At 40.7% G+C, this 288358-nt stretch overlaps 2 protein-coding genes across 3 annotated transcripts; one reads left to right on the top strand and one right to left on the bottom strand.

Moving 5' to 3' along the window:
* The first annotated feature begins 92181 nt into the window (after nt 1-92181).
* LOC126248055 (SET and MYND domain-containing protein 4-like) lies at nt 92182-223584 on the top strand. The gene is made up of 9 exons (XM_049948693.1): nt 92182-92716; nt 92793-92937; nt 93011-93186; nt 116269-116488; nt 133705-133921; nt 134000-134159; nt 142442-142664; nt 205664-206003; nt 223320-223584. Exons 1-9 carry the CDS (start codon nt 92416-92418, stop codon nt 223509-223511), a joined length of 1974 nt encoding a protein of 657 aa, XP_049804650.1. The 5' UTR covers nt 92182-92415; the 3' UTR covers nt 223512-223584.
* Nucleotides 223585-230135: 6551 nt separating this feature from the next.
* Nucleotides 230136-245021, bottom strand: LOC126248054 (surfeit locus protein 4 homolog). Of its 2 annotated transcripts, XM_049948692.1 has the most exons (7): nt 244882-245021; nt 244449-244712; nt 240416-240548; nt 235505-235602; nt 231586-231765; nt 230828-230934; nt 230136-230364 (listed from the first exon to the last, which is right to left on the bottom strand). In XM_049948692.1, exons 1-6 carry the CDS (start codon nt 244930-244932, stop codon nt 230848-230850), a joined length of 813 nt encoding a protein of 270 aa, XP_049804649.1. In that variant the 5' UTR covers nt 244933-245021; the 3' UTR covers nt 230136-230364; nt 230828-230847. The 2 variants fall into 2 exon arrangements, with proteins under 2 accessions (XP_049804649.1, XP_049804648.1); XM_049948691.1 differs by lacking the exon at nt 230136-230364 and having other exon boundaries at nt 230545-230934.
* Between the last annotated feature and the right edge of the window lie 43337 nt (nt 245022-288358).

Raw genomic sequence — 288358 nt, 5'->3', positions numbered from 1 at the left:
CCCTTCAGCGTCCCAGAAGACTGTAACCACGACTTTACCGGCTGAGAGTATGGCTTTAAACTTTTTCTTGGTAGGGGAGTGGGTGTAGCGCCACTTCATTGATTGCGGTTTTGTTTCAGGTTCGAAGTGATGAACCCATGTTTCATCGCCTGTAACAATCTTTGACAAGAAATTGTCACCCTCAGCCACATGACGAGCAAGCAATTACGCACAGATGGTTCTCCTTTGCTCTTTATGGTGTTCGGTTAGACAACGAGGGACCCAGCGGGAACAAAACTTTGAATATCCCAACTGGTGAACAATTGTGACAGCACTACCAACAGAGATGTAAAGTTGAGCACTGAGTTGTTTGATGGTGATCCGTCGATCATCTCGAACGAGTGTGTTCGCACGGTCCGCCATTGCAGGAGTCACAGCTGTGCACGGCCGGCCCGCACGCGGGAGATCAGACAGTCTTGCTTGACCTTGTGGCGATGATGACACACGCTTTGCCCAACGACTCACCGTGCTTTTGTCCACTGCCAGATCACCGTAGACATTCTGCAAGCGCCTATGAATATCTGAGATGCCCTGGTTTTCCGCCAAAAGAAACTCGATCACTGTCCGTTGTTTGCAACACACATCCGTTACAGACGCCATTTTAACAGCTCCGTACAGCGCTGCCACCTGTCGGAAGTCAATGAAACTATACGAGACGAAGCGGGAATGTTTGAAAATATTCCACAAGAAATTTCCGGTTTTTTCAACCAAAATTGGCCGAGAAAAAAAAGTGTTGCATTACTTATTGAACTGCCCACGTAAATAAAAAAAATTAAATTTATTGGTTTTTTTTAAAAGAGGAAAAATTATGGATATGGAACTGTAACTTTAGAATTTTTGAAAGGCTTTTTTATGGATTGTATTGACCGGCTTGAATGCGGACAAATACAGTGCTGCGTGAAATATGCCTGTAATATAATTTACCATTCCGATTAATTACATTTTGAATTCTACGTCATTGTTGATTTAATCAGAGTTCTCGCCTTAGACGTAGAATTAGTCCTTCTGCCACAATATTAATTCATCAGTCGCCATCGATGTTCTTCTCTTTGTTGACCGTGTGTACAATCATGAGTCGGCATCGGTTCACTTCACGAAGACGGTTTTCACGTAACTCGTGAATTGTAAATTGTTGCTCTTTTGTTTATTTATTTTTATTATTATTATTATTAGCGTACCAACGCATATATGAAAAGAGTTACGTGAAATACTTTTTGCGTTGCTGTGCTTTGAATTTCTTTATCATCATTACCTTTTAGCAAAATAAAATATATATATATATATATATATATATATATATATATATATATATATATATATATATATATATTGAAGTCTTATTGTTCTGTATCTGGCCTATAATTAAAGGAACGTTTTTTTTTAACTGTAACTCATGCTAAGAATCAATATATCTTCCCTACTTCATAGTTATTGAAAATTGAAATTACTTTGTTATGAACACTGATGTTACAGTTCGTATGATCGTTCAAAAACACATTTTTGCTGTGGATTTTATTTCTCGGTAAAATACTATTTCATACCACGACAGCCGGCCGAAGTGGCCGTGCGGTTAAAGGCGCTGCAGTCTGGAACCGCAAGACCGCTACGGTCGCAGGTTCGAATCCTGCCTCGGGCATGGATGTTTGTGATGTCCTTAGGTTAGTTAGGTTTAACTAGTTCTAAGTTCTAGGGGACTAATGACCTCAGCAGTTGAGTCCCATAGTGCTCAGAGCCATTTGAACCATACCACGACTAGCCCAAGAACATGAGACTCTCATTTAAAAAAAAATACGTTGTCACTATAAAGTTTGCCAGACCAGAACGGAGCACAGCAAGATTCCTATCAGATTCTGAAGGTACATTAACTTATTTGTACTTGGTACTATATCCTATCAGCAGCCCGCGTCAACCTGCAACACATCATAAAATCTGCTGATCTGCACTGCCAGTCTGGGAGCTAAAAGAAATAATATTATTTTACTATTATTTTACCGCTTCCTTGCGGTATGCTCGACTATATTGTAAGTCGTTTAAATACGCCGCGGCAGCGGCTCTTCGTTCTCCACGCAGCTCAGCACCACAGATAATATTTATATAACTGAAAAATGTCTCAACAGGATGGGATAATAGGCAAGCAAGCTTTAACAATTAATAATACAAGTTTTCATTTAAACAACTCTATTAAAACATTTAAATATCTCAGTGATTACAGACCTTTGTGAATTCACACGTAATGGCGTACATTGCTTAGTCTCGACAAAAGAATGCTACATTAGCGTTCTCTACGACAACACAGGAGATCTTACTCGCACAACTTCCAAATTAAGAAGACAAAGACATTCATATTCATCACGTATTATATACTAGTTCCTTTTTTAATCTCTGTTTAACATTTATCTTCTGTGTCGGTTTTATTACTCGCCGACGCAGACGTTCTCAAAAATAAATAATAAAAAAAATACATAATTTTATACAATGACACAATATGATACACCTAATTTTCTAATTACTACATAATATGTTGTTTTTGTTTCTTACTAGACGTTACAATGCCCCCTGGCAGCAATTGACTAACGTTGAAAATGTTCGGCAATATGCTGCCACTAACGTCTGTTTGGTTATTGTCTGTTACCTTGGTTGGAACATTCACTTTACACTTCTTAGTTCTTTTACACTGTAGGTTTAATTACACTTTTTATACTGTTCTTACACTTTGCGAGGTGACCGTAAACCTAGTCCCAGGGTCATTACATTTATTTGGCTCCCCCATTCGGGCTACGTGCGATCAGAAAACCTGGGAAAACTGCGCCGGAGCCATGGTCATCTCGCCTGGTTTGTTTTAATACCCAGTTTGATCACAAAAAGTTCAGACTCTATCCAATGTTCACATATAACAAAGGCTATTTGTGAGAGCATGTTAAACCTTTAGTCTCTTAGTTACCAATATACTTTCTACCCCTTTTTCATATTTGTGTTCTGGATTGTAATGAAAGTCACTTATTACACATTTTTACAGTAGTATAATGAATCGTCTCTGCACTTACTCACGACAATTGTTTTAAAATGTTCTAGCATTCGTGCGGGTATACTTCATTAACATGACGAAAACATATTATATCTATACATCACTGAACCAATGAATACTTTGGTCTGTATTGAGTAACTCAAGAAAAAAGACAAATGTTTGTCACGTCATTTCGTGTCCAATAAACCCTATTCATTAGTACATTAAACACATAGTTGATAGTTCATTTGAATGACAACAATGCTGTACGGAGCTGGCGGCGCGAAGCAATTGTTGAGTAGCGTCGTCTGGAACGCCGCGTGCCGACGGCCGCTGGGTTCGACGACCGGCTCTCAGTAACAGCGACGTCGTGCTGACGTGGCGCCCAAGCAGTCGCGAACCGCGGCGAACCATTCGCCGATGTCGGCGAGTTGCAGTGGTTTACCGCGACCGGCTGGCTGGCGGCACGGCACTCGTCTCTGCTTCTCCGCATGGCTCCCCGTCGTAGCGCATGAAACAAACATTCCACAACGGTGTACTGTCTTTAAGGACACAGATTACTAGCTGTGGAAGAAAATGCAACTTGTTAAAAGCGTTTATTGTTCAGTAAGCCTTCGCTTCACTGGTATGCACAGGATGTTTTGGCGTGATAACAGGTTTCTTGTGGCATTGTGACACTGGTATTCAGGGTTCGTCACACGCACATTGTACTACACATTTTCACTCACTCCCACGGTTGATACACTGCCAGAGGGTCTTTCAACACGCGAAAATGTTTCGTTACACACATACTAAATGTCTCCGTCGAGCGATGTTTGTTTGAATCGACTCCGAATGGATCAATAACTACTGTTTTTATACACTGTCTATTGTTCGTTGAGCACTGCACTAGGACAGTCTATCACTCAACACTAGACTTATCGACGTATATATTGGTGCAGATACAACAGTCATTTTCTGTCCCTACTACACACAATATTCCGTCCTTTCCTCAATTGTTTATGCACACAGTTTATTTTTTAATACCTTTTAACTGTTCTTTGCATAATCACTCTCATCTACATGGCGTCTATTTGTTTTTACCTTATCACAACACAGTTTTCATATTGTTACTAGGCGTATATGGCCCTTTTGTAAATTTTTTTAAAGGTGTATGATTTTTTTTTACATAGTTTTCCTTTCCTCCTTTCTGTGTAGCTTGCCTGGTTATCACCCATCTAGCAAACAGATTTTACCATGTGCATGACAGCTTGACTTGGGCATATTGCTCAATAAATACTTCATTTAGCACTAGCATTATTTTTAATGATTTTTCCTACATGACTACAGTGTAGGTTCCGCATTGGTTGACTTAATTCGCGTATCGCGTAATGAATATTCAAGGGCGTGTACCAAGTACACAGGCTTCAATTGAAGCATTGCTACATACAAAGCGGAGTTTCCACGGAACGGGCTTGTTTTTAATTAGCTTCTGCTCCAGTGTCGTTCTCAAATCACTACTGGCAGCAAACATCACATCACATAATTGTTGATATTACAAAGTCAATGTTTGGCTAGTAGAGACTCTCTCTCTCAGGGTTCCTTATTCTAATACAATTACAACAGTTACCTTACTATATAAGATTGCATCATTAATTGCACTTACATACTACACATAGAAAATGGTTCAAGAAATTAATCCTTTGTAAAATGGTTCAAGAAATTAATCCTTTGTAAAATGGTTCAAGAAATTAATCCTCACTTTATCAACAAGAAGATTGTTCGTTGCTTAATGAGCATATAGTATTTTAATGGCTTTAATTGTTTTTAAACAAAATCTTTCCTGTGTAAGCTATTGTTCACTTTCTGATTCCACTTCCTCCAAGTTTAATTACACACAAATTTCTTCCTTAATACTAACATACTTATACTCTAAAACATAATTAAAATCTTCTTACAACTATTACTCTTTATATGTGATATGTCACTGAATAAATAACTTCACATCTTTATGTGGATACAATCCTTTGATCTTCCCCGTATGGGGATGTGCTAACAAATAGCTACATTCGTGGGGCACGCTTATTACCTCAAAGGGCCCTGAATATAGCAATTGCCACTTACTATTCTGTTTTAAGGTGGCTGAGGATTTAGGGTGGTTACGAATAAGTATTGGGTCTCCTACCTTATATTTCTGTTCGTTAGTTACACCTCGATCGTACCTCTTTTTTTCTTTGGCCACTACTTCTCTCCTCGACCAAGGGATGGAGTAAGTTGCGCGACAGTATGTTTTGTGGGGCATCACCTCTATGTGATAGTGGTACCCTTTTACTATTCCTGGTCGGTCGGTAAATACCATAGTATATTCCGATAGCAGCTGCGTCAACTGTTGCTTTTGTGTATCGCTTAAACCTTCAGATTCCTGCACTTTGGTTTGAAATGCCTCAACATTTGTTTCAAAATTTCGATCCTCTAAATTCGGGTAATAGAGGTCTGCTGCATGTGAAAAATCATCGAGGTGTAGTACCCAAGGGTTCCTACCTTTGATATTGATTCGATTACAACACGGTACAAGTACCTCCTTCGATTTCATCATAGATAACTCCATCCTCCTACCCCTATTAACTATGCTTAATTTCCCCAAGGAGAGGTCGATCAATGCGTCCCTCTCACGGAGAAAATCTACTCCCAGAATGCAGGCCACCTTTAATCCTTTAACAACGAGGAACGAGCTCACTATGACTTCGCCCTCCTTACAAATCTCCACCTGCACCTGGTACTTAACTAATTGGCTCTGTGCACTAATGCCTCCAGACACCTTACAATTATTAACCGGGAAAGTCGGAATGCTATGTCCTTTTCCCAGTGCTTTAAATAACTCCATACTCATTACACTTACTGAGGCACCTGTGTCGATGATTATATTCACTGCAACATCATTGATTTTCGCTTCGATAATAGCTTGCACATTTTCGTTATTATCCTTCTTACATTCGTGCGGTTCGTTTAGTAGATCTTTATCCATACTGCCACCGTCGTTGTATCGCAGCATACGTATCCCAGGTATATTATTATGACTCGTGTTGCTCTCACTCCATCCCTCGGCCATCGATGGAGAGCATATCGAGGCCGATTCTAGTTTGTTGGATTGTTTACTTGTGAGGTACTTGGACGGCTATTGTCCGCGACCTCCACTATATGTACACTCTGATTTGTAGGCCGCCACGGCTGCGCAATAGGCGCGTTTTGCGGTGGTGGTCTATTGTTGTCATACCGGTCATTCCCCTGTCGCTCTGGGCTTCTTCGCTGATTCTGCTGCCAATTTCGATTACTATCACTATAATTGCTCTGCCACTGACCTCGCGCATTTTTCCAGCGGTTGGTCCCTGACATTCCGGATTCGTACCGGTCGTCAAATCGACGCTTTTTGTTATAAGTTGGTTGTCCATACCCGTTCTGGCCTCTACCATTACTACCATTTTGCGAATGTTCTTGCCGCTTGTTACCACCCCCACCATTTCCATGGTTGTAGTTTTGTGCACTACTATTTCTGTCGTGTTTACATCCTGACCCATTATTCCGCGAGTGATCGCACGCTGATTTTGCGTCTTCCTGGATCAAGTCTATTGAATCTAGAACAGACAGGAAGTTTTCCATGTCGCTTTCTGGTACATGTATTAATTTCTCTTTGATATGAATGGGTAAATGTGATTTTAGTAGTCTTATTATGTCTCTTGGTGATATAGGCTCGTCCCAGTAGCGCGTTTTGTTTATATACTTTTCAAAATACCGCCTCAAATTCCCAAGACGGGGTGAGTACGGTTCGGGATTATATACTTCTTTTCTTAGCCGCTCTTGTATACAAGGCGACCAATATTTCGACAGAAATGCCCTTTCGAACTGTTCGTATGTCCTGCAGCTGTCTGCTACTTCTGTAGCCCACAACGCTGCGTCACCTTGAATGTATGACATTACGTATTGAATTTTCTGTGTTTCGTTCCACACACTGGGCAAGATATTTTTAAAGCTTTTTATGAATACTACTGGGTGTACTGATTTCCGTTCAGTAGTAAATGTTTGAAATTGCCTATTTTTGATTAAACTTTCTTCAACTAATATTTTTGAACTACATGGGTTTGCTCCTGGGACATATGCTGTGTGCTCCGAACCGAAGCTACAGCTCTTCGCATTATCGACTACAGATTCCCCATTGTTGTATCGCGTATAAATTTGTGCGTTGCCAAAACCATGGGCTGTTGGCGACATAGGTTCCTGGTCCAAATGCTTTCTGCTTTGTGCTAAACCCTTCTCCAAGTCGGATATCCGTTTGTTCATATTCACTTGCCACTGCGGAATATCCTCACTGAGTATTTGTTTGATGGTTTGCACGTCGTTCTGTACCTGACTATTTACTGCGGTACTGAAAGATTCGGAATCTCTATTTGCTATGGCTACTTGTACTTTAGAATTAATATTTCTGTCAATCTCACTCTCCTTCACTTCTAGCCATGAGTTGAATTCGGTTTCGATTTTAGTTGCTTGTTCGTTCCACTTCTGCTCTACAAGCTGTGTGGAATATATTTCTAGCTTTTCTACTCGGTTGGCTAATACACCTATTTCATCTACCATGTTAGTGTTTGCTACTTGCAGGTTGTTGACCTGTTCCGTCAACTCCTGCACGGCCTTAGGTATCGACTCATAACTCTGTTTCATACATGCAATGTCCTTTTTCATAATTTCTAAAGATTGCACAAGTTGCTGGTCCCACTCAGCTTGCTGGGCAAGTAAATTTTCTGTTAATTGGCGATCTCGCTCAGCTTGCTGTGCGAGAAAAATCTCAATTTTCTCGTCCTTTTCAGCTTGTTGTTGCGCAAATTTTGCCTGGTAATCTAACACACGCTCTAAGATAGCCTGAAGTGAATACCCACCAGGCAGACTACCACTCTCTGGTTCCTGCTTTTCTGGTGGTGGTACAATTTCTTTATCTACATCTCCTTGAGCACTAGTGGGCGGTGGCACCACTTCCTGTGCCCCTGCCCCCACATTCTCACATGTTATATCCTCAAAGAGAGTACTTGTACAGCTTAAGGTACCCGGTTCTACATTTCCTGCACTAACTAATTGTTGTTCCTCAGTATCCATATTGCTCGGACGCTGACTACGCAACTTAACCATATTCCTAAATGGCTTACTAAAACACAAAATCTGACAGTTTTGCCCCTTGCACACAAAATACGTTAATTTAGCTACCCTACACTGCACACTAAAAATTACTATCTACCATCAACTTTGTCCTGTCACAAACACTAACATCAAACTACGCACAATATGCACACCACTAGCGAAATGAGATCACTTCACTGGAGCTCAACTTCTACAAACAGGACAACTACACTGTAGTCTTACCTTTAGTTTATCTGATCTCGGGGTTCGGCTGCCCCCGGATTACGTAGTCGTTACAGTTTCTCAGTACTATCAGGATCGTCTTCTCAGACTCGCTTGCAGTAGTACGTTTTGTCATGAAAGAGTGTTTGCACATTCATTAATACATGGCATTGATCATGATATACATACATACATTTATCACTAAATACATATATATATACATACATAACAATAGGCACTGAAAGAAAAATACATAAAATTTTATGTTTGTGGCCACTGCAAATTCGGGCCCCACGTTGGGCGACAGTTTCACGTAACTCGTGAATTGTAAATTGTTGCTCTTTTGTTTATTTATTTTTATTATTATTATTATTAGCGTACCAACGCATATATGAAAAGAGTTACGTGAAATACTTTTTGCGTTGCTGTGCTTTGAATTTCTTTATCATCATTACCTTTTAGCAAAATAATATATATATATATATATATATATATATATATATATATATATATATATATATATATATATTAAAGTCTTATTGTTCTGTATCTGGCCTATAATTAAAGGAACGTTTTTTTTTAACTGTAACTCATGCTAAGAATCAATATATCTTCCCTACTTCATAGTTATTGAAAATTGAAATTACTTTGTTATGAACACTGATGTTACAGTTCGTATGATCGTTCAAAAACACATTTTTGCAGTGGATTTTATTTCTCGGTAAAATACTATTTCATACCACGACTAGCCCAAGAACATGAGACTCTCATTAAAAAAAAATACGTTGTCACTATAAAGTTTGCCAGACCAGAACGGAGCACAGCAAGATTCCTATCAGATTCTGAAGGTACATTAACTTATTTGTACTTGGTACTATATCCTATCAGCAGCCCGCGTCAACCTGCAACACATCATAAAATCTGCTGATCTGCACTGCCAGTCTGGGAGCTAAAAGAAATAATATTATTTTACTATTATTTTACCGCTTCCTTGCGGTATGCTCGACTATATTGTAAGTCGTTTAAATACGCCGCGGCAGCGGCTCTTCGTTCTCCACGCAGCTCAGCACCACAGATAATATTTATATAACTGAAAAATGTCTCAACAGGATGGGATAATAGGCAAGCAAGCTTTAACAATTAATAATACAAGTTTTCATTTAAACAACTCTATTAAAACATTTAAATATCTCAGTGATTACAGACCTTTGTGAATTCGCACGTAATGGCGTACATTGCTTAGTCTCGACAAAAGAATGCTACATTAGCGTTCTCTACGACAACACAGGAGATCTTACTCGCACAACTTCCAAATTAAGAAGACAAAGACATTCATATTCATCACGTATTATATACTAGTTCCTTTTTTAATCTCTGTTTAACATTTATCTTCTGTGTCGGTTTTATTACTCGCCGACGCAGACGTTCTCAAAAATAAATAATAAAAAAAATACATAATTTTATACAATGACACAATATGATACACCTAATTTTCTAATTACTACATAATATGTTGCTTTTGTTTCTTACTAGACGTTACACGGTGGAAACCAAGGACTACAGTGCTACGTCACTTTAAATAATTTTCGTAACACTTCGATGCTTTTCACTATTTTTTTTATTCACAACACAATAAGACTTGCTGTGCTCGTCGCACAAACCATAATTACTAACAATATGGCTGCCTTTCCGCAGACACCAAAAATTACGTCCATCCTCCACGAGGCAACAATCGAAAGTGTCTCTTAGCTCCTTCTTGGAGTATGAAACAAAAGAGAATCCAATGTGAACATTACAAAGATTATAATCTACATGCCTCTCAATTTAATCTTTGGCGCAGCTTTTAAGGTAGTGTATGTCTCTGCGTCGGAATGTGTCATTACAACTGCCCCCCTACTGTATACTGTCACTAGAAAATTTTATTTGGTTGACAGGATACAGTAGTCGACCTTGCAATTGATAGGTTTGGGGGTCTTTTATTTACAAACTTCATTTTTACTGTTTCATTATCATGGCACTGTGAATTCTTTGGTATTACTGAGTGTGGGTCAGTTTTTTGGTATACTTATGCCAATATTTACAAACCTTAATCCTAATATACAAAGTTTTGGTTAATACTAAGAAAACAACATCATGTGGTAAAGTTTGTACAGTAAAATATACAATGAATACAACGTTATTCACCAATGTTTCCTTCCTCACCAGAGGTGAAAATTAAGTCCTTGTATTGCTTTCTGTATTTCTTTTTGTACCGTTTGTGTTTGATGGTGTGTTTCTACGATTTCTGACAGTTCCTGTTCCTGTTTGTTTGTAAGATCTGACAATTTCTTTTCTAAATCATTTGCCAATACATTGTATACACTATTGACTGTTTTGATGACTTTGTCTTCGATCTTTTGATCGATTTCATTGGTGAGTTTATTTAAGCGTTGATCAAAATGTTTGTGCATATTTTCAAATTGCGTGTTTACACTTGAAAACTGCTGTTGGAACCAAATTTCCATGTTTGTGTTTGTTGTGTTGTGAGTGATCTTTAAATCAGATAATTGCTCGCTCACGTTTGACATCAGACTATATAATGCCTCAAGCGTAACTGACGGAGCTTGTGTGTTTGTATTTATGCCATTATTTGTAGCCATTGTTTCTCTACCACGATCTGATTGAATCGAAACCGGGCTAGGTTCACTGATTTCACGCGAAATATTTTCATCTGATCTGGTAATCGATGCTTCATCGACTGTGTACAAGGTTTCGTTTCCAAGTGGTTCGTTATTGTTAATCCCTGTCGAGTGCAATTGAACTGTATTTACTTCTACATTATGTTGTGCTGAAAAACTAATTGCGTCATCATTTACATCACTATTGTCAGAATCGGTGACGCGTCCATGAACATTTGTCAAATAAATTTCTCCGATTCCATTGTGGAGATATTATTTTTATCTGTACTTTACTGTTAATCTAAATCTTTAAATTCTCTCGCAGTTGAATTAATAAAAATATCTCGCGATTGTTATTTGTTGCGCGTCGGAAATTTACAAGATGGCGCACTACGTCTTCTAATTCTGCGATTGTTGAACATAAAAAAGTAATTATCAAAGTGTAATTGTGTGTTGGCACAAACACTACCAGGATTTTAATATGGAAAGGAAAAGGTTCTGCTTTAAGTGGAGCTAAGCCAAGGTGCAGCCGCTGCATGCGTTTGCGCTTTCCTACCTTAATTCCGGCTGAGCTGCGTCACTCACGATTACGTTAGTTTTGTAAATCCTTGTCCTTGTTCCTTCTGGTTATTGTGCCATTCGTTTATACAGTTAACATTGTTTCACCTTATTCGTCATTTTCCATGTGCGTCATGTAACAGAGAAACGGTAATTAGTACAAGTACATTTGTAGTACAACAATCAAGTACTTACTCTTTGTTCCACCAGCACTGTCCCTGTCAGCGGTCGCCAGTGTGGCGAAATAAATTTACAAAATTAAATTTATTGGTATTTTGAAAAGAGGAAAAATTATGGATATGGAACTGTAACTTTAGAATTTTTGAAAGGCTTTTTTACGGATTGTATTGACCGGCTTGAATGCGGACAAATACAGTGCTGCGTGAAATATGCCTGTAATATAATTTACCATTCCGATTAATTACATTTTGAATTCTACGTCATTGTTGATTTAATCAGAGTTCTCACCTTAGACGTAGAATTAGTCCTTCTGCCACAATATTAATTCATCAGTCGCCATCGATGTTCTTCTCTTTGTTGACCGTGTGTACCATCATGAGTCGGCATCGGTTCACTTCACGAAGACGGTGGAAACCAAGGACTACAATGCTATGTCACTTTACATAATTTTCGTAACACTTCGATACTTTTCACTATTTTTTATTCACAACACAATAAGACTTGCTGTGCTCGTCGCACAAACCATAATTACTAACAATATGGCTGCCTTTCCGCACACACCAAAAATTACGTCCATCCTCCACGAGGCAACAATCGAAAGTGTCTCTTAGCTCCTTCTTGGAGTATGAAACAAAAGAGAATCCAATGTGAACATTACAAAGATTATAATCTACATACCTCTCAATTTAATCTTTGGCGCAGCTTTTAAGGTAGTGTATGTCTCTGCGTCGGAATGTGTCATTACAAACGGTAATGTGGGTATATACACTCCTGGAAATTGAAATAAGAACACCGTGAATTCATTGTCCCAGGAAGGGGAAACTTTATTGACACATTCCTGGGGTCAGATACATCACATGATCACACTGACAGAACCACAGGCACATAGACACAGGCAACAGAGCATGCACAATGTCGGCACTAGTACAGTGTATATCCACCTTTCGCAGCAATGCAGGCTGCTATTCTCCCATGGAGACGATCGTAGAGATGCTGGATGTAGTCCTGTGGAACGGCTTGCCATGCCATTTCCACCTGGCGCCTCAGTTGGACCAGCGTTCGTGCTGGACGTGCAGACCGCGTGAGACGACGCTTCATCCAGTCCCAAACATGCTCAATGGGGGACAGATCCGGAGATCTTGCTGGCCAGGGTAGTTGACTTACACCTTCTAGAGCACGTTGGGTGGCACGGGATACATGCGGACGTGCATTGTCCTGTTGGAACAGCAAGTTCCCTTGCCGGTCTAGGAATGGTAGAACGATGGGTTCGATGACGGTTTGGATGTACCGTGCACTCTTCAGTGTCCCCTCGACGATCACCAGTGGTGTACGGCCAGTGTAGGAGATCGCTCCCCACACCATGATGCCGGGTGTTGGCCCTGTGTGCCTCGGTCGTATGCAGTCCTGATTGTGGCGCTCACCTGCACGGCGCCAAACACGCATACGACCATCATTGGCACCAAGGCAGAAGCGACTCTCATCGCTGAAGACGACACGTCTCCATTCGTCCCTCCATTCACGCCTGTCGCGACACCACAGGAGGCGGGCTGCACGATGTTGGGGCGTGAGCGGAAGACGGCCTAACGGTGTGCGGGACCGTAGCCCAGCTTCATGGAGACGGTTGCGAATGGTCCTCGCCGATACCCCAGGAGCAACAGTGTCCCTAATTTGCTGGGAAGTGGCGGTGCGGTCCCCTACGGCACTGCGTAGGATCCTACGGTCTTGGCGTGCATCCGTGCGTCGCTGCGGTCCGGTCCCAGGTCGACGGGCACGTGCACCTTCCGCCGACCACTGGCGACAACATCGATGTACTGTGGAGACCTCACGCCCCACGTGTTGAGCAATTCGGCGGTACTTCCACCCGGCCTCCTGCATGCCCACTATACGTCCTCGCTCAAAGTCCGTCAACTGCACATACGGTTCACGTCCACGCTGTCGCGGCATGCTACCAGTGTTAAAGACTGCGATGGAGCTCCGTATGCCACGGCAAACTGGCTGACACTGACGGCGGCGGTGCACAAATGCTGCGCAGCTAGCGCCATTCGACGGCCAACACCGCGGTTCCTGGTGTGTCCGCTGTGCCGTGCGTGTGATCATTGCTTGTACAGCCCTCTCGCAGTGTCCGGAGGAAGTATGGTGGGTCTGACACACCGGTGTCAATGTGTTCTTTTTTCCATTTCCAGGAGTGTGTATACCTTAGGAACGAAACAAATAGGAATTGTAGGACAGCCAAGGCGATATGGTTGCAAGAAAAGAGTGTGAAGAATTCTAAAAGGAAATGATCGTCAGACGGACTGACCCAGTTTATAGAAAAGTAAAAAAATCCTTCAGTGAAATTAAAAAGTAAGGGTAGTACCGTTAAGAGTACAATGGGAATCCCACTATTAAATACATAGGAAAGAGCGAATAGAAAGAAAGAGTTCAATGAAGGCCTCTATGAGGGAGAGGACTTGTCTGATGAAATGATAGAAAAAGAAACAGGAGACGATAAGGGGACACAGTATTAGCGACAAAACTTAAACGATCTAGGGAAGACTTAAGACATAAATAATGCTGAAGGAATACATAATATTCCATTGGGATTTCTAAAATCATTAGAGGAAAAAGGAGACCAAAGACTATTCATGTTGGTGTGTATAATCTATGGGACTGGCAGTGTACCACCAGAGTTTCGGAAAAATAGCATCACACAATTCCTAAGATATCAAAGGCAGACAAGCGGGAATACTATCAGGTTAACATCTCATGCAGCCAAACTGAAGACAAGATTAATATACAGAAGAGTGGGAAAAAAACTGAGGATCTGTGGCGACATGATTTCGATATGAAGGACAAATTGCGGTACTTTTACACATAAGCCTCTGTCAGGTACCTGACACAGATGTGCAGATAACTATATAACAGTAACTGGAAAATTCGATTTCACAGAAAGCTATCGATGGTATATTAAAAACTACAGCTTTGGGGATATACGTTTCAGAATCAGGATGATGTAAGTTAAGAAGTATATCTCATAACTCATATTAATATCCACAGTAGGAGGTTAGGCGCTCCCAGCACTCGGCAAATGTTTGACACTTGCACAAAGTGCACATATTATGAGTGATCTTTAGACTCCATTTACCTGCAGGTGAATTTTAGAAGTGTTAACGTAGTGTATTTCATGATATTTGCAATGAGTTTGGATCTTCATATGATATATAGGTGAAGTTTAGGCGAGATTCGTAGCTGTGTTGGTGTACTGTTTTCTGCAGTATTTCACAAATCTTTTTTGATCTGTAGGTGAGGTTTTGAGCTGCAATATGTATTGGATCTCCGTAGCTCTGCATGTAGATGATTATGATTTCTAACTGGTCTAGATTGATGGTCTGTAGCAGTGTAATTTGAGCATATAGTTGTTGTTTGATCCAACAGGGTAATTCTTGCACCTCCCCGAGATTTCCCACTAGAGAATTCTTTCAACAGGGTAATACCTGCACGTCCACACCAACAGATCATCCCAGACTAAGCTTTTCTCACCAACTCTCACACACTGGACTCACATTCAGAAGGACGACGGTTGAATCCCACGTCCGGCCATCCCGATTTAGGTTTTCTGTGATTTCCCTAAATCGCTCCAGGCAAATGCCGGGATGGTTCCTTTGAAAGGGCATGGCCAACTTCCTTCCCTAATCTGATGAGACCAATGACCTCGCTGTCTGGTCTTCTCCCCCAAAACAACCACCTCCCCAACCAACTCCCAGATGGGTAAGGAAGTGGTAGAGAGAGGTTAAGGGAGGAGACTGGGATCAGGTTGGAGAAGGGAGGAGGGGGGGTAAAACCTATGATGTGATTCAGTGACATCATCACTACGATGTTGCCACATCTAATGTTGCCATCTTGAATAAATTTGGGAACGATAAAGATTGTCCTAGTTTTGGATTTACTCCACTACTGATAATAGTCGAGAAGCCTGCTTTGTGGCTGCTGTGTTTGTGGATGTGGGTAGCCTGTTTGGTTAGTCTCTGCTTAATATGTGAAAGCTCTTGTGTTCGATGCTCACTAGCAATTGAAATTTTCACTTTTACTAAACAACCTCCTTCACGTCTGTCAATACCAAGTAACGAACAGTGAAACCGCGATTTTTTGGAACTCTTGTCAAACATGATGCCCTCCCACTACTGACTGGAGTGAAAATGGATTAGACTGGACCATGGAAGAGGCAGATGTTGCAGCCGTTTTAAATTATTCAGGTTGCTTACTCACAAAATGTAGTTTTGGGTCATTACTGAAAAATAATAAATAAAAACATCAACATGTGTTTGCATATGATGGTATCGAGAAATTCTGTTACAAATGTTCCTTTTCTTACTATAAAAAATGGTTCAAATGGCTCTGAGCACTATGGGACTTAACTTCTGAGGTCATCAGTCCCCTAGAACTTAGAACTACTTAAACCTAACTAACCTAAGGACATCACACACATCCATGCCCAAGGCAGGATTCGAACCTGCGACCGTAGCAGTCGCGCGGTTCCAGACTGTAGCGGCTAGAACTGCTCGGCCACCCCGGCCGGCTTCTTACTATAAACATTGTTTCCAGATTAAGGAACAAAATTATGAATGACAACAATAATTTTGCCGTACTGTTTGCGATACTCAGTCTTAGAAAAATTTTATATGGATTTGTTTCTGTGACAAGGAAAACATAATGAGAAGTATGCAGAAATGTAAGAACAGTATGAGAAAGACAGTACTTTAGCCTGCGCAGTGGCGTGTCAGCTGGACAGACTTACTAGATAAACCTATGTTTTTGCAAAGATCTGTTCTCTGAGTTTTTATTTCAAATAATCATATGTGTTAACATTACGCCCCAGGAAGGTATTGTGTGATTATGATTTATTTTAATAAGATACCGACTTTGGATCAGTTAGCTGGAGCTGTGAAGGTTCACAATTGCCTGTCAACAGTTTTAGTTTTGGATACTAAACAAGAAGTAGGCTTAAGTTTGCCAAGTTTAGTCGAGAAGTTACAAATTCGTTTCTTTATTACGTGCCCACTTAAGACTATCTATAACTAAATTTAATAACTTCTGCTCACTGCAACTCGGTGGTTTAGTTTTCTATAGGTACCTTTACATCTCTTGTTTCGAGATCGATCCACGACGCCCGATAGCTAGTTGTATAAGAGCCATTCAACACCTCTCGATGTGAGGGCGTTGCTGCAGCGTACATGCAATCCAGTACCACTCCAATGCGGTTATATAAGTACCGACATGTAAGGAAGGGTTTAGTGTGGCCTTTCGAATGGAAACTTTTTCACCGACTTTTGTATTAGTAACGTATCTATAGAGAGAACTGTCATTAGTGCTGCTACACAGCTACTGCATGAGGTTGTGTAGGTGGGTGAGGACTAAGCTCAAGTAAGGCTTTAACATCATTCACGACCAAAATGTTTTTTTAACATTTTGTGCTTAAAGGAGCAATAAACCCAATTAAGAGAAATTTACTTGTAAGCTTTCAACACCGAATAAAAAAACACGTTAAGAAGAACCACGACAAGTTTCAATAGAATTTCATAAATATGTACTTCCCCAAGATGTGCTGCATTCAAGTAAGATTTTAATACACTGTCACACCGGCCCACATTACACTGTTAAAAAAATAGGTAACCCAAAATGTTGTATGTGATTATGTAAATATCTCTGTTCAAAGACAAGAAATAAGCTTTGCACTTAACTGTGACAGTTATGGAAGGCAATACATTCAACAACGCACTTCACAGAGGCAAGGAAATTTGCAGTTAATTTCTAAATCATTAAGTTTCAATTCCAGTAAAGAGCTACCATGTAGTTATTAGGACATTAAAAAAATTTAGTGTAGGCTTTTGTTACAGAAGAATCATGCAAAAAATTTATACAGTACCAATGCTTCAACACGACAGCTACAGCAACAAGAATTTGTATGACAAACAATTCAACAATTTAGGATATCGTACTCTCTGACGGCCAGTTTACTAGGCTACAATTTGCTTGGTACCACAGAATCTTCCACAACAGCACTCACAAAAGAAATGAATACTTACTAAAACAATTCCCTTAAAATTTACATTCAGTTCCCCAAAAGGACACACACACGCTTCAAAATACATAATTAAAAAATAAATGCAAAACAGGGACAATGTTGCGCCGAGCAGTTTTTTTTATTTTTTTATTTTATTTTATTTTACAAACACATGCCGGTCTCTTGAACTCGCACTTAACTTAACCATGACCAGGGCTTAAGCAAACACGGAGATTGAGTCAGTATTTTTAGAATTCTAATAGCTGTGAAGGCTGGTAAGGGATATAAGCAGACGGCGACACACTGTAGAAGACAAAAGAAAGGAACTCTTTGCGAACCTCACACTGTCTCCGAATTCAATGAATTCACCATAGTTCTAAGACGCCACGCTTCCATCTTAACCAAGGCGTCACGACCACAGACTTTCACAGTAGGAATAAGTTCAGCCGCCACGTGTCCTCCCGAGCCACCATGATGAAAACTTATTCTCGGACACGTGGGCCCAGATGGAATACTGAAGTCCAGTCGCCTGACAGAGAAATTGCGCGACTCAAATGACAACACGCCATGACTGAAGACCCCTCCCTGCTCCGCTGCTTGCTGTCGCCAACCTCACTTCTCACACGTCCACTTGTTTACTTCAAAACGGCTCGCCCTCCTCTAGAAACAAAGATGGCATATGCAAGACGTACTGAGACCTATAGACACAGTACGGCTCAATTTATTTATTAACATTAACATTCACCTTTGTGTTTTCTACTACATACCAAACAATTTTCAGAATTTTAGTACCTTTCTTGTTTCTTATATAATTACAATGTGCATTAAAACAACTAAAACAAAAAAAACATAAATTACAATTCGGGAAAGAAAGAAAAACACAAATTATACCATATTTTACGAAGAAAATAATACACAAAACGAAAGATTTAGATGGCAAAAGAGGTCCCTTTACCTAGCTTTTTCAAGTGGGAGGGCTCCGGTAAACACATAGAGAGGGTCTCACCTGAATTAGTGTATTCTGCTCTACTATAGCTACTATTATATGTTTGTGTGCTGTGATACTAGCTCTACGTGATTTATGTATAAAGTATGACAGTACTACTTGTTACTGCAATTTCTGCCTCCACTTAACCGCACTGTAAGTGGAGGATAAGCCCCGGCAGTTAACCTTGATCCTCGTCTCCCTGAAGGGTGGTTCTTATCTATGTTGTGCGCTTCTTTTTGTGTATTTACATGTTATTATACTGCATATGTACGCTTGTACACAATTATGAAAAGTTCATATCTTTTACAGTGTGCATCCTATGCACTTCACGATTTACACAATTTCATGTTTGAAAATAATGATCCAAGAACTAAATAATTACTTGATTTAGTTGGGAAAATTCGTTGTTTTGTTTCTATTACTAACTTATTTCTAAATTCCATGTATGTATTACTTGTAGTATTTTTGCAGTCGTGTGATATGCTACTATGTGGTATGAGTATCTGGTGATATTGGAGTGTCCATGTCCTCATCTGTGTTTATGTGTTCATCTGTTTCCATATTAGTGTTTGAAGCTCCGTTGTCTGGAATAGGGTGTGATTTGGGTCGTGATCTTATGTTGTCGTTACTGCTTATAAGTCTTGTGTAGCGCTCTCGATATTTCATCAGTGATCGAGTTAAGCATGCTCCAGTTATCTGAAGTAGTTGTGCTAAATGTGTACCACCGATTTTTCGGGTTGCCTACCCATCAGGAGCAAGCATAAGGGGCAAACATGTTGCATAACCTAATGTTGGGCACTGTGCTCTGGATGTCTTATCCTAATATTCTGTCCTTTCTTGGCACTTAACCTATTGTTCTGTTAAGCGGTTTTCCATGTCACACCCATCCCCTTAAACTTTTGTATGGCCTTGATACCAAATTAAGTAATTAGTTATGTACTCCCACCATTTCCTGGTACACTTTTGGAATTTCACACGCTTTTGAACGCCATTTCTGGCGCACTCTTCTTTGACACTCACCCCCACCCCTTTAAACTATTGTACCGCTGTTAATATAAAGCATTATGCAAATTACTTATGCAAATTAACCCAGTGTTCTTCACTTAACCTGCTGTTCTGATCCAATGTGCACACACGCTAGTGTGGCCTGCACTGCAAAGTGATGACGCAGCCGTCAGCTGCCGGACCGTGCACAGGTGTCCATTCGGGTTCTGCAAGCATGAGGCGCCAGCATCCCTTTCATACTTGACACCTGAGAAATTCCTGTTGAAACACGTGTTTACCTGGTCATCGTGGCTGACGCACAGCTGCGGATTCAGTGCCAAACAAGAGATATATGCATAGCGGCTCACCTTCGCAGGTGCGGCTAAAAGGTTGTCAGTGTTATACTGACGTCACAGGTGTATGTAAATAACAGCCAAGTCTCCCTCTGGACGCACTATAGAAATCTGTTGCAATGCTTCCCAGAATAACACAGGATGCAATCTTCCTAGCGATCCTAACAGGACAGCCCGTTCCACATGTGAGACCCGTCAGCCCTCACACATGTTTACCTGCCCAGTGTGGCTGACACATAGACACAGGATGTTTGTGCAGCGTGGTTGGAATTTTCAGTCTCCTATGACTACTGGTCTGGAGTCGTCCTAATGCCACTATGGCGGATGAGGGAATGCATCATGCCAGAGATGGATGGTCTGCTTCAACTTGTCTGTGAACACTTGAACAAAAATACATCACCTTACTCTCAGAACTTACCATAGATACCCTGCCCCCATCTTGTTCGAACCAGTCTGTAGAGGCTCCTGTGTCCCAGCTCAAAGGATGTCTTGTGAATGAATGGAGCAGTCTGACTGGCTCTTACTGAATTTACCCCCCAAACTGGTGCTTCTGCCGGTGTGGGAGCACTGCCCGCCATTTTTTTTCTGCAGGTGAGACTTTCAACAGCGCAGCTCTTTTGTACAGATCGCCATATTACACTGACAGTTAAACCCAACAAAAGTGGTCTACAAATCGTCAAATATGGAAAGACACTTCCTCAACTACACTGCTCTGCCACTGACGATGGAAACTTGAATATTTCAGCGTGAAACTGATCTCCACGTACCATATCGATTTAGTAAACATACAATTCGTTCATTACTTATTTATTTACATGTCAAGTTCTGTAGGACCAAATTGAGGAGCAAATCTCCAAGGTCATGGAATGTGTCAGTACATGAAATAACAACATAAAAGTAACAACAGATACAAATAAAATGTTTATGAACCCAAAAAAAGTCAATCCATAAGTTTAAGTAAACACTATCAACAATACAACAAGAATCAGCTTAATTTTTCAAGGACAGTATAAAAGGAGTGACCCACGATTAAACTCTTCAGCTTCGATTCGAAAATTTATGGATTACTGATAAGATTTTCGAATTCTTATGGTAGCTTATTCAAAATGGATGCAGCAGTATACTGCACACCTTTCTGTACAAGAGTTAAGGAAGTCCAATCCAAATGCAGTTTTGATTTCTGCCGAGTATTAACTGAAAATCGTATCCTGCGCCATACAGAATCGCCACTTCTGCATCGTGCATATAGCTATCGACCATCAGACACTCGTAGATACAGACAGCATCTGCACCCGCACTGTATATACTCCTCGCAGCACTATATGTTTTCCGCGAGGTCGGGCTGTAATCCATTGCAGCCAAAGGTCACAAGTCATCTGCCCCCGCACATACATTGGCCCGACGAGTGACCACAGCGCCCTCAGTGGACCGAGCTCACTATCCAAACTGTTGTACAAAGGCCTGGCAGAGGGTTCATCGAACCATTTTCATACTACTTCTCTACCATTCCACTCTCGAATGGCGCGTGGGAAAAAGGAACACCTAAATCTTTCCGTTCGAGCTCTGATTTCTCTTATTTCATTATGATGATCATTTCTCCCTACGGAGGTGGGTGTCAACAAAATATTTTCGCATTTGGAAGAGAAAGTTCGTGATTCAAATTTCGTAAATACATTTCACCGCAAAGAAAACCGTCTTTGTTTGTGACTGCCACCCCAACTCGCGTATCATATCAGTGACACTCTCACCCCTATTGCGCGATAACACGAAACGGGCTGCCCTTCTTTGCACTTTTTCGATGTCCTCGGTCAGTCCTACCTGGTAAGGATCCTACACTGCGGAGCAATATCCCAGCAGAGGATGGACAAGTGTAATTTAGGCTGTCTCTTTAGTGGGTTTGTCGCATCTTCTAAGTGTTCTGCCAACAAAGCGCAGTCTTTGTTTCACCTTCCCCTCAATATTATCTATGTGGTCTTTCAAATTTAGGTTGCTCGTAATTGTAATTCCTAGGTATTTAGTGGAATTGACAGTGCTTAGATTCATGTGATTTATCGTATACCCAAAATTTATCGGATTTCTTTTAGTACCCATGTGGATGACCTCGCACTTTTCTTTGTTTAGTGCCAATTGCCACTTTTCGCACCATACAGAAATTCTCTCTAGATCATTTTGTAATTGGAATTGATCGTCTGATGATTTTACTAGACGGTAAATTACAGCATCATCTGCAAACAATCTAAGGGGGCTGCTCAGATTATCACCTAGATCATGTATGTAAATCAGGAACAGCAGAGGGCCTATGACACTACCTTGCGGAACGCCAGATATCACTTCAGTTGTACTCGATGATTTACCATGTATCACTACGAACTGTGACCTCTCTGAGAGGAAATCACGAATCTAGTCACACAACTGAGACGATACTCCCTATGCACTCAATTTGATTGATAGTCGCTTAGGCCGGTATTACACTATCAAATTTCTTTGTCCAATATCTTTGTCCAATATCTTTGTCAAAGATATTTGATAGTGTAATAGGGATCTTTGACAAATGTCGTCCAATATTTGATCAAATCTAGGCCAAGGCCGTATATTTGATCAAAGAAATCGCTTGTCTTCTGTTCACTGCAATGCGATATGTTACCACACCGAGCGCTAGCATCGCTGCAGCGTTCTGTCGTCTGTAGTGTTTTTATAACCATTGCCGGTAAATACAATTGGTGTGTGCCGACAACTACAGAATTAATAGAGATGTCTGAAGCTGATGAGGCGCTTTACAACGTGAGGCACCCTGAATACAAAAATAGATTAAGAAGATTGGAGACCTAACCTGACCTAACCTAATGTAACATAACATAACCCTCTCCTGTAGCAAGGAATCGGAGTGTTATAGTGAGCCTGTCTTCTGAAGATGAAGCAGTTCTTAAGTGAAAATTGTGCTTTGTGATATGAGGATACACTTCATTGAGCACATACAGAAATGTATACTCATCCATTCTTAAGTAATTGATGTACGACTTGACGTCTTCCACAGTAAGCTCACGTAACAAGTTTTGTTGAATGCTTTTATCGTGTCGTCGTAAAAACCATGGCTTCACCCAGATTAGATTAGTTTTTCGTTCCATAGATCCGTGCTGAGGAGATCCTCGTGGATGTGGAACATGTCGATTTTTTTAAGCTGAAATAAAAAAACTAATAGTATGAATAAATACAATACATCATTTGTTTCTATTAAAAATTTCGCCAATGGAGTAGAAGGAGTTGGCCAGTAGTAAGTCTTTCAGGCTCCTTTTAAACTGATAAACTGATCTTTATTTCTAACTAAATTTTTTATGTTTCCTAGCAAATTATTGAAGATGAGTGTTCCTGAGTAGTGGACCCCTTTTTGAACTAAAGTAAGTGCTTTTAAGTCCTTGTGCAGATCATTTTTGTTCCTGGTATTGTATGTATGAACTAAGTTGTTTGTTGGAAAAAGAGATATATTATTTACGACAAATTTTATTATGAAGTAAATATACTGAGAGGCACTAGTTAGTATACCCAGTTCTTTGAAGAGGTTTCTGCAGGAGGTCCGTGAATTTACTCCACAAATAATACGTATTACACGCTTTTGGACCTTGAAAAATTTTGTTTGACTTCAAGATTTACCCCAAAATATTGTCCCATATGACATTATGGAATGAAAGTATGCAAGCTTTTTCATTTTTATGTTGCCTATGTCTGCTAACACTCGAATTGCAAATACAGATTTGTTAAGGCGTTTCTGCAGTTCTGTGGTGTGCTCCTCCCAACTGAATTTATTATCAAGTTGTAATCCCAGGACTTTTAAGACTGTCAACCTCGTATGTATGGTTCCATTTTTTCCCCCCACTTCTTTTCCGCATGTGCACACAATGCAATTGTAGTACGTAGAACTGCTGCGGTTAATAACAAGTTGTTGTCAGCCATCTTGAACTTTGACGAAAAATTTGATGACAGTGTAATACCCCTTGTAGCGCTACGTCAAAGATCTTTGTCAAATACACTCCTGGAAATGGAAAAAAGAACACATTGACACCGGTGTGTCAGACCCACCATACTTGCTCCGGACACTGCGAGAGGGCTGTACAAGCAATGATCACACGCATGGCACAGCGGACACACCAGAAACCGCGGTGTTGGCCGTCGAATGGCGCTAGCTGCGCAGCATTTGTGCACCGCCGCCGTCAGTGTCAGCCAGTTTGCCGTGGCATACGGAGCTCCATCGCAGTCTTTAACACTGGTAGCATGCCGCGACAGCGTGGACGTGAACCGTATGTGCAGTTGACGGACTTTGAGCGAGGGCGTATAGTGGGCATGCGGGAGGCCGTGTGGACGTACCGCCGAATTGCTCAACACGTGGGGCGTGAGGTCTCCACAGTACATCGATGTTGTCGCCAGTGGTCGGCGGAAGGTGCACGTGCCCGTCGACCTGGGACCGGACCGCAGCGACGCACGGATGCACGCCAAGACCGTAGGATCCTACGCAGTGCCGTAGGGGACCGCACCGCCACTTCCCAGCAAATTAGGGACACTGTTGCTCCTGGGGTATCGGCGAGGACCATTCGCAACCGTCTCCATGAAGCTGGGCTACGGTCCCGCACACCGTTAGACCGTCTTCCGCTTACGCCCCAACATCGTGCAGCCCGCCTCCAGTGGTGTCGCGACAGGCATGAATGGAGGGACGAATGGAGACGTGTCGTCTTCAGCGATGAGAGTCGCTTCTGCCTTGGTGCCAATGATGGTCGTATGCGTGTTTGGCGCCGTGCAGGTGAGCGCCACAATCAGGACTGCATACGACCGAGGCACACAGGGCCAACACCCGGCATCATGGTGTGGGGAGCGATCTCCTACACTGGCCGTACACCACTGGTGATCGTCGAGGGGACACTGAATAGTGCACGGTACATCCAAACCGTCATCGAACCCATCGTTCTACCATTCCTAGACCGACAAGGGGACTTGCTGTTCCAACAGGACAATGCACGTCCGCATGTATCCCGTGCCACCCAACGTGCTCTAGAAGGTGTAAGTCAACTACCCTGGCCAGCAAGATCTCCGGATCTGTCCCCCATTGAGCATGTTTGGGACTGGATGAAGCGTCGTCTCACGCGGTCTGCACGTCCAGCACGAACGCTGGTCCAACTGAGGCGCCAGGTGGAAATGGCATGGCAAGCCGTTCCACAGGACTACATCCAGCATCTCTACGATCGTCTCCATGGGAGAATAGCAGCCTGCATTGCTGCGAAAGGTGGATATACACTGTACTAGTGCCGACATTGTGCATGCTCTGTTGCCTGTGTCTATGTGCCTGTGGTTCTGTCAGTGTGATCATGTGATGTATCTGACCCCAGGAATGTGTCAATAAAGTTTCCCCTTCCTGGGACAATGAATTCACGGTGTTCTTATTTCAATTTCCAGGAGTGTGTATTGGACGGAATATTGGATCACATCTTTGATCAAATCTTTGACAAAGAAATTTGATAGTGTAATACCGGCCTTATGAGGAACGGTATCAAAAGCCTTCTGTACATCTAGGAATATGGAATTCATCTGAGATCCCTTGTCGACAGCACTCATTACATCATGGAAGTAAAGAGCTGTGTTGCACAAGAACGATATTTTCTGAATCCGTGTTGGTCATTTTTTTTTCAAGGTGATTCATAATGTTCGAGTTGGTTGGTTGGTTGGTTTGGGGAAGGAGACCAGACAGCGTGGTCATCATTCTCATCGGATTAGGGAAGGACGGGGAAGGAAGTCGGCCGTGCCCTTTCAGAGGAACCATCCCGGCATTTGCCTGGAGTGATGTAGGGAAATCACGGAAAACCTAAATCAGGATGGCCGGACGCGGGATTGAACCGTCGTCCTCCCGAATGCGAGTCCAGTGTCTAACCACTGCGCCACCTCGCTCGGTAATGTTCGAGTACAGTATATGCTCCAAAATCCTACTGCAAATTGAGGTCAGTGATATGGGTCAGTAATTCAATGGGTTGCTGCTATTTCCTTTCTTGAATATTGGTGTGACCTGTGCTACTTTCCAGTCTTTAGGAACAGACCTTTCGTCATGTGAGCGGTTGTATATTATTGCTAAGAAAGGCGCTATTGTGTCTGCATACTCTGAAAGGAACCTGATTTGTATACCATCTGGACCGGAAGACGCCTTTCTTAAGTGATTTGAGTTGTTTCGCAACACCTAAGATATCTACTTTTATGTCTCTCATGCTAACAGCTTTTCCGGTTTCGAATCCTGGAATATTTACTTCGTCTTCTTTCGTGAAGGAATTACGGAAAACTGTATTTAGTACCTCCGCTTTAGTGGCACCATCATCGGTAACATTTCCATCGCTATCGCGCAATGACGGTATTGAGTGTTTTTTGCCACTGGTGTACTTTATATACGACCAGAATCTCTTTGGGTTTTCAACCATATTTTGAGACAATATTTCATTGTGGAAACTATTAAAAGCATCTCTCATTGAAGTCCGCACTAAATTTCGAGCTTCCGTGAAACTTAGCCAGTCTTGGGGATTTTGCGTTCACATAAATTTGGCATGCTTTTTTCGTTGCTTCTGCAACAGTGTTCTGACGTGTTTTGTGTACCATGGTGAATCAGTCCCGTCTGTTATTGACTTAAGCGGTGTGAATCTATCTATTGCTGTCGATACTGTATCTTTGAATCTGAGCCATATCTGGTCTTCACTTAGGCCTACATAATTAGCTAGGAAGGAATGGAGACTCTCTCTTAGGAAGGCATCAAGCGAATTTTTATCTGCTATTTTAAATAGATATACTTTGAGTTTATTTTTAGTGATTTTCGTTGATATGTATTTGAGCTTCGCTACAATGACCTTGTGTTCACTAATCCCTGTATCCTGCATGACGCTCTCTATTAGATCAGGATTATTTGTGCCTAAGAGGTCAAGTGTGTTTTCGCAACCATTTACAAATCGAGTGAGCTCGTGAACTAACTGTTCAAAGTAATTCTCAGGGAAAGCATTTAGTACAATTTCGGACGATGATTTCTGTCCACCACCGTCTTTGAACATGTATTTTCGCCAACAAATCGAGGGTAGATTGAAGTCTCCACCAATTATAACTGTGTGTATGGGGTACTTATTTGTAATGACATTCAAGTTATCTTTGAACCGTTCATCTATTATATCATCTGAGGTGGGGGGTCGGTAGAAGGAGCCAATTATTATTTTGGTACGGCTGTTGAGTATAACCTCTACCCATAGTAATTCGCAGGAACTACACTACTGGCCATTAAAATTGCTACACCACGAAGATGATGTGCTACAGACGCGAAATTTAACCGACAGGAAGATGCTGTGATATGCAAATGATTAGCTTTTCAGAGCATTCACACACGGTTGGCGCCTGTGGCGACACCTACAACGAGCTGACATGAGGAAAGTTTCCAACCGATTTCTCATACACAAACAGCAGTTGACCGGCGTTGCCTGGTGAAACGTTGTTGTGATGCCTCGTGTAAGGAGGAGAAATGCATACCATCACGTTTCCGACTTTGATAAAGGTCGGATTGTAGCCTATTGCAGTTTATCGTATCGCAACATTGCTGCTCGCGTTGGTCGAGATCCAATGACTGTTAGCAGAATATGGAATCGGTGGGTTCAGGAGGGTAATACGGAACGCCGTGCTGGATCCCAACGGCCTCGTATCACTAGCAGTCGAGATGACAGGCTGTAACGGATCGTGCAGCCACGTCTCGAGCCCTGAGTCAACAGATGGGGACGTTTGCAAGACAACAACCATCTGCACTAACAGTTCGACGACGTTTGCAGCAGTGTGGACTATTAGCTCGGAGACCATGGCTGCGGTTACCCTTGACGCTGCATCACAGACAGGAGCGCCTGCGATGGTGTACTCAACGACGAACCTGGCTGCACGAATGGTAAAACGTCATTTTTTCGGATGAATCCAGGTTCTGTTTACAGCATCGTGATGGCATCATCCGTGTTTGGCGACATCGCGTTGAACGCACATTCGAAGTGTGTATTCGTCATCGCCATACTGGCGTATCACCCGGCGTGATGGTATGGGGTGCCATTGGTTACACGTCTCGGTCACGTCTTGTTCGCGTTGACGGCACTTTGAACAGTGGACGTTACATTTCAGATGTGTTACGACCCGTGACTCTACCCTGCATTCGATCCCTGTGAAACCCTACATATCATCTGCATTTCTTCTTGGGTGGCAATTTTAATGGCCAGTAGTGTATCTATTTCAACTTCACTACAAGATAAACTACTACCAACAGACACAAACACACCACCACCTACATTATTTAATCTATCCTTACTGAACACGGTTTGCGCCTCTGTAAAAATTTCGGCAGAATTTAGCTCCGGCTTTAGCCAGCTCTCTGTTCCTATAACGATTTCAGCTTCAGTGCTTTCTATCAGCGCTTGAAGCTCTGGTGCTTTTCCAACAATTTACAACTACAATACCGACTGTTGCTTGGTCGATTCTTGTCGTTTCTTTGCCCTGTACCCTTTGAGACTGGAGCCCTTTTTGATCTTTCCCGAGACTGTCTAACCAAAAAACCGCCCAGTCCACGCCACACAGCCCCTGCTACCCGTGTAGCCTCCTCCTGTGTGTAGTGAACACCTGACCTATTTAGTGGAACACGAAACCCCACCATCCTATGGCGCAAGTCGAGGAATCTGCAGCCTACACGGTCGCAGAACCGTCTGAGCCTCTGATTCAGAACCTCCACTCGGCTCTGTACCAAAGGTCCGCAGTCGGTCCTGTCGACGATGCTGAAGATGGTGAGCTCTGCCTTCATCACGCTAGCAAGACTGGCAGTCTTCACCAACACAGATAGTCGCCGGAAACCAGAGACAATCTCTTCCGTTCCATAGCGACACACGTCATTAGTACCGGCCGCGGTGGTCTCGCGGTTCTAGGCGCGCAGTCCGGAACCGTGCGACTGCTACGGTCGCAGGTTCGAATCCTGCCCCGTTCATGGGTGTGTGTGATGTCCTTAGGTTAGTTAGGTTTAAGTAGTTCTAAGTTCTAGGGGACTGATGGCCACAGCAGTTGAGTCCCAAAGCGCTCAGAGCCATTTTGAACCACGTCATTAGTGCCGTCATCAGCAACCACCTGCAGTTGGCTGCACCCTGTACCCATCATGGCATCCGGAAGGACCCTTCCCACATCTTGGATGACTCCCCACGGTATGCACACGGAGTGCACATTGGCTTTCTTTCTGTCCTTAGCTGCCATGTCCCTAGGGGATCCATCACCCGCCTAACATTGGAGCTCCCAATGACAAGCAATCCCACCCTCTGCGCTTGTACGGATCTCTCAGGAAGACCGGCCACTGACGCAACAGGCGAGGCCGCCCTTGCTGCCTCAGAAGTACTTTCAGCAGTGGGCAGTACCTCAAACCTGTTACAGAGGTGTAAGGGTACAGCCTTGCAGCCAGCACCAACTTTCGCCTTTCGCCACGGTTCGCCAATCACCGTCATGCAAGTGTCGACCGGCAGGGACGTCCGAATCCGAGGACGCAGTGGCACCAGACATCCCAGGCGATTCTACAGGTTCCAGAGACACCAAAGCGCTCGCCTAGGGTGTCCCAATGTCACCGCAGCCCAGTGCAACAGCCTGGAGCCTGTCGACCACGGCCAACACAGCTTCCAGCTGTTTACGGACGGTGGCCAATTCCCCTTGAATCCGTACACAACAGACGCAGTCTCTATCCATCCCTGACAATTTATTCCTCTCTTTTATCTCACAAGCCGTTCAAAACAAACAGATGACTGACGACTACGCGAATTTACACTACACGGGTACTAAAACACGATGCTACAACTCTCAAATACTACACTCCTGGAAATTGAAATAAGAACACCGTGAATTCATTGTCCCAGGAAGGGGAAACTTTATTGACACATTCCTGGGGTCAGATACATCACATGATCACACTGACAGAACAACAGGCACATAGACACAGGCAACAGAGCATGCACAATGTCGGCACTAGTACAGTGTATATCCACCTTTCGCAGCAATGTAGGCTGCTATTCTCCCATGGAGACGATCGTAGAGATGCTGGATGTAGTCCTGTGGAACGGCTTGCCATGCCATTTCCACCTGGCGCCTCAGTTGGACCAGCGTTCGTGCTGGACGTGCAGACCGCGTGAGATGACGCTTCATCCAGTCCCAAACATGCTCAATGGGGGACAGATCCGGAGATCTTGCTGGCCAGGGTAGTTGACTTACACCTTCTAGAGCACGTTGGGTGGCACGGGATACATGCGGACGTGCATTGTCCTGTTGGAACAGCAAGTTCCCTTGCCGGTCTAGGAATGGTAGAACGATGGGTTCGATGACGGTTTGGATGTACCGTGCACTATTCAGTGTCCCCTCGACGATCACCAGTGGTGTACGGCCAGTGTAGGAGATCGCTCCACACACCATGATGCCGGGTGTTGGCCCTGTGTGCCTCGGTCGTATGCAGTCCTGATTGTGGCGCTCACCTGCACGGTGCCAAACACGCATACGACCATCATTGGCACCAAGGCAGAAGCGACTCTCATCGCTGAAGACGACACGTCTCCATTCGTCCCTCCATTCACGCCTGTCGCGACACCACTGGAGGCGGGCTGCACGATGTTGGGGCGTGAGCGGAAGACGGTCTAACGGTGTGCGGGACCGTAGCCCAGCTTCATGGAGACGGTTGCGAATGGTCCTCGCCGATACCCCAGGAGCAACAGTGTCCCTAATTTGCTGGGAAGTGGCGGTGCGGTCCCCTACGGCACTGCGTAGGATCCTACGGTCTTGGCGTGCATCCGTGCGTCGCTGCGGTCCGGTCCCAGGTCGACGGGCACGTCGACCACTTCCGCCGACCACTGGCGACAACATCGATGTACTGTGGAGACCTCACGCCCCACGTGTTGAGAAATTCGGCGGTACGTCCACCCGGCCTCCCGCTTGCCCACTATACGCCCTCGCTCAAAGTCCGTCAACTGCACATACGGTTCACGTCCACGCTGTCGCGGCATGCTACCAGTGTTAAAGACTGCGATGGAGCTCCGTATGCCACGGCAAACTGGCTGACACTGACGGCGGCGGTGCACAAATGCTGCGCAGCTAGCGCCATTCGACGGCCAACACCGCGGTTCCTGGTGTGTCCGCTGTGCCGTGCGTGTGATCATTGCTTGTACCGCCCTCTCGCAGTGTCCGGAGCAAGTATGGTGGGTCTGACACACCGGTGTCAATGTGTTCTTTTTTCCATTTCCAGGAGTGTATTTTACAAAGTCAACTAAGGTTTTTCTCATGTCTAGAGAACCAGCAAAAGTGTCTTCCACCCTTTTTTCACCTGCTAGATGCACACAACTCACACTACAATCGATGCTCTCTCAAGCAAATAAAGACGGGAAATTTGCAGAAGCAGTCAACCGGACGATTTACATGGGAGGGAATAGTGGTCCATATTGCATCTTCTCACATTTTCACGGAGAGCATACGTAATTACGAACGCTGTCCAGCACATACTGAGTTTTAGTTAGGTATTCAGCCGTCTAGATGACGACACGGTTAGATCAGGTACAAACAGGCCTATCCATTAGGACAGCTGGAAGCGTGAATTGCTCCCGCCACAGGCCACCGCCGCTGCACGCCACGTACCCCCACATAGAATCGTCCTAGGAAACCAGCAACATAAGTATTTGACCGCTATATTTACAATTAAATGTTACGATTGTGGTCTCGATTGGACGACATTCGAAAATGAGCAAAGTATCAGAAATACCCCTTGCTGATGGCTGTGGCTCTAGATATAGATATATCTGTACTAGTCTTATGACCTGACATACTTTTCCAAGTAAAAAAAAATATTTCATTCCCTTTGTGCCTATAGCACTATTCCACATCAAATCAATACCTTCCCTTACGATAAGACATAATCATCTGTCCGTTCGTTCATTGACGTATCTATTCACTGTAATAAGTTTAGTGTCTGTGTTTTGCGACCGCACCGCAAAACCGAGCGATTAGTAGACGAAAGGACGTGCCTCTCCAACGGGAACCGAAAACATTTGATCGCAAGGTCATAGGTCAACCGATTCTTCCACAGGAAAACACGTCTGATATATTCTATACGACTGGTGACGGCATGTGCGTAACATGACAGGAATATGTGGTCGACCCACCTAACTTGTACACTTGGCGAATGGGTAAAAAGATTCTTCTACCTTGCCCGATTTAGGTTTTCTTGTGGATGTGATAATCACTCCCAAAAAGTGATGAAAACATAAGAGTTTGTCACATAAACTGCAACAAATGAGTGCAACAGTTTCACAGTCGCACAGTTTTCACTGTGCTCTGTCAAAACATATGTTTTTAACGTTTTCAAATTTTTCCGTGTGTAGACCGTCAAATCCTGCATATGTCCAAGAAAATCTGAACATGTCCTGGAATTTTGGAGAGCGAAGTTGATTATGTGTGAGTGCCTGAACTCTGATGATTGACACACGATCACGTAAACAATAGTGCTCTGTGTACCTGTGCAGCTTCGCAAAATCACAGAATCTTTTCACAAAGTATTTCACTTGCCGAAAACCTCGCATCGGACGGACGGACGGACGGACAGATAATAATTGTCTGAAAATAAAAAATTAAACTTTCACTCGCCAAGGATCTCTCGTTTACCAGGTGCTCACGCTAACCACGGGACCACGGCCCTCCTGAGCTCGCGCTTTCCTTGATGTTGCCTATGTTGGGCATTCGACTACTCAGTATGTATATTTTGCTTATTTTTTTCATAGTTCCACACAACTACTTCCTGTTTTCTCGATTGATCTGTGTTCAGTTTCTCAAGGCCTATCCACTGTGCCAACTTATTACTAAATCTGAGGGGGGTGCGATGGGGAGGTTCCGTTGTAAGTATAATACTTCGCCAACAACTGATGGCTGGCAATACCAAACAATACTGAGCGAAAATCGGCGATGGGTGGACATGTCTCATAATTTTTTGTTGCGAGTGGTACCACAGTGTCTTAGAAAGAGAGACGTAATCGTCTTACAAGCTGCCAGATGTTAGAAACACGACCGCAATGAATATGTTAATGAAACAAGCGCTCTTGGTTCTACAGGTGGTCACAAGTATCTTTAACAATAACCATATTAAAAACTATACAAGCCATATAAATCGAGGTATGGCATTACCTCTGAATGAAGTGGTGCTGCAACAGTAGATCAGTCAATAAAAGTCCAGTCAGTCAGTCCTCTGAAACGCAAGAGGCAAGACGTTCACCCCAGAGTCTCCGCACCCTGCTGGAAGAGAGGTATTGCACCGGCTTGCGGCATGGCCAGGGGGACACGCTGGCTTATGGCACAGTCATGCAGTAGCTGCTAAGCACTTCCTGTCATGTCACATGGATACCCTTTGTCTTTGAACATCTCTGTAACTCTAAACAGGGCGCTCACCACTTTTGGAGTTTTAGCTGCTTGTTTGAAGACACTGCCAGGGAGAATGAAAACTTCCTGCTTCCTACAGCTACAGTGGTGTTCAACACTTTTCTGAAATGGTGTGTGGGCTTAGTTTTATATTTGCTGTTTCTGGACTCAGGGATGTTATTTTTCTCACTTCTCGAAGCACTGTCTAAGCACAGACGGGAAAATCGAAACATTTACTCTAACAGAATTCGAAGCACTGTCCTACAGACGGGAAAAATGGCTGGAATTTTCGGTTAATTTTCGATTTCCTACAGCTGCTGGCCTGGAGATGCTCTAAAGCCGCAATGGTTGGTGAGGGACAGCATTCCGCCAGAGGTGGATGGTCTGCTTGGATGTGTCTCTGAACACTCGAACAAAAAAGACATCACGTTATTCTCAGAACTTTCCATAGATATCCTGTCCCCGCCTTGTTCAAACCAGTCTGTAGAGGCTCTTACACCCCACACAAAGGATGTCTTACGAATGGAGCACTCTGAGCGGTTCTTACTGAATTTACCAGCCAGATTGCTGATAGTGCCAGTGTGGGAGCATTGTCCACCATTTTCTGTAGATGAGACTTTCTGTGGAAAAGCTACTTTGTACAGATCGAACAGAAAAGAAACATACAGTAGTTATAGCCCACTGACAGTTAATCCCTGCAGACGTTCTCTACAGATCGTGAAATATGGAAAGACACTTTCTGAATTATACTGCTCTGCTATTGTCGTGGAAAACTTGAATCTTTCAGCGTGAAACCGATTTCCAACTGGGCTATATCACCACATACCATATCGATGTGGTAAACACACAATTCGTATCCTGCATCATACAAAATTATCACTTCTGCAACCTGCATGTAGCTATCGACCACCAGACACACGTACATACACCGCGATGGCGGACAGATCCCAAAAAATACATCAGCACATGCACCGTAATGGTCCTCGCAGACCTAGATATTTCCCGAGAGGTCTATCGGTCATCCAGCTTGGCCAACGGTCTCGAGTCAATTGCCCCCACACACACGCTGGCCTGATGCGCGATCAGGGCGTCCTCAGCTGATTGCCGTCACTCTCCGAACTGTTGTACAAAGGCTCGGCTGCTTCCCCTCGACACGAAGCAGTTACTGTTTACGGTCCTAACCTGCGTGCTTGCTCACTTCCTGCCATGCTTTCTACACCCATGACCATACTATGGGATTACAAGAATACATGGTATTTTTACATGGTTTACCAGAATATCATACTATTTACGAAATAGTTCTCGTTATAAAGCACATAGTAATATCGCTTGCATAGCAATGTCGCTTGCACAGTGTCATTCCGAAGATAAAGAGTGGAAATTATTTCTCTAGAACCACAAAACTTTAACGAGGTGGAAGATGCTGTAAACCACTGTGTAACTAGAAACTTACCTGCGAAGATCTTTACATGAAAACTCGAAAAAGTAGATGAAACATGGTAGTTCCACTTGCGAATACCGATGTCAGTGATATAACAGATTCCAAATCATCCTTCTAATTTACAAAGTCAACTAAGGTGTTTCTCATGTCTAGAGAACCAGCAAATGTCTCTTCCACCTCTCTTTCACCATTTAGATGCACACACCATAATCGATGTTCTCTCAACCAAATGAAGACGTGAAATATGTAGAAGCAGTCAACTGGATAATTTACATGGGAGGAAATAACTGTCCATCAGAAACACACGCCCATATTGAATCTTCTCAAATTTCTACAGAGACCACACATGATCACAAATGCTGTCCAACACATACTAAGTATTAGTGCGCTGTTCACCCGACCAGAGTTCTATAGGGCTATATCAGCTACATTCCTGTACCCCTGCTGGGCTCTTGAGTCCAGACAGGTCCCACCGTAAACCGGGAACGTCAATCGTTCCGGCGAGTGGCCACTGCCGCAGACGGAATCTCCCCAGGAAACCAGCCACATATACACTCCTGGAAATGGAAAAAAGAACACATTGACATCGGTGTGTCAGACCCACCATACTTGCTCCGGACACTGCGAGAGGGCGGTACAAGCAATGATCACACGCACGGCACAGCGGACACACCAGGAACCGCGGTGTTGGCCGTCGAATGGCGCTAGCTGCGCAGCATTTGTGCACCGCCGCCGTCAGTGTCAGCCAGTTTGCCGTGGCATACGGAGCTCCATCGCAGTCTTTAACACTGGTAGCATGCCGCGACAGCGTGGACGTGAACCGTATGTGCAGTTGACGGACTTTGAGCGAGGGCGTATAGTGGGCATGCGGGAGGCCGGGTGGACGTACCGCCGAATTGCTCAACACGTGGGGCGTGAGGTCTCCACAGTACATCGATGTTGTCGCCAGTGGTCGGCGGAAGGTGCACGTGCCCGTCGACCTGGGACCGGACCGCAGCGACGCACGGATGCACGCCAAGACCGTAGGATCCTACGCAGTGCCGTAGGGGACCGCACCGCCACTTCCCAGCAAATTAGGGACACTGTTGCTCCTGGGGTATCGGCGAGGACCATTCGCAACCGTCTCCATGAAGCTGGGCTACGGTCCCGCACACCGTTAGGCCGTCTTCCGCTCACGCCCCAACATCGTGCAGCCCGCCTCCAGTGGTGTCGCGACAGGCGTGAATGGAGGGACGAATGGAGACGTGTCGTCTTCAGCGATGAGAGTCGCTTCTGCCTTGGTGCCAATGATGGTCGTATGCGTGTTTGGCGCCGTGCAGGTGAGCGCCACAATCGGGACTGCATACGACCGAGGCACACAGGGCCAACACCCGGCATCATGGTGTGGGGAGCGATCTCCTACACTGGCCGTAAACCACTGGTGATCGTCGAGGGGACACTGAATAGTGCACGGTACATCCAAACCGTCATCGAACCCATCGTTCTACCATTCCTAGACCGGCAAGGGAACTTGCTGTTCCAACAGGACAATGCACGTCCGCATGTATCCCGTGCCACCCAACGTGCTCTAGAAGGTGTAAGTCAACTACCCTGGCCAGCAAGATCTCCGGATCTGTCCCCCATTGAGCATGTTTGGGACTGGATGAAGCGTCGTCTCACGCGGTCTGCACGTCCAGCACGAACGCTGGTCCAGCTGAGGCGCCAGGTGGAAATGGCATGGCAAGCCGTTCCACAGGACTACATCCAGCATCTCTACGATCGTCTCCATGGGAGAATAGCAGCCTGCATTGCTGCGAAAGGTGGATATACACTATACTAGTGCCGACATTGTGCATCCTCTGTTGCCTGTGTCTATGTGCCTGTTGTTCTGTCAGTGTGATCATGTGATGTATCTGACCCCAGGAATGTGTCAATAAAGTTTCCCCTTCCTGGGACAATGAATTCACGGTGTTCTTATTTCAATTTCCAGGAGTGTATTTTATCACTGTACTTACAGCTAAATAGTACGATTCTAGCCTCAATCTGATGACATTTGACAATGAGCGAAGTATCGGGAATACCCTCTCGTAAGGGCTGTGTCTCTGTAAATATAAATATATCTACCTTTCTTATGACTGGATATAATTTTCCACGTAAACAAATCTTTCATTCCTCTTACAGCTTTCGTAGTTTTCCACGTCAAATCCATACCTTCCCTTATCACAGGCCAAAGCCATTTTCTTTGTACGTATTGGAACACACACATGCTTTATAACCCTGCTTATCACAGCGAATCCACCACGCATCCCCGACGACTAAGTACAATACTTCGCCAGTAACTGAATGGCGGCGATACCAAACAATACTGAGCGAAAATCAGCAATGACTGGATATGTCTCATAAGTTTTTCTTGCGAGTAGTATCACTGTGTCTTAGAAAGAGAGACGTAATAGCCTTACAAGCCGGCAGACGTTAAAAACACGATCGCAACAGCTACGTTACTGTTACAAGCGGTCTCGGTTCTACAGGTGCACACAAGTATCGCTAACGATGTCCGTGTTAAAACTGTCGAGGTATGGCATTACCTCCGAATGAAGTGAAATACCGTGACACTTAATATAGACGGTGATCGCCAGGTTGTGTATTAACAGACCGACAGTGCGGGTGCATGTCGCTTGCGGTGTAAGACCGGAATAAGAATCACTGAATTTAGAAAGTGATTCGGCTAAGGAACATTGTATGAAGCTGGTATTTGCAACTCCCTCACGCCGCTGCTAGATATATCTCCAGTATTTGTAACACATTCTATCTCGATGCTGTGTCTGAGGTTCTGTGATATATCCACAGGGCTATAGGTGATAGTTGATTGGGAATGATCATATACAGTAGATAATGTGCTATTCGATGAATCACTTTTTAAAAAGAAATGCAACGCTAGACTGAGTCGTGAGAAATGTACAAAATACACTGGCTTTTCAGATCTATAGTGTTATGCTTTCTGGTAGAAATGCTGTCTGAGATTTGGAATCAAGTCTTTCCATTCAACCACATACCTGCGTTGGATCCTATGGAGATTTCTTTTAATGATTACAGCCACTAGTGAGCCATATTCGTAGCACTCTCGTGTCCCAAAATGATTCACCCTTTTTGAACCTATCTGCTACAGTACATTTCCAGACTGTTCCTATATATCTTGTAACTGTTCCTCAGACTCTGCCCCACTATCCCCGCAGCTGTGTTCCAATTTAAATCGGAACTGATCAGAAGCCAGAGAGCGCTAAATCTACCACCCTCTGCAATCCATACAGAAACAGGGTGAGCTGTGTTAATGCGATAGTACCATGTTTTGACCACTCGGTGGAAATGGGAACATGTTGTCGTAGCTCTGTCAACTGTGTACGATGTGTAATATCAGCGCCAAATGAAGCCTGCTCCTGCAACACGAGGTAGTATAAAAGACAGTACAGGAACTGGGAGAAGGATGAGGAGTTTGCTGTTGCATTGTGGTGCGTCTCCAAACTACATACAGGTACTGCAACCTGAAGGGTACATCCATGTCTGTCAACCCAAGCATTCTCTCTATCATGTACCACACAACAGAGAATAAAAAACTTCGAACTATAAAAGCTACACTAACGTCGTCCGACAGAGAATTGCATATATATATCGAAATCAGATACCGTCTATGTGCTGGCATCGAGCATATACGCCGACCCCCATTAAATATACAGGTGTTGATCCACTCAGTCGCCTGCATAGACCAGTGTAAAATGTCATCACCTGTACAGTAGGAGGAGGACCGTAACCCACAGACTCTACTATCAGTTGCAAGACAAGGTCCCTGTGTTGTTTGAAACATTGTTTTCTTCTGCTCTAACAAGTCCAAGCTGTGTATGATACAGCTTTGTACACCGCCATACATTTTGTTTTTTTTACCACAACTTCGAGGTCTGTGTCAGGTTCTAAACTGACATTAACGCGTTTCAAGCTATTGGCTCTCACAAAAAACTAGACATCGCACACTGTAAATTACGTCGTTGTTGCTGCCTCCCCCCCCCCCCCCCCCCCACATCACACACACTGAATGGTTTTAAATAAAAGACAGTCATAACATATGGAAACTGGATGAGTTGTGCAGTGTTGTGGAGCATTTCCAATCAACTGTCTGAAGGTGATTGACGGCCTCCAAATTTAAACTCATCTTTCATAGTGACAAGATAGCTGATGGCTTGGTGTTTCATTTCGATTTATTCCTCGTATTGTTTTCGTGCTAGCCATCTCCGGAAGGTGTTGCCCCTCCACCAAGGCCCTTTCTCCATCTCAAACAAATGATGTCAGTCAGTCATTATGTGGTAATCAACAGGATACCAGTGGATGTATGGGATGAAATGACACCATCGATGTACTGTAAGAGAATGCGTCACAGTTGAGAATGTAATCCATTTTAGCAATTTTACTGTAATTTCAACACCGACCAAAGACGTGGCAGCATGCTTCCCAGTTTCTGTAACATTGCTAAACCGCCCCTCCACTACTTTGCGGGGACTATGTACTTGATTGCGAATGTAGATAGCTGAGTATGCAGTACGTCCATTCATTGTTAATTCTCGAACATATACAGCAAAGTATACCACGCAGCGATCTACATATTTCTAGCACTTCGATCATAGTGCGTAATTTACGATGTTTTTCTGTGTGGATGGAGGTCACAGAGCCTCCTCACATCCTTAGGATAAAGTTAGAGACTGAAAGATCTCCTTGCATTGTAACCCTCAGTGCAGCGCTATCACCGATTTAATGTGAAGCTGACGAGGAGTATACCACTACTTTCCGCATCTCGTGAAGGAACAGAGTGAGCTGAGTTTGTAACTGCTGTTCTGCACCAACCTTGCTCACCATACCCATCCAAGTGTACAGGAGGCGCGTATGTCGAGGAGGTTAGCACACCTTATCGGTGTATAGCAGTAGATATGAAAGCGTTGTGATGTAATAGCAGACGGTGAAGAAGAAGAAGAAACGGGTATTTTTTATGCATGATGGAGCTCAAGACAGCTGGAGTTTGAGACATTTTCTATAAATCAACTGAGTTATCAATTCTAAAGTATTGTTCTGGTGCCTGGGATCAGTACCAAGAAGGTATTGGAAATAGGGAACATAAACACATGCTCTTCTAAGGCTACACGGTTCTGCACTTAAAACATGCTATAATGTTAAAGTAGTGCAGTTTCTGACCTATTACTCATGTGGAATGCACTGCTGTTAATATTCCAGTGTAAGAAATATATTTCCAGCGCATGACATACATTCTCCTAGCAGTTTGTCTACGATAAGCTATGGTGACAAATTGTAAAAAATGAAAAAATTACTTCCTCAAAACATCGGTTCTTTGTGATACATGCACAATATAGCTTTGCAGACGTGTACAGTGCCACTGTTCACATCCGGTCACAGTTCAGGAATTATACCATGATTCCATCACTCCTATAGAATGATCGTTAATAACGGAGAATGTCTCTGAAAGGAAACAGACAAACGCATATCAGCGGTGTTCGACATGTGAAATTACACGTCATTCCATCACTAACTCTTTAAACAGGACATCTGTCAAGCATGTGCATGCATAGGGATTGTAGTATCTCACAAACACCTGTCGCTAACTTAGAATCACAGGAGTTATGAAACTGAAGACTCGATTTTATGCACTAGATGCGGCAGGGGAACGGATCACGTCTCATAAATCTTCTTTCGCCTAGAGAAAAGTGGCGAAACAGGATGGACATGTTTCATCATCATCACACATGAGATGGAAGTCCTCTGGTGACTGAGAGGTTTGCTGCTAACGATAGCGAGTAGCTAGTGCTCCAAGTCACACACAGAACATGCAGTTGTATACGAGTCGAACGCAGGTTATGCTACACAGCTGATGCACCCTGACACAACATCGAAAAAGAAAATGGTTACACGACCTGCAGCAACATCTCCCTCTCTCTCTAGAACGCATCATCAGTCTACCATTAAATCATACCTCTTTACATCTCCATCTCAACCGATTCCTCCATCCACTTTCTGTCATCCTTCCATGCAGATGCAAATAGGTTTAGAGGCAGATGGTTCTCTTTTGTCTAGGATAGCATTGAAGACAGCAATCAACGCGCGTGTAACACTATTACCTCAATAGAAATATAGTAGAATCTTGCCATACAGCAACTGTTAGCTGACACCACAAGGTTCTGATTGGCGGAGAGTACAGGGAGCCACATTGTAAATATTGTTTGTTAGGGTTTAAAACATTTAATCAGTCCTACGTAGAGTCAAACACGCGATCGATTCTGTATTTTTATATTGCAGTCACACCAGTTCGTAATACAACGCTCTTTAGCTAAGGAAACATAGCGTCCCGCCATCTGCCGGCCTGCGACACACGTCTTTTGCCGGGCCGCGCGACACCTGTCAGGGCAGACCGTAATCCTTGGCACACTTCCTGTCTCTCGGGAAATACCTCAGCCTTCATTTTTTGCGACCACGTGAAGCTGGCAGCAGACCTGAAGCCACCCACTCTACCTTCCTCTTAAACCATCTGTGATACACATACATACAGAAAACAGCAACTCCACTGCAATCTCGTTCCCCCTGCCACGCCTTCACTGTTGTATCCCCCCTACCCTCCATCTCTACACCCTTCATCTCCTTTCCCACGGTGGCTTCCATCAACTCACCCTCCCGAATGATGCCCTCTCTCCCTCCATCTATCCCTCCTATCAACTGTGATCCTCACCCCCCTCCTTTCCTCTGTCCTTTCCCTGAGCCTCTTCCCCCTTTCCATCCTGTTTTCTCTCCGCCAAACATCTCCCTACCTCCCTTCTTCCCCCCCCCCCCCCCAAGTCCTTTTTGTATTCCCCTCCTCTGCCTTCCCCACTCCCTGTCGCGTCTGCACAGCACCCCCCCCCTTATGGGTCCTCGTCCCCCGTCGACTCCTTTCCCCCCTCCCCCCCCTTCGCTCTTCCTCTCCTTCCTCCCCTTTTTTATTTTCACATCATCAGTACAGTTTCCCCCCACCTGCTCTCGGCTGTGGTATGTCACATTTGCCAGTCTTTTAGTGCAGTGTTTCAGTGAATGTTCAGTGTTGTTCGTCTTTCTAGTGTTGCGAACAGAAACTGTGCTGTCGCTGGGTGTGACTTTTATGTCGTTTGCGAACAGAAACCAGACCTTCGCCGTGTTTTTTAATTGTCTGTCTATTATTTTACCTGTCTGCTTCGTATGTATTTTATTCGCATCATCATCCCTTTGTTCTATGTTCTAAGTTCCACGATTTTTTCGCCATGTTACTATTAAGTCTCCGATTTTATCGCCTGTTTTTATTATATATTCTCTTCGCCTTTTTATAACAAAGTCTGTAGGCTGAAGAGCGGCATACTAAGCTGCTGCCAGCCCGCCCCCTTTGGGGGGAATCGAAATTCAATACAGAAAAAAAAACAAAAAAAGCAATCTCGTTCGAGTACAGTGCTACTGTCCAACAAGAAAAACAGTGCATTTGTTCTAGGTGTTGACAACTGTTTCACCACATTTACAAGCAATTTTAGCATACGTGGCGCGAAGTGATGTCATGATGGCGTTGGCATAAGTGTCATAAAATCAAGAAAAAAATGACGGAAAATACATATAAATTGAGGGAGAAATACGCCGAAATGCTGTAGTACATGCATGCCCTTTGCTTGTCACAGGATAATCCAGGCAGCAAGATGAAGAAATGCACGTACTCCTGGATTTCGGCGTATTTCTCCCTCAGTTTATACGTATTTTCCGTCAATATGTAGCTCTGTGAGGACTGTATACAGTGCATGTGCTGATGTATTTTTTGGGATCTGTCCGCCATCGCGGTGTATGTACGTGTGTTTGGTGGTCGATAGCTACATGCAGGTTGCAGAAGTGATAATTTTGTATGATGCAGGATACGAATTGTGTGTTTACCACATCGATATGGTATGTGGTGATATAGCCCAGTTGGAAATCGGTTTCACGCTGAAAGATTCAAGTTTTCCACGACAATAGCAGAGCAGTATAATTTAGGAAGTGTCTTTCCATATTTCACGATCTGTAGAGAACGTCTGCAGGGTTTAACTGTCAGTGCGCTATAACTACTGTATGTTTCTTTTCTGTTCGATCTGTACAAAGTAGCTTTTCCACAGAAAGTCTCATCCACAGAAAATGGCGGACAGTGCTCCCACACTGGCAGCAGCAGCAGTCTGGCGGATAAATTCAGTAAGAACCGCTCAGAATGCTCCATTCATAAGACATCCTTTGTGTGGGGTGTAAGAGCCTCTACAGACTGGTTTGAACAAGGCGGGGACAGGATATCTATGGAAAGTTCTGAGAATAACGTGATGTCTTTTTTGTTCGAGTGTTCAGAGACCCATCCAAGCAGACCATCCACCTCTGGCGGAATGCTGTCGCTCACCAACCATTGCGACTTTAGATCATCTCCAGGCCAGCAGCTGCAGGACATCGAAAATTCCGAAAATTCCAGCCATTTTTTTCGTCTGTAGGACAGTGCTTCGAATTATGTTAGAGTAAATGTTTCGATTTTCCCGTCTGTGCTTAGACAGTGCTTCGAGAAGTGAGAAAAATAACATCCCTGAGTCCAGAAACAGCAAATATAAAACTAAGCCCACACACCATTTCAGAAAAGTGTTGAACACCACTGCAGCTGTAGGACTTAGGAAGTTTTCTCTCTCCCTGGCAGTGCCTTCAAACAAGCAGCTAAAACTCCAAAAGTGGTGAGCGCCCTGTTTAGAGTTACAGAGATGTTCAAAGACAAAGGGTATCCATGTGACATGACAGGAAGTGCTTAGCAGCTACTGCATAACTGTGCCATAAGCCGGCGTGCTTCCTGGCCAATACCTCTCTTCCAGCAGGGTGCGGAGAATCTGGGGTGAACGTCTTGCCTCTTGCGTTTCAGAGGACTGACTGACTGGACTTTTATCGAATGATCTACTGTTACAGCACGCATTTATCAGCACGAGTTGCGAAGTGTAACTTAGCTGCATCTTCATTATTTCATTAAGCGTATTCATCTTCATGAAATACCATTGCTTTTGACACCGTCCTCGGATGCTAATATACTCCTCCTACTCCAGCACAGACATCTCGTTCAATGATCACTGTACACAATTACGTCCGCCTTATCAGTCCAGCAGTTAGATGCCCTTATCAGTCCAGCAGTTAGATGCAGACTGAGTTCTTTTTCTGCCATTACTTTCCAGACCACCATCTTGGATTATGTCACAGGAGGGGAGAGGGGGTGGGACAACAGCGCCCTCTGGTGGCAGTGCTGTGAATTAAGTCAGTTGGAATCTGGACCTCATGGTGAACACACTGGATGGAGCTACTGTCTATGACAACTTAAATTGTTTAAATAAACAATATATACTTACATCCATACTATCAGGTAGCCCCACACAGTCTGAGTTTTTTCCCCACCAATTTTCTGATGGGGAGGAGAGAGGAGCAGTGCATACAAAATAAAGGCATCTGTCCTATCCAACAGTCCAGCACAGATCATGTTTTTTCACACCAATTTCCAGATGATGGTGGTAAGGTGAGTGGGTAGGGGTGTGGGACGGGAGGGGAGGGGAGAGGGTGAGGAGAGGGGGATGGGAGGGATTAGGTTAGTGGACGTAACCCAATTGACCTATTTTCCCGCCGAAATTTGAACGTCCTGCCATGATGTCACTGTGACGTTGGCACATCTATGGCCACCGTCTTTGATTTGCCATATTGAATAAATTTTGCAACAATGCAGAGTGGGATGATGCCCGTGTTGCCCTACTACTCCCACCGCCACCTGCAGCCACACTAATAACTCAAAAACGTCCCCATCATCTGAAAGGTTTCCGATCTTACATTCATACCGAAGTTGTTCCTTTCTCAAACACCCCACTTCAGTCACAGCTTGCGGCTCCATTTGGAAGGCAATGAATCTGGAACACCAAAACACCAAAAAAAGCAACAACCTCACAAAGTTACAACAGTAAATTATGCAAAAAAAATTTATGAATGATATCCAATACTATACAAATCCTGTGCACCCAAAGACAACCATGCTCTTGCTAGGAGGGGAAGGACTAGGCCCAAGTAAGTGTTGAACATCATTTGTGACCAAAATATCATTTTGTGCTTAAATTATCAGTCAAACCAATTAAGAAAAACTTACTTGTAAGCTTTCAACAATTAATAATTAAAAAAACACATTAAGAACAACCACAACAATTTTTGAGAGAATTTCATAAATCTATACTTCTCCAAAATGTGTTGCATTCAAGTAATATTTTATTACACTGTCACACCGACCCACATTACACTGTTAAAAACATAGGTAACCCAAAATGTTGTATACGGTTACGAAAATATCTATGTTCAAACACAACAAATCAGCTTTGCACTTGTAAACTTATTTGTCCGTCGCTGACATAGAAGACCGCAAACCTTTCCTTCCCGTCTGGGCAAGCTGTGCTGTGACTAAAGTACATGTAAAGCTTACTGGGACAAGGTAAATGCTTCCTACAATGAAGTCAATAATTCGATTGTAATATTGGCATTTTAATTTGATATTCCCCACAACTGACAAAATTTACAAAAAAAATGTGAATTTCTTTGTCCACCCACACGCTCCTGAGAATGGCACATTAACAATTTTCATTTACGCGCCACTATTACTGGCAGCTACGTTGATAAATACTCGGCATCTCGCAAGGATAACTACCAGACCGAGAATATTAGGGAAGTTGGAAGTGGTTAAGCGTTGGTGAAAATTTCGCCTCTGAGCACACAAAGAGCTCTAACCGCAGAACTCTGCACGGAACACGCGTTGGTGCAGTGCTGCAATACAGACCGTATATTTCACTTCGAAGACGATGGCCAAGACGCCGACTCCAAGTCCGTACCGCTCGATGGCTGAAGGCGAAGTTCCCTCCACAATTCTCTCGTCTCCCACGCGTACGAAAATGCGGCGGAAGAATACTCAGTTTCGGCCAATGTCGAACGCTCTATCATCGCCGAAATCCCTCCACTAAGATCTACCCAATGATCGAGTAGGTCATAACACCCCTAGGCAAACGAAATTCCCGTCTTCGTCCCGTGTTGTCCAGCACAGGTGGCTCCGGATTCCGGGCTATCTCCAAAAGCGTCGTATCGTCCCGCGGTTCCGGTGACCGCTACCTGCCACCCACGGCGACCCGGCGAGCTACGGCCAGCTGCAGATTCATATACCACAATTCTCAACTTCCGATACTTTTCACCAACGGTTTAAGTTAGTGGCTCAATCGTGCAGACATGCGGGGAATACTGCTCGCGAGTGCCTCATATTTATCATAATTCAATAGATGCCCTTGCCAGTCCCTTTATTATTAATACTAATGTTGGTAAGCTAACGTGTAAGTGCCCATGTCCTGGCACCTTACACAGCCCCCACCTTCGTAATAAAATTTTTGTTAGTATCAGTATAAACAGTGGTTATGGTGATCGAACGGAAAATTTTTTTTATCAGGTGACCCGAGACTAGATATTACCCATGTGCCATCCTCCTTATTCACACACTCATACAATCTTTGTGAGACATGAATTACTTGGAAATCTCTGAAAAGCAGGACTGAATGCCATTAGTTTTAGCGACACTGCTTGAAGGGAGCTTGTTCCCTTGCCGTCTTACAAATTCACTAATGCTTAGCCTGTATGGAACAACAGTAATACAGTCTTAGCGTGGTAATACTTCGATCTGAACGCTAGCAACATGTCTCACCTACCCTTGGGATACGCTCATGTACCCCTGAGAGAATCCCTAATTACCACAATCAACAGATACATTCCGCAAAACATTACAAAATCATATTAACTCTAAAATTAGTGTTAGCAAGTTGCCATACTTTTTATTAACGATTTTACTTATAAAAATACGGCTCTAGGCCCATTATTGAATTGAAAATACAAAATAAAATAAAATAAATAATGTGAACTGTTATGAAATTAATATTTTTAGCAAATTGGCAGTACCACTCAAACTGGAAGTGAATTCCCTGTCTTGACAAACTATTTTGTTGTCTGATATTAATATCAAAAAGAAACTAAACAAATGTGACCTTATTTTTCATTAGTATAATTATTTAGTTATGAAAAACTTTATCAATGGTCACTGTCCCTACACAATTGGCTTAAACAAGACAACTTACGGTTATTGTGGTCACTGCATTTACTCTACTTCTTGTTAATTTGCAAGCAATAGTATGGCAACAATGTATAAGGGTGTGCCTTAACCTAGTTGTACAAAAATCACGAACATATATGATCAACACAAAACATTAAATATGAACACACGAATATATAATACAAAAAACAAAATCAGACATATTAATTTGCACCAGACCTGTATAATAGAAGAAGGATTCATGTAAAAACAATATAAAATTAACAGACATGACGTTACTTCAACCGCGAGGTTCTGGAGCGTCATCCGTGTCGTCTACGGCCGCTGTAATGCACGTGACGCGCACCCTTGACGTAGGCGTTGGGCGGCGTGTCGCGCTCGTAGGCGCAGCCTAGTGTATTTGTCGGTCGTCGCATTGTAACACTACGCTACTGCGCACGATACTTATTAAAGCCTGTACTATAGTAAGTTGACGGGCTTCACCTTATAAGAAAGGATTTTGGTATATATGTTGACCGCGTGTACCTGAATGGAGGCAAAATCAGACTTTCACCCACTCAGTAACAACAATGATACGTCAAGCAAGTCTGAAGTGCAATTACACGTTAGGACGGACAAGAAACAACACAGCAGATACTACCAATTTGTTAATAAAACGGTCGCCAGCCTAATTAGGCATTAATTGATTTTCTTCCCAGTACAAGTTGATGTACGTTCATACAAAACAACACGTAATAACACTGCATACTATGGTAAATTTTAGAACCAGAAAATTTACTGAACTAATGAGTTCACTTTCTGTACTAATATGCCGTCTATTGATCTGATTAAAATCGGGCATAGGTTACCCTAGAAATAGCACTTTCGAAACACACATACAATATCAATTTTGAAAAAGGTAAAACACTAATAAATTTTCGTTTTATATTGACTTTAACTTTGCTGGTCAAATCAGTTCAGTACACTTCAGAATTTAAATGAATAGAAAAGAAAAAGGTGGGGGGGGGGGCTGAAACTGTTATGATCACTGTACTGAAATTTTGGTTATTTAAATCATTAAGCACTCAAGGATTCCAATATATGATTTACTACTCTTTTTGTCTTATTTCTTGCTCATTTAACTACCATTATTTTTGTCTCAAATTAATTAAACTTCATTACTAAACCCATTTCAACATTATCTTCCAACTTTGTCAGACCTATAATATTTACTTATCTATTCTTTAACAACAAAGTTCTTTAAACATCATTCCAACATAGATAGGTCTGCAGGTAATTATTATTAACCTAAACTTTAAATCTTCATCTCGGGACACTCGGATTGCACAACATGTGGAAAGGACCCTGTCTAGGTTAGTGATGAGGATAAGTAAATGATAGGACAGTTCTGGTAAAAGTTAAGTTGTTATTGAACAGTCAGGAACAAAAGTAACACTGGTCCACACGAATACAGTACTAAAAGTTTCAACCTGTTCGTATCGATGCGGCGGTTGGCGGGCGGCGAGATGGCGAGGCGCAGAGCATACATACAATCACATCTATGGCTCTTGATGTATCGGCACTTTACTTCTTCATAGCGTCGCAATATTTTTCCATTTAGTGCCTATGGAATTCTGCCATGCTGTATAGGCGTCGGAAACAGCACATCCGAGGCTCAACGAAACTACGTCTTCCAGGAGAGCCTCCTCGGTCCAGAACGTGTTACTCAGACCGATGCCCAACTCCGACTACTACTGCTGAGCCCGTTATGCCGTGCCGCGCCCGTGTGCATTTTCCCGCGCTCGCCTGCCATCCACCTTTTACCGCTACCCTACAGACAGGGTATTCACCAAAGGTTTTGCATTCCACATATCCTAATACATTGCCTACGTATGGACCAGGCGCATAAATACAACTTTAACATCTTACAACAGTTTCAACATTTCTTACATTTCCATTTTGTTATAATATTGCTTGCAATTTGACATAAACATTAATATTCACATCGAAAATTGGTTACAGTTCCTTTAACATCATGGCATGAAAAGAAAAAGAAATGAAATCAGAACATCGATTACACTAATTTAACGAAAATCAGAAGAAAAAAATTATTATATGTACAGTTGTTGTTGTTACAGCATCTGTGGCGTTTATCGGCTGACTTGTGCGCTCGGGCTAGCTGGGACACACGGCAGTGGTCATAGGCGGAAAGGTACGGTTATCGTTTCTCTAGTGGCGCCCTCGTACATCTTGCATGCTCGTTTTACGGTAACGATTAATTACGCGTCGTCTTCTCGACTGACTCTATAGCGGCACCTCGCTTTCTTTATTCCCTATCTCTAACTCTTCTGGAGGCCTCCGCTCCTGCAGAGACCTCCTCTTCTTAAGTCCCGTCTTCACGGTACCGCTATAATTACGGAGTCAGCCTGATCCGATAACAGTTGGGAACGAGAGGTGGATCTATGCAACTGTTCCCACCAAGTGTAGCCGTGTAACTTTCCCTGCAGTTGGCCCCAACCTCGGGTGATCCGCGCATGTCCTGCTAACCAGATTACAAGTTGTTGACCGCTTGTTAGCCGATATCGGACGCCGCTGCCACAGCCGAACAATAGGAACCTGTCGGCCCCATCTCCACGGAGCGCCCAGCGCTCGGGTATACCTGTATGGGCCGTGTCGTTCGGGAGAACCACACAGCTGATGACTGCGGGCTGGCACTGCCGTTGCTCTGTTTGCCGCTCAGCTTTCCATTAGGTCAAAGGCCGTTGGTGCTAACAGCTGTCTCACCACTAGTGCTTCTCTGCATACCGTGCCCTTTTGGTAGTCACACCTCATCTGCAATCGGTACATACAACATAGATTTATTTTACCTCGTCTTAACCTAAATGGCACCCTTTTGACTTCACAATATGGGTGAACTACAGGAATGGCCTAAAGCTATACTTATGTGATTCTTCGAACGTAACAGACATCATAATTAATCAATTTACGGGTGTAATTGAATGACCAAGCATTTTTTTTTACAAAACTGTAAATAAAAAACCTTTTTTTTTTGTCAGGTGTCTCATGTCTGTAGTATGTTGTTTGTATGCTGTTCAGCACCTGAACTGTTAAAAATATATTTCATATGTACATATATTTACAAAAAACATGCAAAGTCATTATTATTATGCAGGAAGAGGAATGAGGGTATATAGGATCTTCGTGCACACGAAGATACGCCGCCAAGGTCCTCCTGTGAACAAAAAAATCAAACACAGACACCAGCTCTCGCTTGTGCCTGATCCCTCGATTAGTATTTCAGTTATTCTGATTTCTTGCCGGTCGTGATTGTTACCCTTTTTTCGTTGCTCTTACTTCAAAAACCTTTTTTTTGTGATTTAGTTCTCCTTCCAAATTTCCTCTTCAACTGGAGGCCAGTGTGGTTTCACATAAATTTGTTTGTGTAATTGTGTCTGGTTGGATCTGATGAACATTAAGAGCGATTAACCGTACAATATTTACTTTATTTAGACTACTTTTCTCTGGTGACATACATTGTTTATTTTCGAAAGCCCAAATGTTCGGAACTTTCTTCCTATGCAACACCACGTCATGTCATGGGTCCCTTGCGATTTTTCATAGGACTGTTCTACCTTGTTTAGCATCCTGTGCCCTTCTTTAGGGTCGATCTCCGCTCCCGCAACCGCGCAGAGCCTTATCCCATGAACCACAAATAAAACACCACTCTCGCAACTGCGCAGAGTCCTCTCGACACATACTTCCCCAGTTCACGTCACCCTGACAATGAACTTCTTCACATAATTTTGCAGGTCACCCTGACTCTGCTGGTAGCTACCAAATGCATAAAAAAACTCGCTATAGCTTCATGAAAACCTGTTCGGTAAGCCCTTGAACCAACGCTCGTTGCGTTTTTTCTCGTCTGTTTCAACGAGCTCGCTCGTCAAGATGTCCGCCACAGACTCAGCTACCTAGTCATTTTTCTGCTTTACTGTAACCGCTAATTTATCCATTGTTTGCCCAACATTCTGCACATTTGCTGACGACTATAACGTCGCTTCAACAACAAATTACTGACTTCTTATGGAGAGAACTGTAGGCCATGTTTCCCCAAATGTACCTCTTAGCTACTAAACAACAGCATATACACAAGAACATACCATAACAACTATATTTCTAACATCTAACTAACATTAACATTATTTACAAAAGCAGAACAACATGGCCTCATCGTATCCCACATAGGGCTTCACATGTGTGATATGGTGCACTCCCAAGGACTTTCCGATTTTTAGGCTCTCTAGTCCCACGGCACTGGGATGGGGAATTCGCCGCACCCGCACAGGGCCACGATACAGAGTGAACAACATTTTGCACACTTTCTTCTGTTTGTTAGACAAGCGGTGAGATTTCACCAACACTTTGTCATTGACCGAAAATGTCCTCACTACTGCCGACTTGTCCGATCTCACCTTACGCGAATGTGAAGCCACCTGAATGTTTTGCAACGCCTGACGTACAATCTCCCTGCGTCTTAATCTTGGGCGTGGGGGAAAATCTACAAGCTCCCGAAGTCTGTACGGCGGATAGGTGTTCTTAAGCACTGTCACCGGGGGAAGAAGGATGGTGCTATGGGGCATTTAACTGATGGTCCTCAAAGTCTTTAAGAAAGACGTCCCATGTTTCATGTAGCCTCAAACAGTACATGCGGCACATCGCCCCCAAATCCTTCATCGTTCGTTCGGCGGGGTTACTACTTGGTTTGTACCTAGAGATGTGAATAGGCTTGATATTGTATTCCCGAATGGTTGCCTGCCACTGTCCTGATCTGTGCTGAGGACCGTTGTCAGATATAATACGGTAGACGCGCCCAACTTCCTTTAAAAAATCTCACCGCAAAGCTTTACTGACACTGAGACCCGTAGCCCTTTTCAAAGGTGTCAGCGTTACATACTTCGACGTCAACTCAATTACTACCAGTATGTAGCGGTAGCCTCTCCTTGTCCTGTTTAGGGGGCCCATTAAGTCCGACGCCGCAGTCTCTCGTAGCTTTGTAGGGACAATTGGATACATTGGTGCCTGCATGGGGACCGTGCTAGTTTTCCCTTTCTGGCAAACCTTACAGTAACGCAGCACCGCCCGTATTCTCCTCTCCATGTTACGGAAGTGGCATACGCTCCGCAACTTCAAGAAACACTTCCGAGCGCCGAAGTGGGCATAGCTAAAATGCCTGTACCAGATGACCTTGTTGATCAGCTCTTCCAGCACACATATTACCCATAGGGAGCTGTCGACGTTCTTCCGATAGAAAAGCACACTCTTGCGCATCAAGTAGTGGTGGCTTATCTCTACTTGTGTCTTATCTCGGTATTTTTGTTTTGTTCTTTCTGAATATCTTTCATCGAAACAGCCACGTAGTTCTCAAACGCCACCTTCTTCATGTAGTAGAGAGAAAACGGTTCGTCATCTCTCTCCCGTAGCTGGGTGTCATTTCCACCATTTGGCGATCGTGACAACATGTCAGCGCTGACGTTTGATGACCCCGGTACATAACTGGTTGTAAAGTTAAATTCTTGTAACAACAAAATCCACCGGGCCAGTGGACCATGCGTGAGCTTTGCTGTTTGGAGGAATTCGAGCGCTCGATGGTCCGTATGCCGGCCGCGGTGGTCTCGCGGTTCTAGGCGCGCAGTCCGGAACCGTGCGACTGCTACGGTCGCAGGTTCGAATCCTGCCTCGGGCATGGCTGTGTGTGATGTCCTTAGGTTAGTTAGGTTTAAGTAGTTCTAAGTTCTAGGGGACTGATGACCACAGCAGTTGAGTCCCATAGTGCTCAGAGCCATTTTTTTCGATGGTCCGTATACACGCGGGTTCTACGGCCAAACAAGAAGTACCGAAATTTTTGGAATCCCCAAACTGTCGCCAAAGCTTCCAGTTCCGTTACGGAATCGTTCTGCTCGCTCTTGCTGAGCACACGACTTCCGAAAGCTATGGTTTGTGTATCCTCTGACCATCCTGTTCATAGTCTTGAAAGATCAAGACCCGTCTTCGCGGAATCAGTGGCTATGCAAAAGTCCTGTTCAAGATTGGGATAGGTGAGAATAGGAGCCTGAAGGAGTGCCTGCTTCAGACTCCTAAATTCCCCATCGGCTACCTCGTCCCCCACAAGAGGTGTGTTCTTCTCTGGCAGTGCACAGAACCGGGGTGTGGCTAACTTCTCTATGTGTATGAATCGTTTAAAGAAGCTAACTACTCCGAGGAACCTACGTAAACTCTTCCGAGAGTTAGGAGCAGCCAATTGGGCTATTGCTTCCAATTTCTCAGGATTGGGGGTGGTCCCTTGTGCCGAAATAACGTGCCTAGGAAGTCCACTTCCTTGGTTCCGACACACGATTTCTCGATGTTTGCCGTGACGCCATGCTCGCGCAGTTTGTCTAGCAACATCCCTAACGCCTCGTTGTGCCGTCCCCAGGAACTTTCCCCTACCAAAATATCATCTACATAGCACGTGACGCGCTCCTTCAACGTGTCATTCAGTATCGTTCCCAGACCGCGAATCAATGCAACTGAAGATACATTTAGCTCGAAAGGTAAACGTCGGAACTGGTAACATCGGCCGAATGCTAGAAAGGCTGTATATTTGCGGTACTCTGGCGCCAACTCTATTTGCCAAAAACTACTTCGCAAGTCGATCGAAGAAAAGATCGATACGCCGTCAAACTTCTGCAACGGCTCTTCTAGCGTCTCTGGTCTAACCGTTTCTGGAACGATTACGGTATTAATCTGACGGAGTCTAGGACCAGGCGGATTTTTCCATTCTTTTTCTCTACTACACGCAAGGGGCTGTTGTACGTGGACGTAGCCTCTTCTATTACTCCGTCTCTTAGCATTTCCTGAAGTTCGAGCGCCACCTGTTTCCGATATACCAGCGGATTGGGATAGGTATGTACACGGAAGGGAACATGCGTCCTTACTCGAAACCTATAATGAAACCCTTTTATGGCTTCCGGTTTCGGAAGAAATACCTCTGCATTTCTTCTGAGCACTGTCTCTAATTCTATTCTCTCTGCAGCAGCTATGTCTTCCAGTACCGCTACTTTTCCTAGTATTGCCTCATGGATTTCTGTCAGTGTTTCGTCTCTATCATGACGGCTCGTTTGTAATTGGTCCTGCGCAGAGTGCGGTCGCACACCCTGACTCTGGTCTCCAGTAATCCTTAGATTCAGACAATCCACTGGTAGTTCATCTTTCGTCATTTGTTCTGCGAACCTAATGCACATTTCGCCCTTTTCTCATAACGTCAGTGTGCATAGGCCCATATTGATTATCGCCTTGTGTTGGATCATAAAATCAGTCCCAATGATCACTTGAGCCGCGAGGTGTTTAACGATGAAAAAATAAATAGTACGTACCCCTGACAACTAAACTCCAGTCTTGTCTGATGCTTAATTTCAGTTGGTTTCCCTCTGACGGCACCTCGGATTTTAATCTTCTGGACCTTTAGCGTCGGAGGTTTCAACATGTTGCATCTATCAAATAGGGTTTCCGAGATCGCTGAAATTTCGCTCCCGCTATCTAGTATTGCCTCAGCTGTTATGTCACCTAGTTTAATCTTAACGATCGGGTGTAGATCTCGCGTAACACCTTCCTCCCCGTCTTCTAAGAGCGATTCCCTAATATCCTCATACACGAGCGTGTAGCTGTGGCGGTTTCCGATACGTGGTGCGGGTTTTTGTGCCACCGTCCCCGCAACGTTGGCTAGTCATGGCTGTTCGGGCACCTCTTCTATCTGTGAACGCCCAGGATTTGGCCCCCTAATATCTATTGTTTGCAGATTGTTTTCTCGTCTTTAGTGAGATGCAAAGTTCGGTTGTGGGTGTCCTTGCGACCACGGCTGGTTGTTGCCCCACTTTACTTTCCTCCATTTATTACCGATATTCTCTTTTGCTTCCTGTTGACCGTTATGCGTTTGCCAGCTGTTACTACTACGCCATTGGTTCACCCGTTTTTGATCTGCTTGTGCGTTGAAATTTTGTGACACGACTTTCATTTCTCTATCTCTCTTACGGTTACGCGCCAGCTCCTCGTTCAGCACGAATTAGACTTCTTTCAGTATAATTCTGAAGCCCTCCACATCGTCTCCGCATTTACCTATCAGATTTTGTTGGTAACGTGTCGGCAGCTTCATGTAGCAAATACGGATAATCTCGTTATTCGTATACGGGTTGTCTAGGAATCCGCTTTTCTTGACCATCTGATCAAGGATTTTCACTGCGCTTTTGAAGCCTGCAGTTCCCATGTCTTTAGCCATCATCATTTCGTGTTCTATTCTGGTCTGAGTACTTTGTGACCAGTATCGATTGAGAAATATTGACCGAAATTCTTCGAACGACTCGCAATACTTCCCACATTTAAGCATCGTTTCTGCCACCAACCCTTCTAAATGTGCACATACAAAGTCGATCTGTTTCCGCGCTGGCCAATGCGGTGGCAATGCTTCTGTGAATAGGGAAATAAAAGTCTGTGGGTGCACAACATTATTGTCCTCTCGATGCCGGCCGCGGTGGTCTCGCGGTTCTAGGCGCGCAGTCCGGAACGGTGCGACTGCTACGGTCGCAGGTTCGAATCCTGCCTCGGGCATGGATGTGTGAGATGTCCTTAGGTTAGTTAGCTTTAAGTAGTTCTAAGTTCTAGGGGACTGATGACCACAGCAGTTGAGTCCCATAGTGCTCAGAGCCATTTGAACCATTTTTTTGTCCTCTCGATAGTGTTGGAATCTTCGTAGGCTTAAGTATTTTTCATGGTCGAACTGCTCCTCGTATCTTGGAGTACGTTCATTTCCATGACCCTGCTGTATATTGTAGTGTGACGGCGGTGTACTGTCTCCTCCGTTCGTACTGATTTGTGTTTCCGTACTACCGGAATCTCCGCTCTGCGAGTTGCACCGTTGCAGAGGTAAACAGTTGTCATGGCTGCTTCGTACCGACCTCGGCTCTGCAACCACGAGAGCCACCGTACCTTTCCCCATCACGACCTGTCTAGCTGCTCGGGAGGTGGAGGACCTGACTGCTTCTGTCCCGTGCCACCGTTCAGAAACTCTGTGTCCCCAGTTAGCGGTGTTACATTTCCTGCGCTCTCTTTTGATTGCACCGCGTCCCCAGTTACGTGCGTGCGAAGATTTTCGCGTTCTTGCTGCACGATCTGCGCGACCCTTTCGTCGACGGACTTTTCCATCTCCGCCACTCTCTCTTCAACTACTTCCTCGAAATTAATCTGTAATGACTTTCCCGCAACTTTCGCCAGTTTGTCCAGGCGATGTTTCAGTTCTTTTTTTCCGACGGAGGTCGCCGTCTTAGTTTGCTCGCGAGCCTCTTGGGCAATCCGTTTCGCACCGCGTGCGTCTCGTCTCGCCAGAACTGCGTCCTTTTTAACTTCACCTAACTCTTTCTTAATTTTTTGCGCGAAGGAAAGCATTTGTGTTTCCAAACCTATACGCATCCTTTCTAATTTCTCATCGGTCTTTCTGCTGTGTGCGTCTAAATTTTCCTTGATACCATTTTCGATTTCATCCATCCTCGTTATCAAGTCGTCAAGTCGTGACAGAAAAACAAAATATATGGCGATGTACAAAGTGTGCTACAGCAGAAACAAATAATGATTAAAACAACGAGACAGGGCCACTGGAAGTATCTCTTGCGATTTACAGAATAGTCCACAAGATACGATCATCCACCTACAGTACATGTGATGAAATCTTAAACTGGCCTCTGCAGTCGATCGAAAGCTGTATATTTAATAGGATCGTCCCACACCGATAGTAGAGGCAGTTTGACAGGGAAATTTAGTGACAGACAGGGTGTCCCATTAGGAATGCTATTCCGGGAAGCACTGCGACATTTCTCTATCCTCGCTGGACCCTCGCCACAGCTATGCGCCAACGCACCAACATCGATGCTTAGGTGAGTTCTGTATCGGAAGAAGTTCTTCTTCTTCTTTCTTGGCTCTACAGCTCATGATGAACCTTGGCCTCTTCTACAATTTCCTTCCATTTCTCTTGGTCCTTTGCCAATACTCTCCAGTTTCTATAGCCCATCTTCCTAAGATCTTTGATTACTCCATCTTCCCATCTGGCTCTTGTTCGACCACGTCCTCTCTGCCCTCCTGGCTTTCCTTGTAATATTCTTTTTGGTACTTCTGTATCATTCATGCCAGCCACATGTCCATCCCAACTCAGTCTGGATGATTTCATTATCCTTCTGATTGGTTGATCTTTGTACATGACATACAACTCACGGTTGTATCTCCTGGGCCGATAATTCGTCTAAGTACCTTTCCTTCAAATGCATCCAGTGTTTCAATATCTTTAGTTGTTAATGTCCAGGCTTCAGAGGCATATGTAAGCACTGGTCGTATAAGTGATTTATAGATAGGTAATTTAGTGGTATGAGTCAGGAGCCTTGAGGATAGAAGTCTTGTTAGGGCAAAATAGGTTCGAGAGCTGTAAATGTCTCTTCCATTGCTTTTTGGGTTCTTGCAATTATATCTATATCATCTGCGTAAACCAGTTCCTGCACTGATTTATAGAAGATGGTTCCCCTATTCAGAAGGTTTGCGTTTCTCATCACCTTCTCCAGGGCGGCATTTAATAGAAGACATGCCAATGTATCCCCTTGACACACTCCGTTTTTAATACTCAATGTATTAGACATCGTTCCTCCTATTCTTACACTACCTTGTGTTTAGCTCATTATCATTCTTACCAGCCTTACCAACATTCTCGAGATTCCCAGTTCATCTAGAGCTTGATGTAACTGTTCTCTATTTATGCTATCATAAGCTGCTTTGAAATCTATAATGAGGCTTGTTTTTTTTACAGGATTTATCTTAAGGTGAATATTTGCTCTATAGTTGACTCCCCGGGAACTAATCCGCATTGATATGGTCCCATCTCCCGCTGTCAAATAGTATATTAGAGAATATTTTGTATCCCAAATTAAGTACTGTGATGCCTCTGTAATTGCGACACCCCATCTTATCTCCTTTGTTATATATGGGACATATGATACCCTCTTTCCATTGTTGGGGCCTTTTCTCCTCTTCTCATATTCTGGTGGCCATTTTCAGAAGTCTTCGTTCCAGCTCTCTGCCTCCTTGCTTAAACAGTTCTGCTGGAATACCATCTATCCCTGCCGTCTTGCTGTTTTTCAATTTCTTCATGGCAGTTTTCACTTTTTCTGTATTTGGTGGAGTAGTGTTGCTGTCGGAGGCCACTTCCCTAATCGTTTCTGTTGGATTCTCTGGTATAGTTATTCTAGGGTTGAGGAGACTGTCAAAATACCTGCACCTTCATTCACGTATTCCCTTCTCTTCACTTATTATATTCCCTGTCTCATCTTTTATTAAGCTTAATTTACTACAAAAAGGCTTCTGTGCCGCATTCACCTCTCTATAGAATTTTCTTATTTCATCTTTGCTACTCATGACCTGCATTTCTTTGACACTTGCTTTCATCCATTCTCTCTTTTGTCTTTGGTGAATCCTCTTTTCAATCCTTCGTTTGCAAAGCTGCAGAAACGGGGGCAGTTGCAAGATGCGTAGAGAGTGACTAAAACCACGTTGGATTTTTACTGTAGCAGATAGGTTCGAGAAAGGTGACTTGTTTCGAGAGATGAGAATGCCAGAAATATGATTGAGTAGTGGTTGTAATCATGAAAGGACTTGGCAATAGGATCCAGCGCAGGTATGTGCTTGAATGGAAAGACCTGATTCCAAATCACAGACATCATTTCTAGCGGATAGCGTAACACCAGACATCTGAAAAGCTAGTGTACATTTCTTACTACCTCAATCAGCACACCATCTACTACTGTTTGTGATCCTTCTCAATCAGTCATCGCTTATAGCTCAGTGGATATATCACAGAACTTCTGACATGGCATCGAGACAGAATACATTATATATACTATAGAAATATCTAGCGGTGTGAAGGAGTTGCAGATAGCGGTTTCATACCACGTTCCTTAGCCGAATCACTTTCAAAATTCAACGATTTTATCATGAGGTTGCATTGTGAGCTATGTGTAACCGGACGGCTGGTATGATAATATACACTCCTATAATCACCATCTCGGTATTTGTCCCGAAAAACCAATTCCTTTTAGGGGAAATGCCATACCTCGATTTATAAATCCATTTTACCTTTTAACATGGATACCTGTGTGCATCTGTAGAACCAAGACCGTTTGTGAAAGTAACGTAGAGTAGTTGTTGCGATCGGGTTTTTTAACATTTGAGACAATTACACCTATCTTTCTAAGACACAGTGGTATCACTCACAAGAAAAACTTATGAGACATGTCCCGCCATCGCTGATTTTCTCTCAGTACTATTTCGTATTATAGGCAATCAGTTATTGACGAAGTATTATACTTATTAATAGCAGGGGACATGTGATAGATTCACCTTGAGTATGAGGCTTACAAAGTATGTGTTTGTGTTCCAAAATATGCAAAGGGATGAGTATGTCAAGTGATAACGATGGCACAGATGTTTCTATTTCCAGAGCCATTGCCTTCAGTAGGATGTATTTCCGATACTTCGCTCAATGACGAATGTCGTTCAGTTGAGCCGGCGATTGTAACATTTAGTTGTTAAGTACAGACATAAAATATATATGAGAGTGGTTTCTTAGGACCATTCTGTCTATGCGTGGCCTGTGGTGGGAATGATTCACGTTTCCCATTGACGGTAGGAGCTGTCAAATGCAGATAACGTAACTGTGTTATCCTCTAGACGATCGAATGGCGAACTAATAGTACGTGTTGGATAGCTTTGGTAATTGTGCGGGAACTTGAGAAGAGTGAATATGGAGGTGTGTTTGCGCTGGACCTTTACTCCCTCCCATGTAAATTGTTTGGTTGACTGCTTCCGCACATTTCCCGTCTTTATTTAGTTGAGAGAATATCGATTGTGGGGTGTGCATCTAGCAGGTGTAAGATATGTTTGCTGGTTCTCTAGACATGAGAAACACATTAGCTGACTTTGTAAATTATAGGGATGATTTGGGATCTGTTAAATCAAGGACATCGGTATTCGTGAGTGGATATATCAGTTTGCTCTATTTGTTTCGAGTTCTCACGTAAAGGTCTTCCAGGCGTGATAAGCACTAAAGCTTCGGGTTTGCAGAGAAATAATTTCCAGTCTATATCTTTGGAATTATGTTGTGCGAGCGATCGGTAAGATACTGCTGTGTGCTTGATATCTAGAAGTAGTGCGAAAATGGTATAATATTATGGCAAACCATGCGAAAATACATGTGTTCTTGTAATCCCAGAGTCTGGATATGGGTGTAGAAAAGCGAGCAGGCAAGCAGGTCTGGACCAGATACAGTAACGCGTTTGTGTCGAAGGGAAGTGGGCCCGAATTTGCAGAACAGTTCTAAGAATGACTTCGGCTTGCTGTCGGCGCTCTGGTCACCTGTCGGGAGTGGATGGCCACCGACCTCACAGGACCATATCTAGTGTCACGAGTATATCTACTGTGCTGTCTGTCTTCGCTGTATATGTACGAATGATGTAAAAGGGATGATTTTGTATTGCGCAGGATGCGAATTGCATGTTTACTACATCGACAGAGTATGCAGTGATATATTGCTGGGTTGGAGATCGGTTTCACATTCTAATATTCGAGCTCCTGCCTCGGTGGGAGAGCAATGTAATTGAGTAAGAGTCTTTCCGTATTGACGATATGTAGGGGCACTTTGCAGGGTTTAATTGTTGGTGCAATGTGGCGATCTGTGTAAAATACCTTTTTCCCCACTGAAAGTCTCGTCTGCAGAAAGAAAGAAAAGGTGGATGGTGCTTCAGTACCAGTGGTTATCAGTAATACGGTGGGTAAATTCGATAAAAGTCAATCATAATGCTCGATTCATTCACAAGACATCCTTTGTGCTGGGATATAAGAGTCTCTACGTAGCGTTGGGAACGTTTGTGTGTGCTGAAATCAGGAACGGTAATACTTGATGGATGGGGTATCAAGTTAGGACTGCTAGGAAGACTGCATTTGATGTTATTCTGCGCTATTTTCGTAAACAGGTTCTGTTAGGGCAAAAATTTCCGTGCATACAAGCTGAGACATCACAAAAACTCCTACAAAAGTGCACATTAAGTATTTCTGGGACAGTACACAATTTCCTAGAGTTCGACTAGGCTATTATTTTAGATAGCCATACGGTTTCAGTATAACATTGAGAACATTGTTAGATGAGCTTGTGACGGTATGTAACTATGCGTGGTGATGCGTCAGCCACACCTCGTGCGTGGTCCATTAGAATCGCTAGGGAGAAGGCAGCTTGTCCTATTTTGAAACGGATTTCTGCAGCGTCGCTTGGCAATTAGCTCTTCGCCGGACTGCAGGTAGAGGGAGGGTTCACACCAGCAACAGCAAACACACATATGCGCGGCCCACCTTGGAGCATCTACACTCTGTAAATAGGTGTTCGCTCCCATCTAGTGGAGACGTCACCGGCTCCTAGGTGATCACGTATTTCGAGAGAAATTTCTCACCTTATATTTGAATCACCCAAATGGGCACATGTGCATGGCTTGGCAGTTGACGGCCCCGTCACTTCACGGGGGCTGCCGCTAGCCTCCTGTGTGGTCCAGTGGACAGGGGGCAGTGGGCAGTGCCTGCGTGTGTTGTTTGCGTGTCTGTTGCATTATTTTGTGTCCAGGGCTCTAGGCTGTGCTATGCGTTTTTTGGACAGTTTATGAGTTGATTTTGTGTCTACTCATCTGTGTACTGCGTTATTTAGGAGGAGTTTGCTCGTCTGTACTGAAATTTTTTCGGTAATTCTGGAGTTGTTTGCGTGTCTGCAGAGCGTTATTTAGGAGTAATTTACAGGTCTGTGGGCTGTGTGGCGTGACCCCAAGCATGTCAGAGTGTGTGTTTTGTATCAGTGTGATAAATATATTATCTCAAATTTGTCCCTAAATAAATTCTTCCAAAATAAGTAAAGTACACCCCTTCCTCTCTCCAACAGTTCAGCGCAGGCTGTGTCATTTCCCCCTCCAGATAGTCATCTTGGGTTATGTCTCGGAACGGACGACAGCGCCCTCTGGTGACAGTACTGTGTACTAGGTGCAGACCTCATGGCGACCACACTGTTTTCCGCCATTTTCCCACCATCTTGGGTTATGTCACGGGACAGATGATAGCGCTCTCTGGTGACAGTATTGTGTACTAGATCCAGACCTCGTTGTGGACAAACTGTTTCCCTCCATCTTTGATAACTGCACTTAAGTCATCAGCTGACGTCGCAGCCGCCATCTTGGATTACGTCACGGAATGGACGACAGTGCCCTCTGGTGGTGGTACTGTGTACTACGTAAGTTGGACCTTGGACCTCGTGGCGAACACACTGGATGGTAGTAGTGACTCAAATTGTTCAAATGAAGGCTAGTGCATGATTTCTACAGTTTTCAATTAGCATACATGTTTGCAGAGTCTTTTAGATGGATTATTATTTTGACGATTTACGAGTTGTTTGGCTCTCTGGACATAAATGTATTGCATTATTTACGAGTGGTTTGCAGGTCTGTAGGCTGTGTGGCATGTCAGAGCGTGTATTCTTTATCATGGTGATAAATATTCTATCTTTCAAAATCCATCACTAAATAAATTGTTCCAAAATAAATAGAGTACACTCCTTCCCATCTCCAGCAGTCCAGCGCAGGCTGAGTCATTTTCCCGCCAATCCCTAGGAAGAGGTGGCGGTCGGATGACTTAGATTAGTGGAGGTAGTCCAAATGCCCTTTCTTTCCTACCATTTTCTTAGGAGATATCCCAAGTGACCATTCTTTACCACCAAAATTGAAATTTCCCGCAAATCCCTTGGATGAGGTGGTGGTCGGGTGACTTAGGTTAGTAGAGGCGACCTTTCTTTCCCGCCATTTTCTTAGGTTATTAGAGATAGCCCAAGTACCCGATCTTTCTGCCCAAATTAAAACTTGGCTCCAGTTCCTATGATGAGGTGGCGGTCGGATGACTTAGGTTTGTCTAGGTAGTGCAAGTGACCTATGTTCCCGCGATTTTCTTAGGTCAGTAGAGGTTGCATTGTCCTGGTGAAATTTGAACTTCCCGCCAGGGGTTACGTGGCAAGGGGGTGTGGCACTTTTCCCCCATCTTGGATAACAGTACTTGCATCATCAGCTGACTTCACGGCCGCCATCTTTGATGATGTCATCAACTGACAACAGTTGATGACATCATCGCCGCCATCTTAGATAACGGTACTATGGCGTAGAAATGCTTTGCCCCAATACTATCCGTTGCTAAGTAGAATTTTGTGCCATACAAATAATGGTGGGATTTGTTGAAACCATACACAGTAACCAGTCCCTCTTTCTTTGTTTGTGAATAGTAACACTGAGCTTTGGACAAAACTTTTGATGCCAAAGCCCTTATCGCAAATTCTGTGTGAAAGCACTGCACCGAATCCGTAAGAGGAAGTGTCACCTTGCAACACAACTGATATGTCAGGATAAAAGTGAACCAAGCATCGATCACTAAGCAATGCATCTTCAAGTTTTTGAAAAATGTTTCAAAATGGCTCTGAGCACTATGGGACTTAACATTTGAGGTCATCAGTCCCCTAGAACTTAGAACTACTTAAATCTAAGGACATCACACACATCCATGCCCGAGGCAGGATTCGAACTTGCGACGGAAGCGGTCGCGTGGATCCAGATTGAAGCGCCTAGAACCGCTCAAGTTTTTGAAAAGCTTCTTGGCACTCATCTGTCCAAACAAAGGAGACGTTCTTGTGACGCAAGCGATGCAATGGAGCTGTGATTTGTGCAGCTTTAATATGAACCGATTATAATAGTTCATTTTTCCTAATACTGACTGCAATTCTGTCACATTGCGAGGAACTGGCATGTCTTGTATGGCTAACAAATGTGACTGAAGAGGATGTACACTTTGACTGTTTATGACATGACCAAGATACTGCAACTCAGGTTTAAAAAAGTCACACTTGTCCAGTCTACACTGTAGTCCTTCATCAGATAACACACGAAACAAAGCACGCAAATTTGCAATGTGTCCTTCAGGTGTACGACCTGCTACAATAATATCGTCCAAATAGCTTGATCGGTTTGGTACTTGAGCAGACCGCTGTTTCAAATACCATTGAAAAATGGCAGGTGCGGAAGCAAATATTTAAACGAGGCCAAATGAGTATTCACAATACACACGGTTTGAGAATATTCATCTACTGGTATTCGAAGATACGCATCGCACAAATCAGTTTTTGAAAGGTAGTGAACAGCGCCTAATCGGTCCGTGAGATCCTCTGGGCGTGACAATGGATAAGTATCAATAACAGTTTGTGGGTTGACTGTAGACTTAAAGTCAACACAGAGGCAAATGCAATCTGAAGTTCTGGGGAGCAAAACCAGTGGACTTGTCCATTGACTACCTTGTATGGTCGCAATAGCTCCACTATCTTGCAATTCTTTAAGTTCACCAGCTAATTTGTCCCGTAATGCAATGGGAACAGTTCTGGCCTGGAAAAATTTCGGCTGAGCATTGTTTTTCATAGTAATATGAGGAACAAAATTGTTAGCCTTGCCTACACATTCAGAAAAGAGTTCAGGGAATTCCTTCAGCACTGTCTTTGGCATTGAATTTTTTCACTGACAACACATTGTCCTGAATATGAGAGCCAAACAAATCATACGAATCAAGGCCAAATATGTTCTCACAATCGCGTGATTGTAGCACAGTGAAAGTCACAGTTTGCGCATGTGACCAATACATGTCATGCAAAGTACATTTTCCAAGAATGGGAATGTCTTGTCCCTTATAAGCTGTCAGGTGTGGGCTAGTTTTTAGACAGGTATGGGAAGCCTAACAGTTCATATGTGTTACGATTCAGTAGTGTGACAGAGGCACCCATGTCCAACTGAAATTTCACACGTTTTCCACTAAGAAGCAAACGAACAAAAATTTGTTGGACTGGTGTAGCACTGGAGAAACTGTTTTCTTCCTAGTTTTGGTAATGCTGCAGTAGGCTTTGAATACACTGCACTGATTACATGGGCCTTGTGACGGGAATTATGTGAGTGGACACAATTCGTATGTTTGTTCCGTTGCGAACTTATGGATTATACGTGACCTTCCTTGCCACAAGTATAACATTGTGCTTGTCTGGACGGGCAGTCTTGGCGTTTGTACCATGAATAGCACCAAAGGCATGACTTAATTCTGTTCACCGGTTTAGGGAACTGTTAAAGCGGCCAGGCGCACGCAGGCTGTTGCTGCCTACTTGGGCGGTCGTAAGCAAGGGATGATTCAACCCGAAAAATGGGTGGCTGCTCAAATTTATCGGCCACTACGGCACCTGAATCATACTGATCTAGAATTTGCACTACGTGATGGAATAATGGCTGTGACTGTTTAAAACTCTGTTCTCTGAGGTTGATATCAGTCACACTGCACACTATCACATCACGCAACATGAAGTCTGAATATAAAGCACCACAAGCACATTTGAATTTGCATTTCATCATCATATCCTGCAAATCTGTTAGCCACTCACGATAATTTTATTATGACCTTTTCTTGCAATAAAAGAATTGGTACCTAGTTGCCACCACATTCACTTGTTGAATAGTTAGTTAGCGAATCTACAACCTGTTCACAGGAAAGTTCACTAGGAGTGGCGTTAGGGAACAATTTCTGAATGAGACGAAAGACTGTACTTCCTACCATTGACAAAAAGTAATGTAGTTTCACAGTAACTGACACTTTGTGAGCAGGTATGTGAGCTTAATACTGTTGCAACCATTCCTCTTCTTTTTTGTTAAGCTGCGAAAAGGCGGTATGGCACTCAGAGCTACAGGTATTACTTGTTGTTCTGTTGGCTGCACAGTGTTTGCCAGTAACTGCTGTACCATGTTGAGAAGGGAGGCAATCTGCTGCATCTGCAACTGAAACATGTGTGTTAGCTGCAATGCATCTATCGCTTGCAGCTGTGGCGCCTGTGTAGGGGGTGGGAGAGGTGGGTTTCTCATTGTGGAATAGGGAAGTGCAATAAACAGACAATGCAGGCAATAAAAATAAGCACACAAGGAACGAAAATTTCTGCAACGCCCACCTGAAAAAATTGAATTGAAAAAACACTATAAGAGACACCGTTACAACACGTAAACACAGCCCTGCAAAGGAAAGGCAAGGTGGAATTAAGGCGCCTGCAAAACAGAAAAACCCACAACATATTAAAATTGTGGCAGCAAACCTCTGGGTTGTCGCATTGGTGTTCGTTCGCCTCCTCCTTACCAGATATGTAGTGTCTAGGAAGCCTGCATTCTCAGATCGTAAGACAAACAATCAAACCAGTCGTATTAATGAGTTTCATTACAAAAAAGTACAACACTTAACTTTTGCAAACACACAGATGTGTCACGAGCAAAGGATGACATACGAAATCATCAATCTTCTTCACTATAGCCAATCCCAGGTCTGTGCTACATAGAAAGTAGAAGCGAAGTGTGTAACGTTAACGCTGCTACCGAAGGCGCTAATCTTGAAGCTGCTACTGAACTGCGCCATCACTAGTCGGTCGCAGCGCTTATGTCCTTTCAACATAGAGGCCCCTGCTGCGTTTTCATCCTGGAGAGAGATCCGGTCAGCATGCGATTGGCTGACTTCTTCTCACAGCCTTCTCTTCCCAGTCGTTCCTGACTGGCGTGCCTGCATTTGACTTTACGCCATAACATACAGTACCTATGTATCAACATGACAGCTACAACAAGAAGAATTTGTGTGACAAACAATTTAACAATTCAGCTTATCATAGTCTCTGACAGCCAGTTTACTGGGCTACAATTTGCTTGGTACCACTAAATCTTCCACAACATCTCTCACCAAAGAAATGAAAACTTCCTAAAACAATGCCCTCAAAATTTAATACAGACACCTCCCGGGCAATTGAGACAATTCTGCACATAGCACTAGTAACTTTCAGTATCACCTGGAAGGAAAAAGGATCTTTAAGTTCAACAAATAATTAAATCACATATGATCTTTAACCCCTCAATCATGAAACTGAACACAGTATGGCAAAGAGCGTAATTACACACCCGCATACCAATAAAGGGCATAAACCAAGCCCTCCAGTATTAATAGCAAAAAACAGTTTGGTCTTATTACTGAACACACGACAAAATCTCAACAAAGAGTTAACAAGATTCGCCCGCCAACCGCAATTCAGTTTCAAAACAATGCCCGATGGCTTAAAGGTAGCAAGGGCCCACCACGCTGGACGAGAAATCAACAAAATTTGAATGGATGCACATGGTTGGCTAACGAACTTCGATTACATTAGCAGACAGTACCTTAAATATCAAACAATTTGCATTAATCCTTTTCTTCATAATTATCAAGTTAACTAACAAGCATCAAAGCAATTCACAGCAACAAATGAGGTAACTTAAAGTGAAGTCCACGAAGCTATCATACATAAGAAGGCAAAAACACAATATATCTTAATTACAGAAAATCACAAATTTATTGGTGGTGCAACAAGCACTTGGTACAAACACATGCAGACCTTTTGAACTCACACTTAACGTACCCATGACGAGGGCGTAACCAAACAGGAAGACTGAGCCAGTATTTTTAAAGTTCTAATAGCTGTGGAGGCTGGTGAAGCACATAAGCAGATGGCAGCGCACTGTGGAAGACAAGAGAGAGGAACAATTTGCGAACCTCATGGCCAACAGAAGTAAGGTACCTCATCATAGTTCTAAGACGCCATGCATCCATCTTAACCAAAGCATCACAACCATGGACTTCCACACTAGGAATAAGTTTGGCCTCCTCATGTCCTACGGACCCACCAGGTTGTAAACTTATACTCAGGCACGCGGCCCCAGGTGAAATACTGAAGTCCAGTCGTCCAATAGACAAATTGCGCGACTCAAATGACAACACGCCATGACTGAAGAGAGCCTCCTGCTCCCCTGCCTGCCATCGTCCGACTCACTTCTCACACTGCCACTTGTTCACTTCAAAATGGCCCGCCCTCCGTTAGAAGCACAGATGTCATACAGACATCGACATGGTACAGTGCAAGTTCATATTTTTTAAATTTACATTAATATTTTAGTCGCAATGTCAACTAATAATGTCAAAAAAGGCAGCGGAGACGACAGATATAATGAAATCTTCGCTCTTGAGAAAACTGTCAGCGCTCCACGTGCTAGATAGTTGTCACCATTCTAGCACCTGACACATCTGGTGAGCAGAAACCATCACAGGGCCTGTCTGATTAGCATGGTGCAATATGGCTCCTAGCGATTCACAATAGAGTATGTAGGACAGGAACCCTTTCGTCTGCCCTGTCAATAAATATATGTTGTTGTGTGGGTCCTGCAAGCATGCCAATAAAGCACCTACTAAACGTCTGTTGACTTGATCTGGTATGATCAAGGTAGTAACTACTGGCGACCCATCATCTTATTCATGGAACTGCATGTTATATATGCACATTTTCCATTCTAATGTGTCAGAAATGATTGAATAAAGTTCCCGAACTGCAATTTCAATTCCTATTGCTGCCTGCTTTCACGTAAACTATGATAAAAGGTACAGAGAAAGTAACGTGTAAATCGTAAATAGCTTAAGACTCTGTGGGAAAGAAAATGCAAAACAGTTTGAAAATCCATTTGCGACTACCACTTCATGTAGCAGAAAAAAGTATGCAAGTTGTTACTACTGACTGTGACACTCGTAGATAACTGTTTTCCTCTCAAGTTTTGTTTCATTTAAGATACACTATAGTCTATTTAAAGTCACTTGACAGTTGTCACCTGTCACTTGCCACTACAGTGCTGACACATTGGCTGCTGGCTACTACTCAATTATAGGTGACACACAAACATGGCGAGTCACTTCACAAACACTGTTAATGTGTAACGCAGACAATGTTGGAAGTGGCTGCTGCAAGGAATATCAGAAAGGCGAGATCCTTTGTTGTCAGCTGATTTTCGGTTACCAATTGCGGCAGACAACGTGTTTTGTAGCCCTGAATTTAAACTCATGTCCTACGCTAACAACAACTTCATAATGTGCAATGTGTCCGTGAAGATGGCTCTCAGCAACTGTGGTGATTAATTTCTACGAGCAAACTCAAGACAGAAAAATTCAATTTCAGTCCTAAAAGCAAACAGAATTTTCTCGCTATCGTTGATTACTTGAATCCCTCACACTGGCCGCTCGAGCTGCCACAATACCAACCAATGTACAGTCCTCTTTGGCACTTGGTTACAGATTACAGGCGACACTGGCATATTCCAAACGAAAAAAGAATTATAGGAAGAAAGAGCAAATAAATAAGTCAGTACGATGATAAAGATGATACAGCAGGGAAATAGAAATAAAAAATTGCATATAAACCAATTAACTGAATAGAAAAAGTAGTCATACACTTTCGATTACAATTTAGCAATTAAAAATTGTTGTCTATACTTGACGAACTTTTAACCTATGACCCTTTACACCTCAGGCACTTGCACTAATCATTGCGCTATGCCACATCACTGGTTCATAATAGTTATATTTATGACTGATGTGACCTAGTCGCAACGATAAATTGCAGCCTTCAAAAATTCTGCCTCACACGATGTAGTGCACAGCTTACATAATGTAAGCCGATCTCTATGATTTTGATAACTGTATGTATGATGCTGAGTCAATCCTTGTATGGAAGTATCCAGTGGTAGTTAGTGGTCTGCTGAAAGGTGTGAATTTCATTAGAATCGTTTTGTGTGTGTGTGTGTGTGTGTGTGTGTGTGTGTGTGTGTGTGTGTGTGTGTGCGCTTGGTGTGAGCAAATAAAAGTGCCAAACCTGTGATTCAAGACCCAACCACATCAAGAGAGAATGCCGTACAAGGAATGGTTAGAGTGTGATGTTAAGTGTTCTGTGTGGAGGAAAGTAGCTCCAATGTGTGAAATGTGAACTATCAAGTAATTTTAGTCGGAATATAGGTACACATGACATTGACATTGTGTTGGTAGCATTGTGTTTCCCAGTCTGTTATACTCCAGAGCAGACAGTAAAGCTTTGCAGTTGGGCATATTAATAGTCAAGGGGGTCTCGCTAAATCTGTCATCGACTGTACAGCAGCTGCAAAAATGAATGAAGAATGGATGTACAAACAGAGGCTACAAGTTTGAAAATTTTTCTTTTGTGATGACATGCATAGGTGTTTCCATTAACCTATCATTCAATGATGCAAATACAGAAAGCTATCCAGTGAGTAATACCTCAGCACTCTCAGACATTAAATACTGTTCAATGATACCTAAGATGTCAGAGATTGCAGGAGACTCTGAAAATGCCATGTAATATATAATAACTTTCTCACGAAGTACCAGTTCAAAATAACTGTTGGAGTACATAGAATTATAGTAGTCAAAAGAGCTATCACATCATCTGTCACACAGCTTTTTCACTGGCATGTTAGCTTACCTTGAAATGCATTAGAACTCCATTATCTAACATACTGTGCTATACATTATACGAGAGTTAAGTTTTATCTATCGAACACCACCACTTCGTAACCTGTATTCCCTCTGCTAGGCTAATATTTCCCTTTACATGAAAATGTTAGGGAGTTAAAAAATCCTACTTTCTTTTTCGAACACTTTTACAAAACACAAATCTCTTACTAGCCAAACAACATATATCTGACTCTATTTAACTGACTATAAGAGAAGAATGTTGATTTGCATGTACATATTGTTTTCAATCCTGGTAAAATGTTTCTCAGTAATATTTTCATTAGACGTGACAATAACAAATATTTCCTTTTCCTCGAAGGTCTTGATCCTTGTTCCGATGTCCACTAGTTTCAATGTCATAAGGAGCATAATTCTGACATTTTTAACGCTTCTCACTCATGTTTACAACTGAAATTTTCTCAGCTGATGTCAAAATCAAACATTACAACTATTGGTCACAAACTGCTCTACGAGTTCGATTTGTATTGCCAGTCGTACTGAATTCATTTTCCTTACTTATTTAGCAGCTTTGGATGTACATATATGGATCAAATACAAGTACATATTTACATTGCACTACTTAATTATCAAGGTATATCATTTTTAAGTACAATAGCATACTACATAATTACACATTTGTATCTACTGTACAGTCTGTGTATACCCATTTTATTTCTAGTTTCCCATACATAGGAACACATATTGAGTTTATTTTTATCTGTCCATGCACATTTTTATTCTGTTACATTTTATGCCCCTTTTAAATTTTTTTACATTTAGTTTGTCTTCATTGATTGAACAGAAAGGAAATTCTTTAAATAGTAGTTTTATTGTTTCCTTAAATTCCTCTTTCAGGCTAATGTTTGAAATATGAAATGGTAATCTGTTGTCCAGTTTTTTTGCCATATAAACAGTGCTTTTTTTTCAAGTTTAGCTGTGTTGTGTTGTGGAACTCTTAACTTTGTATTGTTTCTTGTATCATGATTATGTATATCTTCATTCTAATTGACCTTGTTTTATGTTCACATGCAAACAGTGGTATTTTATGTAGATAAATATTGTAGAAAGTTAGAATTTTAGGTCTTCTGAATAGTGTTGTACAGCTATCTGTTCTTCCTGTGTTATCCATTATTCTGATAGTAACTTTTTGCAGTTCGAATTTTTTTTGCACCATTCAGCTGGCCTTTATATTTCCACTACATAGTTCATGATAGCACTAAAATCTGAGAAATAAACAGTACATTCACAGAGTATCATGTGTTACCAGTGGTTGAATGTTTTGCAGAACAAATGTAGCTTACATCAGTTTGCTTGTTAGGGTAGCAATGTGGTCTTTCTACAGTAAACAGTTATCTATGGAGAGCCCTAAGAACTCTGTGTTCTGAACTACATTTGTATGCAGTTCTTGTGATTGTGACAATTCATCTATCCTTCTTCTGTTGTTGTTCCTAAATAGTATTGTTTTCTTTTCTCTTAATTGAGAATTAGCCTATTGGTTACTAGTCACTGAGTGAATTCTGCTTTTTGTTATGGTATCATTTAAATTTGTACCAATGGTTATGCTGGTGGTATCATATGTAAACAATTATTCTCTCAGTGTTAAGAGATAGGTCATTTATATATATCAGAAACAACAGAAATTCCTAATATACTGCCTCGTGGTGCCCCATGACTTGCTTGTTGAAATTCTGAGAGATGTTTATATTGTTTGAATTGTATTTCTACTGCTTCATTCCTGTTTTGCAGTTATTATTTAATGATATTAAGAGCTGTTCCTCTAATCCTATAGCGATTTATTTTCGTTATTAAAATATCATGGTGCAGTAGGTTGAAAGCTTTCAATAAGTCATAAAATACATCAAGAGGATTTTGGAATAGGGATGCTATTCCAGGAATGACTAGTAGCGAAACAAAATGGCGTTGTACACTACAAACTTCAAGTTATACTGTAGTTAGTCTATTCCTCAAACAGTTATTCCTGGCTTTACACTTTGATCATACAACCAGCTCTCAGTACAGGAGTAACAAACACCAGGATCATGACAGTAGACTCACTTGCAGGAGTAGTGGACTGAGAAAATAAAGTCACTTGTGTATGACGTGTTACCTAAGTTGACTGACTGACAGAGGGGTTTATGGAGTGTGAAAGAAGCAAGCCCATCCCTTACACAGACCATCACAGGATAAGAGGCTCTATGGGGGAAACAAACCACGCCTGCCTCACTCAGAACAGGCACTTAAACATGTGCTTCATGCTTCCACAAAAGCAGAAGTCATGCATGGCCGCCGTAATTCCTTGCCTGTTGCTCGTAATCAAAACTGAAATCTTCTTAAATATTGACATGTTTAACTAAGGTCATAAATGCAAAAATTAAGTACACTTATCGTAAGGAAAGGATACAACACGAAATATGATGAAGTACAAGATAGTAATGCTGGATTCACACTAGACATCAATGGAATTAAACAGAACAGACAGCCAGGAGACATTACTGTCAAATGGTGGAGTATTTACACAAGACAGAACGTCAGTATGACTTCAGTTAGCTTAGCCCACCACTGAATGGTGAAAGTGAGGTTATAAGATACCATCTGTGATACGAAAAGTCGGAATATACTACCGGGATTTAGGAGCTAACAATGATAAAATTCATTAATGGCCAAAGCAAAATTCATAACAGATGTTCTTGATCAGTTTTCTATGGTAAATTGCAGAGAAGTGAAACAACATTTCGAAACCTCGACATTTATTTGCTAGCAACGATATATACATACAAATATAACAATCAATATATGTAAAGATGTACATAGAGCCTGTTTACCTTATCAATTGTCTTTTTCTTACTACATAGCAACTAATATCATAAACAATTACTGTTTTCCCCATCAGTAGAGTTGAATTTTTTACTTTATAGAAAGTTATTTAATGAAAATTGGTTCGTCAATGTATGTTATTATTTATACACAGTGTAATTGACAGCTCAATTCTGTTATTGTAACACCTAAATCATTTTTCAGTTTCAAATATCTGGACTCTCTTATGGAAGTACTCTCAGTGGCAAAAACATTCAAGTCGGTATGGAACGTTTGCAGTTTGTCGTGACAACAAAGCAGAATCGTACAATAAGGACTAAGAAGAGACCAGAGCATGAAATCTACTACTATAACATGAGTGAGTGCGGCGAAATTAGGTTAACTTCCGATGTTAGCAGACGACAGCAGGGTTGACCCACCAACATCAGCGTCAAAGCATTCTTCCTGAGGAACCTTGGTGGTGATGTCCCATTCCATTTTGACCCGTTCTGTGCTGCTCATTTGAATTGCCGTCATTTGGAATGCTTTGTGATGTAGGAAGTCAGGATTAGCATGGAAGGTCAAGGGGCCCTATAATGTCAATCCTTAAACACAACAACTAGCAGATCAATCAATTAACAATTTATTCAAGATCACATTTACAAAACAGATACCATACAATCAACACGTGGCCATCTTAAAAACAATATCCAAAATGAAAAATAGCTTCCTTCTCAAGCAAGCAGCAAATTAGAATTAATTAATGAACAATGAATTACAATCTGAAGTAATTTAAAAAGGTGGCTCAGATAAATTTTTTTGAGCAATAACACAACCAGCACAATACATTACACTTAATATAATTCATTGGCAAACAAATTTAAATTTTTTAAAAATATACATGAGAAATGTTAAATGTTTATGAAATGGGCAGTGATGCCAGACTGCCCTGGGCAAAAGGTGACTTAACTTAAAATTCCAGAAGCAGCAGACCAGCCATCCAAAACAACACCTAAGCACGGGGGCCCAACTGGGAGTCCCTTCCCATTAGACGACACGGCACAGCTTCTGTGCCCCAAACGGAATGTGGCGGTGCTCCCACACACCCCAGCTTGCAGAAAACTGGAACACAAACAGACAGCAGAAAACATGGCAAACATCAAGCAAACATAAATTAAAATAAGTTGAGAGATCAATAAGCAATATAAGTTAAAAAACCAATATATGCTTTCAGTAGAAACGACTTAAATTTTGCAGCAATATCAATGCTGTAAAACATTTAAACTAAGACTTGTACACAAATGCAATGCTGTAAAACAGTATCAGACTTTTACAATCTCATAGTTTACCAAACAATATTTGCACATATGATTAAGACCGACAATGTGTACGAAGATGAAATGGAAATAATTTCAGGATAATATCACGTTATTCAAATGCACAACTTCACAAGTCTAGGTTTTGTGCACTTTAATTTCGTTGCATAGGTCTGCAGTGTAACTGCCAATTGTGTAAGCTTGGTATGCAGAAAATTACAACTAGACTATGACCTAGTATCTTCAATACCTTACAGTTACTACATCTTTTGGGGACACTGATTTCCTTAAAGGAAGTAGTGACTGCTGGTCTCCATGCAATCACACACCTTGCCAGCTGCTCTTACTTCAACAACACATACATTAGCGCAACCAACCAACAGGTGACAGTCGCTACAACGCAAATAGTTCCACAAAACGAAGGCACCAAAACCACTTACGCCTTCGATGGAGAGCGTTGTTCGAGATGGTTTCGAGAAATGGGTCTGTCCGAGAAAACAGGCACCAAAGCAATGCGACGAACAGCGCCTGGAGTTGACATCAGGCAGGTGCATCACAAAACTCGCGACCGTCCTGTAAGGTAGACCTTCCGCGGCGCTGCTGGCCGAGCCCACGTGTATTGCTCCTTCATCCCCTCAAGCACGTCCTAACGCCTCGTAGTGAGTCCGACGACCAACTCGCCAACCGTAAATACCTGCCGCCAGATCACAACAGGGGCAAAGATCATAGTACAGCCGGGTAATCGATAGTCGTGCCAGAGAGCTGGTGTGCCAGAAAAGGCGCACCATGACTCAGTTCCATTCTGTCAAATGTCGTTCGGCCTTAACACTCCACGCAACAATGGCTACCGCACACAGCGTGTTCTGGTAAGTAACTTTGGCTGCCACCGAAAACAATTACTACTGGCCGAAGCCATCCAATTTGTATCGATTCAGAAGTAGGGAACTGCTCAGACAACTTAGCTGACAGCTTGTTCTGTACCAAGGAGGTGAAACCGCTCTTTCCTTGTATGCAATCACACACGCTCAGGAATAAAAGCGCTTGCACAAAAATTACTAAAAAGAGCACATGTATGTGTACATGTTCTCATGTCTATACATTGTCTCATTGTCCAAGGTGTCTGCTACGGATAACTTTCTCTGCTCAGTAGTCTGTGCAGCTTTTACCATAATGAGAAGGTGATTGTGGGTAAGAAATTATCTAGACAACAGAGGTATGAGAGATACAAAGTGATGGCGGCGTTTTGTTTGTACATTTCAGGAGGTCATGACGATATTTTAGATTTTTTTCTTGGGAAATTGTAGTGAAAAGGCTGGCAATAACATGTCATTACTTGGTAACCAGTAACTTATGTACCAGTTTACACTATTAATTTTATATTTCAAAAAAAGGTATTTCAGTGATTTTCTTCTGAAAGTGAGATATACTTAACGAAGTTTCTTAATCATTCTGTGAATGTTAATTGGTCTCCAGTACGTAATTTGTATTTTATTCCATAAAAATAGTTTATACAAATTTAATCATAAAAGATTATAATGATGACTAGTTTAATGCTTCAGATTTGACAAATTCAGGAATTTCACAGACCATAGTATCCACTACAATGGAGTTTGCATTTTCAAATTTTCTTTTTTTCGCATCATCGATGTCCTTCATTTCAGTTTCTAGTAGTTTGTTTTGGAGCTACTCATACCCCAACTTTTCTTTTGTTCAGACCCACGAAGCAATCCACTATTATGCATGGCCTCCATATTCAGGGAAATTATGCTTGCACATATGTTGTTGTTGTTGTGGTCTTCAGTCCTGAGACTGGTTTGATGCAGCTCTCCATGCTACTCTATCGTATGCAAGCTTCTTCATCTCCCAGTACTTACTGCAATCTACATCCTTCTGAATCTGCTTAGTATATTCATCTCTTGGTCTCCCTATACGATTTTTACCCTCCACGCTGCCCTCCAATGCTAAATTTGTGATCCCTTGATGCCTCAAAACATGTCCTACCAACCGGTCCCTTCTTTTTGTCAAGTTGTGCCACAAACTCCTCTTCTCCCCAATTCTATTTAATATCTCCTCACTAGTTATGTGATCTACCCATCTAATCTTCAGCATTCTTCTGTAGCACCACATTTCGAAAGCTTCTATTCTCTTCTTGTCCAAACTATTTACCGTTCATGTTTCACTTCCATACATGGCTACACTCCATACAAATACTTTCAGAAACGACTTCCTGACACTTAAATCTATACTCAATGTTAACAAATTTCTCTTCTTCAGAAATGATTTCCTTGCCATTGCCAGTCTACATTTTATATCCTCTCTACTTCGACCATCATCAGTTATTTTACTCCCCAAATAGCAAAACTCCGTTATAACTTGAAGTGTCGCATTTCCTAATCTAATTCCCTCAGCATCACTCGATTTAATTTGATTACATTCCATTATCCTCGTTTTGCTTTTGTTGATGTTCATCTTATATGCTCCTTTCAAGACACTGTCCATTCCGTTCAACTGCTCTTCCAAGTCCTTTGCTGTCTCTGGCAGAATTACAATGTCATCGGCAAACCTCAAAGTTTTTATTGCTTCTTCATGAATTTTAATACCTACTCCGAATTTTTCTTTTGTTTCCTTTACTGCTTGCTCAATATCCAGATTGAATAACATTGGGGAGAGGCTACAACCCTATCTCACTCCCTTCCCAACCACTGCTTCCCTTTCATGCCCCTCGACTCTTATAACTGCCATCTGGTTTCTGTACAAATTGTAAATAGCCTTTCGCTCCCTGTATTTTACCCCTGCCACCTTCAGAGTTTGAAAGAGAGTATTCCAGTTAACATTGTCAAAAGCTTTCTGTAAGTCTACAAATGCTAGAAACGTAGGCTTGCCTTTTCTTAATCTTTCTTCTAAGAAGTCGTAAGGTTAGTATTGCCTCACGTGTTCCAACATTTCTACGGAATCCAAACTGATCTTCCCCGAGGTCCACTTCTACCAGTTTTTCCATTCGTCTGTAAAGAATTCGCGTTAGTATTTTGCAGCTGTGACTTATTAAACTGATAGTTCGGTAATTTTCACATCTGTCAACACCTGCTTTCTTTGGGATTGGAATTATTATATTCTTCTTGAAGTCTGAGGGTATTTCGCCTGTCTCATACATCCTGCTCACCAGATGGTAGAGTTTTGTCATGACTGGTTCTCCTAAGGCTGTCAGTAGTTCTAATGGAATGTTGTCTACTCCCGGATCCTTGTTTCGACTCAGGTCTTTCAGTGCTCTGTCAAACTCGTCACGCAGTACCTTATCTCCCATTTCATCTTCATCTACATCCTCTTCCATTTCCATAATATTGTCCTCAAGTACATCGCCCTCGTATAAACCCTCTATATACTCCTTCCACCTTTCTGCCTTCCCTTCTTTGCTTAGAACTGGGTTTCCATCTGAGCTTTTGATATTCATACAAGTGGTTCTCTTCTCTCCAATGGCCTCTTTAATTTTCCTGTAGGCAATATCTATCTAACCCCTTGTGAGATAAGCTCCTACATCCTTACATTTGTCCTCTAGTCATTCCTGCTTAGCCATTTTGCACTTCCTTTCGATCTCATTTTTGAGACGTTTGTATTCCTTTTTGCCTGCTTCATTTACTGCACTTTTATATTTTCTCCTTTCATCAATTAAATTCAATATTTCTTCTGTTACCCAAGGATTTCTACTAGCCCTCGTCTTTTTACCTACTTGATCCTCTGTTGGCTTCACTACTCCATCCCTCAGAGCTACCCATTCTTCTTCTACTGTATTTCTTTCCCCCATTCCTGTCAATTGTTCCCTTATGCTCTCCATGAAACTCTCTGTAACCTCTGGTTTAGTGAGTTTATCCAGGTCCCATCTCCTTAAATTAGCACCTTTTTGTAGTTTCTTCAGTTTTAATCTACAGTTCATAACCAATAGATTGTGGTCAGAGTCCAAAACTGCCCCTGGAAATGTCTTACAATTTAAGACCTGGTTCCTAAATCTCTGTCTTACCGTTATATTATCTATCTGATACCTTTTAGTATCTCCAGGATTCTTCCATGTATACAACCTTCTTTTATTATTCTTGAACCACGTGTTAGCTATGATTAAGTTATGCTCTGTGCAAAATTCTACCAGACGGCTTCCTCTTTAATTTCTTCCCCCCAATCCATATTCACCTACTATGTTTCCTTCTCTCCCTTTTCCTACTGACGAATTCCAGTCACCCATGACTATTAAATTTTCGTCTCCCTTCACTACCTGAATAATTTCTTTTATCTCATCATACATTTCATCTATTTCTTCATCATCTGCAGAGCTAGTTGGCATATAAACTTGTACTACTGTAGTAGGCGAGGGCTTTGTGTCTATCTTCCATACAATAATGCGTTCACTATGCTGTTTGTAGTAGCTTACCCGCAATCCTATTTTTTATTCATTATTAAACCTACCCCTGCATTACCCCTATTTGATTTTGTATTTATAACCCTGTATTCACCTGACCAAAAGTCTTGTTCCTCCTGCCACCGAACTTCACTAATTCCCACTATATCTAACTTTAACCTATCCATTTCCCTTTTTAAATTTTCTAACCTACCTGCCCGATTAAGGCATCTGACATTCCACGCTCTGATCCGTAGAACGCCAGTTTTCTTTCTCCTGATAACGACGTCCTCTTGAGTAGTCCCCGCCCGGAGATCCGAATGGGGGACTATTTTACCTCCGGAATATTTTACCCAAGAGGACGTCATCATCATTTAATCATACAGTAAAGCTGCATGCCCTCAGGAAAAATTACGGCTGTAGTTTCCCCATGCTTACAGTCATTCACAGTACCAGCACAGCAAGGCCGTTTTGGTTAATGTTACAAGGCCAGATCAGTCAATCATCCAGACTGTTGCCCCTGCAACTACTGAAAAGGCTGCTGCCCCTCTTCAGGAACCACACGTTTGTCTGGCCTCTCAACAGATACCCCTCCATTGTGGTTGCACCTATGGTACGGCCATCTGTATCGCTGAGTCACGCAAGCCTCCCTCTATTTGCCTATTGGCATATAGACACGTATAAATGCGCTATTGGAAATGTAAGCTTATGAGCGAAGTTCAACTGAAAAGGCATTGTGTGGACACACTAAAGAGACTTCTAGTAACATGACTGTGGTTCACTGCCAGGCCACTTAAGCACAGAAAATTTCTGAGTCCTACATCATAGCCTTTTCTTAATTGATGATTTAAAGTCTTCCATATTTATTTTCAATTGGTAGTAAACAGAATCTGGTTGCATCCCATTTTCTTCCGGATTATGACTCCTTGTGTGTGTAGCCCTCCTTGGATTGGATTGTAAACATGTTGCTTGTACTCTGCTTGATGTGTGCTAGCATCCATAATGGCGGATGGAGCAAATGATTCAGTATTTATTTTTGTTTTATCTTAAATGGAAACTGGTTTCGTCGCTTGTTATTCTAAGGACTCACATAGATTTTTTCCTGCTTACAAATCCGTCTGCAAACTGCTCGATTTAAATCCATAATATATACTGTTTGTATTTCACTTTATTTTTGTGCACATCCATTCTGAATACTTTTTTGCATTTAATTGAGGACTCCATGTTAAATAACAAAAGAATACATTGTCCATTGTAGGCTGTATTGTGCTTTATTAAAATAGTGGTATTAGCTAATTTTGGCCATAAGTCATTACCAAATACATTTGCTATATTATGTATTACATATCGTGCTCATCACATTCATTTATATCACATACATAAAACCAGAAGTCATACTCTACTGAAACATACGCTTAGTGCTACAGCCTGACAACAAAAACTTGTTTGGCTGCAGAACTTAAAGTATGCGACAATGGAATATGACTTCGGGTTTTATGTTTATGACATAAGAGAATGTGATGAACATGATATGTAATGCATGACATCGCAAATATGCTTGATAATGGCTTATGGCCGAAATTACCTAATAGCATGATTTTAACAAAGCACAATACAGCCTACAATGGACAATGTATTCTTTTATTAACCAATCAGAGGCTGTGGATCCCCAAGTAAGCAAAATCTTCATGGTTCCATGTTAGCTGTTTCTGACAAAATTTATAATCAGCTGTATTCCAACTTGTTATGGAATGAGTATGTAATGATGTTGTTTCTTGCCACTGACAAAGGAACAATCCCAGGTTAAATCAACGCTCTTGATGAAACGTGGCAGGCATGTGGAGAGGTCGAAATAATGCAATATATCTTTTTTCGCTTTGGACCAGTGTCACTTTTAAGGGATGAAACACACCCTGAAAGGTAAACTGGCATACAAGGTATAGATAGAATATCTTGAAAACCGTGATGCATAAAAAAAAGTTTTGTATAAAAGTCGAAATGTAATTTATAACTTTGAAAATTGTATAATCAACTTTTGCAGTAATTTGAAACTTTGGAAAATACTCCACCACATTAAATAATTTTGAAAAATGAGAACGTTTGTTGCATCATAAACTAAAGAAGCGTTCAAGCCACATCCATCCATGTGTAATAAAACTAGTTCCTAAAGTACCATTTATGGAAAATGAGGTGTACGCAATGTGCTGTCAGGGTATTTTCAGCATACCTAATTAAAATATCTCACCATTCATTATTATTCTAATTATTTGTTTTACTAATTTTTGTTTTATGTTTTAAATTATTATTTTACATTATAAATTCAGTTCTTTTAGTTTACTGTTTTACATATGTGTACTTTGTTAATTGAAAATGGCAACTAACTGATTACTATGATACAAATTCATTGTAATAATGATTATCTATAAGGAAATGCTTAAAACATAACATTTTCTTATACCATTCTCATGAAATGAACGAAATTTCTTGGTATAATACATACAGAGGATAACACATTATAAAACCATTTCCATGAAGATTCTCAAATTCTTGTGGGGGATCTTAATATCCTGAATTGCACTAGAAATATTTCAGTACATTGGAAACCCTGGCAGAGACAACTGATTATGTACTGGTGACTGCAGCTTGATTATATTCTTTCTCAAGTGGAGATTGACATAATCATTCAGCAGAACTAGATCTATAAATGTTCTCACAAAGTTCTTCCAACATCAAATGCCGGATATATCCAGCATCTGCACCTGTCCCATTGAGCCTTTTGGGATCAGCAGATGAACGAGTTCCTTGTCCTCAGGTATGATACTCAAAACGATTGTTTCACAATGACTGCCCCAAGAATCTAACAATAATTGAGATTTGTCTACTGCACTGGGAAAGGAAACTTACATTAAATATCTTTTAACATGGTCACATGATAGTTAGCCAGATTTTGATACAATCACAAGAACATTTTTCTTGAATTCTGGTGCAAACTCTCCATTACTTTATTTTAAAACTAAGAAAAGTGAGAAAAATCCGTTTTCAGCGTCTTACCTGAGGACAAGGAACTTGTTCATCTGGTGATCCTAAAAAACTTGACAAGACAGGTACAGCCATTAGACATATATGGCTGTTGATGTTGGCAGAACTTTATGACTAGATTTTCAGATCCAGTTCTTCTGAATGATTATGATATCAAATCTCCAAGACCGAAACAATATGATTAAGCTACAGTCACTAGTTCAGTTCTCTTTGCAAAGGTTATCCAATGTACTGAAATATGCCTCATACAATTCAGGATATTAAGACCGCCCACAACAATCTGAGCACTTGTTTGAATATGTTTTACATTGTGTTCCCTGCTGTACGTATTATGCAAAGACATTTCATTTATTTACATGTGCAGTTTAAGAAATGTAATGTTTTAAACATTTCTTCACGGATAACCTTCATTATAATGATTTATAGTCATAACAATGATTTACTTATTAATCTAAATTAACAAAACACACATATGTGAAACTGTAAACTAAAAAAAAATTAATTTAAAGTGTAAAATAACAATTTAAAACATAAAACAGAAATAAGTAAAAGAAATTGTTAGAATGATAATGAACATTTAGATATTTTATGTAGGTATGTTTAAAGTACTCTAAAAGCACATAGCGTATAGCTTATTTTCCAAAAATTACGTTTTATAATGCAGCTTCATTACACATAGATGTATGTGGTGTGTGAGTCGTATACGGCTCATGTTCATGCCATTTATTGTTTGTCACCTTCTATTACTGTACTGCCGCCTCGTTTTCTTATTCCATTTACTGGCGTCACTAACTTCCTGCCTTTTGCCTGTGAGTGGCAGCAGCAGCCCCTATCTATAACTGCACTGTTGTACCGTCTCTGGAGCGACCGATAGTATTTCCGGGTCGTCGTGTGTCTGACTAGTCAGTTCGGGACGGACCAGCAGTGCAGTTGTGACGCAGCAGCAGTGAAGTCGGGGACGGAGCGCCGGTGAGGTGCCGACGCCAGTGCTCGCCGACCACTGGCGACACGCATGCACTGTCCGTTGGAGCGAGATAGGAGCGAGACGACCGTCGGTTGGTCGTTCGGTTGATTGTCTCATCGGTCGGCGTATATTTAGTCCTTCACCGTTTCTGGGTCTGGGCAGTCGGTCGGTTGGCTTGGAGCAGGGAGGAATTCTCCAGGGGACGTAATTGGCTGGGGCCGCTGGCAGTCTCTACATGGTGTCGGAGTGTGTTTGGCTGTTCCCATTGCTACAAGGTCCGTGGCTCACCGACCCTGGACACGAAAGTTGAGTTCTGATTTAATCTACCAGCAAGTCAAGACTGCTTACATTGTGTCGTTTGGAGTTCGTTGTCAGCTGTTGGGATATTCCAGCTAGCAACAACGTGGTTTTCAGGTTGGAAAATTCTAGCCACCCTCCAGTGGAGTTTCATGTATTTGGTTATTTGAATTGAAGTGCAGCAGCGGAATCTTCTGCCTTGTGGCCATTAACATTCCGGTTACCTGTCCTGGTTGTTGACGTAAATTTCAGGCAGTGTTGTTTCCTCATCGTGTTGTTGCTGTCCAGCAAGGTGTATAGTTTGACAGCTCCATGTATTATTGGTTGTGGGCGCCAATATCTTCTACATTGTTCCGTTGAACTCCCTATTGTGTCCTGGTCGAGTGAAGTGGAAGTTTTCTTGTCGGTGGGTCCGTTGACTATTGGTCAGTTGAGCTGTCGTCGGATCGCGAGTGGTTGGCCCGCCTGCCTGTCTCACCTAAGCGAGCGTTAGAGTTTCGATTTCAGGCTAACCCTCGAGCATCTGAGTGCCCTTGGGTGTACTCCCTTTTTTTAAAATTTGTTCTTGTTGTTTGTACTTGTATGGCTTCTAGCCATTTTTTAAAAAAAATGAAGATTGTTTTGCCCTTAAGACATTCCCTTTGGCATTTTAAAGGTTTTAATGTTGTTGAATTTTAAATGTTGGGCCTTCAGTCGATTTTGAGTTTGAGTTGTTTCGCTCTTAAGGCCGTCAGCCTAGTTCAAAGAACTGTTTCACGTAAGGCCTTTGGCATTTTAAAAATTTTAATATTGTTTAATTTTAAGTGTTGGGTCTTCAGCCGATTTTGAGTTTGAGTTGTTTTGGTCTTAAGGCCTTCAACCTAGTTCAAAGAACTGTTTCGCAAAAGGCCTTTGGCATTTTAAAAATTTTAATATTGTTGAATTTTAAGTGTTGGGTCTTCAGCCGATTTTGAGTTGATTTGCTCTTAAGGGCTTCAGCCTACATTAAAGAACTGTTCCATGTAAGGCCTTTGGTATTAAAAAAATAATGCTATGAAGTTTTAAGTTTTAAGCCTTCAGCTGATTTGAATTTAACTTGTTTGCTCTTGAAGTGTCTGATTCTTTGGGCCTTCAGCCTAACTAAAAAACTGTTTTAAGATAAGACTTTGCCTTTTAAATTCCTGCTTTGGTTGGGTTTTGCCTAATTAAGAACTATTTTACGTAAGGCCTTTTTTAAATTTAATGTTGTTTAGCCTTAAGTGTTGGGCTTTCAGCCGATTTTGAATTCAAATTGTTTGCTCTGAAAATCTCAGATAAGGCTTGCCTTTTAAATTTCTGATTATGCTTGCGCTTTAAGTTATTGGTCTTCGGTCATTTTAAAATTAAAGTGGCTTTCAGCCAATAATTAGTTCCCAAGGTTTAAAGCTGTGTGTTAAAAAAAATTTTTTTGGGCTCTTGTAATGTTTGATCAAATAATAAAGTTGTATGTTCGAGTGTAGCTGACAGCCCCTTATTTTGGCCCCTTTCCACAGTTTAAACTACCTGTCCTGTCCTGCAGGTTTAGCAGGGTGTTTCAGCCTGAAAGCTTCTATAATTTATGTTGTAATAAGAGCTTCCATCATGATCATTTTGTGAATATTCTATCGCTGGCACTGCTTCTTGCTTCCCATTTTCTACTTTGATCCTGCTAGTCTGCTTCTTGTAGACCATAGGCAGCTATCATGTCTTTGACCTCTCGACGCCAGCTCCTCCTAGGTCATCCTTGCCTCCTTCTTTCTGCTGGCCATTAGCTACCTTCCATCCTTTCCAAATGTCCATGACAGTTTAGACTTTCGATCTCTATGGTGTCTATTACTGATTTGTTCACACCCATTGACCCTCTCACATTGGTATTTTGTACAAGATCCAGCTTGGAGACGCCACAACTTTGTCTCTGAAAGTCCATCTCTTGAGCAAGCAACTTATTTCTCTGAAACTTGTTTATATCCACGTTTCTGCTCCATACATACCGATGTTTTCAGCTACTGAACGATATATCACCTGTTTTGTCCTTTTTGTTATTTTGTTATTCTGAGGTACTGAGTGCTGTTGTCATGTGGCCCTCCTGCTCTGCCCTATTTTATTGTTTGTCCATTTCACTTTTTCCATTTAATGACATCATAACTCTCAGATACTTAAAATACTTGCATCCCCTAATCTTACTAGCTACAATCTCCAGATCCTCTATGGTTCTGACGCCAACTTTAAGATATTCGGTTTTCTTATGCTTATTGCGAGGCTCCATCTTTCATGCCTCTCTTCTAACTTCCGAATCATGTACTGAGCGTCATCCCGGTCTCCTGCTGTGATGAGCTGGTCATTAGGAAAGAGAAGTGTGTACAATATTTCATCCTCTACAGGGATTCCCATGTCTCCAAATCTATTCCTTCAGTATTCAAGTTAGTCTTCCACATAGATTTTAAATACCGTCGGTGCTATAGAACGCCCCTGGCATAGTCCTTTTGTAACAGGAAACTCCTATTTTGAGTTTTCATTTTTCAAAAATTCCATTTTCTTTTTGAAGTTTCCATTTTCAAAATTAGTTAGTGGTGGTGGGCTATTTTCCAAAATTTCCATTTATTATAGAAGATCATTATACAGTTTCTAAGAATGTTAATTACATTTCAAGTTTTATATGAAACACATTTCGTTATATATCGTGGTTTCGAAGATATTTCCTGTTATTCTAATATGTCGAATTACCTTTTGGAGTGTGTTTTACCTCATATGAGTGATATTGGGCAAAAAAGAAATATATGTATTGCCTTATTTTGACCCCTCTACGTACCCAACAGAGGAAACATCTCATACAATAGTGTATCTGTAAGTTTGACTGCTATGATATTCTCAGTGCAGATGCATAACAGGATCCATACCTCTTGCACGAATACAGGAAACACTGTGAACAAAACGAGGCAAATGGACAGGGATGCTACTTCGAAGTGTGTTATAGTTTGAGGATTTGGGTACAATAGAAAGTATTCTCGGGTATCTGATGTGGTTAAAGCAACCACTCGCATACACTAGGAAATACAGTTCAGCCTAAATTTTCTACTTTTCGACACTGAATTATTTCAATGCCGTATTGCGGCTGATGTCTGAATCTTCCTCCAAATATTGATATTTCTGGCCGCTGTGTCAAAAACAGTGATGTCTTTTCTGTTGTACATGCCCAACAGAACATGCACCACACATATATCATACAATGGGACACATTTTCTGGTCTGCTATCACTCAAGGCCGCTACATAGCACTAACGTTCCTGTTCTGTCCAACTTTGTGTAGTAATTCGTGTTGTCTTGGGTTTCATTCTGCATTCCTTTTCGAAAATGGAGATACAAGAAACAAAATGTATGAACATATCACATTCTACAAAGCAGAGAAGTGCTTCTGGAATGAACGAAGTGCCAGTTACAAAAATACTAAATTGAAGCACGACTCTCTAGAGACAATCTCTGTGTCCCTTGGCACCAGTAATTCTGACGTGGATAAAAAATTGATGTCTTTCATATCTCAGTATAGACGTGAAAAACGAAAAACTGAAGAAAGCGAGAAATCTAGAAGTGTTAAAGATTCCTTATATCGATCAAAGTAGTTTGATTTCAATTGTTTACAGGTTGCAGATGACATTAGAGTATAAGTTATATTTATTGAAAGTGCTGATGGTGACGATTTGGAATAATGTTATTATAGATGTAAAAATAAATCTATGATCAATTAAATACATTTTTCAGTGCTCTTAAAATAACTAAATTACCTTTACCTAATACTTCAACCAAAGTTTATAAACTATTTCCTATGAAAGGTGGAATAAATATGCATGGCTTTAATAGGAATCTCTCTTGTCAAAAAACGAAAAGTAAAGTCGGTTTCACACACGCAACGAAAGTATCGCCACAAGTCAAGTCATTCTGGAGTGGCGATGTGAGCTACTGTTCACACAGGACGCCACAAATCCTTCGTAATTGCGCAGTTTGCAAAATGGCGTCACCTGTCTCAGCTGAAATGATTCGGGCCTGCGTTAATGTTGTAGCGCAAATTGTGGCATTAGAACTGAGCGAAGAGTTAACAACAAAGAAACGGAAACGCAAATGGATCCATAAGTGGATATCGCGCAGAAATTATATGGGAGCAACAAATACGCTCATAAAAGAATTAACACTCGAAGACGAAAATTCATTCGTAAACCATTTTCGGATGTCGAAGACGAATTTCGAGTACTTGTTGAGCTGTGTATCAAGCTCTATTCAAAGATCGGATACACACATGAGAGATGCAATCCCTACTCGCGTGAAACTTCAAGTACCTCTCCGATATTTGGCAAGTGGTGATTCATCTACATCCATACTCCGCAAGCCACCTGACGGTGTGTGGCGGAGGGGATTCCATGTCATCTCTCCAGTACACCTACTGTGTCCCGAAAAATACTATTTCAGTATTCTTGTGCGAAATGATGGATGCTATTTACGATGCCTTTAAGTCTCATTTGAAGGTGAGTGATAAAACATAGCCCCTTTTGCTGTTCTCAACAGTGGAAGTAAATTGATTTTTCACCGAATTGAAATTTTCCGCACTCGTTAAGTAGCAGTATATTTTATTTCAGTATTTTGTCTTACATATCATGTGTAGCTGAAATATTTTTACAACCAGCCCACAGAAACATTGCTTTAGATATTTCACAGATTCACTAGCCAGAGCTTCAACTGCAGTGTTGGAAATATGCAGTAATTAACAGTGTCTAAATATACTCTCAGTATTTCAGATTTATTTATGAACTACTAATCCCTAGCTTTAATTATTTATGGAATGAGCTAATCATACATGAAAGTACAAACGAACTGTCCTTCAACCATAGTTCTAATAATTGTTTACCCATGATGTACACTCCTGGAAATGGAAAAAAGAACACATTGACACCGGTGTGTCAGACCCACCATACTTGCTCCGGACACTGCGAGAGGGCTGTACAAGCAATGATCACACGCACGGCACAGCGGACACACCAGGAACCGCGGTGTTGGCCGTCGAATGGCGCTAGCTGCGCAGCATTTGTGCACCACCGCCGTCAGTGTCAGCCAGTTTGCCGTGGCATACGGAGCTCCATCGCAGTCTTTAACACTGGTAGCATGCCGCGACAGCGTGGACGTGAACCGTATGTGCAGTTGACGGACTTTGAGCGAGGGCGTATAGTGGGCATGTGGGAGGCCGGGTGGACGTACAGCCGAATTGCTCAACACGTGGGGCGTGAGGTCTCCACAGTACATCGATGTTGTCGCCAGTGGTCGGCGGAAGGTGCACGTGCCCGTCGACCTGGGACCGGACCGCAGCGACGCACGGATGCACGCCAAGACCGTAGGATCCTACGCAGTGCCGTAGGGGACCACACCGCCACTTCCCAGCAAATTAGGGACACTGTTGCTCCTGGGGTATCGGCGAGGACCATTCGCAACCGTCTCCATGAAGCTGGGCTACGGTCCCGCACACCGTTAGGCCGTCTTCCGCTCACGCCCCAACATCGTGCAGCCCGCCTCCAGTGGTGTCGCGACAGGCGTGAATGGAGGAACGAATGGAGACGTGTCGTCTTCAGCGATGAGAGTCGCTTCTGCCTTGGTGCCAATGATGGTCATATGCGTGTTTGGCGCCGTGCAGGTGAGCGCCACAATCAGGACTGCATATGACCGAGGCACACAGGGCCAACACCCGGCATCATGGTATGGGGAGCGATCTCCTACACTGGCCGTACACCACTGGTGATCGTCGAGGGGACACTGAATAGTGCACGGTACATCCAAACCGTCATCGAACCCATCGTTCTACCATTCCTAGACCGGCAAGGGAACTTGCTGTTCCAACAGGACAATGCATGTCCGCATGTATCCCGTGCCACCCAACGTGCTCTAGAAGGTGTAAGTCAACTACCCTGGCCAGCAAGATCTCCGGATCTGTCCCCCATTGAGCATGTTTGGGACTGGATGAAGTGTCGTCTCACGCGGTCTGCACGTCCAGCACGAACGCTGGTCCAACTGAGGCGCCAGGTGGAAATGGCATGGCAAGCCGTTCCACAGGACTACATCCAGCATCTCTACGATCGTCTCCATGGGAGAATAGCAGCCTGCATTGCTGCGAAAGGTGGATATACACTGTACTAGTGCCGACATTGTGCATGCTCTGTTGCCTGTGTCTATGTGCCTGTGGTTCTGTCAGTGTGATCATGTGATGTATCTGACCCCAGGAATGTGTCAATAAAGTTTCCCCTTCCTGGGACAATGAATTCACGGTGTTCTTATTTCAATTTCCAGGTATTTTACTATTTCAATTAATGCAGCATCTGTCAAATTTCTGTCTTTGTATGATTCGCTTTTGTGGTTCCAAAGGCATTCTCGTTCTTGATACACCTCCAAGAATCTCATAATTGTCGCTGTTAACCAGTTTTCCGACATATTAATAGCAAACGCACAAACAAAAGCACTATCTGCGAAAGAATACGCACTAGAAAGGTTTGAATCCAGCCGCGAGGTAGCAATCGAATGACGTTATTCGATTGTGGAGAAGGCAAAATGGCGCAACAAAGTAGAACCAAGTTCAACTTTTTGTGGCGTGACAAAAGTTGCGCTTCTTAAATGGCGCCACCGAAAACTAGGAGTTCACACATGCAACTACAAAGCAACTGCAGTTCGCCATTAGCAGTGGCGATACTTTTGCTGCCTGTGTGAACCTGGCTTAACAGCAAGTCTTTGCTTCACAGGAATTGATTTTTTGAAAATTGTGTCTAGCCCTATAATATTCATTAGATATCCTAGTAACATTACAGTATGTTTTAGTCCACCGGCAACGAATACGCCAGTTTCTGCACCAGGTTATTCAATCGAATATTATTAATGCAGTGTCAAATATAATTAACCTTCCTCTTCACCCGTCATAGCGTAACTTCTGATGCGAATACACAACGTCAAATGCTTTCTGCCAGTTCAACTAAGCAGACGATGCGAATACGTATTTAGAAATTTTTGTCGCTAGTGTAGACGGGAATGCGAACAACGAAGATTATAGCCAACATGTTGCAGACTTTAGTAAACAAATGTTGCCAACAGAAACATGTTTTTCAACTCTGGGTAAAGGCGGTAGTGCACTGCTTCTATTTTAGTTTTATTCACTATTTTGAGTCAGCCCCTGCCCATTCTGTTCCGTGGACAGCCTGTGTTAATACCGCATTGTAAGCTGCATTATGGAATGTCTTCCGGCAAGTGTTAATCGACTGTCAAGGTGTATTTCTCACAGTCTGAAGCCCGGTCCACACGCAACGATCTGTCTGCGCAGACATCGGGGCAGATGTCTGTACATTCAAAAGATCGCTGCAAATGTGGTGTGCTCACACGACACAAACCCCAATCTACTACTCGCCCGCCATCTGTCGGTGTAGAAAAGAGATATCAGTGGCAAGCGACTACGCTCCCCGTAAAATTTAAAAATTTAATTCAGTTGTTTTGAAATATAGAAATGGAGGAAGTTCTGTTGTGGTCTGTGTTCCAAAAAACATTCAGACCAACTGCTTGAAACAGAGAAAGCGGTCAAAATGGTGTAGACAGTGGCTGCTAAAGCGAAAGCAGTTTTCTCACGTAAATTTACTGCGAGAGTTGCAGGGCGAACCTGTTTTGTTTTACATTACCTCGTGTTCCATTTCCTCGCACATTGACACTCCAATTTCATCTTCAATTGTACTCCTGCTTGGTCTTGGCGTTTCTTGATCACTAAGAAAGCCAAGAAGATCAAAATACCATAACGTTGGCTGGTATACTTGGTCTACACCTACACCAGATCTTCTAGATTTCTGAACTTTGGATAACTCTTTTCGGTAAACAGTTCGCTGACAGACTTAATTTACTTGACTTGCCTTCATGAACTCATCCTTCAGGACAGCGTAAATAGCTTCACATGTGTTGGGTATTATTTCACTCAACACTTGTTTCTATATTGCAGTTGAAAATTACAAATCCTTGTAGTTCCTTCCTGTTGCTAGGAATCTTAATGTTACCGCCAGCTGTTCATGAGGAGAAATTGCCCTTTTCATACAAGTATTTTTTCTCATAATATGAGGGGTTACAAGCTTTAAGAGATAATTATAAGTTTCGACATCCATACGCAAACAATTTCGCCAGTTCGCAACGAATTTTTTTTTATTACTGTTTCTCTGTTTGCCGAGGCGTCAATTGCCCGCAATTTTTCAATTAGAGTATTATATGCTGCTGTATTTTTGTCTCGGTCACTATATTCTTCACTTTTAATCTTCCACAAACATGGGTGGTTTCTATATATTACAATGAATAACTGACAAACTCTCGAGAACACTGACGAGTATCAGCCAGTTTAATGCCCTGTGCGCACAAATACAAACACTAGACTGAGCAAACAGCTGTTTCGCGCCAGATTTGCGGCGATCTTCTGTCCACACGCTCCAACTTGTCTGCGCAGATAAGGTTTGAACCCACAGATTTGAGAGGTTTCGCTCAAACTTCCATGTTTGCACACACCTCAGGTTTGTGCAAATTATGTTTGTCAGTGTGAATGTAAAGTGAGATATCTGTATCGTTTGATCACTTAGACTTTGTTTAGTTGTAAGCCAGTAGTTCTGTTCTGTGGAATTAAGCAATCGCAGTTCCAACAGTGGGTTGCGGTGTAGTTAACAATAGTTTTGGTGTGGGTGACAACAATAAAATTTCGATAGTAGGTAGCTTATATCAGTAGAGGCTTCATTTCACAACTGTGGATTCCAGGCGTGCGTGCTTTCTGAATTGAAGTGGTTAAAAATAGTATTTATAAAATAAAGGTTATAAGAAATGCTCAGGAACGTAGTTTTTGAAGGAGGATATTTCAAATATTTCCAATATGAATTTCTGGCGTCCATTAGTGACGAAGACAAACATCAGTTTCAGTCACTGGATAATGTGGGGAAAATAAAATTTGTTTTCAATTCTCAAATAGTGAGTGACTTTGTTATACCGACTTCTTTCAAAAAGAAAGATGAGAGTCTCGCAGAGAAACTGAAAGAGGCAGGTAACACTGATTTCATAAAGGGAAACTATGAAGGCGCTTTGCAGCTCTACAAAAGAAGTATCATGACGATTCCTTTAACAGAAGGTAAATTTGCCTTTATTTGTTTTAATTGTTCATGTAAAAGGGACCATGGAAACTTTTCATTTATTGTTACCATTAGGAAACCAGCAACTTTTAGCCGTTACTGCAGCGAATCAATCTGCAGCATTATACAGACTGGGACGTTACACTGAAACAGTGGATGTCATAGAAAATGTACTGAAGTTGCCTTACCCAAAGGAACTGGAGTACAAAGTGAAGGAAAGGTAATAGTCGCTGACTTTACAATAAGTGCAGGAGCCATCTGTTGCAAGGAGTGATTGTAATTGGTCTTTACAGGATGGCTCGAAGTTATGAAGCAACTGGTCAATTCAGGTCAGCAGAAGAATTGTTTAGAGAAACGATTAAGTCAATAAATTATGCAAGCTTGGCCCCGGAAAAGAAGAAGGAAATGAAAAATGAAATTCAGAAAACTCTTCGTCGTTTGGCTTCACAAAAAGACTCCCGGAGTAGTAGTAAGTTTCAAGTTAAATTTTACTAAAGTACATCTGTCATGCCTATATTACAGAACTTAGATTACTGTAAAGTATTGTGTAAAGAAGTTGAATATTGTGATTGCAGTACTTGCTAATTTCTCTTATCCATGCACAGTCCATACCACAGGACTCATAGACATGGCATAACCACTCTTGCATTTCTTCATATTATGCGAATTACAAATTTGCTATTAGTACATGCAGTCCATGTAGTGATGACCTTGGCTGTGAATGCAGAGATCTATGTTTAAATCTTGTTTACACACACTGTTTTCAGCTGTCATATAGGTTCATTTCCGTATGTTTTTCTAGCAAATAATAGCTTTGAAACTGATATTTTATTGAATATAATCTACCATGTGGTACACATACCAATTTTTAGAAGACTCCTCCCGCATCATGAAGAGGATTGTTATTGAAATTTTGGCTCCAATTATTTTTTTAAAAATCAGTTCTTTCCTATCTTCCAAACGTCTTAGTATTAGCATGGTTGGTAAGAGCATTGCTCATGGAAGGCAAGTTTCTGGGCTCAAATTCCGGTCTAGCAGTCAGTTTTAATCTTCCAAGTTCTTGTTGCATCAATAACTTCCCAGCATTGTTGTAGTTACTCATGTGGAGTCCATCGTTCATGGGGCAAAGAGATGGAAATAGAAGGTGTGAGGTGGGGGTGTAGGGCAGCTGAGGAAGAAGAGTCCATCAATATTCGTGGTCTTCTCTCGGGTGCAGAGACTAGTATGTGGCGTTGTGTTACGGGGAGGGAGAAATAAGTTGTCATTTTTGTGGTCACAAACATGCTGTGTAATTGTTTCTTCCATTAACTAATGGTCTGACAATAGATTGTGAAGTTAGTTGATTGACCATGAGGGAAGACATCTAACAGAATAAGGCCTGTAGCTATGATTTTACCAGCTGAGGGTACATCTCCGAAGGAGACGTGTGATGCCACTACATGGATAGCCCCTGTGTTCCAAGCAAAGAGTAAATATTGATCTTCTTTTGGCAAAATACCAGATCAACACATGTATTTACAGGTTTTTACAGAATGTCTACAGACACCAGGCAGTGATAAAAGCATCATAAGTCACCAGGCAAAGCACCTGTCGTCAACACAACAAAGAGAAGGAACTGTGTCTGATCTCCCACTAACAATCCAGATGCACACAGTTGTGATGCCTGCAACATTGCAACTGTCAGACACTATTAATGGAAGTGACCGATGAAAAACAAACAAACAACTCAAGTTCATGTTTCATCGCCTGTGGCAAACAAGCAATTTGGTACAGATGTTTGTACTTTCCTGTTTATGCCTTTCAATTAGGGTTCAAGGAACCCAACATGGCCGGCCGCTGTGGCTGAGCAGTTCTAGTCACTTCAGTCTGGAACCGCGCTGCTGATGACCTCGGATGTTAAGTCCCATAGTGCTTAGAGCCATTTGAATTTGAACCCAACATACACAAACTTTTGCATATGCTAGCTGGTGGATAGTTGTGGCACAACTACCAGCAGACATGTGAAGTTGAACACTGAGTTATTTGTTTGTTTTTCATCGGTCACCTCCATTAATAGTGTCTGACAGTTTGTTGCAGGCATCACAACTGTGTGCATCTGGATTGTTAGTGGGAGATCAGACACAGTTCCTTCTCTTTGTTGTGTTGACGACGGGTGCTTTGCCTGGTGACTTATGATGCTTTTATCACTGCCTGGTGTCTGTAGACATTCTGTAAAAACCTGTAAATACATGTGTTGACCTGGTATTTTGCCAAAAGAAGTTCAATATTTACTCTTTGCTTGGAACACACGTCAGTTACAGGTGCCTTTTTGAAGACTTAGTGCTGCTATCTACAGGGAGTTTCTAGAAATATGAGATTATGCTGGAATGTTAAAGAATCTTGCAAACAAAATTATTGCATTTTTTAACCAAAATAGGCGGAGAAAATAAGTGTGTTGTATTTCTTATTGAATCCCCCTCCCCCCCCATATTTTTGATTCTTTGATGCATCTTTAGCAGAAAGTGTCATGTATTGTTGAGTATTTTCTTTGACAGATCATTTATTTATTACCTTGAGTTCTACAGTAGGCTGTAATATTCTCTTACTTTCATTTGTTATAAAACTGCAGACCAGTTATTTTTGAGAACTTGTCTAAAAAAGGAAGTAAAGTAACTCTTGCTACAATGCTGTTATTTACTTCTGGGACCAGTATTTATGTTACTACTCAGTGTTGACAACTACAAAATCACCACCATGGTTTGTCACCACTGTAATGAGTATTGATTTGAACTAAGTTATTTGTAATTTTATTTCATTCAGTATGTGAGGGAGACTGGACACAAGTCATTTAACTTCAGTCTGGGTGGTAGTTACACCCAGGCGAATGTGCTGGCACTGAAGAGGGACTTACTTTGAGACTTTTGTCCCTTCTCCTCCTCATACTTGTTGGCATTAGGGGAGCATCTGATTCGACCCATCTGCTTTGACCCATGATGTCATAAATATGACAGAAACACGTATTTCCAGTGTAATGTATACAAAATGGTGAAGATGTTGTCACTACATACACATGCCAACAAATGTGAACAAAAATAAAAATGACACAAGAACATTTCACTCCAACAATAAAACAAAATTAATGGCACAACTGGGGGAAATAGGGGGTTTAGAGTGGGCACCACCTAAATATCACAGTACAAAACACTGCACCATCCCAAAACGAATATTATAATTAAACAAAAAACATCAACTAACAACACAACGTTACAGCCCCAAAACCAACAGGAATTGTACACTTCACTCAACCTATATAGCTCAAATGAAGCCCACGATACCAAGAAATCAACATCTACAGCTCCAAAAAGTGGAACCAGACATTTCCCTTGACCCATATAGCTGAAACGCAGCTCTCAATACCTACTCACTGAAAACAAAACAAAAACTTTCAACAGGACTTATTACCCAGGCTCAAATAAACTCACGTTGGCACATAACCATGTTTCAGATGAACCCAGTACCACACATTAAACGCGATCAAATACAACTACACGACATCTACAGACATGAACCAACTCAAAAATACCATGTTATAGTGATGCCACATACCACACCACCATTACATCATGGATCCATTCTCAACGTCTCCAATATGGTGCCTATGATGTCATTACATATACACAACAAAAACATGAAAATACATATAGAACCAACAAATACGTCTCTCTCAAAAAATATAATCAAACTAATGGCACCAGTGCAGGAAATTGGGGATTTGTGGGTGGGGACATACTAAATATAAAAACGTACAGACACTCACCACAATCCCAAACCACACAAAACGACAAAAAAACACCACAAAATTCCCAAATTCCGCTACATTTACAATATCGACAGGAATCAGTCACTTCCCTTGACCTACATAGCTCAAAAAACTGTCAATACCACAAGATAAAAACCAACTACTGCAAAAATTATAACCACACCACAAGTATTGATACCACAAAACCAACAAAACAATAAAAATTGGAATCGGACTCTTCCTTTGACCTATATAGATCAACAGCAGCTTATGATACCAAAACACACACAGCTACGATGACACATGGAATAGGTCACTTCCCATTACTTATACAGCTCAAATACCAAAAAAATTGAAGTCGAGTACTTCCCCTAAGATACATAAATCAACCACAAGTGCCGATACCAAAACGTCAACCACAAACACATGCAGTAAATAACACCTACCCAACAACACATAAAAACCCCCACCGAACATCATAACATGTGAACAATAGACCCAAAAAAATGACTACTTACCATAAAAAAATTCTGGCGCTAAACATCAACCCCCAACTTGCATATTCTGCTTACATACGCCACATTTCACTATCTCCATCACAAGCCCAAAAAGTTGCAGAAAATTAATGACGGACAACATGTCGTCCCCCATTTCAGCCCGCAGACACGCACTATTAAACTTATAAGCCATATCTATACCTAACAAAAGAAGCCACAGATTGAATTAAATGACTTACTGCGCGACAAACAGCAAACCAACAACATCACATGACACCGTAATAAGATAAACACAGCGGAAACTTAATTCTTAGCTCACTGAAACTAATTTCTGTTCTTCTATTAAGAGTCATGAGCGATAAATGCACACTTCAAGCACTGATACCCAAATGAACCCAGTACACCACATAACACGTGGACCATACGCACACCACCAACCGCAACAGGACATCATCTACAAACACAGCACATTCATAAACTAAACTCCATGCCGTCATGATGTCACACAACACAACACCCATATGTCACGGGTTAAAGCCGACGGGTGGGATCGGATGCCTCCGTTGACCCAGTTTATCTATGAGAGAGAAAGGTCAGCTTCCATTCTGTTGCCAGAGACTGATCAAAATTACAAAAAGTGCTGTTCGAACCTATGTGCACAGTGATGTAATGTAGTGTCTTGTAATGTGATTTCAGGGCTTGTGCCTCTTGACCATCATACGAGTTAGCAAGGGCTTCCTCTTAAAATATATCTCCAACTGATCGAAATCATTAATTCTTTGTTTCCTCAGAAACTAATTCGCTTGCAGGACTGATATGTATAAATAAAATTTTCTTATATTTTGTCTTCTAACAGTTCCACTTTCTAGAATGGTTTCTGCACCCTAATAATTGACTTTGATTTTTTGAAAACAGAACCGTAGTTATCTAAATCCTTGCACGAGATTTACTTTTGAGTTTTACTGTGCTGAACCTCGTCAAAACCATTGCATAGCAGGGTAGTGCAGCAGTAACCAGGAAAGAGGAGAGTGGCAGTTGTCAGTGTGTCAGTTGTCAGTGCAACAGTATACAGAACCAACTCCAGGCATGCTGTGGAGGAAATGTAGTCTACAAGACTCAGTGACTCCAGTGTTTATTAAAGCTGAAAATCTGTGGATACAATGAAAACATTATATAGCCCATGTGGTAATGGTCCAACAATGGAAAGGGTTAGGGCCTATGCACCCATTTGTATACATGCTTTCTCTCAACTCTCCCATTTGGTCAGTCAGATTGTGGGTGTGACGTGATGGGAAATTTTTGTGACATAATGGAATATCGTCTAGTCCAGTACAAGAAAAATCTATGAACCTGTTGCAAGATTAGGCGAATGTGGGGTGCAAAACTGTCTCCCAAGATGACATTCCTCTGGTTCACGGCCTGATGATTTTAAAAGCCCCTCAGAAGGCATTTAACTTGATGACGGCTGCCAGACAGCATTATTACATCTGGAGTGCTAGCCTCACATAACCTCTACAACACTAACTGCAAAATGACACCCATCTTGTCACCCAAGTAATGCTGCAGTGCCGCTTAAAGCAAGCGGAGCAGTGGCTCCCATTTTCAGTTGCGATTTCACCGCGCCCTTGTATCGTTCTCACAACACATCGTTGTTTTCGTTTAAGGATTCGCTAAGCCTTTCGTTCTCACTCATGGATTGTGTGTTTTGGACATGTTATTCTGCCATGCCATCTTCATTGCCTGTCCTCCTGTTCACACTGGGTGACTCGCTGTTGATGGCCCAAAGCCTGTCAACCAGTTCCTGTGGGCCTTTGAATTGTTCACGGTCACTATAACTGGCAACAGGGTAAAAGATTAGACGTATCCCTTGGGCACAAACCTTGTGGGGCTTGTAGAACAGGAGCATCAACAGCTGCTCCTGCAGCAGCAATTGCAATAGCAATCTCAACAACAAGAACAGCAGAAAATTGCATTTTTACATTGGGATTTTCAGCTTTGGAAGGATCAGCTGCAGGTTCAGGGACCCACACCACATAGGCTGTGGTCATTTCCAAGACTAACAGTTGTCCACCTGTGTTTCTGCCTTTTAACGGTGCCAACGAGGATTAGGACACACGTTTGTAATGACTGAAAAAGCAATTTATTGTCTTTCGTGTCTCTGACCACGCTTTCCAGTGGCTGCTGATCCTTTCTTGGGGTTCCCCAGAGATGTGTTTCTTGCTGAAGAAGTTTGCATCGTTCTCAAACCTAGCTGCACTAACTTTTGAAGAGATGGGCTTGTTGTTGCTTTCTAATTGTTAGGTCTACAACTTTGCTTCTGCAGTTTTGCAAATAGATGGCAGTAGTGGCAAGTGGTGGTGCAGACGGTAGTTCGTAAGTGTACTACAATAAGCTTAGGCAGTTTAAACATAGTGCTATCAAAATATTAGTCGATTTGTGATTGCTGCATCATAAAGTTTTTCTTGATTGAATATGTTCGCTTATGAGCCCAGTTCTCATCATGTGTAGCATGTAGAAATCTGCAGTTGAGGTTCATATAATGTTGGGTAAGACCTATGGTGGGGCAGCTGTTAGTGAAAGAATGTGCAAAGAATTGTTTCAGTGCTTCAAGAATGGTGATTTTGATGCCAAAGACTGGCACGGTACAGTTATATGTGAAAAGGGGATTTTGCACCATAACATTTCTCAACCTCATGTTGCAAAACCTGTCAAAACGTACTTGGAAATGTTGAAATGAAGTCCTGCCACACCCACCATATTCTCAAGACATTGCTCCTACTGACTACCATATTTTTCAGTCAGTGGCACATGGTCTGGCTGACTTTTAGTTATACGTACAAATGAAAAATTAGATTGATGTATGGCTCTCTTCAAAAGATGCCAAGTTCTTCCGATGCAGGATTTGTATGCTGCCTGAAAGATGGGAGAAAGTGGTGTCCAACAATGGTCAGTACTTTGAATCGTAACATTTTTCACAGTAAAGTCTTGAACTTAGTGAAGAAACAGCAGAAGCAAAGTTGTAGACCTTATATTATTTGCTGTGGTTCCATGTGGTTGCATTGTGATTCAAATTTCATCATCACCATAAGCAACCTGGTCAGTCATATAGCTCATGGGTGACTTGATTTGTAAGAATTGACTCACCATTGTGATTTCACTTACATGAACAAATGCCTCATGATTCAACTGCACCCATTGTGGGAAAGATGGGCATCTTTTGAGTGGTCTGCCATAAATCATCAGGACAGTTAGACCCCGTTTCCCAGATGTGTTGTTTGAACTTCAGGCAGTTCTTACCCAGGGCAGTTGTTGCACATTCGAGTTCTTTATTGACCTCACAATTATGAATCAAAATGTATGTTTCCAGGTGAACTTGGGAGCTGCGTTTTCCTTAGTGAATCTTCAGTTGTATGCTCATCTGGGTTCTCCTGAGTTGGACCCACCCTCCCATACATTGGTTGCGTACTGTGACAGTTTGATTCCCCTCTGGGGTCAATTCAAAATCACATCTACATACAAAAAGGTTGCTTGGCTGATGACGCTGTTTGTTGTCAATAGTCACTCGTCTGGAAACATTTTTGGTCTGCATGTTTTCTCTTACTTGGATTGTCCATCACTGATGAGGCTCAGGTTGTCTCTGACACGGTTCTCTTCCAGGAACATGATGACCTTTGTGCCACTTCCCTATATCTGAACCTGCCCTGGAGTGTGCCAAAGACTTCCAGGCTCATATCTCCTTGGAACCAGAGGCAGTGCCCTTTTTCTGCTGGGCATGACACATTGCCGTACCCCTACAGATGGCCGTTGAGCAGGAACTTGATCATCTTCACAAGAATGGGGGGATTGAACCTGTTTAAAACCAGCACTGGGGCCACAACCTTGTAGTGGTCAAGAAACTCGGAGGCTTCCTGTGGCTATTCAGAGACTTAAAATTGACAGTTAGTGCCCAGACACAAGTGGAAACCTACCCCATACTAAGTTCAGATGACCTGCTCACAAAGCTGGATGGGGATGATATTTATCTGAGAGAGACGTGGCTGATGCATGTTTTCTGGTCTTGCTGGGTGAGGAGTCACAAAGCATCAACACTAACTTCAGCTTGTACAAATACAAGTGCTTGCCATTTGAGATCTCTTCCACTCTGGCAATCTTCCTTAGACACCTGGAACAGTTGACCATGTCCATCCTCACTTGCACTAAGTACCTTGATGACTGATGACTTAATTGCCTTGGTCATTACATATCAGAACTACCTGCACAACCTTTGCACCCTATTTTCCACATTGCGTGACACAGGGCTCAAGTGCCTCTTGCACTAATGTCATGTTTTTCAGGAGCAAGTGGAATACCTTGTACACTTACTAAACAAGCAATGGATCCAACCCCTCTGTCTGCAACATCACCTTTATTGACACTCTACCCCGCCCCTGAGACTTACAGGAGCTGCAGGCCCTTTTGGGAAAGGTGCATTATTATTCTAAGTTCCTCCCACAAATGGCCCATATCATGCACCCACTAAAGCAGTTGCAGAAGAAAGACATTCAGTACAAGTGGACAGCTGCCTTTGAGCACTGTTTCACAGCTGAAGTGTTTACTGCAGTTTGTGCAGTTTGCACCTGGCCTTGTGCCCTTTTCCCCATCACATCTACTGGTTTTGGCTGCATATGTCTCTCCATATTGCAGTGCTGGTACGTAGGAACAATGATGGTACTGAGCAACAGATTACGTATGCATAAAAGACACTGATACCTATTATGAAGGACAACTCACAGATTAAAAAAAAAAGAAGCTTTGCCTATTATCTTTACAATTAATAAGTTCTGTGCTTATGTACTTGGTAGGAAGTTTACACTCATTATGGCCCACAAACCAGTGTAGTGCTCCCAGCTTCCAGAGTGGATGGCACGATAACTTCAGCGTTGGGTGCTTTTCCTCAGCTCGTGCAATTATACCATTAAATACAAGCCCACAGCACAACACACAGATGTGAATGCTCTGTCTCACCTACGTGTGAGACCAAACTCAGTCTTTGACCAACTGGAAATCTCATGTTTCCACATAGACATAAAATGATGACACACCTTAGAAAGGTTTCCCATTACTGTTTCATGAATTGCCACAAGCTTATCTCAGCCCTGGGTTAGGGCCCGCCTCTCCTACCATCTGTTGATCATAACCGATGGTCTCCTGCTTGATGCTGAGACAGATACCATGTTGTCATCCCAACTGCCCTTTGGTCTCAAGTTTTACAGCTATGCCATCATAGACATTGGGGTATCTCTCAGATGAAAGCCCGTGCGAGGCAATATACCTACTGGCTGGGGCTGAAGGATGATTTTGAGGCCATGGTTTACAGCTGTTCTGCTTGCATCTGGCACCATTCCACTCTGCCACCATCTTTTACCCCCTGGCCCACCATCCATCTCTCCTGGGACCCCATTTGTTTGGACTTTGCAGGTTCCTTTATGGTATCTGTATGGCTCATTGTTGTGTACACTTTCTCGTAACTACCCATATGTTTCAGCACAACTGATGCCACAATTGATGCATTTGTTCAGATCCTCGCCATTGGAGGGTTTCCTCGAACCATTATGTTGGACAATGGGCCCCAATTCATGGCAACAGCTTTCAAACAATTCTCCACAACAGCATTAAACACTTATTTAGTCTGCCATTTCACCCATTCTCCAGTGGTGAAGTTGAGCATATGGAGCAGATGTTTAAACAGCAAATGTTAAATGAGGTGAGAACCACCACCACCACAGCTGCGCTCATGATGTTTTTGAGCACATATGAAACCACTCTAGTCTAGGCCTGGCAGGCCCCTCTATGGGTAGCAGCTGTGTACTCTCCTCCATCTCCTAGCCCCAGGAACCTTGGATCCGGCATACCGGCTGCTGTCCACCAGGCACAGCAGCAGGGGTACTCTCATATGGGGCAAAAGATGTGTGAACACTGGCGTGCACCCATGGGCAGCGCCTTACAACAATTGACACTGTTAGGTTTTTGTAGTGCCATAATACCAACTAACTCCATTCATGCCTATTGACTACACTGTAGTTGGTGGTACAATTGAACCTGGATAGCCTGCCTTTGCTGGTCCCACAGCTGTACATGTATAAACTTGCACTCCAGAACACCAGGGGTGGTTCCTGTGGACGTGGGCATAGAGGTGGAAGTCTCACCGCAGCCTCTGCACCCTCTGCCAACGCCATCACCAATGCTGCAGCATTATAGGAAGGGGAACAAAGCATTATGAATTTAGGTGGAAAAGCCAAGTCAGTTGCTGTTCCTATCCTTTCTGTGGATCCTGTTGCAGCTCTTCCAGTAACTCCTTTCTTAGGTAAATTGTCTGAGTATGTGTCAGTGTTTATTAGCGACTTAGAGACTGTTGCTAAGTTGGTTAATTGATCAGATGAGAAGCACTTGTACATGGCTAAGTTACAATTGGTTGGCAATGCAAAAAACTTATTTCATGTTTCATCAGGGATTAAATAAGGCACGGATGTTTGAGCAGCTTAACAAGGGGCTTAACCAACATTACCACAAGCAATATAGCAGGAGGTTTTTCAGGTAACAACTTAATTGATCTTCTCAAAAAAGGAACGAGTCAGTAGTGGAGACATTCTTGTAAGGAATTAGAAAAATTAATACATGGAACCACCAGTTGACACAGAATATGGAAGCAGATTTATTCTTCAAGAGGCAAAGTGTAGGGTGCTGGATGTGTTGTTAAGGGGGCTTCCAGGTGACATGTCAAGGAAAGTAGGAATGGAAAATCCAAATAGGCACCACTATTGCGGTTGCTGCGCAGCTTGAGGAGGTTGACATTGTAAATTGTGGACAAGATAAACATAACGTTTTTCTCCCTTCATGAAGTGCTGCAGGTGTGGACATAATGGGCCACATTAGGAAACTGTGCTGTTAACTGCAGTTCTATGAATGCAGGGTAGTGAGACATCAAGCACATGACTGTTGCAGTAGGAAGCAAAATGGTTGGCATTATGATAATCGTTTGTTAAAAAAGTGGGAATTCCTCAACTGCCAGATGGTATTCCTGATAAAACTGTGTACTGCAAAAGCATATGCAGAGGCAGAGTTCCTCTTGGTGGGTATAGTGACAGGAACAGGACATAGATTTTTAGTGTCTATGGTGTCATGCGTTGGTAGGTAGTCTAGACGTCCTGCCTCTGGGTACAAAGAGAGTCACTCTCCACAATATAGTTTATGTTGAGCAGGGGAAAATGATGTGGTGTCATTGGGTCAGCATTGCTCAGTTTCAGTGTTGTGAGTGTTTGGAAATTTTGCCACATGTTGGTGCAGGTACTGACCATTCTTGGATCTAGATTTGCGTTATAAGCAACATGCAAGAACTGATCTTTAGCATTATACTATAGAACTCAGTGGAATATTGTTTCAGCTGGGAACAATGACTGCAAGTTTAACTTAATTGCAAGGTTCACCAGTCGTGAAGGTGGTACCAAATAAATTGCAGACACGTGCATCAAAGTTCAATTCATATCGTAATCTACTGAGAGGAACAAGAAAGTTATTGTGGCTAAATGTGGGTATTGACCTACTGAATGAGATATATTGAAGAACTGTTTTAATGCGGTGTTGAATTGCATATGCTGCATTCTTTTGTGTTTATAAGTGGGGTACTTGTAAAGGAAATAGGCAAGGATGACACTGTTCTTATTAGTTTTGATCATTTTGGCTCAGAGGAAGTTAGTCTGAAAAAGGGTTAATTGATTGCCATCTTGGACATCCTAGACAAGGATGATATGAGTAGGTCAAGTGGAAACCTTTCCCACAAGCAAACTGCCAAGACATCTGCATTACACATTATACACGAAGATAAAGTGTTTGAAGGGAAGAGATAAGTTGGCAATGAAAGCTTTGTTAGTACTGTTTGTTGATCTGTGAAATTCTAGTGGGCCACACTCAGCAACACCAGTAACACAACATAGGGTACCAACAGATAACAACATTCTAGTGTAAAATAAGTGATACAGAATCTCTCAGCACCTACAACCTGTAATGGAGGAATTCATTAATCTACAGGTGACTGGTGGATCCTTGAGTGGAATGAAGTAATGTAGGTTGTGTTGCAGTTACTCATACCCAAGCACAAGAACATACATATCCTATACCAAACATAACAGAGACTTCAGACAACGTAGATCAGTGTAAGTGCTTCTCCATGGTGGATTTAAAGAGTCGTCGTTACCAGTTGGAAATTATTCCATAAGACTGGCCAAGAACCGCATTTACTATTCCATAGAGCCACAGTCAATATTAATGAATGAAGTTTGGTCTTAAGAATGTGCCGACTTCCTTCCAGGTTTTGTTGGATATATTCTTAATCAGGATATAGATGGCAAGGAACACCCGATGCCATGTGTGTCTACAATTCAGTAAATCAGATCAGAATTATTCTGTCACAGAGAACGGCATTTTAGCTGACATTAATGGTATTGCATATTTTATTTGTTATCTGTAAAGGAGGAAATTTAAGGTTTTAACAGACCATGCTACCTTAGAGTGATTACGAGGACTAAACAATTCTTTAGGTAAAATAACATATTGTGCTTTGAAACTGAGTTTATTTGATGACAAAGTGATACACTAACACAGCAAGAAACATAGCAATGCTGATGACTTGAGTAGGAAGACTGGATTCATGCCAGCACTTGGCGAAAGCCTTACTGAGTGGCAAGACTTGCAGGCTGCTAACACTGACTGCCAAGTATCTAGAATACAGGTGTAGTTTACTATGCATGAGGACTGTTGTTTAGAATGAAGAAGTATGGACCATGTGTATTGGTAGCTGCAGGTTTGAAGGATGAAGTGTTTATGCAAGCACATGACCGCGTGTTAGCCAGTCATGGAGGATGAGGGACAACTCATTGCCGTGAAGCCAAGAAATTTTGCTGGAAGGTGAAGAGGCAGGATGTCAAGCAGTGTGTCAGGAATTGTATACTGTGCTCACAATGTGCCAATTTTGGTCGTCAAAGAGTAGCATTGCAGAGATTACAGGAAGCAACTAAACCATCTGTAATGGTAGGGATGGATATTCTAGGGCCATAAAGCCGAACACTGACAGGTAACCGTTACATGTGTTAAACTCGTAGACCATTTTTCACATTATGTTTCAATGGTTGCAATCTTGAGTCAACAAGCAAGTATGATAGCACAGGCCTTGGTAAATGGCTGGCTACTAAGGTTTGGCATTCCTAACATGATAATTCCAGATCAGGGCACTAATTTTATGTCTGATCTGATCAAACCATTGTTGTATTTACTACTAAGCAGCTCAGGACTAGCGCTTTCCACCCTCAGTCAAGTGGAAGAACTGAATGGTTGGTTAATTTATTATGTAAACAGCCATTATGATTATTGAGATGTTTACCTTCCATATGTTGTGGCAGTGTATAATTCTAAGGCAAATAGCAGTGTTGGACTCTCACCACATAAGGTAATATGTGGTGGAGAGATGCCCTCATCTTTTGGGGCAAATAAGCCCAAGCTCGTGAAGAATGGGTAGTCAGTGAAGAGGTTTGCAAAAATGTTATGGGATGTTTTGAGAAGGTAAAGAGGGCAAATGTGAAGGCACTTGAGTGGCAGGATCAAGTGGGGTTACATGTTGGTGAGTCATCTCAGTACAGAATTGCTCAGTGGATATTGCTGATGAATCTATATGCATCGAAGGGTAAGATGAACATATTCCTAACTTGATACCAAGGATCATGTCCGGTCGAAATGACATCACCTGTGAATTTAAAGTTGCAATTACCACCAAAGACTTCCATTGTGCATATGTGGTTAAGTCATTTGATGGAGCTGCAAGCGCCGGAGTCATTACCAGCAAAGAGCATTAAATCTAAGAAAGATAGGAAGAAAGTAGAGATTGATCAGCAGGGTATACACTGAATGCTTTACACATACCTCAATAAATAGCGGTGTAATGGGATTTATAAAGTATATGTGTGAGGTAGTGTGCTGATGCATTGGAATTATGTTATGAGTATGTTTTGTTATTGGTGAGTATTGTAAAGAGTGCACAATGTATGGTGATGCAGTGCGTGTATAATAATAGATCACGTAAACGCATTTTTTGAAAGTGTGTGTGTGTGTGGGGGGGGGGGGGGGATGGTATGGTGCAAATTCCTTTCTCTTATGTGGCATTACCACCAAGAATGCTTAGAATGGATTTGAGAATTCTGATGATTCTACATCTGTTTGGTGGAGAAGTAGTGGATGCACTATGGAACAAGCAGCTCTAAGTAGAAGTATTATTTTTCAGACAAGCAGACGACTTGTTAACTAGTCATGAGTGAACGTTAAGTTTGACGTTTAACACATGAGAGGTAAGGAACTAGACATGGAAAGAGCAAGAAACATGTGTGGAATTGTCAGGAAGCAGAGAAAGGGGGACTGTCCATGGATATACAGGGAGAGTATCAAGGGTTAGAATTTTGCTAAAAACACTGTTCGGTACAGCAGATAACGATGACCTTCAGGAGTTGAACAGCACACAACTTTAGTAGAAGTGAGGAGTGGATGCTAGTAGAGCAACTGTGGATTGGCATACTATACAGTTAGCAAATTTAGACAGGATGTGTTGAATAAAACCAGGTTAGTGTGAGAACTGACTGAAGAATTGATACAAGACATGAAGAATGCTTTGGGGGCAATTAATGAGGACTTGGATAAAGTGCAGATGTGACTGAATTTACTGGACGGAAGAATGGCCATAGCAAGGTACTGTGATCACTGGTGGGCAGCTTGAGTTACACAATGGTGCAAGTGACAGTATTGCAAGAGGCAGTGCCTCACACAGTGTATGGATAATTGAGTCCTATGGTGCTGCCACATATCAGTTCTTAGCTGGTCTACAGAAAGTACGGCAAAAATTGGCGACAGAGTTACAACACACAGTGGAACCAACGGAGCAGAGTTTATCACTGTTCTGTTCTACATCAACAGTTGAAATTAATACAGATGGAGTGAGATTTCATGTATTGGAGCTGTTCCTGGTGGCAAGTATGGATGCAAATTACCAGTGCTCCATGATTCGTCCCTACACAGTGGAATGGAAAGATACAGGTAAATTTGTGTGGGTGAAAACACAGGAAGTTTTGCTACTTTCAGAATGGAAGGAAACTTGTGTACTGATGTCGGCAGAACTACTATACTTGTGCCAGAAGTAGAGCGTTACAATCTGTCAAACTAAGTTGATTGAGTCTAGTGCATGGACATGTAAAGCACAATTATTTTGGGGTAAGTCAGTAGGAGCCGAATGTCAGAGAGAATTGCTGACACCACACACTTAATTCCAGAAACTGGACATGCATTGTGTTTCTTCTGTATTTTCTCCAGAGGTTATGAACAAGGAAGGGAATGACGAGATTAGGGTTACAGGATAGTGGAATACTGATCAACCATACAGTCTGTGACACAGCAGGTGCCATGTTTCGTCGCCCAGCTACTATCGCTGGAACGAATATCATAAAACTGACACGGCTGTTTTAGTGGCCGGAGAAGCTGCTATGTGTGTTGCCAACCTAGAACGTAACCTTTTTAAGTGACACCTTTAAACCAGACTTCCTTCACTCCTTAAATGAGCTTATGGCTTCACAAAAGAGACAGATTACCACAGAACAGATGTTTCAGAGGAACCAGTAGCAAAATCCGGGGTGGGTTTTCTAAAGGAGGGTGGCATGTTGCACCACAAAGTAAAGCACTTGGTATGACTGGGCTGTTGCAATGGACCACAGAAGCGGGTCAAGCCAACTGAGCAAGTTATGCAGTACTGCATGTTGATGCAAAGAGGACTGCTGTCCAGTCACCGAGGCAGTTATTTCACATTGTCGCCAGTCTGGGCTGCCAGAGGCACCAAAATACCAACACAGCAGCAAGATTTGACCACATTATGGATGCTCTGATTACCTCATGCCCAGGCTGTGGTTCTTTTATGAACTGGGTGGAAGGAACCAGTGCTCTAGCAAAACAAGCATGGGTAGGTCCTCTTATAAATATTCCTAATTTTTCAGGTAGAGGTATCTATGTCTTCCAGCAACCAGCTATGATGAGGGACCTGTGACGGTCCACAGTCTATGCATCTATTGATCTAAAAGTTCAATGGTTCTACACATTTTCTCCTGTGGACTTTCTCACCTTACATTTCAAGGCAGTACTGTTAATGTGGACTTACATGCTGATAGTCACAGTGCCGTGTTCATGCAGAGTCCAATGCTGTGGATTTGGTGATCTGCAACTGTTGGTTCCACTGGTGGCCTCTGGTTCATGACGGGAGGTTGTGTGGCTCCTCATATGCTCCCAATTGTGTGGGTGAACTTTCTGCTGTTCATGTGGGCAGACTCTGCTGGTAGTGGGTGCTTCTTTTGCACACAGACTACATAGAGATCGTGCACTCTCTGGCCACCTACTTCTGAGGCTTCCAGTGGCCACTGGGCACGGTGAGTGATGCAGTGTGCTGGGTCTGTGAGGTCAACAACCCCACAGTGTAATCAGTGCTGCACTGTTGCTTCCCTCTCTGCCACCTGCCTGCACCTATGAGCCACGTGCTGGACAGTGCCTACCTTAGCTGCTGTGTACTGCCAGTGCTGTGAGGGTGCTGGCTGCCTGGGACCATGTCATGACTACTGATGTCTGCTAAATAATAAATGTATAGTTTGTCAGTGCTGTTTCTCTGATGTCTCATTGGTCATCTAGTAGCCACCCATTCACCACACCTCAGCTTACCTCGCCCTGAGATGGTGGTTCACCGACATCCTGACCTTGACCTGCCATCACCACTTGCTCAACCTGTGCTTGAACAAATCATAAGTAGTACATTAAATCCTGATCTTCCTTTCTCCCATTTGGTATGTCTGACTTGAAGTTTTGAAAATCATTAATACAAAAATGAAACACCTTCCATGGTCATCTTTCTTAAACATTCCTGAACTGCTGTCATCAGTCATGAAAACTAACACATCTCTAAAATGCCTTGTAGTATACAAGGGGCTATTCAAAGAATTTTAATAGTCACCTTGAAAAAATGAAGTTATACAATTAATGTTTTGTTTCTTTGCAACTACACATCTGCAGACCTGGTTAACGTTGAAAACACCATGCCACAATAATGTAGCACACTGGTAGATGAACAAAACAAAATGGCACACCCGATGTATAAAGTATCGTGCAGTAATTCAAATTGACTCCGCAATGATCAGTGCTGAATTGGTGAAGTGTATGACAACATTGCACCATTATATGACACAGTGACTAGGTGGTGCTGGTGCTGTCATTCCCTTGTCATCAGTCAAGCCCTAATGACAAAGAACAGAGTGACAGACCATTTCTCTACGAAGAATGTGGCATTTAGAGAATTAGAGACCCTAGTGGTTGAAGACTGGCATATCACAATCAAGGCAATAGTGGAAAAAATGAACATCAGTTTTCAAAATCTTGCATGACATTTTGGACATGACGAAGGTTCTATGCGAAGGTTCTGTTGCGTTCTACGACTGCTCAAAGCCACTTAACAAGTACGCCGAACTGAGACAGCAGTGGAAGTGTTGTAGCCATGCCAGGGCAATCCAGGTGACCACTTCAACGCTGTGGATAAATGCTGTTTGTACCACTATGACCATGAGAAGAGGCAAAGAGAGACTTAAAAATATAGGTATTCACCACTGCTGAAGAAGGCAAAAACCCAACCATCATCAGACAAGGTTGTGCCGAGTGTTTTTTGGGATTGCTGTAGTGGGGTACTGACAGATCATGCCCATAAGGGGGCAAGCTGTCACAGGCGCATTCTATCAAAATGACACAGTTACAGGAGGCTGTCATGAGGAAGTGTCACAGGAAACTGTCTAGGGGATGTTTTTGCTCCAGGACAGCTCCCTAGCTCATTCTGCACAACTCACAGTCACACATGCTGCTACTTTGGCCTATCAGATTATGCCTTACTCCCTGTACTCCCCTGATGTGGCATTTGGTGACATCATCTTTTTTCTTGGATGAAGAAGTCATCGCACCACAGACATTTTCAGCATGACGATGGGGTGATTTTCTAGGTCGGTACAGTGAAAATACAGACTTATAAAACTCAGGTCTGCCAAATCATTCATTGTTTGGGGGGGGGGGGGGGGGAGGTCACATTGGAGGGTGAAAATGCAGAGAACTAACATCATCACAAAGTTTCATGGTACCAGCTTGACTTTCCTTCTGAGGTGATAAGTGAAATGTGACTACCAAACATATGTTATAGTTGATTATATACAATTGTGAATGGGATTTCTGACAGTTAGTAGATACATGAACAAAAGGTAAAGGAGCTCCAAGAATGATACATAAACTTATTATTTTTTTTAAATCAGGAGAATCCAAGTATCTTTGTTATTTTACTGAGTCAGCCATAGTTTGTTTCATTCATTGCAATCCCTCCTTTCTTTATTCTCCTCTTTTAATTTTTTTCTTGTGTTTCAGTCTTCATCCTACACTGTAAATCTCACTAGTAATGTCTCGAAGTTAAGATGTAGTAATGTCTCGTCTACAGTCGTAAATGTGAAATGAAGGAAACACAACCATTTACGTACAGGAGATTGGTGTGTGGTGCATAGAAACATGTAACAAAAAACAGTTAACTCCAGCTTTCAATCTCTTGCTCTCTTTTTAGAAGACACACACCCAAACATACATACTTATGGTAGCAGCGTGTGTGAATGTGTGTACGCCTTCTAGAAAAAGAGAAAGAACTCGGAAGCTGTTGTTAACTGTTTTCTGTTATGTATTTCTGTGCACCACACACCAATCCTTGCCTTTCCCTTATTTTGTGTGTTTTTCATCCAGGAATTTCCATTAGTGTTCTACAGTTTTATGTGATTCTTGAACATGTCATGTTGATGTGGATTTTGTGCTGATGTGGCATTTATTGCACCAAATAATGTAGCTTTTCCACTTTTCAGAGAAAATTTACCAATATATTTGAGGAATATAATGTATTTTGTTCTTGAAAATACATTTGCATGTTTAGTCAGTCTAACTTCGACAACCCAGACTCTCTCTTTTCTAGTGGTTAATGTCTCTTTCTGCTAGGGTGGATTCTCTACATTTAAAATATGTACCACTTCTGTCTTGCACAGACTTTACGTTTGAGTGATGCTACTGCTCCTACTTTTTTTTCATGCATCACCAACATTGTAAGGGATATGTCTCATTTGAAAAAAGATTGGTGGGGAGGGGGGAATCTTGTATTTAGTTTACACTCGTACATCCATTTCTTTTGAAGCTTAAGATTCACCAATCCTGTTGCTGTTTACAGCAACCAATAGTGAGCTTTAGGAAGAACTGTGTTCATAGTCTGTCCTGTTGTTACATTTCTTGTACAAATTTGGTTCTATTTATATGAAATGTACAGAAAATACCATGAAACACGTAATTTTGATGTTAAAGACTTGTATATGATCTGTTGTGCTGAACATTTCTTTGTTAATATGCTTTGCTTAAAAAATATCATGATGAGAGTGTATAGTGATGCTGCACTTTCTCATTTTGTTGTGTCCTTCAGTATCTTGCAGACTTAAGGAAATATCTTTCCTTTTATTTGTGAAATCATTCATTTTGTAAAAAAAAAAAAAAAAAAAAAAAAGGAAGGAATTTAGGTTTTAAGAGCCTGGGAATTTGATCAGCATGTGAAAAAGATCAAATGAGTACACTTTTCTTATTTTAATATTTAGTTGTAGTTTTATTTCACTTAAAACAATCTGAATACGCAACTTTTAGGGCTGTGTTGAATGTTTCTCAGTGATACTGACAAATGAAAGATGGTTATCAGAAAATTATACTGTGTTATCCTTTGTTGGAAGCAGTTATTTAAGTAACACTTCATGTTATAGTGTTAAGTTTTTAAAACTTCATTGGCATTTTCTTTTTCTTTATTTCTTTTTGTTCCTCCCTCTAACAAAGGTAATGCAACCAGGTTGATCCAGGAACTTGTCTTGTATATTTGTGAATTAATGGAGACTAGCTATCAACCCTCTGTCATTAATTTTTATTTACATATCTTTTTTTTATTACCACATCCATCCTTGCAGAGCAGCACTATTATTTAAGCCATAACGTAATCATATACAGAATGCTTTTGAATTGAAAGTGAAGACACTATGAGGTGATTCCCTGTAGAAATTGGGATAGAAAACATGATAAGAAGTCTGCTGAACAGAAACTCATGAGGGTGGTAGCCACAAGAGGTGGCAACAAATAACTTAACTGGAATAAATAAATGGTTACTGAGTATTTGCAGCTAGCAAAATAACTGGCTATCAGTATCGGATGTTAATTCAATAACTCCCAATACTGTGCGTCATCTGTTTGCCAACACGCATATGTCATACTTCACTACTTCCTCTTCGATCTCACTGTCAATATACACTGACTGTGTGATGTCCATACTACCATGGAAATAACTGGTGAGAACTGCTAATACTGCACACAATTTGTTGACTGATGAATGTACTACTAATTTGGTCCATATCTGGCTATGGATAAATCACAGTGACCTTACAATCGTCATTCTTCCATGGAAATAACTGATGGAATAACTGGTTATTTCCAAAGATAAAGAAATACTGGAGGTTATTGGTAACTGGAATACTGGATAAATGAAGTCCGTTCCTGTTTCATTTGTCAAAGACACTACAAGCATACTTTTCGTTCACTTTTGATACAGACAGTGTACTGAGACAAAGAAATCCAGGGCAAGCCAAATGTGGAAATACTTAACTACTTTACATAAGCAGTTCACGAAGCATGATTTGTGTAGTAAGAAATAATGGTAAAAAATCGTGCAAGGAAAAAAAGCCACCTTACAAAATTTGCACATAAAAGTGAAACTGTCTTTCTGAAGCTGCTTAGATAACAACATTTCACATTAGGTCATGATCTCCAACTTACATGAACACTGAAAACCCCTCAAATATAATGAACTGAAAGGTTCTGGCAACCTAATTAGCTCAAGATTACTACACACATGTATATGGTGGTCAGAAACAGTCTGAAAAGTCTCTAATGGTGTTGCAAGGTAGGTTGCGCTGAGGAATAATTGTTAAGAAAAAAACTGATACATTAAGCCTTTTCCATGTTAGTTAGCCAATCAGCGTGTTGCACATACCTATTCAAGCAGCCTGCCAGCTACAATTAGTGTCAGTTGTTCTTGTAGTGTAAGTGATAGCTCATGAGACTTCTCGGCCTTTGGCTTGGGTTTTATCCTTACTACCATACCTGTCCAATTTTTGTATCACTCTCTTGTTCAGTTTTAGGAAACCAAATGAAGAACACGTTTGACAACACCATCTCTGGCGGGCCATTTCAATTTGCACACCCGATTGGCCAACTTCAATGCTGATTAACTCGAAAATGGCACAGTGTTTCAAATTGGCCAACTTCAATGCTGATTAACTCGAAAAAGGCACAGTGTTTCAAATTTTTTTCTTAACACTTATTTCTCAACATAATCTATCCTGCAAGGCCCGTACAAGGTTTTCAGACTGTTTCTGACCACCCTGTGTAGTCAGCTTATCTTGACAGTATGGTGTAGTTCAGCAGATATTGCTGCTAGTTACTAATAACAGCAGTAATTGACGGGGGGCGTATCAACAGTTGAGGAGTACTATTCCCGTACATGGAGAGTGGCAGCTGTAGACTATGTCATGGACTGTCTGCAGAGAGAGAGAGAGAGAGAGAGGGGGGGGGAGGGGGGGCAGGGGGTGTAGAGGTATGATCATTGCATTGTTGATTCACAGCAAGTTGAGATGCATATAATGTATGGTGCTGTGAAAGGTACTCTGCATATATGAACAAACATTTCCAGACAGACACAATTCAGGTAACTGGGTATTGCATGAGACCCAAATGTTTACAGTAACCAGGTGTGGCACTGGTATGTAACACAGTGTCAACATAACGAGATATGAGAGGAATGTGTAGAAAGGTGCAATCAGTGTGCCATAAAGTAACACATGTGGAATTGCAAGACAATTCAAGAACAATATTTTGGTGAAACGATGCAAACCGTACAATTAGTTGAGTTCCCCTTGCTGGTTACTGCTCAGCAGCAGATTGAAATCAGGTTTTTTACACCATCTACTGTTGTGAGAAGAGGTTGCTTTCACATGTAATAGTGTTGCTACCATCAAAACAGCTTGTTTGTAGTTGTATAACACTTTGTACCTTGAACAGCACACCAAGTGACATTTGCTTTTAACTATGGGCCAGCATTGTCAGTTACAACCACATTGTACCATTCTTTTCACTGCCCCCTTTGCTTGTAACCTTTATGTCATGTTTTAGAGGAGATACTGCCTTATCTGGTGGAGTAATATATATGTAAGTGGATATGTTACATGCACACTTCTGTTTGGCAGCTTGCAAATTATTGAAGTCTGTGTACTGTCTTTTGCAACATTCATTTCACACATCTTTCACCTTATCATTCAGTGGTGCACCATTGTCACCTGGCATCAAAATGAAAGCTGTTGGCCATCACTTCAGATAGATGAAACATACACACAGACACACACACACACACACACACACACACACACACACACACAACAGCCAGCCAAGTCCGCACTTACTCTGCTCTGTTATGTAGAAGGGTTCACCTTAGATTATGTGATTACATTATGTGTTGCATTAAAATTTGTAACTTCTTTGAAAGCAACAAAACACCTGTGGAACATAATTCACAGAACTGGGTGTGTAGTTCATGCAGACAATCAGTTACAACCATCTGAGGTGTGGATTGCCTAATATGTCTACTACTTTTAGAAGTTACTCTACAATGTATTATGTTTTCTCTTGCATTTTGCACAGGTAATCACTTCAAAGGGTTTGTACTTATAGCTCAGAACCAGCTTTTATTAATTTTTTTGTGCATCAGTTGTGTTTTCCAATTTTGTACTTCAATGAATTTCTGATAAACAATAGCTTACAGTTAATAAAGTTGGTATTATTTGTACTTATTTGAAGCCCATATCCACATCAGCATTACATATTATGTAATAAGCTCATCAAATAATTCCAGATGTATTATTTTATTGTTAATCAATTTTGACGTGGCTGAGGGCTTCCGTTGTTAGTGTGGAATTTAAGTAAAAAAAATGTGGCTGAAAAAAATTCATTTTACATGGTCTATGAGCTAGATTCAACTTCTTCAGCACGTTACAGTGTTTCACCCCCTTTGGCTCTACGAAACTGTTCATAGGCTTTGATGAACCGTCCCCTGAGAGTGTTGTTGGAGGAAGAAGTGATCAATATCCCTCTCTCAGTTCCTTTGTCACTATTAAAAACAGTGCAGAGATGGGGCGCTATGCTGAAGCTGTTCAGAAGATTAAAACAGGAGATGTTGTCCTTACAGAGGATGCTCATTGTGCTGTGTTACTTGCTGAAAGATGTGAAACAAACTGCTTCCATTGCTTCAGAAGGTTTGCAGAAATGTTTAAATGAGCTTTAGATGTCATCAGTGTGACTGAGTATATGGAATGTGATTTACTGTGCTGAAACAATAAAGTAGTTGTGACTGAACTGCATGGGAATTAATAATTTATTTTGAATTGTTTGTGTTTGTATTTTCTATGTGTAACTGCCATCACTAAGTATATTAATATACACCTAACAATTAGAGTGTAATAATTACCTACATAACACAAGGGCAAGTATGTTCATATTTGTCAAAAACTGCATCATGAAAGGATCAGAAAAAAATTGCATTTTGTGACACACACACACACACACACACACACACAAAAGTATAATTTTAGGAGCAACTAGTGACTCAGTGCCGTCTCCTGGAATGTACCAGGTGTGTACTGAAGAACATGTGAAAGTGCGTGACTTTGGTCAGTGCAAACTTTCTGTATTAGCTGCTGAGCTTGTCATGATATTAATGGTACCTCAAATTTCTGTGGTTACTCTTGGTGTAATGCTCCAGCATGCATTGTGGAGTGTAGTGTGGACCGCCTACTATCTAATGCTTGTGTTGGCATCATTTTACCATGCCCTTGTCCAATACAAAACCAATGTCATTCTAAATACCATTGTCAACCATGCACAGCTGTAGCCTGATGTTCCATTACTTCGGCTAGTAAATCTTCTGAAAAGGAATAGTTACATGTAGCTGTCTGTGAACAGCAAAAGCTACTGAACTGTGGAAGTGTATAGTGGCTTACTTTCACCTGTACCAATTATTTATTTTAATTCAAGCAGCAATAGCAGATCAGATTTGACAATTCTGTTGCAGAATTATTAGACAGATACTACATGTTCAACTGAGAGAGCTGTCCACCCATTCACATCACCACCATTTATGACTTCCTCTTAGATTCTTTTAGTCCAGTCAGTGAAGGGAAAATTATGATTAAAAATTCTTGTCACAAATTGTTGTGCTGTGGTAGAAGGAAGTATCATGAGCACCATGCCAAAAATTCTGACTAGTGGAGTGCGAGTGTGGGAGGGGTGGGTGGAGGTGGAGAGGGGTTAAAGATAACTTTTTATGTTTTTCTTGAATAACTCAGAAATTGCAGAAATGTTTACCAGCACAAAATTAACATGCATTAAGTTTTTTTACAGAAAATATAATTTTTAATAATCATGTTTTAATGGCAGAAAAGTAATGTTTGTTGTTAAATGAAGTGGTTTAAGAACTAATATTAAATTTGTGTACCACATCTAATTGCAGTAGAACCATGTTAAGGCATAAATTATGTTCTGTAAGTGTAACAGGGAGGAAAGGGAAGAGGGATGGAGGAACCCAAGAAATGCATACGGACAGAATCTACGTAAACCTCTGCACAGTGTTCTGCACTGCTAAAGGGAAAATGATTCTAATCATCCTGTACAGCAGCCATAGTGTTCTTCTAGGAAAGGCAACTTCCACCACCATGAGTGCTGCTGGCTTTTCAGTTTACAGGAAGACTATACCTCCCCAGCATTTCCTATTCATTTTCCATATGCGAGTTAACAAAATAACTTCACTGCTCATGTTTATTTAGTGACGTTATTTTCAGTTTACTAAGTATGTATTTGTTTTCAGCTGTTAAGTGAGCTATTTTATGTGTGTGTGTGTGTGTGTGTGTGTGTGTGTGTGTGTGTGTGTGTGTGTGTGTGTGAGAGAGAGAGAGAGAGAGAGAGAGAGAGAGAGCTCCACAGCTGACACTGTCTACTGTCTACCACACTGAAGAATCTGTCCCAAATGTAACATCTTGGCAATATATATTCAACAGTATTGATTTCATTGTCTCCACTACCAATGGCTGGAATATGTTTCACAGCATGAGGGTATCAAATGCATAACCTAAACCTCAACTCTCCCAGGATCTGCTGAGTTCCTGAGGCTTAAAGTGGCATCCTCCGTAACAGAACTAGATCACCTAGATGTTAAGGAATTTCAATTATTTCAGTATATGTCAAGCGTCAAAGCAGATTACTACTCTTGATTGGAATAGGGTCAATCCTAATCCATTAGACAGATTGACACCCACCTTGCAAGATGTATTGTGGGTGTGTGATAAGTGGTTCCACTCAGTACAGCCCACTCTACAAGTGCCAGAGATTCCTGAATGGAAACAATTTATAAAGTATGCGAGTAATACAATGAAAGGTGCAAGAAGTGCGGTAACTTTCTGGTCATTCATTAATTCGCAACCTTGGATTTTGTGTATACTGTCAACAACAGACTGCAGCGAGATGAACATTTACCAGTCCGATGCCTTTCCCGTTGACACTACGTAGGTCACTGATATCACCACACAACACAAATTAAGCACTTCCTGCCCGTTATTTGTAGAAATGTAATTTATGTAAAGCATCACTTTACAACTACAAATAAGTACTCACTCAGTAAGCTGAAAATAACATCATTACATAAACATGAGCTCAGTGAAGTTACTGTGTCTGCTTACTTAAGAGAACGGGACTGAAAAGCGAGCAGCTCTCATACTGGGTGAAGTTGTGTTTCCCGGAAGAACACTGCAGCTGCCATACGGTGTGACTAAGAATCAATTTCCTCTGTAGCAGTGTGCAGAGATTTATGTAGTGCTTGCTCTACAGTTCACAGACTTACAAAGGAGGGAAGTGCGTGGCCACAACCTAGTGACCTGCCTTCCCTCTTGTTCTACTGCACTTAGATGTGGAACACACACTTAATGTTTGTTCTTAACCCATTTCATTTAACAATAAACATTAACTGTATACCGTCGAACAGGGTGATTTCAGACGGTTTTGTCATTATTTTGATTGTAACTTTTGTATATATTGTTAGATTAAATTGATTGTTATGGAAGTGGTAGGGTATATGTGTAATGAATAAAATATCCCAGAACCAGGAAGTGTATGTGTAGGTATATTTATCTGAGGCAGTTAAATAAAGTGTCCTAACTCACCCCATGGATTGGGGTGATTTCGGACATGTGTTTTTTAAATCTCTGTCTGAAGTTACAGTATATAGAGGGTAAATTTGGACAGTTACTGCCCTTTTGTTTGATTCTACATGCATTTTATTTGATTTTGGTGACATTTTACACATTTTAAGGTAGCCCTTTGTTACCAATAAGTGATATGGAATGATGGTTTCATCATAGTTGATCATGTTACTAGGTGGGAGATTTTCCAGCTTTGCCTTGATATTGGAGAAAAACATCTTAACAGTCTCTTTGTTCACTTCTGCACGAGCTCGTTTAATATTTTTGCTTAAGCGAATGGAAAGATCTTCTTACTGTCATTTGAGGAATAAATGCACCCATTCTTCTCCTGGCAAATTATTATGAAATTTCTTCGCTTTTCGGCCAGATTTATCAAGGTAGCCTTTAACTAAATATCTAATATCCAATTTAGTGAAGGGAAATCCCCAATGTGCAGCCCTCAAGATACCTTGCTTCAACATTTCTTCTTCTTCTTCTTCTTCTTTATTTAGTGCTGGCTGTCCTCCCTTTTTTTTGGGGGGTGGGAGGGGGGGGATGTGCTTCCTGCACTTTATTTTGTAGGGTTGATTTAGGTATACCGTACAAATCACACGCTTTTCTGTACAATAATTTACCACTCTGAATATCATGAACAGCTTTATCTAAAAGTTCTGGGTCATAATTACACCGTACTGTAGCACCTCTCTTGCTCTTATACGTTCTGGGCATTGCCCAAAATCACCCCACACAGTACACAGTTTTACAAAAACCGTTGTTATTTTATAACCTGCATGAGAAACTCGACAAACTTGTACAGAAATTGTCTCAATGCTGTTAGCTACTGAGCGTGTCGACAGTTACGGTTACCATAACTTCCCGCTCGACGCAACAATAGAAAGTTTCCACTTTACGATAATGCATGGATTTTTAACACTGAGACTGTTCGTCAATTATTCACCTAAGGAAACAATTGACACAAAACAAAAGTTGTGGAAAGTGATAAATGCAATCTTGCGCTTAAAATAACTGGCGCACGGACGTTAAAATAAGTAACTCTTTGTTTCTATGCAGTGGCAAAGAGAAAATAAGCCATACTGTCCGAATTCGTCCTGTGTCCGAAATCACCCCGTTTGACGGTACCATTAAAACACTATTTTTAATAATCTGCAATTTTTCCATCCCGTGCAGTATGGAAAGTATTAATCCTAGAGAAAAAATGAGTAGGATGTTGTTTGTAGGATATGTAATGTAATTTAATTTAATTTTGTACTGGGAAACATTTCTGCTGGAAGCCATGTTTTTCAAGATGTTCAAGAAAAAAAAAAAAGACCTGTAAAGCCCATGTCCATGCCCACGCCCACATCCTACCAGTCAGGATTTTTAGTATGTTGTTGTTTATGGTTCTCCCTACCACTGTACGTAAATTTGTGACTACATGAATTTTTTCTCCTATTTGATCATTTTTGGTCTTCATTGACTGGGCTATATGTCCTTCACCTTTCATTTTCAAAAATAATACAAAATTCTGGAAGACCAAGATTTATAGTGGTTCCTAGTTGTGCTCTTTGACACATATTATTTTTTTTTCTTTGTAATGAATATTTCTACAGAAAATCTAAATCATCAATTTTTTCTGTACCAAGCTGTGCGTGATGAACCCACCTGGATAGCCATGCGTGTTAAAAGTGCCCGCTTTCAGGATGACAAGGTGTGCCATCCCCAGTTCGAGTGCGCCCGGTGGATTAACAGCAAGGGCCGGTGTGCTGGCCAGCCTGTATGTGGTTCTTAGGCATTTTTCCGTGTCCCACTAGGTGATTACTGGGTTGGTGCCAACATACCGCCTCTGTTACATGCTATGTAAACATTTCGAAAGTTTTCTCACAGTTGCACGTAAAATTTACTCTAGACACTTGCAGATGGGGTACATTGATTCCATCCCGGGGGCCGAATAGGAGACTGTTGACATTAGATATTTAGTCTCCTTGAACCCGTAATCAGCCGCAGTAACAGCAGCAGTAGCAGCAGCATGTGATGAACAGATAACAATGAATGACAAACAGTTTCTTGCACTGGTAAACAAGTTAGGTTTGGCAGCACTGGAAAAAAGTCATTCCGTGATTGTGAAATAATTGTTATAAAACGTAACTTGAAGCAGTGGATGGAAGTGAGAAGGAAGAGCAGTTAGTTAGGGTATGAAGATTAATGGCGAAAGCATATGGAATTGGGAATTTGCAGAGTGAGTTGAACCAGTAGTGGTTTCCTTGGGAAAATGTGAAGTGCACTCACTGTATTGGTATTATTAAAATTAGGGTGATGATACTCATTAATGATAGTATGTATCTCTATAGTTCCACCGAAAGAAGACAAAAGGTTAAGATTGTAGGGTTGATTTACAGACCCTCTACATGAAATCCTCCGACTGCAGTTGAAATTCAGGATATTTGCTTAGTTGACCACAGAAGTATATCAGCCAGCGTGTAATGTTGAACAGTCACCCATAGTACAGGATGATGCACAAAAAACTGGCCCCAAGTACAGACTGTTTGCCAATTACGCATGAATCGTTGCCTGCCATGAGCAGATACAACAGCAAATGGATAAACATATAATAATAAGATACAAAAGAAATAACAAATAAACTGATGCAAAGGTCTATATTATCTATCAACATATACAACTGGCAGGTGAAAATGAGCAGTCTAGTTACTTGGAGACAGTTTTTCATATGGTGAGATGAAACTACAGTGATTGTGTACCTGTTCATATTTATGACTTTTTTATATATGCAAGTTGTGAATTTTATACTTGTGACCTATAAATATGGCTGCATGTTTAATTGCGTAATAGTATGGTGGCCACAGATATGAGGCAAATGGAAAGGTGGTGTCTCAGACTATTATTAGAATACAACCTTGTTGGCACTTTTAATTTCTTTATGCTACTTACTGTTTGTATCCCCATGTAAATCTTCTCCTTTTAATATGTTCATGGACAATAATTGACAGATTGTGAGATTGGCTGTGTGCAGTGGCTATTCTGTTGGTCAATCCTTGCTTAACTGGCTTCTTGCAATACAGGATTCTAAATTTTCTGTGCTGCGGTAATATGGTAAGGGTTTGCACCATCATGTTGCAGTAAACCATGTTTCTGTTTAACACTTTGCATTACTGAAATGGTCCACTCATTCAAGATTTCACAATGCTGTTTATCAACAGGCTCATAAGATTTGTATTGATGAAGCAATACTTACACTTTAAGTACTACTCAAAACCATACAACACTCAAATTTCTTTGGAACCTTAAAGGTGCAAATTAAAAGAATGAAAGTGAAAGAAATGTCACATCTAGTAAGTTACAATAATATATGGGGATTTTAAACTTAGAGCAGTAACAGAATATGTCAGGAAAAAGATTGAAACCTGTCAATCAGCCACAATGAACAAACAAACAAGCAAAATTTGTTAAAATTGTTTGTAACAGCAGCAGATGATATACACTTCAACCTCCTGAAGTTGCAAATGCTATGATTCGTGGACCACTTTGATCAGTTAGTGAAAGTTAATGTTCAAGAAGTTTAGCACATGGTTTCCCTTCTGCTTTACCTTTCATGGTTATATGTACAGAGTGAGTCACCAACAAGAAAAAAATATGTTGTGAACAGTATCAGGGACTGAGCTGGAAGCACAGCATCGTTTTAATTTTCTTTTTTTTTTTTCCATATTCCTGTATGAGAAATGCCAGTGTAACTATATTAAAAAGACAGAGAAATATTGGTGGAGCTTTCATAATATGCCTGTGGACTTGCAGAAGGCAGGATGAAAGAGCAACAAGAGGCACAACTGATGCACTCTTCAGTAGTGGTTGCTGTAAACAGAAAAACACACACACTCACTTCTTTCTCTTTTTTTCTTATATCAAATACTGTTGTGCATTTGGGTTAGTTGACATGATAAAAGAACATCAGCTGGAACTATATTAATTTTTAATTGATTTGCTTTTGTTGGAAGTACAGATAATCATGACACAAATTATACCAAACCAATTTATTACAAGTTAAAAAGAAAAAAACAGTAAGATTTTAAGCTGAATAGATATTTTATAAATATTATTTAAGATGATGGCTGTGGTCTGTACAGAAAACTTCATCACTTCAGAGGAAGGATTATTGAATACGATTCATAATTTTTGTGCTAAGGATTGTGCTATAGCCAGAACAAACATAACTTAGGGAACACAGTACTTTATAGAGTAACATGTAAGATACAGGTTGTGTGTAGCACTGAACACATTGACTGGGCAACAGTAATCTAGGGTAAGAATGGGCTGAGCATTGGTTTTTATTATTTAAATAGTATTGTTTCTTTGGGGGCCGACCCAGGTGGCACCTAAAAGTGTGCCTGTAAACTGTATCTATGTGCACTCTCTGAAATCGTGCATGTCACAAGTGAAGGTACATCAGACTGAAAATCCCGGAAGTCAAGACTGCAAATAAATTTATATTTTGATTACTACTTCTACACACCAGCCATCTTCAGATCTTATGTTATTGATGGAAGTCTCAGTCTCCTGACGGCAAGCTTATCATGTTATTTGACGTTGTCAACACTGGAGACAACCAATCTGTAGTAATTTTTGTATCTACATCATACTCCGCAAGCCACAATGGTGTTTGGTGTGGTGGAGGGTACTTCTGGTACCACTATCTGATACTACTCCACACCCCCCGCCCTCCAGTTTCATTCACAAATGGTGTGTGGAAGGAAGGAATGATTATTGGTGAGCCCCTGTATTGGCTCTAATTTCTCAAATTTTCTCTTTGGGGACATTACATGAGATGTATGTGAGAGGAAGTAATATGTTGCCCGACTCTTCCTGAAAACTGCTGTCTTGAAATTTCAAAACTAAACCTCCCCATGATGCTGAATATGTCTCTTGTAACGACTGCCAACAGAGTTTGTGGAGCATCTCGGTAACGATCCGTGATGAAACGTGCCGCTCTTCATTGGATTTTCTCCATCTCTTCTATCAGTTCTACCTGGTAAGGATCCCATATTGATGAACAATATTCAAGAATCGGTTGAATAAGCACCTTATAAACCACTTCCTTCATGGATGAGTTACAGTTCCTTAAGATTCTGTATGTGAATATCAGTCTGGTGTCAATTTTTTGTACTATTTGTTTTATGTGGTCATTACACGTGAGGTCACTCTAGATAGTTAATCCTAGATATTTTATGCTGGTTACTGTTTCCAGCAGTTTCTCATCAATGGCATTGCTACATTGTTACAGACAACCATGTCATGTGCAAACAGTCTTAAAGAGCATCTGACACTTTCTACTTGATAATTTATATACTTTGTAAACAGTAATGTCCTATCACACTCCAGAAATTACCTTTACATTTGTTGATTTTGTTCTATAAAGAGTGATGTCCTATCTGCAAGAAAGTCTTGAATCCAATCACAAATCTGGTTTGATACTTGATAAGCTCATATTTATTTTCACTTAACGGCAGTGCAAGATGGCATCAAATGCCATTCTGAAGTCAAGGAACATGGTATCAACCTGAGCACTGTTGTCTACAGCACTATGGGTCTTATGGAGGAAAAGAGCGAACTGATTTTTGCAGGATCTCTGTCTGTGGAATCCATTATGATTTTTATAGAGGACTGGAAATCCTTGAAGTCAAGTTTGCAAATAAATTTTTAGTTTGATTACTAATTTCAGTTACATATGAGCCATCTTGAGATCTTACGTGGTTGTTTGCAGTCTCCTGTTGCCTGACTTGTCAAGTTTATCACGTTTGCTGACACTGTCAACATTGGAGACAAGCGATCTGTCTAGCTGAAACTAGTAATCAAAATAAAAATTTATTTGTGATCTTGATTTCAAGGATTTTCAATCCTTCATATAAAAACTAAAACAGATTGCTTGTTTCCAGCACTGACAATGACAACAAACATGGTAAACTTGCCAAATCAGGCAACAGAAGCCTTCAGACAACTACATAATATTTGAAAGTGGCTTGTGTGCAACTGACACTATTAATAACAATAAAAATTTAGTTGTGATCTTGCCTTTGGGGTTTTACAATCCTTCACATAAAAATTATGACAAATCACTGAAGTCAATGAATGTGATTATCCAGAACATTTGTGTCCATTCATATAATTTCAAAGACATGTATTCTTTGTCACAGATTGATGATATCAGAAATCTCTCCTTCATAAATTAAGAATTTATGCTGTCCTTATAAAAATAATTCAAGTGGCGTAAGTTCAGCTGATTATACTATAGCAACTCCATGACCTATCAGTTTTGAAGGAAAGGAATTGTCCTTATGATGATGGGCTGTGGTGTAAAAGTGGCTTGTGTGCAACTGACACTATTAATAACAATAAAAATTTATTTGTGATCTTGCCTTTGGGGTTGTACAATCCTTCACATAAAAATTATGACAAATCATTGAAGTCAATGAATGTGATTATCCAGAACATTTGTGTCCATTCATATAATTTCAAAGACATGTATTCTTTGTCACAGATTGATGATATCAGAAATCTCTCCTTCATAAATTAAGAATTTATGCTGTCCTTATAAAAATAATTCAAGTGGCGTAAGTTCAGCTGATTATACTATAGCAACTCCATGACCTATTATCAGTTTTGAAGGAAAGGAATTGTCCTTATGATGATGGGCTGTGGTGTAAAAGTCAGTGGTAAGTCCACCATGCATGTACCATATGTTTGTATGGTGAGCCAGACTAACTTCTTCCAGTTACCAGAATGAGGTAAAGCTGTGAGGGTAGGTCGTAAGATGTATTTAGAGAGCTCATTCAGTGAACACTTGCCTGACAAATGTTTAGGTCCGAGGTTTGAGTACTGAGTGGGCATACAGTTTCAATCTGTCGGGCAGTTTCATCCATTAATGCTTTTAAAGAAACATTCTGAAAATAGTCGTGTCAGTCTTTGAGGTATTATAAGGTAATGGTGGGTAACGCAACACCAGCCATGGACACCATATTTTGGGTTGGTGGCCTCATAATGTGTGTGCTGTGAGGGATTACTTGTCACTAGTCACTACCTATGAATGTTGTGCACTTGTGGTATACAGAGTGACTCAGCTAAGGTGAGCACCTCAGATATTTTCTGAGTCATTTGATATATCATAATTCTGTGTTCACACAAATTAATTGTGAAAAAGCCCTCACTAAAATAACATACAGTCTCTTTTCATGACTATATCAATTACAGATATAGCGGTATCAACAAATTTAATGGTGTTTCACTCTTCAAAATCTGATTGGTTGTTTTGGAGACATTGCAGTATTTAGAACTGATCTGTTTTCAACATGAAGTCTATTGTTGGCATATGTGGAAGTTTGTGTTTTTGTCCCGAATTTCCACGCCAGGCTGATGGGGCACTCCAACTTGATGCAGCTGATATATCCTGCTTACAAAACTGGAATAGCAGCGAAAAATTTAATTTAAAATTGAGACTAATCACACTTGGCTACATGTGGCTGGACCCTCTTTGGTTATCAAAAATTAACAGACTTCCTCTCTGAGTTTACCCCAGAGATAAATAACACCTGGTTGCGTTGTGCTCATCAGCTGTAGGGAACAGTACAATGTTTGTTATTGACAGGCTATAGTCTTCATTCTCCCTTTATCCATTGTTCTCTCTTTCCAATAATAGTTCCAACTTCACATGTGACAAGAATGAGCATCCTGACACCCCCACAGGTGGCCCACCACTCTTTCGTGGGTTAATGCTTGGCTACCACAGGGCCCCAGCCTTACAGCATCTTTTTCCTTCCATGCTGCATGTCAGGCCTCTTGCTATACTTTTCCCCTCCATTGGGCAACATGTCTGGGGTTCCTTTCTTTGTTTACCTTTTCCTATCCTTCCTTCGCTTTGGTGTTTGAGGTTCCTCTTTTTCTTCTTCCTCCCTGTGTGCTCATGAAGGTCGACCCACGCCTCTGACGCATAACACGTGACTGGGTAATGCATAATTCTCGGCCCTGGGTCGACAGGTAGGGTTCGCACGTACCCCCTGGTACAGGCTGGGCCCAGGGAGGGGTGATTGCCCAAGCTGCTACCTTCCTTCTGTCAGGTATTTGGGAGGTGTGAACAATCACCTAAGGTGGGTACGCCTCCTCGTGACAGGGGCCCCCAGTTGGAAGGAGAGTGCCATCGGAGACGCTGGCAATTATGGGGTATTTTCTCGCGATGAGTCAATCACCTGCACAATCGACGTCTATGAAATGTAAACGGAATGAGGCTAACGATTCAAAGACGCTTCCAGCTGCACCACGGTTCCTCTTGGTTCCACATACTGAAGATGGTCAGTCCTTCGCGACAGTAAATCTGTTTATTATTCAGAATGGTGTTGATGCAGTTGCCGACCCTGTGAAATCCTGCTCTCGTTTACGCAATGGCACTTTGGTTTTGGAGACTACTTCCGATTCTCGAGCACAACACCTGCTTGCTGCTTCGCTTCTCCACAGCTATCCTGTTCGTGTCGAGGCCCGTAGAACTCTGAATTCTTCCCGCGATGGGTACGCCTCCTCGTGACAGGGGCCCCCAGTTGGAAGGAGAGTGCCATCGGAGACGCTGGCAATCATGGGGTATTTTCTCGTGATGAGTCAATCACCTGCACAATAGACGTCTATGAAATGTAAACGGAATGAGGCTAACGATTCAAAGACGCTTCCAGCTGCACCACGGTTCCTCTTGGTTCCACATACTGAAGATGGTCAGTCCTTCGCGACAGTAAATCTGTTTATTATTCAGAATGGTGTTGATGCAATTGCCGGCCCTGTGAAATCCTGCTCTCGTTTACGCAATGGCACTTTGGTTTTGGAGACTACTTCTGATTCTCGAGCACAACACCTGCTTGCTGCTTCGCTTCTCCACAGCTATCCTGTTCGTGTCGAGGCCCGTAGAACTCTGAATTCTTCCCGCAATTGTATTTACGCTAGGCTGCTCAACGGTGTGACAGAGCCCAAAATCGAATGTACCTCTCTGATCAGGGTGTCATTGTCATCCGTCAGGTGATGGAAAAGTTGGATTCCTCCTTAGTGGCCACTCACACTCTTTTTCTCACCTTCCGTCCAAGATCAACGCAGGCTATGAAATTATCACAATCCGACTGTACATTCTGACCCTGACATGCTGCTACCAGTCATCGTTTCAACCACACACAAATGTCTTGTTGACCCCCAGCCAAATGTGTAACGTGTGGTAGGGATGTGCATGAGGGTGATTATCCGCCTCCTCCTCCCCGCTGTATCGACTGCAATGGCGACCATACCGCCTCCTCTCGAGATTGTCTCTTTTATTTGATGAGTGGGCTGTCTGGGAGATCTGGGTGAAAGAAAAAGTTCCTTACCTGGTCACTCGCAAGTTACTGGCTAGTCGCAAATCCTGCCCTCTACCAGCTGGCACTTACAGTAGTGTTCTTGCTACATCGCGCTCCGTGAAGAACGTGGCCGTGCAGACGTGCGACCTCAAATTCAGTTCTGAAGCTTTGAAATTGTCCAATGTCGAGGTAGCATTGCCGTCCCCTCGTCCAGCCGTGCGATGAGCCATCAAACCCTCGCCTCGAGAGGCGAAGTCACCAGCTACACGACAGGCAGGCTGAAAAAGACAGAAGCGGTGCTCCCGTGGAGACCTCCTATGTCCCTTCAGCCAACCGACACCTGATTCTGCCTCTGCTAACCGGAAAAACTCCCCTACACTCTGTAAAGAAGTATGGGACTCATCATCATCATCATCATGACAAGGCACATACTGACAGTAAAATTGATTAAATTAAAAATAAATAAAAAATAAAAAATAAAAAAATAAACAAAATGTGGAAAGAAAAGATTTGCAGTGGTATAATTACATTACTATGAAAGGCTGTATATTATGCAAAGCACATTTTTCTATCGTGTATTTACTGAGTGAATTCTGTCTTATCTTTTGAATGAGTCCGTATTATTAATGACAAATATTGCAAGAGAGAATTCTGAAATTTTTGAACAAAAGCCTGTAAGAAGTTTGAAACTGATATTGCAATCATTCTGACTGGTTTTCTGTGCTAAGATTGTTTATGAATGGATGCAGTTGCCACAAAATGATACCACTGGAGATAGTAGAGTGAAAGTGAGCTAAGTAAACCAGCTTTTGCATTTTAGTGTCAGCAACACAGTGGAGGTTGCTTTTATGGATGTTGAATGTGATAGTCAAGAAAACTTCTCTTATATCGTTAGTTCAAAGAATTTAAGATGTTAGGCTTAACTACTTATTTGACTACTTTGTCACGATAAAATTTCACTCTTATGATAATTCCTGGCCAGAAAATGTATGCATTGTGTTTTGTTGGAATTAAGTTATATGTCTTCTGGAAGTTGCAAGCTGATATACCCACTACCATTAGCAAACCTGTTCCTTGAATATTGACACTAGAAGACAGTCTTGTTTCCTAGTCGTTAGATAGGAAATGAACAATCTTCCTTGATGTCATAGTACTTCAGTTTACACACATGTATATCACATTCCATACAATCAAACTGTTTTTGTTAAAACAAAGAACATGGCTTATCATTTAGCCTCCCAAGTGCCAGAATAAATTTCATTTTCCTTATGCAAAACTGCCAGTCTCACAAACTGTATATGCTGAGATGTGTTAATCATCACCTTTTCAAAAATCTCAGAAAAAGCTGTTAGTAAGGAAATGGGCCTGTAATTGTCAATGTTGTGTGTATTGGTCCCCTTTTATAAAGTGGTTTCATTAACAGACATTTTAATTTTTTTGTAAAGTGACTACATCCGAGAAAGACACATTGCATATATGAGTGAGTGCAGCGGTAATGTATAGTGTACTTATCTTAGACTTAATTCATTTTTCATCATACCCATTTGACTCTTTATTCTTCAGTGATGTAATAATTAATTCCATTTCCTCCTTGCTCTTTTTGCTGTAGGCGCATGTCATAATTATCATGGAACATCAGCTTTTAAAAGTTATTGAATGAGGTGGCTTAGTAGTAAGTCACTGGATTCTTATTTGGGAGGAAAGTGGTTAAAATCCCTTTATGATTGTCCAGATTTAGGTTTCCCATGGTTTTCCTAAATTGGCTAAGGCAAATTTTGAGATGGTTCCTTTGAGGAGGAAATGGCCTATTTCCTCCATCTCTGACGATCTCATGATAAATGGGATGTTAAACCCTAATCTTCCTTTTGTTCCTTGTAAAAGTTGCACATCCTTGCCAGTACCGATAAAACATTGTTTATTGACAAGCAGTGGTTGTTAAATATTTTGCAGGACCAGGGTGAGTCACTTAACAATTTCATTCTTCCACCAGAGAGATGTAAAATGTTGAGTAGGTACCTTCTGCCCTGATACTGCTTTCACAACATATAAGTTTTTAATTTATGTCTAAAAGCTGCCTATCCTTTATGTATAATGCATTGTTTTAACCTTTTTGATATAATTCCATAGCATTTTGCAGTGTTATCTGTCTTTAGATTCTGTGACTGAGCTGTGATAATTCTTAACTTTAAGAGACAGATCCTGCATCCTCATATACGACATTCTGATCCCATTATTTATCAAAACTGGTTGCATATTCTCCTGTTTTGCTTGCAATATTTTAATGAATGTCTGTTGAAAAAAGTGATAAATTGCTGTAAAAATGTTGTATGTTCATCCATGTTGTCTCTACTGTAGACTTTTTCTCAAGAGTGTTTTTTGAGATTGGTATTAGATGTCTGCATTGCATGTGAATCCATATATCTGAATGTTTTGTATACAGCCTTGGAGCATGGCTCTTCCTTGATTCCTTTCAGTGTAAATATCTGTGCTTCATTATCTGGCAGGCCATTACTAATTGGAGGGGTTGGTGGAAGGAAGTGCTAACCGATGAGAGAGTCATTCTGTGTCATTGAATGTTTTAGGTTTGATTAAATTCAAAGACAAGAACATAAATACATTTAGACAAAACAATATCTAGTAGACAGCTTTATCTAGTGGTACAAATGGAACTACTTGTTACCAACATGGTGTACTCAAAAGCACAATAGATAGTGTGATCAGACCAGTCTTTACTAAACTGAGGATTAGTACTTTCTACCACAGACCCCTACAGTTGTATTCACATGGTACTCTTCAACAAGAGAACAATACATAAAACTATTATTTATGACTGTGCTGCTGTTTCCCTGTACTCTAGTTGCAAACTACACTGTCTGTACCAGGTTGTAAGACTCGAGTATCCATTAACATTCAACTTGTGTGTTTTGCATTTTGCCATGTTGCAGCATGAATCATTGCAAGAACTGTGTGCGTTGTTCTAATTTGTATTACAATATTACTGAAACAAGAGGCTTGTTTATTTCATTACTAATCTACACTCCTGGAAATGGAAAAAAGAACACATTGACACCGGTGTGTCAGACCCACCATACTTGCTCCGGACACTGCGAGAGGGCTGTACAAGCAATGATCACACGCACGGCACAGCGGACACACCAGGAACCGCGGTGTTGGCCGTCGAATGGCGCTAGCTGCGCAGCATTTGTGCACCGCCGCCGTCAGTGTCAGCCAGTTTGCCGTGGCATACGGAGCTCCATCGCAGTCTTTAACACTGGTAGCATGCCGCGACAGCGTGGACGTGAACCGTATGTGCAGTTGACGGACTTTGAGCGAGGGCGTATAGTGGGCATGCGGGAGGCCGGGTGGACGTACCGCCGAATTGCTCAACACGTGGGGCGTGAGGTCTCCACAGTACATCGATGTTGTCGCCAGTGGTCGGCGGAAGGTGCACGTGCCCGTCGACCTGGGACCGGACCGCAGCGACGCACGGATGCACGCCAAGACCGTAGGATCCTACGCAGTGCCGTAGGGGACCGCACCGCCACTTCCCAGCAAATTAGGGACACTGTTGCTCCTGGGGTATCGGCGAGGACCATTCGCAACCGTCTCCATGAAGCTGGGCTACGGTCCCGCACACCGTTAGGCCGTCTTCCGCTCACGCCCCAACATCGTGCAGCCCGCCTCCAGTGGTGTCGCGACAGGCGTGAATGGAGGGACGAATGGAGACGTGTCGTCTTCAGCGATGAGAGTCGCTTCTGCCTTGGTGCCAATGATGGTCGTATGCGTGTTTGGCACCGTGCAGGTGAGCGCCACAATCAGGACTGCATACGACCGAGGCACACAGGGCCAACACCCGACATCATGGTGTGGGGAGCGATCTCCTACACTGGCCGTACACCACTGGTGATCGTCGAGGGGACACTGAATAGTGCACGGTACATCCAAACCGTCATCGAACCCATCGTTCTACCATTCCTAGACCGGCAAGGGAACTTGCTGTTCCAACAGGACAATGCACGTCCGCATGTATCCCGTGCCACCCAACGTGCTCTAGAAGGTGTAAGTCAACTACCCTGGCCAGCAAGATCTCCGGATCTGTCCCCCATTGAGCATGTTTGGGACTGGATGAAGCGTCGTCTCACGCGGTCTGCACGTCCAGCACGAACGCTGGTCCAACTGAGGCGCCAGGTGGAAATGGCATGGCAAGCCGTTCCACAGGACTACATCCAGCATCTCTACGATCGTCTCCATGGGAGAATAGCAGCCCGCATTGCTGCGAAAGGTGGATATACACTGTACTAGTGCCGACATTGTGCATGCTCTGTTGCCTGTGTCTATGTGCCTGTGGTTCTATCAGTGTGATCATGTGATGTATCTGACCCCAGGAATGTGTCAATAAAGTTTCCCCTTCCTGGGACAATGAATTCACGGTGTTCTTATTTCAATTTCCAGGAGTGTATATGTAGACCATCAAATGAGGAAGAAAACGTGCAAACTTCTGCATATGCTTTCACTGTTGTTCAGTGATACTTGTAATATTAGCATTGCTTGGTAATTGTATAAAATGATAGAACATAAAAATAATCTTTAAATGTTCATGTTTGGAAGATCTATACAAAATTTCTGTGCTGTAATACAGACAGTCTTTGTGTATTTGCAGTAAACTTTGTACTATTAACTGGGCTTCTTGTGCAAATTAAATGTATTACATCTGAGTGAATAAGATTAAAAGTTCTCCACAAATTTGTTAATGAAGCACCTATTAAATTTTTCTTTGATAAATGCTATAGTTGTAGACCCCATTGTGTAAGTCTGTCTGCAGTTGAAATTTACAGTTTAAAATAATTTTGATTCTTTGTGCTCTTGTTCTTTTTTCAGGTTTTCATATCCTGTGCCCTGCCCAAATTGTAGTGCCATTGCTTTTTGTAGTAATTTTTGCAGAGACAGGGCTCTAGAATCCCATCATAAAACGGAATGTGGAATATTGCAAATACTGTGGGATTCAGGTGCATCTATTACGTGCCTGATGGCTTTACGAATAATATCACAGAAAGGACTGCAATATTTCTTGGGTTTGAAAGACAGCTTAACAAAGGTATTTTTTGTTTTTAATGTTTATGTATGAAACAAAAATCTTGCATTACAATGTAAGTATGTATGTTTTGTGTTTCAGGGTCAGGAAGGTGAACAATATTGCAGCTCTGATTACAAGGCTGTCTACAATTTAGTTACACATTCACAGCAGAGAGGAGTAGCAGACCTGTTACTTCGTACCAGTATGGCTGTGCTGCTTCTGCGATGTTTAAAAATGACAGACTATTTTGATTGCTCTGGTTAGTTGAAAGTACATTTGGGGTTTGAAACATGAATACTGAAAATTTTGCTACCTTGTGGAGTAGGATTCACTAGCCTTCAAGGCTTGCTGTTCTGTTTTCATTTTTCATGTCACTTTCTTTGTTAGTTTGAAGACAGCTGTCATTTTGAGTAAGACATTTTTGTAGATTGTTAAGGATAAAAAAGTTGTAATTTAGCTGATGGCAAGAAATATATCAACTCTTACTCTATTTGTCTACATACCTTAAGAGAAAAAGGAGCTAACTAGTGTGTTTTGAAAATGACAACTTAATTACACTAACAAAACTTTCAGTTACCAGTAATAGTTTTTAAATGTGTGAAGTTTTTACCATCATCAATTTTGCATACCATGTCTTGACACATCTCTTGGCTGTTTGGAGAATTGATCAATGAATTGTAGTATATTTGTCTACTTTCATTCTATTTATTATAAAGTACAAAATCCATAGTTGAGAAAAAAGTAATTAGAACAGTGTGAAAGATATGTAGACCACAGTTAAACAGACCCAGAATTCTATGTTTACATTCCACTACATGTGCTGCCTGTTGGAACTTGGGAGAATGTTAGATTGTTTAACATCCATGAGATGAAGTCAGAAAGCCAATCTATACATCCATTACCCGCCTTCGCTAATGTACATTAATCTACAGCATCTGTTTCCAGCATGCTTCCAACAGAAATGAATAATGTGAGCAGTATTTTTCATATCTACAGCTTACTGGGAGATGATGACACCTAATGCTGAAGCATAGCCTACTTTTCTCAAATGGCACCAAAGAGGCTGCTACGCTAAATGCTCTCAGTCTGCCATACAAATCACACAGTCAACAGTGGCACATGCTCTAACTTTATAAGACATTTTAAAGAGGTTTGGAATTTAACTCGCAGGAAAGTGGTCTAATCTGACATTTTGTAGGATGTCATGAAACTGTTTACACAGGGAGAAGACACTAAAAGAAATGCAATGTTAACATTGTAACTGCTAGCATGGACTACAAGTATTAAAAAAAAAACTGTTGAAGTTTTAACATACCAAAAATATCATACATCATTATTTTTTTGTACACTTCCAGTTCATATAGACAGCTAAACTTTTGCACGTAGAATTATTACAAAGACACCTAAAAGAGAACAAAGTCACACTAGGTTTTGACTTCACATTATGGATGTCTTTTATCGCTTCAATTGGGAATTGAAATTGTTGAAATCAAACAGTACATACACTTAATCATTTTATAATAATTCGAAGAGGTCCCAGAAATTATATTGTTAGACAGTTTCATAATCACATTAGTTGGTCTTGGGGGGAATGCATATCGCTCTTTCTCATTTTTCCTGATTTGGATATGTTAATTAAAATATTTTTGCAAATAAAGAGCCCCTTTTTAATTTTTTGTCCTAATTTCCCTTGAGGTTCATGAAGAAAGTTATTAAGATGTGGCAGTAATAATCCACACATACTTGTCACTGACATTATTGTGTACTAATGTCACTACAGTCATAAATTGCACAGCCAATTCTTTCTCTCTACCACACATACACGCACACTCGTGCAGTTTGCACTCAGTTTTTTCATAATACCTAAGTGACCAGTGTTAAACACAGCAGTTGCATGGATAACAGGAAGCTCCATCTTCACATCAACTGTGAATTTATCTACAGTATTACCTATTAATACTAGCTGCTTTGCACATTTATTTGAAGTAAATTTTGTGATTGTATGGCTTCCCTCACTTTCTGAACCAGCTCAACTAAGTCTGTAAATCAGCAATGTTCATCTCACTTGCATCTCAGGGGGTCTGGCCTCATACATCTCTTTTGGTAATGATACATTGTCTCATATACAATTCATTTGCTGTGTATTCTTTCTTTGTCTAATTCTTCCTTATATTTGTACAACTCACATTCAGATTTTACGAAGCACAACTGACTTCATACACTGCTTAAACTTTTTCCCCTTCTTTGTGTGGCCATAAAGTCACAGTGTTTTCTTTGTCAGTGAAAGCTATTGGGGCACATGGTTTTGTAGGACAACTAAGGTATTCTTGTTCAGGACTCATACTGCCAATACTATCGTCGCTCGAACCACAGTTGCCTGAATTTTCAGAATTATTTCATACTTCTTACAATGTTGCCACAGTGGTATCAAAATTTAATCATTTTTCCAATGAATGCCCAAAAAATTAACCAGCTAATCACACATATGTAGGTCTTCAGGAGAATTACTGTATTTATCTGATTAAAAGATGAGTAATTTTTTCCCAAATTTGTCATTTGAAAGGTACAGTCATCTTATATTCACAGATAAATCTATTACTGCTGTGGTCAGTGTATTTAAATTGGGTAATAGATTATTATATGAATTGTCTTACATTTACAGATGTAAATTGAGGTCACATGCTGATTTATTTTGAAGAATTTGAAATGGGAGGGATTGGTGAATGGGCAGCAAATTTCATTGTGCTGCTAACAGTAGGAATGTATACAATGGACCTTGGCTTTTTATGAACACCTACCATGATTAAACTGCAGTTTGCCGTATCACATTTTTAGTTGTAACTGGGCTGATTTCAAAATTGGTCATTACTCAACAATAGTATAAATTTCTGCTGGAGGTGGTAAAAGTCTAGATAGATGCTAGTAGCATACTTACACATTTCGTGCAGCACTGATCCAGTGCTCTCAAATAGGAACAATAGGAATTAAAGGGTTTGTGTCAGCTGCCAGTTTTATGCAGCCAATGAGAGAGTTGTGGGCAGATTACATGTTTGGAAGCAAGAGACGAAGGAATATTGCCACATTCTCACATCTATATAAATGTGAAATCCGCTATCTGTTAGGAGAATACAGCTGTGTTCCCAGGCCCACTGCAACCACAGCCTTGGAAATCACAACATTTTTGGAGGGAACAGCCAAATATTTATGACTACCAAGATTATAAATTTCGTTGTTGCTTGTATGTAGAAATACATTAACCATTTTTTTGCCACTGGTTAGGTGGAACTATCATCCCATGAGCTACACATAGCTGATGCATTGCTAACCTGTGAGCATTAGAGACCCACTGCCGTGACTACCAGAGGCCGTGATTTAGACTTTACCCCCATGATGCAGAAACCTATTCCCAAGGCGGATGCTTCAATGCAGAAAATGACTAGTGTGCCTATATCCACCACAAGCACCTGTACTTGCACATGTACATGTCAAGGGAAAAAGAGTAAGGACAAAGCAATCCAGGCAGCCGCACCAGGAAAGGCCAACAACAGTTCCGCAGCGAGCGTTCAGAAGGTACAAGAAAATGGGAGTGCCTCCCATCACCCCCTTTCCCCCTCATCCTCGAAGGGACAGGGTGCAGGGAAAGGCTCACAACATTTGGGTCATTCTTTCCTGTCTGACTGATGAGAAAGATATCATGGAGTTAGATACGTTGGATCCAGGCAGCCCCTCCACTCCCCCTCGCTCTTCAAGTGCTTCACCTCCCTGGTGCAAAGATAGGGGTAAATTAAAACCGCACCGATGACATTGCTTCCGTACTACAATGGAACATGAATGGGTTCAGGACTCATGTGGAGGAACTGAAACTCCTGGCCTGAGAATGTTGTATCTAGAGGTGCCGATGAAGTAGCTGGCAGCATTTTAAAGGCTTCAGACACGGTGAAGGAAGAGCGTCATCAGAGGCTTGTCATTTATTCTGATTTGTGTGTTGGACAAAATAAAAACTATATTATTGTGGGTCTGTGGTTGTACCTCCTAGATGAAAAATGTTTTGATTTTGTTGAGCACAAATTTCTCCTCCGAGGTCACGTGTTCCTGCCATGTGACAGGGATTTTGGAGCTGAAAAGAAAGACATAGGCTGTGTACACTCCAGCAAAATGGGATGAACCTATAAGAAAGAGCAACAGAAGTGTCGTGGATGATTTATGAGCTTGTAGACTGCCAGTTAATTCCTAAGTATCCAAATGGACATCAAATTAAGGCAGCAAAATTCAAAGACCTTCAAAGTTTACTGCAATTTGTGCCTCCAATATATACAAGTTTTTATCAGTCATTGATAAGTGTTGGTAGTGACAATACAGTGGAACAGGAAAACATTGATGAGGAGTTTGACTATTAATGACATGCTATGTAATGTATCTACATGTCAAGGATTTCATTTTCTGTACTTTAAATGGTAATAAAGTGGCCTAATATTTAACAGTATCTGCAACACACCATCTAGTTACTGTAACAACTATTGGTATCACAGCAGGAGTTCACATTACTATACAAAATCATATTTCCTTAATTCCCATTTCCTGACACAGCATACTCTGGTGGCATGTGCCCCTTTTCCACTAGGCCCCTCAATTATTACTACCATCTTCTGGGGTGAAAGTTATATTCTTTTGGTTGATTCCAGTGAACGTGAGTCTTGAAAGGAGAATATAAGATGAACAATAACAAAAGCAAAACAAGGATATTGGATTGCTGTTGAATTAAATCACGTGATGCTGAGGGAATCAGGTTAGGAAATGAGACACTAAAAGCAGTAGATGAATTTTGGTATTTGAACAGTAAAATAACTGACGATGGTCAAAGTGAAGAGGCAATAGCAAGAAAACCATTTCTGAAGAAGAGAAATTTAACATTGAATATAGATTTAAGTGTTTGGAAGTCTTTTCTGAATTCGTTGTACGGAAATGAAATGTGGACGATAAACAATTTGGAAAGCTTTTGAAATGTGGTGCTGCAGAAGAATGCCGAAGATTAGATGGGTAAATTGTGTAACTAATTAGGAAATGCTGAATAGAAGTGGGGAGAAAAGAAAGATCTGGCATAACTTGTCTAAATGAAGGGATCAATTGGTAGGACACTTTCTGAGATGTCAACGGATCACCAACTTAGTATTGGAGGGAACTGTTGGTGGCAAAAATATGGTAGGTACATCCAAAGGATGTTGATTGCAGTAGTTATTTGGAGATGAAGAGGCTTGCACAGGCTAGAGTACTGTGGGGAGCTGCAGCAAACCAGTCTTAGGACTGAAGACCACAACAACAACAATGGGTCAACAATTACAGCTGACATGTACTGCAAAATTCATACCAATGTGCGACAGTGTATCCAAAGTTGGTGATGCAGAAAACTGTAATTCTGTGTAGTCCTATTCCATGACAACACAGTCCACACACCACTGCCCATACCGAGGATGAGATTCGGCATTTCCGTTGGGAACTTTTCAGTCGCCCACACAACAAACCCAACTTCTGTCATGAAGGGTGTTGTTGTTTCTAATACACCTAATAATTCATCTCAACGATGGATAGAGTTGTGTGTATCCCAGATCTACCATACCTGATGTGTCTCTGAAAAATGGTATGTTTTAAAAATCCACCTGAGCAAACCTCCAAAGACAAATTGAGTAGTGAACCATACAGTACGTGGATAGTGAAGTAAACTTTGAAAAGAGCTCATTATACTGGTCTCTTTCTCAAGGAATATTTTTTGGTATTTACCCCACTTGAGCTGTCTTTAAAAAAATATTCCTGGTGCTGACAAGTTGATCATTTAGAAATGGTGCATAATTATTTTATAGTAATGGACATGTTTAAAAATAAAGTCTAATGTTGGAAGGAGGAGAAAACATTTTATTGCAGCTATAATTTATTTTAATTAAGCAGTGGTCAGCACAGAGAACATCAGCAGTCTCTTACACTTGTTAAACATGGGCTTCAACTAGGTGCATGCCATGCACAAATTTAGGAGATGGAAACCAGTAATTTAGTCATCACACTATCACAGTTACCCACCTTAACACCTCTCGATTATTTCTTTTTTGAAAGGTGTGGTGGAGGGAGGGGATGATGCATTGAAGACTCGTGTGTGGAAATAATATTTAAGTCATAATGTGTAATGGCCTGTTTTATCTGGCTTGCATAGTGTGTCAAGTGGCTATGTAGATGCACTACTAAGACATACATAGAGGTTTGAAGATTAACCCCCAAGTGCCTATGTATAAAGTGTGCCCACCACAAATAAAATTGTTTTACACTGTTCCGTTGTTGTTTCACAATTTTGAGCTCATACCTATTCCTTCATTATTACTTCAGCTAACACAGTAATAAATTACGTTGTCATATGTCCAAGTGAGCAGCCGTAATATAAAATAAACAGTCACCTAGCTGAGAAAAAATTTACATTTCATGCAAGAAAACGACCCAGAGCTAGCAGCACAATCTCACAATGAGGCACTTGTCTACTAGATTATTAGTAATTGAATAAGTGGTTGGCTGGAAGACGATGCAACTGCACTGTTTAATGGTTTGAGTGAGTCATTATTGTGGGGTAATGCCTGTCTGAGGCAACAGAGTGATGTAATGAAAGTTTATTTCGTTATTACTTAATTAAATAGTGCTCTAGCTCATGTTATGTAAGTGTATTTTATTGTTGTTTAATTAAACAAAAATTTAATTGTGATTTTGATCATACATGTTTACCTCTGTAACGTAGAGATGGCTATTCTTCACATATGTACAAAGTGTGCCACACGCCTGCTCACGTTATTGAAAACGGCACACCCGCTTGAGGGTTAACTGGAAAGCCAACTTTACATTAACACCATAGTGGTCGATTGCACTCGAAACCAATTTGCCGTAGTGTGAATTTGAAATAAGTCATTTCAGAATTCTGTCTTGAGAATTTGCATATGCATATTTGCAATTTCGTTTTTGTAATGTGTAGCTACTCATCTAATCTTACATGGAATGCCCAGTGTCATTGGGAAGTGTCGGTTTAATTTCTGAGTTCAATTTTCAGAATTAGCTACCCTTGAACTATAATATCAATTTTACTACACAAATGAATTAGAGACTTACAGTACTGAAAGCATTGTCTTATAACTGTCTCAAACCACTAGTTTGACAGCCCCTGTGTGACAGATATATTTCAGATTTGCTGGTTGCAAATACGTTTGACAATATAGGCAGTGTTAGTAGAAAGGTAAATTATTAAGGATGTGACTTCTAAGAGTTGTCAGGCATATTTTCTCTGGTGTTTCAGCCCATATTTGTTATTTTATTTCTGCAGTTTGTAGCTGAAGTCAGCCAAAACAAGTACTGATCGTCATGTCTTTTATGCGACACCAGTTGTTGACAGAAACTCAGTTTATTTCATTTTACAAGCAAAATGTGATTTTTAATGCCCATTCAATAGAGTGTTCCCAAATTAATTCAGCACGATATGTTTTGTCGGTCTGCATTAAGAGGAATGGTAAAACATGAAGAATAACCAGTACTTCAGCAGTGACAACACTGCCCTGGCCCACAGTGACTGCTGCCACCTGGCAGCAGTGCTGCTCAGTTGCTGCTGGAGCACTGGTACTTTTTCGTGTTTTACACCCCTATTAACAGATATCGTTAAAAGGAATGTAGCATTAGACTAATTTGGGAATTTTCCATTGAATAGGTACATAAAATTCCACTTTAGAAATAATTTTATTTGTAATGGGAAACAAACCGACACTTCCCAATGGCACTGGGCATAGCATGTAAGATTAGATGAGTAGCTACACATTACAAAAACGGAATTGCAAATATCTGCCAAAACAAAGGAGAAAATGCACCTGACCACTCTTAAGAGAGACATCTTGTAGATTTTACATTAAGAAAGGAAGATATACTTACAAATTAACTCATTGCAATAATAATATTAAAAAAAAAGTTTCAAGTTATAATATGTGTGATATGTCCCACACTGATTTTGATTGTGGTATATAATTATGTCCAGAGTGTATAGAGTCCTTCATTAAGTTATGATATGCTTCAATTGTCTGTTTTGTAAAATTACAAATGCTGCTTGCTGTCACGGTCAGTCCCCAACCAACATTATTATTATTAAATTCGTATAAGTGACCGACATGCAGATTGACATTCCATGCGTGCACATCCAGCTAGGTCAGCTGTATGATTGTATATCAGCTTTGAAGTAAAACTACATATCATGATGTTGCACCCTATGTATATGTTCATATTTGACTGTAGGGAAAACATAAGAAGAAAACTATAAAAAAAAATTCCCCATATAGTAGAATAATATTAGAAAATAAAAGAAATATTAATCTTCTTGTGCTGTGTGTTAACTGTATACAAAAACAGGAAATGTGACAGAGTAAACAATCAAATACATGTTATACTGTAAATGCTGTAGAAACACTATCTTGATAATTATGTTCCTTTGACTTCCTTAGTAACAAATTAAATTACTTAATTCAATATTCAATGCAGGAACCAGCATATCTGAGGACAAAATTGAAGGCAAATTAACTGAGAATGAAGCATTCATTGGAGGTCTGCTGTTTCATCACCTACAATTTCTTCAGTTTAATGCTCATGAAATATCAGAGATAATCTTGAATAAGGATGGAACTGCAAAGTCTGTTTTCCTTGGTGGTGGCTTGTACCCCACCCTGGCACTTTTCAACCATTCTTGCAATCCCTCAATTGTCAGGTTTGTTTTGCATGTTCATAATATTTCCAACTTCTAACCATTTTATTTTTTATTTCATAGTGTTATGTTACAATTAAGTTCATGCAAAAATCTTACATATAACTAGCTAATTTAATTAATATTTAATCAGGTGATGCTGAAGGAATTAAATTAGGAAATGAAGCAATAAAAGTGGTAGACAAATGTTGCAATTTGGGCAGCAGAATGTCTTATAATGCCTAGCAAAGAGGATATGAACCAAATTCAAGTGGAGGTTGGTTGAAGTATTAGAGTAGGGATGAAGATACTTTTACAGAATGGGCTAGTATGGAGAGCTGTATGAAACTAGTCTTCATACTGGATATCAAAGCCATCTAATTTCAGAATTATGTAATAGTGAGATTATGTTGCTGTAAATTTCAGAGCAGAAACTAACATTATAACTAGCTTGTTGAAGTACTATGTAATAATAAAATTACACAAGTTAAATGTTAAATACAGACTATTAAAATTCAAACAGTGGGAAGTCCACCTTGGAATATCAACAATATTATAAAAAGGAGCATTGTAAAGATGAAAATTTGAATTGCAGACAGGCACAACAAAAAGACTGTTACACAATTAGCTTTTGGCCAAAGCCTTTGGCCTTTCTGGCAGAAGCAGCAAGAGATAGCAATCATGGGTGTTCGAGGTGTGCTTGCTGGTGTTAATGTATGAGTTTTTTTTCCCTGTGAAGAAGACTTTGGCTGAAAGCTCAATGTGTAACCGTCTTTTGTTGTGCCTGTCTGCAACTTGACGTGTAATCTTTACATTTATTAAAATTCTACATACAAGCAAGCCTGTAATGGTTTTGAGGGACTATAATATAACATAATATTTCCTTTTTCTGTTTAGTGTGGCCTATGCGATAAAATTCCTAATGAGCACAGGGGAATAGTTGTAACAATGCAGACTATTTGTTTTCTGCTTGAGTTTTCCATAAATGAATAACAGACAAAAACTGGCTTGAGAATAAGATTAAATGACTGTAAACTATGAGACAGTAGGTAATAGCTCTGAGAGAGATGACATAGTGGTTACAGCACTGGACTTGCATTTGAAAGTAGGTGGGTTAAAATTCCAAAACTTGAGTATCCCTTCAAGTGGATCCCAGGATGGCTTGTTTAGATAGACCACAACTAATTTCCTGTCCCATCTTTATGAAATCCAATCCTTTGCACCATTCCCAAAGCCCTCTTTTTGACGAAAGCCATTAACCACTAATCCTCTTCATCTCTCCACTTTGTTGTTAGTACCAGACACGAAAGGCATTGTACAGTACACTGATGAGTCAAAACATTATGACACTGCCCACCGCGACATTGGATGTCACCTGCTGGCGTTGTGGACATGTGACACAGTAAAAAAAGTATGTAAGCAGAGCAGACACAGGTGAGGGAACACTGTAGCAAAGATATGGGCTGCAAATGGGGAAATCCATGGGGATAAGTGACATTGACATAGGTCAGATTATTATTAACCAGAATCAATGAATGATTATCTTGAAAATAGCGAAGCTAGTCGAATGTTCATGTTCTACTGTCGTGAGCATCTATGGAAAGATCCACTCTTGTGAAGCTACCACTAGGCCTTGAATGGTTGGACATCCATGATTCTTCACAGAACGTAGGGTACGGAGGCTTGTATGCTCTGTAAAGTAGGATTGATAGTGATCTGTGACACCTCTGCCGAAAGAGCACAATGCTGGTGCACGCACAAGTGTTTCAGAGCACACTGTTCATCGTACATTGTTGAACATGGAGCTCTGCAGCAGACATTCACATGTTCACCCTATGGCATCGTCAGTTATGATTACAGTGGGTGCGGGACCACCATGATTTGACCACTAATCAATGGGAATATGTCGACTCTTTGGGTAAATCACATTTTTGCTACACTAGGTTGATGGTTGTCTCCACAAATACTGTCATTGAGGTGAACAGTGGCTTGAAATGTGCAGCACACTATGGACACAGCTGTTGGGAGCAGTATAATGCTGTGGAATGTTATGTGTTTTGAAGAAGGGGGTCTTGGCATTACCGCCTGGATTGTGAGGAAGCTACACACCTCTATAGAAAATCCCCAACCTCAAGGTGTGCTACGTACTGATGAGATAAATGTCTGTTGAGATAAAACAGTCTCTAGCGGGCAACCTCTAGGGCGCCTGCCCCCCCCCCCCCCTCCCTTTCCCCTGCCAGTTGGTTGTACAAGGCTTGCTCAGGCAGGCAGGGCTCTACCTGAGTTGATGGTTGTTTCCCTAGCAGTATGGACTAGTCTCATCAAACTACTACTCCTGATGGGATGGGTGTACCGTCAGGTAGTGCCTACACCCACTCATCAAAGAGAGCTCGGTTGGTTAGTCCTCGTGAAAAGTTGTTTCAGAGTCATAGTAACAGGGCATTAGTGTGCCATAACACTCTCCTTATAATCAAACGAACAGGGGGAACCTTTGAGAAGGTATCCCTTTTCTACATTCTCAAGGCATTGTAAGGTATTGCTGGGTCCCTCAAAAGTGTCAAATAATTTCGTAATGGAACACTTGAAGTTGAAACTGCTAATGCAACCCAAATATCTAAGCTCCTGGTATGTAAGGCCTTAGGTGACTACCCAGTCGAATCTTGAGTTGCATTTAACTTTAGTAAGGGTGTGGGTACCCACTCTGATATGATGGAGGTGGACTATATGTGGAGTTATGTGAAAAATATGGGCGTCTACATCTACATCTACATTTATACTCCGCAAGTCACCCAACGGTGTGTGGCGGAGGGCACTTTACGTGCCACTGTCATTACCTCCCTTTCCTGTTCCAGTCACATATGGTTTGCGGGAAGAACGACTGCCGGAAAGCCTTGTGTGTACTCGAATCTCTTTATTTTTACATTTGTGATCTCATTGGGAGGTATAAGTAGGGGGAAGTAATATATTCGATACTTCACCCAGAAACGCACCCTCTCAAAACCTGGACAGCAAGCTATACCACGATGCAGAGCACCTCTCTTGCAGAGTCTGCCACTTTAGTTTGTCAAACATCTCCGTAACGCCATCTTGCTTACCAAATAACCCTGTGACGAAACACGCCGCTCTTCTTTGGATCTTCTCTATCTCCTCTGTCAACCCGACATGGTACGGATCCCACACTGATGAGCAATACTCAAGTATAGGTCGAACGAGTTTTTTGTAAGCCACCTCCTTTGTTGATGGACTACATTTTCTAAGGCCTCTCCCAATGAATCTCAACCTGGCACCCACCTTACCAACATTTAATTTTATATGATCATTCCACTTCAAATCGTTCCGTACACATACTCCCTGACATTTTACAGAAGTAACTGCTACCAGTATTTGTTCTGCTATCATATAATCATACAATAAAGGATCCTTCTTTCTATGTATTTGCAATACATTTGTCTATGTTAAAGGTCAGTTGCCACTCCCCGCACCAAGTGCCTATCCGCTGTAGATCTTCCTGCATTTCGCTGCAATTTTCTAATGCTGCAACTTCTCTGTATACTACAGCATCATCCGCGAAAAGCTGCATGGAATTTCAGACACTATCTACTAGGTCATTTATATGTATTGTGCAAATCAATGGTCCCATAACACTCCCCTGTGGCATGCCAGAGGTTACTTTAATGTCTGTAGACATCTCTCCATTGAGAACAATATGCTGTGTTCTGTTTGCTAAAAACTCTTCAATCCAGCCACACAGCTGGTCTGATATTCCGTAGGCTCCTACTTTATCAGGCGACAGTGTGGAACTATATCGAATGCCTTCCGGAAGTCAAGGAAAATGGCATCTACCTGGGAGCCTGTACCTAATATTTTCTGGGTCTCATGAACAAATAAAGCGAGTTGGGTCTCACACGATCGCTGTTTCCGGAATCCATGTTGATTCCTACAGAGTAGATTCTGGGTTTCCAGAAATGACATGATACGCGAGCAAGCCACATGTTCTTAAATTCTACAACAGATTGATGTCAGAGATATAGGCCTATAGTTTTGCGCATCTGCTCGACAACCCTTCTTGAAAACTGGAACTACCTGTGTTCTTTACCAATCATTTGGAACCTTCCGTTCCTCTAGAGACTTGCGGTACATGGCTGTTAGAAGGGGGGCAAGTTCTTTCGTGTACTCTGTGTAGAATCAAACTGGTATCCCATCAGGTCTAGTGGACTTTCCTCTGTCGAGTGATTTTAATTGCTTTTCTATTCCTTGGACACTTATTTCGATGTCAGCCATTTTTTCGTTTGTGCAAGGATTTAGAGAAGGAACTGCAGTGTGATCTTCCTCTGTGAAACAGCTTTGGAAAAAGGTGTTTAGTATTTCAGCTTTATGCGTGTCAACCTCTGTTTCAATGCCATTATCATTCCAGAGTGTCTGTATAAGCTGTTTCGATCCACTTACTGATTTAACGTAAGACCAGAATTTCCTGTCAAGTCAGTATGTAGAATTTTACTTTCAAATTTCACTGAACGCTTCACGCATATCCCTCCTTACGCTAACTTTGACATCATTTAGCTTCTGTTTGTCTGAGAGATTTTGACTGTGTTTAAATTTGCAGTGAAGCTCTCTTTGCGTTCGCAGTAGTTTCCTAACTTTGTTGTTGAACCAAGGTGGGTTTTTCCTGTCCCTCACAGTTTTACTCAGCTCGTACCTGTCTAAAATGCATTTTACGATTGCCTTGAACTTTTTCCATAAACACTCAACATTGTCAGTGTCGGAACAGAAATTTTCGTTTTGATCTGTTAGGTAGAGGTGTAGGCCAGCAGTTGCAGGAAGTGTTGGGGAGTGAGTACCAGGTCACCAGCATTGTGAAGCCTAATGCAGGATTGGCTCAGGTGACTGTTCACATAGGGGGGTTATGTAGGGATTTTACTAAAGAGGATCAGGTAGTGATTGTGGGTGGGGCTGGTAATAGTATTGATAGGGATGGGGAGTATGACATAGATGGTGACCTGGAAAAGATAGCCACTCAGACTGGCAACATGAATGTGCATTTCGTGGAACTGTTTCAGCATCACAATCGGCCTCATCTTAATACAGCCGTCAGGCGTAATAACATGAGACTTGGGGGTGCGCTGATGACAGAAAGCATGAGTCACATTTCAGTGGTGTTGGTGGAGTCTATCAGCAGGACGGGTTTCACTAGACATGGTCTGCACCTCAACAGGTATGGGAAGGGGAGGTTGGCAAAGCTTATAGGTGACAGCATAGGCGGGGGTGGTGGGATCACTCATGGGAAAATTCCTGTAGTAGTGGGTGTTAGAGCTGCACCTTTTTTAGATTGAAGTCAGCTGATAGGTATTGCTGCTTAAGGGAAGTCTCTCTAACAAAGAAACCACTTTTGACAAAGCTTAGGTATCCGAGTAATGAGGGAATTCGTATATTTCATCAAAATATACAAAGTATTAGAGATAAAGTTAGTGAACTGCTTATAGATGTTGACTCTGAAATTATTGGTATATCTGAACACTTCTTAAATAAGGAGATAATTCAGAGGGTTCCTTTACCAGGTTGGCTGGCAGCTTTTCTAGGAGCTCTTTGCAGTGTTGATGTTTCAAAGTACTGCACTGAAAAGGTGTTTGAATGTTGTGCAGGTGTGGTTAAATTTAAAGGATCTAAACTTTTAACTGTTGTTTTTTATAGATCCCCAGACTCTGACTTCACAACATTTTTGCTAAAGCTAGAGGACGTTCTTGGTTCACTTTATAGGAAATACAAAATGTTAGTTATGTGTGGTGACTTCAATATTAATTGTATAAGTGATTGTGCAAGGAAAAGGATGCTGGTAGACCTCCTTAATTCGTATAATCTTATGCAAACCGTATTCTTTTCAACGAGAGTGCAAGGGAACAGTAGAACAACCATAGACATTATTTTTGTTCATTCCTCATTACTAGAAGGGCATTCTGTTAGCAAAAAGGTGAATGGCCTTTCAGATCATGATGCACAAATTTTAACTCTAAAAGATTTTTGTGCTGCAACACATGTTAAATATAGTTATCAACTGTTTAGGAAAGCTGATCCAGTTGCTGTAGAGACCTTTGTAAACCTTATCAAGGAACAAGAGTGGCAAGATGTTTATAGTGCTGATACAGTAGATGATAAATATAATGCTTTTCTCATGCTCTTTGAAAGTTGCTTTCAGTTAGAACGTTCAAAACAGGGTACTAGCACAAACAGGCAGCCTGGGTGGCTGACTAGAGGGATAAGAATATCTTGTAGAACAAAGTGGCAATTATATCAAAACGTTAGAAACAGTCAGAATCTAAATGCAGCAGCCCATTACAAACAGTATTGTAAGGTGCTTAAAATGTTATTTGGAAGGCAAAAATTATGTGGTATGCAGATAGAATAGCTAAGTCTCAGGATAAAATTAAAACCATATGGTCAGTCATAAAGGAAGTGGCTGGTCTGCAGAGACGGGTTGAGGATATGGAATCAGTGCGTAGTGGGAATGTCCGTGTTACTGATAAGTTGCGTATATGTACAATATTTAATAATCACTTTCTGAATATAGCAGGTGAACTAAATAGAAACCTAGTCCCAACAGGGAATCACATAGCGCTCTTAGAAAAAAGTGTTCTGAGACTGTTACCTGAAATGCTCCTCCATGATACTGACAAGAGGGAGATTGAGTTAATAATTAAATCACTAAAGACCAAGAACTCTCATGGATATGACGGGGTATCTAGCAGAATACTGAAGTATTGTTCTATGTATGTTAGCCCAGTACTTAGCCATATCTGTAACTTTTCCTTTAAGAGTGGTCGGTTTCCTGACCGATTAAAGTACTCGGTAGTGAAGCCACTTTATAAAAAGGGAGACAGGGATAATGTTGACAAGTATAGACCTATTCCTATGCCATCGATGTTTGCTAAAGTTATCGAGAAGGTTGTATATACAATGTTACTGGAGCATTTAAATTCACATAATTTGCTGTCAAATGTACAGTTTGGTTTTAGAAATGGTTTAACAACTGAAAATGCTATATTCTCTTTTCTCTGTGAGGTTTTGGACGGATTAAATAAAAGGTTGTGAACACTAGGTGTTTTCTTTGATTTAACAAAGGCTTTTGACTGTGTTGACCACAAAATATTACTGCGGAAGTTGGACCATTATGGAGTAAGGGGAGTAGCTTACAATTGGTTCGCCTCTTACTTTAAGAACAGAAAGCAGAAGGTAATTCTCCGCAATATTGAGAGTGGTAGTGATGTTCAGTCCCAATGGGGCACTGTTAAGTGGGGCGTTCCCCAAGGGTCGGTGCTGGGGCCACTGCTGTTTCTTATTTATGCAGGGTGTTACAAAAAGGTACGGTCAAACTTTCAGGAAACATTCCACAGAAAATCTGTGTTGATGACGTGAAGTCAACATTACCTTCCTTCAATTGGGCCAACTGGTGGTGAATCGAGGAAGTACAGTACATACTGACGAAACAAAAATGAGCTCTAACATGGAAATTAAGCGTTTCGTGACACATGTCCACATAACATCTTTTCTTTATTTGTGTGTGAGGAATGTTTCCTGAAAGTTTGGCCGTACCTTTTTGTAACACCCTGTATAAATGATATGCCTTCTAGTATTACAGGTGATTCAAAAATATTTCTGTTTGCTAATGACACCAGCTTGGTAGTGAATGATCTTGTGTGTAACATTGAAACAGTATCAAATAATGTAGTTCATGAAATAAGTTCGTGGCTTGTGGAAAATAATTTGCTGCTAAATCACAGTAAGACTCAGTTTTTACAGTTTCTAGCTTACAATTCAAAAAGAATTGATATTTTGATCAGACAGAATGGGCATATTATAAGCGAGACGGAACAGTTCAAGTTCCTAGGCGTTCAGATAGATAGCTGTTGTGGAAAGCCCACGTCCAGGATCTTGTTCAGAAACTAAATGCTGCTTTATTTACCATTAGAACAGTATCTGAAATAAGTGACAGTTCAACACGAAAAGTAGTCTACTTCGCATATTTTCATAAACTTATGTCGTATGGTATTATTTTTTGGGGTAATTCTTCTGATTCAAAAAGGGTATTTTTGGCTCAAAAACGGGCTGTTCAAGCTATATGTGGTGTAAGTTCGAGAACTTCTTGTCGACCCCTATTCAATAGTCTGGGAATTCTGACATTGCCCTCACAGTATATAGTTTCTTTAATGTCGTTTGCTGTTAACAATATTAACCTATTCCGAAGAGTTAGCAGCTTTCACTGAGTTAATACTAGGCAGAAATCAAATCTGCATGTGGAATGCACTTCCTTGACTCTTGTGCAGAAAGGAGTGCAGTATTCTGCTGTATCCATTTTCAATAAGCTACCACAAGAACTCAAAAATCTTAGCAGTAGCCCAAACTCTTTTAAGTCTAAACTGAAGAGTTTCCTCATGGCTCACTCCTTCTATTCTGTCGAGGAGCTCCTGGAAGAGCTAAAAAATTAAGCAAATTCCAGTGTTACATTGCTGATTTTCTTTATTTAAACTTAAGACTTATTGCCTGAATATGTTTTTTTTATATTTAATTTCATCTGTTTCTACTATCGTGTTATAATTCCATGTATTGACTCGTTCCATGACCATGGAGACTTCTCCTTAATTTGGTCCCACGGAACAATAAATAAATAAATAAATAAATAAATAAATAAATAAATAATAAATAGTCTGAAATCTGCCTCCTATTACTCGTGCTAAACAGATAAACCTTCCTCCCTTTTTTTATATTCCTATTTACTTCCATATTAAGGGATGCTGCAACGGCCTTATGATCACTGATTCTCTGTTCTGCGCTTGCAGAGTCGAAAAGTTCGTGTCTGTTTGTTATCAGTAGGTCCAAGATGTTATCTCTACGAGTCAGTTCTCTGTTTAATTGCTCGAGGTAATTTTCGGATAGTGCACTCAGTATAATGTCACTCGATGCTCTGTCCCTACCACCTGTCCTAAACATCTGAGTGTCCCAGTCTATATCTGATAAATTGAAATCTCCACCTAAGACTATAACATGCTCAGGAAATTTATGTGAAATATATTCCAGATTTTCTCTCAGTTGCTCTGCCACTAATGCTGCTGAGTTGGGATTTCAGTAAAAGGAGCCAATTATTAACCTAATGGTTGTTGAGTATAACCTCCACCCATAGTAATTCACAGGAACTATCCACTTCTATTTCACTACAGGATAAACTACTACTAACAGTGACAAACATGCCACCACCGGTCGCATGCAATCTATCCTTTCTAAACACCGTCTGTGCCTTTTTAAAAATTTTGGCAGAATTTATCTCTGGCTTCAGCCAGCTTTCTGTACCTATAACAATTTCAGCTTCAGTGCTTTCTATCAGCACTTGAAGTTCCAGTACTTTACCAACACAGCTTCGACAGTTTACAATTACAATACCGATTGCTGCTTGGTCCCCACATGTCCTGACTTTGCCCCGCACCCTTTGAGGCTGTTGCTCTTTCTGTACTTGCCCGAGGCCATCTAACTTAAAAAACTGCCCAGTCCTCGCCACACAACCCCTGCTACCCGTGTAGCCGCCTGCTGTGTGCAGAACTCTATGAGGAGAGTCAATGGTAAACTGGAAAAATCAGCAACATTTATTCTAATGTTTAGTACTCCAGAATTACTTGAACATATCCTTGCACACTATACCCGTGTTAAGGTTTGCCCATTTGTTCCGAACCCAATGTGATGCAACAAATGTCAAAGATTTGGCCATACCACTAGGGGATGTAATGGGAGGGCTACATGTGGCAATTGTGGAGGCTCAGCTCGTGAATCGGGTAATTCTTGTACACTTCCTCTGAAATGTGTAAACTGCTCCGGGGGTCACCCAGTGTGGTTCAGAAAGTGTGAGGTTTACAGTGAGGAAAGGAGAATTCAGGAGTTGGAAGTCAAGAGACACATACACTACGGTGATGCTAAAAAAGCTTTCAAAGCTATGCAACCTCTGTTTTTTTGCTACTTATTTTGCATCAGCCTTTAAGACGCCAATTGCTAAGTGTGGTGCTGCTGCACAGACTTAGACCACAGATTTGAGTATGAGCACCTGCACTTGTTGGTGTACCTGTGGGGGAACCGCTTCACTTGAAACTGAAGTCATTCGGAAGCCATCAACAATGGAATTACCATCTAAGCCGCATACCAGTACACACCATCAGAAGCCAACTAAGCTGTCCCCACAACCCAGGCAACCACCTCCTCCCATTGGTAAAGAAAAATGTTCTTCCAAAACTAGTTCCAAGTTCAAGAAACCTGTAATTAAACCTTCGGATCGATGAGCTCTCTCCCTCTCTGGTGGGAACTGTGCTCTTGAGGATATGGACTTCCAATCAGAGGAACTGGAGAGCCGGGAACTGGCTAACATTCCCTGTGACCTCCCTGGTCAATCACCACCTCCGAAGGAGAAAGAAAAGAACAGCCGTTGCTAAACAATGGCTTCCACAGGGACTTCTGTATTGCAGTGGAATTCAAACGGGTATCGCTCACATTTGGAAGAATTGCAGCTCCTGGTCCAGGAGAAACCATTCTGCATCTGCTTGCAAGAAATGCATCTTAAAGTTACCGACACACCTGCATTATGGGGCTACCACCCATACATGCCACCACCGGTCGCATGCGCTCGACACCTTGGTCATCAGCACCCTGACAAAAAGTCAGCATGATACTATTGGAGACAGGGCTAAAGGTGGATTGGCTGTTTTCACTGATGACAGATGCCACTCCTCCACTGTCCCTCTTACCACGACCATGCAAGCGATCGCCGTGAAAGTTCTCGCACTCTTTAATATCACAGTGTGTTCTTTGTACCATCCACCTAATGATGCTTTAGATGTAGACATACTGGCAGAACTCTTCTGGGCGCTCCCATGCCCATTCCTCCTCGTGGGATACTTCAATGCACACAGTGTGCTGTGGGACCCAACAGCCACTTGCTCCAGCGGTCGGATGATCGAGTGACTCGCCCGTTCTGAGAATATCTGCCGTCTGAACGTGGGTCAGATGACACACTTTTCTACAGCTACAGGGTCTTTTTCAGCCATTGACCTTTGTTTTTGTTCCACAGCTATTGCAGACTCAGTTCAGCGGGAAGTGACTCCAGATTTCTATTCTAGTGACCACTTACCAGTATGGATCCATTGGCAGACTAGGATGGTGGCTGACAGGAGACCATGATGCAGATGGATGATACAAAGGGCAAATTGTTTACAGTACATTTGACAGGCTAGTTTTAAACAAAAGGATTGTGCACAGGAGACAGTGGCCCATATCACTTGTGAGATCCAACTGGCTGCCGCAGAGTCCATCCCCCAGTCTAGGAACCACCTCAGACGGCGGCCTGTACTTTGGTGGAATGGCGACTGTCGATTGGCAATCGGGGCCAGACGAACAGCTCTATGGAACTTCAAACTACAGGAAACCTTTATGCTTTCAGATCTGCGAGAGCACATGTGAGGCGAGTGATAAAAAAACAGAAGAGTGCTTCCTGGAGGGAATTCACGACTTCCATTAATCGGTCCACTTCCTCTGCACAAGTTTGGGAATCAATAAGATGAATTTCAGGCAAGGGCATTACATGTCCTGTTATGGCCTTGTTAAGTAATGGGGTCTTGGTGAACATGCCAGAAAACATGGCTCAGGTATTAGCTGAACACTTCTTTACTGTTACTATGTCATCCAGACAAGCTCCTGCTTTTCAGGTGTTCCATAAGACTGCAGAGGTGAGGAAGCTCAATTTCTTCTCATTTAATCAGGAAGTCTACAACCTTCCATTCTCCATGTGGGAACTAGAATCAGCTTTGTCTGTAGCCAGAGACACTGCTCCAGGACCTGACGAGATCCATTATGCAGTGCTTTGTCATCTGTGCCCTGAAGCGAAAGGACAGCTCCTCTCTTGTTGCAATCAGATGTGGTTTGGTGGACAGTGGCCCACGACTTGGAAGAAGGCAATATTAATTCCATTCTGGAAATCGGGTAAGGACCATAGCGCCCCTAACAGTTACCGGAGTGTAGCCCATATCAGTTGTGTGAGTAAGACTCTTGAATGCATGGTCAACTGCCGCCTCATATGGCTGCTCGAATCCTGAGGTCACCTGAGCCACTCCTGGTGCGGTTTCAGGCGCTACCGTTCCACTCTTGACAACTTATAATTCTACTGGAGACGGTGTTAAAGGAGTCCTCCTTATGCTGGAACCATTTGGTTTCTGTGTTTTTTGATCTCGGAAAAGCATATGACACTATCTAGGTACAACATCCTTTGCCAACTTCATGAATGGGGACTGCGTGGACACCTGCCACTTCTTATCCAATCTTTTCTCGAGGACCGGCATTTTTTATATCAGTTGGCAATGTGTTGCCTGACTGCTATGTTCAAGATAATGGGGTCCACCAAGGCAGTGTCCTCAGTGTCACATTGTTTGCCATCGCTACCAATGGCATTTCCTCTGCAGTCAGAAGCCCTGTCAAATGCTCTTTGTGGATGACTTTGCAGTCTTCTACTCTTCCTCTGATCTTATAACAATGACAAGGCAGCTACATGTGATCATTAGGAGCTAGAAACCTAGGCCAGGACAACTGGTTTTCGGTTCTCACCCGAGAAGACAACATGTGTCAATTTTAACAGTGAGCGTCGAAGTTTTAACCAACCAGTGCTCACAAGAGGGGGGGGGGGGGGCAATATTTTATGTTTTCAAGAAACTGTGTGCTTTTTGGGTTTATTATTTGACTCTAAATTGACATCTCCCACACCTGAAAGACCTACGAACAAAGGGCTTCTGTTCATTGAATATTTTGAAATGCCTTAGCGGAAAAACATGAGGAGTTGACAGGTACTGCCTCCTGCAGTTTTATGGGGCATTTGTTTGATCATGTTTCAGCCGAGTTCCGAGTCTGTGTGCAGAGGCAGGTGAACCATCGCTCTGGATTCGGCAACATCTCCTTTTGGCTCAACAGGTGGTGAAAATCTTGGCGTCACCTCAGTCATTGACATTTAGTTTCGTGGTCCAACCCACCTTTGAATGGCTGTTCAAGAATCGACCCCATGCAGCCAAACTATTTGGGATATGTACTGCAGACTGTCTCAAGGATCTGGCTCTATTGGGCATCGAAATACACAGCCAGGGATGGAAGGCATTGCCGCCTTGGCATCTCCAGAGGTTCAAAGTGATTTTAAGTTCGAACAGTCCAAGAAAACTTGTACTCCAGATTATGTTTTTACAACTTTGTTTCTGTCCATTTGAAGTACATACCACAGTTTTATCATTGTTTATACAGATGGATCCCAGCAAGAGAATTTCCTTGGTTGTTCTGCTGTTTTCCCTGATAGGATTTTTAAAGTGCATCTCCCAGAACAATTTACAAATCACAATGCAAAGGTTTATGGCATTCTGGTGGCACTGGAGAGGGTTCACAGACTTTACCAAATGGATAGACCAGCTGATTCAGCTCACCCATGACTCCTTACAGCAGCTCCAACACCGTGGCAAGGAGGTGATCTTTTGCTGGGTACCTGGCCACAATGGGATACAGGGCAATGACATGGCCGACAAAGTCGCCAAGGAAGCATGTCAGGATGGCACTGTCCATCAGTGTCCCATCCTGTTGCACGCCATCATCTCATTTTCTGACAGACGCATCATTTGTCAGTGGGAGACTGAATGGTTGCAGGTGACAGAAAACAAGCTGCGGTCACTCAAATAGACCACAGATGTGTGGTGGACTTCATGTCAGCCTCACCGATGGAAGGAGGTTCTGCTTACCAGACTGCACATTGGACATAACCCTTTAACACATTGCTTCCTCTTCTGGTGGGAGGATCCACCACTCTGAAGTATGTAGTGTGCCACTTTCCATTCAGCATATTGTGGTAATGTGTGTCCTATATACTGATATTAGGGCAGCCCTCAGTCTCGATGGAGATCTGTCCACCATCCTCACAGATACTTATTCCAGTGTTATAAGGGTGGTGAAATTTTGTGAACTGTCAGGCCTCGTCCCTAGATTGGTGGAGAAGGGAGGCTGACTTTAATACATTATGATCTGCTCTGCATGTGGGGACAGCCTTTGTAACCCCCCATGAGATTTGCATGCTGACTTTTTGTCAGGGTGCTGATGACCAAGGTGTCGAGCGCCCCTCACCTCAAATAATAATCATCATCATCATCATCATCATCATCATCATCATCATCATGTGCTTGCATGGGACCTATGGTAGTTACTGAAGTCTCAGCGACAGCTATGAACCGCCTGTCTCCCTTCATGCTTGATGTCTTCCTTGATGACGAAGTCTTCTTTCAGCAGTATAATTGTCTGTGTCCTGGAGCCAGAATGGCATGACAGTGGCTTGAGGAGCATTATAGTGAACTCGCTTGATGTCTCAGTGACCAAATTCACCTGATGTAAGCCGGCCGCGGTGGTCTAGCGGTTCTGGGCGCTCAGTCCAGAACCGCGCGACCGCTACGGTCGCAGGTTCGAATCCTGCCTCGGGCATGGATGTGTGTGATGTCCTTAGGTTAGTTAGGTTTAAGTAGTTCTAAGTTCTAAGGGACTTATGACCACAGATGTGGAGTCCCATAGTGCTCAGAGCCATTTGAACCATTTCACCTGATGTAAATCTCATGGAACCCATCTGGGTAGCTATCAGGTGTTATCACCACGTATGTAAACCAATGGCCCATTATTTACGCAAATTGCATGACCTGTGCATTGACATCTAATGCAACATACCTCCACAAACCTACAAACAAACTGTCGGATGCCTGATATGTAGAGTCAGTTATGTATTTCCTTCCAAAGATGGACAAACAAGCTGTTAAGGAGTTGGTCATAATATTTTGGCTCATCAGTGTGTGTGTGTGTGTGTGTGTGTGTGTGTGTGTGTGTGTGTGTGTGTGTGTGGGCACGTGGGCGTGCACTTTATGAAACTGTGTGTCTTCTTTCTTGTGTGTACTTATTCAACTGTTGATGGTTCAGTTAGTTTGAGCCAGATCTAGTTCTGTATAAAATCTAGAGACCACAAAGACTAAAAGTAAAAAATAAAATCACCAAAATTTTTTACACATTGTTTAGTGAACAAACTGGAAATAATGGTAAATGTACACAACAGATATCTGTATGTATCCAGGAAGCAAAATGGGACTGTGTGAGACACTATTGGCAATTTCAATGAAGTTTTTATGGAATGATGTTTTAATAGGTATGTGCAGGAGGGTTGTCAAATCTACTTATCATATCACTGTCATGCTGTAGATTGTTGCATTGAAGTGGTACATGCGATATCAAATCTGTGGTTTCAGGACTTAAAATCTTAAATGTGACTGTAACTTCAGCAACTGTATGACAGTAAGCTTGGAGAGGTTGAAAAAAATCAGCCACCAATCGCAAATAAAGGTTTATTTGAATCTTCTGACCTAGGTTTTGACAATTTTAAAATTGTCTTCTTCAGGAATTGTGATAGAACTTCATTACATAGCATGCAGATTAAGTACATTGAATAAAACCAAATGGCTCTTGTCATATGAGACGTCCAATCTTAAAATACGCGAATAATGACAAGCCATGACTAAGGATTGCAGCATTATGGTATTACGTGTGTGCAAATCCCGTAAACTTTCTGAAGAAGATAATTTTAAAATTATCGAAACCTGGGTGAAGTGTTCCAGTAAATTAAAATTGTTGAATCCTAGGTCAAGGGCGCCAACAAACCTTTATTTGCAAGTGGTTGGCTGATTTTTTTTCAACCTCTCAGAGTTTCAGGACTTGTTCACTTCTTATTAGAAAGTCAGAGACACTAGTCAAAATATGCCCAGCAGGTTCAAAGAGCACCAAAATATCACAATAGGTGACCTCATACACACATCACTGTCTTCACATATGATAGATGGAACAATTTAAATCATGCTACAGTATGTTAGTTTCTGTGGAATCCAGTCCATTGGCTTCACCAACTCAACCAAATTTTCACCTTTCTATGTAACCTACACCTTGTACTACACTACACATTCATCTGATGTCACAAACTTTGCTCTCACAATAATAAAAATATTACTGAATAAACATTGAAATAAACACTATCAGTTTTCTGTTGTACACCCAGGAACATGTTTGTGTGATGTCACATGTCCTGTGCTGTGACTGTATGATAGAAGCAAACGGAACTGGTGTCATGTTGATTTATGTATTTGTGAAGCTAAAGTGCCTTATTATTGTGGTTCTCATATTTATACCTGCATATGACAGTTGAGGTGCCACATTAAAAATTATCCCCTAAACATCTTGTTTTTGGTACGATTAGTTGTACATAAGTCTAGGGAAATATGATGTTGGCTAATAAATATGATGTTGGCTAATAAAACTGTTAAGTCTGTTTGAAATTAAAACATTTGAAGATGGCTTCATTATTGTGGGAAAAGGAAATTTTTTATATATAAAACCAGCAAGCTTCTGAAAAATATGAGGCAACTGCTTTAGGCAGAGGTGAAGAGACACTGAAATGTGCTGCATTGTTCCATCAAACTAGGCTGATACCTCTTAAAGGAACTGGTCCATGCAAGTCTGTGTTCACAGCCATAGGGTCTTGTTTCAACACTAGGTTGATCATGGTGGAACTCTGTTAATGCCAAAATGGTAAAGGCTCTGTTATGTGTACCTCAAATGACAGGTCTCTGCACTGTAGATATTCTGAAAGGATGTAAATACTTTCAAAATTCAGTGGAAAAGCAACTTTCCACGCTAGCAGGAAATGTGGACATTGTCAAATATCTGGTTGTTGTAATGAAATCAGTTTGGGTTCCTGTTCAAATATAGACTCAAGAGCAGTTGCTTTTTCACTATAGCGAAGTGCTGATGAATCAGTAGAATAATGTCTCAGCATTGCCTTAACTTCTGAGTTCTCTTCTTTCTTTTCAAAAACTTTTGACATTGTACGGTTACAGTGTCACCTTTCCTACAAATGGCTATATTTAATAGAATTAACGTAAATGCTACTTTTTCAGTAATGCAAATAAGTGTTGTGTGATGTAAATAAATATAATGTAATTGATAGGTATGTTTTCATTTTCACCATAACTCTGAAAAACAGTGGAATTAGATAGAAATAAAGAACATACAATTCTTGAAAAATGAACTCTCAGTAAAAGACCAAAATTGACAAAAAAAGACCACCAAAATTGACCATTAAATAAAATGATTTTTCTTGTCCTTACATGTAACATATTCATGGAGGGAATGTGTTCCCTTTGATTATATCATCTGGATAAGCATTTGGCCATTGAGGTGTACATGTGTCATGCCCTTATCTCTTTTTGCATGTATTTTGGAACATTATGTGTTTCAGAACAAACTTCAAATCATCACAAAAACAAAAACAACAACAACATTCACCATAAAACTGTACTTATGAGTGCTTGAGCGCCTTTCACAATATGGAACATATCTTTTAATTTATGTCTCTATACCAGAGCCATTAATTTTCAACAGTGTATGTAGTCATCAGTCAACTCACATTTCAGTGAGAATCCATCATAATTAAATTTCATAAACTAAGGAGTAAAAAACAGGATGAGACAGCTTGAATTTTAAAATATGTCTAAAGGGTGTAGGTGGGTGTTCTCTGGTGTGGGATGGTGGGATGAGGTGAGTCATAGCAGTGCATCAGTAGGAGCCTTTGTTTACGTTCCAAGACTGTGGCTCAGTGGCTGGGACGGCCTCAGTTCGATACTTGGCCCATCAATGCTGTGGCTGTAACCCCTGGCAGGGAGACGGTAGATCAGTAGTGGTCTCACAGTGGAAGCCAACACTACAACGGATGCAAACATGATGACTTATGATTGGATCACCAGTCTGGCTGGACAGCCAGTATATATACATGCCAAAGTGGGTTTGTTGTTGTGGGGCTGCCACAGATGCCACATATGCCGTGTGCCGAAGTGTCCCTGCTTTCAGTAACTAGCTGGTCACCTAACGACAGGCAGGGTGCAGCACCTAAGCAGGTGCTGTGGTGCAGTGCTGCACCAGCACATTACGGCAAGTGGCTGCCTGCTGCAGCAACGAGACCTTTTGCATAAAGGTCATGCCATCGGTCTCACACAGTTGGAAGACTCTAGTCCTCTGGATTCTCTTTTCTGCTGTGCCTGGAACTAGTTAACTTTCCATTGTTCATTTTGCACACATTTTGGCTCACATTGTTAAGCTTCGTTCACACCAATGCTGACACTAGTAGTATAAATCTCCAGGTGAAAGGTGGGTAATGGTAGGATCTATGCAACTAATCGCTTGAGATAGCAAAATTACAAGTGTGACTGACATGGGGGTTCCCGAAGTGATGAATCTGATGGTGTTGTATATGCCCAACTAGTTACTCGATCAAAATCCGAGCATTCTGGGTAGGTAGCATTTGGTCCAAGGTGGTGAGAAGGCTTGAGATGTCTTGCTCTCTCTCTAGGGAGAATTGTGAAGGGAAGATTGTGTAGCTATAGTATAGGTAGTGATTAAGGTTGTGATTCCAGTAGTGGTGGTGAGTAACTGGAAAGGGGGTCTAAAGGTGTCACAACACATGCCATTGACTATTAGACTTTGTCCTTCTAATGCTAATCATTGTCTGTTAATGATCTGCACTTGTTGTACCTGTGGAGGTGATATTAGCAGGTGTGTCACCATAAAAAGCCAAGACCCTATCCTTTGAAAGTATTCATTCCCCCCATAACCACTTCCTGACAACCCTCATATGCACAGATTTCTCTGTGCGGAAAAGGTTGAATTCGCATGATCCTGCATTTGTATGTACTGTCTTTGTAGGGTGTACCGTAATTCACTCTGCCTGCCACTGCAGCAACCTGAAGTGGAGAGTAATGCTTGCGGGTTTCTGTTAGACACAACCAGTAATACAGCACATATCTTCGTAGCTAATATTATCTCCTAAAATAAAATTTGAATAGCTAATGTGGTCTATGAGTTAAACTCATTCGTGTACCCATTACTACGCTTGAAATCATTGACACCAAGTGTCGACATAGCATTAACAATATTACATACCCCTCGTAAATACACTGAAGAGCCAAAGAAACTGGTACACCTGCCTAATATCGTGTAGGGCCCTGCGAGCACACAGAAGTGCCGCAACACAAGGTGGCATGCACTCAACTAATGTCTGAAGTACGGCTGGAGGGAATTGACACCATGAATCCTGCAGGGCTGTCCATAAATCTGTAAGAGTACGAGGGGCTGGAGATCTCTTGTGAACAGCATGTTGCAAGGCAATGCTCAATAATGTTCATGTCTGGAGAGTTTGGTGGCCAGTGGAAGTGTTTATACTCAGAAGACTGTTCCTGGAGCCTCTGTGTATCAATTCTGAATGTGTGGGGTGTCACATTGTCCTGCTGGAATTGCTGAAGTCCGTCGGAATCCGCAGTGGACATTAATGGATGCAGGTGATCAGACAGGATGCTTATGTACATGTCATCTTTCAGAGTCATATCTAGACGTATCAGGGGTCCCATATCACTCCAATTGCACACTGCCCAGCCATCTACAGTTCAGTGTTGGTTCCGATGGACCCAGGCGAGATGTAAAGCTTTGTGTCGAGCAGTCATCAAGGGTACACGAGTGGGCCTTCGGCTCTGAAAGCCCATATCTATGATGTTTCATTGAATGGTTTGCACGTTAACACTTGTTGAGGCCCAGCATTGAAATGTGCAGCAATATGCGGAAGGGTTGCACTTCTGTCATGTCGAATGATTGTCTTCAGTTGTTGATACTCTCTATACACTCGTGAAATGGTTGTACGGGAAAATCCCCACTTCATCGCTACCTCGGGGATGCTGTGTCCCATCGCCCGTGCGCCAACTGTAACACCATGTTTAAACTCGCTTAAATCTTGATACGCTGCCATTGTAGCAGCAGTAACCAATCTAACTAGTGCACCAGACACTTTTTGTCTTTTATAGGTGTTGCCGACTGCAATGCCGTATTCTGCCTGTTTATATATCTGTGGATTTGAATACACATGCCAATACCAGTTTTATACCAGTTTCTTTCGTGCTTTAGTGTAGAAGTATTACCTAAAAGTACCTTTAACATATTACCCAAACGCATGCTTTAACTCCAGCAAAACTTCTCCTTCACACCCTTTTTAAGCCCCCTACATAAAGATAACTCCTGTGATTTGAGTTCCTGTACTTCCTAATGCATACAAATATAAACATAACCATAACATATAAGAAAAACCAGCAGTAAAATTCACATACATGTTGCACTCTGTGGGAGGAGGAAAACCTAAATTAGCTCATTTAGCCACCCTGTGACCTAAGGGTATACAGCTAAGTTAGAATCGCCATAGGGGTAACTCATTCATTTCCCCAGGTCTTACCTCTCTTCTCTCCTGCTTTCCTCTCCCCTTTCAAAGAAACCACCGGTAACTGAGGCAGGGCTTTTTAGGCACCCTTAAATGGGTGGGCTTGTTCCATATATACCACAGTGGTACAGATCAGGAATTGTAATTTTACGTTAATCGGAGAGGTAATTTCACTTGCCTGATAAGGTCTGTGGTATCGCACAATGAATTTCCTTCTCTTTCCCTTCAGAATGTAGGGGTTGATCGACATTGTCTATTGTCCGAAGTGGTATTTGGGCAGTATGGCCTTCTCTGTTTGTGCATCTTCTTGTCGCTTTATTACTTTTGTATTTGTTTTTTTTTAAATCCTATAACAACCAAGCACAGGCAAAAATGCTATGCATTTTTGTTTTATTAAAAAACCATAACCATAATCCTTCTATGTTAATACCCCTTTTCCATTTGCCTTTCACCTTATAAAGTACTATCCCATACATTTAAATGGTTAAAATTCTAAAAACCAGAAATGAATAACTTTCTTACTCAAGGGCATGTTTTGCCCTGGGTTGGTACTTCCTGTGACCATAATTCAAACTGAGTTTAAATTTCATTTGGCAATCTTGGCGTGCAGTAACAATTGCAACACGTAATTCATTTTGGAAAACTGTTGACTTTGTCACTATGTCTGTACAAATCTTTCAGAATCAACCATTTTGTGTGTGTGTTTGTGGGGGGGGGGGGGGGGGGAGGGAGTGGGAGGGGGTAAATGTCATTCGTAAATGACTATATTCCATCCAATTGAAGAGTGTTTCTTGAAAGTTTTCAATATGCTGTAACATATTTGTGCAAAATTTTTGTCGAGAACAAAAATGTAAATTCAGTTATTAGATCAAAGAGTGAATAGAGATTTTGGACAGCCTGTATATTCAAGTACAGAATTTGTTTCTAGTTTATACAAACTTTTGTTGTCCAAGTGTTGGCGACTGTTGGTCGTACTAGGTTTTACCACAGAAAAATAGTATATTAACTTGCACATTTTTGGCTACACTATATGCTCCGAATATTACATTTTTAGTTGTTATGTCATGGAGCACTTTAAAATTGATCTCACATTGGAAACACAATCACTTAATAAAAATGCATATTACAAAATTTATAGTCTATTGTAACATGGAAAAATTTTGCCCTTTGTTGGTGCCCCATAGAACCTAAAATAATTTGGTACTCCCAGGGCTTAGCTGGCACCATGTGCCCCTCAATCTCTTAGCAAAATTATGTGCAGCTGATATGTCTTCCCCAGGGAGCGGTTTACTCAGTTTGAAACGGGAGGGCATCTGGCCGTAAATAACCATATATGGCGGTAATCCCATACTTCGGTGCACTTTTGAATTGTAGGCTGCTACCAAATGTGGTAGTAGAGCATCCCAGTCACTATGACAACTGTTCATGTAATAACCAGTTCTGTGCACCCTTTCTATCCTTCCATTTCTTGTGGATGTGATGCAATTGTTTGCAGTTTCCAAATCTACAGAAGTCTACCCAACTGTTCCATTAACTCTAACATGAAATTGTTATCAGGGTTATCATGGTGTCTGGTGTCCCACACATTAAAATCCAATGGTTCAACTTTGTCTGAGCTACCATCTCTGCCTGGGGTCGACACAGCAGTCATAGGCAAATAACGTGAAAAGTGTTTGATTATAGTTAAGACATATCAATTCCCCACTAATGGAGTGAATGGTCTGAGACCATCCATACCAATCATCTGGAACAGTATGTGGCCCACTGGTAATCTCTGTAATGCAATTTGCTGATGACAAGCTCAGCCCTTTGTGCATAGGGTACACAGTTTTTTTACATGTTACTCCACATTCTGCTTTCGCATTCTCCACCAATAATTTTCTGCAATGAGTCACTCAGTAGTTCGACGACCGCCATGCTTTGCTAAGGCTAAGGAGTGTAGGCTCTGCCCCATCTATTACCTGGCTCAACATGCAACCTGAAGCATGTTTGCTGGCATCACAAGATGATATCAATTGTTTTTGGTAATGTGGGAAAGCGAAGACATGACCAGTTGTCCATTGAAGCTTTATTCCCTTCTTTAATATATATGTTAGAGCCCTTACTGTTTCTGCAAACTATGGCACAAACTTCCGTTAATAATTAGAGAAGCCTAAAAAGGACATATGCTCTTTTTTCATAGGAGAAGTAGAGAATTCCTGCTCAATTTGTACAAGCCGCAGTTCTGTTCGCTCACCATCCTGGCTGATAACATGGCCCAAATAGTGAACTTCCTTCAGTACGAAATGACACTTTTCTAAACTAAGTGTTAGTTTTGCCACCCACAATTGACTAAAGATGTCCCTCAAACATACTAGTGTTCGTGGATGTCTTTAGAAAATGCTAAAATATCTGTTAAGTAGGTCGTATACTGTTCTGGGTGTAGGTGTCATCAAATAGATGTAATGTTGCTGATACGTTATTCACCCCAAACGGCATTCTGTGTACTGGTAATTACTGGATTGAACCATAAATACAGTCTTAGTCCTGTCCTCCGGCACTACCTCCAATTGATGGTACCCATTTTTCAAATACGTAGTTATAAAATAATGGTATTATGCCCAGTTATCCAAGTTATCTGTGATGTTTGGCACTGGGTATCAGCCCCTGGTGTCAATTTCAGGGGAGGGGCTCCGAATTCATTTTCTTGAGGGGGGAAAGAAACCTTGTTTCACGAAGTGCCTAGCATCCAGCGCATGTACGTCTATCGATTATTCGTATGATTGTAAAATGCATCCCTGTTGGTGTTTGAACATTTTTGAACATTCTAAGTTGACTTCTGAAGGAATCATAAGTAGATTTTTGAATGTGTGCATGTCTCTGCCAGGGGAACCCCCGTCACATCTAGAAATAAACTTTCCTGCCGACAAAAGGGGACGGGGCTATATGAGCTGAGCAGAATAAAACTGAATCAGTAAATGCCAATCGCTGTTTGTTTATGTGGTTGACTGTCTTTACCAGTGATCAGCGTTGTTGTTATTGCTAGCGAAAGCCCTAGATTTCAGGGTGTATACGACCCGGGACAACCGGGAGATCCGGGAAAACCCGGGAATTTTTTCATCCGGGAGAAAAACGGGAAAAACCCAGGAATTTCTTAGGATTCCGGGAAGTTTTCATTGTTTCAGTTTTCAGTTAAATTTTTGTAATTTTGACTGGTAAGAAGTGATACTCTAACAAAGGATAGTATTGTATCCCACTACTGCAGAACAGTACTTCAACAATAAAACATTAACGAGAGAAAAATAAACAAAAATAACTTAAATTGCAAAGGAAATGCGCCATATACAACGACGACACACAGTGCTCATGCAAGCGTCTGCCAACAGCAAAATGTGTCAAAGGCTTTAGGAAGAGGATGCAATGCTTCATAACAACAAATTGCCTCCGATGAGTCACAATTGTTTACATTAGATTCGTTTTAGCAGTTACGAGCGGGCTCATGCGTATGCACAGTTGAGTTGCGTTTGAACAGTAGATTCTCCCACCTTTGGCTACAGGAATGTGGCTATTGGCTGTGCAAGCAGTCCCAGCAAGCAGATAGATGCTATCGGGAAAAGGGGGTGCCAAATTCATATTCTGGAGGGAAAAAAAAAACTTGTTTCACAAAGCACCTAGCATCCAGCGCACGTATGTCTATCGATTATTTTGAAACACTTCCCTGTTGGTTTTTGAACACATTTTAAGTTGATTTCTGAATGAATCATAAGTTGTTTTTTTGAAAGCGTGCATAGTGTATGTGGTGTCTCTGTCAGGATAATCCTCGTCACACCTAGAAATAAACTTTCCGCAGACAAAAGGGGTCGGGGCTATACGAGCTGAGTGGAGTAAAGCTGAATGGATGAATTCCAATCGCTGTCTGATTATGTGGTTGATTGGGTTTGCGAATGATCAGCGTTGTTATAATTACTAGCAAAATCCATGGATTCAGACTACCAGAATGGAAATAAATGACTGACAAGAATAACAGGTGAGAAAGATTACGTACTATCTTCTAAGTGTACCCAAGAAAATGAAATTTTGACAGAAAATTTTTGGCCAGGTCGCTACACTAGTAAGGACCAGTTGTACAGTCCCCGGCTAGCAGCTGCTTATGTTCTATTCTGGAAGTAACGCGGAAAACGTGTTGTATGATCTCGTAATAACACCTAACCGGAAAACAATCGCAGGATAACTAAACCTGTGATTCTGGCAGGGTTAGTGAAATTAATTGGTGAACAAATCTTGACAATGGTAGGAATAGCTGCAGAATTGGTGATGACAAGATTGATTGTTAGAACGAGGAAGGAGAAGAAACGGGGACATCACACAAATTATCGAAGAATAAGACGATTCCAAATTTATATAAAAATTTCGTAATACTGCTTTCCAATCTCATGCTTGAGAAGCTGGTGCGTATGAATTAAATGTGAAATTATTTCCTAACATAAAGCTTTTTGCTTGTTATAAAAATGGCCATTTGTGCCCAAACAGTCTCGTTTATTTGGTGTGTCTTACAAAATTGCTCCAATATTAGAAAGGCCTCTTTTGTCTTATCTAGCAGACAGTGACAAAATAGATGTAATCAGATCGAGAAACCACACCAGTCTTGGGTATTATTTGTGTTAACAGCATTTTCAGTATTAGGTAACGACATTTCGTTTTTTCATTTAGTGAATCGTTTGACGAGGTTTGATGAAGTAATAGATTCTTTCGCAGAAAGGAAAGCATGCCGTGTAAAGCTGTAGCAAGATTAGAGAGAGAAAATGCTAGGAGCTAAGGATTGAAGAAATGTGTACTTTCTTGCTTGTCAGTTTTCTTTATTGGTTTTATGTATACTATATTTAATTTTATGTCACACAAAACAGCAAGTTATTAGCTAATAGGCAATAGAGAGTGCAGATTTTCTGAAGAGTTCTAGTTCTCCCGATTACAAATAATCCCATCAGCTATTAATTACGAGATTCTTTTTTAAGAGGGGCAGGCTGTCAAACCGGCCAACTGAGAGCAGGAGAGGCACCACAGGACATTTCAACTGCCACTGTCCTGAATATAGTTTTACGGCATCCAGTACAAAATATACACGTTTCAATTCCACAGAGCGAAATACAGTGATGTGCGATAGAAGAATGCTTTATGAAGAGACGTGGCACTGCACTTTGGCACACTTAAGACCAAATAACATGTCTTACATTTCCTCGAACATATATATTTTATGTTTCAGACTTTTCAGAAAGATGTGCGTTACAAAATGAACATATTTTTGAAAATTCGATTTTTTTTAGTATTGACCCAGTTCGCAAATATCTTAGATTCGAGGCTGATGCACAGAGCAGTCTGAGTTATAGTGGATAGCCCTCACGTGACCCGTGTTTACATTTAGCGATTTAGCTTTTCTTGTAGTTGTATGTCTGTACATGTGCATATTAATTTAATCAATTAAGTTTTCTTATTTGTGTGTTCATGCTATGTAACAGTGATGTTGAAATTGGCTGACTACATCACGCCCTATGCTCTGAACATCTGCTATCATTAGCTGGCGAGATTGCGTAACATGAACTATAATTGGCTGGTAGAATTTGTGTTTATACTTCCGTAATACAAAAATATGCAGTGTAAATTTTGCTGCACATCGAATATCTTGACAAAATGTGTTGTTTTTTCGTTCGGTTTAGTTTCCTAAAGTGCCGGGAAGTTCTATGCCAGTGTATGAACTTACTATTCAAAGGACTGACAAGTTTTACAACTTCAAGGGTCACTTAACATGGCGAAAATGTACAGTCACCTGAGAAAAAGTGAATCTTCTTTTGGGAGAAAGTGAATTTTCACCTGGGGAAAATGTATTTTCAGCCAAGAAAAAGTGTGCTCTTAACAGGGAAGTCTGGAAAAAATCTGGAAATTTTTTCCTTGTCTGCATATACACCCTGGTTAAGTGTGTAAGCGGGCAGTCAAAAAAGAAAGACAGATGAAAAAAAGTAAGCTAACTCTTTGTTATTTCAAAAGTAATCACCATGACCATTAACACATTTATTGCACTGTGAGACAAATGGTCCGTGCTTTCATGGAAAAATGTTTGTGGTTGCTTATGGAACCATGATTATACCTAGGTGTGCACATCTTCGTCCGAAGCAAATTGATGGCCACGAATGTCTTTCTTCAATGCACCAAAAATATTGAAATGACATGGAGAGACTGTGTTAAGGATGTGTAAGGTCTTCCACCACAAAACTTCTCCAGCATACTCGAAACAACCTTGGCAACATGTGTGCAGCAGAAGTTTCCCTTATACATTACCACCTGCGGGTCCAGGGGTTAGAATAGGCCCGAGGAGGTATCCCTGCCTGTCGTAAGAGGTGACTAAAAGGAGTCTCGCACTTTTTGGCCCTGTAAGTTCAGGTCCCATTTTATGGTTTGACCTGCCACTTTCCAGATTCTGCAGAAGTGCAGGCCATATGGGGAAGGACACCTTACGTGGTGTATGAGTTATCCATAGTGTCCTTAGATTCGATCTTCTGAACGTCTTTCCATGGCTTTGCATCTCCACCTGCAATTGATATATTTGGGCGAGGACACTTTCCGGAGTATGTCATCTTCTTCAATTGTCTCCTCTCCTCTTTCGCCCCCACGACAATATTGGATTTCTCTGCACCCAATATCCAGCATGGTAGCCAGTCTGTTGTAGTGGGGCCGTCATGTACCCATTTGGTGGTAGCCCCCTGACAACTTAGGGAACGCACTGCTGATGCCTGAGCTCTAACCTCCCCATGTATGCCCAGGAGTAGATGCCTGTCTTCCTGGGGCATCAGGACTCTCAGCAACAGCCATCATGCCAGGTGGCCTTTGCTGTGGCTAGGGCGTGCCCGTGGGGAGAGCCCTTGATCGGAGTGGATGGCATTAGAGTAGATGACCCGCAATGAAGCAGACTAAGTCATCTCTTGCTGGTGACTGCTGGAGACTGCTGGTGCCATACAGTCACCAGCATTCTCTGAGAAGGGCAAGATCGAGTACAATGCTGACAGATGTAACCCTAAATTGTTTCCCTCCCTTGTAACACCATGGGAGGAATGTAGGGCTACAGAAAGAAGAGATCCATATTTGTCTCGGTATTTAGTCTGTAGCAAAATGGACGGGAAATCCTTTCTACCTATGAAGCCACAATTTTTTGTTGAACATCTTGAGGATAAGTTTGGGGAAGTGACAGCGCTGTCAGAGACGAGAAGTGGTGCAGTCTTGATTCAGACAGCATCCCCAGCCCAATCCTGGGCGTTACTCGCCTGTGACAAGCTGGGTGATATTCCTGTTTCTGTCACTCCTCATAAAAGCCTCAGCATGGTCCAGGGGATTGTTTTCCATCGTGATCTCCTCTTGGAGCCTGACGACGAGCTCCATGCCAATCTAGAATGGCAGGGTATTCATTTCATACGGCACGTTTACAGGGGACCCAAAGAACAGGGTTGCTACAGGCGCCTTCATCTTGGCCTTTGAGGGTGATTCATTGCCTGAAAAGGTCAGGGTGATGGTTTACTGCTGTGACGTTAAACCATACGTTCCTCCCCCATGTGGTGCTTTAAGTGCTGGAAATTCGGGCATATGTCTTCCCGCTGCACTTCCAGCAGCACATGTTGAGACTGCGGATGTCCACTGCATGCTGATATTCCATGTGCGCCACCTCCCACTTGTATCAACTGTGGAGAGCAGCCCACCCCCTGCTTGCCAGACCGCACAGTACTCCAAATGGAGCGGAAAATCGTGGAGTACAAGACCGGACTGATTTACATAAACAGAGGCTAAACGTAAATTTGAAAGATTACACCCCGTTCGGTAGACGTCCACATATGCTGCAGCTACATTATCATCGCCATCACAAGTACCAGTTGTACCACACTCTGTGGCACAAACAGTGGGCCCTCCGGGTCTCCAGTATACATCATCCCCTTGGTGGTAGGGGGAAAATCTCCTTCCATTGCTCCCAACGTACCTACTTCAGAAGCAAGACCCCCCAGACACAGAGGACATCGGTTCCCTCCCCCCAGTTGGAGAAGCAACAGCCTCCTCCAGCTCCTCTTGTGTGGATGGAGTCCCTTGGGATCCTCTCTCCCAAGGTCTCCACTAATGCCACAGAGGACACTCGCCAGTAGCTAAAGGAGCCAAAAGTTGCTGGATGAAGAGCTTTTCGGTCTTCCTCTGTGCCTGAAGCTACTTCGGAGAAGTCCTCCTAGCAAGCCCCTAAAGAGAAGCGAGAGGCTAAGCAAACAAAGAAGTCTGCTAAGAAAAAGGACCCTCCAGTGGCCCCAACACCACCACCCCCTACCAGTTCTGCAACTGAGTATGAGGTGGAGATCTTAGCATCCCCTGAGGACTTGGATCTCACTGATGCCTGATCCGCAATAGGAATGGTTACAAATACTCAGTCGGTGGCAGCAGGTGACCCTGAGGCGTAACCTGCCTCCTTGCGTGCTTCACGATAACGTAATCCTCCAGTGGAATTGCTGCAGTTTTTTTCACCACCTGGCTGAGCTATGATAACTGTTAAGCTTTACACCTGCTTTCTGCATTGCCCTCCAGGAAACCTGGTTCCCGGCAATGTGGACCCCTGCTCTCCGTAGCTATAGGGGATATTACAAGAACCGTAGCGACTATAATAGTGTGTCAGGTGGAGTTTGTGTCTATATCCACAACTCAGTATGCAGTGAACCTGTGCCACATCAAACCCCTCTTGAAGCTGTGGCTGTCAGGATAAGGACAACACAGGAAATAACTGTCTGCAACGGATATCTTCCTCCAGATGGTGCAGTACCCGTGAATGCATTGGCTACACTGATTCACCAACTCCCTAAACCTTTCCTACTTTTGGGAGATTGTAACGCCCATAACCCCTTGTGGCATGGCACCGTACTTACTGGCAGAGGTAGAGATGTCGAAACTTTCCCATCTCAGCCGATCTCTGCCTCTTAAATACTGGGGGCCCCACACATTTACGTGTTGCTCATGGCACTTACTCAGCCATTGATTTATCCCTCTGCAGCCCAGGACTTCTCCCATCTGTACACTGGAGAGCCCATGATGACTTGTGTGGTCGTGACCACTTTCCCATCTTCCTGTCACTCCCCCAGCACCATACCACCGGATGTCTACCAAGATGGGCTTTAAACAAGGTAGACTGGGAAGCTTTCACCTCTGCTGTCACTGTTGAATCTCTCCCACATGGTACCATCGATGTAGTAGTTGAGCGGGTCACTAGAACGATCATGTCTGCGGTAGAAAACTTGATTAGGGTGCGTGCCCCTGGTGAAAGTCAGTACCGTGGTGGTTGCCGGAAATTACTGAGGCCGTTAAAGAGCGTTGGCAAGCTCTACAGCAACATAAATGGCATGCTTCCCTAGAGCACCTAATAGCTTTTAAACGGCTCCGGTGCCATTCATCACCTCCCCCAAGTCTGGACGAAGATCAGACATGTTTGTGGGTACCAGACCCCAACAGGTATCGCTGGCATTAACATCAATGGCATGCTATCTACCAATGCAAATGCAATTGATGAGCACTTTGCTGAGCACTATGCTTGTGCCTCTGCATTGGAGAATTATCCTCCAGTATTTTGCACCCTCAAATGGCGGATGGAAAGGAAAGCCCTCTCGTTCACTACATGTGACAGTGACCCTGTAATGCTCCATTTACAGAGTGGGAGCTCCTCAACGTCCTTGCACATTGCCCTGACACAGCTCCTGGTCCAGATCGGATCCACAGTCAGATGATCAAACATCTCTTGTCTGAATACAAGCGACATCTCCTTGTCATCTTCTAATGGATCTGGTGCGTTGGCATCTTTCCATTGCAATGGCAAGAGAGCACCATCATTCCAGTGCTCAGACCTGCCAAATACCCGCTTGATGTGGATAGCTGTCGGCCTCACCAACGTTCTTTGTAAGCTATTAGAACACATGGTAAGCCGGCGGTTGTGTTGGGTCCTGGAGTCACGTGGCCTCCTGGCTCCATCCCAGGGCGGTTTCCGCTGGGATCGCTCTACCACTGATAATCTAGTTTCCCTCGAGTCTGCCATCTGAACAGCCTTTTCCAGACACCAGTACTTGGTTTGTCGTATTTTTTTATTTACGAAAAGCTTACAACATGACGTGGCAACGCCATATCCTTGCCACATTATATGAGTGGGGTCTCAGGGGCCCGCTCCTGTTTTTCGTCCAAAATTTCCTATTGTTCCATACCTACCATGTCCAAGTTGGTGCCTCTGATAGTTACTCCCCATATCCAGGAGAATGGGGTCTTGCAGGGTTCTGTATTGAATGTATCTCTATTTTTAATGGCCATTAACAGTCAAGCAGCATCTGTCAGGCTGTCTGTCTTTCCTTCTCTGTGTACAGATGACTTCTGCATTTCATAATGCTCCTACAGTACTGGTGTTGCTGAGTGGCACCTACAGGGAGCCATCCACAACATGCAGTCATGGGCTCTAGCCCATGGCTTCCAGTTTTCAGCCGCGAAGTCACGTATTATGCACTTCAGTCAGTGTCATACCATTCATCTGGAACCAGAACTTTACCTTAATGATGATCCACTCACTGTAGTGGAGACATATCAATTCTTATGATTGGTTTTTGATGCCCGATTGACGTGGCTTTCTCATTTGCGTCAGCTGAAGCAGAAGTGCTGCCAGCCCCTCAGTGCCCTCTGCTGCCTGAGCAACACCAATTGGGGCGCAGATCGCTCTATGCTGCTGCAGTTCTACAGAGCCCTTGTTCAATCCCGCCTTGACTATGGGAGTCTGGTTTATGATTTGGTGGCGTCCTCAGCATTGCGTGTACTTGAGCCAGTGCACCACTGTGGCTTTAGACTGGCAACGGGAGCTTTTTGGACGAGTCTGGTGACCAGCGTTCTGGTGGAGGCTGGAGTCCCTTCATTGAAGGTTAGGCATGCACAACTGCTTGCCAGTTATTTTGCATAGATTCGTAGTTCTCCTGAGCATCCGAATTACTGTCTCCTTTTCCCACCCATGGCGGTTCATTTCCCGCATCAGAGGCCTAGGTCAGGGCTTACAATCGCGGTTTGCATTCGATCTCTTCTGTCTGAAGTGGAGTCCTTGCCTTTACCACCTATACTCAAGGTCCATTCACGTACACCTCCATGTTGTACACCTAGGCCGAAGCTTTGCCTGGACCTTTCATGTGGTCTTAAGGATTCAGTTAACCCCGCGGCTCTCTGCTGTCACTTCCTCTCGATTCTTGAGATGTACCAGTGGTTTACACCGACTGCTCAATGGCTGATGATCACGTTGGTTTCGCCAATATTCATGGAGGACGTATTGAACAGCACTCCTTGCCAGATGGCTGCTGTGTTTTCACTGCAGAGCTGGCGGCCATTTCTCGTGCTCTTGAGCGCATCCGCTCACGCCCTGCCGAGTCATTTCTTCTGTGTACTGACTCCTTGAGCAGTCTACAAGCTATCGACCAGTGCTACCCTCGCCATCCTTTGGTAGCGACCATTCAGGAGTACATCTATTCCCTGGAATGGTACAGTCGTTCCGTGGTGTTTGTGTGGACCCCAGGCCACGTCGGAAACCCAGGAAATGAACTTGCTGACAGGCTGGCCAAACAGGCAACACGGAAATCGCTTCTGGAGATTGGCATCCTCGTAACTGACCAGTGATCATTATTATGCCGCAAGGTTTTTCTGCTTTTGAAGATGGAATGGCATAATCTCAGTACACACAACAAATTGTGTGCCATTAACGAGACTATGAATGGGTGGAAGTCCTCCATACGGGCCCTCGCAGGGACTCTTGTTGTTCCAGGCTCATTTAAGCTGGCTTCTGTGTTTCCAATTGTACTGAAATAGACAAACAAAAAAACACTGACAGAAACATTCTTACATAAATAACCTAGTAAACTCATTATAGATGCAATCAAAGTGGCAAAATTATGTTGGTGTGAATAGTTTTATGTTCTAAAATGCTACAGAAATAAATTACTAGATATTAGCATTTTTTTAAAAAATTCTTCCATAACTGTAGGCAATTTTTCTTCTTCTTTACTTCTTCATTCAGTGACATGGAGAATTAAGCAGATATAACATGCTTTCCTGATATAGTGTCTTGTTATATACTTCTTTGTGAAAATCATTCCTGTTTCTTTTGTGTGTGTGTGTGTGTGTGTGTGTGTGTGTGTGTGTGTGTGTGTGTGTGTGTGTAAATGTGAACATAATTATTTAATCCTCAAAATATTGTTAGTGCATGCATGCATTTTCATATGATCTTGGAAGTCTTGATTTTTAAGTCTTTGAAGAAGTTCCTACTTGATTCTATATTGGTAACCAGTACCACAATTTTTGTTGCTGCATTGCGTAGTTGAGAACGAAACGTTAGGGAGAAGAAGTTTTATAGATCGACCACGGCAACTTAGCCCGGAAGTGTTTATTGATGATGGAGAGTCAATAAGGTTCTGGAAGGTACCAACAGAGATGTGGAGCCATGCTAACTCCGTTGCCGTGACCAGCTGTACTAGGTTTCTCAACTGAGTATCCATGGCTCAAACAACCCAATCATGGTGGTCCCACGGATTCTCAACTGGCTCTAAATCTGGGGAGATGGGTGGCTAGGTGGGTCCAGTATATTCATCCTGGTGCTCTTTGAACCACACACATACACCACAAGCTGTGTGACGCATTGCAACACACTGCTGGTATATGCCATTGTGCCGAGAAAAAACAAATTGCATGTACAGGTGGACATGGTTGCCAATGACAGATGCATACTTGTGCCTTCAAGAAGGAAGAGAACGTTCCCCAGACCATAAAATTCCCTCCTCCAGCCTGAACCCTTCCAATGATTATTGCAGGGTGCTCATTTTCAGATGTTTCACGTCGTACATGCCGATGGTTATCTGTCCGATGGAGCACAAAATGTGATTCATCTGAAAAGGCCACCTGTTGCCAATCAGTGGATGTCCAGTTGTGGTATTGGCCTGCAAACCCCACCTTTATCACCAATGAACAACACTCTGCATGGATGCATGAACCAGGCACCTGGTGTAGAGGCCCATACGCAGCAGACTTCATTGAACAGTCATTGAGAAAACAATGTTGGTAGCCCCTTGGTTCATCTGGGCAGTCAGTTACTCAACAGTTGTCGTCTATTCACCCATACACATCTCTGCAGCTGCCTTTCATCCGACATCAATGGCCTGTGATGGGCTACAGTTACCTCAGTTCTCGTTTCGGATAGCACCATTTTGCCAGGCACAGCTATACTTCAACCATGGCAGGACACAAAAGTTTAAAAACTTAACCATTTCAGAAATGCTTCCAGCCCTGGCCCAAAAGCTAATGATCATCCCCGTTTGGATCTTAGATAAATATCACTCCGTTTCTGCATTATGACTGCTGTGTTTTCCACCCCCCCCCCCCCCCCCAACATGCTTTATATACCCTCCACTGCTAGTGCTGCCACATGACGTCTGTGAGCTGTTATTGCACATTGACATCAAACATTGGCAGTGGTCAAATTAATGTGACTGGGCTATATATAAAGATCTAGTGGATAATGTCTGCATCTTGGTTCAAATGGCTCTGAGCACTATGGGACTCAACATCTTAGGTCATAAGCCCCCTAGAACTTAGAACTACTTAAACCTAACTAACCTAAGGACATCACACACACCCATGCCCAAGGCAAGATTCGAACCTGCGACCGTAGCAGTCCCGCGGTTCCGGACTGCAGCGCCAGAACTGCACGGCCACCGCGGCCGGCTAATGTCTGCATCTCCATGAGACTTTACAGCTGATGCAATTGTCTATAAGCAGGTAAAACACCAGAAGATTGTAGCAAATCACAGGAAGACCTGCAGAGGATTGACAATTGGTGCAGGGACTGGCAGATGACCCTCAATGTAAAAAAAAAAAAAGTAATGTATTGCACATAAACAGATGATGAAATCCACAACTGTATGACTAAAATACTGGTGACAAATCACTGGAATCTATAACTACCGTAAAATACCAAGGCGTAACACTCAAGAGTGACCTAAACTGGAATGAACATGCAAAACAAATTGTAGGAAAAGCAGAAACCACACTGGGAGTCTTTGCAAGAGTCTTATGTAGTCACAAAAGTAGTGGCTTACAAAACACTTGTTCAACCAAATTCTGGAGTATTGCTCATCAGTCTTGGACCCTTACCAGGTTGGATTAGTATAAGAGACAGAGAGGATTCAACAAAGAATGGTGTGATTTGTCAGGGCATCATTTGGTCTGTGTAGGAGCATTACAGAAATGCTCAACAAACTCTAGTGACAAACGCTACAAGATATTTTTAACGTCCCGTCAACAACGAGGTCATTAGAGACGGAGCACAAGCTCGGGTTAGGGAAGGATGGGGAAGGAAATTGGCCATGCCCTTTCAAAGGAACTATCCCGGCATTTGCCTGAAACGATTTAGGGAAATCACGGAAAACCTAAATCAGGATGGCTGGAGACGGGAGTCTACAAGAGTATGTTGGGCAACATATTACTTCCTCCCACATCTGTCTTGCAAAATGACCACAATAAGAAAATCAGTGATATCAGAGTTAATATGGAAGTTTACTGACCGCAATGAGAAAATCAGTGATATAAGTTAATATGGAAGTTTACTAACAATCATTCTTCCCACATGCCATTCGCAAATGGAATAGCAAAGGGAGAGAAAGCAGTGGTATCAGTAGTACTTTCCACACTTTCCACCACACACTGTACGTTGACTTGCAAGGTATAGATGTAGCTACAGAATAAAAATATACCTTCCACTTGCAGATTTTTTCCGCTCTGCTTTGTCTTCAAAAGATGCATGAAGCTCTAAATTTTGACAAAGTGCTTGTTGGTGAAAATAAATCTGATGTGAAAATACTTAGTCTATTAAATAGCAGTTATGATGAATGTAACACAAAATATTACACTGCTCCATTGGTTCTAGGTTAGTCCTAAATAATATTCTTTATATCTGAAATGAGATGCCTCACAGTATTACACCATGTATTACACCATGGGGCATTAAGAGACTGGAAAAGTGCTAAGTACATTAGTGCTATTCAACAAAAAGCTGAGTACATGTTTTAAGGAAGTTAAATGATGGCTGCAATACTGAGACAAATACTTACTTGTGTGGTTTATGGCCTGTTGAAAGCCTTTTAAGTTCAAGTGTAGCTTGTTTGTTAGGTGTCTTAGTTGCAATTGTTTTGTATAGGTGACTGTGAATTATTAGAACTGCTATCTTGGTAGTTGAGTGGCAGTGCACATGTGTACATTAGTAATCTCAGCTATGGAAGTGAGTAGGCCTACTGAAATAGTACTATGTGCTTAGCATTTAAAGATAAATTGTCTATTGTGGTATGTGTGGTGTCACAGCCAGACACCACACGTGCTAGGTGGTAGCTTAAATCGGCCGCAGTCCTGTAGTACATGTCGGACCCGCAGCTGTTTATTGATGAAGACGCCGGCCGTGAAAGCCTACATGGAATGATTCTTATTGACTCTTTTAATATGTGTTTCACAGCGGTCCACACTGCGAAAGGTGATTATTCAGGCTTTTGATAGGTGGTCATGTTACTGTGACCGAGCAGTATATATATTATAAACACTAATGATCCTATTGTACTTCCTTGGTGTACTCCTTAAATTAATTTTATGTCTGTCAATTTTGTTTTGTTAAGAGCAACACATTGAGTTCTGTCACAAGGGAAGTCCAGACTTTATTATTCTCACAAAATATGCACTGCTCTCCAGCATCTACCTTGAGCAAGATTTTGTCAGTGTTAAAGGCTGTTGGTAGAGATCTCAGGTTTCATATAATCAAGACAGTTTTTCTTTGGTGCCTTGATATTTATTTTATACCCATCATAATCAGAATTTAGCAACAATTGAGAGAAAAGAAAAATATTGGCTTGTAATAAAAACGGATCATGGTTTGATGTTTTGACCAACCTAATTTTAATTTCCCTTTTTGTCCCTAAATCACTCCCTCTCTTGTGATTCCATATTTAAGTCTTTCACTTATGTCCTTGCCGCTATTTAACACTATTGTGGTCCAGCTATGTGGCGCCAGTCCGTACCCATGTGATTTTGCAGTGCAGAAACTGTTAATGGTTTATACTAACTACTGCGGTTGTGTGTGTGTGAGATGTGCTTGATTGTGTGTGTCTGTGTCACATTTTTTGTTTCTTACCAGATTCTTTCAAAGTTACCTTTTTCTTAGTTTCTTGTAGCCTGGCTGAAGTGGAGGATAGTGAAGTAACTCTTCTCTCATTTTTGAGTTTCCTAGATTCTTCATATTCAGCACTTCTGAATCGTCACTTTGAAGAAGTAGTTGTTACCTCTTTTTCTTGAATAGCTTTTCTCATAAATTTTACACATCACAGTATTTGTGTTGACTTCACAGAAGTAATTCCAAATCACACTTTTTGTAGGCTTGATTATGATCTCTTTTCAGGCTCAGGAGTGGCTGATAAATGCAGACTGTCTCTAGGTTCTTAGAAAACCCACTAATACCGTGCTCACTGTGGACATACCTGAAGCAATTTGTAAATAGTGGCATTCACGTGTGATGAGTCGACGTAGCTTGGGAGATGATAATGTCTCTTGACCGTCCAACATTGTTGCTGCTGTATGACCCTGGCTTTCAGTCTCTTGAGCACTTCACAATAAAAAGCACCGTTGACAATTTAGCCTTGGGGCACAAACTCATGATGACATCGAAAAACAGAATCAGCATGTCTCTCACCTTTGATTTGCTCATACGAGCCTCTTTTGGACATGGGATGCTGCGGTGTGCTATTCGGCACTCGTGCACTTTGTCTCTGGCTCTTACTGAAACACCCAGGTTTCGTGTCCGGTGATAACATCTTGGCAGGTGTCCACATGTGCTTGCTTTCGAATGTCTGACAAAATCTTCGGGACCATATTGGTGTATATCTTCCTCATTGACAATTCTTTGGTGATGATGTTGTGCACTGTCATTTTATCAAGTCCAAGGTCGTCTGCTATCATCCTGACACTCATCCAATGGTATGTCATCAATAAAACACGCACACGGTTGATGTTTTCACCAGTTTTTGGTTGATGGGCGTCCGAATGGTCCTCATCCTCAACGCTGTCCTGGCGCTCTTTAAAGCTCTTCACGCACCTGAAAACTTGGGCTTTTAGCAGGCAATCATCACTGTAGGTTTGTCGACACATATACAATGTTTTTGTACCCAATTTTCATAGTTTCACACAACATTTGGTGACATAATGTTGCTCGATCATTTGCTGCACGTTGCGCCAAGACCGATGACTTTGCGACGTGTCCATTCAATGCACAGTGCTGCCAAGATGAGTCCGCAGGGGACTGGCACACATTTTCGGCCAGACCCCCCCTCCCACCACCACCACCACCACCACCACCACCACCACCACCACCACCACCACCAATCCCCTCGTGCGAGTGCACGCTTTGAAGTACAATTGTGTCAGTAAAAAATCAGTCTCATTACTTTTTATACAAACCCTATATGTCAGGATAGGGCACTAGGTTGTGAAATACGAGAAACAGTATCGCCCTGTAGGAGGAAACTATGCATACTGTAACTGTGGCTGCATGGTACAGTATGTATTAGACCACAGTTTCTGTAACAAAGTATGATTGAGTAAATGGTCTCTAGCATGGAAACCATGTATTTCTGGACTTAAGTTCATTAGACCTTTTTTGTTCTGTATCCTCTCGTTGATCAATCCCTAGAGTTTATACATAGTGGAAAAAAATCACCCTGTATGTTTGCTGCTTGATGGGGATATAAAACAGAAGTTTTGTATGTCAGGTGGATAAGGTTCCAAAATGAAACTTTAAATGATACCAGCGAGTCCAAAGACATCTCCTTCCAGAGTCACTCACTCTGCAGGAAAACGGAAGGGTGAATACAAACCTCACCTTAAAAGTGGCTCCATTGCTCAGTGGAATACAATCGTGAATTCAGTACTGATGTGGAATAACAGAAGCTCATTGCTCAGGATGGGACCTTGTACTTTTCTTCAGGAGACACACTTTAAAGGCACCCAAACACCCTTACTATGAGGTTACACTGTGACCTTGATGGTGATAGCTGGGACGACTGTGTTTATTAATAATATGTACCACTTCACATCTATCTCACTTACAACTGAAATACATCTACATCTACATCTATACTCCGCGAGCCACCTTACGGTGTGTGGCGGAGGGTACTTATTGTACCACTATCTGATCCCCCCTTCCCTGTTCCATTCACGAATTGTGCGTGGGAAGAACGACTGCTTGTAAGTCTCCGTATTTGCTCTAATTTCTCGGATCTTTTCGTTGTGATCATTACGCGAGATATATGTGGGCGGTAGTAATATGTTGCCCATCTCTTCCCGGAATGTGCTCTCTCGTAATTTCGATAATAAACCTCTCCGTATTGCGTAACGCCTTTCTTGAAGTGTCCGCCACTGGAGCTTGTTCAGCATCTCCGTAACGCTCTCGCGCTGACTAAATGTCCCCATGACGAATCGCGCTGCTTTTCGCTGGATCATGTCTATCTCTTCTATTAATCCAACCTGGTAAGGGTCCCATACTGATGAGCAATACTCAAGAATCGGACGAACAAGCGTTTTGTAAGCTACTTCTTTCGTCGATGAGTCACATTTTCTTAGAATTCTTCCTATGAATCTCAACCTGGCGCCTGCTTTTCCCACTATTTGTTTTATGTGATCATTCCACTTCAGATCGCTCCGGATAGTAACTCCTAAGTATTTGACGGTCGTTACCGCTTCCAATGATTTACCACCTATGGCATAATCGTACTGGAATGGATTTCTGCCCCTATGTATGCGCATTATATTACATTTATCTACGTTTAGGGAAAGCTGCCAGCTGTCGCACCATTCATTAATCCTCTGCAGGTCTTCCTGGAGTACGTACGAGTCTTCTGATGTTGCTACTTTCTTGTAGACAACCGTGTCATCTGCAAATAGCCTCACGGAGCTACCGATGTTGTCAACTAAGTCATTTATGTATATTGTAAACAATAAAGGTCCTATCACGCTTCCTTGCGGTACTCCCGAAATTACCTCTACATCTGCAGATTTTGAACCGTTAAGAATGACATGTTGTGTTCTTTCTTCTAGGAAATCCTGAATCCAATCACAAACCTGGTCCGATATTCCGTAAGCTCGTATTTTTTTCACTAAACGTAAGTGCGGAACCGTATCAAATGCCTTCCTGAAGTCCAGGAATACGGCATCAATCTGCTCGCCAGTGTCTACGGCACTGTGAATTTCTTGGACAAATAGGGCGAGCTGAGTTTCACATGATCTCTGTTTGCGGAATCCATGTTGGTTATGATGAAGGAGATTTGTATTATCTAAGAACGTCATAATACGAGAACATAAAACATGTTCCATTATTCTACAACAGATTGACGTAAGCGAAATAGGCCTATAATTATTCGCATCTGATTTATGACCCTTCTTGAAAATGGGAACGACCTGCGCTTTCTTCCAGTCGCTAGGTACTTTACGTTCTTCCAGAGATCTACGATAAATTGCTGATAGAAAGGGGGCAAGTTCTTTAGCATAATCACTGTAGAATCTTAAGGGTATCTCGTCTGGTCCGGATGCTTTTCCGCTACTAAGTGATAGCAGTTGTTTTTCAATTCCGATATCGTTTATTTCAATATTTTCCATTTTGGCGTCCGTGCGACGGCTGAAGTCAGGGACCGTGTTACGATTTTCCGCAGTGAAACAGTTTCGGAACACTGAATTCAGTATTTCTGCCTTTCTTCGGTCGTCCTCTGTTTCGGTGCCATCGTGGTCAACGAGTGACTGAATAGGGGATTTAGATCCGCTTACCGATTTTACATATGACCAAAACTTTTTAGGGTTCTTGTTTAGATTGTTTGCCAATGTTTTATGTTCGAATTCGTTGAATGCTTCTCTCATTGCTCTCTTTACGCTCTTTTTCGCTTCGTTCAGCTTTTCCTTATCAGCTATGATTCGACTACTCTTAAACCTATGATGAAGCTTTCTTTGTTTCCGTAGCACCTTTCGTACATGATTGTTATACCACGGTGGATCTTTCCCCTCGCTTTGGACCTTAGTCGGCACGAACTTATCCAAGGCGTACTGGACGATGTTTCTGAATTTTTTCCATTTTTGTTCCACATCCTCTTCCTCAGAAATGAACGTTTGATGGTGGTCACTCAGATATTCTGCGATTTGTGCCCTATCACTCTTGTTAAGCAAATATATTTTCCTTCCTTTCTTGGCATTTCTTATTACACTTGTAGTCATTGATGCAACCACTGACTTATGATCACTGATACCCTCTTCTACATTCACGGAGTCGAAAAGTTCCGGTCTATTTGTTGCTATGAGGTCTAAAACGTTAGCTTCACGAGTTGGTTCTCTAACTATCTGCTCGAAGTAATTCTCGGACAAGGCAGTCAGGATAATGTCACAAGAGTCTCTGTCCCTGGCTCCAGTTCTGATTGTGTGACTATCCCATTCTATACCTGGTAGATTGAAGTCTCCCCCTATTACAATAGTATGATCACGAAACTTCTTCACGACGTTCTGCAGGTTCTCTCTGAGGCGCTCAACCACTACGGTTGCTGATGCAGGTGGTCTATAGAAGCATCCGACTATCATATCTGACCCACCTTTGATACTTAACTTAACCCAGATTATTTCACATTCGCATTCGCTAATAACTTCACTGGATATTATTGAATTCTTTACTGCTATAAATACTCCTCCACCATTGGCGTTTATCCTATCCTTGCGGTATATATTCCATTCTGTGTCTAGGATTTCGTTACTGTTCACTTCCGGTTTTAACCAACTTTCCGTTCCTAATACTATATGCGCACTATTTCCTTCAATAAGAGATACTAATTCAGGAACCTTGCCCTGGATACTCCTGCAGTTTACCAATATTACGTTAACTTTTCCTGTTTTTGGTCTCTGAGGACGGACGTTCTTTATCAACGATGATGATGTTCTCTCTGGTAAGCCGTCAGGTATTTTATCGTTTCGCCCAAGGGGGGGTCCCTCTAACCTAAAAAACCCCCGTGCGCACGCCACACGTACTCTGCTACCCTAGTAGCTGCTTCCGGTGTGTAGTGCACGCCTGACCTGTCTAGGGGGGCCCTACAGTTCTCCACCCAATAACGGAGGTCGATGAATTTGCAACCATTATGGTCGCAGAGTCGTCTGAGCCTCTGGTTTAGACCCTCCACACGGCTCCAAACCAGAGGACCGCGATCGACTCTGGGCACTATGCTGCAGATATTAAGCTCAGCTTGCACTCCGCGTGCGATGCTGGTTGTCTTCACCAAACCAGCCAGCCGCCGGAAGGAACCAAGGATGGCCTCAGAACCCAAGCGGCAGGCGTCATTCGTTCCGACATGTGCTACTATCTGCAGCCGGTCACACCCAGTGCGTTCAATAGCTGCCGGAAGGGCCTCCTCCACATTACGGACGAGACCCCCCGGCACGCACACCGAGTGCACACTGGCATTCTTCCCCGACCTACCCGCTATTTTCCTGAGGGGCTCCATAACCCGCCTAACGTTGGAGCTCCCTATAACTAATAGGCCCGCCCTCTGTGACTGTCGGGACCTTGCCGGAGAATCGGCCACTGGCCCAACAGGCGAGGCATCCTGTGGTGGCTCGGAAACGATGTCATCACCACTAGGAAGCACCCCGTACCTGTTGGAAAGGGGTAAGGCAGCTGCCACGCGGCCAGATCCCACCTTCGCCTTTCGGCCAGGCACGCGCGAGCCCACCACTGCCCGCCATTCACCCTGGAGTGATGGCTGACCGGTAAGATGCTCACTGCCGGAAGACGCAGCGACATCAGGGGTTCCATGTGATTCCAAGGCCACCGAAGTAGGCATAGGTCTCACCACAGTTGCCCCAACGCCACTACGAGCCGACGCCTGCGCCTCGAGCTCGATGAACCTAACAGACAAAGCCTCCACCTGCCCCCGAAGAGTGGCCAATTCTCCTTGCGTCCGCTCACAACAACCACAGTCCCTACACATGACTATGTTTACCCTACTCTATACGGTGACAAATTCCCAAGATAATCTTCTGATGAGCTACTCTGATAATCAAGAGACACTCACTGAAATACGAGACGCGAAAACTACGCTAGGTTTTCCCAGAAAAACTATTTAAAAGCTAAGCGCAGCAAATAAGTACAAAATAAATTTCTCTCCTAACGATCAAGAACTGTTAGTTTCTATGCAGAGCAGATAAACACAAATAGAATCCCTTCCTTAGTGGAAGGTCGTAAACAAAATGCAAAATAAACGCTTTATACAAACAGTACTCGCTGCTGCTGATGCTCTCGCTCTGGCTGTCACAAGACAACTGCTGATTCAAGTGACTAGTGGCTAACGGCCGCGAAACAAACAAAAGACGGTTTTAGGGCGCTTTCTGTTCTAAACGATCAAGAAAACACTAAGAAATCTAACACGAAAACTACGTAAAGTTTTATCAAGAACTGTTAGTTACTATGCAGAGCAGATAAACACTAATAGAATCCCTTCCTTAGTGGAAGGTCGTAAACAAAATGCAAAATAAACGCTTTATACAAACAGTACTCGCTGCTGCTGGTGCTCTCGCTCTGGCTGTCACAAGACAACTGCTGATTCAAGTGACTAGTGGCTAACGGCCGCGAAACAAACAAAAGACGGTTTTAGGGCGCTTTCTGTTCTAAACGATCAAGAAAACACTAAGAAATCTAACACGAAAACTACGTAAAGTTTTATCAAGAACTGTTAGTTACTATGCAGAGCAGATAAACACTAATAGAATCCCTTCCTTAGTGGAAGGTCGTAAACAAAATGCAAAATAAACGCTTTATACAAACAGTACTCGCTGCTGCTGATGCTCTCGCTCTGGCTGTCACAAGACAACTGCTGATTCAAGTGACTAGATACAGATGTTACTGATAATAATGGTGTGATCTGTATACCTTCCACTATATTACCCTACAGACATACAGGCTCTTGGAGACCTCAGGGAACTTGCCATCCCTTTTAAACTTTAGCATACACAATGAGCTATGGGAGTCTGATAACTTGCCCAAAAGCCATCTTATAGAAAGCCACATCCACATAGAGGACATCTGTGTATTGAACAAAGGGCAAAATAACACTGCAACAGTGTTTTGACATCACCCTTTAATCTTCTCTTCTGCTTGCATACTTTGAGAATACTGCTCATTAGTAAATTCTTAATGATTTCCACTCTTGTGACACATATGAATTCACTTTCCTAAAAGAGCAGTACATGAAAGAAGACTATCTAAATGAATGCTTAATAGAGTGAATTGGACACTTCATAACCACCCAGCTTTGCTTGGATTCTTATTCAGCATTCAGAACATGATGGGTCATACTATTAGTTTGATTCCCAAGCTACTAAAGCATTCAAACTAAGATTATCATCAGTTTATGAGACATCTTGTCCCCTAGTGTAGTGTAGTGTAGTGTAGTGGGAAATGCTACTCTGCAGTTTGTGACATCCGTGTGGCTCTGCAGAAGTTTAAAGGTAGCTCGTCAGTAGAAAATGTTGCAGCATTTCAAATTACCAGAGTAAGAGCCCAATGTATCATAAGAGGGAGCAAAAAAAGCTCTTGGAAAGAATTCAAACTCCATATTAATGTGATATACTGAGGATAAGTTTGAGACAAATTGTAATATACTGAGGAATACATTTTGTTTAGGAACATCCTTTTTAACCTGTCATTCAGAAGTTATGCTAATGGATGAGGGTCAGTGATCTGGGCCTTCATTACACATTTCTAGCTCTAGTTCTTTACAGGTGAGGTGCTGGAGCTAGCATGGGCTGTAGTTTCATTGCACTCGGTGACAAATTTATTTGATAATTAGGCAAGGAGCCAAGGTAGAGGTGGGTTTCTTAAAAGAAGACATCTATATCACAGTATCTTTGGAACACTTTAATAATATTTTCAAGAAACCGTCTTCATTCTTAAAACATTATTGCAGGAAGGTGTGATGTGAAGAATTCAGATTTTGAAGGATGCAAAGATAGAGAGATTTAATAATTTTCCTTTAACCGGTTTACATGCTGTAGCACAGGCAATAGCTGACTCGGTGAAGCTCTATGTGACGTTTGTGATCTCTCCAGTTGTACACGGTGTCTCACCAATATATTCTTTGCCGCATCGGTAGGATGGTGGTAGAGTCTGGACAGAACACACACTCAATGTTGTACCGTCCTAGGATCCTGCCTATCTTATTTGTCACATTGATCACATACAGAATGTACACCGTTGCTAGGACTAGGCGTCTCATGCGCATCCTGATTTTGTGTTGGCATTAGCTTTCTCAAAGTGCATCATACTTGCTGGTTGTTATAACCATTTCTTTTGAATGTGGTCTCATAAGTATTTGAGGTATGCTGATGAGCTCTTAGTTGGATATAGCTCTTGCTCCACGGAATGATGTGTATAAGATTTCTTACTGCAATCTTTGAGGCAACTGGATGCATGTAAATATAAATCAGTGTGTGTACGTATTCTGTACACTCTTGTGTTCTACTATAACATCACCTTTTCATCTCCGTAGGACATTCGGGAATGGGAAGCCTCTATCCTGTTTGTCCGCTGTAGTTAGCTCTTTGCTAGGGTAGAGCGAATTGACGTGCTTCGGAAACTCGTTCAGTTTCCTTCCTGTTTGGCCACGTGATAGAGCTGTCATCCGTGTAGTGATAGAAACGTGTGGGAAGTCTTCAGCATATAAATTGGCTGCCACAAGTGATGGGGCATCCCACGGCTGTGTTGTTCACCTATTCACAGTAGTTCATAGATAGTGTTATATATATGAGACAATCTTAGCAGCTGTCTTAGGTTGTTTGCAGATGACGCTGTCATTTGCTATGTAGTAAAGTCATCAGAAGATCAAAACAAATTGCAAAATGATTTAGAGGAGATGCCTATATGGTGCAAAAATTGGCAATTGACCCTAAATAATGAAAAGTCTATAGTCATCCACGAGTGCCAAAGGAATCCGTTAAACTTCAGTTATGCGCTTAATCGATCAACTCTAATGGCCATAAATTTAACTAAATACCTAGGAATTACAGATATGAACAACATAAATTGGAAAGAACACACAAAAAATGTTGTGGGGAAGGTGAACCAAAGACTGTGATTTATAGGCAGAACATGTAGAAGGTACAACAGATCTGTTAGAGAGACTGCATACGCTACACTTGTCTGTCCTCTTTTGGAGTACTGCTGTGCAGTGTGGGATCCTTACCAGATAGGAGTAACGGAATACACCGAGAAAGTTCAAAGAAGAGCAGCACGTTTTGTATTATTGAGACGTAGGTGAGCGAGTGCCAGGGCCGTGATACAGGATTTAGGGTGTCGGTATTTCTCATTGCAGTGGGATCTTCTCATGAAATTTCAATCGCCAACTTTCTCCTCCAAAAATTTTTTGCTGATGCCAACTTACATAGGTAGAAACGATCATTATAATAAAATAAGGGAAATCAGAGTTTACATGGAAAGTTGTAGGTGTTCATTTTTTCTGCACACTGTTCGAGAGTGGAATAATAGAGAATTATTATGAAGGTGATTTGATGAACCCTCTTCCAGGCAATTAAGTGTGATTTTTCATAGTATCCATGTAGATTTGCCACATAAGGTGTTCAATGCACAAGAGAATCAAATCACAATAAGAAAGTTCTGAGAAACTTGGGCATAAACATTGTGCTGAATAATTAATTGCAGGATAAAAGTTACACCATTTTAAAATGTTTAAATGGTAGAAGATATTTTGTATAATGTATTCTCACATTGAAGAATAGTAAATTTAAGTGTTATTGCATGCTAACATGAATAACAAAGTAAAACATTGGACTTGATTCTTTTGTGCACTGACGTGCTGTACTTACATCTTCCTCTTTATTCTAGTCTTCAGGTTTTATTTTGGAAAACAATAAAGAAAACACATTTCTTGAATAAATAATCATAATTTTATTCACTGTGTCTGCTTGTAACAGTGTTTGTGACAGGAAGTTAAGCAGTTTAGTTTTGAAGGAAAATGTCTGTTTGCTCTTTCAAAGCTGAGTAATCTCTTCTGGCAGTGTCACGGTAGGTTCCTGACAAAATAAAAACGCAGGTGGAATGTATAGCAGTAAATTCCTCATGTCTTTTTTCTTGCCTTTTATTACTGGTTGATGTTTGGTATAAAAATAGCCCTGTTGGATTTTACAAAAGTTGTTATGGGGTGGCTGGTCTTCTTTGTTAAGTCAGCTTTGTCAAATTAAACATCAGGGTTCAGAGTCTGCTTGAACAACAGGCTGAAAGGAGATTCTATTTCAAAATGTAACAGTCTCATGATCAGCCAGTTGGTGCACTAACCATCAACCATTTTTTTCTGTTCATTACCGGATTATCCAAGTTTCTGGTGGATACAATGTCTGAGAATTTCATTTCAATGATGTCAAATCTGGCAGGATGTTTTCTTTGCATGTCTAACAGTATCCATCCAATAATTTTGTGTTTAAATGTGCAAAATTTTCCTACTGAGTTTCTCCACTAAACCAGAATCATTAATATTAGGTATGTAAGAATGTCCCAATAAAAAGAATTTGTTATTAAGGCTGAGACTTCACGTCCATATCTTGACATAACTTCATGAGAGGCAATGGCATTTTAATGTTATTTTTTTGCCTGTACAAGAGTCTGGATATCAGACTATTTCATTATCTGTAGAGGTTACACACACTTATAGATCTCACTCCAATCCTTGAGAAATACTTGAAGCTAATGCTTATAGGATTTCCGAAATTAATTCTTTTCTGAGACTTCATAATCGTACCTGACTGAACAAGTCCCCGACGGTACACATTTTGCCGACTGTAATCACTGAGTTTCCAGAAGGAATGGAACATGTTTCTCCCTCTTTTTTAAGTTGTATGTGGCATTGCAACTTGCTGCAGTGGCCAATAGCAGGAAGCCTTTTACCTGAAACTCTTACATCCTCCCTTGTAGTATACTCTCATTCACAGTTCCACTGCCGTTGCCTAATACATCTCATCCACTTCTCAGGATGTCAAGAATGTATTCTTCCCCTGCTGTCTGCTCCATCTTGATAGCAGATATTATTGTCAGCTGGTGCAGAAGCACCACCTTTCATAGCAGATGTGTTGTCTCCTACATTAACAGAAAAATGTGCAATATAACATACAATGACTGTGAAAGTACAATAAAATATTGTTATCATACATTTAAGCTCAACAGACCAATATAATTATTAACTTGTTAGTTAATTCTAACTTATCAAATTTTTAAAGTAATTATTGATGTGTTGGTGTATGTGCCAACACCTTGTAGATAGAGGAGGCCGAAATGCACGCTATCTAACGCAGACGGGCGTGAATTCTGGAACAGGATAAGTAGTGAATTCTAATAAGAAAAGTATGCAGCTCCTCTAATACTTAACTTTTATTTATCCTTGTTGTGAATACAGCATTCTTGATGAGACATCTGGAGATTGTGGCGATACAAGTGCGACTCTTTAGATACAAGCTATCTAAGGCTAATGGCGCCTTGCTAGGTCGTAGACATGAACTTAGCTGAAGGCTATTCTGTCTCTCGGCAAATGAGAGCAAAGGCTTCGTCCGTATAGGCGCTAGCAACGTCGTCGTACAACTGGGGCGAGTTCTCGTACGTCTCTCGAGACCTGCCGTGTGGTGGCGCTCAGTCTGCGATCACACAGTGGCGACACGCGGGTCCGACATGTACTAATGGACCGCGGCCGATTTAAGCTACCACCTAGCAAGTGTGGTGTCTGGCAGTGACACCACAATTATTATCTTACCTGAACTAGAATTCTGATATTCCAGTGTGTTATCTTCCATGTCTTAAGATGAATCAGAAATGGTTCAAATGGCTCTAAGCACTATGGGACTTAACATATGAGGTCATCAGTCCCCTACACTTAGAACTACTTAAACCTGACTAATTTAAGGACATCTCACACATCCATGCCCAAGGCAGGATTCGAACCAGCGACCCTAGCAGCAGTGCAGTTCCGAACTGAAGTACCTAGAACCGCTCGGCCACAGCGGCCGGCGAAGGTGAACCACTCATAATTGTCAGTCCACTTCAGTGAGGGCTCACTCACTGACAAAACAAAGCATGCAAACTGTGCAATGGATATGTTCCCATTGTGCTTTGAACAAAAGACTGTTTTCTCTCGATGCTCAACAGTGTTGGAAATTCTATAGCAGTTATTTACAATATCTGGATATGAATTTATGTTCTGAAAGCAGCTTCATAAAAAGTATTTAAAAGTTGAATATGTCCAAAATGATCAAAAATGGTCCCTTGCACTCTGAATGCCCCATATAACAATAAGTGGAAGAGTGACATCTTGGTGAAGAGATACACCACATCTACGCTCACCATCAGATCACCTTCTCCAAGTTCGAAGGACCTGATAAACAAAGCTAGCGGATTATATTTTTGCAAGGCCAGGAGGACATAGTGCTAAAAGGGATCTGAACATTCCCCTACCACCTGGTGATGTGGGTACCAAAAAGAACATGAAAGGACACTCTAGTGCAGCAGTCAATCACTTTCCAAAAGTCACTTGAAGAGGGCAGCAAGTCTCGTGGGCAAAACTTGCACAGAACTAACTGTCCAACCCACTTGAACAATGAAGGATTCACATACTCTCTGGGAAAATCTCTGATAACATTTGGGGTTAATGTATGGTAATCGTCTTCTAAAACCTTTAGTTCTGTTAGTACACTTAGCTGGAGCATCTGACCATCAATTTCTGCATACCGCACTAACAGAATTGCTGGACATAACTAAGTGAGGTTGTCCATTTGTTAAGGCATTGGACCTGGATTTGGTAAGGAGCAGAGATTAAACTGCTATTCTGCCACACAGAATAAGGTTTTGTATAATTTTTCCCAAACCACCCAAGGCAAATGCAGGAATAGTTTGTTTGGGAAAGACATGACTGATTTACTTTTGTGACCTTGTCCGTACTGAGAATTTGCCCAATCCCTCAATCCTTATGAACTCCTCATGAACGGAACATTATCCCTCAGTTTTCCTTCATTTTCCTTTGGACACAGTTCCTCGTGACATGCACAGAAACCTCTCCTTCCAACCTTGTAGAGCTTCTGAATATTTCTGTGTTATTATGTGAAAACAAATAATTGTGTACTTCAACAAATGCTGAATAGGTGAAACATAACCTAGTGTGGGGCCAGCATTTCCTGAAATATATCTTGCATTTAGCAGAAATTATGCTGGAGAAGTAACTTAGCCCTGATGCCAATGTGTCCCCTTCATTCTAACTAAATATGGGCACATACGGAGGCATGTAGATAGTCATTTTTCTCTCGCTCCATTTGCGACTGGAACAGGAAAGGGAATGATCAGTAGTAATATGAGGTGCCCTCTGCCATACACCATGTGGTCGCTTGTGGAGTACGTAGATGTAGATAGTTTCACAATGTGGCTAGGAACTTTTATTATTAGTTTGAAAGATGCTCTGTAATGGGCATTTACTGTCAGACCTCTCTGACCTGTGAGACAGTGTTTACACATGTAATTTAAAGTCATTCTACATGTTTTCTCTTAGCAGTTAACAAGTTTTTAGTGAAAGTCTCAAGATGTATACAAAAGGAATAAGATTGTCATTAATTTTACTCATCATATATAGTCTTGGGTGGCTCAGTGGTCAAATGCCATACTATGAGTTTAGAGGTCTCCGGTTCAATCTCAGGTTAGTCAGCTACCATTTCTTACGCTCTGGCAATGTTCATTTGTGTGAAAAATGCAGTGTTGTATTATGGTTTGCAGTCTGTGTTAAACTTAGGTAAGCCTTTAACAGGCTTGGTAAGCCAGTTCAAAGGTCGGAGGAAGAAAATGGCGTACCACCTCCAATAGAACTGTGCCTAATAAATTACTGTTGTGTTCAAAACAATCTTCAGGTTGGTGGCAGCTTTACTTTGTGTTTTCATGAGTTGTAGACTGTGTTTTCCAAATTGTTCTCATTTTCCATGGTATTAAATCAGTGCTGTTGAATGATCCAATGCATTCTAAAATTACTTTCTTTGAGTCACAGATTTTTCTTAACTTGGCATCTGCAGTTGCAGGACTATTGCACAACCATTGTAATGTGGTACTGTATTCCAGTAGCTTTCGATAAAGACGTGTTTCACTTGCAGCCAGAACCCTGATCACTAGATTGTTTACAGCTGCCAAGGTAGTACTGTCACATAAGACTTAATGAGTGTTTCTGTTATGTGCATTGGTAGCCTAAAATAAATGTGAGCTCTATTAAATATTAAAAATAAAATATTTATGCTCCTGACACATGCTGCAAACACATAAGGCTGAATATCTAAGTTCAACAGATAGTATCTGTTGTTGGTTCATCAGTAACAGTTACCTATTTTATCGCTGTTAAAGGGTTATAAATCTCGGTTTTCCATTTAGAAGGATAAAAATTGTGTTATATGGTGTTAAATTGTGCAGAAATTTACCAACATAATGTGACTTCTGATGGTGCTAGACACTTCTATTCTGCTGTTCGAGTTATTTCCAAGTTTGAGTAGACACTTCTATTCTGCTGTTGGCAGTGCATCGTCATCAGAATAACACAGGCACTGCAATATCGTATTTATCTGCTGATACCGGGCATGCGACTTCCAAGCACAACGTCTGATCTGTATGGGAATACACATAATGGATGTGTGAGTACAGATCGTAGACATACGGAAGTTTAGGTCTGACCGTGAGTTGTGCATGGATAGCGAAATGGTAAGGTGACCGCTCGCGATAAGCAGGAAATCTGAGTTCTAAGTCCCGGTCCGGCACAAATTTTGATCATTCCATTCTACACCTGATGGTAGTCATTATTTGCGGTTGCGAATTCATCTGATGTGGGTGCTTTTCTGTTGTTGCAATGAGCTTATATATGCCAAAACACAGTTGGCACTCACTCTGCCCATGAACCATGGACATTGCCATTGGCGGGGAGCTTAGCATGCCTCGGCGATACAGATAGCCCCATACTGTAGGTGCAACCACGATGGAAGGGTATCAGTTGAGAGGCCAGACAAACGTGTGGTTCTTGAAGAGGGGCAGCAGCCTTTTCAGTAGTTGCGGGGGCATCAATCTGGATGATTGACTCATCTGGTCTTATAACATCAACCAAAATGGCCTAGCTGTGCTGGTACTGTGAACGGTGAAAGCAAGGGGAAACTAAAGCTGTAATTTTTCCCGAGAGCATACAACTCTACTGTATGGTTTAATGATGATGGCATCCTCTTGGGTAAAATATTCCGGAGGTAAAATAGTCCCCCATTTGGATCTTCAGGTGGGGACTACTCAGGAGGACGTCGTTATCAGAAGAAACAAAACTGGTGTTTTACGGATCAGAGCAATGAATGTCAGACCCCTTAACCTGGCAGGTAGGTTAGAAAATTTAAAAAGGGAAATGGATAGGTTAAAGTTAGATGTAGTGGGAATTAGTGAAGTTCAGTGGTAGGAGGAACAGGACTTCAGTTCAAGTGAATACAGGATTATAAATACAAAATCAAAAAGGGTAATGCAGGACTAGGTTTAATAATAAGTAAAAAATAGGAATGAGGATAAGCTACTATGAACAGTACAGTCAACGCATAATTAGCCAAGATAGACACAAAGTCCGCACCCACCACAGTAGTACAAATTTATTTGCCAACTAGTTCCGCAGATGAGGAAATGTGTGATGAGAGTAAAGAAATTATTCAGGTAGTTAAGGGAGCCAAATATTTAATAGTCCTGGAGGACTGGAAGTCAATAGTGGGAAAAAGAAGAGGAGGAAAAGTAGTAGGTGAATATGGACTGGGGGAAAGGAATGAAAGAGAAAACCACCTGGTAGAAGTTTGCACAGACCATAATTTAATCATAGCTAACATTTATTTTAAGAATCGTGAGAGAAGGTTGTATATGTGGAAGAGATCTGGAGATACCGGAAGGTTTATGGTTGATTATACGCTGAAGCCAGAATGGTATACCTGCCTAATATCATGTAGGACCCCCCCCCCCCCCCCCAAGCTTGCAGGAGTGCCGCAGCATTATGTGGCATGGGCTCGACTAATGTGTGAAGTAGTGTTGGAGGGAATTGCCACCATGAATCCTGCAGGGCTGTCCATAAATCTGTAAGAGTACGAGTGGGTGGAGTCTCTTGTGAACAGCATGTTCCAAGGCAACCTCAGATGCTCAATAATGTTCATGTCTGGGGAGTTTGGTGGCCAGCAGAAGTGTTTAAACTCATAAAAGTGTTCATGGAGCCACTCCGTATCAATTCTGGATGTGTGGGGTGTCACAATGTCCTGCTGAAATTGACAAAGTCCATCAGAATGCACAGTGGATGTGAATGGATGCAGGTGATCAGACAGGATGCTTATTTACATCACCTGTCAGAGTATATCTTCCATATCACTCCAACTGCACATGCCCCACACCATTACAGATCCTCCACCAGCTTGAACAGTCCTCTGCTGACATGCAGGATCCATATATTCACGAGTTGTCTCAATACCTGTACATGTCTATCTGCTTGATGCTGTTTGAAACGAGACTCGTCTGACAAGGCAACATGATTCCAGCCATCTACAGTCCAATGTCGGTGCTGATGAGCCCAGGTGAGGCATAAAGCTTTGTGCCGTGCAGTCGTGAAGGGTAAACAAGTGGGTCATCGGCTCTGAAACCCCATATCGATGGTTTCGTTGAATGGTTCACACACTGACGATTGTTGATGGCCCAGCATTGAAATCTGCAGCGATTTTTGGGAGGCTTGCACTTCTGTAATGGTGAATGATTCTCTTCAATCATAGTTGGTCCTGTTCTTGCAGGATCTTTTCCTGGCCGCAGCGATGTCAAAGATCTTAGCGGATTGCTGATATTCACGGTACACTCGTGAAATGGTTGTATGGGAAAATCCCCATTTCATCACTACCTCAGATATGTTGGGTCCCATCACTTGTGCGCTGACTATAACGTCATGTTCAAACTCACGTAAATCTTGATAACCTGCCATTTTAGCAGCAGTAACTGATCTAACAATTGCGCCAGCCACTTATCATCTTATATAGGCGTTGCTGACTGCAATGCTGTATTCTGCTGTTTACATATTTCTATATTTGAATATGCGTGCCTATACGAGTGTCTTTGGCACTTCAGTATATAATGGTTAGATAGAGATTTAGGGAACAGATTTTAAACTGTAAGACATTTCCAGGGGCAGATGTGGACTCTGACCACAATTTATTGGTTATGAACTGCAGATTAAAACTGAAGAAACTGCAAAAAGGCAAAAATTTAATAAGGAGATGGCACCTAGTAAACTGAAAGAACCAGAGGTTGTAGAGGGTTTCAGAGGGAGCAGTAGGGAATGATTGACAAGCAAATGGGAAAGGAATCAATAGAAGAAGAATGGGTAGCTTTGAGAGATGAAATAGTGAAGACAGCTGAAGTCAAGTAGATAAAAAGACGAGGGCTAGTAGAAATGCTTGGGTAACACAAGAGGTATTGAATTTAATCGATGAAAGGAGAAAATATAAAAATGCAATAAATGAAGCAGGCTAAAGGGAATAAAAACGTCTAAAAACTGTGATCGACAGGAAGTGCAAAATGGTTAAGCAGGAATGGTTAGAGGACAAATGTAATGATGTACAAGCATGCATCATTAGGTTTATGAAAGATACTGCCCTCAGGAAAATTAGAGACCTTTGGAGAAAAGAGAACCACCTGTATAAATATCAACAGCTCAGATTGCAAACCAGTGTTAAGTAAAGAAGGGAAAGCTGAAAGGTGAAAGGAGTATATAGAGGGTCTATACAAGGGAGATGCACTTGAGGGCAATATTATGGAAATGGAAAGGATGTAGGTGAAGATGAGAAGGGGGATATGATACTTCACAAAGAATTTGACAGAGCACTGAAAGACTTGAGTCAAAGAAGGGGGATATGATACTTCGCAAAGAAGTCAAAACAAGGGCCAGGGAGTTGACAACATTCTGTTTGAGCTACTGTTAGCCTTGGGAGAGCCAACCATTACAAAACTCTTCCATCTCATCAGCAAGATATATGAGAGAGACGAATTACCCACAGACTTCAAGAAAAGTATAATAATCCTAAATCCAAAGAAAGCAGGTGCTGACAGGTGTGAAAATTACCAAACTATTAGTGTAATTAGTCACAGCTGCAAAATACTAGCACGAATCCTGTACAGAAGAATGGAGAAACTGGTAGAGGCTGACCTTGGGGAGGATCAGTTTGGGTTTCGGAGAAATATAGGAACACACAAGGGAATACTGACTGTAAAACTTCTCATAGGAGATAGGTTAAGGAAAGACAAAGCTACGTTTATAGCATTTGTAGACGTAGAGAATGTTGACTGGAATACTCTCTTTCAAATTCTAAAGATAGCAGGGGTAAAATACAGGGAGGGAAAGGCTATTTACAATTTGTACAGAAACCAGATGGTTGAGGGGTCTCGAAAGGGAAGCATTGGTTGAGAAGGGAGTGAGACAGGGTTTGTAGCCTATCCCTGATGTTATTCAATCTGTATTTTGAGCATGCATAAAGGAAACAAAAGAAAAATTTGAAGTAGGAATTAAAATCCAGGGAGAAGAAATAAAAACTTGATGACATTTTAATTCTGTCAGAGACAGCAAATGACTTTGAAGAGCAGTTGAACGAAATGGACAGTATCTTGAAAGGAGGATATAAGATGAACATCAACAAAAGCAAAATGAAGATAATGGAATGTAAATGAATAACTGATGATGGTTGAAGTAGGGAGGATATAAAATGTAGACTGGCAGTGGCAAGAAAAGCATTTCTGAAGAAGAGAAATTTGTTTACATCGAGTATAGGTATAAGTGTCAGGAAGTCCTTTCTGAAAGTATGTGGGTGGAGTGTAGCCAAGTATAGAAGTAAAACATAGACGATAAACAGTTCAGACAAGAAGATAATAGAGGCTTTTGAAATGTGGTGCTACAGAAGATTGCTGAAGATTAGATGGGTAGACCATGTAACTAATGAGGAGCTACTGAAGAGAATTGGGGAAAGACAAATTTGTGGTACAACCTGACTAAAAATCAGGACACATTCTGAAGCATCAAGGCGTCACCAATTTTAGTACTGGAAGGAAGCACAGAGGGGGGGAGGGGGGGGGGCTGTAAAAATTGCAGAGGAAGACAAAGAGATGAATATAGTAAGCAGATTCAGAGGGATGTAGGTTGTAGTAGTTATTCGAAGGTGATGAGGCTTGCACAGGATAGAGTAGCATGGAGAGCTGCATCAAACCAGTCTCTGGACTGAAGACAACATATATTTTTGTTAATTGCAGCATCTGTAGACACGGCTTTTCCAAAGTCAGACTGTGAATTAATCATACATATTACTCTTCTGTCAGTGTTCTATTTCTCCACTACCATGGTAAATATTGACAGACAGATTAACCAATAACGTTTTATTGCCCTCCCCTTTTGGTGTACTTGTTACCTCACCAGATTTCGGTAGACCTGTGAACCTACTTTTAACAATATTCTCATAAATAATTAGGGAGTTACATGAAAATTTATGTTCCTCTACCACAGGTTTCCTTATGTTGTAAGTCCTTTATATCTTTATATACAGGGTGGTCAGAAACAGTCTTGAAAAGATTGTAAGAGTGTTGCAGAGTAGGTTGTGCTGAGAAATATGTGTTAAGGAAAAAAAATCAGTATGTTGTGCTGTTTCTGAGTTAATTAACATTGAAGTTAGCCAATCAGACCAGTGTGCATTGAAATGAAAGTGGCTTACCAGGTCTGAAAGTAGGCAGACCGCAATGGCACCACTAGATTCATTTTGACGTCCAGATTGTCTGTAACATTCCTTGTCATCCTGTGCATTCAATTGTATGGCAGTAGGATGTACAAGAGTATCATAAGCTTTTCATAGAAAGCAGTCAATTGTTTGTCTGTTTTCACCATTAGGAGACCTGTAGGGGACTCAGCCAAATCATTTCTTACATAACACCCCAACTTTTGCTTTTTAATGGTTAATCATATTAATACATGTTTCCATTCTCTCTGCTGGTTGAGCAGAGATGTTCTTCTACAGTCTGTGTGAACCACTTAGATATAACCTGCATGCCATATTTATTCAGATGACTAATTCGTTACTACTCTCTCCATATAGTACCTGCTGCCATTGTGTTTGATTATTGATACACACTTTGTAATGGCATTTAGAATTGAAATGCCACCTTATTGGCTCTTTTTGATGATATTTTGACGTGTTGTGGGTAGAGTTGTAGGTGTAAGTTTTAAACATTTTGCTGTTTGTATGTTTGTTTGTTTTTTTTTTAATAAAATTTTGTGCAGAAATATGGTTGCACAACAATTATCCTTTGAAAGCACACTGTAACACATCATATCATTTGTTGAGAGGTTCTGAGTGATTATCCTGTTCCATACCAACCAGCAAGTGAGAGTGTTGTAAAAAGAGAAAGCTCAATATTAGGGTAAGTGCATGACCTATTTTGGGTGGTAGGTAAGGTCTGTGATTGATTGTATACATATAGATTGAGCTCCATGATGATGGCTTCTAGCTCCGTGCCCCTCACGTTTGTTGTATTATAATGCCAACTATCAAAGTTTTGTTGTAACATAAAAGGTAATGACAGCAAATGTGCCACTTAATGCAGTACACATGCTACTTTACTTTTCTGTGTGAATATGGAGTCATTGTGTTCAAAGTGCACCAGCTATACTGTGTGGAAGGTATTTCCATAACAATAACATGGTCCATGCACACTTGTGCAATTCTAATTGCACTATATTGATGTACATAGAATTTTTTGCTATACTGTAACTTCGTTAAACCTGTTCGTGTTACTTCATAATATTGTTACCAAATTACACATAGGAATGGTTATCAACATAGCATGGAGCTGGACTTTCTGACCTTTCAAGTTTCCACAGCTTATTTATGGCTGCACGATGCAATGACATTTAACAAAATATGTGCAACTAACCTTGTTAATTGATTAGAATCAGTAGGATGTTGAAAACTGTAAGCAACTGCAATGGATTGACATAATTGTGTTATGCCGTGTTGTCCAGCCCGTACGTTGTTCTCAGTGCTTGTGAGACACAACAGATTTTCCATTCCTCTCCAGTTGACTGTTGAGGACTGCATGCCATTTATTTAAGAGTGGTGAGACTAGCAGTATTTCAAATACCATAGATAAAGGACCCTGTTACTAGTTTTACTACATTTAAAAATAGTTTATATGAAACTAAAATTCAAGGTGAAAGAGGGAATGAAAAAGTAGTAATCAGTGTGAGTTAAGAAAATAATTTATATATCATCATTGAAGAAACAATATTGTATAACTGACTATTTTAATTTTCTGGGATTTACCATTCATTGTATGGGCTAAAATGTCGTGGTACGACAAACACGTTTTCCGTAGACTGATTATTCTACTGCAGTCAAACTCACTCACTAATATTATGCCCTTTCACATTGACAAGGTATAATGACATGTACTATCACATTTCCATTCCCGTTTGAATTGATGGTGCTTCATTGGCTGAGCTTGGTGTAACACTGACCTCTGCAGTCACATGAGGGATCACTGACAGGTCTGTGTGAAGCCATCTCTGCTTGTTGCTGGTACACCATTCTCTACATTATCTGACTGGATACATTTGGACAGCTACTTTCACAAACATTGGTTTGTTTTTTATCATCAGACTCAATTTGAATAATATTAATTTTGTCAACATATCAAACAGGGCCAGCCATGGTGGCCGAGCGGTTCTAGGCGCTTCAGTACAGAACCATGCGGCTGCTACGGTCGCAGGTTCAAATCCTGCCTCGGGCATGGATGTGTGTGATGCATGGAGGTAAAAACAAGAGGAGTTGTCATGACGTCACAAACTTGAAGCCGCCCCAAGTCAAGAACCGCCATGTTAGCTACCCCAAAACATTCGCTTCTGGTAGTTTGAGTCCATGTAGTCGTGAAGTGTTTTGATAAAAAATGCTGGCTTGCGTCACTTACTGGTGTACTAATCGTTCGGATTGTAGTCTAAAGTTTAAACAAATCCCATTTCATTCGTAAGTGGACGTATTTAAGCGCTATTTTCTTATATACACTTGAAATTCTGATGCACTGTAAATTTCTACAGTATGATTTTATTTCTGTGATTTGACTTTAGATTTCCAATCAGTCCAATGCGAAGAACTCTCTGGAGGTGAGCAATACACTCGGTTTTCATTGTTTGGTTATTCCCAAGTAACTGAAAAGTTCTGGCAAGAAATATCCTGGAAATTGGGACTAATGTTTTAAAATGCGATAATTTAATATAAATGTAGTGTAACTTCATGTAGTTAACTAAATCATTACATTAATCACTGTGTTGTCGTGTTACCCTGTAAATTGCTGTTATTTGCCATACTGAATGTCACTTGGTAGGTACGATTTAAAAACAAAGTAGATGTGTAAACTACAATGGGCCTGACAATCTCAAATTCCGTTCTTTTCCTTTGTAATTTAACGAACTTTTCACTTTGTTGACATGACAGCTGGCTTGTTTATGTCGTCCCTGCATACATCTATGGGACACCAAAGGAAATAAGGCAAGTTTCTTGCAAACTTGAACATTTAAGATTTGCATTTGACTTGAAAATGCAACGAATACAAATCTGTGCCTCTAAACTATCAATTATTGCTTTTGGAGTTCTGGCTTTATCAATTATCGACACAGGCACAATGAAAGTGAATAGAAATGGATTACGAAAGCACGCTTTTCATAGCACATACTTCTCTTCTCGGTTATTCGAAGTGTATAAACAAAAAGGAATTACAGTACTGAGGCCAGAAGCTTCATATTTTGGTGTCGTATTACTGTATCGAATACGCATTTAAGACCAGAAAAACGGTTGAAGTTGCATTCCTTATGCTGTGTTGTTCACTAAACCAGCGTAACATTTACTATATAAAATAAATAACGCGTGCACACGACAGAATTTAACGAACAAGAAGGAATTGTAAACACTCGTCTGCTAATGTTTTGGGGGATCCAAGATGGCGGCAGGCCCCGCCCACTGGCTTCAAAACAACGTACAGCGTAAGTCTGTAGCGCAATCTCCCCTTATTCTACCTCCATGGTGTGATGTCCTTAGGTTAGTTAGGTTTAAGTAGTTCTAAGTCTATGGGACTGATGACCTCTGAAGTTAAGTCCCATAGTGCTTAGAGCCATTTGAACCATATCGAACAGAAATAAATTAAACAAAAAGTATACCATATTTATGACATTACTGTCCTTTTCAGTCAGGAGCTGGGTATGGATAGACTTTGTTATGATTACGTTATGGCAGACAAAACCTTTCCACTTGATATCCAACTTTGCTGACTTCACATAACATATGCAGTGCAATTTAGCTTTTGCAAAAATGACCAAAGCTAATAGTTTCTACTGCGTAGTTGATGCCCCCACCAATGATTTTGGAGGAAAGAAAACAAGGAATTCCTCTGTAACTCCCAAAGTGCTCTCATGTGTCTTAAAAATAGCAGCATGTGTTATGTTGCTTTTGAGAGGCATTATATCTTCACAGCTTCTCAGTTATACAGAGATTAATATTACTGTTATCTGCAAGATGTCAATGGATTTACATTAAGTGATAGAAAGGCAGCAGATAATCCATACTTTTTACTGTGCCAGTAATACGCTGAATGATAGTGGCAAGAAAGTGTTTAATTCTTTGAAAGTCATCTACATCTGTCTGGTGTGAGTAAACAGTGGAAGGTAGCTGTTATTGATTATTGGCTCCAAAATTTCAAGTTAGTGTTAACATGTACAGTGTAATTGAATTGAGAACTTATAAGGGGAGGCCGCCAATTGTGAAATTCAGATTCGATTCATACTGCGCATAATAAAAGCTCATGGCCAGAGGTGTAATGTGGCAAAGCACTAAGATGCACTTCTCAGCCGTTGTCGAGAAAATCGACAGTTAAAAGAAACCGTTGCGGCGAAATACTCTCTACGATTAAAAATTTTCTACAGCGTCATGGCGCAGCGGTAAGCGCTCGGGTTCGTGATCCGAAGGTCGCCGGATCGAATCTCGCGCCATGCAATTTTTTTTAATATTAGTTTTTTGTAATTCATATATAAACTATTAATGAATTGCTTATGCATGTTGGTGAAGGCGGATCGCTCTCCAATTGCACCGCCTCCATTTTTCTGTTTTTTTAACAGGGTGTACCAAAGCTCTCCCGTCCACACTGATTTTCGACGATGTTATAAGTGGCGCTAGGCGACCGCATCTACCTTCTTTCGAAGTTAGCAGGCAACTACGCTGTTATGCGGCGGCTCGTTTCGACCCATTAAACATCTGTCCTTCAAGTGTAACGAGCGAGTAACGGAGTTTATATTTCATACCTGCCACAGCAAATTTGTGTTCGTGGGGTCTCTATTCTAATTCGAACGTTTGACTTACGCTATACGTATTCGTTTCGGAATGTCGTTTCTACGTCTTCCGTTAACTATACGTGGTTAACGTTATGAAGACAATTAATAACATTTGTGAAATACAACTTGGAATGTCGTTTCTACGTCTTCCGTTAACTATACGTGGTTAACGTTATGAAGACAATTAATAACATTTGTGAAATACAACTTTGTTTGCGGAAAACATAATGATGTTCGAAGTCGCCAGTTTTTCCACGACAAACGACTTTCAACAACTTATTATATGCATAATTGTTGCAACTGATTGCCGGGAATTTTATATATATATATATTACAAAAAAACAAATACTAAAAAAAAAGTTGCTTGGCGCGAGATTCGATCCGGCGACCTTCGGCGACCCGAGCGCTTACCACTGCGCCACGACGCTGTAGAAATTTATTAATCGTGGAGAGTATTTCACCGCAATGGTTTCTTTTAACTGTTGATTTTCTCGACAACGGCCGAGAAGTGCATCTTGGTGCTTTGCCACATTACACCTCTGGCCATGAGCTTTTATTATGCGCAGTATGAATCGAATCTGAATTTCACAATTGGCGGCCTCCCCTTGTTAGCTGGAAATCCTAAATTGTTTGTTAGTTATTACTGTTGTAATTTCTAAAGGCAATATAAAAAGTATACTTTTCTCAGTTACATCACCAGTTTAAGCTCTTAGAATTAATTTGTTAGCTGCCATGAGGCTGCTGGTGGGCACAGCAGAGCCTTATGCCTGATGCTGATGCTGTGGCTTGGCCTGGCAGTGAAACATCCATCACCAGCCATATCACAACAATCACAAGCACAGGAGGGTAGCTGCACTTTGAGAATGTGGGCTGTGATGACTTATATTACAAAGTAATATTAAGCTACTAGAAGTGTAGTACTAAAGGAGCAGATTGATGTGGTGGTTTTCTATGCTGATGGAAAGTTGTTTCAGCAAGTCCTCATAAAAACAGTACCCTCACTCTGTATGCTAGTTTCCAAATAAGTGTGTAGTGAGCTCATTGTTTAAAATTTCAATATTATCCTAATACTATTTACTGAAGTTTTACTCAACAGCTGTATGATTGACAGAAATTTCTGACAGCATCTGTTATCATATATATGTCCATACACGCTCCACAAGCACTTGAGTGCATGGTGGAGAGTACTTAGTACCTATATTAAACATTCTGTCCTATTCTATTTGCACATGGAATGAGGAAATAAACAAATATGATGTTTTGTACACACCATAATCTCTATTCTCATGGTTCCTGTGAAAGATATATGATGGAAGCAGCTGCACTTTTGAACAGTCTGCCCCAAATACCAGGTACCAGGTCCCAAAATTTCCATGACAGTGTTTTGTGAGGGTAAGTCACATTTGTTCTAAAATATTTCCATGTACATTCTCTGAATATCTCTTACATTTTAGTTTGGGCTCTACCAGCTATTTACAATGCATCTGTTAATACATTTGATGTATGCTGCCATAACTACTCGATATGAATTTCAAACAGTGGAGCAGAACTTTAGAATGGTTTAACTGCCATCATGTATGCAATATCCTCGAAAGATTGACCACACTTTCCCAGAATCCTTCCAATAAATCTTTCATTTGCCATCTGTACCACCAATTATACATTACTGGATTTACCTTTCACTCCAAAGGCTGAGATGTTATCACACAACTCACTTAGGGGCAGCTAGGCATGTTGAAATGTACTTGTACTCTTGAAAACATTACCAGGGCATAATTTTTCTCTGTAGCCAATATTGTGGATCCTGTAGCAAATTTTTGGTGTGAAGTTGTAGTAGGATCCATAGTAGGATCCATTTTTAAAATCTGAATCAGCATCACGTCTTTAATCAAAGGAGGTAGTATTTCATAAAATATTTGGTGTGAAGAAATAACTAATGTCAATTTCTACTCTAAACCATATATGACTCCTTCGTAATAATGCTTTCCCTGTTGTAAGTAGTATGTGCATAAAGTAAATGAGAACTCTCATGGTTTCGTAAAATTGTCAAAGGTTTGGCTCTTTTTTTTCTTCAGGTATTTCCATGGTACAAGTGTTGCTGTGCGTACAGTAAGAACACTTCACGTAGGTGAAATGGTTTCTGAAAATTATGGCCCAAATTTTGTGCAAGTACACAAGGAAGAAAGGCAGAATATTCTGAAAGAGCAGTATTGGTTTGAATGTAAATGTATTCCTTGCATTCAGGACTGGCCAACTTTCGTAGAGATGGACTCAACTGTTCTGAGGTTCAGATGTGACGCCGGTACAAACTGCAGCAATGTTGTGTGTGTTCCAACATCAATAGAGCATTGTTTCGTACAATGTACTGAATGCAAAGGCTACACAAACATTCTTAAGGGCCTTAAAGCACTACAGGTATGTAATAAATATGTAAAAGTTATGTTAAGATGTCCTAGAATTCTGCTTGAACGTTGGAAACAAAAATCATGTAGGAATATTAAAACTGTCAAACACGAGAAATGGGTACAAATATATACTTTCGATTTGCTTATACATCTCTCTTACATGTAATTTTTAATCATTAAATCTACAATCTATTTTGTTGTAGGGATAATATTCTTTCATGGTTTTGATAGTAATTGATGTACAAAACGTATTATAGTAACCATAAATATATGTAGTTGTAACATTTTCAGTACGACTCTACCCTCTTGCACGAAATGTGTTTCAAAGAGTGTTTCAATGGTTCATTCACATAAAGAGAATAATATAAGTAAAATACTGATTGGATTTTTGTTATATTTGTGTTTCTTATAATATTAGAAAACAAGTATCTTTGTGCTGTAGATCACCAGTCTTCATTTGGAGTCTTCCTAGCTATATTTAAGATTGATGCTTACAGAATACAATCACGAGAATTATAGATAGTTGCTGTTGAAGCATGATGCCTCCTGACATCACAGTGAATGAAGTAGTTTGCCACATCACATGACTGGGATGTTGTCGGACCCTAAGATGACTATCACCATGACACTCAGTGGGCAGAGTCAGTCTGTCTGACTGTGGCTGCCCAACATAGGTGTCCTGTAGTCACCAATTTTTCACATGCCATTGTGTTAAGGATGTACCACGAGTACCTTAGTTTAGAGAAAGCAGTCGTTACAGGAGTCAACTACCAGGGTAACAATACAGGTCGGAGAAAAACATGATAGAGCAGGGTAGGAGATGTTGAATTTAGTAAAATTTTCCAAATAACCAGAGATTGGAAGTGCGCTGTCAAGAAGTTAGGGTCTTGAAATAACACATAATCAACGATGATTAAATTCCTATACATTGCTGGTTACGTTAGACATGAACTTTGTTATGTTTACAGGGTAAAGCTTGAATATCAGATCAGCTACTCTGAAAGTACTATACTGCTATTAACTTCTTAACAAGAAACAGCCCTACGTTAAGGTGGGCAACATGTGGTAGAGTGCATGCAGAATAACATGGCCAGTAGATGCACAGTTGGCAGGGCATGCCAAGTACTGGAGGTGAAGTGCCATTCTAAACTGAAGTGTATGCTCACATTTTTTTTAAATATTAAGTGGAGCCCCTCCATGCCAACACTTGCATGGTGACCATTCAAAAAGATCTACTGTTACCTCTGATTTGGTTAGTATCTAGAAAGAATTCCACTGAAATTGCAACAAAAGCAGTAATTTACTTTTGACTTGCTTATTTACCATTTATAACTTTCAGAGAGGCGTCATGAGTGGCAAATTTGGCATAAAACCTACATTTCTCTTGTTGCCATGTTAAAATTTGCTTCTTCTGACAAAACACAGTGGAGTTTACACAGTGTCACCTCACTAACATGTTGTGCAAATGTAGTCACAACAGAAGTCTGAAACCGTGGTTTATTAAGTGAGTAACTGAGGAAAAGTAAGGGCAATAGCTTATGAAAAAGCACATCCTTGGTACAAAAATAAACATTTAATGACTTCCCTTGTACTGTTCTAAAACCCACAGCATTTCTCATTCCACCAGCAACAGATGGCCCTTAAAAATTACTCTCTTTCATCAAAAAAGTCTGTAGTTAGTGGAATAACATGGTAGATAATAAGGTATTAAATAATGACCGCATGCCAAAACACTTTCCTTTTTGAATGCTATAATTTTCCAAAATCTCATTTTGATATCTCAAACTGTTTATGAAATATGAGGAATGTTGTGGATATTTCATTTTTGCTCTGTCACTTGTGTGTGCGATCGCAACTGAGTGTGCTATATCAGATCAGTTTTCAGGAGATTGGTGATAAATACAGACTTCCATCCAAGGCTAAAGAAAGATTCAGTATGTTAATTGAATTTCATATACAGCAAAATGTTGTGTAATATGCACAAAATGCAAACTCACAGTGACCATTAGTTTTAATTTCGAATTTCAAGCAGTGTATTGCAAATATTACAATAACTAGGACCATTAATGAAATGAATAGTTTGTGTTAAGTCGTTTGAAAAAGATTGCAGGGTGTGTGCATCGATTCTGTCATTGCAGTATGTTGAAGACCTGCTGAAAGTGGGTGAACAGTGTTAGCCTCCCCTTCCAAACAAATGAGTGAAATTGCCCAGCTGTTTGGACAAAAATTGGTCACTGCGTATTGGCCACCATATCGTGTGCGGACTCTACTATAAGGTGAAATGTTATTGATAACAAAATTTAAAGGCAACATGTTTTAAATTTTGCTGATGGACAGAGAGCTTGAATGAAACTTTATTATAACAATTACAGCATACTAGTAAGCGTAAAATATGACATCAGTGAAAATGCAAATAGAAATTAAATTTTTAATACATTTTTTCGCAGATCACATTTTTACATCAAATTCTCAAAATCTCTGTTCCCAACGTAAGTGCAAAGTTGACATAATTGAAGAAATGATTGGCACATCCTCTCAAAAATTCCTGACATTGTGAACGATTGTCACTGTCTCAGAAATTCTTGCAACCAACTCTACGCACTTGTCGCTGCATGGCTGTAGTTTTATGATCATACAGGGTGTTTCAAAAATGACCGGTATATTTGAAACGGCAATAAAAACTAAATGAGCAGCGATAGAAATACACCGTTTGTTGCAATATGCTTGGGACAACAGTACATTTTCAGGCAGACAAACTTTCGAAATTACAGTAGTTACAATTTTCAACAACAGATGGCGCTGCGGTCTGGGAAACTCTATAGTACGATATTTTCCACATATCCACCATGCGTAGCAATAATATGGCATAGTCTCTGAATGAAATTACCCAAAACCTTTGACAACGTGTCTGGCGGAATGGCTTCACATGCAGATGAGATGTACTGCTTCAGCTGTTCAATTGTTTCTGGATTCTGGCGGTACACCTGGTCTTTCAAGTGTCCCCACAGAAAGAAGTCACAGGGGTTCATGTCTGGCGAATAGGGAGGCCAATCCACGCCACCTCCTGTATGTTTCGGATAGCCCAAAGCAATCACACGATCATCGAAATATTCATTCAGGAAATTAAAGACGTCGGCCGTGCGATGTGGCCGGGCACCATCTTGCATAAACCACGAGGTGTTCGCAGTGTCGTCTAAGGCAGTTTGTACCGCCACAAATTCACGAAGAATGTCCAGACAGCGTGATGCAGTAATCGTTTCGGATCTGAAAAATGGGCCAATGATTCCTTTGGAAGAAATGGCGGCCCAGACCAGTACTTTCTGAGGATGCAGGGACGATGGGACTGCAACATGGGGCTTTACGGTTCCCCATATGCACCAGTTCTGTTTATTGACGAAGCCGTCCAGGTAAAAATAAGCTTCGTCAGTAAACCAAATGCTGCCCACATGCATATCGCCATCATCAATCCTGTGCACTATATCGTTAGCGAATGTCTCTCGTGCAGCAATGGTAGCGGCGCTGAGGGGTTGCCGCGTTTGAATTTTGTATGGATAGAGGTGTAAACTCTGGCGCATGAGATGATACGTGGACGTTGGCGTCATTTGGACCGCAGCTGCAACACGGCGAACGGAAACCCGAGGCCGCTGTTGGATCACCTGCTGCACTAGCTGCGCGTTGCCCCCTGTGGTTGCCGTACGCGGTCGCCCTACCTTTCCAGCACGTCCATCCGTCATGTTCCCAGTCCGTTGAAATTTTTCAAACAGATCCTTTATTGTATCGCTTTTCGGTCCTTTGGTTACATTAAACCTCCGTTGAAAACTTCGTCTTGTTGCAACAACACTGTGTTCTAGGCGGTGGAATTCCAACACCAGAAAAATCCGCTGTTCTAAGGAATAAACCATGTTGTCTACAGCACACTTGCACGTTGTGAACAGCACACGCTTACAGCAGAAAGACGACGTACAGAATGGCGCACCCACAGACTGCGTTGTCTTCTATATCTTTCACATCACTTGCAGCGCCAACTGTTGTTGAAAATTGTATCTACTGTAATTTCGAAAGTTTGTCTGCCTGAAAATGTACTGTTGTCCCAAGCATATTGCAACAAACGGTGTATTTCTATCGCTGCTCGTTTAGTTTTTATTGCCGTTTCAAATATACCGGTCATTTTTGAAACACCCTGTAGTTCCACAATGATGCACTTCTAACCTATTGGTATTTGGAAAATTTATTCAATTAGGTTTCCCCTATCCTGCTCTGACCTTATTATTAGGTTGGTTTACTACATTGTGTATGATGATGGTCACTGTCAATAACAGATAGGCTACAGCATATCAGATTACTTGACAGTTATATGCTGATGAAAACCGATGAGCAGCTATACCACCTCATTCATGTATTTCTTTCGCAGCACGTTGAGATTACTATGGATGAAGGAGCACCACTATTGGACTCCCAAAGAATGGAAAAATGTTGTCTCCTAAACATATAGAACATAATACCTGTCCATCCAAATGCACAGTGTCTTCTTAACGATTGGATATATTTCATTGGGCTTTTCAGCACCATTTAGTGAAATTATTCCAAATAATTTAGGCTGTCCCATTTTTTAATTTTTATTTATTTATTTGTTTTTTAAAAGAATTTTCCATTGAGAGATATGATGATCCATTAAAATGACAATTCTCACATCTCAAAATTTTTAAACATATAACTTGAGAATCAGTATATGGATTTTGATGGAGTTTTCATCACTGTACTGCTGTGAAAGTATTTCAAGCTGTATTTCGCAGACTAAGGCGAATGGTAACTAAGATACAGTTTTACTGATAAGAATGCGTTCAGAAGTACCTTTTCTTGCAGCTTGCTTTTCCTCAAAGTTATGTAAAACATGTATGCAGATAAAAATATTAATGAACTAATTAGTGCTGGTAGCTGATATTGCAAATGCAAGAAAACATCTAAAAAGATTCTGTATGAGTCACCACATGCTGCACTACACTGCTAGATGGAATGAAAATTTGCCTGTACGGCATTTGTAGCATACTTTCAGGAAAAGCCACTTTCCCAGTAATAAGCCCTACTTGCTTGTCATTTACAGACAGACATGTAACTGTCATTGTCTCTCTGGTGTCTCTCACTAGAGAACAACACAAGAACCTGTGATATGATCATGTACATCAATTTGTTCACCTGTAGCACACTACAGGCATGACAATACACCACACCACACACTTCTGACTTTCTGAATGATTTGAAGAACACTTGTGGGTGTCCGTATGATCCCCTCCCTTCCTATCATGCTCCTTCAAACATCAACTCAAGTCTACTGAGCAAATTTGATATGCAATTAAGGTTGATGCATGTTTCATGGATATAGTTTGCTCAAATCTATGTGAGTGTTGGACGGTGGTTGATTGATCATTGGTCAAGATGTCTCCCCAACAACTTTGGATGTCTCGAAGTCTGCACAGTGATGCATTGCTGTCATCATCAGGACGAAAGTGGATGCTACATATTACTTAAGTAGGTTTCCCTAATTAAGTTGCTCATTACTTTTATCCACATTTTTTATTGCTAACTCCAGATTAAATGGATAGCCATGCCATTGAAGCAAGAAAATATTAGGAGTTGTCATTTCATCATTTATTAATCTTGATTTAGTGCTGAGTTTATTAATACAAATTTCTACTGGTGTGTACATTAGACTCCTTGTATTTATAGTTTTCAGTCTCCTATCGTAGTTTTGGATCAGCACAGTACATGCCATGCATGGTACAACTTACTTTAAAGCTATATTGACTGTTAATCAACTAAAACCATATTGACTGTTGATCGACTGTGATGGTTTCAAAAATACGAAAAGGTTTTTCAGAGACTGCTAACAGTCACAGAATTTGTTGACTACTCACATTATTTAAGGAACCAATAAGTTTTGAGGTATAAACTCTTCTTCAGGCTATAAAGCAATGCAAACATATTTAACAAAAGTACACATAGATATTAAAGTTGTTCTGTACAATGTTGTCACATACTGCGGTCATCCTGTGTAGGGAAAGAAGGATAACTTAATATGAGGAAATATTCACATTGTATGTTAGTCTGCTTTTCACATAAAACATTTTAAGTACTCGCTATCCTTGTTTATAGGGAGTGGCTGTCTTCTTGTGGTGTGTTCAGGTACCTCCATGCTGTCGCTCCTCGGATCTTGCTACCTACTGTTAATAAACTTGCAAAGGATACTTAAAACATGACATACAACCAACTCTCTGTGGAGTAAAACAAAATGGTGGTCAAAACAAAGCTTGTTTCAATTTAACTATCAATATGTCAGTCCTGGTGTTGTCTATCACTTGTACTGTCTTCTGCACATCTTGCTGTCACATCTCTGATATTGGTCAACAAAATATATTGCAATAAGAGAGACTGTGATAATTTAATGTTAAAAATGACAGTATAAAAATATTTAAAGTATTATAAAGACATTGCTGGATCACAGATTCATAAACATTCTTAATTTTTACACATTTTTCCTTTTTAACAGTGTTGAATTGAAGTTCATGAAGGAATGTGGGTTCTTGAACTCTGTAATTTCATTTAGCATCTTTATTTTCAAGTTTTAGCCATGGATGAATATTTCCGTTTTGTCCAAGATGTCCGATTGTCAACAGTGACTGCGTATTACTTTATAAATGCCTGATTTGCTCAGTTTCTCTGCTGGGTGTGAGGTTTCATGTGCCAGTTTCTTCTATAAGTTCTTGGTAGTGGCTATTTTGTATAAAATGACTCCTACATATGGTATAGTTATATACTTAGATTTTGTGTGTTACAGGTGGAGGCTATGTCAATTTGTTTGCTTTCTGTTATGTGTTGTGAAAGTTCATCTATCTCACGCACATGATAGCCATTGTTACGTGGAAAATCCAAGACGGAATGTAACAATATTAAGAGAAGGAAAGTTACTACTCACCATATAGCCTGTTTAAGAACACAGATATCAGGATCACTTTGGCCACCAACAACAACTTAAGGAAGAAACTCACAACTAGCTGAGAAACTGAGCAAATCAGGAATTTATAACATAACATGCAACCGTTGCACCAAATACTACATTGGCTAAATGGACTGAAATTTTAAAACCCGTTTTAAAAAACACATTGGCTGTTCCAGGCTTGACAAAACCAACAAGTCAACATACAGGGTGTGCCAGGGGGAATAGTTATTATTCCAGGATATGAAAGAAATGATCATTCAGAGCAAAAAAAGTCTAGTAAGGGCTATGAACACTTCTCCAGTAGAGGAGATGTGTTTCACAGTAGCCATTACTGGACTTTTTTCCTTGTTTTGGTCCATACTACCCCCTCGTAAAATATGAAAATCGAAGAGCTTGTAGTAGAAGGATTTTTTCACAGTATTGAAGGTAAAGTAGTTTTCATTAGTCCAGTCAGCGTGAAGAAAATCATAGGTAATTAAAAAATTGCTCTAACAGTATAAAATTAATGTGCCCCATTAAAGTGCAGTAGAGCCATATGAAGCAATAAATTGTGTTCTGGGGATGAAACCGGGTGGAGGATGTGGTTGTGGAGGGTAGAAGCGTGAACAAAGGGAGGCCACCAGAATGTGGTCACGCATGTCACTCCTTCACGGGTCTGCAAATTGAAGAGTGAGGAGGTGGTTCCGTACTCTTTACTCCATTACGTCACAAGAAGCAACTACAGGGCGTTTCACAAAGTTACATGTGCACTCCACAGTGTGCCGTATGAATCACTGGTGATGCAGTGCACAGACATGCCCAGGGAGTGTCTTATATTGCACAAAATGTGTTGACACTACATGGAATGCAGATATGAGTTATTAATGACACTAACACAGGGAAACCTCAGCACACAGTTCTACACTGATAGAGCAGAATTTGATTCCTAGTCATCCTGTGTGGCAGCTAAGTGTTTTTTCCAGGCAAGGCAACTTCCCCCACCAAGAGCGCTGCTCACTTTTCAGTTTACAGACAGACTATACCTCCCCAGCATTTTCTTGTCCAGCTCTCTAATGTGAGTAGATAAAATAACTTCATTGATCGTGTGTTCATATAGCGGAGTTATTCTTAGTTTATTAAGTGAGTACTTACTAGCATTTTTTAAGTGAGCTATTATGTAGAAAAGCTCAACAGGTGGAGCTGTCAAGTGGTTACCAGAATGAAGTGCCTTTTCCAGGCATAACAACTTCAGCTATTTGAACATAAGTCATATAGTGCATTACAACAGATTACTGTTCCAGGCTTGAACACGATCAGTCCCATTCCATCAGAAATATTCACAATTGTGTTAGAAGATAACTGGACATGTGGTAAGTGGCTCCACTCAATGTAACCCACTCGACAAGTGCCAGCAATTCCCAAATGGAAAATATTTGTGCAGTCTACCAGTAACACAATTTTGTGCAGTCTACCAGTAACACAATTAATGGTGAGAGAAGTGCAGTAACTTGATTCACCACATGACTAAAACACAATTACACGGCTTTACAGTATGCTGTCAACAATAGACAGCAACAAGGTGCCACATCCAAATTAAACACACAGGAATGTATTTTACATAGCAGCTCATGTAACAACTGCAAATAAGCACTCACTCAATAAACTGAACATAACTCCACCATATAAACATGAGCTCATTGAGGTTATTTTATCTACACTCAAAAGAGAACTGGACAAGTAATGGTGGGGAGGTGTAGTTTGTTTGTAAACTGAAAAGCAAGCAGCACTTATCGTGGGGGGGGGGGGGGGTAGTTGCCTTTTCCCAAAGAACACAACAGCTGTTGTACAGGATGACTGAGACCCAAATACTTTGCCAACAGTATATAACTATGTGCAGATATTTATGCAGATTCTTCCATATGTGTTACCTGTGTTAGTGTTATTAGTAACTTATATCTGCATTCCCTGTAGTGTTAATGCATTTTGTGCAAAATAAACACTCATAGGGCAGGTCTGCACACTGCGTCATCAGTGATATGTAACAAGGCACACTGTGGAGTGACCATATAACTTTGCGAAACACCCTGTAGTTGCTTCTTGTAATGTAGTGGAGTAGATAGAGTGAAGAATCGCGTGCTCACTCTTCAGTCTGCAGGTCTTTGAAGGAAGAGAAGTACATGATAACATTCTGGTGGCCTACATTCCCTTGTGCTTCTACCCTCCACCTTCATGCTGTTACACCACCCAGAACACAATATATTCCTTAATACAGCTCTACTGCACTTAGATATGGTACACACATTTAGTATTTGTTTTTACCCCACATAATTCAAAGATTAAACATTTATTTTATACTGTTCAAACAATATTTCTAATAATTTATGATTTCTCCATCCCATGAAAGGTGGATACTGCCAGTCCTAGACAAAAAATGAATAGGACATTTTTGTAGTAATTTTGTACTGAGAAACACTTTCACTAAGAGCCGCAGTTTTCTAGTTATCTGAGGAAAACTTAAATAAGTGACCTTCGAACCCATCCCCACCCCAACACTCACACCTCACTGGTCAGTAGTTTTAATATGTTGTTCATAATACTCCCTCCTAACACTGCGCAAAAATTTGTGAGTACACAATTTTTCTCCCTAATGCACCTTTTTTGGTTTTTGTTGACTAGGCTACACAGCTATTAAGGTATGTTTTTTAGAGTCATTTTTGCTAGACTCTTTTTTTTTTTTTTCCTTCAAATGACAAGACTGCATTGTAGTTCCCTCTCTAGATTGTCGCACAGATGACAAAATGGTAGATATTGAAATAGACGACAGAGGGATAGAGAAACAATTAAAATCGCTCAAAAGAGGAAAGGCCGCTGGACCTGATGGGATACCAGTTCTATTTTACACAGAGTACGCGAAGGAACTTGCCCCCCTTCTTGCAGCGGTGTACCGTAGGTCTCTAGAAGAGCATAGCATTCCAAAAGATTGGAAAAGGGCACAGGTCATCCCCATTTTCAAAAATGGTTCAAATGGCTCTTAGCACTATGGGACTCAACTGCTGAGGTCATTAGTCCCCTAGAACTTAGAACTAGTTAAACCTAACTAACCTAAGGACATCACAAACATCCATGCCCGAGGCAGGATTCGAACCTGCGACCGTAGCGGTCCTGCGGTTCCAGACTGCAGCGCCTTTAACCGCACGGCCACTTCGGCCGGCCCCATTTTCAAGAAGGGACGTCGAACAGATGTGCAGAACTATAGACCTATATCTCTAACGTCGATCAGTTGTAGAATTTTGGAACACGTATTATGTTCGAGTATAATGACTTTCCTGGAGACTAGAAATCTACTCTGTAGGAATCAGCATGGGTTTCGAAAAAGACGGTTGTGTGAAACACAGCTCACGCTATTCGTCCACGAGACTCAAGAGGCCCATAGACACGGGTTCCTAGGTTGATGCTGTGTTCTTGACTTCCGCAAGGCGTTCGATAAAGTTCCCCACAGTCGTCTAATGAACAAAGTAAGAGCATATGGACTATCAGACCAATTGTGTGATTGGATTGAGGAGTTCCTAGGTAACAGAACACAGCATGTCATTCTCAATGGAGAGAAGTGTTCCGAAGTAAGAGTGATTTCAGGTGAGCCACAGGGGAGTGTCGTAGGACCATTGCTATTTGCATTATACAGGGTGTTACAAAAAGATACGGACAAACTTTCAGGAAACATTCCTCACACACAAAGAAAGAAAATGTGTTATGTGGACATGTGTCCAGAAACGCTTACTTTCCATGTTAGAGCTCATTTTAGTATGTACTGTACTTCCTTGATTCACCACCAGTTGGTTCAGTTGAAGAAAGGTAATGTTGACTTCGGTGCTTCTGTTGACATGCGACTCTTGCTCTACATTTTCTGTGAACGTTTGGGCAGGCATTGTTGGTGATGTCGTGATTGGGCCCCATGTTCTTCCACCTATGCTCAATGGAGCACGTTATCATGATTTCATAAGGGATGCTCTACCTGTGCTGCTAGAACATGTGCCTTTACAAGTACGACACAACATGTGGTTCATGCACGATGGAGCTCCTTCACATTTCAGTCGAAGTATTCGTACGCTTCTCAACAACAGATTCGGTGACCGATGGATTGGTAGAGGCGGACCAATTCCATAGCCTCCACGCTCTCCTGACCTCAACCCTCTTGACTTTCATTTATGGGGGCATTTGAAAGCTCTTGTCTACGCAACCCCGGTACCAAATGTAGACTCTTTGTGCTCGTATTGTGGACAGCTGTGATACAATACGCTATTCTCCAGGTCTGCATCAGCGCATCAGGGATTCCATGCGATGGAGGGTGGATGCATGTATCCTCACTAACGGAGGACATTTTGAACATTTCTTGTAAAAAAGTGTTTGAAGTCACGCTGGGACGTTCTGTTGCTGTGTGTTTCCATTCCATGATTAATGTGATTTGAAGAGAAGTAATAAAATGAGCTCTAACATGGAAAGTAAGCGTTTCCGTACAAATGTGCACATAACACATTTTCTTTCTTTGTGTGTGAGGAATGTTTCCTGAAAGTTTGGCCGTACCTTTTTGTAACACCCCGTATATAAATGACCTTGTGGATGACATTGTAAGTTCACTGAGGCTTTTTGCGGATGATGCTGTGATATATTGAGAGTTTGTAACAATGGGAAATTGTACTGAAATGCAGGAGGATCTGCAACGAATTGACACATGGTGCAGGGAATGGCAATTGAATCTCAATGTAGACAAGTGTAATGTGCTGCGAATACATAGAAAGAAAGATCCTTTATCATTTAGCTACAAAATAGCAGATCAGCAACTGGAAGCAGTTAATTTCATAAATTATCTGGGAGTACGCATTAGGAGTGATTTAAAATGGAATGATCATATAAAGTTGATTGTTGGTAAAGCAGATGCCAGACTGAGATTCATTGGAAGAGTCCTAAGGAAATGCAATCCGAAAACAAAGGAAGTAGGTTACAGTACACTTGTTCGCCCACTGTTTGAATATTGATCACCAGTCGGGGATCCGTACCAGATAGGGTTGATAGAGGAGATGGAGAAGATCCAACGGAGAGCAGCGCGCTTCGTTACAGGATCATTTGGTAATCGCGAAAGCGTTACGGAGATGATAGATAAACTCCAGTGGAAGACTTTGCAGGAGAGACGCCCAGTAGCTCGGTACGGGCTTTTGTTGAAGTTTCGAGAACATAGCTTCACCAAGGAGTCAAGCAGTATATTGCTCCCTCCTACGTATATCTCGTGAAGAGACCATGAGGATAAAATCAGAGAGATTAGAGCCCACACAGAGGTATACCGACAATCCTTCTTTCCACGAACAATACGAGACTGGAATAGAAAGGAGAACCGATAGAGGTACTCAAAGTACCCTCCGCCACACACTGCCAGGTGGCTTGCGGAGTATGGATGTAGCTGTAGATATGGCTGTTCCTGTCATATACCTGAATATTGACCATCCCTCATAGGACACAGTGTTGCAATAGACAATTATCTTAAAGTACTACATACTTAAGAGAATAGATGGAAAGTTGATGCCTTGGAAGAAATGGAAATAAAGTCCTAAACAAAATTACAGACCTCAAGGTCTCACATTTCTTCAATTCCATACTTTTAAAATAGAAAACTCCATGAAATTTGACCCCATACATAGAAAGAACTGAGGCAGTATAGTACATTAGGTAACAGCAAGAAAAACACAATGCAACAATCAGAAATAACACTTTTTTTCAAAGAACATAAGTTCACTGTAATTCTTGATATGGTCCTCTGGACATTACAAACAGTGGGACATGGTTCTTAATAGGGGTGATCACCATGAATAGCAATGCTGCTGTGCAATCTACTCTCATGGTGGCCACTAGGTTGGTAAGAGTTTTTGTAGTAGGATGTTCCATTTCTCCACTAACACAGTTCACAATAGCTAAATGGTCATTGGTCTGGGCTGCTAGAAGCAGTTGCATTTCGTCACCCATAAAAATGAAGTCAGTGCCAAATGCACCCCTGAAAATATTAACACGGGAAGGAGTTCAGTGTCACAATAAAACTGATTGCTTAGTGTTAAAAGATTTGGAGGTCAGCTACCGAAACCACATTATGCCTCCCCGCACCATAACACCTAAATCGCTGGAACGGTCATGTTCGACGGTGTTCGTGGGTACATTGTGCGTTCCCACCTTTTGCCTTACAACATTATGCCTCAACACACCATAAAATCTGGACTATTAAAATGATCATGTTCGACAATCTTCCTGGTTGTGTTGTATGTTCCTACCTCTCACAATATAAGGGCATGTAATGCACCCAGGAATATTGCCAAAAATGATAGTTTTGGTGGTCCAAGTGTTATGGTGTGGGAAGGCATAATGTTGCATGACAGAAGGTGGGAATACACAATGTACCCATGATCATGATTGTTTTGGTTGTCCATGTGTTACGGTGTGGGCAAGCGTAATGTTGCACGGGTGGACTAACCTCCAAATATTTGAATATGGTACACTCATTGGTCAACATTATCGTTACACTATACTGCTTTCCCACGTGTCTTTTTTCAGGGGTACATTCGACTCTGACTTCATTTTTATGGATGACAGTGTGCAACCACATTGCACAGTGCAGGTTTAGGAACTCGTGGAATGAGAGGATATTCGCCAAATGGATTGGCGTTGTCCATTCCCCCAACTTAAATCCCATTGAGCATGTGTGGGATGCATTGGGGAGATGTATTGTAGTGTGTCCCCACGCACCAACTACCGTCCAGCAATTGTCAACCGTGCTAGTGGAGGTATGGAACAGCCTACTACAAGAAAGCCTTACCAACCTCGTGGCCAGCAGGGGAGCATGTTGCAGAGCACACATTGCCATCCGTAGTGGCTACACAACCAGTTGAAAAACATGTCCTGCTTTTTTGTACGTTCAGGGGACCATTATGAATCACAATGACTTCAGTGTAATTTTTGTCATTGATTAAAAGTGACATTTCTGTTCATATCAGTGCATATTTGTTTCCGTTACCTTCAATACTACAGCAGTTCTTTCTACATATGGTTAAAGTTTCATTTAGGTACGTTACTTGGCAGTGACACACAATGCGGAAGTATTTTCATCCTTACGGTTTGAATACCGTCGAATATTTTGTCAGTCGACATCAGAGGTGCAACAGCAAGATGCGCAGGAGACATTGCACACGATGGACATCACCAGGATAAACATTCTGACAGTTAAATTGAAACAAGCTATGTGGTTAACAAGACTAAGGGAGACAGCCATTTAATAGGAACAAAGCAGGTGAATATTTAAAAAATTTTATGCGAACAGCGGACCGACATACAAAGTGAAATAAGTCCCCAGTACTAGGTTATCCTCTCTCCTCAGGATAACTGCAGTACATGCCAACAATGAAAAGGAGGACCTTAATATCTATATGCACTTTTGTAAAATGTGTGTATTGCTTTATAGCACAAAGATGAGATCTATACCTCAGAATATGTTGCTTTATTAAATAATATGAACAGTCAACAATTTTCATAACTAGTAGTGGTCTCTGCAAAACCATGTCACTTGATATAACTGTTTATAGTTACTGTTTCCAACAGCAGCAATTTCCAGTGGAATGAATTACAATGAAGTCAGGATCAACATACATCATTGAGTATGTTCTTCAAATATAAGTAATCCCAGATGATAGTCTACTTGGTAACTGGTAGTGGAAAAGGGGTGTACACATTGTACTGTATCCAGTTTGAAGATGGAAACCAGTGGCACTGTTTGCACAATGTCTATTACCCTCAGATAAAAAATTCTCTTTTGACAAGTGGCCCTTTCTTTTCTTAACTGTTCTTTCTGATATACTCACTCAGGCTGAGTTCACACCCAGAGCATTGAAGCATATAGGCTGCATTCCACAACTTACGAAAATAGATCAGTATTGTAATTCTCATCAAACCAAGTCTTCCCTGACCTTCAGTTTGAATATTGTCAAGTTAATGTGATGTGTATGAAAAACACCAGGTCTTATAACCTACCAGCATCTCAAGGAAGGGTACAAATTCATAATATTCACCACGCGGGATGGGTTGCACACCATAGATGCCTACTCGTTATGTAGGTGTCATTTAATCACATAAGTTTTGTATTTACTTAATTGTCGACATCCTTTCTGGTGCGTCTAGCTATCTCTTCCACAATTTAGGCCCTTAGGGCTCTTCAGGAATGAAGTATGAAGTCAACCATTTCCTTTCTTAGCAAATGTCAGGTGCTGCTCCTGACACCCATTTTTCCCATATTTGATTGCAGTTTTAATTTAGCAATCCTGGCAGATAAATCAGACTACTTAAAAGAAAAAGGGGGGGGGAGGGATAACTGTATGAAATAACAAGTACATACCTGAACAGAAAGTTGTCAAAGTGTGGGAATGACAGATTAGCTAGATCCAGTCCCCCCCCCCCCCCCCCCTCCCTGTAATGTAAAAAGACCTAAGAATATAACATTGTTTGTATCAGAAAGGTGGTAATGGTTGCTGGCAAAGTGTCAAAGTTAAAGAAACAGTTCCACAATTTACTTCCAAAGTCTTTGTTAAGGGCAACTGTCATTGTTGTATATGGCTCTGTAAGTAAACACTGGTTATGGAGCTTTAGGTCATAGACTCTCACACTGTGTAAACACACAGTGTCGACACATTTAAAGGAAATACTGAAAATGCCACTGTATGGCACCAGTGCTTGTTTATGTTCCACCATACTTCATTATTACTGTACTCTGGAACACAGTAGACAAGACAGCAGCCTTTTTTGAAAATGCAAAGTTTTAAATTCCTAGTTAAAACAGGACTCCTACAAAATTGTCACTGTGCAGCAGTGATTTAGGTGTTTTATCAAAAGTTCTGTAAGTTATTAGCACTTATCACCCCCACTGTGTCACTGCCATGAAAGTGGGGAAAATAGCCTGCATATACTGTACTGATTAAGTACACGTGTGTTCAAATATGGGTGCATATTTATTTGTATATACTATTTTTGTGTTGATGAATCCACAGTTAATGCAACAAATACTCATAATCGAGCAGTGGGAAGCACAGCTGGAGCCCCAGCATCCATCAAAGATTCCCTAAATCGGCAAGTGTTCTTATCCACAACCAGTTGTTTCTGAAGCAGAATCTCAATGTGATTTGAAACAACAAAACTCGAAACAGTACAACTCTCAGAATTTCCAGAAAGCCACCATCTCAGGATACTGTGTTAATAGTGAGAGATAAAGTTTAACTTTAAGAAACAGCTGCTGGTCCAATTGCATACCTCCCTTGGCTGTGACATTCCTGGTTTTTGCTGGATAGCTAGTTCCACAAGTTCCTTTCCTACAGTGTTTCCTGCAAACACTTGTGATTGCATTAATCTATTTCATTTCACTTATGGGACTTCCTACTGGAAATAATTCTAAAATGTTTTAATTCATATTGCAGATAGTTGTATACCTCTTCCCATGTGTGTGTATTTTCAGTACATGGAATGGGTTTCTGCTCTATTTAAACAGAGCAGGGTCAGCTTGGTTTCAATCCCCATTTGACCACACAGACTTCAGTTTCTTGAAATTATGGACATGATGGTTCCTTTGGAAAGAACACTGGTTTCCTTATCCTGATTGATCTGCTTGCTGTTGCCAGGACGCAGGAATTGAAGTTTATCATCAAACTAAAATTGTTAAAATGATGCATTCTTTTGTTCCAGCACATCCATACCATGAGTAAAAAAAAAAGGTACAATGCAACATCACTTCTACTAGGGGTTCTCCACAAAGAAATGGGTGAACTAATTCTCTAGGAAATCATCCTACAACATGTAAGTGGTTGGGAAGAAGTACTAATCAAATTAAAGTGATAAAAGCAATCTTGTTTATTGTGCAAACTTTGATTAAATCGCCCACTTAATGTCGGAACTCAACCCTTAAAAGAAGGAAAGGGGGGGGGGGGGGGGAGGAAAGGAGGTAGTTTTAGAAAGGTGTCCGCTTTAATGAAACACCATGGGAAACCACTTGACCAAGTGAGGATTTGAATCATTCCAGCCAAATATGAATGCACTGACCCAGTTTGCTTGCTTGTAGTAGTATGGAGATGAAAAAAAGGAATGGCATGTGGGTGAGATAGGAAAGGCTTTTCCTTGTATGTGTAACATGCATCTTAAAACATTTCAGGCAACAGCTGTGGCAGCAAGCAGCAACCATACTACTCATATGTTGTGTTAAATAATGCCACTATATTGCTATTATTGCACTCATCACAACCAATGTAATTATTGTTAATAATTTGTTGGTCTAAATTTTAGGCTACAGATGAAATGAACTGTGGAGCACAGCAGTTAGTAAAAAATGGAAAAATTCCACATGCACTGTCAGAGTACATCAAGGTCTTGGATTTATTGGCAGAAATTCTTGCACCACCTTTCAAGGATTACTGTATTTGCCAAGAGTCCATCAGATATTGCATTATGCATTTTGGAAACAAGTATCACTTCTAACTTTTACTTCACTGGGATACTTTTTGACAGTGAACCATCTCATGTACTGTGTTCTTTAAATAAATCATGAATAATCTCATAAGACTGTTGACTTTGTGATTCTGTAGTGCTGTCCTATTATTCAGTTATTAATTCACTTCTGCCATACAGAGCTTTCAGTATGGTAAGTGTGGTTACAGTGCATTATGAGGAACATAATATGAACCGAAAAAAAGAAGGCAGTGATTGATGTAATATATATTGTTCCGAGTTACACTAAATGTTTGACCTGCACTGAGCAGCATGGGAGACAGACAGTCATGGAACCCCTGTAGTTTCACGATGTTGACAGGCATTACAATGACTCAGCAATATTAATTGTTGATACCATTTGAGTGTCCTAAAGAAAAATTTCACAATAGGGGATTACCAGGTGAGTGTCAATGTAAAATTTCACAGTAAGTGTACAGTCTTGTAATGATTCAGCAGTGTGATATCAAGTCTTACAAAATACTATTTTAATGTTTTGCTCAAGCTATTCTTTCAGAAAATGCTCAGCTGTGCAATCTTGGAATCCAGATTGTCTGTACTGGATACTGTAACTCCATGTATCAAGCTATTTACACCTGCTCTTCTGAGCCAGATGATGGATATGCTACACATTGTGCAACACAGCATGTGATGTATTGCCCAACAAGGCGAAGTGGTGATGTGCAGCTGTAGCAGGAACCCACTTGGTCGCATGACTAGGTACAGACCCACTCCAATTAAAGTAATGCAAGTGCAGAAAATGCCTTTGTGGGCAGGTGGGACAGTTTCTGGTTAATGCGGGTAAATTCGTTGAGGAGAAAATGTAGGGGATTTATGGCACCGGTGGTGAAGGTGACAGAAAAATCTTAAAGGTGAGCAAGTAGATGATTTGCAAATTGGAGGAACACAAAGCCAATGAGAGTGTACTTCAGAATTCTGTTGGGGGGGGGGGGGGGGTGCTCACAGTAAGGATGCCATTGATGATGTGGGTAATGTATTATCAGGCTGCAATTTCTACACAGTTATGAACAATATAAACAAACGAATTTTCTGAAAACTACACAGCTGGATTTAGTTTTAAGAGCTGCCAAAATGTGTGTGAATGAGGACATAGTCACAAAAAAATTTAGTTTTTACGGAAGACCAGAGGAGACAATTTAATTACATGAAATGGATTCACACACATTATGCCCTAAATAAATGTTGGCAAAGTAAGTGGGTGAGGAGTATTTTCAAATGAAAGTGCCAGTTGGTGTTCAACTGTTGTGCATGCGGATTGTGACATGGGTGCCATCAAGGATTCACTTCTTATAAAAAACTATCATTAGACTATCACTCAGAAATGGACCATGCAGTCTTTTCTTGGAGGAAGATCACATTTTTCTTTCTTTGATGAAAGAAGATAAACAAATGCTGAATTTTTTTTCTAATTTAACAAAAGTAATTTGTGACAATCATATCAGGCTGATTTGTAACCCATTACACCCCCAGTTTCTTAACTGGCAAATGCTTTTGTCTGCAGTCATTTGCTGGTGACAGAACAATATAAGAGGTGGACTTTACTTTTTGAAGCCAACTATAAGGTAGGTGGCAAATGAAAAAGTTAATACAGTGATTAAAGTTATGAGTCAAATGATTAGAAATAAATACAATTAATCGAATAACAATAATGAAGAGATTCCGATGAATTAAAAGTTAACATTTCAAGGTACTTTCAGGGACTGAGCCAACACGATCTGGCTTGTCACAAATAAGTCTTTAACCTCCTACACTACACCACTGCTTGCAACAGCACTACTAATTTTAGTGCTCTAACACAGCTGTAGTCAACCTGGTCCCTGGGGGATGTCAGCTTTCATGGTGAGTGGTGGGCATTGTAAAAACATTTTCATTAGTTTTTCGTAATATTTTGACAAAATATTTAAGTAATTGTCCGCCACTAGTGGTAGCATTCTCCCTTCCTGAGCATGGGGTCCGGGAATTTTCACCTGCCCCAAAATGAGTGGGTGGTATCATCATCATCAATCCCCATTAAGATCAGAGGAAAGCACCTCCATTAGGACCTTGCCTAGTACGGCAGTGGTCTGTTAAGAAGCATAGGACTTCATTTCCATTTTGCATTTAAGTAATTATGATTATATGCTGTAACTCTGCTTTATAAATTTTATAAAGTAAAGTTACTTCCTTAGTTCCTAAATTATTACTTTGGAATCTATGACTGTTAGAACAGTTTACTACTAATGGAGATACAAAAGAGGGCAATATGTAAAAATGGTTGACTACCCCTGCTCTAGAGCGTCATGTGAAATTTCTATTACCCATTCAAAATATTTCTAGGCACTGTAAGTGTCCACAATATTTGATGACAATAATGTTCAACCAGTGTCCACTTCACAATTATTGTTAATAATATGTGTGATCTATTGGGAGTAATAAAGCAGTCTCACATGGACAAGACTACCACCTTCCTGACTCACTAAAATGGCACTGATAGTTTAACTTCACTGAATCTGAACAGCAGATTTACATAATCTGGTTGTGTTAAGACAAGTGACACTCTGAAACCAACAGTTTATCATACTAGCAAAATAGATTCAAGCCTAACATGTAAACACAACAGCAAACATCACATTCAGATTTCAAAATTAAGACTTCAGTCTTCTGGAAATTGTGTTACTTGTAAATGTGGTGATAGTGCTGCACTTTTATGAATATTGTTGTGTACATGAGTATTACACCCCCACCCCCAGTTTCTGGGGCATAAACACGTTGGTGTTGCCAGTGTGGAGATTACCACTATGCTGAGTAATGAAAGTGGTGAAACCTCTAAAAGTGTCATCTCTGCCACCTCCCCCATGACATTTGGGTGCAGATCATTTTAAGAGTTTTTATGTAGTCTCATCCACAATTAAAGTATTTGCACACTTACTTAGAGAACTACATATAAGGTAAATTATTGTGTACAGAGATTTCACTTTAACACTAATAAAAAAAATTCCATAATCAGGAACAAGATAATGAAATGCATGTTTAGACAACCATAAAGGGCTGAATTTTTGGATCTTTGAAGTTATTAGTGCCGGCCGAAGTGGCCGAGCGGTTAAAGGCGCAACAGTCTGGAACCGCACGACCGCTACGGTCGCAGGTTCGAATCCTGCCTCGGGCATGAATGTGTGTGATGTCCTTAGGTTAGTTAGGTTTAAGTAGTTCTAAGTTCTAGGGGACTTATGACCACAGCAGTTGAGTCCCATAGTGCTCAGAGCCATTTGAACCATTTTTGAAGTTATTAGTAGCAGTGTAAAGAACTGCACAGGAGGTTCACCTATTGTTCTGAGGACACTCAAATGACAGGGACTTGTGTCCAATTTTGAATTGTATGTGATCATGCTGTCCATTGATAAGTATCACAGTCACATATTTGCAGCATAACATAATACGCATAGATAAAGAAAAATAATTTGTCACAATTCTACCTCATTCATAATTACATATGCTTTCATCTCGCAATGCCACAAGAGCAATTTGGGGGGGGGGGGGGGAATCTAACGTTCTCATGATACTCGTGCACTTTTACTACTAGAAGAAAAGTATTTGGTTACTGGAATTAAAGGTTTCTTTAACATTTTTGTGACTAAACAAATTGGTGCCAAAAAGTAACACGAATTATTCAACTACATACACAGTATTCCACATAAGTTACAAAACCCCATCACCTTCAATATAGTGTCCATTGCACCCAATGGCCTTGTTCCAACAGTTTTCAAATTGACAGTTTTTAATTGTCCTCTCTCGTGCTTTGTAGTGCTCTAGCAATTTTGTTTTCATCTCTGCTACACTTTCCTTTTTATTCTAACAACCAAAAACACGTTGGGTGTGGGGGGGGGGGGGGGGGCAAATAGTGTAAGGTCGTTGTGAAATTGTGGTTTTGATTTTGGCCAAAAACTTTGACACTGTTAGACTCATTGTGTTGAACAGCCACTTCTTTGATTACCACAATCCAGGCTCTTATTGGGGGAGGGAGGGAGGACAGTATTGTTTTCACTTTTTAGTTTCTGCAGCTGTGGTGGTGAAGCAGTCGTCCAACAGTACACACACACACACACACACACACACACACACACACACACACACACACACGAAAGAAATGTTACAACCAGATTGGACATCACCTCCATCAATTTCTAGAACAACTTTCTGCTGATTCAAAAATCTGCCATTGTATGGAAGGTTCTAACATCTTGAGTGAGTAGTAGTATCTCCTAATAATCATTAAACTTGTAGAAACAAAACTCATCTCAGTACAGCCAAATGGAGTCAGGACAAGTAACTCCCCACTGGGCCCAATACAAATTTTAAGACCACATCCTGCAACAAAGCACATATTGTCATTCTACTTGTCCATTCAGGAACTGCTGATGTTAAGCTATTCAACTTTATTTTTCTCCAAGGGCATAAGCTTAACTCATCAAGAATAATCACATTACAGTTTATTCGAAATGTTGCATCTTTGGTAAACTTAATAACCAAGTGGTTGTGTGTGGGGGGGGGGATTTTGAAAACTGCTGTACATTAAGCTCGACTATATTTTTACACGGGGATGATAAATACTAGCCACATGTACATTTCAGTTCGTGTTTATGCTTATCAGTAACTTGACTGCAGACCCTCACTGAGCGAACTACAAAACTGTCATGTATTTTTATAAAAGGATTCAAAATTCATTCAGAAACAGTTCTTTAAGTTGATTACAGCTTTAGCATCTTCAGTAGTTCACAATGCACAACAGGTCCATCTCATGAAGATAGCATTAACTTCAGTATTCAACAATTATCTCCTCTACCTACTTTGTAGCAACGGTCATTTAAGAAACTGAAATCTGACTTCTTATCCACTGTTCATAATACATAATTAATTAAATGATACTTCATATATGTGGCCTCTATGTACTGTTGGGATACTGGATTCTTAATGATTGATCAATCAGATGAAAATATATGGACATAATTTTCTATGTGGTTTTGAGATTACAATATTGTGAAACACACATTTAAACTGTAATTAATACTGCATCGCAACTTCCCATAACAAGAGAGAACACTTGCTTCATCAAAGTCAGTGATATTACACTTATTTTTTATAAAAAGAACCTTATTAGGGGCATGACTGTTATTCTCATTCCATCATCAGAGGTCTGAATAATTCCAGCAACTTTAGAGCACATAAGTATGCCCATACACTTAATTTCACTTTGCAATCCTGACTAAGAAAGCACTAACAGTCTACAAGGTAGGTACAAAAACTAGCATTAAAAAAAACAGCTACTATAACAATATCAACTAGTTCTAATAATACATACAAGCCACTACAATATATCAAGTGCAATTTTAATGATGCATGAAAACTTAACTGCCATTAGTGGTACATACTACAAGTACTCAAGATCATTTAAGACAGAGCATAATTTACTTGCTGAAGAACTATTTTAGGCACATACCTGCACTGACTGAATGAAATCTTGTATCTGCATATTCAGAAACCTTTTTAAGTTGTCCAATTTATGCTGGAATTTAAAATTTAGAAGAAATTCTGTGGCTAAGTTCTAGTAATGTTTATGCTAGTCTAGTTTTTTCTCAACTTTAGCATGGAAATACAAATGGTTTTTTTAATGCCTGCAATTTTGGGTGTACAGTATTTCCAATGAAACATTTTTTCTTAGAAATCAATTTTATTTTATAAACAATGTGCATTCCAAAAGAATTCAATCAGGGATAAAATAAACCATTAAAAATAGCAAAACTTTCGACTGATGCATAAAAGTTATAGTGTAGAAATATTTTACATGTATTATGCAACGAACCTTGCAATTTTTTTTTTTAAATGCATGTGTAATGAACACTGTAGAGAGCACTGGCCCTGGCATTATGAAGAAAGGTTTTCCAAAAATCTTGCAAGGTAACCAAATTAAGTACTTATTTTGGAGCTACAGTTTTGTCAGATATGGTGCACTGGTGGAAATAAGTGACTGCAGATTTGAAATTTCTAACTTATACCAACTGGTGAAAAGCAACTGACACACACACACACACACACACACACACACACACGACAGAGTAAATACACACTTTAATAACAGTCCATAATTTTAAATGGAAGTAAAGAAACCTCATTCAAACACTGTATTGTATTTGTTTCATGGGAGTTCTATGTGATAACAAATCAGCACTAAGCCTCTCATAATAGGCATAAATCTATGCCTTACATTCTCATGATCATACTCTTTAGTTAATACAAAATGTAATTTTTGGACAATCTGGTTCATCATTCTCTATTTTTGTCATGGCAACTCCACTTTTTCACTTCAAAATCCAGGCAGATTAAAATTGTATGTTGTATTGGGACTAACCAGGCATTTTTCAGTACTTTAATTGGTATGAGCCATGAACAGTTTATAAAACACTAGGGTCTAACAATGAAAGTTTTACTGCAATGTACACGAAAGTGAAACAATCACACTGTTAACACAAATGTATCACCATGCATGTTATTTCAAATAACATGCCATGGTCATTTACTGAAAGACATGCACTCCATGCAAAAAAAAAAAAAAAAAAAAAAAAAAAAAAGTGCCCTGTAATTGCTCTGCAGTGAATCATTATTTTGACATTACAAACTTAAGGATGTTGAAATGCAAACTTATGTTAAAACCTACTTCTTATGACAAATGCATTTTACTACCTGTTTTACACACACAATTGTTTTTTTTTCTCACAACCACCACTAAACAATCAGCTGAATCAACTCATGTACAAATAAAAACCACAATTCCATTATCTGCTTTATTTTCCTGAAAAAACAAAAATGAATCACTCACTTCAGCTACCAGATTACTAAAGTCATACACAGTTCTTTATTAAAACACTGAAAACAATATTTCAAAATGACATTCCCGTGAAGTATGAAAAATACTTTGTGAAATTGGTGCTGAAATGTGATGCCTACAGGTTAAAAGAAATAATCACATTGATTCTGAATTTGTTCAAATCATAACACTTAAATGTATTACAACAACCAGTTTACATGTCAGAAACAGTTCTTCTATCAGTGGCTAAACAATGATCTTCCATTACAAAAGTGACAGTAGTATGATCTTCAATGTGACAATACAAAAAATGGGTAGAAATGAATATTACAATATGAAAACATGTAGCACATTCAGTACACCACACACTTCAAAAGGGGACTTTTCAAAAATGGAGTTAAAATTAAAATTTTAACATGTCAATTGATGCTGTCATGTATTTACACACCTTCCTGTAAAGTCACATTTTCACCACTTCTTTTTATGTTCATCCATCGAAACACCACCTGGCCCCAACGACACTATCATCAGCAGTCCACCAATCACAGACAAGGTCTGGAACAAAAAGAACAATTTTGAGATACATTTTCTCAACATAGAAAAATGTAAAAATGACTAAATATCACCACACATTTACATCCAAAATGTTTTAACATTTTAGAGAAAACAATTTTGAAATTTCTAATATGTAATATATTCTGTTCCTATTCTGGTTTCTGCATCTTATGGCAGATGACATCTAGTGGGCAAACAATCTTTGACCAGACTTGCAAACTTCTTAACTCTGAAGTAACTGTTTGTTTCACTTACAGTTACAATTCTACACCAACTGAAGCCCTTCTATGCCCACTTAGATGTCTATTGACTAATGTGTTTCCTTAGAGCACCCTCTCCTGTAATTCCACCTACAAAATGAGTTTAAACACACAAAGCCCCTATTTCCTTAAAGCATAGCATGTTACTTTTCCAGTCAAAAGTCTCCATTATGCATCCAAATTACTCTACAGAACCTCCAGACCTTGTCTCAAATTCTGTAACCCCTTTCATTCATCTGTCAACCCACACTGAATTACAACTCACACCAACTGAACCTGTAATAAAATCCTAAACCAGTTAAAACTTTGGTCACTAAATATGGTATGTTTTGGACTCCGTGTCCACATAATTACTAATACCTCTAAATAACACAATATTTAGTTCTTTTACCTGAAAGAAGTCATATTTCAGGAAATCCCTCAATGGCTTGTGTGTAGGAATGTTCCACCAAGCATTATGGTAGAAATTTAAACCAAAAAGGAGAATTACAAGACTAAGTGCACTCAATTTAGTTTTGTAGCCAAGTGTTACCAGCACTATCAAAATTGTTCCAAGGAGATCTTGAATAATCTGAAATGATACACAAAACATAAAATCACTGAGTACTGGAACTATCACTTATTTCATGCATGCCACATACTGTATTTCAGTGAGTGAGCTCTATATTGACAATATAATATGGTGCTCAATCTAAAGGTTGCTTCAAACATCTATGTGCCTTATTAAGCATGGTGCTATTGCAGGAGGTACACAACTTTCTTCCTGTAGCTGTTTAGATGGGAACACACAGTTTAATGTGGACTATCTACCACAGAAAACTTAAGATTTTTTTCACATTAAACAATCATTGCCAGAGTTGAATGAAGTAACAGAAAAAGATCCAAGGACTTGATCCCAGTATTTGTAGTCTATGCTGTTAATGTTTATCACTTAAGGTGCCTACACACTGTTCTCCAGTTTTTGTTTTGGCTATCTCTTACTTTTTTAGCTTCTATGTCATTTGAAACCATATGTAATGAATCATCACTTCCCTCTTTCACATTTTTATCAAATTTGGGATACATTAAAAATGTAAATTAATTCTGCTGTTTATCTTCTTTCCATACAGCATTTTAACTGATCAAAATCTGCGTGCTTCAAGGGAGGAAGCCATAAATACAGGGTGATTCAAAAAGAATACCACAACTTTAAAAATGTGTATTTAATGAAAGAAACATAATATAACCTTCTGTTATACATCATTACAAAGAGTATTTAAAAAGGTTTTTTTTTTTTTCACTCAAAAACAAGTTCAGAGATGTTCAATATGGCCCCCTCCAGACACTCGAGCAATATCAACCCGATACTCCAACTCGTTCCACACTCTCTGTAGCATATCAGGCTTAACAGTTTGGATAGCTGCTGTTATTTCTCGTTTCAAATCATCAATGGTGGCTGGGAGAGGTGGCCGAAACACCATATCCTTCATCTGTTTCCATTTGAGCAAGGATAAAATCACAGAAATCGATTCTTTTAATCTTATCAGCTGCAGACAGTGCTTGAACCAATTTCAGACGATAAGGTCTCATAACTAACCTTTTTCGTAGGACTCTCCATACAGTTTATTGTGGAATTTGCAGCTCTCTGCTAGCTCTGCGAGTCGATTTTCCTGGGCTGCGAACAAATGCTTGCTGGATGCGTGCTACATTTTCATCACTCGTTCTCGGGCGTCCAGAACTTTTCCCTTTGCACAAACTCCCATCCTCTGTAAACTGTTTATACCAACGTTTAATACACCACCTATCAGGAGGTGTAACACCATACTTCGAAATGCACGCTGAACAACTGTCGTCGATTCACTTCTGCCGTACTCAATAACACAAAAAGCTTTCTGTTAAGCGGTCGCCATCTTAGCATCAACTGAAGCTGACGCCTAGTCAACAGCGCCTCAAGCGAACAAATGTACAACTAAATGAAACTTTATAGCTCCCTTAATTCGCCGACAGATAGTGCTTAGCTCTGCCTTTTGTCGTTGCAGAGTTTTAAATTCCTAAAGTTGTGGTATTCTTTTTGAATCACCCTGTATATACAGAGACCTTAGTACCATTTCCTCAGCTGCAGGTGATCTTCCGCTACTGATCAACTATTACTTCCTTCAAACAACCTCAATTACTTGAAACTTTTAGTCTGTCATTCACTGTTTTTCTCTGAGGCAAACAAATGGTAGCAACTCAGTCCCAACTGACTATCTTCCATTATGACCACTATTATTAGTTATTCTACTGTGAAACATTAATTGCAGATATCTTCATCCTCTAAATTGCAGAGTGTGTGTGTGTGTGTGTGTGTGTGTGTGTGTGTGTGTGTGTAAATACTAGTTCATGGAATAATTTATCTTTTATTTCCTTATTTATGTTTTTCATCCAAGGATCATCTAACAATACAAGAATTTAGTTTCAAAAAGTTTTTTGTTACTTATACTGTCATCTTTTACTTTACACATTTTTGGGCTACTTAGCCTATCAAACTTCTCTTTTGCATTTAATGACATTTTACTTTATTTACAGGGACAAATTGATATAACAAAACTTTAACGACAGAAAAACTTCTCACAACAGAGTTAAACACTACTTTGACATTGATCTTCAATCACACACACTACAGCATAGTTCCAAGGAAAATTACTTTCAGACTCTGGTTGACCTTAAGAGGGACAGATCAGATGTTGGGCTAATGGGGAGAAGGGGAGACAAAAATGATAGATGTCATCAGACAGAGAGAAGGACTTCTCTTTTCCTCCTATTTTTAACTTAATTACCGTATTTACTCGAATCTAAGCCGCACTTTTTTCCCGGTTTTTGTAATCCAAAAAACCCTGTGGCTTGGAATCGAGTGCAAAGTAAGCGGAAGTTCTGAAAAATGTTGGTAGGTGTCGCCACAACTAACTTCTGACGTCAAATATATGTCGCGCTACACAGGTCTGCTTTGCAGGCACAAAGATAAATACTGGCGCCAAAACCTCTGCGTCAGTAAATAAATTAAAAGGTAGAAGAATGTAAACATTATGCCATGTATTCTTTCGTGTTTGCCGCTATTTCATTTAAATCCTGTCTGCCTTGCCTAATAAACTACGAAACTAGAACAGCAAACGCGGAAGAATATACATATCATGTCATGTTTATATTCATATTATTCTTATGCTGAATAGTGATACAGTCAGAAACTAAGCACGGCAACTGACTAGATTTTTAAATCTAAGATGACCCTAATTTCTGTGCAGAATGTAATGTACTAAAGAGTCGTCTGCAAAGATTTTCAAACGGAGAAAAATTTTCGCTAATGTCTCGTTCAGAACATCATACGCAGTCTATTATTTGGTTCTTGGTGATCATTATCAAAGAAAGCAGCAGTTTAAGTAACAACAAATAGACTCGCGCCATTGTTTCGCTTATTAGACAATTCCTCTTTTTTAAAAAAAAGCCGCGGTAGCGCGCACAAAAGCAAACCATGCCGCGAGCGGCGACAGGTCGTAAATAATGCATTTTCAGCTAAGAGTGACATAAATACCTATAACAAAGAGAACGGCACTTATCAGATCAAAGCAAAATAAGCAATCAATTCAAACCAGACGAAGCACGCGAAAAAGGAAGGGTACCCATATAAATACGGACGGAGCGCCTGACACACAGCAATGGCTACCTCGTAAAGCTTAACTGTTAAGCTTACGACTTGAACCAAACTACTGTAGCTGTATCTTCATCCATTCGACCTCAATTGTGTTTCACGTTACAATGGACCAACTGTTTTTCGATTTGGAGGGGGCGGTCTAAAACTTTTCTCTCACCTTGAATTTCGAGTCTCAAATTTCAGGAGCGGCTTAGATTCGGGAAAATTTTTTTTCCTTTATTTCGAGTCTCATTTTTCGGGTGCGGCTTGGATTAGAGTGCGGCGTAAATTCGAGTAAATACGGTACTCTTTCCATTCAACCTTTGACTTCGTGCCCTGACACCTTTTCCTTCATTTTTTCCCTGCAGCCTTTTAATCTAAACCCCTTTCCAACCTCCCTCAGACATTCCCTCTTTCTTCTGGAAGGAGGTGGTCAAATTCCAAAAGCTGAACATATTTTTTCCATTTCAGGTGTTGCACCTTGGGAAGATAAGTACTGGCTAGCCTTCCTTTAACAATTTTCTGAACTGACTGTCCCACTTGTTTTTGACTGTTCTGCTTGTAGCAACTCCTTAATTTTTGAGAAAAACACACACACACACACACACACACAATCTGCTACTTCTATTCCTGTGTGCATTTGTAATAAATAATTATTACATACCTGCATAACAGATGGTTCAAACCGAAGGAGTGTGACATACATGAAAGCAAGTAAAACCCTTCCAGTAAGTTGTAAAATATTTTTTGGTTTATTGTCACCTGGAATTAAGGCCAATATTGTTAAATTATACACACCAAATGGCAGTCAATGTAGTTATAACATCAAAAACTAAGCATAAACAAATAACAAGGTCTGTGTGGACAGAGTGCTACCAGCATTCCCACTATGATAGCAAGTATCTGAGTCAAATCTACAGACAGTAAAATTTTGCTAACTGCATCCACCAGTTTGGTGCACCTGTGCTCTGACAGTACAGGTCTTTGTCTACCATCAATTATTTTCACGTGCTAAGACTTTTTACATAGATTTGAAGCTTTGCTGTGAGTAAACAGCCAAAATTATCTGAATATCAATGACCTTTTTATATTCCCACACGGCCAGTGGAACATAAATTTCTGTTGCCTATGTTTAATAAATCACAGTTGCTAAATACCGACATTAATTCTTTAAAGAAGACTGGAAAAACTGGTAGCAATTTACCTCAGGGAAGATGTCCGGATTCCGGGGAAATGTAGTAACACACGAGGCAATACCGACCGTGCAACTTATCTTAGGAGATAAGTAAAGCAAAGACAAACCCACATTTACAGCATTTTTTTTTAAATACTAGATTCTAGCAGTCTTAGAGAAAGCCTTCGAAAATCTTGGCTGGCATACTGTAATTTAAATTCTGAAGGTAGTAGGGTTAAAATACAGGGAGCAAAAGGCCATTTACAGCTCGTACAGAAACCGGACACAATTATAAAAGTCGACAGGCACGAAAGGGAAGCGACGCTCGAGGAGGAAGTGCGACGGGGTCGTAGCCTGTCCCCGACATTATTCGATCGGTACACTGAGTGAGCAGTAAAGGAAATCTAAGAAAAATTTGGAGTAGGGATAAAACTGAGGAGAAAAAATAAAAACTGAGGTCTGTCAATTACATTTTAATTCTGTTCGAGACAGCAAAGGACTCGGAAAAACTGTCCAACGGATGAATAGGGCCTCTAAAGAATATAAGATGAACATCGACAGAAGCACAACAAGAATAATTGACTATATTCAACTAAACCAGGTGATGGTGAGGGAATTAGATTAGGAAACGAGGCTCTACAAGTAGTAGATGAGTTGTTATTTGGGCAGCTGAACAAGTGATGTCTGGATATAAAGAGTAAGAAAAGCATTTCTGAAGAAGAGTATAGATTTAAGTGTCAGGAAGTCCTTCCTCAAAGTATTTGTATGGAGTGTACCCATGTATGGAAATGAAACACTGACAGTCAACACTTTAGACATGAAGAGAACAGAAGATTTTGAAATTTGGTGCTACAGAAGATTGCTGAAGATTAGATAGGTAGATCACGTAAATACTGAGGCAGCACTGAATGGAACTGGTGAGATAAGAAATTTGTGGCACAACTTTAGCAAAAGATGGGATCTGTTGAAAGGGCATTTTGTGACATCAAGGAATCACCAACTTAGTACTGGAGGGAAGCGTGGAGCGTAAAAATTGTAGAGGAAGAACGAGAGACGAATATAGTAAGATAGTTCGAAAGGATGTATGTTACAGTAATTATTCAGAGATGAAGAGCTGTGCACAGGCTAGAGTAGCACATTGAGTTGCATCTAACGTCTTCGGACTGAAGACAACACTACAGACACCATGCTCAATATATTGTCACGAGAAAACTTTACTCAGTTTTTGCGCTGTTCTGCAGATTTAACTCATTTACATTAAATAAAGTATGAATATTTAGACTGATCGTTACCATATTTTAACACAACATAAGCCTACGTATTTACTCTTGACACCTTCTCCAATCTGTAAAATTTTGTCACGACTATGAGAATGGATTTAATGAAAACAGTTGTATAAAATTGACCCTGATACTGAACCGTGTCTATGTACTCTATCACTTAATGGCAATGAGCACTGTATTTAAAGGACTTTATAAAATAATATTTAAGAGAAACATGACAGAAACCAACTCTATACTGACCATATTTTTCATCTACATCTATAGTTCCAAATCACTGTGTAGTACATGACACAGGGTACATACCACTGTACTAGTCATTAGGGTTTCTTCCCATTCCATTTACGTATGGAGCAAGAGAAGAGTGATTGTTTAAATGCCTCTTTGTGCTGTAATTAATCTAATCTTTCCCCCACAATCACACGTACACTTGTGCGATATTTCAGAATAGGTTGCACAGTAATCCACCTATTAACTGAAGTCTACCATCTGCTTTATCTATGACTGAGCCTATGGGATCATTTGTGATACATCAACAGAAGCCAGGCCCTCACAGAAATTCCACAGGTGGACAAGCCCTAACAATGCAAACTTCTTTTTTTTTTTTTTTTTTTGCACATTTCTGACACTATACAAAAGTAATGCCTCAGTAATGAAGTCAATAAGAGCAAGCAAAGGAGTTTAAAGGAAAAATAAGAAGATTATATTAGATTAGATTTACTGTCATTCCAATTGATCCGTAGTGAGGAGGTCCTCCAGGATGTAGAACATGTCAGAAAAACAACAATACATGACAAATATTTAAAACTCAAACAAATAAGCTAATGTGCCATTCCACAGGTCCCAAGTGGAATGATCGTCATTTTTTAATGAACACTATATGAAAGAATCATTTTGCAAATACTAATGCACTGAATTTAAAATCAAAAAGTTTATTTATTTATAAGGTAATAAATGTGTAATACAATATATACACAAATCAAATGGTTCTACTGAGAAATTCATCAATGGAGGAGTAGTTGGCCACCAATAAATCATTTAGGCTTCTCTTAAACTGAATTTCATTGCTTGTTAAGCTTTATATGGCTGCTGGCAAGTTATTGAAAATGTGTGTTCCTGAATAATGCACAACTTTTTGTACAAGACTAAGTGACTTTAAATCCTTGTGAAGATTATTCTTATTTCTAGTATTGATTCCATGAATCGAGTTGTTGGTTTGAAAAAGTGATATATTTTTAATGACAAATTTCATTAAAGAATAAATACATTGGGAAGCAGTAGTTAGTATCCCTAGTTCCCTAAACAGGCTTCTGCAGGATGTTCGAGTTCACACCACACAACTCTTACTGCACGTTTTTGTGCCTGGAAAACTTTAGCTTGGCTTGATGAATTACCCCAAAAAAATAATCCCATATGACATTATGGAATGAAAGCAAGCATAGTATGCCAGCTTTTTCATTTTTATATCCCCTATGTCTGACAATTCGCATTGCAAATAGAGATTTGTTAAGACGCTTCAGCAGTTCTGTGGTGTTCTTCTCCCAGTTGAATTTATTATCAAGCTGTAATCCCAAGAATTTAACACTGTCCACTTCTTCTATCTGCTTATCATATGTTAGGCATATACTCATGGGACGCCCCTTACAAGTTCTGAACTACATGTAGTGTGTTTTTTCGAAGTTTAGTGACAAGGAATTGGCTAGGAACCAGTGATTAATGTCCACAAATATTTTATTAGCTGATCTTTCTAGGACTACACTTGATTTGCTATTTATTGCAAAGTTTGTATCATCGGCAAACAAAACTAACTTGGCATCTGGTAATGTTACTGATGAAAGGTCATTGATATACCCAAGAAAAAGTAAGGGCCCTAAAATGGAACCTTTCCTAATAACACCCTTTGTTTCCTGCCAGAGAGATAAGATTTGAACCATTTTGCAGCATTTCCTGTTACACTATAATATTATATTTACTTAAAAGGATATTGTGATTTACACAGTCAAATGCCTTTGACAGATCACAAAATATACCAGTTGCCTGCAATTTTTTATCTAATGAATTAAGCACATTTTCACTGTAAGTGCAGATAGCCTTCTCAATATTAGAACCCTTTAGAAATCCGAACTGTGACTTTGACAGTATGTTATTTGAGATAAGATAATTATAAGGCCAATTGTACCTTACTTTTTCTAAAATTTTTGAGAATGCAGGCAAAAGTGAAATTGGACGGAAATTTGATGCTATTTCTTTATCTCCCTTCTTAAACAGTGGCTTAACTTCAGCATATTTTAACCATTCAGGAAATATTCCACTGATAAACGACTGGTTACACAGATAACTTAATATGTTACTCAACTCAGAATCACATTCTTTAATTAGCTTTGTTGATATTTCATCATACTAGACATTTTTGTTTTCAAAATTTTATGATGGACATTATTTCCACTGGGGTAGTGAGGGTCAAATTCATATTATGGAATTTACTTGAAATGTCTGGTCTGAGATATTCCATAGCAGCATCTACAGAACCTGAAAACTCCATCTTTTCAGTAACAGTTATGAAATGTTTGTTAAAAAGTTCTGCAAGTAGATTTTTGTTGAATCTGCAACTTGCACTGTGAAAGTATTTTTCAGAAAGTTTGTTAAGTCTCCAGCTACCCTTACAACCAATAAGTGGTACTGCTTCGTACAGTCATGTACATTCATTCCAAGTAATCCAAGAGAACAGAACTGTTGTAATATTTATGTCAACCAACTTTGGACCATACAATAATCAGTGACGTGAATATCTGCATAAACCCACTGATATCTTCATCCATTAACCACAACATTATTACTGCTGATACCCATAAACCTACTGACTTAACTGTTGGTTAAGCAAAACAGACAAAATCTGACTTTCTCCAGGTATTATATTTTAAATAAATAGGTTCACAAACAGTATTAATTCTGAATGACACACAAGAAGTTCTAGGCTTAAGTGAGAAATTTAACCCCCCCCCCCCCCCCAAGTAGACAAACACAATAGGGGATTTTTGTGCCAGGATTAGATAATATATTAAGAATCTCAGTAGGCATGAACAACCCACAAACACTTTCAGGTACTTCTCTCGTAACTTACCAAGTGTTGGAACACCAGCAAATAAAGTTTTTGCTTCATTTCTGCTTTCAGCCAAAAGTAATGCAAGTGCACCAATCAATGCCAAGTTGCGCAAAAGAAAATGCATGTCCCACAAGATGTTGTATGCAAAAGTCTGTCAAGAAAAACAGTTTAATTACAAATAGTATAGCAGCACCAGTTCAATGTATTTTACCTCTTACAAGGGAATCTCCCCATGCACCCCCCTTAGATTTAGTTATAAGTTGGCACAGTGGATAGGCCTTGAAAAACTGAACATAGATCAATTGAGAAAACAGGAAGTAGTTGTGAGGAACTATGAAAAAAATAAGCAAAATATACAAACTGAGTAGTCCATGCGCAAGATAGACATCAAGGACGGTGAGAGCTCAGCAGCGCCGTGGTCCAGTGGTTAGCGTGAACAGCTGCAGAAGGAGAGGTCCTTGGTTCAAGTCTTCCCTCAAGTGAAAAATTTTAATTTTTTATTTTCAGACAATTATTATCTGTCCGTCTGTCCGGCCTATGCGAGGTAACTGCACCTTACCATGGGGACACTACACCTAAACAAACATAGAAACACACTTTTTTGGGAGTGGTTATCACATCCACAAGAAAACCTAAATCGGGCGAGGTAGAAGAATCTTACCCATTCGCCAACTGTACAAGTTAGGTGGGTCGACCACATGTTCCTGTCATGTTACGCACATGCCGTCACCAGTGTCGTATAGAATATATCAGACTTTTTTTCTTGTGGAGGAATCTGTTGACCTATGACCTTGCAATCAAATGTTTTCAGTTCCCGTTGGAGAGGCATGTCCTTTCGTCTACTAATCGCATGGTTTTGCGGTGTGGTCGCAAAACACAGACACTAAAGTTATTACAGTGAACAGAGACGTCTATGAATGAACGGACAGATCACAACTTTACGAAAATAAAGAAAGTAAGCTTTTCACTCGAGGGAAGACTTGAACCAAGGACCTCTCGTTCCACAGCTGCTCACGCTAACCGCGTGACCACGGTGCTCCTGAGCTCACACTATCCTTGATGTTGCCTATCTTTCACATGGACTACTCAGTTTGTATATTTTGCTTATTTCTTTCATAGTTCAACACAACTTCTTCCTGTTTTCTCGATTGATCTGTGTTTAGTTTTTCAAGGCCTATCCACTGTGCCAACTTATAACTAAATCTGAGGGGGGTGTGATGGGGAGGTTCCCTTGTTAGTGTTAATTAAATCAACCCTTCACTATAAACTAACTTATCATAAAATTACAGTTTTAGATCAGTTTTCCTCATCTTTACCTATAATTAATTTTTGAAACACTTCGGTACTAATGAATGTCATGGCTTAAAATTAAAAGTTTTATTCAGCAGTCTACAGTCATATGCAAGCTTAGTGGCACAGTAAATTATTAACTGTACACCATCCAAGCAGGAAACATTGCAAGCTCAAGAGCTTTACAGCAAAGAATTCATATTACACAGGAGAGAACAGATTATTTGAGTGAACACAGTCTGCAGATTATGCTATACTTCCATATAAATTCTATCAATAAAATGCCAACATTTTAGAAAACCTGTTTTTACAGCTTGCACAATTTACTTGTGCAACTGCTACCAATGACACAGCAGCGACTATGAACCAATTCTTTTTTAAATATGTAACAGAGAAAAACACTACTCACATCTCGCTAAATGATCACAAATGCAAAGATACATCATACTGTAGAATTTAAAACAGATTTGTTTGCAGTATTTTCACCACAGTTACTGAAACTAAGATTATACCAGTATCATTTCCATAGCACTTAAGCCTTTTCATAGTAAATGGTGTGATCAAAAATTATCCAAACTGGATTCATTACAAGATAGGTTCACTTACAGAACAACTATTCTTCCATTCATGCACTTCATAAATATTTTCAACAGCAGTATTTTGATTGAATATACACACTTCAAAAACAATCTGGCAATTTTCATAGAACCTTTTACTGTTCATTCTAGAAATGAACCCCAAGTTGCAGCTAAGTCATATTACATGCTCCCTTACAGGAGTGCTAACCCCAGCAAGGTATGCAGAAAGGCTTCTGAAGAGCCTGAAAGAGGAGAAATATTACAAAATAAAAATTGTAGAGGCAGGTTGCAAATTCTGCCAGGATTTTCCAGCTGACAAGAGCACTGCCCACAAAAGCATGGTTCCAGATTTAGCACAATTTCTCTAGAAGTTACACAACTTTTTCCCTTTTTATTTTAGTTTTAGTATCTTAAATTCTCCTCATCTTTGTATCTGTTTTGAGAAAAAACTTACATCAGAAAATAAGAGCTCAGGGAAGTAGTGATCCAAGACTTACAGAACACCGTACATGTGCAAAGCATACTGGCTAACAAAACTACCACCTGCTACACTCCTGTAATCACAGTTATTGGTAAAGATATGCCACCCTTCATGATTCTGTGCTACACAATGGTAACCCTTGATGACACTCTGAAGACCATACATTACACCTTTGCTCAACTGAAAGGTCAGCATCCTTAGAAGATCAAAGCAGTACACACACACACACACACACACACACACACACACACACACACACACACACACACACACACAGAGAGAGAAAGAGGGAGAGAGAGGCATTTTTGTCTTTGATCTTCACAACATAGGCTGCAAAAACAGCAGTATTGCCACATGACTGACATGTTCACACATGTAACAATATAGTACTACTGTAAACAAACCAGACGAATAGGGCAAATTAAACTCACAGAACACTGCTAGTAGATTAACAAGGTGAACCTGTGCCTAGCCTGCTTCGGGCTGTCTTGCTTGGCTCCGGCCTTGTACCACCAATCCAGATATTTTTTGATCACACCTCAAATTCCATTGCCATATCCATCCACAGGAGTTTCAAACTACCTGATACAAAAGTACAACGAATTAGTATCTGAGCTACAGCTACAAGAAGTCTAATTTTATTTTCCAGAGGTCAAACTAAAACTGAACTATAACCAAAAGTGAACACAGCCACCAAAACTTTTTGCCTGTATTGTTAAATAGCTTCTACCATTATATTACAATTTTTCTGTTCCTTAAAACCATTTTTTCATGCAACTGAAAACATTTTACTGAACTAATACACAATAATACATCCTCCCCCGGCAACCGACTGTCTATTGCAGAACTTCCGACATTTTTATGGTTGAAGGACAAAAACATAGATATGTTAATATACAAGGAAGTTTTTGTAAACTACAGTCAGAATTTAAATAACAAAAGCAATTAACATTGCTACGAGAAAAATGATTTACATTTGCATTATCCAATACTTCAGAGCAATGAACAATATAAAATCAACTTGAGATAAGGCAGATGTAATTAATGACAAACATATTTACAATTTATGCTTTACATACTGCACAATTTTTTCTATTATCTATTTAGTATAGAACTGAGAAAATGTGTTTTTGCCTGTATTTCGCTGATGTGTTATTTGCAGGCAAACAGAAAAGGGTCTCTTACTATGATCAGCTGAACCATATATATTTTTTTTCAGCAAGACATCTAGGTGCAAACAAATGCAACAGCCCATTCATTCTCTACCTCAGTGATAACTGGGCGCGCACAGCCTAAATGCTCAGGAATTATAAAGTCGAGCAAGTTTCAGTAATGTTCCAAAACATACAACAGTTTATTATGGTTGCAACAGCTGTCCATTTTATTTTTCATACTGTTGCATTTTGAGACGAGACATAGGCTACGTGGTGGTTTTAATTATTACATTTACTTTGAATGGCAAACGCGAAGGACACTTTAAATATACAGTATAGGAAACGCCTAATTTAAGAGATTTAAATTTTCACCGATTCTGAAGTAACATCTAAAGCTAAATGTCAGACACTGCAAGTCTCAGTATGTCACGCGAGAATTAGGACCACCCCTCTAAAACTTCCACTAATCTTCGAGCTGTAATTCATTGTTACCCAAAGTTTAATGTAAGAAGTAAATGTAAAATGCTTCCGCAGAAGACAAACCTCACCTGTAAAACGACAATAAACAGTAGTATGGAACAAGCTACCGGTACGCGTTGTCTGCTTAAGACCATTATGCATCCCCCCAACTGTCCAATCAAGTTTACCAGCACAAACATTGCTGCTAAAAATCTTCCACAACCCCACGACATGTCCATGTACTCTTGCTGTTCTGACCACTGCACGTACATTCGAATCCCATCTTCCAGGAACGTTGAAATAAGACATAATCTTGCAGTTGTTGGCAAAACATGTTTCAATAGCCTTAAAGTCTGCAAGAAAAAATTTGAGACATTAAAAACAAGAATTGTTATATTATGTGGAACACCTGACGTGTCACTATCTTAAGCGACATGTGATAACTTCACAGCAGTCAATATTTAAACCATTTTAAAACCAAGTTTACAGTTACAAAACAATACGCATGATTTTCTGGGAGACCTGATCAGCAATATCTTCTAGCTTTTCTATCCACACACCTCCCCTTGCCATAGTAACTCAGTTAACCCTACAACTACCACAACTCCTACAAGTGATGTGGAACATAACAATCCAAACACTTCCGGCAGAAACCACACAACACAGCGATATACGCTAGCCAGAGGGTCTAGCATGGAAGTAACAATAATTCTTGAAACTTCTACTGTTTGGTTTCATTAATTTTGTATTGTTTGCTTTTACTTTAATTCTCAGCTGCCGCTCTCTATCACGACAGAAATCGTTTATTTTCTGTAATTAAAAAAGGAATACATTTTCAAAGCAACTGCTCCGGGCATTATCTCGTGAATGTGACAACAATTTCTGTAAGGGGCACGATAAAAATATTTCCACCGTGTAACAAGTAGACCCCGCAGCTCTGATGCTAATTTGATGATAGATTCTTCATTTAACAGAACAGACTGCTGCAAATTATGTATTAAAATGATTTACACGGCTATAAAAATATTCGACCACCCAACTGGGGCTCTTTCCTCAAATGTATCCAGATAGGCTGGACTCAAGTAGAGGGGGTGAAATACGTTTTACCCCTTCTTCCAAAAACATTTGCCTATACAATTCGACCAATAAAGAAAGAGCGTTCCCTTTATATTACGGGTCGGATTTTATACTTCGTCAAAGGGAATATAGCATGTGAAATATCGTCAACAGATAGAATGTTCCTTTGAAAGACCACACCATTGTTCAGTGTTGGTGATTTAAGACTTTCACACACTAGCAAAGTTTGCCACGTAACACTTTGCTGGATGCTGCTGAAAAGAAGACTTTTGCGGAAACGCGGGCTGTGACTATTGTTCGCGAGGTTAGAATGACAGTTTACCACACAATAGGCGTTGAAAAATAATATTCGTAATTAAGTATTCGACTGGAGTTAGATGGAATAAATAAATTTCCCACATGTCATTCTTAAATAAATTTCACACACAGTTCGGCATTGGAAGTCATTTAAGAACTGAAAATGCTGTATTCTCTTTTCTCTGTGAGGTACTGGATGGGTTAAGCAAAAGGTTTCGAACTCTTCGCATATTTTTGATTTTACTAAGGCATTTGATTGTGTTGATCACAAAATATTGCTCCACAAGTTGGACCATTACGGAATATGGGGAGTAGCTCACAATTGGTTCACCTCTTACTTATAGCAACAGACAGCAAAATGTCATTATTCACAATAATGAGAATGGCTGTGATGTGAGGTCTGAGTGGGGTACAGCCAAGTGAGGGGTGCCACAGGGATCAGTGTTGAGGCCACTCCTGTTCCTTATTTATATAAATGATATGCGCTCTAGTATTATGGGTAACTCTAAAATATTTCTGTTCTCTTGTGGAGAAAGTTGCGCAGTATACTGCTGCATCCAGTTTCAATAAGCTACCACTCGAATTAAAAAATCTTAGGAGTAATCCACGCACTTACAAATCGAAACTGAAGGGTTTCATCATGGGTTACTCCTTCTATTCTGTCGAGGAGTTCCTTGAAAAATTAAGCTGATTCTTGCTGTATCGTTGATTGCGTTTACTTAAACTTATGGACTGACTTTTTTTGGGTTCATAACCATTTATTTTTATCTGTTATTACTTTTATGTTGTAATTTCATGTACAGACACATTACATGACCTTGGAGATTTGCCCCTCAATTTGGTCCCACGGAACTTGACATGTAAATAAAAATAATATTCTTAAATAAATTAGATTAGTCATATCGCACTAACCCTGCAGAGAGGAGGTTCTAAGTAGTAAAGCTTTACTGGAGCGTAATACAATGAAATGATTTAACATTATGAGATATTATTGTACTTTAGTGTTAATATTAATTATGAAATAACCTGTAAATTACTTTTAAGAGTTTCAGTGGTAGGTATGTCCTCAACAGACGGATGGTTCGCTAAAAGACCAACATTGTTCTATGTTGATGATTTAAAGCTTTCACACACTAGCAACTGTTGCCACATTGTTGAGTACTGCCTAAAACAGAACTTGCGGGTAACCACGGAATGTGACTGTTGGTTGCGATTTTCGAATGATATGAGGGTGAATTAGGAAGTCTTTGCCCCTATTTTTTTGCAGTTCCCACATGATGCAATGGTGAAAGCAGATTGGCGTGTGCATGTCAGGAAGATTTCCCCAGGGGTTTGACATTTCGTGTGGGATTGTTTACGAAATCGTTCAGCAATCCTTAGAGTACCAGAACATCCTGCATTGCTTTCCATACAAAATCAACAATGTTCAGATGGTCCTGCTGACCTGTCAGAAAGACAAAGTTTCACTCTGGAACTTGTTGCTCACAGGGAAGTGGACAATGAATGGTCATGGAACATTCTGTGGACAGACAAAACCCATTTCCATCTTCAAGGACATGTTAATATGCAGAATATGGGCAATGGAAAATATGCGAGCACATCAACTGGTACCACACCATTCTGCACAGGTGACTGCATGTGGCAGGTTGATGGAGTCGTTTATCATAGGGACATATCTTTTCGAGAGGATGAGTCCTGTGGGTTACCTGCATTGACACTAGTAAATGCCATGAGAGTCTTTCATGCACCAACGTCATTCCAGGCCGTGAACATTGTAAATGTGTGCATAGGATCATTTTTATGAAATATGGCATTCATCTGCACATTGCACAGCTGGTGAGGCAGGTACTGGAGAGACATTTGGGAAACGCTAGAATTGTCAGCGGTCATCTCCCTACAGCCTGGCCATTCAGATCACCTGATGTTAATCTGTATGGCTTCTGGCGGTGAGGTTATCTGGAAGATGTTGTGTTAAGTGCTCTAATTATGAACATAGCTGAAGTTAAAGTGCGCACTGTGCAACACATTCTGAGCATGAACTTTGAGACGTTCCGAGCTGTTGTGGAGCAAGCTGGTTCCCAATTTCAAATTGTGACAGAATTCGGTGGACAACATATTGAACATGTTTTGCGCCAGTCTCATGACAATTAGAAATCGATGTCATTTTGCTTTTTATGTGGTTTTTGGTCCCAGGACAATTAAAAACCGATGCCATTTTACTCTTTATGCAGTTTTTGGCCTCAGCACAATATAAACCAATTTTTCCATCTGATGGGGTATGACATTGCCATATTGGATGTGCTTACCTAACAAACAGTGCCACAAATTATGACTACTGTACTTGTACAGTCATACACATTGAACAATATGGATAGTGTAATGAGAAATTCAAACTGTAGTCCTCTTATTGAGATTCATCTGTCATTGTAGCCGACCCAATTTATATTAAGACTCTTACAGGCCATCTGTTGGTTAAATTTTACTGGATAACGTTTCAATGCACTAAAGGTGCCATCATCGGATCTGAATGTAACTCGCCCCACACCACACTATGTGTTCACTGCAAAATATTTTTTGTTCTGTGACGTTTCCCCCGTATCAATAATATGACAACTAATGTCATTCTGAGTGGTGGTTCTCTTTCTACAGTGTTTTGAAACTAGAACTTTAAGTATGGATACCCTGTTTATTCCAAGGAATTGACAATCATTTACAATAATATTCCTAAAAGGTATTATCTGTCAAGTTTTACATGTCTATCTGTTGTAAAAAATTAACAGATGTACTATGTGGAAGCACAGATTATTTTCCTCAAAACTCGATCGCAATGTGCTTATTTTTGTTTTAAAAACATATGACATTTTGAAATGGACCTAGAAAGAGTTCTAGGCTTCAGTTGTTTTGTTGTTGGAGTGTGATATTGGTCTTGTAACAAAAAGGAAGCGTCAAATAAACAAAATATCTAAAATACTGTGTTTGTGTGATTAATTTACAAGAAGACCAACAACTGGTGACCCCAACGTGATCTAAACAAGAAACAGATATGATGACAGACATTGACACAAACAGTGAAATGGACAAAGTCAGTGTGAAACTTTCTCCGTTCTGGACTGAAAAACTTGTCATGCTGAAGCACAATTTACAGTCATGGGAATACAAACTGAAGCAACAAAATTCAATTATTTGTTAGCGCATTTAGAGCCGCAATTTGTGGAAAATATATAGGTTCGTGTGAACAATGACTAAAGCAACAAATATTCTTTGGATAAAGAAAGACTGTTAATGACTTTTAAGCAAAGTGAAGAACATCAAATTAAGAAATTAGTTAGCACATAGAAATTAGTGATGTTGATCCCAGTCAAGTTTGGAAAGTGAAAAGTTATGGAGGAACGAACATTTCAGATAAGATTTTAAAGACTCTGTGGCTAGACAAACTTCCGAAATGTTATAATAATCTGCAAAGAAAATGTGGACAGACTAGCACAAACGGCTCATTGGATGATGGAAATGCGAAGCACTCATGAACTTTATTCATCCTCAATTGAAGTGACCCCTGTGATGTGCGATTCTTCTGTATTAGTTAAAGATCTTCTGGTAAGGGTCGAAGAGCTGGAAACTGAAGTCGGAAAATTTAGATCGAGGGAGTAACAATATCAATTGCAGTGACGCTCTCGTAGCAGAGGCCACAGTAAGCCAAGATACAATAGTTCAGGCAAGGACTGCCATTGTCATTTTCGTTATGGTTCAAAATGCAGACTTTAGAAGTGTGTCCAACCTTGCCAATGGAATAGTGATGGGAACTCCAATTGTCAGACATAGTAGCGGCTGAGAGTTCTGCCCCAACGATTGTACCATGCCGCCAATATCTATTGTTTGTGAGAGGTAAAAATTCAGGGTTGCCTTTTGTGGGTGACAGTGGTGCTGTTGTTTCCATTATATCAACTTGTCCCAAATATAAGGTTAAAGAAGCAGACTACTAAAGTTATGCTGCAAATGGACCTGAGATTAAAATTTATGGATCAAAGTTACTCAATCTTGATTTAGGTTTCAAACACAGTTTTGAGTGGCCTTTCATTGTAACTAACACAACAAAATCTGTAATCAGTGCAGACTTTCTTTATCGGTTTGGCTTATTTATAGACATGAAAAGAAAGTTAGTAGTTGACAGTAGTACTCAGTCACATATGGCAGCACTACACTGTGCAGATGAATTGTATGATTCTGTCAGCTCACTCCAAGCTAACTGTAAATGCTCTGAACTACTTAAAAATTTTCCTGACCTGACAAACCTCACCATTGCTTGAAGAGAAATTAAGCATGATGTTAAACATTACATTGCTACCAGCAGTGTGTACTCAAAAGCCTCCAGATTAGATCCGTACAAACTAAAGTTGGCTAAAGAAGAATTTCAGTTCCTAACATATCATAATATAATTTGCCTGTCTAAATCCAAGTGGGCCAGTGCACTGCACATGCCAAAAAAGCCAGATGGCCAGTGGCATGTTTGTGGAGACTATCGACGTCGTAATACTAGAGCCGTCGGAACTAGTGCTATACTTAGAACCGCCGATGTGGTCAAAGTGACTACTTTCTTTGTAAGTACATGCTGTGCTGTTTAATGTAAATATTAATGACCTTGATATCAATGTATCACTTTAATTACGTTTAATAACAGTATCATTGTATTTTACAACAACAATAGAACATAATATTACTAATATTAAAGAACATAGTTCACAATATTTATCTGCAACCATTCTAATTGTATTGCAGTAGTTTTAAAATTAATAGAAATTAATCGTACTGGAGAAACTAAGTACCCATGAATATGTTAAGAGAAAGACCAATCATAAAATATGACCATGTATAGTACCTAATCCTACTTACAAGCATTACAAACTACTGTCTTTATTACTTTATATGTACATGGCCCACAAACATATCTCTTGAATTTACTGCACACTTCATTTGCCTTGTTTCTGCCTTTCCTCATTTGGCATAGTTTTCTGACTTTCGCAGGAATTTCCGCTTCTTCTCTTCCTTCATCAACATCGTCCTTTTCTTCCTTTTCTTTTCCATCCCTTGGCATCCTTTCCTGATTTCTGGTTTCTATATAGGCTCTACGTAATTCTTGTGTTAGATTTAGGATGAAATTCCTCCTACTTATTTTAATCCCTGTCACTAGCTTGAAAATGATCCATGCGTTGATGGCTTATAAATTAAGGATATCGTGAAATACGTGTACAGGCCATTGACGAGTACCAGCGTGGACAGAATATTTCCTCGTCATCTGGTCCAAGACATCTACAGCAAATTTTGTGCTATTGTAGAAGCTCACTGTTTCGGGAAGGTGTTTCGAACTATTTTGTATTTCAACATCTTTGTGCATGGTGCTATATAGAAGAACATTTTTGTTCTTTTTCCCTTGGTAAACAGTCAGAGTACCGCCTTCCCTTTTCAAGAGAAGAGACGTATACAGAGGAGTTTTCATTTTTTTATAGTGTTCGGAATTTATTTTCTTGCACGGTTGATAGTGCCGACAAGACTAGTTTTCTCTTTTTCCAGTCTCTCCCCAGGTGTGATCGTAGTGAAAAAATTATCAGTAGTCACATTTCACCCCTTATTGCGATATGGAGCTACCAACTTCATTACTACTTGTTCTGGAAGTTTTCCATTAGGTGCCCTCTGTTCGTTCTTTCCTACATAAGGGAACCCATTACAAAGATATTTTGTTTCTACAGCCGATAGAAGCCAGAATTTGATTCCGAATTTATCAGGCTTATTCGGCATATATTGCAAATATGGACACCTGGTTCTGCTGGGGAAAAGTTGTTCATCCAAAGTGACATTTGATCCAGGTATGTAATTCAACTGACAGTTTTCTATAAAATGTTTCCAAGTAGTTGATATAAGTGCAAATTTGTAACTTTTCAAACGTTCCGACCATGGATTTTTTTCATCAAAACGCAGATATTTCAAAATTTCTCGAAACCTGTGTCTGCTCATTGTGTCAGTGAAAAATGGAGCTCCCCACTTTTTCGGCCACAACTCATCTACTTCAATACATCCGGCACCTAGTGCACCATGAACATATAATAAAGCAACAAATGCATCTAATTCTTCTAAATGCAAACTTCAGAAATCATTTCCAAGAAGCCGTTGTGCCTCTGCTTCTGTGCATTTCCTTATGTGTTTCAACATTGATTGATCAACTAAAAGGCGCCAGGCACTCGAAACATTATTATTTGATACGTGCCGCTTTGCGTGTGGAGTAGGTCCCCGTGTTTCTTTCAATATATTCTGTTGACCTATCCTACCTGGAGTAGTAACACCGAAGTCTGCTACAGTCCACTCCGTGAACCCGTCCTTCCCCAGGAGTTTTTAGCCAGGTTCTGGAAGTGAACCCTCACTTCGTTCTCCTCTTCTACATCGATTCTGTATTGGTCCACTTACAGTAGGTGCAATTCTTTTTTACCGAGGTTAGGTACTTCTCTAGCATTGTTTATATTACTGCTTGGTCCTGGTTCAGCAACTGTGTGAGGAAAGAGACAAATAGAAAGCTACAACTCATTATAAAGATAACATGCCACACAATAAAATAGCAGTAACAGAAGTAGCAGTAGAAGTGTCAGATCTATTATAATAGTGATCATTATTCATATAGTAATAATAATAATAATAATAATAATAATAATAATAATAATAATATAAGTGAATGTAAATTAGCTTCATCTTCAGTCTCGGAGCTGTCACTCTCCACATTAGCGACAGGTTGGTAATCTTTATCTGTAGAATCTTCCACAAAGTCCTCAACTTCAGGATCATTATCAGCATCCGATTCATACAAACATGTGACAATTTCTTCATCTGAAAGTGGCCGTAGCCGTGGTTTGTATCGCTGTGACATCTGAACCATGTCTACTGCTCAGAGACCAGTACTCAAATAATCAGTCTTGTTTATGCGCAACCCAATGGCAAACAATAAAAGACATATTGCATTGTTGAGCATTTAAATTCAAACAATGCGAATAAACTTCAGTAACCAACATATTTAGTACATTGTTGATGAGTGCTAAGAATAAATCCGGGGAGTGACACACAACAATCTTTAATGAATCTGTTTTCAAATATACATGTAATATGGTCAAAGTGACCACTCGGTGGTTTTAAGTATAAGTGGTCATTCAAAGAAGACTAATGAAGATAAAATAAATACTGGACTATTTATATGATCTACATAAACATTTAGGAAAAGTCATTAACTCACAACAGCACAGATTAGAAATTGACCGAATAATAACATGTTAAAATATAAAAAGTGGTCAAATTGACCACTTGGCGGTTCTAGTGTTAATGACCAGATCCTTCCTGAGCACTACCCAATTCCTTACATAAATGATGCAAATTCCATCCTTGTTGGGAAGAAAATATTTTCAGAAGTCCATCTCCTCAAAGCGTATTACGAAATTCCACTAGCTGAATGTGATAGGGAGAAAGAGTGCTGCAATCGCACTTTCTGGACTTTATGAATTCAGTTTCATGCTGTTTGGCCTCAGGAATGCACCCAGTACTTTTCAGAGATTTATTAACGATGTTTTCAGAAAAGTAGATTTCTGTTTTGATATTTAGATGATGTACCGATAGCTTCCAACTCTCTAGAAGAACATACAAAACATTTAACAATCTTGTTTGAACGATTGAACAAATTTAGTCTGAGAATTAAAGTTTGAAAATCCATGTTTGGAATTCAAGAAATAAATTTTATGTCATCTGATTACTCTGGAAGGTACCAAATGACCAAGATGACCGCTGAGTGAGATCACAGGTATTTTCTTCGTCTGCTAAAAGAACTTATGTAAGAGGAAATAGTGTCAAATTTTAATTTTCTTTGTTTTGTGTACTTGCTGTAGTGTCCGTTCTTGTCACACAAATGAAAAATTAGCGTCCCAGCAGCGCTTGTTCTAGAAATAACTTGTTTTTTAGCTGAAGCCCGATAATCGCGACACATAACGCTAAATTTTGCGTTACATAAGCGCAAAAAATTCTGTTCAAGTTTTCTTGATATTGCAAAATTCGTTTAAAAAAGACTGCTACTGGTTTCATGAGCGTCTATTGTCGCAATGAGAGTGTAATTAAACGTTTCTAAATCGTATTTAACCAACACATTTCGTATTGATTACTAGTTTGATAGATGGAATCTAGGCCTAAATTTTCCAAGTTATAAAGTTTAAAAACCTGACCAAACACGCCTGATAACGTAAATTCTCTAAAAGGCAATTAATTACAAATTATTTCTTGTGTCATTGTATCTCTAAATCAGTACAAAAAAACAACCACCGCACATAAGACCTTTGTGTCGTTTTTTGTTTACACACAGCCAATCTCGCGTCCTTGACAAATTTAAAACATTCTTTAAACTTAATTATTCTTTCGTAACTGACCATGAGTGAGAAATGTGGGAGCTGTTATAGGGTAGTGCGTAGAGGGATTTGTTGCCAATCATCTAGGAAATATTTTGACTTTGGGGGGGATGCAGTGGGGAGAATGTTGGGAGAACAGAAGAGCCCTCTCCTGGAAGTGCAGAATATGCAGTAGGAACATTTTGATTGGGGAACAGGAAAGGAAAATCTGTGGCCTTCAGGCACAGTTGGAGGAAGCAAGGAAGGAACTCATAAGGATCAAGGGAGATAGGGGGGAGGAGGGAACTGGCAGCTGGTAGGAGGATAGGAAGAAAGAGAATGCGATCTGACAGTTTTATCATCAACACCAAAAACAGGTTTCTACCACTGCCAGAGTTAAGTGGAGAAGAGCCTCAGGTGGAATGAGGAACAGGAAATGTGCAGCATACTCAACTGAGGCCAAGAAGCCTAGGAATTTACAAAGTATTAGGGAGAAAAGAGTGCTGCTGCTAGGTAGTAGTCATGGGCGAGGTGTAGGCCCTCAGTTGCAGGAAAGTTTAGGGGCAGCGTACCAGGCCACTAGTATCTTCAAGCCAAATGCAGGGCTAAGTCATGTGATAGAGGACCTAGGGTCTTTATGTAAGGACTTTACAAAAGAGGACCTTGTAGTTATAGTGGGTGGGGCGGGAAACAGTTTGGACAGGTGGTGACCTGGACAAGATAGCTTCCCTGACTCATGGCACCAACGTACACTTTGTTGAGCTGTTTCGGCGTCATGATCGACCACACCCTGATGGAGCTGTGACGCGAATCAATGTGGTGTTAGGGATGGTTCTGAGGACAGCCAACTTTGCTCATGTTTCTCTGGTGCCTGTCAGGACTATCAACAGATGGGGTTTCACTAGGCATGGCCTACACCTAAACAGGACTGGGAAGCTAAGATTGGTACAGCTGATTCATGAAAGTATAGGGAGTGGATCTCGGGCCAGACATGGTCAAATACCTGTTATCGTAGGTAGGAAAAGTAGGTCTTTTTTAGGATAAATCCAGACAATAGGTTCCCCTGCCTCCAGCACTTTAAAAAATACTGAAACAATCACTCACAAGACAGATTTTAACACCTCAAATATCAGATATACTAGATGTCACAAAGAAAAAACAAACCATTTGAAAGAGTAACATGGGGCATTTCACAGACATAACAGTCCTCCATCAAAACATGCAATCAATAAAAAATAAAATACAACTATTAGAAGCTGAGCTCCAATCTTTGAACTGCAGAGTAGTTTGTATTACTGAGCACTAGTATAGAGATACAGAACTCCAACATGTAGTATTATCATTGTATGAAAAGGCTAACTCTTACTGTAGAACTACTTCAAGGGCTGGAGGATCATGCATTTATATCAGAAAAGGAACACAGTTCAAATCAAGACATGACCTCAGTACAGTAAGGGAAGACAAACACTTTGAAATATCAACTATTGAACTAACAGGGCTTGATATCACGAAGAAATTAATCATTTTGTGTGTGTATAGATCACCCAGTGTTAGTGTGGACACTTTTTTCAATAAGTTAGCAGAAGTTCTACATAAAGACTCGACTACAAAGGTCAAAATAATTCTGTGTGGGGACATTAACATCAACACTAGCATCATAAATGAATCCAGCAGCACCTTTATAAACGTCCTTCAAAGTTTTGGCATGTCTCTATTGGTGAATAGTGCAACAAGGTTTACCGCAACAACTTCATCAGTAATTGACCATGTGGCCACAAATATGGACAGGGAAAAATGTGATGTAGCTGTAAAAGATCTTGGACTAACAGACTATCTCTGTCAAATAACAACAGTAAAGTCAGGCACCGAATCATTCCCTAAACTACAAGCCTACAAACGACATCTGTCAGAAACCAAAATAAAAGATTTTTCAAAAGAACTAGAAAAACAAAGCTGGGATGAAGTGCATAAGGAAACCAATGTGACTATGTAATTCTCTAAATTCTCCACATTGTTTAAATTGAAATTTTGGAAGGCATTTCCAAAAGTATGCATGTCTGTATCAATATCTCACAATAACATATGGATAACAGCAGGTATTAAGAAGTCCTCCCAAACACCTAAACACCTTCGTTTCATGAAAAAGATTCGTAATGATCTAGAATTCTTAAATTTCTATCACAGATACAAAAAGATCTATAGGAAGGTTCGAATTGCTGCAAAAAAGTCATTTAATGACAAAATAATATATAATGCAGAGAATAAATGCAAAGCAGTCTAGGATGTTATAAAAAAGGAAACGGGGAGAGGCAAACAAACGCAGAATAACATGCTGCTAAGGGAGGGGGATAAAGTAATAAATGATCCACAGCACTTAGCGAACTATGTAAACGAGCATTTTTCAAATATTGCAGGGAAGTTACAGAAAAAATTCCCCCCAAACAAATATAACTCCTGTAAAAATGTTGCACTAAATACAATGATGTTACTTCCAATCACAGAGAATGAAGTTAATAAAACTGTACAAAAACTAAAAACTTCAAAAGTTAGTAGGCTTAGATGAAGTACCAATGTGTATACTGAAACAATGTATAGGGATTATACATGGCCCCTTAACAAATATAATACATGAATCCTTTACAGCAGAGACATTTCCAGAGCAGTTAAAACGGTCAAGAGTTGTACCTTTGCTTAAGAGAGGTAATGCAGAAGACATAGAAAATTACTGGCCCATTTCCCTGCTGTCAGCATTCTCAAAAATAATAGAAGCAATTATGAAAGACAGACTAATGAATTACCTGAATAAATACAATCTTTTAAGTGAATCACAGTTTGCTTTCCGAAGTGGCAAAAGTATGGAGTCAGCCATAGTAGAATTCACCAAAGTTGTACTTGACGCTCTTGATAAAGATGAGTGTGTCACAGGCATATTTTTAGATCTTTCTAAGGTGTTTGATACAGTCCACCACAAGATTCTATTAAATCAATTTGAAGCATTAGGAATAACAGGGGTAGCTGACTGGTTTCGATCATACCTTACAGATAGGGTACAAAGAGTAGAGATAACACATACTTCAAATAGATCTAAACATTTAGTAAAACACTTATTAGAAACCAAAATACATTAATATTACAGTAACTGAGAAAACAAGAGAATTTCTTGCTGAGAAAGCAATTGAAACTCTCAAGGAAGTTTATGGTTGGTCAATAAGTAATAAAGTGACATTGAAGATAAAGAAAACTAATGGCATGAATTTCAGTTTGAAGAGGAAAAATGACGTTAAATTAAATGTAGATGGCACCTGTATAGGCTGTGTAACAAATACAAAATTTCTAGGAATGAATATTAATTCTCAGTTGAAGTGGTGTGAACACACAAAGGTACTTGCAAACAGAATGTCATCAGCATGTCATGCCCTTAGATTTCTATCATCAGTGTGTGACATGCAGTGTCTTTTAGTTACATACTATTCATATGTGCACTCAATCCTTAGCTATGGAATTTTTTTTGGGGAACAAATGCACAAAATATGAAAAGAATTTTCAAACTCCAGAAAAGGGGAATAAGAATAATAACCAAAAATACTAGTCGAGCTCATTGTAAAGATCTGTTCAGAACACTGGGGATTTTAACTGCTCCATGTGACTACATTTACCAGTCAGTTGTACACATAAAAAATAACATTGGTAATTACTGCACAAACAGCTCTGTCAAGGATCATGCAACAAGAGATAGACTCAACTTACATTTACCAAGAAAAAATAAACATAAAACTCAATACAGCGTTTTTTACCAAGGAATAAAACTGTACAATAAATTACCAAAAGAGATTAAAGAAATTGCAAAAATACCCTAATTTAAAAAGGCAGCTAAAAAGTACGTATTATACAATACATTTTATACATTGAAGGATTACTTAGCTAAAACAGAGTAGGGGTTTGATAAAATATGTTATACAAATAAATAATAATAATAATGATTATAAAATATCCAACATTCCACATAACACCTTCACTTTATGTTTTTTCCTTCTTTTTTTTCCTTTTTAGAAATACTTACCCCTCAGATATGTATGGTACAATACTAACATCTCTTCCTCTTTCTGAGCTCAACGTCTCACTCATTATGGAGGGATGCTGACTCAGTTTTTTAACATGGCAAATGGGAAGTTGTGGAACAGAAAATGGCCCAGAGCTCATAAGTGTGTGTGTGTGTGTGTGTCTGTGTAGTGAGTGAAGTTCTATGAAACAATGTGTGTACAGTGTGTGCAGTGGCTGATAGTTTGATATGAGTGAACAATGTGGCATTACATTATTTAATAAGTTATTTGTAAAAAAAAAGTGTTGTATATCAGGAGTAAATCTAATGAGTGTCTCTAACTAGAAATCTGTAAATATATGTGTATACGAGTTAGCTTATTTTAAATTGATCTAAATTTGTAAATACTTTGACATGTGATATATCCTTGTGAAAAGAGATCAACAGATGAATAAAGCTACTACTACTACTACTAAATCAGACTTAAAACGAGTACAAGTGATAACTAATTTTAAACTTCCAGTAACTGTCTCAGAATTATGTTGTTTCCTATTCCTACTGGATTTCTACTGAAGGCCTTTGGAACATGGAGTAGATAATCAATCTATTCTAAATGATTATTTGAAGAATACCAAGAAAAACGACAAAAGAAGTATGCAGTGGACAGAAGACGCAAAAAAAAACAGTTTCAGATGTGCAAAATGGAACTTGTAAATGTAGCTCTTTAAACATTCCCAAATGTAAACAATGATGATATATTAATTGTAGATGATTCAGATTTTGCAGCTGGTGCAGTGCTGCAACAGAAAGAAGAAAGAATATGGAAACCAGTTGGTTTCTTCTTCAAAAAGTTCTCGCCATCACAAAAGGAATATTCAACATACGATAGGGAACTTCTAAGCATGTACGTGGCAATAAGGTATCTCCTTGAAGGATGTTCATTTGTGGTGCATATTGACCATGCTCCTTTGCCACATGATTTTAAACAATGAAACGGCAAAGGAACCCCCTATGCAATTATGTCAACTACAATGTTTATCACAGTTTACGACAGATATCAGACACATTTCTGGAAAAGAAAATAGTGTGGCTGACAGTCTATCGAGACTGGAAGAAGTAGTACCAGTTGATTGTGAGAAGACAGAAAATGCTCAAGTGAGTGATGAAGAACTTGATAAACATCGCACTAGTCCTCAAACCTCATTAAAATCTAAACAGCAAGAAACCCCTGGTGGAATGTTATTATGGTTGTGATGTATCAACAAGTAACATCTGTACTTATATTCCTCAGCATTTAGATATTTCGTTTTTGAACATTACCATAATATGGCACATCCTGGTATTAAGTCTTCCATGAAATTACTAACGTACAGATATATTTGGTCAAACATAAAACGACATATACAAAACTGTGCGAAATCCTCCATAGCATGCCAAAGGAACGAAGTGACTAAACATGTTAAATCTGCTATTCGCCAGTTTCCAAGGACAGATGGACGATTTAAGGTGTATTCATCGATCTAATTGGTCTCCTGCCTCCCTCAGATGAATTCATATACCGTTTAACGCTCATTATGTGATGTTCAAGCAGAAACTGAGCCATGAGTATTTTATAGCTTCTGGATCACTATAGTTGGTGCACTTAACCAAATAGTGATTGACTAAGGAGCACAGTTCCAATAAGAGCTTTTCCAAGCATTAAAGAGGATTTATGGTTACAAATTAACCTAGACTATAGCAAACCACCCACAATCAAAGGGGAAAACAGGGAGATTGCATCGAACATTGAAGGTAGCCATCAGAGCACATTATAAAAATAAATGGAGTGACATAATTCCAACAATTTCCTAGGACTGCTTCGCTGTGTGAGAGACGAAAATAGCTCAACAGCTGCGGAGATGCTGTACGGCACAACTCTAACATTGCCTGGTGATTTCATTGTAAGGTCGGAAAAGAAACTAGAACTAGATCCACCAGGATTCACTTCTCAGTTACACCAGCATATGGATAAACTATGCCTTTCCGAATGTTCCCACAAGGTAAAGGAAACACCATTTGTTATTAAACATCTGCAAAATGTAACTCATGTACCTGTGAGGAATGACGAAGTGAAAGCCAAACTTGCGCCTCCCTATGAAGGCCCCTGTGGAGTCCTGGAGCGAAGAACAAAATATTTCACTCTACAAAGTAAGGATATACCAACGAACATCTCACTTGATAGATTGAAAGCCAACTTCATCCTTGTGAACTCAAACACTAGTAGTCGACAGGATAACCTACAGAGCAATCTGCCAGTGAAAGAGTTATTCACGCCTCCAACAGTCTCACCAAACAAAGTTACCCCATTTGGTCCAGTTGTGAAATTCCCCAAACAGTTCACGTAATCAGCTTACAAACTGAGAGGGGGTGATGATGTAGGGTTATGTTTATGTTCATAACCTACAATTCTGTAAATAATTGTTCTTAGTGTTAACTTTATTTTTCTTTTCAAAACAAATAACATTTTGAAATGCAGTGAGTAAGAGATCTAGATTCAGTTGCTGTTGGAGTATGGTATTGGTCCTGTAACAAAAAGGAAGTTCCAATAATAATTTTGAATCTAAAATATGCAGTTTTTGTGATTAATTGTACACAAAGACCAACATGTGTATATCTATGACACTAACAGAAACATAAATGCTGGTAGGCAATCAGATGATATTTGGTAGGTAAATTGTACTTCGCATCAGCACTTTAGCTTCACTTGCTTATGTTTATATCAGTTTCAAGTTAATGGGTACTTGATAGCTCGTTTATAACTTTTATCACCAGTAGTGACATGTCTGAGTAAAAGATAAGTCTTGTTTAAAAGACATCTGCTTTAGGTGGGGCACAGCATTTTACGAATTACACTTACTGTGTGATTTGGCTAACATAGTATCTAGTTCATCGATCACTGCTGCTTCTCATGATATTGTTCTGCATGACAATTAGATGAATGAGTAAAGCATAAGTGAAGATTATGCTGTTTCAAATTTCTAATAAACCTGTTAATGTCAGGTCCACACTTGAGTTTTGAAATAATACATTCGAACTCTCGCTATTTTTGCATTAGTTCTGAAGTACTACACATTCTTCATCTCCAGATATCTGAAGATACATGTCGATGTAGAATTGTAAAGTTTTCTTTTTTTTGCATTTTGTCAATATTTATATAACATTTGTGATATATGGTGGTAAAAATTGTGGAATTTTATTGCCATCTGTTAGCGCTTCTTTCAGGCTGAATTATATTTTGAAAAAGAACTTCCTAGTTTTAACGTGTCCTAGAATCTGTACAAAGTGATATACGCTATTGTAGTTTGTGGTGTTTGATTCGTCAACTCTCCACATTTGGGTCCCCTGCAGTTGGCGGGTCTGCTTGACCTTGAGACGTAATCAGTGCTGTTTTTTACCTCTGTTCCCTCAGTTCAGTCCAGGCATGTGTGCAGTGCAATGCAGAGCAACTCAGCAGAGGTGTGTAGTCGGCAACGAAAAGTGCAGTGTGTTATTTGGAATGTAAAAACTGAGTCAGTTATAACAGTGAAACGTAATTTTAGACGTCAGTACGGTGGTGAACCACCTACAGCAAAAACTATCTGTCATTTCCTAAAGTCTTTCAAGGAAACTGGTGGTGTTTTAAAAGCAAAATCACCAGGTAGACCGAGAACTTCTGAAGATATTGATCAGATCCGTGTTTCATGTGTTTGGAGCCCAAAGAAGTCATTGGTTGGATGTAGTCTACAATTAGGGGTACCTAAAGGTACTGTACAGGATGGTAGCCAGTCAAGGAATACTTGCGGGAATTGGTTAAAAAAATATTTCAAAGGTCCAGTGGAATCTTTACAAGTTTTCTCCCAAAGTAATTCACACCATGTCTACGTGACACAGGTCGCTTGCCTTTCAAAACCGAGGCGGTTCTGTCCAGTTAAAGCTGCTGACAGGAGACTCACTGAGACCTCTGCTGAAACTGCTAGCGAATTCACGCCATTGATTTTAGCCAATAGCGTGCGCGGGATACCGATCACGTGTGTGGACACCGGAGCGTCCTGCGGAGCAGAACACACTTGCTTCTGTTTCTTGTAATCCAGACCTCGAGCAGAACAGACGTCCTTTTGGAAGGCAGAGTCTGGCTCTACTTTTCACAACCTGCCACCAACGGAAGTTAACATGAACCACTTCCCCTTCCCCCTTCCCTGCCATTTTATACATTAACATTGGTGTCAGAAGTTTCTCTCCCCATCCCCAAATCACGTACTCTTGACAATTGGTGTCAGAAGTGGGATATAACAATTATATCCCCCCTTTCCGGCACATAATCTTTTACTGTACTGTGTATGATGTTGCGTGTAAAAGACTTAAGTCGCACGCCTACAAATTGCAACTGTTACATGAAATAAACCCTACTGATAAAAGCGAAAGGGACGAGTTTGCTGCTGACTTTTTACACAGAATTGATGATGATGTCAATTTCTTAAAAGAGATTCTCTTTTCTGATGAGGCTACATTACATGGCAGTGGAACAGTTAATCGTATAGCTACAGAATTTTGGGGGGCAGAGCATCTACATGAAGTTATTCAGCATCAGCGTGACTCTCCTAAAGTTAATGTCTGGTGTGGTTTGATGGAAGATTGTGTAATTGGCCCTTTCATTTCTGTAGGAAAAACAATAAACACGGACGTTTATTGTGACATGTTGACAGAGTTCGTCTTTCCCTAAATGGACGATGTTGAGGCGGAAAAGGCGCTTGTGTTTTTCGAACAAGATGGCACCCCACCCCATTACAGTAACCATGTGCGTGCGGCTCTTTACACTCGCTTTCCAGGAAGGTGGATAGGCAGGGCTGGCCTGATACCTTGGCCACCACGCAGCTCAGACTTATTACCCCCACTTGCATTTCTCTTTTGGAGCCACATAAGAAATGTTGTCTACAGTGAAAAGATCAGAGACATCAATCATTCACTGGAAAGAATCGCTGTGCCAGTTACACCTGAAATGTTGGTGAATGCATGGCGAGAAGTGGAATATCTTCTAGACGTGTGCAGGGCAACAAGTGGATCCCACGTTGATCTCTACAAACACCAGGCAAAACCTGAAGGAATTCTCTTTCATGATATATACTCAATGATGTAATTTTTCACTAACTTCCCCACTAAATTTATACTTAAAACTAGAGAGTTCTTTTTTAGACACCCTGTACATTTTAGATTACATTGATTGTAGCCAAATTAAGACCGATTCACCCTGGACGGAATGGTATGTCACGGCACACCATGTCAAAACATTCCACAATGCATTTCAAATGGCCGCATTCACACAGGCTGTCATTGGCACGAAACGCACCTTTCGTCATCATCAGGGTTTCTTTTGAAGAGAGTTGTGACACAGGTGTTGGCGGTGGATGGGAGGGAGGGGGGAGGCAACTGTTTTATTGAGTGCTTACTTGAGACGTTAACTTGTTTTCGCCGCGTTCACTCATGTTATAGTAATGGAGTTTGTGCTTTTGTATCGTCTTGAACTTTATTTTATTATTTTCCTATGTTTTCGTGACAAATTTCAAATCTTCCATGACTATACCGATATATTTTCCATTGGATGTTCTTTCACAAGTGAGGCCAAATGTCTGCATTTAAAAATAATTTAGGTTTTACAATGGCAGAGCAGAGCCAACATCTACATTGTGTTATCAGATAAGAACGTTGTGAAAACTTTGCTAATGATGTTTCATTAAGTGAAAAATTCAGATCTGTTGAAGGTGAAAACGACAATTGTTTATGATGTTATTCACTACATAGGAAATAAACGCAATGGGTAAGGTAAACAGTTGCTGTGTGTTCCCTTGTAAATGTTGTTTGAGGTGTTTGTATGCATATATATTCACTATCAAATGTCCATATTTTGAAATGTTGTTTCACTTTTCATCAATTAACCATACTAAATTGATGAAGAATATTTGTTATGAAGTTGGCTTTGGATATTAATAAACTATATCGTTTCCAGAATTCATTTTCTTTGTGCATCGGAGTTTACACTGATTTGAAACTTCCTGGCAGATTAAAACTCCATCCTAGGACCTTTACCCTTCGTGGATGAGTAGACTACAGATTGAGATTTATCAAGACTTTTCAACAAAATAGATGCAAGCAGAGAAAATGTCAACAAGACAATATGGGAAGAGTCATGCCATAGAGATGGCACAAATATAAAGCGCCAAGAGCAATTACTAGAGCAATTTCTTGACATTCTGACACTGTATAAGGACTGTGCAGTGAGTTTTCCACAAACAATTAAAATTTTAACACTCATTCATCAACCACTGATCATGTACATGTTATGGATTTTTGTAAATGTGCATATGAAAATGCACAATAAAGAGATTTTGCACTAAAATTAACATTATATTCCGATTTTACATCAAAAATTGATTGAAAGTTTCCTAATACAATTATCAGTTTTAAGTTATGTCTTACGCATCGGCCTCATGAGCAGTCTTTGTGATGATATCTGTGCCTACAGAAAACAAAATAAAAACTATTTGGAATGTGATAAAGAGGGACATGGACAGAAAAACAGGGAACATGACACACAGAGAAATTAAACAAGGTGACAATATTGTAGAGAAATCCGAAATGGTTGCAGAAATATTAATCAAACTTATTTGACAGTAGAGGAAAAGGCTGGCTGTAAAGAATCTGTGGATGAAACAACTGGTCTTTTACAAAAACTATTAGCAAGAGAATGCTGCAGATACCTCTACCTCATGTCAAAGTAAATGAGATTGAAATAGTGATTAAGTCAACAAAAAGTAAAAAGTTAGTTTGTGTGGACAATATTTTTAGTAAAACACTGAAATACTTTCATATTGTAAATATAAAAGTCCAGTCTTACGTAATATAATCACTAAATCTCTGCTAGAAGGAATTATCACTGATAAATTAAAACTGGCAGTAGTGATACCACTCTTTAAAAAATGTGATAAAAGTCAGTTTGGTTGTGTTAGTCAGTAGCATTGGACCCATAGGCTAAGATCAATGAGGGTACTTACTGTGGTTTTTGGCACCATGTTGTATGGATAATTATAGTTATTAGCAAGGTGTGTGGTTTGCAAATGAGTGCATAAGCCCGAAATCAGTAACAACTACAACTGAATTTTATATCAATGCAGATGAGATGGATAAAATAAAAAAAAGGTATCCAATTTCCTCAGATAAAAGTAACGTCACAAACTATCGCCCAATTTCCCTTCCAGCTGTCTTTTCAAAAATTCTTGAAAATCTCAAGTATAGAATGATTGTTGATCATGTAAACTTCCACAATATCGTCAACAAAAGTCACTTTGGGTTTCATGCTGGTCTTTCTACAGAACAAGGAATATTCTCTTTCTACAAGCAAGGTTGAAGGAATCTGTGACAATGCATCAATCTCACCTCTAAATGGTTGGACTCTACTTACATGGACTATGGATGCTCTAGTTGGCAACTATGATTTATGTTGACTCGTTAAGTTATTTCAATAACTTCGTTAGTGCCATGATATTTTGTTAAAAACAAAACTATACTGTGAATCTGGGTGAAGCCAAGATATATGTGATGTATCACGAAACGCTGAGCAAGGCAAATACACTTGAGCCATTAGCAGAAAGTTTGGATCAGAGATATTATAAGCAGAACAGTGCTCGGTTTTTTAGAGACCAAAATAATTGTTCAAATGGCTCTGAGCACTATGGGACTTAACATCAGAGGTCATCAGTCCCCTAGAACTTAGAACTACTTAAACCTAACTAACCTAAGAACATCACAAACATCCATACCCGAAGCAGGATTCAAACCTGCAACCATAGCAGTAGCGCGGTTTCAGACTGAAGTGCCTAGAACCGCTCGGCCAGTACGGCTTGCTATTAAAAACATTTTGGTTTTGTATACAGATTAGCAAGTAATACCCACTGTCCTATTATGTATTGTGTCAGTTTGTTTGTCTGTAGTCCAGTATATTCTTTCTTCTTTAAACTTTTGTGTTAGCACATTTTACTTTTTGCCAAATTTCTCTCAGTTTCTTCACAGAAATTTTTCACTGGGTGATCCTGTGGATCCTGTTTAGGTTGAATTACATCAAGATGCATGGCATTTTTCGCCCATATACTACCTCATACTGTGAGAGGTCAGTTCCAGTATGAACATTTAAATTATGTGCCCTGATGATAAAACTGAAATATATGTCCCAATTTGAATCCTGTGAATTGTATATTGGCTTAACATTTTGTATAAAATATGGTGAACTCATTCTGCTTGTCCATTCGTTTGAGGATGGAATGGGCTGGTAGGTAACTTCTTAATTTTCAGTAAACGACATAACTGCTTCATTAGCTCAGATACAAAGTTAGTACCCTGAACCGTAATAATGGTTTTTGGAATGACAAGTTTCAGTAACAAGTTGTTAACGTGGCCTGTGCTTCTGTACTTGTTTACTGATCTGGAATAGCTACCATAGCTTAATATTTTGAAAAATATCTAGCATCATAAAAAATATTTATTACCCTATTGTCCTAAAACATCCTATCCTAACATATAAAATGGTTTGTCAGCTTCTGGTAGTCTCTGCAACTGAATTTTCTGGTAATTCCAATCTGCTCTTTGTGCACATGGGATGCAGTTTCTTGCATATTGTTCTACATCACTGTGACATGGTTTCCACCAGAATCTTTCAACTACACACCTATCAGTTGTTCTTTTCCCTCCATGACTCGATAAGACATGATCGTGTGCTTGACATAATACTTCTGTTCTCAGTGCTGCAGGAACTACAATGCAAGGTCCACACTTTGTTGAACTGCATAGCAAGTCTTTTTGCATTTCAAACTGAGGTTCTGTTTGAATACATTCTCTGTCAGTTGATTGCAACTTTAACCAATCTTCCTGGCTTTCATGTACTGCCTGTAAAACTGCTATCTTCCTACTTAACTTATCTATGTTTGTGTGTTTGACTCCTGACTTATGAATTACTTCATAGTCAAACTCACTTAATTTTAATGCTAATCTCTGCAATCGACTTGATGGGTCTTTCAACCCTAATAACCATTTTAAATGCACAAGGTCTGTTATAATTTTGAATTTCTGACTGTACAAATAACAACGAAAATAAGAGGTTCTGTAAATAACTGCAAACATTTCTTTTTCAATTGTCGAATAATTAGTTTCAGCCCTATGCAATTGTCTGGAGGCATATACCATCAGACGTGCTGTCCCATCAACATTTTGATCTAAAATACTGCCCAAAGCATCGTTGGATACATCACACACAGGTATGAATTCCTATTCACAGTCGAGGAATATTAACACAGGATCTGGTGTTAGTACCTCCTTGAGCTTCTTGAACACTTCTTAACACTGTCTTGTCCACTGAAAACTAACACATTTTGGTAGTGACTTAGACAACAGGCATGCAGTTTCTGTGAATTCCTTCACAAACGTACCATAATAATTGTGTGACCCAATAAAAGACTGTAATTGTTTAGTAGTGTGTTGCATTGGAAAATCGTGTACAGCGGAAGTAAGTCAAAGATCTGTCCTCGCTCCATCTTGATTGATAATACGCCCAAGATAATTTACTTATGATTGAACAAAATGGCATTTCGCCACACTAATCGTAAGTGTGCTATCCTCAATCTACTAAATAATTTATATAGATGCTTAACATGATCTTCTACAGTTCTCGAATAGACAATTATATCGTCAAGGCATGCCATACAGATCCTTGATTTTAACACACAAAGTACCTCTTATAATAGGCATTGCAGTGTAGCCAGAGAAATTTTCAATCCAAACGGCATTCTCTGATAATGGAAATGACCTGAAAATGTTGTGAAAGCTGTCTTGGGTCTGTCTTCAGGAAACACTTCCAGTTGATGATAACCACTTCTAAGATCAATCGCTGAAAAGTATTTACATCTTCCTAGGGTATGTAATGTATTGTGATGTTTTAAATTGGATACGCAGCTGTCGTGGTTCTTGCATTCAAGTAACGGTAGTCACAATGGAATCGATATTTTTGAGTGCTGTCAACTGACTTTTTTGATACAACGACAATATTTGCTGACCATGGGCTATCACTATACTCGATAGTACCTCACTTAATCGTTGATCTATAAATTCGTCTACTAGTGGCTGCAAGTGTTTCACTATTATGTATGGTTTCCTATAAATTGGTGGATTATCACCTATTGGTATGCGTTGTTATGTAATATGATTTGCTAGTAGTGGACCATTTGAACTGAATAAATCTGAATGTCTTAACAACAAAGTTTCCATGGTTCCACGTTCACTGTCTTTCAAGTGATGAACCTTGGCATGTAGTACAAATGCATAGACGATTTGTTTGATGCTTCAGTCTTCACATGATCGATTGATATCCTCGTACTTGAGTATCTCTAAATTCGCTATATTTAGTCCTTTCAGGAGATTCACTTCATTTGTCCCAAAGTTGAGCTTACTGGAATCATCACTTCCCCATTGACGTTGGTTATGTGATCAGTACTTCTTTGTATAAAACAAAGCATTTCATCTAATACTTCATTGTTCTGCACTAACTCAACCACACATGATCTCTGCTGTGGCACATAGGCGTCTAGAGTTACCCAAACTAACTTCCCCATACCAGCAGGTACTTTGTCATACATAATTTTCTTTAATTTATGTGTATGCAGTTCATTTGGTGATACCTTAACAGTCGGCGTTCTGTGCGATACAAAAACATTTATAGCTGTTGAACTCATCAGAAACAAGTTCCCGCCAAGTTCAACTGTGTGCTGTGAGTGATTAAATTTTGAATGATGCCTATCAAGGAAGTCAAGGCCGAGAATCTCGAAATACCCTTGTCCCACAGTTGGCAACGCTTCCATATGCTCATGAAACTCTGTAGTTCCAATCCTAAAAAGGAGCTGTGTTGTCCCCTGTGATATCAAATCATTATTTCCCACTCCATGTAATTTATACCTCAGACTCCTTAGTCTTCCCCTACCCACAAGGTCTAGACTAATCACAGATACATGTGCACTGGTATCGACTAAAAATTTACATTCTTTACCATTTACAAAGCCCATCAAAGAACAATTCGTCTCTGCATTAGTATCTGCAGTACTCTGACTTACTGGGGTTGTTTTCCAATGGATTTTTCATGCATACTCTTTGCGAAAATTCTCCAAGAATTCCTCTCAAAAACACATCATGAGCTCTATTTTCTGCTCCGTGAATATGAGGCGATTCACTTCTGGATTCACTGTAATTTATATGTCTGGGCATTTACATTAAAGATTCTCTCTGAAAAAGTCTCCACAGTTTCATTTGCCTTCTATTTGAACCCACTCAAATGTTCTCTAAAAGATGACTGGGTGTTGTGTGATGTCCTTATGTTAGTTAGGTTTAAGTAGTTCTAAGTTCTAGAGGACTGATGACCATAGATGTTAAGTCCCATAGTGCTCAGAGCCATTTGAACCATTTTTTTGTTCTCTAAAAAACCGAGCACTGTTCTGCTTATGATATTTCTGATCCAAACTTTCTGCTAATGGCTCAAGTGTATTTGCCTTGCTCAGCGTTTCGTGATACATCACATATATCTTGGCTTCACCCAGATTCACAGTATAGTTTCATCTGAGCAGTTACTCATTCTAGTTGCAGCAATATATCATTAATGAATACCATTACGTCTTCTATTGCTCTGCCAGAGAAGGGTGTGATTAGGTTGGCTACTGAAGGATCTACTGAAAAGTGGGGCATTGCTACTGGCAGCTTAAATGTATTCAAACCCCACTGTGACTCTTGCGCAATCCGCAAAGATTCCAACAGAACCATTAATTCATTATGGCGTAACTTTTGTTCAGCATTTTCCTCTAACAATTGTGACACTTGTTTCGTCAAGGTGGTTATACTCTCAGTAGTACTAGATGACCTTGTGCCTTGCATTTTTGTGCAATTTTTCACTAACTTTATTTTATACGGAAAATACTTGTTTCAAATAGAGCAACATATACCACACATGAAAAATACGACTTATAATAAATAAAACTGGATTCAACTACTTCTTTTGCCTGATCATCACCCAGCGACACTCACTACACTTGTGTGCTGCATCATCATACTGTCTATAAGTACAAGTTACTGATATGAAATTACTGCACAGTTCGCTATGACCAACAAATTTCCAAATAATACATCTCACTGATAGCAACCATAGATTCCACAAAACATACTTTGAACATATTATGCCCATCAATGTGCTTAAACGATGCCATAAGACAACCAAAGTAAAAGAAAAAGTCTTTTGTGCTTACAGCATTGTGGTTGCTGTCCCAATGCGTGATTGTCTTGGATCCAGATCGTTGCCTCCAAATTCCATGTGTTGGAGTCAATCACTTTCGATGCCAAATGCTCTGATGGCGAGGTCAGACTGCAAACTTTGGAACAGATTTACAGAGGACCGAGTGGAGACACCTCTGCATGAAGTCAGGATAGCTGTTGGGACCCTGTGAAGCATCAACAACGTCACTAAAACTATTAGAATTTAGTTATTTATTCACAATGTAAATAAGTCGTCAGTCGTTCTTCTGCAGTAGCCTTGGCTGTTGCTAATTGAGGTGTGTGTTGAATTCTAGTTGATGTCCATCGAGTCAGCTCAGTCATGCCCATGAGGTGAGGTGATGTCAGCAACCCTGGCAGCGAGGCGCTGTAGGTGAATGAGGCAGTGGTAGTAGTGGGGCAAACTACGTTCTAGCTCGTTTTGTTTGTGCAGGTTGCATACATTCAGGGGCAAACTGGATTGATTTATGACCTAAACCTATTCTTATGCTAATTGACTGATGATCCCCTGGGGGTTGATTTATGACCCCCTGAGGTCAATCTGTGCTTTTACTAGTGAAGTACAAGTTCCGTTATGTACACTACTCTGGTCGCTAGGTACTGATTGGCTCTGAGCTAGAGGCTGAGCTAACTGTGACTGCGACTCCCACTGTGCTGCAACTGATGACATGACTCATTTCCTCACTGGATAACTAACTGGCCAAACTGTCCATGACAGCGATCTAATACTGGTGGCCGAGAGGGCGTTGCAGCGCGTTTCTTGCGAGTCTGTCTTTGGCCTCTTTCCTGATAGGCACACTTGCTCTGGTGTCTATTATCGATCTTCTTGCAATCTCTTTGCTGCCTGGACTGCTGGAGCCAGCTTATGCCAGCTGTTATTTAGTGTCAATCAGTGAGTATTTGGTGTTGTACGTGACTTCGAAAATCAAAAGCGATAACTGTAACTTTTTCACTAAGAATTTTGTAGTATTGAACACATGTAATCTTAATATTTCAGTATATGTCCAACATGTAATTGGTGATGTGGCTGCTGAAAGCCAGCAACAGCAGCAGCATCAGCATTGTAAGTAGTATATATTTTTTTCTTCTTTGTAGTATTGTACATATATAATATGTTGCTGTTTGATAAAAATTTCATCGTATATGTAACATGATGCCTATTCTTTGTTGTTGTAGATGATTTCCTGGTAGAAGAATAGGAACAGGGACAGGTATGTATCAAGGATAAGCAGGAGCCATGGCAGATCTCCTGTAAGTGTATATTCTTAAAAATATAGTTTTTTGTGTGCATATTTTTTTATTATTAAAAATTAATATGTGGTTTTAGATGATAGCAGTGAGCTGGACGGATGGCTCTTCCCCCAGTTCAGGTGAGGACGAAATTCCACAGTGGGAGGAGGATATGGAGAGAGACTGTCATTAGCATGAGGAGAAGCTGGATGACCTGAAGGGGATACCAATGAGCCAGGGCAAAATAGGTAATTTATATATATGTATCCATACAAATAGAAGTGCAAAATGGCTAAGCAGGGATGGCTAGAGGGCAAATGTAAGGATGTAGAGGCTTATCTCACTAGGGGTAAGATAGATACTGCCTACAGGAAAATTAAAGAGACCTTTGGAGAAAAGAGAACCACTTGTATGAATATCAAGAGCTCAGATGGAAACCCGGTTCTAAGCAAAGAAGTGAAAGCAGAAAGGTGGAAGGATTATATAGAGGGGCTATACGAGGGCGATGTACTTGAGGACAATATTTTAGAAATGGAAGAGGATGTAGATGAGGATGAAATGGGAGATATGATACTGCATGAAGAGTTTGACAGAGCACTGAAAGACCTGAGTCGAAACAAAGCCCCGGGGGTAGACAACATTCCATTAGAACTACTGACAGCCTTTGGAGAGCCAGTCCTGACAAATTTCTACCATCTGGTGAGCAAGATGTATGAGACAGGCGAAATACCCTCAGACTTCAAGAAGAATATAATAATTCCAATACCAAAGAAAGCAGGTGTTGACAGATGTGAAAATTACCGAACTATCAGTTTAATAAGTCATGGCCGCAAAATACTAACGCGAATTCTTTACAGACGAATGGAAAAACTGGTAGAAGCCGACCTGGTGGAAGATAGGTTTGGATTCCATAGAAATATCGGAACACGTGAGGCAATACTGACCCTACGACTTATCTTAGAAGCTAGACTAAGGAAAGGCAAACCTACGTTTCTAGCATTTGTAGACTTAGAGAAAGCTTTTGACAATGTTAACTGGAATATTCTCTTTCAAATTCTGAAGGTGGCAGGGTAAAATACAGGGAGCGGAAAGCTATTTACAATTTGTACAGAAACCAGATGGCAGTTATAAGAGTCGAGGGACATGAAAGGGAAGCAGTGGTTGGGAAGGGAGTGAGACAGGGTTGTAGCCTCTCCCAGATGTTATTCAATCTGTATATTGAGCAAGCAGTGAAGGAAACAAAAGAAAAATTTGGAGTAGGTATTAAAATCCATAGAGAAGAAATAAAAACTTTGAGGTTTGCCGATGACTTTGTAATTCTGTCAGAGACAGCAAAGGACTTGGAAGAGCAGTTGAACGGAATGGACAGGGTCTTGAAAGGAGGATGAAAGATGAACATCAACAAAAGCAAAACGAGGGTAATGGAATGTAGTCGAATTAAGTCGGGTGATGCTGAGGGAATTAGATTATGAAATGAGACACTTAAAGTAGTAAAGGAGTTTTGCTATTTGGGGAGCAAAATAACTGATGATGGTCGAAGTAGAGGGGATATAAAATGTAGACTGCAAATGGCAAGGAAAGCATTTCTGAGGAAGAGAAATTTGTTAACATCGAGTATAGATTTAAGTGTCAGGAAGTCGTTTCTGAAAGTATTTGTATGGAGTGTAGCCATGTATGGAAGTGAAACATGGACGATAAATAGTTTGGACAAGAAGAGATAGAAGCTTTCTACATGTGGTGCTATAGAAGAATGCTGCAAATTAGGTGGGTAGATCACATAACTAATGAGGAAGTATTGAATAGCATTGGAGAGAAGAGAAGTTTGTGGCACAACTTGACTAGAAGAAGGGATCGGTTGGTAGGACATATTCTGAGGCATCAAGGGATCACCAATTTAGTATTGGAGGGCAGCGTGGAGGGTAAAACTCGTAGAGGGAGACCAAGAGATGAATACACTAACCAGATTGAGAAGGATGTAGGTTGCAGTAGGTACTGGGAGATGAAGGAGCTTGCATAGGATAGAATAGCATGGAGAGCTGCATCAAACCAGTCTCAGGACTGAAGACCACAACAACACATCCATACAAATAATAATAATAATCAGTGTTCTTTCTTTCCTTGCAGTAGCAGCAGCTGGTGATGTCTGGAACAATGTACTTATGTACTTATTTCTTGTTGTTCTTTCTCTACAGCACCATCATCCATGCAATATGCTGTGGCGCAGGTGTGGGTGACGGCAAAGCCTCCATCGCCAAAGTGGGGTCTGGTGAGGTATGCTTCACTGCCAAGGGGACCGCTAATTGCTGCGTGGGAAGTTGTGGCCACTGCCACCCACACTGCTATGGTCACCCTCCTTCCAGCAAGTGGATTATGGTTGCAACAGCAGCAGCTGCAGCATCTGCAGCCAGGCTGCTTGCACTGGCCCAGTACTGCAGTATCTTCTCCTCCACCTTCTCGTCCTCGCCAGTCTCGCAAGGTACAGCACATACTCCTCAAACCTCACTGCAAGCTGCTTCATCATCATCATCAAGTAGAGTACGTGGTGTGCTAATAGAATAGCTAATCCACAGTATAAAATTAAAACCATATGGTCAGTTGGAGGAGGAAGAGCAGGAGATTAATGTCCTGTCAACAATGGGATCATTAGAGATGGAGCACAAGCTCAGATTACTGAAGGATGCTGGATATGCCCTTTCAAAGGAACCATTCCAGCATTTACCTGAAGCGATTTAGGGAAATGACAGAAAACCTAAATCGCAATCAAGTCACAATCAAGCAGCAGTAGCCCATGACAAACAGTATTGTATGGTCCTTATAAACGTTATTACTAAGGTAAAGAGTATGTGATATGCAAATAGAACAGCTAAGTCACAGGATAAAATTAAAACCATATGGTCAGTTGTGAAGGAAGTGTCTGGTCAGCAGCACAAGGTCGACGATATAAAGTTAGTTCGCAGTAAAAATGTACAGTATTTAACAATTATTTTCTGAGCATTGCTGGTGAATTAAATAAAAATTTAGTTTCTACAGGGAATCAAATAACTTTCTAGGCCAATGCCTTTCGGAGACTGATGTCTTAAATACTCATCTGTGATACAGAAAAGGGGGAGATTGAGTCAGTAATTAAATCACTGAAGACTAAGGACTCTCATGGTTATGATGGAGTGCCTAGCAGAATATTAAAGACTGTGTTGCACATGGTAGCCCTGTATTTAGCCATGGTTTAGGAATGGTCAGTTTACTGAACGATTAAAGTACTCAGTAGTAAAGCCGCTTTATAAAAAGGGAGAAAGGGATAATGTAAATAATTTTAGACCTATTTCTATACCATCAGTGTTTCCTAAAGTTATTGAAAAGGGTGTGTATGTAAGGATAATTGATCATTTTATATCACATGATTTGATATCAAATGTACAGTTCAGCTTTAGAAGTCGTTTAACAACTGAAAATGCTATATTCTCTTTTCTCTGTGAGGTACTGGGTGGATTAAGCAAAACGTTTCGAATGCTAGGCATCTTTTTTGGTTTAACTAATGCATTCGATTGTGTTGATCACACAATATTGCTCCAGAAGTTGGATAATTACAGAATACGGGCAGCAGCTCACAATTGGTTCACCTCTTACTTTAGCAACAGACAGCAAAAGGTCATTATTCACAATGATGAAAATGGCTGTGATGTGGTATCTGAGTAGGGTATGGTCAAGTGGGGGGTGCCCCAGGGATCAGTGTTGGTGCCACTCCTGTTCCTTACTTGTATAAACGATATGCCCTCTAGTATTAAGGGTGAGTCTAAAATAGTTCTGTTTGCTGATGACACTAGCTTGGTAGTAATTGATGCTGTGTGCAACATTGGCCCGGTTTCAAATAATGCAGTTAATGACGTAAGTTCATGGCTTGGAGAAAATAAACTAACGCTAAATCACAGTAAGACTCAGTTTTTACAGTTTCTAACACACAATTCAACAAAACCTGACGTTCTAATTTCACAGAATGGGCATATGATTAATGAAACTGAACAGTTCAAATTTCCAGGTGTTCAGATAGATAGTAAGCTGTCATGGAAAGCCCACGTTCATGATCTTGCTCAAAGACTTAATGCTGCCGTTTTTACTATTCTAACGGTATCTTAAGTGAGTGATCGTTCGACGCGAAAATTAGTCTACTTTGCTTATTTTCATTCACTTATGTCGTATGGTATTATATTTTGGGGTAACTCTTCCCATTGTAAAAGGATATTTTTGGCTCAGAAATGGGCGGTTCAGGCAATAAATGGTGTAAGTTCACAAACCCTTTATCGACCCTTCTTCACGAGTCTGAGTATTTTGACACTGGCTTCTCAATACATATATTCCTTACTGTCATCCTTGTTATCAATATTAGCTTATTCCCAAGACTCTGCATTTGGATCGGACTTCCTTAACTCTTGTGCAGAAAGGTGTGCAGTGTACTGCTGCATCCATTTTCAATAAGCTACCACTCGATTTAAAAACTCTTAGCAGTAATCCATGCCCTTTCAAATCGAAACTGAAGAGTTTCCTCATGGGTCACTCCTATTCTGTCGAGGAGTTCCTTGAAAAATTAACCTAATTCTTGTTGTATTGTTGACTGCATTTACTTAAACTTATGGACTGACTTTTTGAGGGTTCATAAACGTTTATTTTTATCTGTTATTACGTTTATGTTGTAATTTCATGTACTGACACGGTCCATTACCTTGGAGATTTGCTCCTCAATTTGGTCCCACGGAACTTGACGTGTAAATAAATAAATAATAGCTGTAGTTATTGTATTAGTAATAGTGGTGACCCTATGGCTAGTGGCCCAGTTTTCCGAAATGGAAGTTAGAGGGTCAGCTAAAGTACTCAGCTGAATGCTACACCTGGACTCCATACACACGTGTACGATCAAGTAAATGGAGGGTCCAGCCATATCAAGCTCCCTAAGGATGTAGCTGATATGAACGCCTACATTAATGTTAAAAATAAAATCGATCAGGCTCGTTTTGAATGGTCAGTCCTTATTTGTGAAAGAAATTACAATTATTGGGATCAGCTGCAGTGCACACCTCGACATGGCATATTTATTGGCGTTCATAAGTGTTATAACTTAGATGGTATAGAGTTCCCCGTCAAGATCCAGAACATACCTAAATTTGAGGCTCGGAATACTGGAATATCGATTAATGTTAATGGCCTAGAAGGAACGCAAGTCAGAAGAGCACAGCAAGCATATAGCTATTGGCCTCCTCAATTTCTCAAAATTTGCCAATGAGGGAGAGATTAATTTAAACATGCTCCTACTCTCCGATGAGACAAATAAAGAGAAAAGCAGTTATCATTATGTTTGAATCAAAGACATGTCCTGACACCTTTCCTGCAAGACCCCAGTACGTTATTATGCCTAGTGAGGAAAACAAATTTGCAAACTTTAAGGATGCTCATCGTCAGAAGCGATGCCCTTTTGTGGTGTACGCCGACTGTGAATGACTCCTCGCTCCTGTGATCCGCTGTGAAGGTGATCCCACAGTCTTACATACTACCTTCATAGAGAAACACGTACCATATGCGTCAGAGCACCAAATTGTATCGTCCTATGATTCAAGTCTTAACCACTACAAATCTTATGTCAGGCATAATCCTGCGGTTTGGCTTCTCACTGAGCTCGAAAAACGTTTGTGGGAGGCTGATAAGCTAAACAGCGACAACGTTCCCATGACCAAATCGAAGGAGACCGAAGATTTGTACAAAAACGCGGTTGACTGTCATATTTGTGGGCAGTCGTTAGACAGAAAAGCTGGAACTCATCGTAGGGATCAGTATCATCTCACGGGGAAGTTCTGTGGTGCAGCTCACAATACATGCAATTTAAAGTACCAGTTACCAAGGCACATACCCGTTTTCTTCCATAATTTAAGCGGGTATGACTCCCACTTCCTTGTTGAGTACTTGGCGGATTTCGGCATGGAGAAAAATCAGGTCAGTGTCCTACCTGAGAATGTTGAGAAATGTATTTCATTCTCGAAACGAATGACACCAAGAATTATGTTTTACTCCTTTGACTCGCTACGTTTTATGCAGTCACAAATCCAGAAACTCTACCTTGGGAGGATATGCACATCACTCAAGCTGCATATCCCAACGAGGAAAAGTTCCAGCTTTTGACTAGGAAGGATTTTTCTCACATTAGTATCTGGATAGTATGGCAAAACTCAACGAAACCAGGGTACCCAACATAACTGCATTCTCCAGCTACCTTACAGGCCATGCCATAACAAATGCAGGTTATGCGCATGCTGCGAATGTCTGGCAGGAATTCAACATTTCCACTTTAGGGGAGTATGCACAGCTTTACATGGACACAGACGTGCACTTGCTTGTGGACGTTTTCGAGAATTTCCTGACTCTATGCATGACCATATATTCTCTGGATCCCGCCGTTTATTATAAGGCACCTGGGTTGTCTTGAGATGCATTGTTAAGTAAACAAAGTGTAGCATTGAATTATTGACTAAAGATGACATGCATCTTTCCTTTGAGCGAGGGATCCGTGATGGACTTTGCCAATGTGTCCATAGTCATGCCAAGACAAATAACCAAACGCATGAGTCACAGGTTCAACATATCCCTTGATTCGAGTTACACGTTGTACCTGGATATAAATAACTTATACAGGTATGCGATGCAACAATCACTGCCGATTGGCGAGTTTCGATGGCTGCCCAAAGACGAATGCAGGGGATTAGGTGGAAAAATCAAGGAGAGTATGGCGGTTGATTGTGATGTGGGGTATGTGGTGGAGGTAGAGTACACATACCCTATTAGTTTGCATGACACAGACTCAAATTTGCTGCTGTATCTGGAGCAACCTGTTCTGTGAGGAGGTGCCACCCCAAAACTGATGACAATGCTCGGGAATAAGTAGAGCTACATCATTCACTGTTATAACCTCTAGCAGTGTCTCAGATTGATAACAGAGCCTAGAATCACCCGGGCTATCTCCTTCAAGTAGTCCCCCTCATTCAAGGAGTGTATTGGTTTGAATACGACACTGAGGGCTTCGGCGATGTGTGACTTTGAGAAAGATTTTTTTAATATTAATGAGTAATTCAATTTTCGGCAAAACAATTGAGAATTTGAGAGAACGGCGTGAAATTTTGATTAGAACCGAAAGAGATGGGCATTGGGGCGTAAGAAACTGCATTGCCAGACCAAATTTTAAATGGGTCACCATATTTAATGAGAATTTTGGTACTGTGAAGATGGCAAAGACAGCAGTAGAGTTTCTGAAGACTATATATGTGGGGTTGTGCATAATGGACTTATCCAAACACCACATCTATGGCTTTCATTATGAGTTGGCGATAACTCATTTCACAGATCCTAAATTACTTTATGTGGATACAGATAGCTTCACGCGATCCATACGAAGTAATGACGTACCATGGTAATGAATTCGACATGTTCTCATACACAGCCGATAATCCTTATGGTATTGTTCCACAGAACAAGAAGGTTATTGGGCTTAGGTAAGACGAAGCGAATGGATTGGCGGTTATGGAGTCTGTAAGTCTGTGATAAAAAATGTATGCATATTACACATTGGAAGGTGCCACACAGAGTCGGGCTAAGGGTGTGCGGTCTATGGCGTCGAGAGCCCTCTCTATCAAAGACTATTTGCAGTGCCTGTACAACGATATTTGCAGTGCTGCACCACAGCCACCGAATATGATATGGCAAATTAGTATTCGATCGAAAGGACATGAGGCATACACTGTGCTGCAGTTGAAGATTGGTCTATTACCTCATGACGATAAAAGGGTCATTTGTGATGATGGAACTGAAACTCTCCCATACTCACACTACTCACTTGTAGTGAGAGAAGGGGTAGGGGACTTCTTGAGTGTGTGTGTGTGTGTGTGTGTGTGTGTGTGTGCAGAATAGTATGACCCTCTTATCACAGTGTAAGTAATTGTCTGTGTCTGTGTTTGTGTGTGCATGTCATGTAGATATTTATTCATCTATGTATGTGTGGAATGTGTACTATGTACACACATTTGTAAGTACACTGGAGCCCCCACAGAGTGGCCATGCAGTTTGAGGCGACATGTCACGGGCTACGCGGCCTCTCCTGCCGGGGTTCGAGTCCTCCCTCGGACTTGGGTATGTGTTGTTATTAGCATAAGTTAGTTTAAGTAGTGTTTAAGTCTAGGAACTGATGACCTCAGTAGTTTGGTCCCTTAGGAATTCACACACAACACACACAAGTACACTGGTCTCCAAAAGTAAAGCAACAAAAGGAAATTTTGCAAGGTTACGTTTATTTTGCGACAAAACAGTATAAAAATGTGATAGTAATGTAGATACAATGTAATGAATACAGAATAGAAACAACAGCAACGTACATAACGGTAGACAAAAAGGTTCTTCGTTTATTCCAACTTAATAGGTCTGCACACACATTTCAACAGCTGGTTAATGTGCCCAGTATGTGGTGTGACCACCTCTAGGAGCAATACAGACCTGACAACGACAGGCCATGCTGTGAAAGATGTCATCAGTCTCATGTTGAGGCAGTAATGCCCATTCTTCCTGCAGAGCTGCTCCCAGTCTTGGAGAGTGGTTAGTGGATGCTGGTGTGATGCAAGCCATCTCCATAGTGTATCCCAGACATGCAATAACTTCCATTACCAAGAAAACGCCAAACAACTGTGCTCTATGAGGTCCATCAGTATGATGTCTGAGCCCACAGCACCCCACAACAACCGCGAGCGAGGTCCCAAGATCTCGTCACGATACCTGACAGCAGTTAAACCTTGATGATTCACCTGTCCAATTTCATGAAGAGGGGTTCGTGTGATAAACATAATACTTGCCCACACCATTAGGGATCCTTCTCGATCTCGGTCTCTTTCCACAATTTTTGGGTCCCTAAATCGTGTTCCCCGTTGACTCCAGATGCGACTCTATCGAGAATCACTCTCCAGACCAAATCGGAACTCATCTGTGAAAACAACATTGGCCCACTCTTTGACCCTCTAGGTGGCATGTTGATGACTCCACTCAAGACGTTCCGTTCTGTGAAGACGCGTCAGAGGTAGACATATGGTATCTCTCCGACAATGAAGGCCACTCTGCTGAAGCCTTCTGCACACCGTTTGCCTCGACACAACACGCCCAGTAGATGCTGCGAGCACACATGCCAGTTGCCGTGCAATACTAAGGTGGTAATGTCGTGCCCTTACGGCCAAATAACGGTTCTCTCTTTCGAAGTCACAAGTGGTCGGCATTGCCCTGGTCTTCGGGATACAGTTTCAGTCTCTATAAGCTGTCGCCACATCCGCGAAACAACAAAACCATTCACATTAAACCATCGGGCCAAATCATTTTGCAACTATCCTGCTTCCTTTCTTTCTATGGCCCTCCAGCACAGAGAGTCTGGTGGGCATCTTCTCTGTGCCATACTGCACCGTTTGTGACTGTGTACACAGCGATTATGGATGTGAGGCGACCCAGCAAACGCTATCTTGTTTCATAGGTGCCCTGACGTCATGGTTTACATGGTTACCTTTGACTGGAATGCCATCTTCCATGCAGAACACGACCCTACGGCCTTCTGATTGACAGATAGTGTGATTATACCGTGGATTAGACACAGGAAGGGGAAATAGCGATTTGTTACTTTAATTTGGACGCCAGTGTATATATGTGCACAGCATGTGTGGGTATGTGCTGTGAAAAAGAAGTGAAAAAGTTTTAAAAATGTAAAAAAGCATAAACAAACATATGTCATGTAAATATTTATTTATTCATATAATGCGTATGTGTACTGTGTACGCACATGTGAATATATCTACGCACGATGTGCATCATGTAAATCGAATAGTTTTTAAGTTTCGCCTGCCGCTAAATGTCCAAGACTGATTAGTGTTTAAGTGTACATAGCTCACAGGCCATCAGAATTATTGTAAAACCTACAGTATTGGGACTGTGGAATTTAGCTGTAGTAAGAGAAGTACCTCTGCATTAGTTTTTAGTGTAGATTTATATGTTTGGAAAATTGTAAATATTTTCATCCAGCACTACTGGAAAGAATTGTAAAAATATTCTGAACCAATGTACTGTTGGAAGGTTCTTATTTTTTCCTAGTTGTTAGTAATAGCGTGTAAGTTAATATCAAACTGTAATATCAAGAACTGAACTGTGTCTCAAAAGCTGATCTGTATCTCAAGAACTGATTTGTATCTCGAGAACTGAACTGTACTTAAAAAATCAAATTGTATTTGTGTGAATTCAATAAATGAAAAAATTCGTTACCATATGTCTTTGTTTACAAAAAAAAACCTATCCCCTATTCCACTGTGTACATAAAGGATGTGTGTGACACAAATGACATTAGTTTTTCTGAAGATAAGTGCTATTAAGAAGCTGAAGTTGAAGATGGAACATAGCAAAAGATATATAGAATGGTTGCATGGGATTAAGCCTGTCGTGCTGCACAAATGGGTTACGGGATTAGGAGGCACGTGACCATGTCCGCTTCCAAAGACATATGGCGAACATGTCTAAGATTGAAACTTGAAACTTCCTGGCAGATTAAAACTGTAATATGTCTAACATTATATCTCCTGAGCTTGAAGAAAACCACAGACACAGTTCTGGGTAACATTGTATGCTATCAAAGTGAGAACAAGGTGAAATCAGTAACAAAAAAAAAAAAAAAAAAAAAAAGGGAGTACACACGTATTATGAGGTAAAAATTCATTTATTTCTGATCCAACTCAAAAGTAATTTTACATTTTCATAAGCAGGCACAGCAACACTATTTTCACACATCTTCCTGAGTCAGTGGAGAGCAGGACACCAGTAGAATTACAGGTCTCGAATAGTAGGAAACTTGAAGATTCGACGCATCCATGTGATCTTCTCCTTCCCCTTCACATAGATTATGGTCGAATAGTCGAAGCGACGTCACCATATCTTTATAGGGTATTCCAGGATCATCCCAATGAGTTCCATGGTAGAAATGTGTTAACCACTTTGCACTCCATGTTTTAGCATATTTCAGATCCTTGATAGACCTTGATGATGCAATGTTTGCTGAGAATGTCTCCATTATACCTGCATCTACTGTGTATTCCATGAATATAACGTTTTTAAATATGAACTGTCTACGCTCATAGAAGCCCCGAGCGTCTGCAATGATGTTCACACCTTGAGATACCGCTGTGGAATGCTCTGGGTATGGCGCAGCAGTTGTTCATTTATAAAGCTCGTTGCATGACACTTGTGAGTGGGCAGTAAGTAGTTAATCACACCTTCATTTAGAACTAGAACATAAACTGCAGTGTGTTCCAGGAAATTTGCTGAAGAAACAAATTCAGTGCATACATTTATAGGTACAGATTTAATTTCCTCGTTCTGTTATGAGCAATCTATTATGAGGATTGGCGCCAGCTTCTTGAATTTCCGTGGACTGAGTAGACACCCTTCTTCTTCATAGTATGGAGCACGGAACCTCAGATACACGTCATATGCTAGAATCTATACATTTTCATCCCACTGCAGGTGTAAATTATCATACGGGTAGAATTTGGAGTTCAGGTAGACTCTGGCATTAGTTAACTTGCAGTTATCAGATTTGATGGAATCATTTGCTATATTCCCTCTTCTGTCACTCTGAAGCGCGGATATGATCAACTTGGGCGTCTCCAGTGAATTGGATGTTTTAATAAACTACGTTTCTGCTTGCAGTCTGTAGCACTGGGTACTCGAAAACTCCTATGAATGGAAAGATAACGTTAGAAATACGCTGGCATTTAGAACCTTTAAACGCTTCTCATCTGATAGAGAGATGTGCGCCATTTTCCATACTATTATATTGATCGTGATCTCGTTCTCCTCTTGAGTTCCTATAATGTATGAGTTGTTATCCATTGCACTCTGTACCAGAAGAAGTTCCTATTTAGCATTCGGAACAATTTGCCGTGTGTCCTCAAAGTACTTCATAAGCAGTTTTAAAGGTATACACGCAGCAAATCTCTTGTACTCTTCCACTGTTCTATCCACTGTCTCGTCAGTGAACCAAACAGCATTTTCTAAATCGTTCAAATCCGAAGGAGAAGCAGAGACATACGTTTTAAAAGTTGATATTAAGCCTACATTGCGTTTACAGACAGTTTCGATCCCGTTAAGTTCATATCGTCTGTCATGAAACAGGAAGACTGAAGCATTACGTGTAAGGTTCGATGACACTGTAGAAGTACCATCCCTTTTCGTAAATGATCCGTTAAAGTATATGAAACTCTTGCACGGAAGGGTTAATTCGTATTGGTGTTGGGTGACGATCCTAATTTCGTCGTTCTTGTTAAATGTGGTTGATGCATAAGGTTTATGCGAGAAGTATTCCTGGTGTATAAATACACTCATCTTCCACCAGGCTAGACATATCGAACGACGTCATTGCGTGGCTTTGAACTTACTGATTTAAGAAACTCGTAGTTCGCACATGTTATCTCCTTGTTGTTATGTTGTGAAGTGCCGCGCTGTGCGTTGGGAACTTTGGTTTTATACCTTACGCCCATCCTGTCTTCGTTGACAATACGGGGCTGCTGAGATCCCTGACTGGTTGAAGCTCGCCACCGACGCTTCTGGACCAGCAAGTTAAAGGTCGTCGCTTCTGCCTCCAACAGCTCTCGGTTGGTTGAAGACCACCAACACATCTGCGTCTCTGCTCGTTCAAGGTCACTGTATGTTCCGCTTTAGATGTAGCTGTACATTGATTTCCTCGCCACGAAAAATGACAAGTTGATTATCCTGGTCCATAACACGCAGCTCCAGATAGTCCGAAGCCTGAACTGTTACTGGGAGGTAAATAGTGTCTGTAGGGGTCTCAGCAATCTCATACCATGTTCCCACTTTTGGGAAGAATGCGTAAATTGTATGAATCAACCTGTTGCTGAGATAAGAGTTTGTTGCGATGTTACACTCGGGACGGGTCGTACTGACAGGGAGTATATCCACTGACTGGTCAGATATGTAGTTTTTATTAGCATCCTTCTTCAAAAGCCGTCCTTTTGTGAAACCTAGTAGCCGTCTTATTCATCCTTTCTGGTTAAAGTCAATTATTGCACTCATTGTCCTTATTTCAGATTTAAGTACATTGATGTTTGCACCAGTGCAAGCCCTTTTTCAGACTATTTTAAAACTTCGTTTACATCGTCAATATCGTATGCACCAGGTTCTCTTTCCACAATTTCTTTTCCACCATTAATTTCCAGATGAAGTTTATTGTTAGCCTCTGTGACATTCGGAATGCTGTTGTAAGTCTCCAGTCCAATCAGCGCAATACTTCACTCCCCATTGCTTAAATCAATCGGTGAGAAGTAATTCGCGTGTAATACTGACGATCGTTCCTTTAAAGTCAAAGTATACGACACTGCACCTGAACCTCGATTGACAAGTGGATGCTTAATGCATCTCCTTAGATATATGCTTCTTCGTAAGTAGGAACTGAAGAACACACGTCTTATGTCCGTGAAGTATCGCTGTAACTATTCTGGCGCCTGCAGATCTCCAGCTGAGTCGAAATAGTGGACGTTATTTGTATTTTTCTTAATATACGCCACCCAGTGGGTACCTGGCCCCCAGCAACATCTAAATTCAAATTACACATTCTCCGCATTTCCACATTGTCTTCGGTAATGTATCCCGCATAAACACACCACTGAATCTTGGAATGCTGAATTTTTTCCTGAGAAACTTGAGATTTGTGTTTGTACGTGGTCTACTAAGTAGGATAGCTAACGGGCTTTTTTTTGTTTATGAAGAGACCTAGCCCTATATTGTATGGTTTCAAGTATAGTCATTCTCCGGTGGCTGCTGCTTCCATTATGCGGTTACGTCTTCTTGCTTACTCTAGTTGCTCCTGGGAGTTCTGTGCGTTTCTCACTGTTCTGGCAATAGCCACAGCATCACTAGCCAGTGAACCCATCCCTGAGACACCTGCGAGGATAGGAATGAGGAAGGGGGTAATTCCACCTGATGTCTTGGGTAATGGCGGAACCGTGGGTGCTTTAACTGGTATTTTATACTTCAGGGAACTTTTAGCTGCACACATCGCTATCAGGATATAGTTTCACGCCCAAGCCGACCTTAATTTTACCACGCATAGTTTTATCAACTAAAAATGCTACAGTGCGCTGTCCTATACCAGCATCCTTCCTAGCATGTATTACATCGGCTTTTCAGCTAAAATCAGATCTGCAGCATGACGCCCTGGGAGATTTTTGGAAATTTGTGGTAAGATCTTATGGGACCAAACTGCTGAGGTCATCGGTCTCTAAGCTTAAACACTACTTAAACTAACTTACGCTAAGGACAAGACACACACGCATGCCTGAGGGAGGACTCGAACCGCCGGCTGGGAGGGGGGGGGGGGGGGGGCGAACCGTGCAAGATGCCCCAGACCAAGCGGCTACCCCGCGCGGCCCCTGGGAGATCTTTATGCTTTGCGTATGCAAAGTCGTGTTCCAGACACCCATCGTCAAGCAGGTTAATCTCCTTATCACCACCAGCCAAACGTTTTTGAAGCTTTCTACCAGGTCCACAATAATTATACCTCCGAATGTGCAATTCGACGGGAAATTTTTTGAGAATACCACCGCCTTCTATAATGCGTTCCTATCACGCATGTTATGCTGTAGTGTGCTGGTTATGCTCTGTGCACCCCATTACATAGCAAATCGTTAGCATCAGGAAAACCAAGCAGCAGCAGGAAAACCAAGCCATAAAACTAGTGCTCTATTCCCTCGACGTCTTATGACACGCTCTGTGAGAAAGACATGTGGTTCTGAGCTCTTCTGCATTTCCTCACTGTAAAAGAATCATGAAATTTCAGTGCCACCGCTATCTTTTAAGATGTAAGTTCAGGAATTTGTTCTCCGCACTTTGAAAACTGTGAATATCTCAGTGGATCAGTTTGGGAGGTGTGACACAAACGGTGTCTTGTGTTTTGAGATATGCACCAAATCACACACATTAAATTTCTATTTACGTGGATCTACCATTTTAATACGATTATACATCGTATCCATGAGTCCATTGTCTTGGACACCGATTGGTTTCATTTTTGTTGTGCTACGTTTGGTTTGATTATACTGTGCAATCATTTCTGGGAGGATAAATGTCCATTCGTGTGAGACGTGAAGATTAAAACATATCCACATTTGACCTTTTATTGTTGTGTTCAGACGTTCCACGATACTCGCCTTCAGGTAGGTGAATGTTGAGTAATAACGTATTCCATACCGCCGCATCCCAGTCAAAACTCTCCACCGTGATCAGTTTGGAGGTTGTACGGGCATCAGTCGTCCCTGTGACATTTCTACCCATTTTTGTTTTAAAAGGTAATGCGCAGGCAAATTTGGAGTATGTATCAATAACCATTATATATTTGAATCCATTATTCTCATGTAAACATTGCGTTATATCTACAAGATCAGCCTGTCATAAGTCATCCAAACCTTTAATCATAACATGCCTACAGGTTATGTTTTGCATGCTGACTTATGCAGTCCTTTAACTACTGTCTCCATACTGGTTCGATTATACCTCTCTCTCTCTCTCTCTCTCTGAGCTCTGAAATTATTGAGATAACCTCATTTGAATGAGTGGTATTGCCTGCAGCAGCTAATGCCATAAGCAGATGTAGTTGATCTATTATCTCATTGGGGTTGTCATAGTATTGATATTGAGGGGACTGATTGCTGACTCTTTTATGGTGAATGTCAATACCATCACCATTGCTATACCAGCCGTCTAATTATTATTAGACGGCTGGTATAGCAATGGTTTTATAATGTCTCTGTATTTCGCACTGCGACTATTTCCTGCTTTCCTGTGTACACTGGTCAATTGTAGTATTTCACCATACATCTGCAGGTCTTTGGGTAAAAATTTACTGTTTTTGAGACTTTCAGGAAAATGAGGTTCAGTAGACCTGGTGTTCTTTGAAATTCAATATCCCCTCTCTGTATCCCTATAGGCCGCATGCTCAGCATGTCTGCTTTCTCACTACTGACACTGAATTTTTCTCTATCCTAGCATCGCTATAATAGTTAATGAAACCTGCAATAGCATCATCGTCGTAGTTATGTAACTTCGCTGAGAGTTCATTGGGAGATTCAGTAACCAGTTTAAATGTTTCTCACAATGTCTGATCTCGATCCAAATGTCCTAACCTTGGCAACCTCAACTTATCTCCAACAGCCTTCCATGTAGTGATTACCTTATAATCAATTGACATCTTACTACATACAATGAAGGCTGCTTCACAGGCTGAACCTTATGTACATTTCGCTCAACATTTACCGTTAAGTCATGAGATTTTCTTTTGACTTTCATCAACCTTTACAGCTAAGTCATCTACTTTCTTTCTCAGAATGATGTGGGTGTAGATTTCGAGCTCCTTAACCCTAGCATCTAATCCACTGGTCAGTCTCAGAAAGGTCTGGGCATACATCTCTATCTCCTTAACTTTACACTCGAGAGACTGGACTTTTCCATCTATGCACAGAGGCATTCTCTATGTACA

The sequence above is a fragment of the Schistocerca nitens genome, chromosome 3, assembly GCF_023898315.1.
Source record: "Schistocerca nitens isolate TAMUIC-IGC-003100 chromosome 3, iqSchNite1.1, whole genome shotgun sequence".
NCBI classification, from domain to species: domain Eukaryota; kingdom Metazoa; phylum Arthropoda; class Insecta; order Orthoptera; family Acrididae; genus Schistocerca; species Schistocerca nitens.
Note: the sequence above shows the minus strand (reverse complement) of the source record. Positions and strands in the feature narration are given on the sequence as shown.

What these genes read in the sequence shown, in the direction of transcription:
- LOC126248055 (XM_049948693.1), top strand. Translation starts at nt 92,416, where the DNA reads ATGCTCAGGAACGTAGTTTTTGAAGGAGGATATTTCAAATATTTCCAA. An exon ending in GACGATTCCTTTAACAGAAG is followed by an intron (nt 92,717 to 92,792) that starts GTAAATTTGCCT and finishes TGTTACCATTAG; the next exon opens with GAAACCAGCAACTTTTAGCC. An exon ending in TGAAAGACAGCTTAACAAAG is followed by an intron (nt 133,922 to 133,999) that starts GTATTTTTTGTT and finishes TTTGTGTTTCAG; the next exon opens with GGTCAGGAAGGTGAACAATA.
- LOC126248054 (XM_049948692.1), bottom strand. Translation starts at nt 244,932, where the DNA reads ATGGCAAGGGGAGGTGTGTGGATAGAAAAGCTAGAAGATATTGCTGAT. An exon ending in TAGAAGATATTGCTGATCAG is followed by an intron (nt 244,713 to 244,881) that starts GTCTCCCAGAAA and finishes TTTTTCTTGCAG; the next exon opens with ACTTTAAGGCTATTGAAACA. An exon ending in TGTTTATTGTCGTTTTACAG is followed by an intron (nt 240,549 to 244,448) that starts GTGAGGTTTGTC and finishes TTTTCTTGACAG; the next exon opens with ACTTTTGCATACAACATCTT.